The 287,128-nt window shown below is 38.4% G+C and overlaps 18 protein-coding genes, 3 long non-coding RNA genes and 1 pseudogene across 39 annotated transcripts in view; 12 read left to right on the plus strand and 10 right to left on the minus strand.

The window, feature by feature from the left end:
- Positions 1-26,178: 26,178 nt before the first annotated feature.
- LOC103408615 (ABC transporter D family member 1-like) lies at positions 26,179-40,456 on the minus strand. Of its 3 annotated transcripts, none has more exons than XM_070809417.1 (26): positions 40,332-40,456; positions 39,912-40,258; positions 39,212-39,491; positions 37,033-37,257; positions 36,219-36,416; positions 35,615-36,069; positions 35,279-35,405; positions 35,118-35,196; positions 33,842-34,080; positions 33,371-33,675; positions 33,169-33,274; positions 32,886-33,032; positions 32,080-32,179; positions 31,686-31,794; positions 31,059-31,149; positions 30,667-30,791; positions 30,377-30,526; positions 30,213-30,285; positions 29,667-29,847; positions 29,426-29,584; positions 28,021-28,197; positions 27,690-27,926; positions 27,326-27,489; positions 27,176-27,228; positions 26,983-27,061; positions 26,179-26,742 (listed from the first exon to the last, which is right to left on the minus strand). In XM_070809417.1, exons 2-26 carry the CDS (start codon positions 39,971-39,973, stop codon positions 26,656-26,658), a joined length of 4,008 nt encoding a protein of 1,335 aa, XP_070665518.1. In that variant the 5' UTR covers positions 39,974-40,258; positions 40,332-40,456; the 3' UTR covers positions 26,179-26,655. The 3 variants fall into 3 exon arrangements, with proteins under 3 accessions (XP_070665518.1, XP_070665524.1, XP_008345678.1); XM_070809423.1 differs by having other exon boundaries at positions 40,400-40,447; XM_008347456.4 differs by lacking the exon at positions 40,332-40,456 and having other exon boundaries at positions 39,912-40,329.
- Positions 40,457-42,421: 1,965 nt separating this feature from the next.
- On the plus strand, positions 42,422-47,557 carry LOC103408626 (neutral/alkaline invertase 3, chloroplastic-like). 2 transcript variants are annotated; one of them, XM_008347467.4, is made up of 8 exons: positions 42,422-42,694; positions 42,921-42,973; positions 43,144-43,963; positions 44,580-44,745; positions 44,848-45,059; positions 45,963-46,456; positions 46,537-46,585; positions 46,856-47,557. In XM_008347467.4, the coding sequence occupies exons 3-8, from the start codon at positions 43,253-43,255 to the stop codon at positions 47,180-47,182; spliced, it is 1,959 nt and encodes a 652-aa protein (XP_008345689.2). In that variant the 5' UTR covers positions 42,422-42,694; positions 42,921-42,973; positions 43,144-43,252; the 3' UTR covers positions 47,183-47,557. The 2 variants fall into 2 exon arrangements, with proteins under 2 accessions (XP_008345689.2, XP_008345695.2); XM_008347473.4 differs by lacking the exon at positions 42,921-42,973 and having other exon boundaries at positions 42,479-42,694.
- A 1,068-nt stretch (positions 47,558-48,625) lies between these two features.
- LOC103408642 (copper transport protein ATX1) lies at positions 48,626-50,976 on the minus strand. 2 transcript variants are annotated; one of them, XM_008347479.4, is made up of 3 exons: positions 50,320-50,976; positions 49,596-49,674; positions 48,626-48,985 (listed from the first exon to the last, which is right to left on the minus strand). In XM_008347479.4, the coding sequence occupies exons 1-3, from the start codon at positions 50,329-50,331 to the stop codon at positions 48,804-48,806; spliced, it is 273 nt and encodes a 90-aa protein (XP_008345701.1). In that variant the 5' UTR covers positions 50,332-50,976; the 3' UTR covers positions 48,626-48,803. The 2 variants fall into 2 exon arrangements, with proteins under 2 accessions (XP_008345701.1, XP_070665535.1); XM_070809434.1 differs by having other exon boundaries at positions 49,596-49,671; positions 50,320-50,453.
- A 7,053-nt stretch (positions 50,977-58,029) lies between these two features.
- LOC139189976 (uncharacterized) lies at positions 58,030-58,448 on the plus strand. Its single transcript, XR_011573859.1, has 2 exons — positions 58,030-58,133; positions 58,264-58,448. It is a non-coding gene; the product is annotated as an uncharacterized lncRNA (long non-coding RNA).
- Positions 58,449-67,579: 9,131 nt separating this feature from the next.
- Positions 67,580-71,365, minus strand: LOC103408653 (GDSL esterase/lipase At5g03610-like). The gene is made up of 5 exons (XM_008347489.4): positions 71,108-71,365; positions 70,786-71,001; positions 69,321-69,604; positions 68,365-68,671; positions 67,580-67,925 (listed from the first exon to the last, which is right to left on the minus strand). Exons 1-5 carry the CDS (start codon positions 71,172-71,174, stop codon positions 67,702-67,704), a joined length of 1,098 nt encoding a protein of 365 aa, XP_008345711.3. The 5' UTR covers positions 71,175-71,365; the 3' UTR covers positions 67,580-67,701.
- A 478-nt stretch (positions 71,366-71,843) lies between these two features.
- Positions 71,844-75,220, minus strand: LOC103408662 (organelle RRM domain-containing protein 1, chloroplastic). Its single transcript, XM_008347500.4, has 9 exons — positions 74,796-75,220; positions 74,615-74,712; positions 74,171-74,411; positions 73,989-74,086; positions 73,838-73,903; positions 72,664-72,753; positions 72,429-72,497; positions 72,234-72,340; positions 71,844-72,108 (listed from the first exon to the last, which is right to left on the minus strand). Exons 1-9 carry the CDS (start codon positions 75,155-75,157, stop codon positions 72,013-72,015), a joined length of 1,227 nt encoding a protein of 408 aa, XP_008345722.2. The 5' UTR covers positions 75,158-75,220; the 3' UTR covers positions 71,844-72,012.
- A 5,986-nt stretch (positions 75,221-81,206) lies between these two features.
- LOC103426912 (uncharacterized) lies at positions 81,207-86,330 on the plus strand. 2 transcript variants are annotated; one of them, XM_029094714.2, is made up of 5 exons: positions 81,207-81,827; positions 82,967-83,672; positions 84,477-84,846; positions 85,351-85,778; positions 86,040-86,330. In XM_029094714.2, the coding sequence occupies exons 1-4, from the start codon at positions 81,581-81,583 to the stop codon at positions 85,399-85,401; spliced, it is 1,374 nt and encodes a 457-aa protein (XP_028950547.1). In that variant the 5' UTR covers positions 81,207-81,580; the 3' UTR covers positions 85,402-85,778; positions 86,040-86,330. The 2 variants fall into 2 exon arrangements, with proteins under 2 accessions (XP_028950547.1, XP_028950550.1); XM_029094717.2 differs by lacking the exon at positions 85,351-85,778 and having other exon boundaries at positions 81,227-81,827.
- Positions 86,331-87,552: 1,222 nt separating this feature from the next.
- LOC103426947 (probable aspartyl aminopeptidase) lies at positions 87,553-98,204 on the minus strand. Of its 2 annotated transcripts, XR_003769396.2 has the most exons (12): positions 97,946-98,204; positions 97,767-97,857; positions 97,085-97,220; positions 96,432-96,704; positions 92,027-92,174; positions 90,913-91,152; positions 90,028-90,160; positions 89,711-89,892; positions 89,006-89,118; positions 88,216-88,320; positions 87,872-88,069; positions 87,553-87,743 (listed from the first exon to the last, which is right to left on the minus strand). XR_003769396.2 is itself a non-coding variant. In XM_029094712.2 (11 exons), exons 1-11 carry the CDS (start codon positions 98,108-98,110, stop codon positions 88,066-88,068), a joined length of 1,590 nt encoding a protein of 529 aa, XP_028950545.1. In that variant the 5' UTR covers positions 98,111-98,204; the 3' UTR covers positions 87,553-88,065. The 2 variants fall into 2 exon arrangements, 1 of the variants encoding a protein (XP_028950545.1); XM_029094712.2 differs by having other exon boundaries at positions 87,553-88,069.
- Positions 98,205-99,040: 836 nt separating this feature from the next.
- Positions 99,041-171,351, plus strand: LOC114821674 (probable sodium/metabolite cotransporter BASS4, chloroplastic). Of its 3 annotated transcripts, XM_029094719.2 has the most exons (15): positions 99,049-99,309; positions 99,475-99,580; positions 99,695-99,802; positions 99,899-99,966; positions 100,673-100,751; positions 101,582-101,640; positions 101,758-101,826; positions 101,986-102,099; positions 102,376-102,397; positions 103,339-103,406; positions 103,771-103,856; positions 104,478-104,607; positions 104,892-104,993; positions 105,083-105,148; positions 105,439-105,747. In XM_029094719.2, exons 1-15 carry the CDS (start codon positions 99,142-99,144, stop codon positions 105,445-105,447), a joined length of 1,254 nt encoding a protein of 417 aa, XP_028950552.2. In that variant the 5' UTR covers positions 99,049-99,141; the 3' UTR covers positions 105,448-105,747. The 3 variants fall into 3 exon arrangements, 2 of the variants coding, with proteins under 2 accessions (XP_070665586.1, XP_028950552.2); XM_070809485.1 differs by lacking the exons at positions 103,771-103,856; positions 104,478-104,607; positions 104,892-104,993; positions 105,083-105,148; positions 105,439-105,747 and adding exons at positions 163,563-163,648; positions 170,526-170,655; positions 170,917-171,018; positions 171,101-171,351 and having other exon boundaries at positions 99,041-99,309; XR_011573878.1 differs by lacking the exon at positions 105,439-105,747 and having other exon boundaries at positions 99,047-99,309; positions 103,771-104,362; positions 105,083-105,370.
- Positions 124,879-125,842, minus strand: LOC139190575 (uncharacterized). Its single transcript, XR_011574882.1, has 3 exons — positions 125,581-125,842; positions 125,400-125,497; positions 124,879-125,224 (listed from the first exon to the last, which is right to left on the minus strand). It is a non-coding gene; the product is annotated as an uncharacterized lncRNA (long non-coding RNA).
- On the plus strand, positions 142,221-148,320 carry LOC103410276 (probable sodium/metabolite cotransporter BASS4, chloroplastic). The gene is made up of 11 exons (XM_070804608.1): positions 142,221-142,524; positions 144,279-144,550; positions 144,854-144,953; positions 145,048-145,155; positions 145,251-145,318; positions 146,218-146,296; positions 147,294-147,352; positions 147,469-147,537; positions 147,704-147,817; positions 148,101-148,122; positions 148,208-148,320. The coding sequence occupies exons 1-11, from the start codon at positions 142,221-142,223 to the stop codon at positions 148,222-148,224; spliced, it is 1,212 nt and encodes a 403-aa protein (XP_070660709.1). The 3' UTR covers positions 148,225-148,320.
- A 331-nt stretch (positions 171,352-171,682) lies between the features above and the next one.
- On the minus strand, positions 171,683-176,905 carry LOC103408694 (diphosphomevalonate decarboxylase 2-like). The gene is made up of 10 exons (XM_008347527.4): positions 176,415-176,905; positions 175,604-175,802; positions 175,115-175,178; positions 174,735-174,798; positions 174,538-174,618; positions 173,728-173,814; positions 173,271-173,428; positions 173,097-173,145; positions 172,303-172,427; positions 171,683-172,151 (listed from the first exon to the last, which is right to left on the minus strand). Exons 1-10 carry the CDS (start codon positions 176,628-176,630, stop codon positions 171,938-171,940), a joined length of 1,257 nt encoding a protein of 418 aa, XP_008345749.2. The 5' UTR covers positions 176,631-176,905; the 3' UTR covers positions 171,683-171,937.
- A 26,138-nt stretch (positions 176,906-203,043) lies between these two features.
- On the plus strand, positions 203,044-203,939 carry LOC114823783 (uncharacterized). Its single transcript, XR_003771731.2, has 4 exons — positions 203,044-203,185; positions 203,286-203,426; positions 203,522-203,646; positions 203,789-203,939. It is a non-coding gene; the product is annotated as an uncharacterized lncRNA (long non-coding RNA).
- A 14,255-nt stretch (positions 203,940-218,194) lies between these two features.
- Positions 218,195-218,796, minus strand: LOC114823712 (uncharacterized). Its single transcript, XM_029099130.2, has 2 exons — positions 218,524-218,796; positions 218,195-218,467 (listed from the first exon to the last, which is right to left on the minus strand). Exons 1-2 carry the CDS (start codon positions 218,794-218,796, stop codon positions 218,195-218,197), a joined length of 546 nt encoding a protein of 181 aa, XP_028954963.2.
- Positions 218,797-226,296: 7,500 nt separating this feature from the next.
- Positions 226,297-228,391, plus strand: LOC103408703 (protein trichome birefringence-like 36). Its single transcript, XM_029094738.2, has 5 exons — positions 226,297-226,782; positions 226,963-227,134; positions 227,363-227,544; positions 227,664-227,822; positions 227,920-228,391. Exons 1-5 carry the CDS (start codon positions 226,376-226,378, stop codon positions 228,215-228,217), a joined length of 1,218 nt encoding a protein of 405 aa, XP_028950571.1. The 5' UTR covers positions 226,297-226,375; the 3' UTR covers positions 228,218-228,391.
- A 748-nt stretch (positions 228,392-229,139) lies between these two features.
- On the minus strand, positions 229,140-229,958 carry LOC103410308 (germin-like protein subfamily 3 member 2; annotated as a pseudogene).
- A 9,357-nt stretch (positions 229,959-239,315) lies between these two features.
- Positions 239,316-239,723, plus strand: LOC108174905 (uncharacterized mitochondrial protein AtMg00820-like). The gene has a single exon (XM_017336461.2). It carries the CDS (start codon positions 239,316-239,318, stop codon positions 239,721-239,723), a length of 408 nt encoding a protein of 135 aa, XP_017191950.2.
- A 12,023-nt stretch (positions 239,724-251,746) lies between these two features.
- Positions 251,747-261,543, plus strand: LOC114821678 (uncharacterized). Of its 5 annotated transcripts, none has more exons than XM_029094741.2 (16): positions 251,747-251,961; positions 252,617-253,196; positions 253,444-253,681; positions 254,204-254,475; positions 255,017-255,187; positions 255,300-256,079; positions 256,215-256,309; positions 257,333-257,395; positions 257,529-257,629; positions 257,737-257,802; positions 258,336-258,968; positions 259,192-259,266; positions 259,460-259,530; positions 259,658-259,715; positions 259,921-260,176; positions 260,619-261,543. In XM_029094741.2, exons 2-16 carry the CDS (start codon positions 252,775-252,777, stop codon positions 261,290-261,292), a joined length of 3,975 nt encoding a protein of 1,324 aa, XP_028950574.2. In that variant the 5' UTR covers positions 251,747-251,961; positions 252,617-252,774; the 3' UTR covers positions 261,293-261,543. The 5 variants fall into 5 exon arrangements, with proteins under 5 accessions (XP_028950574.2, XP_028950581.2, XP_070665595.1 ...); XM_029094748.2 differs by having other exon boundaries at positions 257,541-257,629; XM_070809494.1 differs by having other exon boundaries at positions 251,763-251,961; positions 253,450-253,681.
- Positions 261,544-266,053: 4,510 nt separating this feature from the next.
- On the minus strand, positions 266,054-268,972 carry LOC114821681 (uncharacterized). Of its 4 annotated transcripts, none has more exons than XM_029094757.2 (5): positions 268,705-268,972; positions 268,361-268,493; positions 267,975-268,219; positions 267,010-267,181; positions 266,054-266,501 (listed from the first exon to the last, which is right to left on the minus strand). In XM_029094757.2, exons 1-5 carry the CDS (start codon positions 268,818-268,820, stop codon positions 266,313-266,315), a joined length of 855 nt encoding a protein of 284 aa, XP_028950590.1. In that variant the 5' UTR covers positions 268,821-268,972; the 3' UTR covers positions 266,054-266,312. The 4 variants fall into 4 exon arrangements, with proteins under 4 accessions (XP_028950590.1, XP_028950597.1, XP_028950595.1 ...); XM_029094764.2 differs by having other exon boundaries at positions 268,361-268,483; positions 268,705-268,970; XM_029094762.2 differs by having other exon boundaries at positions 266,054-266,519; positions 268,361-268,483; positions 268,705-268,970.
- A 1,651-nt stretch (positions 268,973-270,623) lies between these two features.
- LOC103422095 (uncharacterized) lies at positions 270,624-272,464 on the plus strand. The gene is made up of 2 exons (XM_008360130.4): positions 270,624-270,774; positions 271,196-272,464. The coding sequence occupies exon 2, from the start codon at positions 271,224-271,226 to the stop codon at positions 272,130-272,132; it is 909 nt and encodes a 302-aa protein (XP_008358352.2). The 5' UTR covers positions 270,624-270,774; positions 271,196-271,223; the 3' UTR covers positions 272,133-272,464.
- Positions 272,465-273,351: 887 nt separating this feature from the next.
- LOC114821685 (uncharacterized) lies at positions 273,352-276,582 on the plus strand. 2 transcript variants are annotated; one of them, XM_029094771.2, is made up of 6 exons: positions 273,352-273,585; positions 274,874-275,256; positions 275,346-275,418; positions 275,842-275,893; positions 276,001-276,070; positions 276,420-276,582. In XM_029094771.2, the coding sequence occupies exons 2-6, from the start codon at positions 275,158-275,160 to the stop codon at positions 276,504-276,506; spliced, it is 381 nt and encodes a 126-aa protein (XP_028950604.1). In that variant the 5' UTR covers positions 273,352-273,585; positions 274,874-275,157; the 3' UTR covers positions 276,507-276,582. The 2 variants fall into 2 exon arrangements, with proteins under 2 accessions (XP_028950604.1, XP_028950608.1); XM_029094775.2 differs by having other exon boundaries at positions 273,448-273,585; positions 275,134-275,256.
- Positions 276,583-281,383: 4,801 nt separating this feature from the next.
- LOC103410044 (calcium-dependent protein kinase 1-like) overlaps positions 281,384-287,128 on the plus strand; it is a 7,217-nt gene continuing 1,472 nt past the window's right edge. The window contains exons 1-7 of one of the 3 annotated variants that reach the window (XM_070809519.1): positions 281,384-281,628; positions 281,873-283,081; positions 284,513-284,656; positions 284,792-284,944; positions 286,055-286,170; positions 286,322-286,489; positions 287,046-287,128. The exon at positions 287,046-287,128 is cut by the window's right edge and continues 142 nt beyond it. In XM_070809519.1, coding sequence (XP_070665620.1) covers positions 282,295-283,081; positions 284,513-284,656; positions 284,792-284,944; positions 286,055-286,170; positions 286,322-286,489; positions 287,046-287,128 — 1,451 coding nt within the window. In that variant the 5' untranslated portion in view covers positions 281,384-281,628; positions 281,873-282,294. Of the gene's footprint in view, positions 283,082-284,512; positions 284,657-284,791; positions 284,945-286,054; positions 286,171-286,321; positions 286,490-287,045 lie in introns of all 3 variants that reach the window. The other 2 variants (XM_070809525.1, XM_070809517.1) reach the window with 2 other exon arrangements.

Genomic DNA, 287,128 nt, shown 5'->3' on the forward strand with positions numbered 1-287,128 from the left:
GTGTTCCTTGACTAGATCTAAGTTAAGGGTAAGTTGTTTGTCATTTTCGCTTTGCATGGAGTTCTGGACTCGGAACATTGCTTGCTTAAGCTCAACTGGGACAACTGCCTCTGTACCAAAGGCAAGTGAGAATGGGGTTTCTCCTGTTGATGTCCGATACGAAGTGTGGTATGACCTAAGCACTTGGGGTACAAATTCTGGTCAACAACCTTTAGCCTTGTCCAAGCTGGTTTCCAAAGTTCGCTTGATTATTTTGTTGATGGATTCGACATGTCCATTAGACTGGGGATGGGCTGGGGAGGCAAAACATAAGTTGATGTTAAACTTAGAGCAGAACATCCTGAACTTATTGTTGTCGAACTGTCGCCCGTTGTCAGTGACTATCGCATTGGGAATACTAAATCTACAAAGGATGTTCTTCCATACGAAGTCTTCTATGTTTGCCTCAGTAATGGTTGCCAAGGGTTCTACTTCAGCCAACTTTGTGAAGTAGTCAACTACAACAATTGCATAGCGGACCTTACCCTTCGCTACAGGCATTGGGCCGATCAAATCAAGTCCCCATTGGGCGAAGGGCCAATGGCTGATCACAGGAGTAAGCGGCTCGGGATGGGAGTGAGGAATAGTTGCGTAGCATTGACACTTATCACATGAGCGAGATATTCTGATGGCATCTTGGTGGAGTGTTGGCTAGTAATATCATTGGTGAAAAGCCTTGTGTGCTAGGGATCGAGATCCAGCATGATCTCCGCATACTTCTTCATGTATTTCCCGAATGACAGTTTTCGCCTCTGCGAGCGTAAGGCATCTTAGGTATGGTAGGTTAAAACCCCGCTTATAGAGTTGGTCATTAATGATCAAGTAACGGGTAGCCTTGTATCGAATCTGCTTAGCTTGGACTTTGTCATTTGGAAGGGTGCCATGAACAAGGAATCTATAAATCGGGGTAATATAACTATCCCCCTGTTGTAAGTTGCACACTTCCGCAGACATGGTGTTTGGTGCTGCCAAAAATTCGACCTGAATTTTTCTCCCAATCTTGTCTTCCACCGCTAAGGTGAGGTGAGCCAAAGCATCTACATAAACCACTCGAGGAATTTGGGTGATCTGGTAGTGGAAGTGCTTGAGTAACAATTGTGTTTATGCCAGATATGTTACCATGGAGCTATCCTTAGCATTAAAGTTGTTGCTGACTTGGTTAACCACCAATTGAGAGTCACTGAAGATATCAATTCGTTTAACCCCAATGTGTTTAGCCAAATGTAAGCCTGCTAGGAGGGCTTCATATTCGGCCTCATTGTTCGACACCTTGAATTTGAAACAAAGAGCATATTTCATTGCCACTTTGTCAGGGGTCGTAAGGACTAGTCCTGCTTCACAACCCTGTTGGTTGGACGAACCATCAACATATAGACTCCATGCTGGGGCTGTTGGTTCTATTTTATGAGCTTTCAAGGGTAATGAAACCACTTCTTTAGGCGTAGAAACAATGTCAACAAGATATGTGAAGTCGACGATGAAGTCTGCCACTGCTTGGCCCTTCTCAGTTGGCTTTGGTTGGTAGGAGATGTCAAACTCACCCAATGTTATCGCCCATTTTATCATTCGCCCCGAAGTGTTAGGACTTTGGAGTATCTGTCAAAGAGGATGATTAGTAAGCACGATGATGGAGTACGCTTGGAAGTAAGGGCGAAGTTTTCGAGCAAACATGACCAATGCTAGAGCCAATTTCTCAATGTTAGAATATCGTGTCTCTGCATCTTGTAAGGCCTTGCTAGCGTAGTAGACAGGCCGTTCGACATTACCATCATTTCGAATGAGAACAGAACTTACTGCTGAAGTCGATGCTGACAGATAAATAATGAGAGTGTCACCAACCTCAGGTTTGGAGAGCATATGGGCTTTACTCATGTAGTCTTTGAGGTTCTTGAATGTCTCGGCACATTTATCAGTCCATGTAATGTACTTTTTACTTCCCTTAAGTGCTTTGAAGAAATGAGCACATCTGTCTGTAGTCTTAGATATGAACCTAGTTAAGGCTGTCACCTTGCCAGTAAGGCTCTGGATGTCTTTTGAAGTTACCGGTTCCTTCATGTTAAGGATTGCTTTTATCTTCTCGGGATTAACCTCAATGCCTCGTTGTCTTATCATGAAGCCTAAGAATTTGCCATAGCCTTCGCCAAAGGCACATTTGTTGAGGTTCAACCTCATTCGATACCTCTTCAGAATAGTGAAAGTTTCAGATAGGTTAGCGATGTGTTGGTTAGCATGTTTGCTCTTGACTAGCATATTATCAACATAAACTTCCATGCTCTTTCCAATCTGGTCGGCGAACATTGAATTGACTAGTCTCTGATAAGTCGCTCCTTCATTCTTTAGGATGAAGGGCATAGCTTTATAACAATATAGTCCCATGTCGGTAGTGAAGGCTGTGTGTTCTTGGTCCGAAGGGTTCATGAGGATTTGGTTGTATCCTGAGTAAGCATCTATGAAGCTCAAGAGTTCACATCCTGCCGTAGAGTCTATAAGTCTGTCAATGAGAGGGAGAGGAAAGCTACCATTTGGGCATCTTTTGTTTAGGTCGGTGTAGTCGACACACATTCTCTAAAAGACCTTTTGGAGCAAGAGACTTTCTTTGGTTGGATTTTTCTTAACAAGGACCACATTTACTACCCATGTTGGGTAATTGACTTCGCGGACAAAATCTATGCCTTTGAGTTTTTCAACTTCTGCCTTCATTGCTTCGTATCGTTCAGCGTCATAAGATCTTCGCTTCCATCTCACCGGCTTGGTCTTGGGGTCAATACTCAAGCGATAACATATGATATCGGGAGAGATGCCTAGCATGTCCTCGTATGACCAGGCGAAGACCTCACTGTTCTTGCAAAAAAGAGATCAATGCCAACCGAATGGGTGGTGACAAGGTGGTGCCAATCTTCACCATGCGATCTGGATAATCTTTTGATATAGAAACATTTTCCAACTCTTCAGCGGGTGTGCTTGTTGGGCGAATGAGTCATCTCAAGGATCGTCGGGTTGACTGTTGCCACCGTGAAGATCTAAGTTGGCTTCGTTCGGGCTGGTCTTTATAACTTGGTCATGTATAGAAAAGGTTTCATTGGGCACAAGCAGGTGTTGTTGCTTGACCGAAGTGTTGTAACATGACCATGCACTAAGTTGATATCCTCTAATGTAACCATTGTCATAGGGGGTTGGAAACTTCATCAACAACATCTGTATGGATACCATTGCCTTGAGATCATTGATGCCTGTGCGTCCAAAGATGACATTGTATGTCATTGAGCAATCAACTACCAGGAAGTTAGTGGTAATGGTAGTTGTGTAAGGGCCTATACCAATGGTGAAAGGTAAGTGTATGCTCCCTATAGGTTGCACGATATCACCGGAGAAGCTTATCAGAGGAGAAATCGAGCGATCGAGCAAGTTTTCAGCTACATTAAGTGCCTTGAAAGCTTCAGCAAACATGATATTGCCCGAAGCCCCTGTGTCTACCAGGATTCATCTTACTTAAAAGTTGGCTATGTGAGCCTCTACGATCAGTGGGTCGTTGTGAGGATAGATGATACCTATTTCTTCCTCAAGTTAGAAACATATTGGATCCCAGTTAGGCCTTTGATACTTGCCTCCCCCGATGTCTTCCACGTGAAACACTTGGTGGCCAGGCCTTAAAGCTCATTCGCTGTTTTTCATAGCCCTATTGGAATATTCATATATGGGTGTGCCGCCCCTTATGGAATATATCACATTCACTTGGCGTTGGTTACAGTTATCACTTGAAGGGTGAATGATGAATCAATCAATTTTTCCTTCACGCGCCAAAGCTTCAATATGATCACGAAGGGTGATACATTTCTCGTCGTCATGGCCGTTATGTTCGTGGTAGCAGCAAAACATGCCCGTGTTCTTCGTGGGCTTGTAACTCGACTACTTCAGCATTGACTTCGGTATCAGGTATGCTATGCTGGGGTAAATGGCCACGCATATGGCGTTCAAAGGCATGTATGTCTCATACCTCAGGGTAAGGCATGTCCTGACACGTGTTTGGCACACTGTGTTGACTGCCTGAGGGCGGGCATTATCGTGGCGGTACCCTTGGTTATCACGACAGTATCCCTTACTCATTTTACTAAAATAGGACTGGTGAGGATGGAAATCTTTCATTTTGCCTTGAAATTGATATGTCTGCTGTCTTGGCGAAGTATTAAGTAAGGCAGGAGGAGGCACCACTGCCGTTTGGAAAGTCGAGGTCTTCTCATTTGGTTAGATCTGGCTTCCACTCCCTACTTGCTGATAAGGGGTGGCTGTGGGGGGTTTCTCTTGATATGTCTTTGCCTCAGCGGAGGCATGGTTATAAGCCTGTGCCATTACCTCAGACTAAGTCTTCAAAGTGTTGGCATTGATCATGTGCTTGAAGAAACAATCACGTAGGCCTACCGTGAAGGCTTTGAGAGCAGTCTTGTCGTCTGCCTCGGTACAACAGGAATACTCATGGCTGAAACAACCAGCATACATGCGTAATGACTCGTTTGGCTTCTGGCGAATAATGTACAAGTCATCCACAGAGTGCAAGTAATCGATTTGGAAAATGTGTTGAGAAACAAACAGTTTCCTCAATTCCTCAAATGAGTCTACCGTCTCAGGTGGAAGATGACAATACCAATTTAGAGCTTTGCCAGAGAGGGTGGAGGGGAAGAGAATATATCGCTCTTCGTCGGTGTGCATCCGGTATGCCATGGTGGACTCAAAGAGGTTAAGATGTTCAATCGAGTCCTTATTTCCAGTATATAGTTGAAAGCCAAGCTTCTGTTTTGTCTTTGCTTGGAGGGGGTGTCGAGGATCCTCCTTGTAAGAGGGCCAGGCCTAGGTTGGTTCCAATCAGGTATCTCAGCTTGTCGTTCAACCTTCAACTTGTTTACTTCCTTAAGGAGTTGTAGGACAATAGAGTCCTCAGTGGAGTCATGTACCACTAGAGCTTTCTTTCGTAAATCTCCATCTCCTCTTGAAAGAAGGAAGGTTTGATCAAAAGCATGTGATTTTTCCCTGGACTCGCCGTACTAACTTCCAAGGTATGTCTGTCGGAACATCTCTGAGTCCCCTATACCTTCGTGTTTCTCTAGGACTTATTGCCCCTTCCCCAAATTGGTAGTCGGCCTAGGACATGAGAGGGGACCGAGTCTTTCAGAGACCCTTGGGTCATTGATCTTCGAGCTTACATGGATGGGATTGTCTCAACATTGCTTTAAGAAGTCTCGATAGTCGCGAAATACGGTTTTAGATCCTTTCACTCCTTCTGTAAAGAGGTGTCTTCCTTCACTCCTCCTGCTTTGGATCAAAGCAGCTGGGTTGAGAGAAGTCTCATGTTGGTCGCCATTTCGATGAGTAGCTCGCTCCTCAATAAGAATACCCATGTCGAGGGCAAATGACCATTCGTGTTGGGGTGCACCCAGTTGATGGTTGACTTCCACATGGGTGATGAGCTCGTGTGTTTTAGTATATCTAGCCTCGTGGAGCATCTTGAATACCTTCTCATACTACTCTTGGAGGATCTCATTCTTCATCGTTATCTTGTTCTAAGCCTCCAGCTCATCGACTTTAGCCTGAAGAGCAAACTTCTTTTGTTCATTCTTTCGTTGCTTCGTACCAGGTGCAAGATGAGTGTCATTCTGTGTGTTGTGACTTCCTTCGCTCTTCATCTTGGAAAGGGATGCCTGGTCAAAAAAGAGTGTACGAATGGTGGAAACCAGCTTAACAAAGCTGAAGAGAGTGAGAATAAGTGTTGTTCCCATAGACGGGGCCAAATGTTGATGCATAAAACTAGTGAGGACTTTGGTACAACAGAAAGTGTTAAGTTTGCGACCTTCGCTAGATTGCTCCGGTCACTAGTGTGGATAAGTATGTAAATGGATAGGGACATGGAAGCAAACACAAGATGTACGTGGTTCACCCAGATTGGCTACGTCCACGGAGTTGAGGAGTTCTCATTAATTGTGAAGGGTTTACACAAGTACATAGGTTCAAGCTCTCCTTTAGTGAGTACTAGTGAATGATTTAGTACAAATGACATTAGGAAATATTATGGGAGAATGATATCCTTTTATAGAAGAGAGTTTCTAACTTTTTTTTGACATTGACACATGTCGTGTTGTGATTGGCTTCTGATGTTGACACGTGTTGCACTATGATTGGCTTCTGATGTCGACACGTGTCGTGCTGTGATTGGCTTCCTGGTTGGAGGGAAACTCTTCTGGGTCCTTGACGGTATAACGTTGACTGGTGCTCGGTAGTTTCGAGATTGGTCAAGTATGGTACAAACACATATAATTAAGGAATATCTTTCGGGACTGGCTGTCACATAAATAGTTTCAAATTTAACGGCTAAAATATTCGTAGCATTGAATAATATGTACTATTGAGTCACAATCTAATATTACTTGTCCTCTATTATTTTTAATAAGAATTTGAGTCATCCGTAGAGGTGCAAGTCTTGTTAGGTCAACTTAAACACGACTTTTAAACTGATTGAGCAGTTTTTTTTTTATTTTGTATATATACAAAGGGAAAGGTTTGAATTAGGGGTGGGCATGAGCCAGGCCCAAATTTAAGGGGACTAGATTGGGCCCTTCTTAAGCTGTAACGAGGGGCCGGGCTAGGTATTGAGTTTTGATACCTGACCTAACTCGGCCTGTATGAACAGGCCGAATCCAACTATTTTTTTTTTCTTTCAAAAACACATTATTTAAAAAAAAATGAGATTGTGAACTAGTGAATGTACATATTCATTGTGCAGAATACAGAAGCACATCATCACATATTACAATTACATAATACAAAAACACATATAATTATTCAAATAACATCCAAATTTCATAGTTCAAACATCACAAATTGAAAATTAGATATTAGTTATGTAATAACATCCAAAACCACAAAATTACATCTGAGACATCTAAAGTTCGTAAATTAACATCCAAAGTCCAAAGCCAAATCAACATCCAAATCCAAAATAACATAACCATTAAATTCATAATAACATCCACATTAACATTCGACATGACATCAAACGTCCAACATCATTCCTCACTAAATCTGTAAGAAAAAAAAATCAAATCAACATGAGCTCCAACGTCCAATATCGTAGTATCCTCATTGAACCATTGAAACTTCAAGTGTATTCATTTAAGTTTAAAATAGGGAGCTATTATTGTCACTTCAAAAATATCATTTTGCACTCTAAACTTTCTATAATTAGAAAGAAAAATACACTTGTGAGGAGTGTAGAATGAGATTTTTGGAGTGCCAATAACAGTTTCTTAAAATATTACCATAATTCCTTTATTCTTTTGAGTTGCTTGAGCTTCACTTTCAGAAACACTTGAGCGGCTTGTACTTGTAGTATTTACTTTTCCTTTTTTATGCTCTATAACAAAAAATAAAAGAAGCATGTTAACGGTTAACGAATAGAAAACAAAACAATTTAAAATAAACCAAACTACACAAAACAAAATAATTACTTCTTTATGAAATTCAAGTTCGGCACACTTGCTTCATACTCAATGCTGCTAATGTCTTCACTTTTTATCCAATTTTGGAGGCATATCAACGATTCCACTGTTTTAGGAGTGAGAGATGATCTAAATGGATCAATTGCTCTATTTCCTGTGCTAAATGCACTCTCACTAGCAATTGTTGACACTTTAATAGCCAACACATATTTCGCTAGCAAAGCAATTGTGGGATATGTGCTTCTCGTTTTCAACTTCCACCATTACAAAATGTCAAAAGTTTCACCTTGCAATACTCACTAGTCTGTCAAGGAGATACATATCCACTTCATGTGCAAGCGCAATATCTTCGATGTCTTCTAGTTCCTTCTCCCAATCATCTATCATTTGACTAAATATCACCAGTTCTCTTGTTACACTAGGAAGTAGTTCTTTTTACACTTGAAGGACTAGTGTCAACAATTGAAGCTTATTTACCCTTTTTTTTGTGTGTGTTTGTGAACCAAAAGCTTGTTAAGCATATTCATCACACATCGCCTTCATCAATGTCTTCACTTCATTGCTTCTTTTTTCAACCTTTTTTTTCTGAAAGCTCCAATTGCTTTCTACACAAGTGCAATAAGTACCTCTACTTAAATCTTAGGTCTAAGATAAGGGTAATTACAAAGCTTTGGTTCATAGACCCAATTGAACCAAAATATTTTTGGTATTTGGTTCTCATGTTAATTGTCATATCACATAGTATTGTCTCAGCACCTCCTCGAGTTTACATATATTCAGGCAAAAAAACACCTTATTAATCTCAGCCTCATGGACTATTGTATTAGATGTTGGATGTTTCCTTTCACTCATTTTAACAGTCACTAGGTAGAAGACCTTCAAAAAATTCACAAATATTTCTACAACCTCCCAATCTTTCTCCATAGGTGGTCCAACCCTACTTGTACCATTAATTACCACTTCTTCTCCGTCATCACAATACTCCTTTCATGTGAAATGGTGCGATTCTAGCATCATATATGTGTTATTTCACTTAGTAGACATATTGATAATAATTATGCCCCTAATAACCAACTTCTCATTTATAGACATCGAAATTTCGGTAAATAAATGTTGACCGATAAATCAAAGTTTCAACGCTCATGTATTACATAAATTTTACACGTAGCGTGTGTCTAAACAAAAATCGAAATAAGTTGGAAAATTCATCAAACAGGACACGTGTCAACACCTGGCAGAAACGACTTATTTCATCTGGAATATTATATTCAAAATTAGGCCTTGGAAATTTCTATAAATAGAAGGCTAATTCATTCATTTAAAGAGAAGACAACCAAAATTATTAAGCAAGCTCTGAAACTCCGAAGCTCTCAAGCATCCAGGTTCCCGAAGAATCAAGAAAGCTCTCTTCGTTCTTCGTTCTTCGTTTATCCTAAGATCAAGCCCCAACGGCCCTTTGGATCAACAATGATCCACCAATTCAAGATCAAGCCCCGACGGCCCTTGAAGAAAGTGTTCTTCGTTCTTCGTTCATCGTTCATCCAAGATCAAGCCCCAACGGCCCTTTGGATCAACAATCATCCACCAATTCAAGATCAAGCCCCGACGGCCCTTGAAGAAAGTGTTCTTCGTTCTTCGTTCATCGCTCTTTCAAGATCAAGCCCCGACGGCCCTTGAAGAAAGCACCATTGTTCATCATCCGTTCATCCAAGATCAAGCCCCAACGGCCCTTTGGATCAACAACGTCGACAAATCCACACACATCTAACCGTTCTTCAAGATTAAGCCCAAAAGCCCTTGAAGATCTGTTCATCACTGTTTCTTCAAGATCAAGCCTTAACGGCCCTTGAAGAAACATTCATCCTCAAGATCAAGCCCCAACGGCTCCTTGAAGATCCGCTCAAACCCACATTCAAAGATCAAGCCCAAAAGCCCTTGAAGACCCGTTCATCACCGTTACTCAAGATCAAGCCCCAACGGCTCCTTGAAGATCCGCTCAAATCCACTTTCAAAGATCAAGCCCACGGCCCTTAAAGAACGTTCATCCAAGATCAAGCCTCGACGACCCTTGGATCAATCGCACATCCACCAATCAACACCTTACGGAGATCGAATCAGAGGATCAAATTAGAGAGAGATTGTAACCCAAAATCATCAAATACAAATATTTGTTTGTCCACGTCGTTCTTGTCTCTTTCGTTTCAGGAATTTTTCGTGTTCACAAATTGGCACGCCCAGTGGGACAATCTCTACCTCTCATCTCTTTCTCCTTTCAAGGAATCCAAGCACACCTCAAAGTCAATGGCATCAAGCAAGGGACAAGCCGTTCTTGCAACCACTGAGGGAAGGATCCTAATCACTTCTGCCGCAAACAGATAACCCATTGGCGCCACAACCGCTCCTCAACATGCCACTTCAAAATTGGTGCCGCTAAAAGAGTAAGGGGAGCATCCAAGGTGTGAGTCTGTCATCAACCTGACCTCGCTGGGGGCACCGAAGCATGATGCTGAGGCACACAAGATGACATCCCAAACCAGCCAACGACGTTCTTCATCAGCATCCTGGATGTCTAAAGGAAAGTCATGTCTATTGGTCGCACAAGTTATGACTATCGGCGTTACCTCCGTTGAAGAACAACTGGCTCAAATGAATGAAGCGATTGCAAGGCTAACACAGATTGTGGAAGAAAAAGACTTGCAAATTGCTGCACTCGTCAGCCGACTTGAGCCACAGGACGACGAGAACCCTAACCCAGAAGATGAGCCTACGATGGAGAGAATTGATGAGAAGCCGGAGCCAGACCAAGCAGCGGCACTCATGGGATCTCTTTCTATCCAGCAGCTGCAGGAGATGATCACCAACACCATCAAGGCACAGTACGAAGGGAGCTTACATACCTCATTGTTCTACTCGAAGCCCTACTCCAAGAAGATTGATGCCCTGAAGATGCCAAGGGGTTATCAACCACCAAAGTTCATGCAATTTGATGGAAAAGGAAACCCGAAACAGCACGTTGCCCACTTCGTTGAAACTTGCAACAACGCAGGAACCGAAGGGGATTACCTCGCCAAGCAGTTTGTGCGCTCGCTGAAAGGAAACGCCTTTGAGTGGTACACAGACCTAGAGCCTGAGTCCATCAACAGCTGGGAACAATTAGAGCAGGAATTCCTCAACTGCTTCTATAGCACCCGCCGCACTGTGAGTATGCTAAAGCTAACGAGCACAAAGCAGTGGAAGGACGAACCAGTCATTGACTACATCAACAGATGGCGCACTCTAAGCCTCGACTGTAAAGACAGGCTTTCGGAAACCTCTTCAATCGAGATATGCATCCAAGGCATGCAATGGGGTTTGCAATACATCCTTCAAGGCATTAAACCACGGACCTTCGAGGAATTGGCCACTCGCGCCCATGACATAGAGTTGAGCATCGCCCATCATGGGAAGAAAGAACCGATCGCCGACTACAAGGACGACAAAGTTCTTGGGACAAAGATGGAAAAGGCTGCATGGAAACCCACCAAGGAAGCGATGACGGTCAACACAGCTCCCGATAAAATCTCCACACGAGGCAAGGCGATTCAAACTGAAGCTTTTCGTGATTAAGAGATGCGTAGACGCACTTTGAAGGAGCTTGAGGAGAAGACCTATCCATTCCCCGACTCTGATGTGGTTGCCATGCTGGATGACCTGTTGGACAAAAAGGTGATCAGTTTGTCTGAGTGCAGATAGCCGGAAGAGATGAATCGTACCGACAGTCCAAGATACTGTAAATTCCACCGCTTCATCAGTCATCTGACAGAAAAATGTTTCGTGCTGAAAGATCTCATCATGAAGCTGGCTCAGAAAGGAATCATCGAGCTAGATCTTGACGATGTGGTGAAGTCAAAGTATACCACCTTCACTTCTGGCTCTTCCGACTAAAAGTTTTCACCTCAACTGCTGGGGGCATCCTCCAAGACAAGCAAAGTTGAAGGATGGACTCAAGTCACTCCTAAGAAATTGCACAAGAAGCATACGTCTCCTCCACAAGTCCGCCAATCGGAAAGGGGGCAAAGCAGCTCTTGTCAACCTTCAAAGCAACGTGAACGTGTTGAAGATGATGAAATTTCGACATATAGATCGTCCATCCCCATCACAATGCGTGATTTCTTGCCCGAAGACTTCTTCAATCACTCGGTCAAGGCTCCTTGCTATGAAGATTGTGAGGAACGCCTCTCCAAAATTGCTTGACAAATTCACCAATGCTCCTTGTTCGCACGAGCCTAAACTGCACGAACCAATATTCCTTGTCCGCATGAGCCTAAACTGCAGGACACAAAGCTCCTCGCATGCACGAGCCTAAACTGCACATGACACAAAGCTCCTCGTTCGCACGAGCCTAAAAGGCGACAACCAAAGCTCCTCGTTCGCACGAGCTTAAAAGGCGATAACCAAAGCTCCTTGTCCGCACGAGCCTAAACTGTAGGACACGAGGCTCCTCGCCTGCACGAGCCTAAACTGCATGGCACAATGCTCCTTGTTGGCATGAGCCTAAACTGCACGAACCAAAGCTCCTTGTATGTAAGAGCCTAAACTGCATGGCACAATGCTCCTTGTTCGCACGAACCAAAGCTCCTTGTCTGTAAGAGCCTAAACTGCATGGCACAACACTCCTTGCCTGCATGAGTTAAAACTGCAAATGGCACAAAAAGAAAATACCAAAAATATGTATGTATTTGAACTACGTTTTGACTTGTTCTCTTTCTTTGGAAGGGTACGTAGGCAGCTTGAATATTCAATTTCAAGTTCAGTCACATAAAAAAAAACGTTTTATTAAAGAAAGTCAATTTTATTACAAAAAAAAATATCAGCAAGAAGGCACTTGATTGTGCCTGTGAAGCCCAAAGCCTGTGCAGCCCAGGCCCTTATCGAAGCCCAAAGGGATCATCACCTCCGGAGCCCAAATCCATGAAAATGAGCAGCCCAAAAGACCCTTCTTTCCCAAAACTCTCCATCATAGCCTTCTCCTCGGATTGCAAGCGTTCCACCCTCGTCCACCTCTCACTTCTCCTCACTGCCCTTTTCCTTGCCGCGTCATCACTCTTCTACGGTACTGCTGCTCAGGAGGACCGACACCAGCACCGCCGCAACAGCCACATTGTTAGCCATGGAGCCCTCTCCGACGAGGAAGCCCTCTACATCAAGAACCGCCAGCTCCTTTACTACCGCAACGAGTTCGGCGACCGCGGCGAGCTCGTGACCGTCGACCCCTCGCTCGTCTTCGAGAATGACCGGCTCCGGAACGCTTACATAGCTCTGCAGGCGTTGAAGCAGGCCATTCTCTCCGACCCGCTCAACATTACGAGCAATTAGGTGGGATCTAATGTCTGCAAGTACACCACAGTTTTCTAGGCGCTCGACAACAGCACGATCAGGACCGTGGCCAGGATCGACCTCAACCACGGCGACATTGCCAGGTACTTGCCGGAGGAGCTCGGGCAGCTCACGGATCTCACATTGTTCCACATCAACTCCAACAGGTTCTGTGGAAACTGTTCCTCACATCACACCCGCCGCTGACAATTCCTATTGGTCCCCGTCCCTCTCATCCGACCTCTGCCGAATCGACGCCTGGGGTGGGCCCTACTTCACCGTCAATTCCTCCGGCAACGTTGTCGTCCATCCTCACGGGAGGGCGACTCTGCCGCACCAGGAGATCGATCTGCTGAAGATCGTGAAGAAGGTTTCGGATCCGAAACTGGACTGTGGGCTCGGGTTGCAGTTATCGCTCATTGATCGCCTGCCTGATGTGCTCAAGAACAGGCTCGATCGCTCCAGGGCGCCTTCGATCTGGCGATCCGGTCCCACGACTACGACTCCCACTACCAGAGCGTGTACCCGGTGAAATGCAACCAGGACCGGTTCGTCATGGAGGACATTGTCAAGTTTGGATCGCCGTTCCGGTTCGGACTGGAAGTCGGGTCGAAGCCGGAGCTCCTCTTGGCCATGCTGCTTATGCAAGGGTAACCCTGATGCCCTTCTCATCTGCAACGGATTCAAAGACTTGGAATATATTTCTCTGGCGCTGTTCGCTCGCAAGCTCGCCTTGAACACCGTGACTGTTCTCGAGCAAGAGGAGGAGCTCGATTTGGTCGTTGATTTGAGCCAGAAGCTCGGCGTTCGACCTGTGATTGGCGTCCGCGCTAAGCTCAAGACCAAGCATTCGAGCCATTTTGGTTCGACGTCCGGCGAGAAGGGGACTTGGTCAGCAGCCTGCCATGGCGAATGGAATAAGAGCAGCAATGGGAAATAATTCTGTTATGAATAGAAGGATCGGAATGGCATCAATGGCTCGAGAACAAAGTATGCGTCATCATCGGAGCGGTGTCGTCTTGCGATGGTCGTCTTCGTCGTTGATGGGCCTGCAATTCCAATTGCAGATGAGTCGGCAGCCGAGTCTACTGAGTCAGAAGCACAAGAATGGCCTGCCGCCTCTACGGTTACGCAACCTCAGCAACTCTTGCTACCTCAAACAACGTCATCCGTGCTCCTCCTTCTTCCTCCTCCTCCGTGCTCTTCCTTCTTCCTCACCTCCTGGCGAGACCCGTGCTTTCCTTCTCGCCCAAAACCCAAATTTATACAGAAAAAAAATATATATATATATTAAAAAAAATAAAATAATAATAATAATAATAATAATAAAATATAAATAAATAATAAATAAATAAATAAATAATATATATATATAAAAGGATGGTGCATCTGGCACCAGCAAAAAGAAAAAAAAAACAAATTGAGTGGTAGTGGTAGTGCTAGCAAAAGAAGAAAAAATAATAAATAAAAAAAATGAGAAAGGATTAGTAGTGGTAGTGCTAGTCAAAAGAAAAAAAAAAGTGTATATATATAAAAAAAAGGAGAATGGAATGGTGGTGTCGGCATGGGCATCATGTAAAAAAATATATATATATATATATAAAAAATAAATAAATAAATAAATTTCAAAAAAAAAAAAAAAAAAAAAGAGAAAGGGTTATGGTGCGGTATGATTATGGTGGTCATCATCTAGTTGGTGGTGATGGTGTGAGCACCACAGAAAGCAAAAAAAAAATAATAAAAAATAATAATAAAAAAAAATAAAAAAAAAAAAAAAAATATATATATATATAAATAAAAAAACGGATTGCACGACTTAAAAATAATAATAATAATAATAATAAATATATATATATATAAAATAAAAAAAAACATTGAGAGAAATAGAAGTCCATTTTATTTATTTTTCTGGAAATTTTACATAAATTTGCATTATACATACCTTAAAAAAAATCAAATCAAATCAAATTTACAAGAGGGGATCTTCAAGGACGATCAGGTGGCGCCTCACAACTCGGCGGAGCTCCAGGAAGAGGAGGCGCCGAAGGTTGACTGTTTGAAGCCTCAACAGTCGGCAGAGCCCCAGAAGACGAAGGCAAATGCTACTGGAACAAACCCACAAACCTCTGATGATCAAGTAAAATCTGACCATCAGATTCTTGCATCTGGTTAATCTTCCTCTTCATGTTTGTCGCATAGCTATGTGCGAGCTTATGCAACTGTTTATTCTCCTGCTTGAGCCCTCTAATCTCCTGTTTGAGACTCATCACTTCAGCCGCCAATGATTCAACTTGACGGGTTCGAGCAAATAGGCGTTGGGCCATATTAGACACAGAACCTGCACACTGCACACTGAGAGCCAGAGAATCCTTAACAGCCAACTCATCAGACCGTTTGGAAAGTAGTCTGTTATCTCTGGGAGTGACAAGGTTCCGAGCCACCACCGCAGCGGTCATATCATTCTTCACCACTGAATCCCCAACGGTAAGAGGACCAGTAGGGGATATGAAGGATGAGCGCCATATGTTGTCTGGAGAAGGCGGGACTGCCTCTTCACCAAGATTCAAGTCAAAACGACGGTCGGAGGGCCCAGACATTTTCAAAGTGTTGAAGAAAGAAGAGATCGGATAAATCAAGTGCAAGAAGGGAGTTTTCACAAGCGGAAATTCAAGTGTGCTTTGAAACGAACAGCGTGCCTCTATAAAAAAATCAGCACTCGACGGGATTTCAGAGATCGAAGAGGCGAGCTCAGAATTCGAAGAGGCCATTCAAAAATTGAAAAGGCAAGCTCAGAAATCGGAGAAGCATCTTGCTTTTCCAGACGCGTCGGCACCCGTCACACGCAAACTTAGCTTTGCGGAAATCACGGGCAATTTGTCGAAGTGTCGATCCCAGATGTCGAAGAGGCGCCAGTCTTTTTCAGCCGCGTCAACACCTGTCATATGCACACTCAACTTTTTGCAAATCACGGACAATTTGTCGAAGATTTTTTGGGTGAAGGAGAAAGCACGTGAAGTTTACTGTTCAATCATCCAACGGTTGCCGACACGAGTGAAAGAATAGTACCTCTACAGGTATTAAAGAACTTCCTATAACTGTCCACTTTCACCTTCCATAGCAAGGCAGACATACATAACCTTTCTTCATCTCTGAGAATGCCTTCCCAACGAAACCTCTCGAGTTACTCAGTGTTCCTTATTCCTTGGGGTACCTCTGCAAACAAATGACACTAAAGCAAAAGTATCTCATATCACTAGGGTAGAAAGCAAGAGTATCTCATATCATGCGTTCTCCTTGTCCTTTCCTTTGTCCTTGTTCTTACCTGCAAAGACAAGGATAAAGAAAGCAATATGCCGGAACCTCCACTCAAACTCGGGTAAGGAACTGATTGCTTGGAACCCTTCCCTGATTGCCTACCTAGCACTGCTCTCGAGTACTCGTCTTCCACTGCTGCTGTACTTTCAAAGAAGCTGCCACATCTGCCTGGAGAACAGATAAGGCAAGTGAAAATGATACCTTGCAGCATGTGGAGACAACGTGCAGAAGGAACAAGCAGAGAAGAATGCGGTCTGCACAGTCAACTCAGCAGAAGGAGTCCGAGCTGAAGAACTCGAGAAGCTGCCACATCTGCCTGAAGAAACAAGCAGAGAAGAATGCAGCATGCACAGTCAACTCAGCAGAAAGAGTCTGAGATGAAGAACTCGAGAAGATGCCACATCTGCGTGAGGAACAGATAAAGCAAGGGAAAATAATACATTTAAACATGTGGAGACAAGCACAACAAAGCACGTGCCGATTCATCCGCTACTTCTTCAAAATCAAAAGTATCTCATATCATCAGGGTCGCAATCACTCTGGACGGTGAACTCGTTTTGACCCTCAAATTCTTGGGTCGACTTACTAGGCGTTGTGGGCTGCACGTGCCGATTCACCATCCTTGAATCGAATCCTTAAAGATCAAGTCACCAACTGGAAGAAAAACTCATCAATCTTAAAGATCATACCGTTGACCAAACTGCTCAGGTGTGAATTAGAAAGATTGAACAAAGAAACAGGTTGTCACCTTTACCTTGTGCCTGCTTGCCATGTGTTCGAGTCAACCTTTAAGAATCAAGCCTCAACGGCCCTTGAAGAAGTTTCCAGCCAAATTCAAGATCAAGCCTTGACGGCCCTTGAGGAAATCACAAGTTCGATTCAAGATTAAGTGTCTACCACCCTTGAATCAAAACCTAGTTCAAGAATAAGCTGTGGAAAATCAACAATTGGAGGAATCCAGAAAATCCTCCAACCCAGTTCAAGATCAAAGCTGTGGAAAGTCAACAAGCGCAACAAAATATGTGCCGATTCACCCACTACCAAAGCCAAAGATCATCTACCACATGAAGCTCCTTGTGGTCCAATTTCAACCTTCAAGATCAAGCCTTGATGGCCCTTGAAGAAATTTCAAACAAAAGTTCAAGAACAAGCCTCAACGGCCCTTGAAGAAATCTCAAGCCCAATTCAAGATCAAGCCTCAACGGCCCTTGAAGAAATCTCAAACCCAATTCAAGATCAAGCCTCAACGGCCCTTGAAGAAGTCTCCATCCCAATTCAAGATCAAGCCTCGACGACCCTTGGATCGACATCTACAGTAAGGAACTTCAAAACGCATCTCCTACACGTGACAAGCACATGTACACGACGCGACTTGAAGTGGGGGCATTTGTAGACATTGAAATTTTGGTAAATAAATGTTGACCGATAAATCAAAGTTTCAACGCTCATGTATTACATAAATTTTACACGTAGCGTGTGTCTAAACAAAAATCGAAATAAGTTGGAAAAGTCATCAAACAGGACACGTGTCAACACCTGGCAGAAACGACTTATTTCATCTGGAATATTATATTCAAAATTAGGCCTTGGAAATTTCTATAAATAGAAGGCTAATTCATTCATTTAAAGAGAAGACAACCAAAATTATTAAGCAAGCTCTGAAGCTCTGAAACTCCGAAGCTCTCAAGCATCCAGGTTCCCGAAGAATCAAGAAAGCTCTCTTCGTTCTTCGTTCTTCGTTCATCCTAAGATCAAGCCCCAACGGCCCTTTGGATCAACAATCATCCACCAATTCAAGATCAAGCCCCGACGGCCCTTGAAGAAAGTGTTCTTCGTTCTTCGTTCATCGTTCATCCAAGATCAAGCCCCAACGGCCCTTTGGATCAACAATCATCCACCAATTCAAGATCAAGCCCTGACGGCCCTTGAAGAAAGTGTTCTTCGTTCTTCGTTCATCGCTCTTTCAAGATCAAGCCCCGACGGCCCTTAAAGAAAGCACCATCGTTCATCATCCGTTCATCCAAGATCAAGCCCCAACACCCTTTGGATCAACAACGTCGACAAATCCACACACATCCAACCGTTCTTCAAGATTAAGCCCAAAAGCCCTTGAAGATCTGTTCATCACTGTTTCTTCAAGATCAAGCTTTAACGGCCCTTGAAGAAACATTCATCCTCAAGATCAAGCCCCAACGGCTCCTTGAAGATCCGCTCAAACCCACCTTCAAAGATCAAGCCCAAAAGCCCTTGAAGACCCGTTCATCACCGTTACTCAAGATCAAGCCCCAACGGCTCCTTGAAGATCCGCTCAAATCCACTTTCAAAGATCAAGCCCACGGCCCTTAAAGAACGTTCATCTAAGATCAAGCCTCGACGGCCCTTGGATCAATCGCACATCCACCAATCAACACCTTACGGAGATCGAATCAAAGGATCAAATCAGAGAGAGATTGTAACCCAAAATCATCAAATACAAATATTTGTTTGTCCACGTCGTTCTTGTCTCTTTCGTTTCAGGAATTTTTCGTGTTCACATCATTCTCCACACATTTCTTGAAACAGACTAACCTTCGAGGGCTTGATCTCACATACCTCATATCATTCTAATTGCATCCACACTGTTATTTAATCTTTTCAACTCATCTTTAACTATCAAGTTAATAATATGAGTCAAACACCTCACATACATATACTTGACCTTCATAATGAGTTTACAATTAGGTCATTTCTATATTTTATGAACAACATACTCAATCGCCACCTTATTAGCCAATGCATTGTCAATTGAGATACACATCACATTTTCAATTCCCCACTCAATCAAACATTGATCAATCAACTTTCCTATTTCTTTGCCTTCATGATTTGGAATCAAACAAAAGTTTACAATTCTTTTGTGCATATTTCATACATCATCCACAAAATGAGCAGTTATCACCATGTAGTTCATCTTCTGGACACTTCTCCGTGTATCATTGGTCAAACTAATTCTATGCTTATGTATCTCCTTTTTTAATTAAACTTTGATAGCATCATACATCTTAGAGGGACTCCCTCACAATAAATATTCAAGTTGAAACATGCAATCTAAGCTGAACATAACACATCATCCACCTAAAACCTTCATTCTTCACGACACTAAAAGGCATCTCATGTCTTTCATACTTTCTTCTTAACTCCACCCCTTAGCAACAAGCATGTTTCTAACCTCGCTAGGACCAGAAGGTCCAAAACTACCTATAACTATTTGCAATTCATCGGTTGGTTTATACTTTTTGCAATATCTGTTTTGTTTTTGGGAACTCGCACGAGAACTTCCCAGTGAGTCACGCATCCTGGGATTGCTCTCGTGCGAACTCATTTAACTTCGGAGTTTCGATGGAACCCAAAGCATGTGAGCTCCCAAAAGGCCTCGTGCTATGTAGAGATGAGAATATACATATAAGGCTTACAGGATCCACTCTCATGGGCGATGTGGGATCTCACAAGTGCCACTATCAAAAGGATCACATGCAAAAACTTTGTAACAATAGTAACATTTTTCTTTCAATACTTGTACATCCACCTTATTTTTGTTTCCATCCTTTTCTACTTTTCTTGATTCCGTGATGTCACATTTAGTGTTGTGATCCCAAACTTATGATTTCTCATGAAAAGATTTTTCTAGTTGAATTGGAATTACAGATGATTGGTTCTTTGGAAGAGTTGGTGCTTTTATTTTTGTAGAGGATGATCGATTTGGAGAAGGCATTGAGGAATGTGATTGTGAAGGTTGTTTTGGTTGTGGAGGATATGGTGATATAGCCATAGAAGATTGTACATTACTAGGGATACTTTAAATTTCATACATTATGTAGAATCTGTAGAAATTAAATAATAAACCACATAAATCGCATGCTCTCTATCAATGCCTTACCAACACAAAATCAATCTATAACTGAGTACTACTTTAGGAAGTGAACAATATTAGAAAAATGATCACAAAATATTGCAAGGATAGATTCTTCAAAATCTATATAAAGAGAATCACAAAATATTGCAAGGATCACATCAACTTATATATGGTTACATACTATTATTAACTATCTATAATAAAATGTGTAATGGTTCAGATTATTCAGAACATCACATAATATTGCAAGGTAAGCATCAAAGCTCACCTTTATGTAAATTCTTGGGTAATGTGGACTCTAACCAAATCGCATAAATTTGAAACAAAACTCTTAGGTAATGTGGATTCTGATCAACACAAGAGAAGCATTGATTGAATGCAAGTGAAATCGAAAAATCCTTCGAATAAAAGAAAAAAGCGTAAATTACATTTTACCCCCTTAGGTTTAGATGCAATTGCAACCTCGTACAACATCTTTAAAACATTTCAATCTCATACATTTACTATTATTTTATTTCAGTTTCATATATCCATTAGAAAATCTGTTAAGTGATGAATTGGCAAATATGAAGTCCTTATTTATGCTGACGTGGCTGCCAACGTTGCACCAAAATCAAATTTTTTATATATAATTACTAAAAATAAAAAAATTAAAAAAAAATAACCCCACAAACTCAAGGTCCTCGTTCTAACCCGGACCGCTCCCTTAACACCAGCCCCACCATCCTCAACCTCCTCGGCCATGAGAACACCGACAGTGGAAACGAAGTCTTTCAATTGCTCCAAGACATGACCGACGAGGATGTTTTCGACAAACATCGACGAGCCCGCTAGGGTTCATGTGGACACCCTCTGGAATGTCTGCAGAGAACTCTGGTGCCTCCGTTTCTGTCCAAGACTTTCGATTTGGTCAATGACTCGTTGCTCGATTTGATCATATCGAACTTGTTGTTCTTCTATTTCTCCCCTATTCTTATTCTTCTTTTGATTATTGCTACTATGATTGAAGGCAGACGTTGACGTGGTCGGAGGCGGCAAAAAGGCTGAGGAAGGCGAAGATGAAGACGACGAGGGACTGGAGGCTTTTCTGAGAACCTTACTCATTATCTAATTGAATTACTTGGATTTGGGATCTAAGGTTTAAACAAAAGTGTGGAATTCAGATAAAATTGGAGCGGAATGAGGAATTGGAATTTTTTGTTAGAGAAAAAGGTGAGGAAGTGATGGGGGAAACGGGTGGTGATGGTTGAAGGGGGAAGAAGGTGGTGATGGGAGAAGGGAAAAGTGGGTGGGTTGGGTGGGAAGCTGAAGAATTTGTGCTTAGTTTTTTTTTTAAATTAAATATTTTAAAATCCTAACTAAATCTTAATTTTTTTTATATTAGTTGTTTGTCATGTGTCATAAGTTTGGCAGCCATATTAGCATAAATGAGGACCAAATATTTTTCACATCATCACTTAACAGATTTTTCTAACGGATATATAAAACTAAAATGAAATAATAATAAATGTATGATAGTAAAATGTTTTAAAGATGTTGTATGAGGTTGCAATTGCACTGAAACTTTGAGGAAGTAAAATGTAATTTACCCAAGAAAAAAAAACACAAACGAAGACAAGTGGATCGTCATAAGAGAAACATTGATTATAATTCTCTATCAATAACTCAATAAAATGGAAGACTTATCAGGACTAATAAAAAAAACAACATATTTGAAGATAAAAATATATAACAAGATTTCGGCAGAAAAGAAACATAATTAATTTTTACAACAAATAAATAAACTTATATATTCTCACCCTAAAAAAAAAAATCGTCTCTTTATAAACGTTAAAATGCTTCCTTTTACATCCCACAATCATAATATTTCCTGAAGCATATTTCTAAGGACTAATCCCTATATAAATGTCATTGATCATGTTTTATTTTCAGTACTAATGTTTAAGGTATCAACAACACATAGGTAATTTAATGGATTGAGCAAACCAAACCGAAATCCCAAATTTAACATATTGAGCAAAACCCCTAATTTAACAAATTGAGCAAATCAAAATCCCAAAATGCCTAATTTAGTATTACCATCTAGTGGTATTCCTTTTCACAAGTGAGATGTCTTAAGTCTAATTCTCGCCAAATGCCACATTATTGCTAGCCCATTGTAAGGATAAGCTCACCTCCTCCCCTTAGTGTAGATAATATCGTACCCCCATTACCCTCCCCTCCGTGGGTTCAGGTTTCGTTTTGCCCATTCCTAATTTGAAGCAGAGACCCAGTAGGTTAAAAGGGAACGTTGTAATAATGACACACCTTGACCCCGATATCCCCATATACCAGGGTAGGCACGTGTTGGTGACACCCGAGGGTGACAAAGCCATTTTAAACATGCATACAAAAAAAATACTTAATTAGAAAGAAATATGCCAATGCGGAAACGTGTTCAGAGCATACAACTAATCAAGAATAATGTGAAAGAATTATTATTAGCATGCCATGAAAAATATTCGTAAGACATGTACTCAACTAGGGGTATCATAGTGCCCCAAAGGCATAATCATTGTCCAAATGTAAAGCTATACGACACTGGGTTACGCCAGTGAAGAAATATAGGGTCCATCACCCGAAGGTAAAGTTGTATGACTCTGGGTTACACTAAAGAAGAAACATAGATGTATATGTAATGGGTCCATCACTTGAAAGTGAAGATGTATGACACTGGATTACACCAGTGAAGAAATATAGGGTTCATCACCCGAAGGTGAAGCTGTATGACTCTGGGTTACGCCAGAGAAGAAACATATACATATAACATAACACACCGACACTAGCCATGGCTAGTGAAGCTGTTCGACACTGGTTTCGCCAATGAAGCTGTCCGACACTAGACGTCTACATACTCATCTTGTGTGTATGTGCTGTAAGATAACCCGCTAGATAAGCATCGAAAATGTATCTCAAAAATCTCATATCAAATATTGAGTTTAAAAGCTCAAAGCCTCATCTCATAAATCCATGATAATTCATATTCGTAAATCCATAAAATTTCATATACAAAAATCCAATAACTCATAACCTTTAGTAAAACATAAATTCGATAAATCATAAATATTTCGTAAAAGCAATTTAAATAAATCATAAATTCTTCGTAAACCATAAGTATAGAAATCCGTAAAACATAATATAAAACATACTCAATTCATAAAATATGAAATGCATGCAAGCCTAATATTTTATAAAAACATGCAATATGAGAAAAGGTCCACTCACAGATATTTTATTGCAGGGAAGCCACTCAAACTAGAGAGGACAGTGTCACTTCCCACCGACGCACCTGGACACAAATAGAGGCCCTTTAATAAAACTCTATAAAACGATTGAATTTGGGAAAACGGACAGCGGATTCGGATTCGACACGTCGAAAAACATAAAAAAGGACCTCAGGTTCCCCCATGCGTCACCACGGGGCAACAGCCTGGGAGGCAACACGCCACGGCACGCACAGCCATACACCGAGATGGGTCATCGAAAAATTTGCCAAAAAAGTCGCAGGCACCGCCATCCACAGTACCTCTGTTGGAGGCGCCTATGCTCCACACGCCGACCATGACAGCTCGCCACGCGCTGACCATGGAAACTGGGCTTGGGTCTGGGTCGAATCTAAGCTTTTAGGTTGCTGGGTTGGGCCGGTTACTGGATTGGGCCTGGTAGTTGGGTTAGATCCAGGTTAGGGTTAATGGGCCAAAGATTTTGGGTTACATGGCCCAAAGGTTTGGGTTGGTTATTTGAATTGGGTTTTTAGGTTGTGGGTCGGGTCGACCCAGTTGGGTTCGCAAGTCGTAGCCGCCAGACTTAAGGAAGAAGAATGCCGGATTTTGGGAAAAATGGCCAAGAAACTTCCCCACTCCGTTTTGGGGTCAAGACTCAACCATTTCCAATGATTTAAAAACCAAAGTGAAGTTAGGAATGTAAGGAATCGATACATACCCATTAGAGGCCATGACATGGTCGGAGTTAGCCGAAAAATCGCTCGAAAGTTGTCAAAAACTGAAAAACGCTTCCTATAGTTGGGTTCGCAAGTCGCAGCCGCCAGACTTAAGTAAGAAGAAGGTCGGATTTTGGGAAAAATGGCCGGGAAACTTCCCCACTCCGTTTTGGGGTTAAGACTCAACCATTTCCAGTGATTTAAAAACCAAAGTGAAGTTAGGAATGTAAGGAATCGATACATACCCATTAGAGGCCGTGACATGGTCGGAGTTGGCCGGAAAACCGCTCGAAAGTTGTCGAAAAACTGAAAAACGCTTCCCATAGTTGTTTTCATGTTTAAACCTTCACCAAAACCATTTTTATTCAACAACTAAGAAATCTAGACCACGTGGGAAGAAGATCGAAGGGTGGTTTGACACTTACCTTCGTCGAGAACAGCGATAACTTGTTGGGAAATTTTGCACAGTAAAACCACTTGCTGTGCAGTGGAAGAGAGTGAGGAGAAGGGAGTGATCTTGTCCCATGCTCGCCAGAGTGCTGAAGTGTGATGGTGGTTGAGGTCCAAATGTATGTGGGTGTGAGTGTGTGAGGGTGTGCTTGGCAATGAAGAGGGAAAGAGTTCCAGAGATAGGGGAGAGACAAGGAGAGAGAGAGAAAGAGAGAGAGAGAGAGATAGAGGGTTCTAGAGAGGGTTCTAGAGAGAGTTCCAGAGATTGGGGGAAAGGACACAGGGAAGAAGGGGAAGTGGGGTGTGGGCCCCACAGCTCACAAAACAACACACACACACACACAAAATATCTCCCAACATAAAATTACCAAATTGCCTTGCACGTTTCTCCATCTTAGCTTCAATTTCAATTCCGCTTATACCAACACGTTCGTAGCGACGAGCACTACAAGGAAACGAATCTTACGTGACACAACAAGGCAGTCAACAAAAGTCAATGATTTTGCCTCGAAGGGCATTTTCATAAATTCATGTTTTAAAATTATAGAAATCGAAATATTTGGGGACGAGTCGTTATAAATTAGGCAAACAATCAAAGAAATGAACCTAATCAAATTTTAGATTGTGTTGAGTTGGGTTAAATAATTGAGTTGGGTTGAGTATTACCCCTCATGTCATCAACATGATTTATAACTCATGTCCTAACATATTAAATTTACAGAAGATGTTAGGGAAACTTTGTTTTTGGATCATATTTTGTAGACCACAATTGTGGCAGTTGATGGTTGGATACTTTTTTTTAATAATTTAAACGAAGAATCCAATCATTAATTGTACATCATGTGGTTTACAAAATATGATTCAAGTAGATGATCTCTCTAGCATCACCCTAGATTTACGAGATACGTATCCAAATCCAGGTCTAAATTACTCTCTAGTTTTCAGATTTTGAGAAACCTACAGGTAAGGAGATATCTTCGTAAATTTGAAGTTACATTATTATTAGGGTTGACAACTCCTACAACCCTTTGCCTAACGAGAGGCTACCGCTTAGGCAAGAAGTCTACTGTTTTATGTTTATCACCGAATTACTAAGGACTTGATTGTTGAAAATTTCTTGGCAGATCCACACTGTTGCATCCTTGGCGAAGCTACAGAGGAGCAAGGAGGGTCCACTCATCAGAAATCGTATTGTTGGGCTTCAATTGCCAATGAAAAGAAACTTCACAAATAAAACCCCCAAGAATCATGTTTTAAAATTTCTTCGATAGGATCGATATTTCAGAAAAAATATCGGAAAAATCAAGGAAAGATATGAAAGGGCGAGGGGAGGAATCTAAACTTCACCCTATAATTTCGTCGATATTTTCTCCATATCGAGTAATATTACCATATTACATCTGCTAAATTTTCATTTTAAATTTTCACGGTTTTTAGCAATTATCATTTCCATCGAAGACAACTGATATCAATATATCCATCATTATTTCAACAAATTGCACATCGATATTTCCATTGTTGCCAATATTTTAAACAATGATAGTTACAAGTATTACCTTCCCCAACTCCCCAAGGAGAAATTCCAGAATTCCTTAAACAAAGCAAGAGAAATTGTAAATGAACCCTTCACACAAGAAGCAAACGACACGGTGAAACACAAATCGTGGAGGAATGACACACTGTTTCTTTTTCTTCTATATGGAGGCTCATCAATATGATTAAATTATGAATTCTTACAACCCAAACTTTGGGAAAATTGGGGGAAACTCTACATATTAAATTTCTTTCACCTACACAGATTATTACTCTTGTATGCTCCAATCTTATTGTCCACATTTCGACGGCAACGCCCCAGAAAAAAACGAAGAAATCAGCTTTTCGTTCAGGCTATCTGTCACGTACGAGCAAAGTAACACAGCTCGCTCTAAGCCAAATCAATTTCTCTGGATAGAAAAACCGGCTTTGGCTTTCCTCTAATGCGACTTCTAAGATATATTACAAAGGGTAAGTCTGGAAAAATAAACCATCTTACACTGTACAAAGGGTTAGCTGCAGATGCAGCATGGTCAGCTCATTGTTTTTATTGAACGAAGCTCCCAGTACCCTTGCGGATCAGTGATTCGTGATTCAGGCATGTCGACTCATTGCTTTATAGAACGTAGTTCCCAGTTACCCTCACCATCAATTAACCGTAATTCCAGGGAATGGAACGGTATTAGAGCAGGCCGCTGAGGACAAGTGAAGGCAAAAAGCAATTAGTTTTGTAACTCAAGACTTACCTATGGAATCAAACTTTGAACTAACTCGCACTAATATCCAGCATAGGGGAATTCCAACAATAAAACTCGATAATATAAATATGTTAGACAAGGGGTTCTCATTTTAACCAGATGGAAGTCCTAGAACGTTCATCTCATGTACACCAAAATGCAGAACAGTATACATCTACATGTTATAGCAGTACTTACTTGTGATGAGGTAACAACTGTGATATTCATGTCTTTTGCAAGCCGGTAAAGTTGTTCTTCGACATCAACGCTCGTAGCACTGCCATTAGTTAAAGAAATAGAAAAGAAAAAGGGAAATAAAGAGAAAATATTAGATAACTGACAGACATGTCTTTAGAGTGAAAAGAAGAGGATGGGGAGCTAAGTCACATACTTGGTGCATTCATCAAGGATGGCAAATTTAGGCTTGTGGAAAAATAAGCGTGCCTTGAAAACATAAAGTATCCGGTCAGACATGAAAGAAATTCTTGAAAGAAAATAAAAAGAGTGCTGCTCAAGGCGTTGAGTTTTTATATTGTCATACCATGCCCAATCTCTGCTGTTCGCCAAGAGAGAGAGTGTCCTCCCAATTCAGATTCGCATCCCAACCACCTTCCTCCCTTTCCAAAAGATAACTCAATCGAACATTCTCCAGAATAGTTCTCAAACGCATGTCTAGAATATTGGTGTTGTCAGAGATTTCTTCACCTGAATTAGAATAATTAAAATCTTCAAAACCTGATTGTGGTGATATAATTTTTCCTAGGTAATAGTTAGAGCACTTCAATCTCATAAACTTCAATCTCATAATCCTAAATGAAATATATGATCAATATTAAACCACATTTATATAAGAGAGAACGGAAATTAATAGGCATAACAAATGCTGCTAATACAAAAGAATTTACCTTCTCGATACAACTTCAGTGCCCTTAACTCAGCCTCATCACAAGAAAGAGGATATATAATTTGATCCCTCAGTGTTCCCAAACATGTATACGGTCGCTGAGGAACATAAAACACTCCACAACCAGAGCCAATGTCTTCCGTAACATGTTGTGACGGTTGAGTGATTCTTCCACTCGTGATGGGCCAAAGACCTCTAAGAACTCTAAAGACAGAACTTTTTCCACTCCCATTTGGACCTTTTAAGAATTGTGTACTTCTCAGTTACAGATTTCCACATCAAATTTAAGAAATAGTAATATGTGAGAAAAGAAAACAGCATTAAACACTAACCAGTAACAAGCAAGCTTTTCCCAGGTACTATATCACATGTTAACTTCCTGGCCAACATTTTCTGTGATGGGGTGATAATATTGACTTCAGAAAAGGTAATGGCATCTTCAGAATGAAAATCTCTCCCCTGAGATGGTGACAGAGTAACAGTTTCGGAAGCCCCAGAATAGCCAACAACTACGTTTGCATGAATGAAGAAATGTCATAAAATTCAATAATAGAATAGCTAAATTAGGTTTATTCTAATATATTTATACAATAATAAAAGAATATTCATTTTGCAATTTAAATACACAACAAGCATATATTAAGTAATCAGAAAAAAGGCTTGACATGTTACAAATTGCAACCGGGAAAAAAAAATTAAACAAAGTTACTGATGCACAATTCATCTATGCCAATGTATGATCTTTATACTTTCTTGAAAAAGATCATTTCGGTCATTTGTCCATATGTTTCAGTCATGGAAGACACCATCACCCAAGGCATTAAGATGTAAGTAGCATATCTTGTTTGATCAGTATACTTTCCTAGTAATGGAAAGTTTTTCTCAGCTCTAATGCACCAATACGATAAGTTCTCTCTATCCCTACAAAATGCTGACTATATGTCAATGCCCTGATACACTTGTTTTATCTGCAAGACTGTCATTTTACAATATGCTTTGTCCCATGGAAGCCAGCCACCATCACATAACAGGTATTGGAACATCAAAATTGAAAGAAAAAGTATACACTGAGGCACAATTGGAGGGGTGGGGGTAGCGGTAGCACTACGCCCTTTTTTTTGTTGGCACACAGATTAAACCAATGCATCTGCCATATCTGTCGAATTACATTGTGGGTCAAACTATATAGGTCTAATTATCATTAGGATCCATAATTCCATGGGGCAAGAACAGGCTTAGGAGTAAGTTTCTCCATTACGATCTGGATCATAGGTTCAAAATGGAAACAAACCTCTCACTAAGCAGGACTAAGGATGCCCACAAATGAACCTTCCCAGACCCCAAAATGTTGGGAGACACAAGCAGCAGATCACCTTTTTTTATCCATGGTATTCACATCTACAAAGAGACGCATGGAATGGATCTTAACTGCTACCCTCAAACAAACGGTTACCGTCTGACTAAGTAACAAAGCCTTAAGATAACCTCTAAAAAGGTCGTACCCAGTGCACAAGGCTCCCGCTTTACGCAGGGTCTGGGAGAGGTGAATGTCGGCTAGCCTTACCCCCATTTATGGAGAGGCTGCTCCCAAGTCTCGAACCCGAGACAAAAAAAAAAAAAGCTATAGCATTAGTAATTTGAATTCATTAATGTGGTTGTCAATGAGCGAGGAAGATGAAAATCAATAGGGAAATTATGCAACTGAAACATGATTGTCCAGGAACGTAGAAAATGTACCAGATTGTGCAACATCCAGGAGCTCTTCAAGCTCAAAAATTCTGTTGATGCCGCCAGACAGTTCAAGGAACTTTCTATGCAATTCCAGAATGTCGCCAAAAGCTAAAAAGCTTTGAGATACAACAGATGCTAAGAAACGCAATGCATGTGCCAGCTCACCTGAAAGTGTTATAACATGTGAGAGAGAGAGAGAGAGAAATTATAGTAATTGCATCTCTCCAATAATCATAAATAAACCCACCTTGAGTGGATATTAATGCTCGATCTCCCTTGTGTTCCATGGCATATAACAAGCTCAACCCCCACGTCACATTATGTGGGAGTTGTTTTGTGGTAAAATCATCAAGAATACCAAACAACCACTTCTTCTTCAAAAGAGAGGAGGAGTGATCAAGAAGCTCCTTGAACTTAGATTCAACCATCTGTTAGTAATATAAATGCAAATCCATTAGATTAAATTAATATACATAAAACATAAGTGAGCACTCAAAACACAAACGTTGCACTATTATGTTCAAATTTATTTCTGAACTTGCATTAATTTCAGTTTTTGGTAATCAATATAATTGAAGCAGAGATGAAACAACTCCTACATATTGTCATTTGAAAAAACATAGGCATTTGATTCATTTTTCTTTCCTTCATTTTTTTTACTTTCGACTCAGATAAAGGAAAACCATATAGAATAATGAAGGATACCAAAGCACACATTATGAAGATAGTATGGCTTGCACCATTTCACTTTAAATATGATTTGGACCAAGAAAGAGGATTTCAGAAGGCTTACAGCTTTTTCTCTAGAACCACCTCCAAAGAAAGCAACAGATTCGGCATGAGCACGCAATCTTTCATGCATAAACCTAATTCATGAAAGATATCATATTTGAGATTTGTATTTACAACAATGACTCAGCATCAGCAATATGGGAATCACTCAGAAACTAAGGTTACCTAAATGTTCCTTCAAGCTGTTGTTCTCGACTCACCAAATCACCAAATTCAGGGGTAACAGCCCTCAAAAAACCTAGACCTAGTAACATATAAGCATATAATATAGCAACTCCCCTCCGCCCCGTCAAAAGCTTCATTCTCCAGGTGAACCTTATAATACCAGCAGCACACAAGGGTAAGAACCAATGATAGATGAAGCTAATCCAACTTTCAGAAACTTCAATGAAGGATAATATAAGAAACTGAGCCTTGTACAATTTTTAACATGGCTTAAAGAGCTCAGAGCTCACCAGAGAATGTCCACAGATGGCTTTACCATTCCTGTAACCAGTCCCGACAAGTCAGAGGTTAACTTTTCTAGGTCCTGAGTAATTCTCTGATCTGCATCTATCTTCTTGCTTGACATGTGGAAGACCTACAGTATATGTAGTGACAGGAATTGAATACCATTCTCATGTTATTGGCTAAACAGCTTTAAAATACATAAAAATTGCTGCCAACTGAACAAAATAATATGATCATGTTAAAAAATTTAAGGCTGCTAGACAACTTCAACCAACAGTTTAACAAAATTCCCAAACAATGAAAACAAAAGAAAACAATAGAAGAAGTAAATGAACATAAAAATAAAAGACCTCCAAGAAAATAAAAATCCCTGATCAAATACTTTTGGTAAGGCTACCTTGTAAAATGCATTATTTCTCAAGTAGTTCTTGAGTAAATGTTGAGTTAAACGGATCCTCCACCCAAGAGCCAGCCTGGCTGTCAAGTGCCTATGCAACAAAAACACAATTTGCAGTACCATAAGACCATTGTCATTTAGTTCCTTCATTAATAAAGATTTAAATATGCACATACAAAAAACATATGCTAAGAGAACCCTCAGGTTGTGGCATACATGAAGTCTCGTAATTAGACCCCCTTCAAGGATCATCCCTACAAATGATAAGCCAGATCGGATTGGTGAGTCCAATATAGCTGACCATGTGAAGGGGGGCTAATAACCTAGATGACTACATACAGAATGGGCCCAACAATGTTTTCCTTCTTTTCCTAGATAGAGGTTCCCTCTTTAGAAATTTTTTCTACAGAAATAAGAACACAAAAGAAAAAAATATTGTTCGGCTTCAACATCTACACTAAAGTAATAAAAAAATGACAAACTTATTCCAATAAGCTCAAAAACTATAAATAACAACACACAAATTCATGTTCAGATAAGCTGAAAACATCAGAACACAAGAAACAAAACTTCAGACAAATCTATGTGGTTAAGAAAGTTTTACATTCTATTGAGTACTAAAATTACCTTAAAGAAGGTGCAATGAAGGATGACGCAGCACTCTGAACCACACTAACGCCAATTAGACGAATAAAGGCTGCCTTATCCTGCTCTAAAACAAATTTCACAGTGGTTCCTGCATAAAATAACCACACACATTGGCCATGGAACAGAGAAGTTACAGGATAGAGTTCGGGTTTGGTGCTCACTTGGGGCTTCTGTTTTGTTTTGTTTTAGCATTATCTAGCATTTGTATTACTGCTCTGATATTAATTACCATGCGGTAGCCATACTTGCAATTTGTGTTTCAGCAGTAGTAAAATTAAGCAGATAAATATCATGTTTACTCAAATAAATAACTTAAAATTAAATTAGCCACAAGTTACTCAAATTTGTGTTCTTACTGAGGGAAGAAAAATACCGTTTAATGAAGCAATACGATCTGAAATCCATGTTCTCGATACCACAAGAAGAGCAACTGCAAGCAGTTGTGCTCCTTGTTTATCAAGGACTGTGGGGATCTGGACAACAAATGGTGCAGAGTTCAATAAATAAATATAGCTTCAGGATCTTAAAGCATGGTCAGGAAATAGCGTCATATAAATAAGATATGATGGACAAAGGAAAATGCAGTGTCCACATCAAGAATGTATCGGTAAAAAGTGATACCTAACAAACAACCATCAAAGACACAATAAAACAGGACAAAAAACTTTTAAAGTTACGATTCCATATCTGATGTCCCCTCAGTGTCCCCTATTTTGATTTCATGCCACATGTCCACCTATTTAACTATAACTTAACTTGTTAACCTTCCATAAATTTAGAAAAATAAAAACTACATTTTAAAAGAGAGAAAATAACCTAGCAGCTACCACCACAATCGCCCACCGACATCCACCCGCTGCAATTACCCACACCACCGGAGGCAACTCCCTCCTATACCAGCCGCCAGCCAATGTGAGGGCCCCAACAGGGGGAACGCAAAAGAGAGGGGACAAAGGATACTTGCATATAGTTAAAGAAGTACAAGAGACAGAAACTATGTAAAGTCCTATACCCTAAGAGAGCAAATTGAAAATTTTCATTTCACAATCCTTGTATGAAGATATTATAGAATTTTAATATGATTGAGAGGATTTAAAGGTCACTTTATTGGCCAACAGAAGAACTTTCACATAACTGCCATCTGTAACATGATTAAAAGTAACAGGTATAAAAACTCACCAGAACTTTGAACATGGCTGCTACTCTCACTGGCAAAGCTCGAGGTGCCCCTTGGAGCTGTGGAACAAATGGAAGTATACCAAACTGATCCTCAGGAGGAGACACTGCTATCACCTCACCAATATAAGAATTTGAGATTGTGGAAACCTAGAATTGAATTAAGAAACAGAATTGTTAAACAGCTGGGTAAATAAAAGGCACTATATCTAAAACTAACATAAAATTAATAAAAGTAAAATGATAAAAAAAGAAAAATAAATAAAATAAAATAAAAAACTCAGACCTTTTTAGGTGTGGTGAATGCACGTTGAACTGTCATTGCATCACTCTGCCTGTTTGACTCAGACATCATATTTCTCCCACCTTCATTAAGGAGAGGAGAATCCTCCCTGAAATAGTACGGGAAAATTTTAGTAAACAATTATCTAATATTTTCAAAATTAGTAGACAAAAATAGTGCAAGATAACAAAACTTGCAGTCCAACCTTTTGACCTGAACACTCCAACCACCTTCACCATCCAAGGACAACACCACATCATGAAATGCAACAAGTGCTGGACGGTGGGATATAGTAATGCATGACGTTCCCATTGCTCGAACTTTAGCACAAAAACGTTCCTCCATGTCAGTTGTGACAGCACTAGTGCACTCATCAAGAATTGCAAATTTAGGCTTGTGATAGAAAAGTCTAGCCATCCCCAATCTTTGTTGCTCCCCAAGAGATAATTCATCACCCCAATTTATCTCTTTCTCAGGTGGATACCGATCTAGTAAATACTCAAGGTCAACCTTCAAAACAGAACACACAAATTCCCTCCAATAATTATGACAACGTATAAAGGTTTCAATAAAACCATCAGCATATATAATGAAATGATGAGGAAAAATAAAACCATCAGCATATTAACAGCAAACAGATATACATAATGAAATGATGAGGAAAAGGATAAATCACATTTCTCAATAACTCCACCATTCCACTGCGTGTGAGTGGTTCAACCCCTTGATCTGCAGTAAGAGGATAAATCAACTGATCCCGTAGTGTTCCAACAGCTGTGTATGGTCTTTGTGGTACATAGAAAATTTCTTTATTGAGATCAGTTCCAACACCGGGTTTCACAATATGGCCAGATACCAAGGGCCAGAGCCCTCCTAGAACTCGGAAAAGTGAGCTCTTCCCACTACCGTTTGGACCTACAGGAAGATTTCCATATAAGTTCAATGTATTTCCAACACACTCAAATAATAAGTTCAAAATGCCAAAATCAGCAGATACTTTGATGGACACACACACCCACCCATCCATCTTAACTAGAGCATGTAAGAATCAGCAGATACTCTTTTTTTAGTCAAAAAATCAGCAAATACTTTGACACACATGCACAATAGGTCCTGAAGTACTATTTCTGCACTCCCCCTTGACCAAAATCCACACAAATTAGGAACTCGTTAATGGTTGATCTAATTTACTGGTTAATGGTTGATCACAATGCACGTTTGACATACTCACTTTCTGCAAAAAAAAGATATGGTCCATTGGTCCTAGAGAGGAACTTTAAGAGGGGATATGCACCTTATGCATACCTAATCGAGTAACTGTAGAAGGATGTGAACAAGCTCGAAATGAGGGATATGGAAAATGGTGCCCTTAACTAGCGCCTACTTGTGGAAGGAGACCAAATTTGAACTCAAACCAATGGATGCTTTCTAATCCAGTAATCTGTAATAACTTACTGTTAGCTCTCTTAATTGAAGGGAGACACTTATATCCCCACAAACAGAGACATTAGCGTTGCACTCAAAGACTCCTAATTATATTTTTCATAACTATGGAACCAAACATACTGATATATTGGCAGCAATTTGAGTACTGAAGTTCCACCTGAGGTTCGTTATCCCAATCATAGTTTTATTACAAGCCCCACCCACACTCAGTTAAACAATACAATTTAGCTCAATGATACTCTTCAAAACAACCTACTAGACAAGACCCATCATACCTAATATAGTACTAAAAATCCATGTTTCAAAGTGGAGAGGCTGCCAAACTCCATACAAAAACAATATCACGTAAAACTGATATTTTCTTTTCCACTTGATAATGCAATAGAATAGATGGTGGCAAGAAACAAAAAAGATACAAATGAAATGACAGCAAAGAGAGACAGGAGACAAGTACAAATAGAACGAAGTTGCACCACATGAAAATAACTTTGAGGGACACTGCTTACCTGTAATCAAAAGATTAGATCCTGATTCGACCCTAAGTGACAAATTATCCACCAAAACATTACCCGTAGGCGTAACAACCTGGACAACACATTCAATATCAAACCATATAATGCCCAAAAATGGTACAACCAATGTAGAAAACTCAGGAAGTTATACACACCTTGACACCAGAAAATTCAATGTAATCAGCTTCACTAAAGCAATTTCTGGTCCCGGAAGATTTACTATTAGCCACACTGAGCTCTTTTGATATGGCCAATAATTCATGAATGCGATCGGCGTAACCACTGTAGAACAAGGAAAGAGGAGTCAAATTTGAAACAGTTGGGCGCAGGACATGCTTTGTGACCATATATACCATAGAAGACCCTGTTGAGTGAAATCTCATATCTATAAGAAAATAAAATGCAATATATCCTATTAATAGAAAGAGTTCCATTATGGAAATTCCAATAGTTACCAGAGACAATTTCCTATTTCCAATATACCCAATTACCTGAGCCGATTTAGCTTTCTTGAACTTATTGAAAGAGTTCCCAGAGACTGAAATAGTGAAATTATGACACTAGTATGATATCTTAAATTGCTTAACATCTCTGCGCGACCTAAAGTTGAAGTGTCAGGCCTCAGATGTCCCGAAAAGAAAGGCTCAATAATCAGTATAACAGCAACTGTAGCACCAAGATACTTCAATAGAAAGTCTTGAATCATGCCAAACCACCAATGGTCATGAAGGACAACACGCATATGCCTAATCAGTGTCTCAAACTTCTTCTTAATATGAGACTCTTCTCTATTCTCCCCACCATAAAATGCCACGCTTTCTGCATGGGTCCTTAATCGAGAATGAAGCTGCCGGTACTCCCCTTCCAATTGTTGCTCTTTGGACATTAGTTTCCCAAAAGCAGGAGAAAAATTTCTTATCATGGCCCCTGCCCCTAATACATATGCCTGAAAGGTAGCGCAACAGGTTCAGCTGGCAAACTATAAAAGTACTATTTACTATATTAAATTGCAAGTTATGAGAAGGTGATCAGATTGTATCAAGATTCAAGACATCTAATATAAATACCCCTTGAATCAGTGCAATAGATAATTACCAATATCCAGAATACATATTTAGGACTGGCATAAGAGCATAACCGCCAAGTATAAAGTACACCATCAGTAACAGCTGTCAAATCATCCTGCACAATTTCACTCAACTCTGAACAGAACTTTGGCACATCACTTGCAATTCGCTGTTCAGGATTTGTTATTCGACCATCGACATGAGACATTTTGTAGTATGCGATATTCTGTGATTCAAACAAAAATTAAAACACAACAAAAGAAATCACAACACAAAGAGAAGGCCAAAAAAAATATAATGGGTATAAAGAAAGGTTGATATTCTTGGTCAGCTTAGGTTGAGCGACATACAAATTAAGGCAAATTTGCATATTTTTTTATGAAACATGAATGCCATATCTGTTTTGGCTACAACCAAAGATTATTGACCATTTTATTCCAAATGAAGATCAAAAGTAATAGCAAACAAACTCGCATGAAAAATTAATATAAGACCATTACAAAAAAATGGCACCAGTAAAATAAAATATAATAATGTTAAAAGAAACTATATTCACTATAATACGATTCAAGTTGCTTGGGTGCCTCATTCTTGATAACTTCTTTACATTTCTTCTGTTTCTCATCCCCACCAGTATAACAAAATACAACCAATGTTACTCATAATCTTATTCAATCAGACATGAAAATGATATGGTCATATTCATTGAGTATAAAGAAGTGAAGCTATTTGAAAGGAAATACAGAGAAGCAGCTTTCACCCGCAATATATTATCAAGAAATAAAAATTAGAATAACAAGAAAAAACATATTCCAATATCATTCAATAGTAAAAATAAATACCTCAAAATAATGGGAATGGATAAGTTTTGTCAATATTTTTCTGAATCGCAGACTTAAGGTTCCGGTGATGTACTTTGAAGTAGAATGCATAGTTGATACAAGAAAACATAGTAAAATATTTTCAGAAATCAACCGGAAAAATAATGGCACGCGTCGAAGGAAAGCTGCACGGAATAGAAATCCTTGGACTTTTGCTAGTCTGTTGCTCAAAGCAGTTCGCAACACCTAAAAGCAATACGAGTGGTGAGATAATCACAGATAATCCAAATTGATAAGACTGACCCAATCCATGCTCCAAACTAAAGGTATTTCATAAAAGGAAATCGAAATTTAGCTTACACTGCATTAAAGATCTCATTTATTGACATCTCGTCTAAGATTCACAAATACATTAAACCTTTCTTTTAAATTTCTAATGATCGTCCTCCAACTACACTTGCTTTTAATGGTGATAACACAGTAAAATTCTTCAAGGTGAGACTCCTAGAAGCCTTGGTGTGATTCTAAAGATTCTTTATATTCTTGAACATTTTTCTACTGCGACAACGCCCAACCCAACTACAAAGCCAATTCAACATAACTACCCTATTTTACAAATACTAACACAACCACCATTAATTTTCTTTTCATAGGTCACAACAACTTTATTTAAGAAAGAAAAAGTTACAAAAAACTGGGAAGGAGAAGTACAGAAAAAGAAGCAGAACAATCAAGGTAAATAAAATTACAAACTAGAAAAGATTCCCTTAATAACTTTTATACCCTATTCTCATTGATTCTTATATTACTTTCAAACTAAACCATCCCAAAAGATTCCAAAACGGTGCAATGCCACACCGCAACAGCGTTGTTCTCCATGCCAAACAAAAAAGCTTTCATTGAGTGGAGACTAGAGTTAGCATCTTATAAGAGTCACCCAATCCAAACCAACAATTACAATTAACCAATTCCAAATTTGAGACACGGAAGAGCAATACAAGAAAAGAGGTCAGAATATTTGCCCACGGCAGTTTACAAAAAAGGTTGCTCGACAACCCCAACTTGAACTTTCAGGAGCCCGAGGTAGGACACTTTGGGCTGTCACCAACAAGGATATCAAAAGGGTCGTACAAGAAAGCACCTCAGATCCCTGAACACCCAAACTCTCATGTCCCCACAAGAGGGAAGCAAAGAGATATTACTAATAGTCTAATACAAACAATAGGTAAAAAAATTCATCCAACTCCCTAGCATTAAGATTTCTCCTAAGGATCAGATTTCAAGAAACAAAAGCTTGAAGGGAGAATCAAGGAAGAAATGTGGCATTATAGTTCAAACAGGATCTGTTCATGTTTAGATACAGTTGATTAGATGATTCACCTAACTAACTGTGCTCTCGAAAGCAAAACTTAGTTTAGTTACTCCTCATCCCTTGCTCCTAAAAAATTTATTATATCCGTCTCAATCCATGCCACCTGAAGATTGCTAACACAGCATATCACCCTAACAACGTACCCCCTTTTTTTCACCAAATAAGTTATCGTTTAGAAACATTGTCTTTATTTCATACCCACACAAAGAAGGCAGTCTCCTCTGAACCATATAAGAAGTATTCACCCTCCCGTGAGATATAGTCCAGAGCTCAAGTGTAAGATGGCCTTGAGGCACGCCGGCATCAAATGCTCAAGAGGAGTGTGGCATCAAATGCTCAAGAGGAGTGTGGAGGTGTTTACCAGTAATTGGTGCTATTCAGAGGCCATCTAAGTGAGGGTGCATCAAATGCTCAAGTGTTTACACAAAACGGCACCAATTTGATAACTAAAAATGTAATCTATCAAAGGTTCAAATGCCAATAGTAAGTTAAAAACTTAAAAGTTTGTTGGAGCCATGGTACAAATAAAAAGTGTCGACTAGGTAACACGCTCGTTAATAGAATAAGTGAAGTAAAATTGTGGAAATGGGGTTGACTTATGAAATTCTTTATGAACAGAAACTCAATCGGTGCTTTTCTTCTGTCCACACAGAATTTCCTTCCTGGAGGGGGGTATTTGAAGCTCATCGAAGGTTTTTGTATGGTCATAATTTAGACTAATGGACATTAACTCACAACCAAAAACAGAAAACAGTAACAGTAAGTCAAAAATATACGACAAAGTAAATCAAGCTTTTTACATATGATGTGTATAGACCAAAGGCTTACCACTATGGAGAGTAAAGATAAAAGATCCCTCACACCCATTTGACCCATCTCGGATAAGAGAATTGCAGCAAGGACTTGAAGCGACTTCAATCCCCCTTTCTTACGTGGAGGTTTCTTTAACTTGTGATCACTCAACATGGCCCTCTCCGTTGTCTCTTCACTATCATCAAGCCCATTGTAATGACCATGAAAACCATGCTTTTTATGGTTTAATCGCGATTGAACATATGCAGCCGTCCCACCAGCAACTATGATACCAGTGGCAAGTAGTAAAGTTTTCCTGCGCACAATAGCATTGGCACAATGCCATATCACCTTAGCATATTTTCCTCTAATCATACAACATTAATGCTAAAATATATTTATGCCAAATGGAACCAGAAAACGCAGAACAATAACAAGAGTTGCAAGAATAAAAGAGAATATTCAAAACTTCTAATCCGGTACTGAATTCGAGCAAGAAATCAACGTCTAAAACATCAAATTGAGACAGAAATCTCCCAATAAATCCGATCTATCAACACCCAGATACCAATTAATCAAAAGATCAAAAACCAATTAAAATTAACGCAGAAATGAACACTGCCGAAATCATTAAATAGTAACAAGCTGATGAAATTGTGAAAATCCAGTGAGAATGTTAACCAAGAGTCGGTTAACACTGAAAAGCTTCCACACAGATTGATTGATTAAATAATACCTCCTCGACGCCATGAAATTGCGGCCATGCTCAGTCAATTGCAGCAGCTGAAGCGACGGCATAGCTGAACCAGTGAAGAATTACTGAGTTGGAAGCAATAGCAACAACCGGGCGGGGGCGGGCGGGCGGGCGGGCGGGCGTTCAGCTTCTTCTTCCTGTTATTCTGCTCTGCTTCGACCCCTTCGACTCCCGAGCTCCATCCAAATCCAAATGGACCGACACATGAAAATCGAACAATTGAAAAAATTGGGAAATTGACCCGCACCGTTTGATGTCAGAAACTCTTTTCAACCGTATTGTTATGTGAGAAATGCTGAGAAAAAATGGCTCTGGAAACTCTTCCGTGCCTGCGACATAAATTATTGTCAAAAAAAATATGAGGCGTTTATAAAGAGTGTTACTTTGAAAAAACTTCCTTACTATTTTTCTCGTAACTATGACTTATGATGATCATGGATGATTCATGAACCCTAGGAAAAGGGTACTACCCGTGAACTGTGCAAGTGCCACCTTCCGCGGCTAATTGGCTATTACCTTTCTTTGCGTGACGGTTTTGAGTTTTGACAACACATTTTCTGAGTATTGATGGAAACATGAGACCCACTTTTTGTGCATTATTGTGAATTTTACAATAGCAAACTACCAAAATTCTCTCTACTCACATTGTACTTAATAGTTAAGTTACCTTAATCTGTTGCCATTTTTTTGTGTGCTGCTTAGAGCATTTTCAAAATAGATGTTAAAATGTTCAAAGACGAATTTTGTTGTTGTTTTTTGTTTTTTTGTTTTAAAGACAAATTTTGAGGTGAAGCTAGTGAATAATCTTGGATTCACGAAGTAAGAGAAAGTGGGTTTTGTGGTCCATGATTTCCAAGGTCGGAGTACGATGAATTGGAATACAAATGCCTCAAAAGGTCGGTTATGGACTCATCAACTTCCATCCCGGAGCTGCATAGACGAATCAGTAACGCTGCCAATATCAAATTATGCAATATATGGAAACTTGATTCACTAAGATTGATCATACTTGTGTGCGTCTTTGAGTCAAGCCCAAACAATTATTAATTAGGCACGAGACTTAAATTAATAAAATTCAATGTAGACATGCCTACTTGCTCACTTGCTTAACGAGTCCAATGAATAGGCCATCAATATCAAATTCTACAATCTGCAACACTGACAACCCACTGTTGTCTCGATAAACAAGTAATGGATTCCCGATAGTGCAAAAATTACCATTTTGCCTCTCATTGTACGTCTGATTTACTTCTCGTAAATTGTTCATTGATTTACATCTCGTTCATGCTCACGTATTCGTAAGGACACATACTGCCTAGAAAGATGTGCAAAGGGACAAAGAGTGACAAGGACTCAAATGTCCACAAAGGATTTCCACTTAGGGCGTTAGGGGAATTTTCGAAAATTCACAATGTTAGGGAATAAAATACGATCAAATTCAAGACGGATGTCACATTTTTATTTGTCATCTTCATTGGAGATGCTCTTAGTAATTAGTAATATTCACTCTCTAAACCTGTAAACTATTGTCAATTTTAAACCTCAACATATATTTCAACTAATTACTCATATTTTAGACCACTCAACGTTGCATAAAAAATGTAAAGTAATGCACATAATGTAAGTACACAACCAAATAGGACAACCCTCCTACCAAACAACTAGCTTAGAGCAAGATAAAGCAAACATGGTAAGACCACACCCCATAATCTTGAACTAATTAGACGTCTATTCATGCAATATGTGAATATATCACAGTATGCTTTGAAGATCATTGTTTCCTTTTTAGGTTGGTTGGGCAGCTACGTCACTATCAATAACCCAACTTCCAAATATCCAAAAGTCCTTCTACCGTGCACGGCCACCACATTTGATTCTAACCTCTCAAATATTGTCATTATCTCACTCAATCAAAACCAAACTGATCCACAAAATATGATAAAAGTGGGTAAAGTTAATTTTTTTGATTCATTTTTAAATGACGATGTGATATCATTTTATTATACAATTGTCAGAATAAAAAAATTGTCTGTTATTGTTATCATCACGATTTTAAAGTTATTTTTAATAAAATAATTATTTCCAGTTGAAATTCCTTTATCCAAATTGGCTCTAAATTACTGCGGCCATTCCCCACCCGCACCCCTTTAAGTTTCTCTCATACAAGATGATATTCATGATGTTTTGTGAATCATGTATAATAGATATGTTACAAACTTAATTGGGGAAAATTCGTTTGAGCTTGTGCTAAGATGCTAATATTTTACACTCATTTTTTTGTTTTGTTCCTTGATTGTTTTTTAATTTATTAAATTAAACGGTTAAAAAAAAGAGAAGAAAAGAAAGTAGAAAAAAATATAACTTTCTGTAATTGTTTGAAACTAGTCCGAAAAATAAATAATGAAAATTGACTCATTTCTCTTATTTTTATTTATTTATTATATAAACAATACTAAACAAATAAAAGAGGAAATACAATCGTTAAGAAAAGCAACAGAAACATAAATAAAAGGCTGAAAAAATTCGTAAAAAGGTTAAAAAAACACAGACCTCAATAAAATATAAGAATAAAATTGAAGCAGATGAGGACAACGTAAAGAAAAGAGAAGACGAGAGGAAAAGCGAACGTACGTGTGATTTCCTCCTATGATACGTTTCCTGTTCCGTCGTCAAGATTAACAGACGCATCAACTGCCATTTCGAACCGCCGCAGAGAAAACCCACTTCCTCAAACTCTCGGATTCTGCTCTCCGGTGGAAAGTTTGGTAAGCAATTCAATTTCATTATGCTTTGTTCTTAATTTTTCTTGCATTTTTTGAAAATTTAATTTATGGGTTTTCGTTTTTACTTCCAAGGATTATGCTTTTTTTTCTTGAAGGTTTCTGTTTTCCTGAAAATTTTAATTGCAATTATGTTTTGTTTAATTTTAGTATTTATGTGATTATTACTTTCTGAATTATGATTAACTTTTGATGTTTATGTGAATTGTAGATTTCTTGTTTATTTCTGTATGCTTAATTCAGAGAGTTGAAGAGTTTGAAAAGGTGGGAAAAATGAAATCCATTTTTACCTTTTTACTGATATTATTTTCACAATGCCAGAATCCAGAATCCAGCTTCCATTTTCCTTCTGTTTGTTTTTTACTTTTTATGTTTTATCTTTGTCTGGCATGAATTATCACTTTGTTTAAGCAAATTTGATTTCTCCGTTTCAGATTCCGGTGTATTACATTCGCGGTTTTATGTTGAAGTGGAGGTCTTGAATTCACTTTGGTTGGGATTATCAGTTTGATACAGGTTGTTGGATTTACTAAGATTAAGCTGATGGGAACTTTCGAGGCAGTTCTTCAAGTTTTTTGCGGTGCTGTACCGCGCCTTTGTAGTACCGATTCATGTTTTGGCAAATGCAGTCCTGCCATTTCTTCTAAGTACCGCGGAAAATGTACAAAGAGAAGAGTCTCAAGAGATATGCAAATGCAACTACTCAGTTCCGGTATGCAACAAATTCGTACAGGAAATTATCGACTTCATGGGATAAGGAGTGGTTTGTTTGGAAAGATGACTGTAGGTGATTCTTGGATTCTGAGTTGCAAGTGCGAACAAGCTGAAAGTATAAGCGGGTCAACTACAAAAGATGAGAACGGAACATGGTTTGTGGATAGTACAAAGAAATTTAACACAATCAACAATGTGGTGAATTCGCCGAATGGTTTGGGGTTTCAAGATATTCAAGAGTTGAAACAGGAAAAGGAGGGCTTGCCAGCTAATGGAACAAATGGAACAGTTAGAGATGCCTTTCACAAGACTAGTATTGATTCCCTTGAGGATGAAGCGTGGGATTTACTACGTGAATCTATGGTTTATTATTGTGGCAGTCCTGTTGGAACCATCGCGGCAAAGGATCCTACCAGTTCCAACACGTTAAATTACGATCAAGTCTTTATTCGTGATTTCATACCTTCTGGCATAGCTTTCCTATTGAAGGGGGAGTATGATATTGTTCGGAACTTTATCCTTCATACACTTCAGTTGCAGGTAATATGGTAGTCTGGTAATAAGGACCATTCTGTTGTGACTAGAAACACTATGTGGTTGAACTTTTGTGGTAGTAGTAATTACCAGTTCTAATCCCCAGTTGTATTTGGTGCAAGTATATATATATGAAGCTTGTTTTAGTTTCTGGATTCAAGTTTATGGGAAACTATGTTAGAGCTCACCCTGCAATGTTGTCTAGTGGGTGGAATCGTCTATTGTTTTGCACCCTTTAAGGTTCCTCCTCGTTAAAAGTTAGCCATGTTTGAAGACATAGCCATTTGCCTATCATTGCAATTATTTTAGTGTTTACTGGAAACACTATTCCCAATTAGATTTGTGAGTGGTTTCTGTTTGGCTTTTTCTTTCTAGGACGATCCTTTAGTGGGAACATAAAACATAGACAGTCTGGACTACTGAATGGCATTGCGGGATGGGGCTCACATTGTGTGTGTCTGTGTGAACAGCATTCCTGTATGAGGATGTTTAATTAGACATCTTATCAAATCTTGTACTTTTTCATTCTTTCTTCCACTTGTTTGTTACCACCATAAGTCATGTGTAAGTTTGTTGTCTGTACTTGTTATCCTAAAAGCAAGTGTGACTTCTTACATTTCAGAGCTGGGAGAAAACAATGGATTGTCATAGTCCTGGTCAGGGTTTGATGCCTGCTAGTTTTAAAGTTCGTACTGTTCCTTTGGATGGTGATGAATCTGCAACTGAAGAGGTGCTGGATCCAGACTTTGGAGAGGCAGCAATTGGTCGTGTTGCCCCGGTAGATTCTGGTAATTTATTTACGAGGTCAAATTATTAAAGCTAAAAAGCAATGTTTGCTTTACCACTTCTTACATTGGTGAAGTCTTCTTCATTCTTTATGTAATTTTCAGGGTTATGGTGGATTATCTTGTTACGTGCTTATGGAAAATGCTCGGGTGATCTCTCAGTTCAGGAGAGAGTTGATGTGCAGACCGGGATTAAGATGATTCTAAGGTTATGTATAGCTGATGGTTTTGATATGTTCCCTACATTATTGGTGACCGATGGTTCTTGTATGATAGATCGACGTATGGGAATTCATGGTCACCCTCTGGAAATTCAGGTATCATATTCTTTTATAGTTATTTATTGCAGCATAATTGAAATATGAAAATGAAGGGGGAAAGCTAGTCAATCAGTCTTGTTGACGGTTGATCTCTTTGAGGCACTCTTTTTCTGAGTCAGTTTGTTCTAACTTATATATTGGAAGTTGAAAAGGACTATTTTCATATTGGGAATTTGATGGGGATTAGATAATTTTGCCGTGTCTAAAAAGCAAAGTAGAGTTTGTAGTAATGGGAAATGATGGGCCAGAATATAAAAAAACAATCAAGATTGCAGAAAAAAAAAATTAATCTTTTGGATATAGTGATTTTTATAATTCAGTGACTCATATAATCGAAATAACAAATAATAACTTTCCACATACCCCAGAGAGAACAACCAGGACCGATGTATGTTTTCTTCTCAGGAAGGCATTGAATTCCACAAATCAAAGCTATTCAAAAATGAAGGACAAATATGAAAATGACCAACTGATCAGAAGGCTAAAAGTAAGACCGAATTTTACTAATATTCTTGGTTTAAACTGGGTGTTGAAGTTTAGGAAACCAGAGAAAAGAAAAGTTACAGCACTGTGTAGCTTCAGGGAAAAAATAAAAGGAAGAAGTAGAAATAAACTTCTGGTATCTGTCATATCATCTCAGAGAGAAATGTTCTTGCTATTGACATATTTCCGCAATGAGGGAAAATGTATAGTCAGAGACACGGGAGGATGGCATTAACATCCAATAATACTACGTTGAAAGTGTATGTGATAATCTTGTGGAGGTTTATTCATTAAAGAAGTTGTTGCGGTGTCAGGTCTTGCAAACATTTGTAGCATGTCATTCTTTTCCCACATAGTCCTTTCTCCTCCTTGCATGATCACAGGGATGAATCTGAGTTTATTTGTTGGTCCATGCAGGCTCTTTTCTACTCAGCATTACTTTGTGCACGAGAGATGCTTGCTCCAGAGGATGGATCAGCCGATCTTATTCGAGCACTCAATAATCGTCTGGTAGCTCTGTCATTTCATATCAGAGAGTATTATTGGGTTGATTTGAGAAAATTGAATGAAATCTACCGATACAAGACTGAAGAGTACTCATATGATGCAGTGAATAAGTTCAACATTTACCCAGATCAAATATCTTCTTGGCTGGTGGAATGGATGCCCAACAAAGGTGGCTATCTAATTGGAAATTTGCAACCAGCTCATATGGATTTTCGATTCTTTTCTTTGGGGAACTTGTGGTCTGTAGTGAGCAGTATTGCGACAACAGATCAGTCACATGCTATATTGGATTTGATTGAAACCAAATGGGGAGATTTGGTGGCAGATATGCCATTTAAGATTTGTTATCCTGCTCTTGATGGTCAGGAATGGCAGATCATCACAGGGAGTGATCCTAAGAACACGTAATATGTCTGACTTGGTAAATAACAAACTTTTATTCGACTTTTGGTTTTTCTCACACATTTTTTTTTTGCATATGCAGGCCGTGGTCCTACCATAATGGAGGTTCCTGGCCAACTTTGTTATGGCAGGTTAGTTATTGTGGTGTTGGGTATTTCTAACAGATAGATGAACCAAGAGCCAATATATCCACTATTGAGTTGAAATACCCATTCGTGGGGGTATATGGTATATAAGGCTGTTACTTTGACCTGATCGGACCATAACCTCCTTGGTTGCACATTGAACTTCTCCTATATCACTTTCAGTTGTTTATCAAATTCCCATCTTAATTTCATCCAATTATTGTTACATAGATATACATATTTACAATGACGTGACATTATAAATGCATTTCACAGCTCACTGTCGCTTGCATAAAGATGGATAGACCTGAGATTGCTGCAAAAGCTGTTGAGATTGCTGAGAAACGGATCTCGCGAGACAAGTGGCCAGAATATTATGATACGAAAAGAGGTAGGTTCGTTGGAAAACAAGCGCGCCTGTTCCAGACCTGGTCAATTGCAGGATACCTTGTGGCAAAGCTCTTACTCGCTGATCCTAGCAAAGCCAAGATTTTGATAACTGAAGAGGATTCTGAACTCGTGAATGCCTTCTCCTGCATGATTGGTGCTAACCCAAGAAGAAAGCGTGGTCGAAAGAATTTGAAGCAGACCTACATTGTTTGACTTTTGGTACAACAATTTGTTACAATTCAGCTCCAAGCCGATGCTTCCAGTTGTCTGCATATGGGCAAACTATTATTCTGATTTCACCAAATTATTTCGGTGATTATTTGGGAATTGGCAAAGTGGTAAGATAGCGCTTTTACTTGTTCCATTTATATGTCAGTTTGGGTAAGCTGATATATTTTCATAAGCTTATTCATCTGCTACTAATATTTTGTTGTAAAAATTATACTCCAAGTCTCGGACTCATATTTATAGTTACTCACTTGAACCATCTTGTTACGTTGTGGAATCCAGCGACAGTTATTTGTAAGTATTTGTATACATCGATGTAACAAAATGGACTGATGTTCAAGAGAGTTCATTGTCTTTAGCTGATCGTTGGAACTGGCCGGAGTGGATGCTCTGGTATTCATCCCGAGTCTTTTCTATTTCTGAACCTCTGCCAGTCTTGTGTTTAGGTTGCTGGTTTGGTGCGGTTTGCTATGCAGAAGCATCGCTCTCTCTGAGTAGTCTTCTTCTCTGTATTTTTCTGGGCTTGCCTGTTTGTCTTCTCTGCCAATTACTTGTACATTTCTGCAGTTTTTCATGCTAGAAAGTAGAAAGCAAAGCATATATTGACTATTTGAGGTAGATTATCACTATGTTAGAGAGCTAATCACTCACTAGGCTTGATATTCATACCAAATCTCTTCTTATTTCTTAAAGTACAAGCTATCAATTAGGCCCCTCCTTTCAACTTCAAGTTTGCTATTTTTGATCAAATTGAAAAAAAAAATTTATTTTGGGGTGTTCAAACCCGCTCGACTCCCTAATCGGACATCTAGTCTAACAAATTTATCGTTTGAAAAAAAAAATCAACATACAAAATGATTTAGTTGAAAGCAATTTGAAAGTTCATTTCTTATTTTCAGGATTATTATATTGATACCGTGCCTTGTTCCAATAAAAAAAATCTAATTAAATTGCGTTTATAGACAGTTTAGTCAAATTTTACAACGGACGTTAATATTGTCCTAATTTGACACATTTTTAAAAGTTTAGGAGCCGAGTCTAATTTTAGATACACGGCAACACGTAAAACTGAGCACCAGCTTGATCAAATTCCGCCATGACATGACTCTTGGTTGAAGGGGTGACCATTGTATCCATCCCATAACAAACAAAAAATATGCTACCGTTGCAACTTGCAACATTTTTGTAACAACGGCCGTGCTTTGTGTGGATTGCTATGACGGTGCATCAGCGACGGCGGCGGCGGTTCCTCATCACACAAGTAACGGCCATGAATCCAAAACCGCAGCGTCACGGCAGAGTAGGATCAGTGTCATTACATCAAAGGCATGTTTGCTTATCATTCTCAGGGAACCTAAAACTTATCAGTCTCAGCGTCACGGAGGAGGAACAGTAATCTCGGAATGTTAGAAATTAAGAACTATCAGGTTCAAACAACACACTGACTCTCTTCCATTTATTTATACAGGAATCATACAACAAGTTCAAAGAGAAACATTGTGGGTTTACGAACAAGTAAAACTTTAACGAGGACTTAATAGTCTATCACGTTGGAATTCACCGATGAAACACATATTAAACGACATTGAATAGGCAAAACACTAAGCTAAGCAGCAGCCACAGTTTCTGCAGGCTTTGCTTCCGGTTCTGCTGGTGCCGGTGCTTCTGCTTCCCAATAAGCAGTTTTCTTGCCAGTTTTGGAAACAGTTTGCAGCACTGTCTCGGGTGGTAAATTGCTTTTCACTGTCACCTTCTGAGCGTCGAAATCAATGTCATATGATTCTACACCTGAGGATGATAAGAATTAACATCTCCCATCATTACCAAGATAAACAAAATCCACAAAATATGGACTCTAAATTTTGTTAAAAGTTAGAACAATGATTAATAACACGATTCATGATCAAACATACTTACGCCAAAACAACCTCTCTACCTTGATTTTTAAATGGATTAACATGTGGGAATTGGGATAATATGCAATCACTAGACCACCTACGGGAACACGGACGATTTTCATGGCATCTAAACCTAAGGTGAAGTATACACCCAGCTCTAAGACATAAGAACCATGACCTATTTCTTCCTTTTTCTTTTGAAGGACACCGAAGTGATAACCCGTGTACAGAGCTTAAGTGTCAACGTACACGGCAAAGATATATCAGACATTCACCAGACAGAAGCATATCAACACTTAAAACCACATTCGTGCACATATTCACATGATTACATAGTTTGCCTATTGTTAGCATTGGTAGCCTCAACTGAAATATAATGGGCATTAAAAGAAGATTCAAATGATATTCTTATGGTAGATTAAAAACGACTTGAGCACGGTATTGAAGAGTAGGCAGATCAACACAATCGAACCAGATAAACACCAGAGCTATAAACAAACCTTCAAGTTTGCCAAGAACCCGTTTGACGGCCCCAACACAGCCTTGACACGACATACCAACCTTGAGGACCGTAGTAGTCTGCATCAAAAAACAACCAAAAGATTGAATTAACGATACTGAAAAAACAAAGGACCAACATATACCGAAATTCACAGGACCAGTCCCATGCTAACATATCGGCATTTTAACGATGATTTCAAACTCTCCCTCAATTTTCAAGATATTCTCTTCACCTCAAGACATAATCAGTTTCTTCTGTTCCTCTCAATTTATGTAATTCATTCAAAAACCACATCCCAAATTGCAACAAAACAAATTGAGTCCTACAAAAGCAAGGGACTGTTCAAGTAAATCAAAATTCTTAGCTCTCAGAAGCAATAAGCAAAACTGAATAACTTGAAAAACTATGTAAATCAAAATTTCCCCTACCAACTAACCTACTAAAAAAAATAAATTTTCGGGAACAAAAAGACAAGTAAAAGCATAATTTGCTACATAAACAGAGCATATTATTGTAAAACAAAATAGAGGGACAGAGTAAAATTGAAATCAAACCCAACATTGGTTCAACAAAGTTATGTACAATCGCACCCAAATTTGACTTAGAAGGACCTTAACCTTACATCCAGCACCAAAACCCCAATCCAACCCATCAAATTTCAATAAAATCCCAGATACAAGATTGCAATGAAAGCAAAGGAGAGTAGGAGGAGAGGTAGATACCTGAGACGCCATGTTAGGGTATTTGGGATTTCAAGAAAACTGAGGAAAAATTGAGAAATTTTGTTATGGATTTGATTGGATGCTGTTGTGCATCTGGTCAAACCCAAATGGTCCTTTTATAACAGAGAATAAAAAATAAAAAGCAGAAATGAAGATGAAGACGATGTGTTTCTGGCGGTGGAATCAACCTCGCTCCGGAAAAGCTTGACCCGGAAAACGTAGTAACGTAACGTAAAAGCAACACCTATTCAATGAATATAAAGAAGAAAAAGAATTACTTTTATATTCCTTTTTTTTTCTTTTCATTTTTCTCTTAAATGAAAATAAAAAAAATTGTTTAGTATTCCGATTTAGTGGTGGATAATAATATTCACACGTTCATTTTCATCTCTCACACATATTTGTTAATTTTTTACAAATGATATTTTTCAATTCATTTGATCTAACAGCTAAAATGAATTTTATGAATGCATCAATTTGGGAAGAACGTGATTTGATATGTGAGGAGGAGAGAGTCTGAAATCGAAAGGCAATGTATTGAAAACGAATGTCATATTTGTCGAGACATTCCACCACTTGCAAATGAATTTTATATACTGAATTAAAGTAAATATATGGCATTCTGTATTTAGTTAATAAGCTATTATTCAATTACATTATGCGGGATTATCGATCTCAGAGAAAATATATGGTAGTTGAAGCTACTGAACAACTTCTCTAGAAGCAGCTGGTGTTTCAAAAGTGATGAGTGCGTTTAGGTTTAGACATGTCAACTAACTGACGCCACAAACAGTAGAAGCTTGCATGGATAATGGATGTGGCGATCGTACTCCAAGAAGTTGCAGTACACAGTACAAAGCATCCTAGCTAGCTTTCCACAAAATTGTACTACCTAGCTTATCCCTTTCAACCCTAACAAAAATCGTTTTGTTTATGGTCCAATAAAGTTTGTAGTGTTATAGAATTAGTAGATGAATAATGAATACCCACTCAAAGTTGTAAAGATTTAGTAATAGTGAGTAATGGTGTTTGATACTTTCATTATAATTTGATGGTTGTAATTACATAGAGCACTACGTCTGTTATCAAACGCACTGTGAAAAAAAGCAAGAGAAATAATATCAGTATCTCTCTCTCTTTATCTGCCATCTTTTTTGTGTTATAGCTACTAAAGTTATAATGTGATATTTTGCACCTACTTCGCTCATGTCCTTAGAAATGTTATCTCTCTAACTTTTATCTATTTATAACACGTTATCAGCACGACTCTCTAATCTTAAATAGTTTCCATTTACCTTCACCGAAAGAAAAAAAAATGTTTCCTCTAAGGATTTTACTGTTCATCTTCTTCCTCTGCCTCAACTGCTGGACATACCCTTGCGAAGAACTGTTTGCACCATGCCTGCTTTTAGTTCTCAACCTAACAGTTATATATATCTTTGATTTCTTGTTTGGTGTAGCTATTGATTATTAACCTAGTATTTATTTATATTTTACTGCAATCCAAGATGGTGCGGTACAATCGCCCATCTTGAACTGTAAATTTAATCTTACTACAATCCAATATGGTGTGGTATCATCGCCTATCTTAGACTGCAAATCTAATTTTACTGTAAATTTTAGGTGGAGCGGTATAATCGCCCACCTTACCCTGCATATTTAAATTTGCCTGCTGTTTAATTTCATTGCAATTTTAGGTGGTGTGGTATAATCGCCCACCCTGCTCTGCGTATTTAAATTTTGTTGCTGTTTAAGTGGTGCGGAATAATCGCCCATCTTATGATTGTTTCGATGAAAATGGTGCGGTACAATCGCCTTTCTCATTAATCATGAAAATCTCGAGCCTGAAGTTTCGAGTGTTTATCAATTTTTGGCTTGAAGATCAAAATGAAAAATTTGTAAGAACCAGAAGTTCTAACACTATATTCCTCCAGGAATACATATTATTGCAAGTTCTTACACATCTCATTTTTCTTTCAGAAAATAAAATGGCGAACTTGGCAAATCTTGATTTTGCTGCCCTGGACATTACTGGGAAGAATTACCTTACCTGGGTACTGGATACCAAGATTCATCTGGAAGCAGGGAATTTTGGAGATACCATTAGGGAAAAGAACAACTCATCCTTTCAAGATCGGGCAAATGCCATGATCTTTATTCGTCGTCATCTTGTAGAGGGACTAAAGAGCGAGTATTTAACGGTTAAAGATCCGTTAGCTCTCTGGAATGCATTGAGAAACAGATACAATCACCAGACAACGGTGATTCTTCCAAGAGCTCGCTATGAGTGGATTCACCTAAGGATCCAGGATTTCAAGTCAGTGGCTAAGTACAATTTTTCATTGTTCAGAATTACCTCTCAGATGAAGCTCTGTGGGGATACCATTACTGAGGAAGATATGATGGAAAAGACTTTCAGCACATTTCATGCCTCTAACGTGCTCCTGCAGTAGCAGTATAGAGTGTGAGGCTTCACTTAATACAACCAGCTGATATCTGTACTCTTGGTAGCTGAACAAAACAATGAGCTCCTGATGAAAAATCAACAGTCCCGACCTACTGGATATGCACCATTCCCAAAAGTGAATGTTGTTTCCCTTGAAGTGAACGCCACATCCTCTGGTGGCGATAATCATAAATAAGGACGTGACCACAAGCGAGGCCAGTGGAACAGGAAAGGCAAGAATCATGGTGGTCAGTCTCACAACCAGATTCAAAGGCAAAATTTAGGCCTGAGCTTTAAAAATGGAAATCGCCACAAAGGCAAAGCTCATATGAACAATGCTCTTAGAAACTTTGATGGAGCCTGCCATAAGTATGGTGGCAATAGGCACTGGGTGCGGACCTGTCGTACCCCAAAACATTTGGTGGATCTATATATTTCCATTTGTAGTGCTTCAGACATAGGACTTTGAATGAAGATCATGGTGAAGGCTTATTTAGCTCTTCCATGCCATTGTTGGCTTCAATGGTTTCTCAGCTACTTTACTAGTCAAGTGGAGATTCATGTCTTGTACCCCACATAAAGTGGTTTCTATTAGAAAAGTCCAAATCAGGAAAATTGAACTTGTGACAGTTCGACAATCCATTGAATTTGAGGGAACAAGATTATAATTGGTGCTATGGGAATAAATCATCCATAAGCATCAAAGTTAGAACATTCGAGTTCTAAGACATGGTTTTCATGAAAAACATCGGGTTTTCATAGGTGTATTGTTTTATGAAAACTTCGGGTTTCAAAGGCACTAACTTTGAAAGGAGAAGGGTGTCGAGACTAAGGGACATCCATCATGCGTATGATCATTATCAACTCTAATGGACATCCATTATTGAGCAGAGACATTGCCATCTCAAATGATAACCCTTGCAAGGCTTGTTCTCAAGGGAAGTTGGTAATTAAACCATCACAACTAAAGGTTGATGCTGAATCCCCATCATTTTTGCAAAGAATTCAAGGGGATATTTATGGACCTATTCAACCATCTTGTGGACCATTTCGATATTTTATGGTTTTGGTTGATGCATCTACCAGATGGTCACATGTTTGTCTCTTGTCTACTCGAAATGTAGTTTTTGCATGACTTCTTGCTCAGATAATTAAGTTACGAGCACAGTTCCCATTACCCCATTAAGTCAATCCGACTAGATAACGCTGGTGAATTTACATCTCAAACCTTTGATGATTACTACATAACATTAGGCATTGATGTTGAACACCCTGTTCCTCATGTCCATACTCAAAATGGTTTAGCAAAAGCATTGATCAAGTGGCTTCAGTTAATAGCTTGCCCTCTACTCATGAAAACAAAATTGCCAGTTTCTGCATAGGGACATGCCATCTTACATGCTGCATCATTGGTTCGATTGAGACCTATAGCCAACCACCAATACTCCTCAGTACAACTCGTGTTTGGGCATCAACCAAACATTTCACATTTACGAGTTTTTTATTGTGTTGTTTATGTGCCTATTGCACCGCCGCAACGCACTAAAATGGGACCTCATCGTAGATTGGGAATTTATGTGGGTTTTGATTCACCATTTATCATTAGATATTTGGAACCCCTGACAGGTGATATGTTTACAGCTCATTTTGCTGATTGTCACTTTGATGAGACAGTCTTCTCGTCATTAGGGGGAGAAAAAACCGTTCCAGATAAGGGTGGGCACTTGGAACCAAAAACCAAAACCGAAACACGAATCGAATCGAACCACACTGAACGGTTTGGTTTTGCGATTTTGAAACGGTTTTGGTTTCGAAACCGAACCATGGTAAAGAAAACAGTTTGGTTTCGATTTTGGGTTTTCAAAACCGCACCGAAACTGAAACCGCACCATATAATAAAATTAATAAATAAATGTTATATTTTAAACTTTTAATTAGTTCAACTAGGTTACTAGACTATCATTATCATCTAGTTTTGAATCTTTAATATGGGACGATATGAAACATGTTCTCTGACCTTTTTTTTATCGGTTGGGGAACCCTTATAGACAAGCTGTTACATTTTCTAAATATGTGTTTATTGGGTTGGGAATCATACAAGTTTCATCATGGAGAGTACACTAACTCAAACAAATATTTACTGGATATGTGATTCAAATAAGCAACTCACTTTAAGCCTAAATAAACAAATATTTATTGGATATGTTTATTTCTGTTGTAAGCACTGAGCAATGACAATAAGCATCGGTCATATTGAATTTGAGGGGGCTGGAATAACAAAATAACATTTGTTTATACCATATTTAGGGCCTCGTATATTTGGGCCTTGGGCCTTGTATTTGGGCCTCACACTAAAGCCCATACTTTGTAAAGGAGGAGGAGCCCCTTATTCTATAAAAGGGGACTCCTACCCTCATTCTAGAGAGGGCTCACTCTCACTCTCGGAGGCCAATTTCTGGAGCCTTCTCACCCCCTCTCAAAGCTCTTCACTCACAGAGTTCCTTCTCTCACAAATACTCTCAGATAAATACATATTCAGTGTGGACGTAGCCCAAACCTTGGGGTGAACCACGATACATCTTGTGTCATTTACATTACATGCAGATTCACGGTCGAATTTACGTTGTTCCAAGACCATCCGGTTTTGTGCATCAACATTTGGCGCCGTCTGTGGGAATCGACACGAAAAGCTGTGTCGGTTTCTCTCTCATTTTTTCACCTCCGCCGTGGATTTGCAAAATTCGCAGAAACCAAGAATCCAAAACTTCCATTGAAGTGTTTGCTTTTCTTCAAGTTCTTGACATCAGTAGCAATTGGGGTGCTTTTATTCAGTGTCCTGTTTCTTATGCTGCGCCACAACATGAAAAATCTCCGTTACCAAAGATTCAGTGAGTAAACAAGTATAACTCAGCCGAGTCAGTCCAATTTTCAGAGCTAACGACTAGATCCACTTCTACAACCCAGCCCCAAGGCTCAAAATGCTTAAAGATTACAAATTTACGGTAATAATCGCATGGAAAGTCAGTCCAATCGAAGACCCAGAACCACTGACACTCACACAGAGAACCTCGTATTTAGATTTCGTACAAATACTCAGGGGACTTAAATGTAATTATGGGATAAAGGAAGGGGCAAATATGTAATAAGTGAGGAGTCCTTATTCTATAAAAGGACCCCTCACCCTCACAATTGGGGAGGCCTCACTCTCACTCTCGGAGGCCAATTCATAGGCCTGAGATCCCCTCTCTCACCCTCAGAAACTCTCAGAAGCTCTCACCCTCTCCCTCTCTATTCCCTCAAATAAATACATAATCAGTGTGGACGTAGCCCAAACATTGGGGTGAACCACGATAAAATCCTTGTGTTCTTTGTGTTCTTCGTGTTCTTGAGCGTTTGTGCAGATTCACGGTCGAATTTACGTTGTTCCAAGACCATCCGGTTTTGTGCATCAACATTTGGCGCCGTCTGTGGGAATCGACACGAAAAGCTGTGTCGGTTTCTCTCTCATTTTTTCACCTCCGCCGTGGATTTGCAAAATTCGCAGAAACCAAGAATCCAAAACTTCCATTGAAGTGTTTGCTTTTCTTCAAGTTCTTGACATCAGTAGCAATTGGGGTGCTTTTATTCAGTGTCCTGTTTCTTATGCTGCGCCACAACATGAAAAATCTCCGTTACCAAAGATTCAGTGAGTAAACAAGTATAACTCAGCCGAGTCAGTCCAATTTTCAGAGCTAACGACTAGATCCACTTCTACAACCCAGCCCCAAGGCTCAAAATGCTTAAAGATTACAAATTTACGGTAATAATCGCATGGAAAGTCAGTCCAATCGAAGACCCAGAACCACTGACACTCACACAGAGAACCACCACGCAGTCAATGGTGGACGACGAGCAGGCGACGGCGATCACCAGTAGGCGACGGAATCGAGGACCAGAGGCGTCGACCCGTGCCGGAGCCCTCGAATGCCTCAAAACTCTCTGTCATGGCGGTCGCCGATCTGAAACTGGCGGGTTTCCAAATGGAGGACCGAATCTGCGACACCGTTGGAGACGACGAGTACGACGCAGTCGTTGCCAAACGACGGGAAGAGGTCCGAGGCTCCATCGTAGACGACAACGGCCTAGGGTACTGCGATGAGAGCGAGGAAGAATGACATTTCGGGGATTGGGAAGGCGTTGTATCAGAATTTCTCGAAGAAGAAGCAGCGCCTCTAGGTTGTTTCAGTGCTCAATTTAGTTGGTCAGAAGGAGGGTCCACCGTCGATCGGAGAGGAGCCTGAGCCCAAGAGCGAGAGCAATGTCAGTAGGCTCTTGGCAAAGCTGGGGAGGATCGTGTACATATGATTGTATCGGAGGAGCAGGGGTGTCAGGATGCTACACACCAAAACGGCGTCGTCCGTTTCCAGCTTCAATGGCGGTGAAGTACGAGTGCTGCATCAGTAGATTCTTCATTCACATAGTGGTCATCATACTACTAATGCTGCTCACGGTGCTAATGTCCGAGCTCACCTTGGGCCTCATGTCCATGAGCCTCGTCGATCTCGAGGTCCTCGCCAAGTTTGGGATGCCGAATGATCACAGGCACGCCTCGCATCCAGCACCACCGAAGGGCAAGTAACAATGGTTGATCAGGTTCAACATCCCTCTGTCATCCATAAGGTCGCGGTTCAGTCCGTCGTTTCCAATATCTCCGTTCTTGAGCAGCTCAACACTTTTGCAGATGACAGAATGATGAACTTGACAGTGAGATAAGATTCCTCCTTTTTTATTTTACTTTGTCATCATTACGTGTCCCACCCATGAACAGGACTCCATTTCTGTTGTCATCATTACGTGTCGGACCTCCAAGCATTTTATGATCTTTCTGATGTTTTCCCTAATATGGGAGTATGAGTAAGATATTTTGCTGTCTGGTAAAGTTTTGAAGGAGCAAGGTAACACCACCGACAACGAAAATGGTGAGAACGTGCTAGAGTCGGAGGACCCCATAATCAAGAAAAGCAGAAAAGCAGTGGGGAACAAAGCAGAAAAGAGAAAGCAAAAAAAACAAAAGCAGAAAGCAAAAGAGAAAAACAAAAGATTTTTCTATTATTATGATTTCTTCTGTCTACCAGGTGAAGATATAGAGAGAGGGCAGCAGAAAAACACTGCAAAAGCAAGGAATAAACACCTCACCATGTAATTTATTTTTATTATCTTTCGGAGACATCTGTATAAACCCCATCAGAGGGTAATATGTATAAACCCCATCAGAGGGTCAAAAAAAAAAAAAAAAAAAAAAAAAAAAAAAAAAAGGAAAAGCCCAAAACAAATGGGCTGACATGTTGTGGAGGGCAAAGGCCCATAGGCCTGAAATAGCACCAACCAGGTCATCAAAAGTACGCCCAGTACTCCGCAATTATTCGGCAACCCGCCGTTATTACCACCAACCAGGTGATCAAAAGTACGCCCAGTACTCCGCAATTATTCGGCAACCCGCCGTTATTACCACCAACCAGGTGATCAAAAGTACACCCAGTACTCCACAATTATTCGGCAACTCGCCGCTATTACCACCAACCAGGTGATCAAAAGTACGCCCAGTACTTCAAGTCATACATGAGCATTACTCATGTCAATCATACATAAACATTCATGAGCATCACTCATCCAATCATACATAAACATTCATGAGCATCACTCATGTTAACATTCATGAGCATCACTCATGTTAACATCCATGAGCATCACTCATGTCAATCAAACATAAACATTCATGAGCATCACTCATGTCAATCAGCTTCAAAGACTTCATTTACAGAGCTCTAGCTTCAAAAGCTTCATTTACAAGAGCTCTAGCTTCAAAAGCTTCATTTACAGAGCTCTAGCTTCAACAGCTTCATTTACAAGAGCTCTAGCTTCAAAGACTTCATTTACAGAGCTATAGCTTCAAAGCTTCACTTGCAAAGCTTCACTTACAAAGCTTCAGTGCATGGTCTACAAAGACCGCCTCCGAACAACCGCCACTTCGGCCCATACATGGATTCAATTTGAAGTCTCCAGCCAACAGACTCTATTGACCGAAGACTTGGGGGACTACACCATACACCATATATTGGGATATTGGGCCTCAACTGGGCCTCATGAAAAATACTTGGGGGACTTAACCCATTACTTATGTATTAAGGAGCGAACCCTTATTTTATAAAAGGGACTCCCTCACTTTCATTGAAAGATCACCCATGACTTATGTATTGAGGAGCGAGCCCTTATTCTATAAAAGGGACTCCTTCACTTTTAGAGAGCACTCATGAAAAATACTTGGGGGACTCTAGCCCATCACTTATGTATTGAGGAGTGAGCCCTTATTCTATAAAAGGGAATCCCTCACTTTCATTAGAGAGCACCCATTATTCATGTACTGAGGAGTGAACCCTTATTCTATAAAAGGGACTCCCTCACCTTCAAACGCCACAAGCCAAGCCAACCAAGGCAACATAAGCTACAAGCAAAGCGGCCTCACAACATGTGCTACTTCTAGTTGAGCATCATTTCAGATTGGGCACCGCCTCATATCGAGCATCAGTTACTTCGGCCCACACATGGACTGAATTTCAAGTCTCCAGCCAAAAGACTCTCTTGACTGAAGACTTGGGGGACTACTGTTTATACCATATTTAGGGCCTCGTATATTTGGGCCTTGGGCCTTGTATTTGGGCCTCACACTAAAGCCCATACTTTGTAAAGGAGGAGGAGCCCCTTATTCTATAAAAGGGGACTCCTACCCTCATTCTAGAGAGGGCTCACTCTCACTCTCGGAGGCCAATTTCTGGAGCCTTCTCACCCCCTCTCAAAGCTCTTCACTCACAGAGTTCCTTCTCTCACAAATACTCTCAGATAAATACATATTCAGTGTGGACGTAGCCCAAACCTTGGGGTGAACCACGATACATCTTGTGTCATTTACATTACATGCAGATTCACGGTCGAATTTACGTTGTTCCAAGACCATCCGGTTTTGTGCATCAACAACATTAGCACTTTCTTTCTTCGTTTCTTTATTTCTGTTTTGTTGTTCTCTAGTAGATTATGGCATTGAATTATTTTGTTCCGTTCTATTTTGGAGCACTAGTGGATTATGGCATTGAATTCAACATGCCAATCTGACAAAAAAAAAAAACTCATTAATATTGTGGCATTGAAATTCAAAGTTAGGACCTTACTTTAGTAAGTATTAATATTAGTCAAAGTTAGGACATAAGATCGTCTTAATTAATATATGAGGAAAATAAGACCGTCTTATGCATAAATAAGTGTATATTTTAAATTGTACATTTTTTTCTCAAAAAACCAAACCAAAACCGTTTGAAACTGCACCAAACCGAACCAAACGGTTTGGTTTCATTTCGGTTTTGGCTTCAAAACTGCACCGCAAAAAGTTTCTGTTTCGGTTGTGGTTTCACTCAAAACCGCACCGAATCGCACCACGCCCACCCCTAGTTCCAGAAGAAAGGCAAGAGTTGACATAGGTTGTACCCACCTTGTCTTATTTTGATCCACGTAGCACTCAATGTGAAAATAAAGTGAAAATGATCGTTCATCTTCAAAGTATTGCCAATCAAATGCCAGATGCATTTAATGATGCTATGAAAGTGATAAAATCACATATACCAGCTGCAAATGCACATGCAAGAATTGATGTCCCTATTGGACAAAATAAAGTGGCAGCGAATGATTCATCTGGTGCACGCCTGAAGCGTGGTAAACCTCCAAGTTCAAAAAATTCAACTCCTCGAAAGAGAAAGACAAGGGCACAGCTGAATCCAAATGAAATCATTCAGGAAGAAAGAATGAATGACAAATCCACAATTCATGATTCTAGACTTCCAGAAAAAGAAAATGTCATTGATGAGACACATGTCCCTGAAGAGATAGCAGTACATGAAAGGAAAGAAATCTCCATAAATTATGCATGTACAAATGAATTGTGAGATCAGAATGAAATAATCATCGATGATATGTTCGCATTCGCAGTAGCCACTGAAATCATATTAAGTAATGATATTGAGTCCCGCTCTATTGATGAATGTAAATAGAGACAAGATTGACCTAAGTGGAAAGATGTAATCCAGGCAGAATTAAATTCCTTGAAAAGGCGAATTGTTTTTGGACCGGTACTCTAAACTCCGCCTGATGTAAATCCCATGGGTTACAAATAGGTATTCACAAGAAAATGCAATGAGAAAAAACGAGATTGCAAGATACAAAGCATGACTCGTTGCACAAGGCTTTTCACAAAGACCTAGAATTGATTATGAATAGACATATTCTCCTATAATGGACGCAATTACATTCCATTACTTAATAAGTTTAGTGGTTTCAGAAAAGCTTAACATGCAACTTATGGATGTCATCATTGCGTATCTATATGGAGAATTAGATACTGACATATACATGAAGGTCCCAGACGGACTTAAGTTGTCTGAAACAACTAACAAATCACAAGGTATGCTCTCGATCAAATTAAGGCGATCATTGTATGGACTGAAACAATCTGGACGAATGTGGTATAATGGTCTTAGTGAATATTTGATCAAAGAAAGATATATCAATAATGTCATTTGCCCTTGTGTGTTCATTAAGAAATCCAATTATGGATTTGCTATAGGGCAGTATATGTGATGATATGAACCTCGTTGGAACTCCTGAAGAGCTCAATAAAACTGCTGAATATCTGAAAAGCGAATTTGAAATGAAAGAGCTCAGGAAAACAAAATATTGTCTTAGCCTGCAGATCGAGCATTATGCTAATGAAATTTTGGTCTACCAATTAGCTTACATTGAAAAAATCCTAAAGCGATTTGGCATGGATAAGGCTTATCCACTCAGCACGCCAATGGTCGTTTGTTCTTTGGACATTAAGAAAGATCCATTCCATCCAAAAGAAGATGATGAAATGGTCATTGGTCCAGAAGTACCATATCAGAGTGTAATAGGTGTTTTGTTGTATTTAGCACAATGTATTAGACCATATATAGCTTTTTCAGTTAACTTGTTAGCAAGGTATAACTCTGTTCCAACAATTCGTCATTGGAAATAAGTCAAAGATGTTTTGCGATACCTTCGTGGGACAACATACATGGGTCTCTTCTACTCAGAGAAATCCACAAATGACCAGATCCTTGCTGGATATGCAGATGCTGGTTTCCTCTCTGATCCGCATAAAACCCGCTCACAAACTGGATATGTGTTCAAGAATGGAGATACAACAATCTCATGGCGCTCAAAGCAAACATTAGTTGCTACATCTTCAAATCACTTAGAAATACTTGCTTTACATGAAGTCGTGAATGTTCTTGGTTAAGATCAATGATCACCATATCCGGAATTCATGTGGTCTATCTTCGAAAACAAACAATCCAACTGTCATCCATGAAGATAATGCAACCTGTGTTGCCCAAATGAAGGAAGGATTCATTAAGGGTGATAAGACTAAACACATATCTCCAAAGTTTTTAAGTGCACATGAGCTTCAGAAGGCTAAAATTATTGAAGTTAGACAAATCTGTTCCAATGAAAATATGGCAGACTTGTTCACCAAGTCTCTACCAAAGTGCACGTTTCATAAGTTAGTGTAGAGTATCGAATTACGTCGACTTACCAATCAGCTAAATTTGAATAATGCGAAATCAGGATGAGATAAATAGCAAGGGGAGCATCCATGATACATGCTTGTTGTACTCTTTTTCCTTTGACTAGGATTTTTCCCACTGGGTTTTTCCTATCAAGGTTTTAACGAGGCAACATAAGCATATTTAACACTATATCAACAATTCAGGTAAAGTTGTACTCCTTTTCCTTCGCTTTGGTTTTTTCCCACTGGGTTTTTTCTGAGCAAGGTTTTAACGAGGTAACTGATGTTGATATGTGGGCATCCAAGGGCGAGTGTTATAGAATTAGTGGATGAATAATGAATGCCCACTCAAAGTTGTAAAGACTTAGTAATAGTGAGTAATAGTGTTTGATACTTTCAAAAGTATCATCATTATATTTTGATGGTTGTAGTTACGGGAGTCACTCTATAAATAGAGCACTCCGTCTGTTATCAAACGCACTGCGAATGAAAGCAAGAGAAATAATATTAGTATCCCTCCCTCTCTTTATCTGCCATCCTTTTTGTGTTATAGCTACTAAAGTTATAGTGTGATATTTTGCTCCTACTACGCTCTTGTCCTAAGAAATGTTATCTCTCTAACTTTTGTCTATTTATAACATGTTGTATTTTTTCAAATACATCGATATTTATATTATGTGGTGAGAGAATTGAGCTGAGCCACACAACAAGTCAGTTGTAATACATCGGAAGCTTAGAATTGTAGGTTTGTAGCAGTGTTTTTTGTCTTCAGCTTAGGCTTTATTCTATACAAGAAGATGTTGATCCGTGGTCTTTGTTTTTGGCTTAATCAGAGTTATTTTATGCATGCATGTTAACAAACATGCACCACCTCAAACCTTCACGTTGCACCATTAAACACCAATACATGTATTTTTAGGCTTTAATAATGCATGGTTGTTGACATTAACCATCGTTAAATTGGAACTTTTTTATAATCTATCATACCACCCTAAAAGCATTATTTATTACTTTATAGTGTTTCAAAAAAATAAAAAAAATAAAAAAAGGGCCAAGGTACGTGCTTAGGAGGCTTCGGAGTAGGTGAAAACTCACTAGAAGTGGTTGAGGCGCGCCTTAGGGGGTTCTGGGCGTTTTGGGTGTTTTCTTTTTTTTCTTATAAAACTTCTCCTCAATCTTCTTCATTCTACACTAGTGTCCTCAACATTCTTGCACTCTTCTTCTTCTCTGTGAAACACTGGAACCCTCCCTTGTCTTTTTTGCGTGACACCACCAACAGAGTACCAAAACCACCACCCAGCGAAGAGGGAAAGTGAGAGTGAGGGAGAGTGTCCCGAGGGAAAGAGAGTGAGTGGGGAGTGTATGTGGACCATACTAGTGTTGTAAAATGAGCAGAGTCGGCCCTAAGATTTCAGGCGCCCTGTGCGAAAGTGAAATTGAGGCCCTAAAAAGTACTAAGAATTTTTTTATTTTTTTATTTTTCTGATTCAATTGAGCTTTTATAAATTCTAATAGCACAAACAAAAATAACAAATCAACAAGTGGAAATGTGACGTATTATTGTTCCTTAACTATTTAGAGGGTCAGGGTTTGAATTTTCATGTTTTTGTGTGGAATTTTTATATTATTTTGTGGAAGCTTATACATTTAATAAAAATAAACTGAAAAAATGATGGAGACGAGTTTTGAACACATTCCCTAGGCATAAAGAAGCAATAATCCCACTTGAGCTAAGACTCAAGTTTGTAATAATCTACACATACTACTATATATACGTATATACATGCACAATTGAAAAATCGGGGGCCCTGTGAGGTGGCACCACTTGCACCCCCGTAGGCCCAGCCCTGAAAATGAGTGGATATTAACGTGAGAGAGAGAGAGAGAGAGAGAGAGAGTGTGTGTGTGTGTGTGTTGTGTGTGTGTATACCGAGGAAAAGAGAGTAGGTGAGGATGTATGTGGATTATATTAATGTTATAAAATGAGTCGATATTAATGGAAAGAGGGGAGAGAGAGAGTGTGTGTGTGTGTACTGAGGGAAAGAGAGTAGGTGCGGATGTATGTGGATTATATAATATTATAAAATGAGTCGATATTAACGGAAAGAGGGGAGAGAGAGTGTGTACCAAGGGAAAGAGAGTAGGTGGGGATGTAAGTGGATTATATTAATGTTATAAAATGAGTCGATATTAACGGGAAGAGGGAAAGTGAGAGTGAGGGAAAGTGTGCCGAGGGAAAGAGAGTGGGTTGTATTAATGTTGTAAAATGAGTGAGTTGTTTGTTAATATATCATATCAGACAGAGACAACGGCAAATTCATCCAAATAAAATTGGTTGTCAAATGCCTCAAGACAAAATTTCCGAAGAAGAATATAAAATTAGAGGATCTTAGTCATTGGCAATTTGACAAATCAAAATGAATGGAGTTGCCAAAGGCGTCCATGTGTAACAAAAGACAAAGTTTCCAAAACTATATAACTGCTGATGCACCATGGAAAGTTGTTTTTCATCGTAATCTACTTATATCTAGATGCCAAAACTTAATTAGACAAATCCAATCCAAATATTAGATTTTTTTAAATAAAAAAAAAATATGACAACTTATGGTAAGTCACGGTTACCCACTCTCGAAGAGGCTATAGAGAATTTCACCTTACTCGTGGCCATAGTCAAGTAGACTTGCCAGCTCAAAGCATCGAATCCGAAACCTCCCACATATTTTTGTTTATTGGAGAGCCGTAGTTTATATCCTTACCATTAGGTCACTTATTGTGATTCAATCCAAGTTTTAAATTGAACTGACCAATTTTCTATCTGCTTAGGAAATGTCGTCAAAATCCTAACACAAACCAGCCTGTGGAATTATAGGGCTTATCATCGAGGTAAACGATATGAGCACATATTTTTTACTGTTGTTGGGCCAAAATATAGGGCTCACTAGGTAATGAATACCCAGGTCAATTTTACCACAAGGCCGAATGGCCCAAGGCTCAATATTATTCTAGGTGAGCTTCCACTTTACACTAAAAAGAGAGAAAATAAAATAATAATAACGTTATATTTACGTATTGGTGACATATAAAGGACGCCTTTTAAATATGGACATTTATCCCAACTTCGTTGGCGCTTTTGTGACTTCCGGCCCCTTTGGCACTTTTAGTAAAAGCTGAAGCAGTGACCAAGTTGTTGTACTGCTCCGACTCTGCTAGAGTGCTATATGTACAAAGTCTCATACTTCGGTGGGCTTTCTCCTCCTCATCCTCTCAACTCTCTCTCTCTCTCTCTCTCTCTCTCTCTCTCTCTCTCTCTGAGTTCTTCTAATGAGTAAATGTTAACCCAGTCAGAGTGAAAATATTCGGTATACAGAAATTTAGCGCTGTAATAGTAATCAACTTTGTCATACTAAAAGTTTAATACGGTAATTTGTATATAAATTTTGGTACGATAAGTTCCCGTAAAATGGACAACTTATTCTTTTTCTTGCCAAACTTGGTATGTTGTTGTGGTCGAACTAAGTTGCCACTTCACTTATTCATTAAGTTTTTAATTAAAAAATAAGTAACGAGAGAATTTGACCAAAAAACCCTTCTTCTTTTATTCCACATGAATGCCACATAAGTTGTTTTTAAGACACGTTATTAAATTTGACATCTATTTAACATATTAGACGGAATCCCTCCTGAGTGAAGCGAATGTTGAGTTTCAAGGTATAAAATGATGAATTTTGAGTTATAAGGGGCACAATGAGACCAAAATCGAGTTTCTGGGAGCATAGCTAAAAAGAAGCCTAAAAAAATCAATAAAAAAAAAAGAACATATTCAATTCCTTGTCATCCATCTAACAAGTGGGAGCATATATACAAACTATTACTTTAATGAGAATATTGATCTCCTATGGATTCTTACAAAGTGCTTGTATCACGAATAATGATTATATATGGTTGTCAGTTGATCAAAGAGAATATCGTAATCGGATTGAAATGGCATAACTGTGCACATCCAATAGCTGGTAGTTTAATTTCATTGGCCAATTTGTGTTACGTATTAGTAATGCATGGCATCAGGACCTTCCAATTTGACCAGCAAGTTGAGTCACCATATATGATTTGGTACTTTGGAAAGATAATTACTCCTGAAGAAGCCCTTTAAAGTTGGCTAATTCAACACTTAGGTATGATTCACTTGTGCCGAAAGCTATTTGTTCATTTCAAAATAATCCGTATATAGATATGGTAAATCCACTTTGGCATTTCCTTTCAAAATAATATATACATATATAAAACCAAGCATACAGATTTGATTTCCTTGATGATAAAGCAAATATATATATATATATATATAATTTATGTATTTGAAAAAGAAAAGAAAAAAAGAATAACAGCAGAACATATGACGCATGACGCATAGATCCAATTGAAGTTGTGGATGCTTTCTTTCCATATAAAACGGTCTGCGTGTTCTGCTTATTCACCAAGAGTTGATCAAAGAAAACATCAAGCAAGCTAGCTAGTGAATTTATTTGGAGGAAGATACATGTCAAGGTCATCAAGTGTCATAAGTCTGCAAGAAGCAGCACCACCGCGCCTTGTGCGCATGGAGCGGAGGCCTACTTTTGGAAAAAGATTGGAGACTATCGACGAAGAGACTGAGCACGGAGGTCGCGGCGAGAAGCAGCAGTTACCTGGATTTGGATCTGCAAGTAACAAGGCTGAATTTTCCAAACAAAATCATGCTGTGGTTGCTCGTTGATCAAGTTATGAATAAGCATGACCAAGTATTTAAGTAGTTTAACCTAAAAAGTAGCAAGTGTACGTATTGCAAAGCTAAAGTTGTTGCCTTTGGAGCAGTAATACATACGTATATGCTAAAGTTGTTTCAATACTACTCTCTCGAAATAATGAAAAAGGGGTGGAATAACAAAACAAATGAACATAATAGCATTCGTGACATTTTTGAACAATAATCTTGTAGCCTAGTTGAGAAGCACGACACCATCTTCAAGTTTCATAGATGTTGGCGTTGAATTTGAATTTGATTTTCTACGCAACACAATCTCATTGTATGCACACCAATAAAAAAGATTCAACGCCAACGTCTATGAAACTTGAAAACGCTGGAGGAAAATTCTTTTGTAAATAGATTTTAAATTGTGATCGATCTTTGGAACCCCTTAATAGCTTATTGTAGTACCGCACGAAGATTTCAAATGGTGACACATAATGTCATATTATCATGTCAATTCGTACAGAAATTCTTTGTCTAGTTGCAGTCTTAGGGGAAGCTCTGATTGTTGATATAACTACGTACTTGCGCATAACCAAATCACGAATACAACTGATGAAGAGAAGATTTCAAAGAGGAATAAACAGCATGCCAGCCATTCTGCGAGGGGTGCACCGTGTCCCAAAAGAAAGACCGTTCGGGATGACTGCATATGCTGTACTTCTTTGCTCCCGTACTCCCGTCCACACTACCGCATGAGTACTCGCTGCTCACCCCCACACAGCATGGTTTTAGTGGTTCATCAATCTGGAACGTCGTGTTTCCTGATACACCAAGAAAGCATATGCTCAATCAACTACTTGAATTCTCAAAAACAAGCATGTCACAGAATGCATAGATTATGCAGCAACTAAGAGCAGCCTCTCCATAAATGGGGGTAAGGCTAGCCGACATTCACCTCTCCCAGACCCTGCTTAAAGCGGGAGCCTTGTGCACTGCGTACGACCTTTATACGATAACATGTAGATGAGACGTTGCCTAGTGCGCGTAGTCCAGTACCACGCAACAGTTACTTGATCTAAAATAGAGGAGGAACTAAAGAGATCGATGGTCAGCTACTTGGTGGTTCATGTATCATCCATTGTTAAATATGTCATACGTACTACATTCCTTTCTACACAAATTTTTCCTCTTGTTTTTTCGCATGATGACTTTTGTGGAGTGGAGTGTCAATAACAGCTCCCATTAAATGCAGTTACGTACCTTGATGGTCTTTTTGGGGATTAATTGCAGACGAAAATGCGTCATAGAGATCCAAGATTACAAATGCAGAATTGTTTGACTCCTTATTCAACTGTTCCACGTTTTGGCGCAAAACTTGGTTGTGGAACACTGAAGCCAAGTTGAGCGATTCATTGCAGTTCTGATAGGAAAGAAAGGAAGTTAAGCGCGGAATACATCCCATGGGCTCTACTGCAGTAACCGCTATTTTTGGCACTCCCAAATCACGTATACGCCTCAAATCTACAGCAATCTGCTTAACAACCGATTTGGTGAACTCTGCCAAATCCTGTCATTTGGAGGAATATCAGTGCTGGAGTTAGCAGCAAGCCTCACAATCCAATATATAATTGTAGCCATGCCAAGAACCCTAAAATAGTTGTATACTTGATTAAAAAAATGTTCAATTTTTTTTAAAGCCATTAATAATCTTTGTATCACTTATTTGAAGGAAAATCTCATTAATTAATCATAAGCATGCAAGGCATTTCTCAATGGTTTAGGTGAGTGTGATGTTTATATATATAAATCAACCATTGTGAGTTTGATTTGTATTATTTTATTGTTATAGTGGTGTGAGTTTGATATGGGTGTGTTTTATATATTTAATGTGGGGCATGTCTACTTCTGTATTTTATGATTGATTACCTATTTTTTATCCTCTCTTGTCATTTATTATATATGTGTGTTCACACTCATAAGTTCAATATATTGAAATTAAAAATAAGAATCACCCTAATAGCACTTGGATTTTCCAACCAACTGTAGAAAATTGATTTCTATATTATTGGTATCACACTCAATTTTCCGACTAAGGAACTAAATAGTATTCATCTCAAAAACACGTCTTTAAAACATTAGCATGTATCACCAAAACGCATCAAAATTTAAAACTACACACACACACATTAAATAGAGTTAGGTTAACCACCACTTACCTCACTGCCATTGCCTGTTTTAACCATATGAGTTGCGTAGTCGTTCCCCGCAACTGACACGAGAGCTATGGACGATTTAATTAGGTCGCCTTTGGCATACAGTTTTTCTTGTTCAACTAGCTGTTGGAAAAAGTCGATTTGGGTGGTCAAGTTTGGTTCACTCACCAACGTATCGAAAACTCCCGTACCTCCATATGCGAAGTTCATTCCCTTCTCCACTTCCGATATGTTCGCTTCTTTTCTCAATGCGTAAGGAACTGGAGGTCTTAGACCCAAGTATTCAGCTGCATATACACATAAATTGCAACATATCATTAATTAGAAACTTAATTATTGATCTTTTAGTTTCATTTTACTCTTTGAAATTGGATTTGTCTCACTTTGTTCTTGAAAGTACCAAAATTGAGCATTTCGCCCATTTCCGTCAATTATGTCTCATGAAAGTTAAACGAAAAGACAGATGAGACATTTCATACCATGCTGCCAAAGATGAGCCATTGTTGTTGGCGAGGTATGAAATTTTTAGACTCTATAAACCTCTAAAATTGCCAAATCTCACCTAACGTGGGCGTAAATAAAGTGAAATAGCTCGATTTTGACAGAGAATAAACTGAGACAAATTCAATTTCAAAATAAAAGTGAGACTAAATGACAGTATCATAGAGCAATTCAATTAATAAGCCTTAATTAGAAGCAAAACTGAAATTTATACTACCATATGCTAGGATGCTCATTCATACATTATTCTATTTCCGATACAACGATACATCTACACTTTAAAAGTAGAGGGAAAAAAAAAGAAAACTAAGGAAAATGATTTCAAAACTTTGAATTTTACCAAAAGTCATATAATAACTTTAGGTAAGGACTAAAGAAAGAAAAGGAAAAGAAAAAACTCAACCAAAAGCTGGTGCAATGCGCACGCCAACCTGTGTTGAGTTTAAAAAAAAAAAGTTAGTGTTCAGTTCAAGAAATAATGATACTATCAGTATTCAGTTTAAGAAATAGTGATATTATCCGTATTCAGTTTAGGAAATAGTAATAGTAATCATGTTTAGTTTTCATAAATAGTTAATTCTTAGTTTAAAAAATAGTGTAATACCCGTGTTCAGTTTCAGAAATAGTCAGTTTAAGAAATATGAGGGAGAGAAGGGAGAGTGTGTCTATGTGACAGACGTGAGTCAGTTTTCTATTATTATTTTTACTTTATTTTTTATTATATTAAACTTTTAACATTTCATTTTATAAATGTCATTCTATGTTCTTTAGAAGTATATTTTTTTCTTAAACGGAGAAAATTTGAAGTGCAAAATAAAAATTTTAGAATGTCAATAATAATTTCATTCACAAAATTCAAACTTAAAAACCTCACATACAACAAGTAAAGATAATATTACTAGACCGTAATCATTCTATTTAAATCTAACGAAAAAGACTCTTGAGTTGAGAGAGTAGGAAACCAAACCTAAATAATCGGTGAGCACACGACCATCGGAAAACCGGCCGGCTGGCTTTCCAGGAAAAGTGATCCCATAAGGTTCCTTCCATGAAGGAGACACAGATTTTCTGATATTCCCAGTATCAACATACGAGTCCCCGAGCACGAAAAATTTCATAGAACCATCATTTCTGCGGCGTTGATGGTGGTGGCGGTGGTGGTGTGCCGCAAGAACTTCTGCTACTACATGTACAAAGCATTTAAAAAAAAAAACAGAGTAAATATCCAAATTAATGAAAATAGAATTGTAATGTTGAAAATTCAATAATAATTAAGTTATTTGACTAACCAGCAAAAGCGGCAACACATAAAAGAAGGAGACAAAATGAAGAGGCGACGGTGGTTTTCTTCTCCATTTGAAATCAGATTTTGGTGGAAAGAAGCTGCGATGATTTATATATACATATACATGTACTTTACTCAAGAGTCAAGAGCATTAGGTTTTACAGGTTAGAAAAAGAAAAAAAAAGAAAAAAAAAATTCATATGATACAGTTCAAGATGCTCCATTCAAAATTAATTGACCTTCTAATTAACCTTATTAGTGCAATTTCCATTTAAGAAATTTTCCATTCTGTAAAGATGGCAAACTTTTTGGACTTGTATGTAATTAATCCTGCAGTTCCATAACATTTTCGACTTTATGTAACCATTGCAAGCGGTGGATTGCTTTTTTAGTGATTAAAGCCTACTACTTTTTTTTTTTTTTCCAGCCTTCTGGGTTCAATCACCACTCATTCTCATAGTGTAAATTAGAGTAGTAATACCAGTTATATTCGTAAGTACTTTTAAAATAACTAAAAATACTTTTAGACCACCAAGAACATTTTTTATCATGTTTGCCAAGATGAGTTAAAAAATGCTCCGAATGTTGAAAATAACACTTCAAGTGCTTTTTTGTGTGCTTATTTTGTAATCCTAAACGCTTTTCATACTAAAGTTATTATGGACTTAAAAGAGTAAATTTTTGTGAAGACGAGTTGGATTATTTGAGTGATAATCCAAACAAAACCACCCTTAAACCACTTTTACTCAACAATCCATTAAGAACTCAATTTAATCCCTATAATAATTCAATCTATTTCTTTTGAAATGTAAAATGGTTACTATCAAGTATCAAAGGTTAAAGGAATTCACTGTAGTACAGAGTAATTCATTTCTCGGTGGCAAATCTCTCTATAACTTCCTCTCTCTTTCATCTGGTTGCTGCTGGTCTGGTCTGGCCCCTGCTACTGTATCTTGGAGGGCTGGTCTTGGCAACGTCAACGACTATCATCCAGCCATTTATGATCTGCAGGCAACATTAACACAAAATAGGCTAAGCTTTTATCTTTCTCGAGGGTTACAAGACTAGGCCTGTGTGTTTGATTTATTGAGATCGGATTTATACAAAACGAAAACCTTGTTGAAACTTGCCTTGCCATTCATCTCTTTGAGAGCTACACTAGCAGCTTCCTCAGTGGTGTATTCTATGAATGCATAACCTTTGGACCTTTTAGAAATTTTGTCCATTATTATTTTAACTGTTGAGAAAAGCAGTTCATCAGCACGAGCATACCAATTCCAGGAAATCAGAAACCCCGTTTTAAGCTATAAATAAAAGGGTAGTACCTTCAACAAGCTCTCCATAGCCTTCAAATGCAGCACGGAGGGTTTTCTCGGATGTATAAAACGATAGGCCTGTTCAGAAAGCAATATCCTTTTAAGGGAATATGTAATGAGGAAAAAAGCAGCTATAAAAAGTTATGAAGATCGAGATCTTATGAATAATTACAATGAATAGGGTGCAAAGGAATCCTGTTCAAATAAATGAAAGTTTAAGACCAGAATTGAATTTGCAACATACCAGTCACAAACAGTTTCTTTGTTTTTGTGGGGGCTGTTTCACTTGTCGCTCCAGAAGTTGAGAGATTGGTAGAATTCTGTAAATAACTACCTGAGAAACGCACCGCTAACTCATATAAATGTTTACAGTGGAAGATAGTGTTCAATGATAGCATTGATGCCATCAAATAGAAACAGACCTAACCTAACAAATATTAAATCAAACTATAAAAAATTGGTTTCTTGAAACGAAAAGCAAAGTAAATAGTCACCACAGTCTATAAATTTGTCCTTAATAGTATTAATGTCAGTTTGTTTATAACCATTCATATTTTCTTCAGGAATCGAAAACTTTGTATTCGAAACATCGAGAAACATAGCATTCCACAGATGAAACAGAAGTACTTAATGTGACAAAGAGTCATATTCAAAACATCAAGAAACACGGATTTTCTACCACTTGGTAAACGTGGTATAACTGATCCCATCATTTAGTGGAAGAAAAATCAGGAATGAACTTCATAACTTAGAAGATAACCACTGTCCAATGAAGGGTCAAGCTCCATCAAATAATCCACCAAGCTTCTCCAAATACTTAGCATTGGTAAAAAATGAACAACCAAAATAATTTGAAGAACACCAGGAAGACATGACCTATTAAAAATGAAGCTCTTTTTTCACAGGTTGGTCAGATAACCTAAAATTTGTCGGTAGTAATATTTTCCTTCTGCTTTCTCCATGTGGTTCATCTCATTTACACCATTTTCTACCCATACCAAAATTCAAACCTTTTATTTCCAGGACAAAAATAGTCGTGATTTTTATATTTTATACTCCCAAGTCATACATCTTAAGAACTTCTGGGAAAATTTGCTATATCAAGTCACCAAAGTCCCCAAGTCCCATTAATCTACATAACCTTTTAATTCCAGTCTCTTGGATAACATTACACTCACAGATTTAAATTGTCTAAAAGTATTAAGCAGTCACAAAACAAGTGTGCTATCATATTTTCTGCATGGACATAAGTCACAAGAAGAAGCAGATCTTAGGTTCAAAAGGCATTCAAAATCTCAAATCAAAAAGCAAAGTTCTTACTTAACAATGAGTTAGAAGATCTTATATCTAATTCTAAGATGACAACCACAAAAGATATTGTTCGTGAAAGATCACATCCAAGTTAGAAAAGTAAAAACCTCCATAATCTTTATTCTCCGACTCCCAATTCTTGTCAGGCTCAACAGATAAAACCCCAGGAACACCTGCAGCATATAGGATCATGAGCCATCAAGAGGACAGGTGTATTAACACAAATGTGGCACAGAGAAATTAAGAGCATACACTAACCAGCAACTTCCTGTGCACACTCTTCATCAAGTTCACAACAGAACCCAAAGTTAGATTGCCAGGAAACATGATAAATACACATTTGTGCATCCTTCTCACTACCGAAAAAATGAAACACAAATTAGAAAAACAAAGTAGTATAAGAAAGGCAACAGCGTTGATGCTCATAATCCAATACTTACTTCCCCAAGACCTTTGTTAGTATTTGAGCATAATAATCCACCATTTGTGCCTTTGTAACAACCCCAATGCTGGGTTTATCCATTCTAACAAGCCACCTTTTTGTATTCAAAAGAGGAAACAACAAAGCACTTCCACTTCGAGAGGACGACATATTACTTGACTTAACATTTGGGGGACTATAATCCTTCTTTTGAGAAACATAATCCGGGTCAGGCTTAACCAACAAAACCCCCGGTAAACCTACAACAATTTCATAAAATGAATTTAGTCATTCAACACTGAGAACAACGAACCTCAAAAAAACTCATTATCTGATTAAACATATTATATCTGCTGAAGTACTCACTCATTTCATCAAAACCACAACATATATAAAACACTAACATCTACTCTGCAGAAAAACCAATTCAATAACAAATAGAGTAAAAAAGAATCGAACTTACGTGCGAGCTTGCAGGAAGTTTCTTCGTCAATATCACAACAAAACCCGAAATGGGTATCCCAAGCAGCATCATATATACACATTTGAGCATCCTTCTCACTGAAAAAACCAACATCAAACCACAACTCAGGCGAAACTCCAAGCAGTAGCAAAATAAAGGAAATAAGTTACGGCATACCCACTTGCCCAAAACGGTTCGAAGGGTTTCGACATAGTATTCAATAACTAGCTGTCTGGAAATCGCCGCCCCTTGCGGAGGAGCCTCCATGAGCACCACCCAATGGCGGTTGTCGCTGGAAGCGGAAGACGAAGGAAGAGAAGTGGAAGGCGATGCTGTCGCTGAAGTTGAAGCAGCACATGATGTTTTAACGGAGAAACAAGGGCAAGAAGTGAAGGAAAATGAAGAGAAATTAAAGGGGTTGTTGAGGGTTGGTGAGAAGGGGAATCGGAGGTTGGGAGTCGGGGTCTGAGACTGGGTTTTGGGAGGTTTGAATGACAATCTTGTGGATGCGATAACTCCTGCGGGGGGACAGAGAGACTCCATAGTTGCCTAGCTGCCTGCCATGGAAAATGTTTTATAGATATTATAGCAAGCTATTATTATCATTTTACAAATTTCATTCTACACTCATTCAGTGTAATTTTTTTTCTAATTATAAAAAGTTTGGAATGCAAAATAAGATTTTTAGGATGTCAATAACAATTCTTTATAGTAAAATTACTACCATAAAAATTTGGTTACTAGTTATTTTTCTCTAAGGGGACCAGCACATCTCATAAAAATGTGGGAGGTCCAGGTTCGATGCTTTGAGTTGTTAAGTCTGTTTGACTATGACCACGAGCATGTTGAAATTCCACGTAGCCTATCTGAACCCGAAATGGGTGAATACCATTGAGAAATCCCTACAATCTTTTCATTCTCTTTTGCCGCACTCTCTATTCCTTGTTAGTAAAATACGCTTCTTTGCTATGTTAAGAAATCAAACGTGGAATTAGATAAAATTCTAGGTTTTGGATGAATAATGTTCTTATTCTATTCTTCTCACATAGAGGAATATATAAACTTATACAATCTCCTACAAACTAGGAAACAAGTATCCCAAATCTACAAGGATACCAATTACATAACTTTATACCCAAAATAACTCCCCATTCCTTATTCCCTAAAGTTGCCTCACGCAACACTCCCACGTAAGTTGGTGCGTAGATATTACCTAGGCCCAACTTGTCAAGTGAGTTATGAAACACCCTTGTCGCCACTACATGCGTTAACACGTCAGCCAGCTGGTCTTCGGATCTTACGTATAGAATATCAATTAACTTAACATCCAACTTTTCTTTGATAAAATGTCTATCCACCTCAACATGTTTTGTATGATCATGCTGAACTAGATTATTAGCTATTTCTCGCATAGCCTGAATTTCACAATATAAAAACATTGCTCCACATGGCTTGATCCCAATCTTCGTAAGAAGAATCTTCAGCCATAACAACTCACAAATCCCATGCGCCATCCCACGGTATTTAGCCTCTGCCGTGGACCTCGCTACCACATTCTGTTTCTTGCTCCTTCAAGTCACAAGGTTTCCTGCAACAAATGTAAAGTACCCTGACGTAGAGCGTCTATCAGTAATGTTCTCGGCCCAATCAACATCAGTGTACCCTTTTACCTCCATATGCCCATGTTTCTTGAAAATCAACCCTTTTCCAGGTGCACCTTTCAAATAACTCAATATCTACATAACAGCAGCCATGTGATCTTCACTCGGAGAGTGCATAAATTGACTTACTACACTAACAACATATGCAATATCTGGTCTCATGAGAGATAAGTAAATCAACCTTCCTATTAACCTTTGGTATCTTTCCCTGTTTGTTAGAACCTGATCTAGGTAGATAGCCAAATGATGATTTTGAACTATAGGGGTTTCTGCTGGTTTGCATGCCAACATCCCAGTCTCAGACAAAAGATCCAAAATATAATTCCGTTAAGATAAGTAAATACCGTCACGGGAACGAGCAACTTCAATTCCCAAGAAGTACTTTAAACCTCATAAATCTTTCATCTCAAACTCTAAATAGAGATACTTATGTAATCTCTCCATTTCCTATGTATCATCTCATGTGACTATCATGTCATCCACATATATTATCAACAAGGTAACCTTTCCTCCCTTGCGTTTGATAAACAAAGTGTGATCCGCATTCCCTTGTCGGTACCTATATTTCTTCATTGCATCAGTGAATCTTCCAAACCATGCCCTTGGCGATTGTTTGAGTCCATAAAGAGCCTTTCGTAGTCTACATACTTTCCTACTTTATTCTGCAATTCATACCCAGGTGGGAGCTCCACGTATACTTCTTCCTCCAAGTCTCTATGTAGAAAAGCATTTTTCACATCAAATTGTTTCAACCGCCAATCAAAGTTAGCTGCTAAAGACAACAAAACCTGAATAGTATTCATTTTTGCTACTGGAGCAAATGTTTCCTGATAATCCACTCCAAAAGTCTATGTGTACCCCTTGGCTACCAATCTTGCCTTGTATCTGTCAATGGTTACATAGCCCTTGTGTTTGATGGTGAACACCCATTTGCATCCCACTGGTCTTTTTCCTTGTGGTAGTGACTCCACGCTCCAAGTTCCATTTTTTTGAAAAGCCTTCATTTCTACCTCCATTGCTTCCATCCATCAAGGATCACGTAAAGCTTTTTCCACTTTTGTTGGAATTTTGATTCCATCCATTATATTCACCAAGGCTTGGTACTTGGAAGACAGTCAGTGAGTATAGACATACTTTGCAATAACATATCTAATTTTTCCATCTGGAGAATACTTGTCATGAGGTTTCCCACGATTTTGTCTAGGAGGTAATACATAAGTACTTTCAATGTTAGTCAAATTATGAGCTTCATCATATTAGGATAAACTTACCTCATGGATATCATCGGGGACACAGACGGGTACAATTAGAGGAGGGTTATTTCTTGAAGTGTTTGGGCTGTCAAAAGTAGTTAAAGGTTGAGGCTTCCTGCTGCACGACCCAATCTTTGTGCTGTCTTCAAAAAGACTTTTGGCCCTCAGGCCCACCTGTCAAGCTTTCGGCCTTCAGGCCTTTAAGCCCGCCTGTCTTATCTGCCATACTTGGTAAGCCCAAATTTAGCTCACCCAAGAGGCTGGGCTCACAGTACTCAAGTTAGTGGGCTCATGGCTTCTCCAAACCACGACTAGACCACTAGAATTCATGGCGGGCTGGCAAATGCTATTACGGCAAGTGTCATCCATTTGCATAGTTGGTAGATCAATCCAACTATAATCTTCATTTGTGCTCATCTCCCCTGAAGATTATAGTGGGTGTGTTCAGTGAGAACAAAACATCTCATGCTAGGAAAATATAACATCCATGGTGACGTACATATGCTTGGTGGGTGATAACACCGGTACCCCTTTTGCTGATTATTAAAGCCTAGAAAAATACAACGTAGTGCACATGGGTCCAACTTACTGCGTTGATTTTTGTGGAGATTGCACATATGCCACATGGTAATGTCACATGGTCAACAAAAACTTCCATAGGAGTGTGAAAATTATGCACTCGGGATGGCATTCAGTGCATTAGATAAACGAATTATTGAACGACATCCGCCTAATAGGAGTGAGGGGCGTGGGCACCAATGAGTAGTGCTCGAGTGGTTTCCAAAATATGTCTAATTTTGCGCTCTGCAACACCATTTTGTTGTGGAGTTTGTGGGCAAGTAGTCTAAAAAATAATGCCGTGCTCCTAAAAAAATTGAGAGAGTTCAGTGTTGAGATATTCCCTACCATTATCTAACCTAAGAACCTTAAGGGGAAGAGAGTATTGATTTTTAACCATGCAATAAAACTGGTGAAAATTTTGTCCAACCTCACTTTTATGTTTCATAGTATAAAGCCATGTCATTCGGGTGCAATCATCCACAAAGATAACAAACCAACGAACTTCGTGATTAGTAGATATTGGAGAAGATCCCCACACATCAGAATGAACTAACTCAAAATGAAATATTCTTTTACTGAAACTCAAATGATAAGAAGTACGATGACCTTTTGCAAGAGTCCCAACATTACACTGGAAATCAAAGTCTGAAATGCCATGAAATAAAGACGGAAGCAATTTTTTCAAGTAACCAAAAGATGCATGCCCTAATCAACGATGCCATAGCCAAATTGTCTTATACTTGTTCAGGTGGCCACTGCTCACTTGATTTACTCGACTTGTCGATACATCATCTACATAATATAACCTTCTCCTTTTAGTACCACGCCCAATTATCGCCCGAGTCTAGATATCCTGAAGTAGGCAAAGAGTGGGAAACATTAACACAACACAATCTAATTGCTCAGTAACTTGACCAACAAAAAGTAGATGATTGGATAATGACGGGACAAGTAATGCATTGTGAATAGACAAAGATGGAGTAAGGGAAATAGAACCCGCTCCCGTTACAGGAGCAACATCACCGTTGGCTGTAATGACATCTTCCTTAGATGGTGAAGTCATGTGATAAAATAATGATGCATCGTAAGCCATATGGTCTGTAGCTCCATAGTCAATTACCCAACCAGTATCTCTTTTGGTGGATATTATTAAAACAAGATCAATTTTACCTGAATCTTCTAAGTTGTCACCCATTGAAATTTGATTGATTAAGGATAGAAATGGGCCTGTTTTAGTCTCGAGTATGCTGCATCTGAAATCAGCATTGCAGATTGGGCTTTGCAAATTGGGCTGCTGCAATTTGACTACTGACAGAGTTGTGCATTTATGCCCCCAGTTTTTTGTTCTGCCATTGTACGGACTGAGTTGTAAATTGTTTCAACTTTGTCGTAGCTTTGTTGATTCCAAAGGCTACGGTGCTGCTTTGATATTTCTGGGTTCAAGATTTGATGAACACCAGATTTTGACTGCTAGGGTATACACTGGATTAGGGTTTTTTTTTTCGAGAAGAGACAGGTCGAAACCCGCTCTAATACCAAGATAAAATTCTAGGTTTTGGATGAATAATGTTCTGATTATATTCTTCTCACATAGAGGAATATATAAACTTATACAATCTCCTACAAACTAGGAAACAAGTATCCCAAATCTACAAGGATACCAATTACATAACCTTATACCCAAAATAACTCCACATTCCTTATTCCCTAAAATTGCCTCACGCAACAAAATTTTTTGTTACAAATCAGTTTATCAATATCATCACTGAATCATATTCTTTTAAAACAACAAATTTTATCTCCATATTTTTTAAATCCTAATAGCATGAACATTCACCACAATATGTAAACCCAACTCTACGTTTACGAATTTTAGATTATACATAAATTTTGTATGCATTATATTAATAATTTTTGGATTATGTGAATTGATATTTTGATCATGCATTGAATTATCAGATTGAATTAAAATTGATTTTTTTTTAAAATTAGACTGTTTTTTTTCGAAACCCAGCTAGCTGTAAGGTTTGAGCCGCACCACCACGCGAGTCCTGAGTTGCAATGCACTAGAACACATCCCGCCCCACCTGAGAACCTAAGAAAACGACGCCATTTGGCATCATCCCAACCCAGAAAACTCCAGCCTCACTTGAAGCCAAGGCCACGATTTTGCCGTCCCCTTTTTCTGGAATCATGACCTACAGTCGTGCTCTTTTGGATTTTGCATCATCATCTCCGACAATGTCTCTTGAATTTGCGTTGAAATTCATCGAATTCGAGGATTCCCCGTTTTGAATCCTCTTGGTTCTACCCTTTCCTGATGTCGATGATCCTCCTCTGTCGTTAAGATTGGTTCTTCAACGAACCGCATGCAGCCGTGATACAAAAGAAAGTTACCACACTGTTGAACTTTTGATTTATGTTATATTCATATCCGGAGGCTAGACATGACAAATGAACATGAACAGATGCCCAGTGACGTCACGTGTCGATCTTGGATGCACCCTGGGATCTGAGCGTGACAATCAAAGGAAGAGAGCTTGAGATTTCACAGTGAGAAGTTGTCGGTGGCGAACTTCTTTGTTCATGAGGGCAACTGTTTTCATGGAACCCAACAAAGCTCTCACCTTCGAGGAATTTCACATCCCTCGCCCCAAATCCGGTGAACTTCTCATCAAAAGGGGAAGAGGATGTCCTTCTGAATGTGGTGTTAGGAGAGTAGGGGAGGTTGAAGACGGAGATAGGGAGGTCGGCGAGGAGTGAATGAATGGTGTGAGGGGCCTACAAAATTATTTTTGTTATTAATTAATTTTAATTGTTAAATAAAAAATAAACAATTTATTAATTAATTGATTTTTTATTTCAGTCGGCAAATGAGTAGGTCACACTCATGACACGTCATCATTTAATAGCTGAATTGACAAAAAATTTAACAGAAGTTTGAAATTGTGTTCATAATTTGAGGTATAACATTACGAATTTGAAGTATAAGGTATGAGATTATGTTGTGACAAAAGTAAAATAGTTTTGTGTAATTTATGAAAATATGACATCTCTAACAAGAGTGCAGCAACACCCATTTTTATTAAAAAGAATTAAAAAAAGGCAAAAGGAACCAAAAGAGGCACGTGTCACGCGTGAAAGAAAATTCACCCACTCGCAGAAACACACGGAATCCATCGTCAAACTCAAACCCTATCTCTCCCTTCCTCTGCAATTCCATTCGTTTTCTCTCTCTCTCCCTCTCTCTTTCCCTTTCCCGTTCCGAAACCCTAGATTAACCCCCAATCTGACATGAAATCCAAACCCCAAAATCTCTTTGGGGTTTCAGTCTCAGCCTCAGAGGACACACACGTCCTTTGATGAATTGTTCGCCTCCCTTCCTCAAACCCTAGCGTCGATTTTCTTTCCCCTTTCTCCTTTCGATTGCGCGTACTTTGACTTACCCAGCGAGAGAGAGAGAGAAAGAAATAGGGAGCGATCGATAGGCCATGGAGGGCTCTGTGGCGGAGGATCTCGGAGCCCCGGAGTCATGGGAGGTCACCGGTTTGGACGAGGCCATGAAACGCCTGATGCTTTCCTCCAACAAGGATTCCAAGCCCCCGCAAACTCTCAACGACGTCCCGCCTCTGGTTTCCTCTTCTTCCGATGCTTCTGATAAGTTTTCTGAGGATGCCGTCAATCAGGTCGACCAGTTCCTTCGCGAGGCCTTGCAAAACCCTCGGGAGCGCCTATCAAGTAAGCTTTGCGTTCATCCCCAAGCTCATGTTCATGTTTTTGTTTCTCAAGAAAACTCGAGACGAAATTGAATTTGAATGTGGATTGTATTTGGGGTAATTCGTTATAGTTTTTGTTCCATGATCTTATGTGGGTTGTATGTGACTTGTTGCCTGTTCTACATTGCTTGCATTTTTTCTGCCCATGCCTTAAAGGTTCCCTTTTGAAATGTATGACCTTTGTGGGGTGAATTAATCATGTATGAATAACAGGAATGAATGTATATGAAAACGTAATGAGGTACTGGCCGAACACTTCCATTCATAATTTGAGCTGATATAGTTTTGAGCTTTTATACTTTCTCGGAAAGCTATAGAGATAAAGATTACTTGCTATAATATGCCTTCTAAGTTCTAACTCATGAAATGGTGCTCCATTTTATTTTATCTTTTAGTGCACATTCACATCAAAACAGCCTCAAATTTCATTCATTTAGCTAGTGTTAGTTTCTAAAAGGGTTTAGTAGATCTTGAAGGTGAAAGAGTGATTACGAACACTTCCATTCATAATTTGAGCTGATATAGTTTTGAGCTTTTATACTTTCTCGGAAAGCTATAGAGATGAAGATTACTTGCTATAATATGCCTTCTAAGTTCTAACTCATGAAATGGTGCTCCGTTTTATTTTATCTTTTAGTGCACATTCACATCAAAACAGCCTCAAATTTCATTCATTTAGCTAGTGTTAGTTTCTAAAAGGGTTTAGTAGATCTTGAAGGTGAAAGAGTGATTACTAGTTCTACCTTATCAAACCTTGCTGATCCCAAACCTAATCAAATTGGAATGTTTGACATGAATTTTGTGTGCAATTATGGGAGAATTTGGTAGGTCTTCAGGGTTGAAGATGGAGTAGTAGGATGGTTTTTTGTTGTAATAGAAAAAGTGAGTCAGTTCTGGTAAAACTGAAAAGAGGGAAATTTGCTCAATTTCCTATACAAACTTCTTAACGAGTGTGGTGAATGAACTAGAAGTAAACCTTAGTTTTCTTGCAATATTTTATTGTCCTCATGGCCATTTTATCATAATTATTATCCATCAGGATGTGCTGTCTTGTTTGGATTAACTACAGTAAACCCTATTCATAGATATCTTCTTGTGCAGTTTTACGAATGGAGCAAGATGTGGAGAAGTTTATCCGTGATCCTATTCAGCAGCAACTAGAGTTTCAGCAGTTGCCCACTTCTTATTTACGCTTGGCTGCACATCGTGTGGCTCAACATTATTCGCTTCAGTCAATGGTTTTATTAGATAATAATTTACCCGATGGCTCTGGTTCCAGAATTATTGTCCGTAAAACTCCTGATTGTCGACTCCCTCTGATTCGCCTTGCAGACATCCCTGTTAATTTACCATCAGAAGACGGCGGTGTTACTAAGGTTGCAATAAAACAGAGGCCACAAAAATGGTCACAGGGTGGAAACAGTGCAAACTCAAACTCGTTAAAGGCAAACAGTGCTAAAAGTGTGGAAGAACGGAAAGAGGAGTATAACAGGGCTCGTGCACGAATATTTAACTCTAGTATTAGTATGAGTGGCAGTCCAAGTGGGAAATCAGAAAGTGAACCAAAACAGCAGGATACCCCACAACATGTTCCCTTGGTGATGCCAAAGGTGGAAGATAAATCAAGTGTTTCTGATTTGCACTCTGGTAGGGGTTTACTTGAGTCTTCAACAAGTAGCAGTAGAACAGCTAGAAGTAGGCCAGAGAAGGAGCCGGTTGGGAGGTACAGACCAAATAATAGGGTAGCTATATTTAGGGATCGTGAGATTGACTGTAAGGACCCTGATTATGACAGGAGCTATGACAGGTATGGTTTACAGTTTCTGTAGTGACCATTTATTCTTCTCCCTATTTTTTTTTAAGAAAATATCATGGCAGGAAAGCATTTTTTTTTCTTCCATTTGGTAATGGGATAATGTTTGTTTACTCTTAAGAAAAGTGTTTGGAGATGAAATCCTATCTCATAATTGTTTTCATGGCATCCAGTTTTACTATGTGGGTAAGCTACCACGTCTGTTTTCTACTGACATGATTTTATTCATTTGGTATGCAATTGTTCCTCCAAAGTTGTTACTGTTGTTGAAGTCTGTCCTTTCATCCATTAGGGGACCACGATCTTTTTGTGTTTGGAGGCGAAATCTTGTCTCATAATTGTTTTTATGGTCTTTTTCTATTTGCTTTGCTCTGTTTGCTTAAGCTACCCATCCGTTTCTTTTCTTTTTAGAAAAAAACAAACAAAAGAAAATATGATCTTTCTATCCATTCATAATATGGTTCCTTATCAGCATTGCTATTGTTGTCAGTATTGAAGCCTGTCCTTTATGGTGACCGTGATCTTTTTGGATGATCTGGTCATTACATTGCTCAAACTCTTAAACATCTGCCTTCTGATACTTTACCTCCTATGTTCATTTTTAATCCAACTTTATCCTTAATGAATGCTGCAAGTTGATAGAATCCAACAAAGTTAGAACTTAAAGGTGTAATATTTTGTAGTCCCCCTAGTTTCCATGTAACCCTTACCAGAAAACTGTTCTTGAGCTTAGCTCCAAGTTTATTTGGTCTTTTCTATTTTATAGCTAACCAAAGTTTATGATTAAATATTTTGCAGGTACATGCAAAGATTTGATCCTCGGTTTGGATTCAGTGGTGGCCCATACACCATCCAGCCTATGTATACACCTGCATTGAACTACAACACCGAATTTCCTCAACTTGGTTCTGCTCACAGGCCTCAGATTTCTACTGAGCATCAGCCTCGTCCTCTTCCGCAGCATCTACCTGGGCCTTGGGTTCCACCATCGCCTCCTGCAGGAATTGGGTATGGCCATCCGGAGACCATAATCACACCATTCAATCCAAATCATGTTGGTGCACGATCTACATCTGGCATTTATCTACATTCATCCCAGTATCCTGGTCAGCGCCCTGGAATGCCCTATGTCCATCCTCATGAACATGTTCACCAACCTTTTTCACAGGTATGCCAATTCAACAGCTATCTTCTCTATAGTCAATTAATTAGTCTTATCAATTTGTTGTTGAAGAGGTACTTTTGAAAGAAAAAAAAAATCCAGCTTTTTATTTCCCCACTTTCCAAACATGGTTTGAGGTACTTCCAATTTGCTACTGCATTAGCACATTTCTGATTTGGGGGTGCTGGACAGATTCCTTTTATTTTTAATTTTTATTATAAAATATTTAGGTTGGCTCTTTTGCATCCTGTATTCGTAACTCTCCACCTGATCTACCTATCTACTTCATTGTAATTGCACAAGTGTGTACAAAACTCATCGTTATATCATCTAAATGCATATCATAAGTATGCATAAATTGCAATTTTAGAGCAGTTGTGCATTTTTAGTTGATGCAATGAAAAAAAAATTGTGGTGTTTTTGCTTATATTCACTCAAGGTTTCTCAAGTAATAGGTTTCACTTGTTTTGACTGCTTGGAATATGGTGCTTGTGTTTATTTTTTTTACAGTCTCATCAACAGCAACCTGATGCAAGTTTTGGGTTAGCCCGGCCCCGGTGAGGGCAGGGGCTGTGCCTGCACCCTGCCTGCTTGATGTCGAGCATGAATTATACTGGGCTGCGAGAGCCGCACATATTTCAGATGGCAGGAGTGCAGGCATAGGGAGCCAAGGTGTGGTTGAGTGGATGGGATCATTTCTATGGACACAGACATCATCTGTTCCCCCCATTCCTTGGTTCCAACGGAAGCTTCTTCCATCAGTGATGGATGATGAAGAAGCTCCATGGTTTTGGAAATATATCTAAAATGAAGAAGCTCCATGGGTTTGGAAATATATCTAAATAAGCTCTCTTTAGAGCTTTGTGACCCTATGATGACGAAGACAATTTAGAAGAATTCAAACAGAGCTGAGAAAGTATGTCTCTGCTTGGATGAAGGTATGCTCTCCAGCTACTATTAAGATTCACACATTTGTGCACGCGTAGACACTACACACACACGCGCCCAGAGTGATGTTTTTTGGACAGTCCAAATTGTGCACTTGCATCACAGCCCGCAATTTAGATATAAGATGTTGAGGTGCACAGTTAGCAATTAATTTCCAGTTTTCAACTAGTTCTCCTTGGATCACCTCGCCTCATTTGCATATAATATATATATATATGATTAAAGCTTAACCAAATCGTTTTGGGTTTTAGTATGCAGGCTTTGGTTACTTAAAAGAGTAAGCAGCATCGATACGTCTCTTTGCTGTCTTAAAGCACAAATAAGAGCCAGAGGGAGTCTGAATTGGAGGATACACTGAAACTATGCTTTTGGGAAGTTTGATCTGCGTCCAGGTTGTCCTGACAAAAGATCTCATAGTTTAACTTTAATGCTTTACTTGAACAATCTGCAGGAAAATAAAAAAAGGAATTCTGCATCATGTATCATACGACACTTTGCTCTGTAGTTATTTCTTTTAATACAGTTTTTATTAAATTCATAAATATGTTGTAGCATTTCTAATACCCTTGAGGGACTGCGGTTGTGAAATTGTCTGCTATCTAGGCATGGTATTGTGAAGGCTACCCTTTGTTAGAAACACCGTCCTAGTTGTTTTCTGAGTTCCATTGCAGTGCCGTTGTATGTATCATATGAATTTACGAGTATGTTGGTTGTGGCTACCTAAATGTTTGCATTCATTACGAGTCGAGGCAGTGTTGGGTACACTAGAGGCTTATTTTGACGATGTGTACATGTTTGCTTTTGTTTTGTATGCCTTTACAATTATTCAGTGGAAACATCAGTCCAGAGAAAGTTGTTGAATTTCTTACGGGGGTAGTAAGAATTAGGTTTCATTCTTCCCAGTTTATGTGTTGTCTGCGCACTCGTACAAGAAGTATCTACAATTCCTTCGCCCACCACTTACGGTTTCAGCAAACCTTGTGCATGCTCGCACCGCTCTCTTCTCCCAGCTTCTTGTGCAACAATTTCTAGTTCAAATAAGCAGTTGTTGTAGGAACCACATTCGTGGATTTGGTTACACCAGATTGCGTGTGGTGGAGTTTTATTTCCGAAAATTATTCATGGAGGATGAAACGGTAGCTAATTTCGAAGGAAAGCTATGAATTACTAGTACCCAAATTTATGAGACAACATAAAAATTTACCTGTAAAGTGAAGCACTTTCTTGTGTGGATGAATATTCATTCTCGGGCATTAGGAGAATACCGATTCAGTTTTAGAACCGAAATAAAACAAGAACCAACCGGTCTGGTTTGGTCTGAACTCGGTTTCGGTTTTGGCTTTTGGTTTGCGGTTCAATATGCCCAGTTCACTCCTCTCCGCCTCACATGCAAAAGCATGGTGTTCTGAGTTCTAACTCACCTTTTGCTGGCTGGCGGAATCTCTCACATTTTCTTCAACTCTTGACGTTGCTAAAACTACACAAAAGTCACCCTCACGTGCATTGCTCACCTCTTCTACGTGCATTTCACTAACTTTATTTATACAAGCCTCTCTCTCTCTCTCTCTCTCTCTCTCACGCACACCGACACCGGGGGAAAATCAGTTAATAAAGTACGTTAAAATCAAGTTCATGTACACGAAAGAGGCAGACAAAGGGGAGCTTTGCGGATGGGTGTTGCTTCTTGTCAAGTTATTCGCGTGGGTTTGGGGTGCTTGTTTTATCCCTGTACACAAAACTACAGTATTTATACTCGAATACAAATTAGAATCCACATCTCTTGCCTCTTTTGATACTCTGCATTAAAGAAAACAAGGTTCGTTTTGCATCACTCTGTTTCTCCGACAACATTATTTCATCTATGCCCAGCCCGGATCATCTTTATTCTCCATTTGTGATGAGAAACCGAAAAGTTTAGTATCCGTTGTCTACCATATATACTTGACATGACCAATCTGTTTCATTATTTCAGGGACAATAGGCGCAAATCGGTATGGAGAAGCTCAACTCGCAGATATATTTGCAAAACAGTCGTATAATCCAACAAAATCAAATGCTAAGGAAGAAAGCTCAAGTGCTCAACCAAGAGAATCAGGCTTTGTTATCGGAGCTCAAGCAAAAACTCTCTAGAGGCAGCTCAAAACCAAGCCCGAATTCTGACGTTGATGTTACTTCTGCTTCCTCAGATTCCACCAGTTGCAATAAGGGTTAGCCGGGCACACATACTTGCCTAGCAGATATAATCCCCCCATCCTGTGCTAACTGTTGCAGTTCTTGTTACCTTTCCCCAAACAAAAAAAAAAAGTCTTGTTACTCGGCCCATCTTGAACAAATTTTCATTTTGGATTGAAAATTATGTGATGAAAAAAGTATTCTTGAATAGAGAATAGAATAATAAAATCAAGAGAGTTACAAAATGCGACTTACGAATCTACATCCAGCTCCTTGTCTATGCTTGAGAAAGTTTGGTAGAACGCCTTGAAGTACTTGTACGCAATATCTACATCTTCCTTCCCACAAATCTCTCTCACACTGCAGTTAAAGATGAAAATAAAGAAAACAACAGTGATACTTGGTGATAAGTCCTGTCACATTATATCTCAACGCATAAAGGAGCGCTAATATGCAGATGTACAATATTAGCCTATCTTTTATTGTTAAGACAGCAACTGAACAATATTATTTCACTTTACTAGTTTAGTAGCTGCATTTCTTTCGTTACACGGTGAGAGAGAGGCTCACTGTTGAAATAAAATGTGATGCAAGACTACTAGTAGTTGCACCAATGGTAGTATCTTAATAAATAAGAAACATAATCCAACTAACTGTAGGCTATTTAAATTCCCAGGTAAATACTCTCTGTAAAGGTTTTAAGGAACTTCTCCAAAAGTCTGTTTTTCTAAAGAAAAAAGTAGTCACTCCCCACCCAGTGGTATTCAGTTATCTACCCATTAGCAAATATAATCCAATATACCAGTGGGATATTCTCAATCCTATAATCTACTATTAGTAAAGGTTTTAACAAACATCTTTCAGCTAAATTGTTGCGATTAATAATACTAGAGTTGTCAAAAGATATGCCACGACATGAAAATATGAAATAAATGAAGCTCGTCGGAGTGAAATCAATAATGAAAATACAGAGTCAGCTAAACTTCATAATTAAATATATCAGTCGGCATCAAAATTTTGAGATCACATTACTCTCTTTTGATACCTGTGCATAGAAAGCTGAGGAATGCCACAATCAACAGTATGAATGCCGGCCCCCGAAGCTAGTATGGGACCTATGGTAGATCCACATCCCATATCGTTTCTCACCACAAATTCCTAAAGGGAAAAAAATAAAGTACTTAAAATGCTATGAGCTAAATTAGTGTTATCTGAGATTTCTGAGGTAAAGAATGTCAAAGATAACCAATGAGATAAACCACTCAATATTCTTTATTTACAATAATGTGTCAATGAAATCATTTTTATCTCATGACAATATGCTATAAATTGAATTCCAAAATAGGATTTATCTTTAGAGTGATGTACCTGATCTATGATGCTATCTTAGAAAGGAGACTAAATTAAAGAGGGATGAGAGCAAGGAGGCAGCTTTACATTTAGAAAAGGAAATCCTTATTTTTTCAACATGGAATTACTAGTTATCTTTGGAGATTGTTTGTGGCGTGGATTTCAGTTTTTTACTGTAATATGTCAGCAATATGTAAATATACTTCCAGAAAGTAATCTTCTGTTGGTCATTCAATAAAGGAAAATTAATAAATTTCTCTCCATGAGGATGTTAGTATAGTACATGAATAGCACAAAACATAAGGTCAGTTTCCAAAGAAAAGGGCAACTACTCTACTCGACTTATTTAATGCAAGATTCTTAAATGGTTTAAACAAACTGGGCCCCCAGCAGTAAATACCTGGGTTGGAAGGTTATGGATTTTGCCAATTTCTTTGAAAATGAAAGATGTGACTTCACTAGTAGCATAGCGCTGGTTTGCATTATGCTTGATAACTAGACCTTTTTGCATTTGTGGCCGATGGTGTTCTTCATGCTTGTCCATGAAATTTGGATGTACTCCATGAGCCATGTCTGCAGACACTATTACGAAAAAATCCCAAATATACACTTAGAAATTCTGTTGACACATTAAGAACAAAAAAATTGAAGAAAAGAAGCTGGATACTGGTCACAAAAGAATAAGATTAGCTTTGTAACAGCGTGACTCAATCATACCAAGAAATGATTGGCGAATTGCGCGCTCAAAAACACCTTCACCAATGTACTTGTCAGCTAAGCAACTAATTATATGTCTCATAGCCTGAAACATGGTTGGTGCACCAGCCCCCTGAATTGAACCTGAACCAACCTAAACAAGAAGAGATGAAGATACAATCTGTGAACTGGCCGTAATGGCAAGAGAAAATGCACAAGTAAGATTACCATCATCTATAAATACAGCATGAGTAATCCTTGTAGAAATACGAACTACCAGAATGATACTAACAGACATCTGACAAGCAGTGATACCTGGTGTTATTACTTAACATGCTGCTCACAAGCTGGCCAGTCCACAATACCACATTTTAAATAAGCAACAAGATAAAGTGAAGATAGAATATTCAATTGTGAAACTTTACAGAAGAAAGTAAATACTCTCTTTCCATAGTGTGGCATGTGTGGTCATGCCACACAAGCATTTTACTTTTGTGGAGGTCATGAGCGTTGTAGACCATCGCAAGTTGTTGAAAACGTCAACCACACTGTGAAGTTAATGTGACCAATGACATTGAGGGGCATCACAAGAAACATACTCTACATATACAAATTATACATACTATATAGAGGGAGATTCAATTGAGGGATCCCTCAAATAAGTATTTGAGGGATACCTTTGCAGGGTACACTCTGCATTTATAACAATATATGTTTATACTTTCTAGTCATTCAACAAATTTTACATTGTCACAATGGCAGATAATGACAAACTAGTTTCGCATAAGAAGGAGAAGATGTGAGGCACAGAAACTATCCTTAGAGGCATATGAATACAGAACATAAAGTACTGGGATCAGGATAAAGGAAAATTCATGCTGTGAGAACTTCTGATGAAGGAAATACCTCTTCATTGTCAAATAAGGCAACCATTCGTACAGAATGTTCACTTGCTAAATCACCAGGTGATTCACACGAATCAATGAGAGCCCTTAACGCACAATAACTTGAGGCAAGATTATCTAATCTTCCTGAAAAAATAAATTCATTGTTTCCACCTCCAAGGCAGCTTGGTTGGGTATCACAAATATTCAACTCCAAACTCACTATGTCGTCGATTTTACAATGGACCTCATCTGATAAAACCTGAAAATCACAGCTGTGTTATAGAAATGTGTCTTGCACCCAAAACAAGTGCACCATTACCTTAACAATGACCACAGAAATGGATAAATTTAAAAAGTTACAATGTTACATAGAAACATAAGAGTTCACTTGTGCACAAGATGTGACCAATAATTCATATAATACATCGATATATATCTGTGATTCTGTGATATAAGTCAAAAATGAAAACTGGATCTTTCTGGTCATTTGATATGGAAATTCCCAAAATACCACATCAAACATCATAATTTTACATCATCTAATTCTTTATAGATAAATACCACTACTATTTAGTCTCATGGTTTTAGCACATCTACTCTTCAGAGATTAGACAGTGATGTAGACTAAATGTCTTATCCTAAAATGACTGAAAAGTCTTTTTACCTCTAACAGTTGCATTAAAACGATACATAAAAGATGCATTCCCATGTCCAAAACCAGTGACATTGTTATGAATATAGTAATTTCCTGCAATGTCCTGTTGTAAAGATACCTTTGTATTCTACCAATCGTGTCCAAAAAAAGATGGAGATAACTGCAGAAGCACTGATGATGTACAACTCCGATAAGCATTGCAGTACTGCTTGCTTTTTCCATTTCAAATGATATCTTTTAATTATTGTATTGAATAAACACTTGAAAATTGCGAAACAATATGCTTTTAGTCTTCTAGATTAACATAAATAAGCTTTTCTCATTTTCCAATTACAGTCACATTACAGAAGATACATGGAAATTGCAAGCTTACATATTACCCAAGCCGCAAACACTAATGGATAGAATATCCCAGCCTATACTTTTCAAAGATACCTTTGAGGCTTTACCAACTAATTGTAGAAAACCAAACAAATACCTGCATGAGCAATGGATGATGATTAGCTTTCGAAGATGTTGTGGTACTTTTCTCTTTTGTCTCCAGAGATGCTTCTTCTAGTTTGGACGCCAGTAAAGGAATAAGTTGAGTCTCTACATTCGGTTTAAATCCATCCTTGTTTATTGTGCTAAACAAGCAAACGGAAAACAGTAAGATGATCTGCATGACAAATAGCTCTGCTAGAAAGCCTTAAGACTAGTCACACACTACTTCTATAGTTGTAAATCACAATGTCGCTTCCACTATAACTACTTAAAGCTAAGTTATTGAACTGTCTTCCAATTGACAAATAGTAAAAGTTTGTCACAACTCAAAAACTTACAACAACAACAACAACAAAGCCTTTTCCCACTAAGTGGGGTCGGCTATATGAATCATAGAACGCCATTGCGCTCGGTTTTGTGTCATGTCCTCCGTTAGATCCAAGTACTCTAAGTCTTTTCTTAGGGTCTCTTCCAAAGTTTTCCTAGGTCTTCCTCTACCCCTTCGGCCCTGAACCTCTGTCCCGTAGTCACATCTTCGAACCGGAGCGTCAGTAGGCCTTCTTTGCACATGTCCAAACCACCGTAACCGATTTTCTCTCATCTTCCTTCAATTTCGGCTACTCCTATCCTCATTCCCAATCTTATCCTTTCTCACGTGCCCACACATCCCACGAAGCATCCTCATCTCCGCTACACCCATTTTGTGTACGTGTTGATGCTTCACCGCCCAACATTCTGTGCCATACAACATCGCTGGCCTTATTGCCGTCCTATAAAATTTTCCCTTGAGCTTCAGTGGCCTACGACAGTCACACAACACGCCGGATGCACTCTTACACTTCATCCATCCAGCTCGTATTCTACGGTTGAGATCTCCATCTAATTCTCCGTTCTCTTGCAAGATAGATCCTAGGTAGCGAAAACGGTCGCTTTTTGTGATCTTCACTAGATTGCTCCGGTCATTAGTGTGGATAAGTATATAAATGGATAGAGATAGGAAAGCAAACACAAGATGTACGTGGTTCACCCAGATTGGCTACGTCCACGGAATAGAGGAGTTCTCATTAATTGTGAAGGGTTTAGTGTACATGGGTTCAAGCTCTCCTTTAGTGAGTACAAGTGAATGATTTAGTACAAACGACATTAGGAAATATTGTGGGAGAATGATCTCGTAATCACGAAACTTCTAAGTACCGGAGTGTGGTATCGTCTTGACTTGCCTTATTTGTCTCATAGGTAGATGTGACATCTTCTCTGGAAGTACTCTTCCTCCATCCAGGGGTGGTATCTTTAACTGGTGGAGATGCACAAGGTAATGTATCAATTTCACTTGAAGCTTACTTGTAGTTTCAGGCTTGGTCAAGCGCGATACAAACCATGTAGTAGGAGTCCCCCAAGTCGCCGAGCTAGGGGATCTACTGAAAGAGGTGACAGACAAGGTAAGCAATCAGAGCTCCAAGCAATCAGTCCCAGATCAGAACTTTGATTTCGAGTTCCAGCTGATTGTTCACATTCTCCCTATCTTGCAGGCAGCATGAAGGATAAAGAGAAGAAAAATGAGAAGAGATGATAAGGGATACTTTTGCTTTTGAAGAAGTAACTTTCCACAGGCTTATTCTTGAACTGGGCTGGAGGGTTTTCTGGTTTCCTCCAGAGTATAAGGTCGACTGAAGAATTTGAGGGTCAAAACAAGTCAATCAAATCTAGAGTACGTTCGACCCTGCTGATATAGGATACTTTTGCTTTTGACAGAGTAGTGGATATATCGGCACGTGTGCTGTTACGCTTGTCTCCACATGCTTCCTTGTATCCTTCTCACTTGCCCTATTTGTTCCTCAGGCAGATGCGGTATCTTCCCTGGAAGCATAAGATGTTGAAGATGAGTACTCGAGAGCAATGCCAGGTAAGTAATCAGGTAAGGGGTTCCAGGTAGTCAGTTCCTGACTGGAAGCTTGATTCCAAGTGCTGACTGATTGCTCTCTTTCTCCTTGTCTTGTAAGGTAAGAACAAGGCCAAAGGAAAAGACAGGGAAAAAGCATGATATGGGATACTCTTGCTTTTAACCCTGATGATATGAGATATTCTTGCTCTAGTATAACTTGTTTGCAGAGGTATTATCGGGGGGAAAGAAAGCTGAATATTTCGAAAGGCTTCGTTGGGAGTGCCCTCTTAGATATGAGGAAGGGTTGAGCATTTTTGCAGGTCTGCCTGTCCGTTGGGGATGGAGGTCGACATATATAGGAGTCTCCCTAACAACAAGTAGTAATGCTATTCCTTTACCCTGCTTGGTCATAGCACGGTAATGGGAGCTGCTAGCTTCACATGTTTTAACTCTGTCAGAGCACTTTGAAAAAGTGGTCTGTGGTATCTGGAAAGCTGATGTTGCGTGTGAAGATTACAGACAAGCTTTATCCAAGGAGATCCGACTCTTGAAGTTGGGAAAGTGGTGCCTCTTCGGTTTTCGAACAAGCAATCCTGTCGGGGATCTGGCTCTTCAGATTCGGAGAACGATGCCTCTTCGATTTTTGAGAAAGCAATCCTGCTGGGGGTCTGGCTCTCGAGGTTCGGAGAGCGGTGTCTCTTCGATTTTTGAGAAAGTAATCATGTTGGGAGTCTGGCTCTCGAGATTCGGAGGGCGTTGCCTCTTCGATTTTGGAGCAAGCAATCTTGTTGGGAGTGTTTTCTCGAATGTGAGTAAAGGTTGGGCATGTTTGCTAGTCTACCTTGCCACGAAGCACAGAGGTTGACACACAGGGACTTTCCAATTATCCAGCAGTGGTACTGTTCCTTTACCCTTGTGGGTAATAATATAGTAGCTAGACCTTCAAAATTTATGTGTCTAAACTTTGTTAGTGCTGTTTCTTTGCTATTCTTTTACCCTTCTTGGTCAGAGCGATGTAGTGGGAACTGCAAACTTCACGTGTCTCAACTTTGTCAGAGAACTTTGGCAAAGTTATCTGTGGTACCCATGAGCTAATGTTGCGTGTGGGAAGTGGGTGATTGAACAGTAAGATTCATGTACTTTCTACTTCACCAGAAATCTTCGACAGAATGCCCATAATTTCCGCAAAGCTGAGTGTGCGTGTGACAGGTGCTGACAAGGCTGGAAAAGTAGGTGCCTCTTCGATTTCTGAGATCGGCCCTCGTGGTCTCTGAGCAGCCCAGCTTTTGAGAAAGCAAGCGCCTCCTCGATTTTTTAGATCGGCCTTCGTGGTCTTTGAGCAGCCCAGCTTTTGAGAAAGCAAACGCCTCTTCGATTTCTGAGATCGACCCTCGTGGTCTCTGAGCAGCCCAACTTTTGAGAAAGCAAACGCCTCTTCGATTTCTGAGCAGGCGCCTCTTCGATTTCTGAAGCTCCGTCGAGTGCAGATTTTTATAGAGGCTGGCATTAAGTTCCAAAGCACACTTGAATCTCCACCAGTAGAAGCTCCATTCTTGCACTTCTAAGATCTTGATTTGTCCGACCTCTTCTCTCTTCAACACCCTTGAAAATGTATGGCCCCTCCGACCGTCGTTTTGACTTGAACCTTGTTGAAGAGGCAGCCACGCCTTCTCCAGACAACATATGGCGCCCATCCTTCGTCTCCCCTACTGGTCCTCTTACCGTTGGGGATTCCGTGATGAAGAATGATATGACCGCTGCGGTGGTGGCTAGGAACCTTCTCACTCCCAAAGATAACAGACTACTTTCCAAACGGTCTGATGAGTTGGCTGTTAAGGATTCTCCGGCTCTCAGTGTTCAGTGTGCAGGTTCTGTGTCTAATATGGCCAAACGCCTATTTGCTCGAACCCGCCAAGTTGAATCATTGGTGGCTGAAGTGATGAGTCTCAAACAGGAGATTAGAGGGCTCAAGCATGAGAATAAACAGTTGCACTGGCTCGCACATGACTATGCTACAAACATGAAGAGGAAGCTTGACCAGATGAAGGAATTTGATGGTCAGGTTTTACTTGATCATCAGAGATTTGTGAGTTTGTTCCAAAGACATTTATTGCCTTCGTCTTCTGGGGCTGTACCGCGTAATGAAGCTCCAAATGATCAACCTCTGATGCCTTCTCCTTCTAAGGTTCTGTCCAGTACTGAGGCTCCGAATGATCCTCCTCCAGTGCCTTCTCTTTCTGGGGCTCTACCGACTGTTGAGACTTCTCCTAAGCAACCTTTGTGAAGGCTCCCTCTTGTTTGTTTATTTTGACTCATGTATATGTACATATTTGTAACTTATCGGGGATATCAATAAATAAGCTTTGCTTAATTTCAACGTATTGTGTTAAATACAACCCCAATCCTAAGATTTTTGGGGCCGACGTGAACGACATAAAAAGAGGTCTCCATAAGCACAATCCAAAAAATAAAAAAACCAAACTGAAAAGAACTACGCATTACAGAAGCATTTTCTAACCTGTCAAGGTGAATGGCCAGTGTCGGTATTCGTAACAGAGGTGGCTTCACTTTGACAAGCTTATGCAAAAAGGAGCCTGTGCTGCCTCTCAATATCACCCTGCCTGCCACACTTAGGTCTCTATCAAACCAAGTATGCCAGAGACCACCTCCATATGTCTGCACATTGATCATTTGATAACCAGACTTGGATGATGCAGATCTTGGCTTTACTTTTAGACACGGACTGTCTGTGTGTGCAGCAATCACATGGAAACCATTACCAACACTATACCTGAAAAACTAAGAGTAACTTTTGATTAATCAAGTGCCAATCATGTAGAACTACAAAACTAAACGTAGCAACGAAAAATGAAAAGAAAGGAGTGACTTGAGCTGTATTCGAAGCAATAAACGAAATTACAGGCATTGGGCAGAGATTATATTATTATTATAAAAACAATTCAATGAGAGAAGTGATGGACAATCAATGTCAAAAGAAAATGATGGGCACACAAAAATCCAGAAGTTAACAACAACGGTTACACAATTTATAAACCTGCGTCACCGAAATGTAACTAGTCACATACTCAACGATGTTAGGAGCAATGTATAGGTGCTGATGATTCTTAATCCATTATCCTATTTTTCAACTTGTAGTGCTGTTTCACTCACTTCTCTCCAACGGCAAATGCAACCAAACAAGACATATTCCGTGTAAAGAAGTAGCGTCCACCAGGCTTCAGGTCCCACTCATCATTCTCACTCAGCAATTGAAAGCCAGTAGCAATTAGCTGTTTTTTCGCTTCAGCTGCATAGAAGACCAAATCCTAAATCAGAACAAAACTAAGACCATACACCTAACAAATTCAGTTCCTCTTTCTTCAAAATATAAGCAATCGTCGGCCTCGTAATTCGATCAAAGCTAATACCTAATACTTAACAGTTAAGTCATATATAAACCCTTAGGGTTAGCCCAAGTGGCGATGGTGGGTTGGGATACGGATTAGGATTGAGCTAAAAAACTAATTTAATCTAATGGAGCGGCACTTTCAAGTTTCAATAATCTATTTAAGCCTCAAAATTGATGAACTTGATTTGCTTTTGAGCACATTTCGATTGTTTGAATTCAAAAGTAAATATGTTCAACTAAACTTGGAATCTCGAAAACATATCTAAGGACCAGTTTTTCTTATTATCCATATCCTAGCAGATGCACATGAAAATGCCACGGAGTTTATACTGTTCTTTTCCATTCCCTTCCTTCCCTTAATTTTCTCAGTAACCAAACAGATTCTTACGAATAAATTTGTCATAAAATACATAAAATAACATAAAATGAGAGAGTAGTTAGTACCGGTAGCATGAAAGTGAGTCCAAGACTCGTTGAGGTAGTCGAGCAGATCCCCAACGATTGACGCATTCGCTCCCGCTGCAGAAACCGAGCTCTGCCCACACCACACAAGACAAAATCAAATACATACAGTTGCATATCATTAGGTATCAATTGTGAAGAGAGAGAGTGAGAGAGGAGACCTGGGGGAGATGAGGGGAGTTGGAGGAGCAGAGGATAGGAGCGGTGGAGAAAGTGCGGGGGCATGAGCGGCGGAGTTGGTTGGGGTTGGGGAAGAGTACGGAAGGCTTGAGGGTGAGAGGAGAGTGGAGGAATTGCATTTGCTGCAGTCGAGTTATCGCTGCCATTTCTCAATTTTCTTCTGGGATTGTGGATTCCCTCTCAGTGCCAGAGTGCGTGCCTTCCCAATCTATGTCGTTTCCTCTTTTGCTTAAAACGGTTATGACAGTACTGGTATTGAGGTCTTTTTTTTTTTTTTTTTTTTTTTTTTTATAAAAAATGGATATAAAAAAGGATTAAGTTTAAATAGATGTTTGATAAACATTTAAAAATAGCTTATTTTTATAATTTTAGGTAAAAAAAGTTGAAAATGTAAAGTAGTAAAAATGAATTTATTCTCATAAGTAGTTTTTTTTTCAAAGCACAGTAATACTAAATCAGCCTAAGTCATCTAAAATTTTAATACATGTTACCATTCGGTGCATTTGACCATTGATCCTGTGCTTATTGAGCTTTGGCTCTGTTGTTGAGTATCATTCACGTCGCATGCGTCGAGAGACTAACCTTGCTTTAAGTTGGTGATCGAGAGACTAACGTCGTACGTTGAGAAGGAGCTTGTCATCAATTGTTAAGAAGCTTAATTTCTTAGATGTAGCAATTATGCGTAGAGCTAGCATTTCTTTCATTTTCTTTCCAAAAAACCAAATTTCAGTTTTTTTATTTAAATATTTTATTCAAATCTTACTAATAAAAAAGCTGAATTAAACTGAAAAATAAAAAAACCGAACCAAATCAAAACTAAATAATTTCAGTTTAATTTTCAATTTTGGCAAACAAAAGGGGCGCGAATCAAACCAAAACATCCCCGAGCTCTCAAGCTCCTCCCTTCATAAACGGAAGAGTAAGATTCTCTCTTTCTTATTCTCATTTCTTTTTTTTCTTCTCTCACACTTTGTTTTTTATTCTTTTTATTTTTATAAACAAATTAATATAGAATATTAACGTAGTTTAATCGTAACCATTTTAGTAGAGATGGAAATAAGACAGAATCCTCCTACCTCAACGGGGGCACTAAATTCCTCCGTGCGTCACCCGTGTTTTTCATTCTGATACCAAAAAGAACAAAAGCATACCCGTTTTGACTTGTGCGGTTATTTCCATGGCGGGAACCATCCAAGCCCTAATTCTCACACCCCCACCCGCCCAAACGCTGCCGTTTGCTCACCGGCTCCCACATTTTCCGTCCATACATGCCGCGTTCCGCTTCAATCATCGACTTAGCCGCAGCATTTCGAACCCCGTCAAAGCCTGCCAACACCCCGATCAGGTTCTCTTTACTTCATTGAGCTCTGTTCGGTAACCCAAAACTAAGAACTCTAATTTTTGCCTCGTCTTGATGTTTCGTTGTGTAAATGGACTTGATAATTTGGTGCCTGAACTGAAATGTTGCCTAACTCTCAATCAATTTAAAGAATTATGAATGCTGTTTCAGAAAGATGGTAATGGAAACAAACCTCACCGGCATTCGGGTTCGGTGAAGAGCTTGAATTGGGCTAAACCCTTGTCGAATTTTCTGGCGAATAATTTTCTTCCCTTAGGTGTTTTCTAACTCTGTTTGGTTGAAGATTTTTTGCTTCTCTTTTACAGCCACATTTCATGTGTTGTTATGTATTATCTACTGATATGTGTTTGTTGTGTAATACTATGTGCAGCTCTTGTTGGTGGAGTAGCTTTAGGGATTGCAAATCCTAGTTTAGGTTGTCTCGCTGATACGTATTCTTTGTCAAAATTCAGCACATTTGGGATTTTTATCATCTCAGGTTTACAATTCTGCCTTTCTCTTGTTACAGTGTGTTTGATGCTTGTTTAGTTTATGCCGCTAATTATGGACTAATTTGTTTAATGTGATTGCGTAGGGTTGACCTTGCACACTGGAGAAATTGTTGCAGCTGCAGAAGCATGGCCTGTCGGAATATTTGGGCTAGTATGTTAACCCTAAATTGATTAGATTCAGATTATGAAAGATTGATGTAGTACATTTCTTATACAGCACCCATTTCATGGTAATGTGTCTATAGAAGTCTGTTTTTTATGTAGTTATATGTTACTTTGGAAACTTCTTTCTTGATCAAGTATGATTCAATAGAATATGTAGTACAAACATGGTTTTGTTCCTCTAGATCTTGGGAAGCAATAGAGGAACGCATGACAGCGTTATTAAAACATTCTTGCATGTTGTGGTCTAAAATCATACCATGCTATTTCATTTATGTAAGCACGTAGTACGCATATGTCATGTGGATAGCATACTTCAGGTTTTCACTGATATCAGTTGATTCTTACTCTTACAACAAGTTACGTAGTCTTATATGCACGCATATCAATGTAGACTGGTGAAAAGTTGTTGGGGCGAGATCTCATAAAAGAGAGCTCATTTATTTTCTTTTGTTTCTTTAAGTTGTGGGATTTAGTTTTTCTTTTTCTTTTGCTAGCTGATATGTGATCATTCTTAAACTGTGACTTTTGGATACCACGTGCATTTACCTTTTATTGATGCATTGATGCATTTATGCTGACCTGACCAATATTTATCATATTATTAATCCTTGATCATTTGTAAACTTAGAATTATGAATATCACTTCAATTAGCCAATCTGTTATCTTATTGGTAATAGTTTCCATGGTTCAGGTCTCCATTCTATTATTTACTCCATATTTTTCGAGGGTAATATTGCAACTGCAGCTTCAACCTCAAGAGTTTGTTAGAGGTATGCCAATTGAATTTGTGTCTCAGATCAGTTATAGTATCCTTTAAGAGGGCAGATGTTATCTAAGTATTGTTGCTTAAAATGCTTAAGAAATGCTGAATCAAATTGCTAATAAGTTTTGTGCCTTTTATGTATCAAATTTCATAATGGAATTTGCTTTCTTTTTAAAAAATAAAAGTAAAATAGACATGACACTGTATACCTCCACAATAATAAATAAAACAAAACAAAAAAAGCCAATGAAAAGTTCCTTAAAATTGGCACTCCAATCAACTAAGGTAGCCCAATCAGTAGTGTTAAATTAGATAAACCAATTCATTTAAGTTAGCCCAATATTTGAACAGATATTTGAGATTCTGTAGGGAAAACCTAGCGAAACCCACCAAAATTTCAAGGGCTTGCTTTGGTTCAAGCTACAGAACTGTCCCTCAAAATTTTTCCTAGCAAACAAGACAGAATTGCATTATGAGTTTTACTCAGGCTCCATATTTCGACAGAAGAGTGGAAAGATGGAAAGGTTTCTCTTCTTTGGTATGATTTAGAAAAATACCTCCTTTCTAGAACATATTTTTGATGATTATGTTTTGCTCATGGCTTCAACTCGACCTAAGATAACGAAACCTTTAGGTGATTGATTTTAGGGTTTAGGGTTACTTATTCCTACTAAGCTTAAACTCAAAATATTATGTGACCCTGTTTCTGGTTGCTTGATTCGAAAATGCTTGTTTTGTTGCGTGAGTTAGCTTGGGATTTACATAATGGTGATTCATTCCTCTTTTATCTCTGAAGCTTAATTTATAAACCATATAGTAGTTTCTCTACTGTTGCAGGGCTTGCACTATTTTGCTGTATGCCAACCACATTATCAAGTGGAGTGGCGCTTACTCAGGTATGCTAATTCCTTTGTCTTTGATCTTATTTGAACATTTTGCATTGTTTTGCTAAGCTTTTTGCATCATGTACTAGGTTTGGGGCTTAGCTAAAGGTTTGTGTTCTTTGAATGCAGCTTGCCGGAGCCAATTCTGCCCTTGCTCTTGCAATGACTGTGATTTCTAACCTGTTAGGAATTTTAATTGTGAGTTTGAGAGTCCCCTGTACTCTCACTTTTATCTTTTCATTTACATATAAATTTGGTACCAGATTGTGAACAGAATTTTTCTCTGTATGTCTTGCAGCAATAATTTAGTGCTCTACTTGATCTCGTTAAGCATATGCTAATATTGTATTCTTCTAGGTTCCATTTTCTATATCAAAGTTCATAGCCGATGGAGTTGGTGTATCTATTCCGACTAAGCAGCTGTTTAAAAGTCTCGTTCTCACATTGTTGATCCCTCTAATCTTGGGGAAGGTAATCTATTTTTTTTCTTCTTATACTGTCAAGGAAATGCCTTTCATATCAGTGTTTCGAACAAAACTGACCTTTTAATTGGTAAACATACCTTCAATAAGCATACATTTGTGTTATATTCATTTTTCTTATGGCAGTGTGTGAAAGTAATTTTAATACATTTCCGATAGTTTTTAATCATGACTATGGTCTTTTTGATTTTGATGTCAAAACGTCTATTCCATCCTCTGGTTTTTTATTGCTTTCATACTTACTTCTTGTTCCTTTCCTTAACAGATTTGTCGAGAATCCTTCAGAGGTGAGTATTCCATATTGGCTTCTCTGTTTTAGTTTTTTTTTCCGTACTGTATGGAATCTTTTTTAGTAAGTTAATATGAAGCTTGGGAGGTAAATGGCATTTATCACTGAAGTAGCTAGTTTATGAGTACTAAAATTGAGGCACAATATGGATGAATGGATCAGTCTCATTCTAATTAACTTGCTTATATATATATACAGACATACATAATGAAACACATACATTATGTACATGCATACATACACGAATATATACACTGAGTACACTGTATTCATATAAAAAAAAAGTATCCAAACTGTGACCCAGCACCCTATTATTAATTATATGCTTAACATACCATACTAGAATGGAGATTCCACACTTAGTCTCTGAGTTTTTAGATGGACAATAATTTTAATAACTTTAATTTCTGGAACTTAAGAGTCTACAAAAGTCGTTTACGAATTAAAACTACTCAAAACTTACTGTCCTACGTAGTGACTAACTACATAAGTCTTAAAATTTTCAAATCTTCACTTGAATGTATAAAAAGTCTTCCAAACATTCTACTCTTAAAAAGAGGCTAAGAATCAGTAAGAATCTTAACATTTTACATTGGCAAGCCAAAGGCCTGCTCCCATCGGCGAAGAGGACTGGAATTTTCAGCATTGAATTTAGAGATATCCATCTACATGGATCGGAAATTTCTAAGGGCTATCTCTCACCTTCAAACCTTAGCCTCAGAGTCTATGACATACCAGACACACTCAGCTGATACTAGGGATCCTTCTAAATGAAATAGCCACGAATCTAGCCTGCATTTGGATATAACAAGCAGGATGGTTAACCTCTTATTTAAACAAGCAGGATGATTTCTGAGATTCACACGTGCTCACTCTTTTCGTCATCTCTAAGTGTAAGCATTGTATCTTTTGTTAGTTCTCATTAAATGTGTATTGCAGGTGTTGCAGACTTTGTTGATCAAAACCGGAAGCTTTTTTCTAAGCTCAGTGCAATCTTCCTCAGTCTAGTAAGGACAATGCCCTGGTTTATATATATTTTTTATTTTCTCAAATAATTATAGATGGAATTGCCAAACACCAAAATACCAAAAGCCTTCATGAAAAATCCCCTTATGCACTGCATCAGTACAGATCCTTGCTGAAGCTTTAATTCAAAATTTTGGGTATGTGTCTGGTCTTCAATGGTACTTGTAAGACATCTTTGCTTCTTTTAGTTTAAACCCTCTAGAGTAAGGATCATTGCTGAAGCTTTTCTTTAAAATTTTTGGGAAATTTGTCTGATCGTCATTGGTTCTTGTAGGACACATTTGTCTCCTTTTCATTTTTAAAGTACAACTGTTGTAAACTTGTGACAGCATGTTGGTTATTCAGGTGCCATGGATACAAGTTAGCAGGTCCAGGTCACTGCTGTTGATGGTTAAACCTCCAGTTTTTCTTGTGGCTATTGGAATGGGAATGTATGAAATTCACCCTATATCGTTGTATTGTTGTGTTATCACTAGATTAATGCTTTAATATAATAGTAGAAGTGCCAATTTGTGCTCCTTTAGTTTGTTTTTATTAAGTTGCTTTTGGAATTAACAATTACCATGCATCCAATTCTTGGACTTTATATTTACCATGCATCCAAGTTGTGGAATTGATATCATAGACAGATTGTAGAATTGATAAAAAAAAAATGATGTGCAATTTTTATATGTTCTTAGAATGTACTCCTTGTCGAACGATGTGTAATTTTGTATGTTCTTAAAGCGTACCTCATTGTCCAATGATGTGTAATTTTTGTTAGCATAAATAAAAGGTTTGTCTCTTCTAAACAATAATGAATCCAAAAAAATGTTACTCTATGATCTTCTGATTGCCTTTGTATGCAATATCTTTAAATCCCACGGTGTGTTTGAACTGAGTAGATTTGTTGGACATAAATCGTCTGAAGATGTTCTAAAGAGCCAGACTATTATGGGTGAGAAAAGCAAAATATGTGATGAATTTGGATTTCGCATTCTCTAGATAGGCGTCTTAATAAATTGATGGGCTGAATGCATTGACATATGCTGAAAAAATGCATTTACTTGCAGACTTCTGCACATCAGCTTTTTCGTCTTTAATGCACTTGCGGTAAAGGGCGTTTCAGCTCTCTCTGGTGGCAGTCGATCAGTGTTTTCCAAGAAAGAAAATGCCACTGCAGTTCTCCTTGTTGCAAGCCAGGTGAGAGACATGTGTACATCTATCCTCTCAAGCCCTTGCGCATTTCTTTTTCCTTCTAAACTTTTTTTACTTTCTCTGACCACTATGAATTATGTTTGCCCTCCAACTGTTGAACTCCCCATCCTTGGTGAAGATGTGACTTGATCTGGGATCTCTTGTGGGCCAAAACGACGTTTTATTTAGGATAGTTATCAACTTTTGTCTTTGTAAGAAGCAACGAACTAGGAAGAAATACATACGTCTTTTCTTTAATGTTATTGATGAGGCTGGCATACTTATGGCAGAAAACCCTGCCCGTAATGGTGGCTGTTGTTGAGCAACTTGGTGGTGCACTGGGAGAATCCGGTTTACTTGTTCTTCCTTGTGTTGCAGCACACTTAAATCAGGTTGTCCTTACAGCCTTTCCAGTCGTATGCATCTTGTTTTGTTATTTTTTTTCTTTCCTTCAACTGACAGAAAATTTTCTTGATGCAAGATTATCATGGACTCGTTTCTTGTAAACTTCTGGCTTCGGAAGGACCTCTCAACCAACAGTAGAAAGGTATCTTGAGTCTCGGATTGCACTGCTTAGTGTGCTTTCTCTATGTTACGGTTACACGTAGATTATTATTGTCTAATGTCTATGTACACATAGAGACGATAGATTTAGTTCTGAGATCTTGTGTTTTCAAATGTACCTTGTAAAAGTGATCACTCCAGACGACTCTATATGTTCGAAATTGTGCCTAGACACCCCTAACTAATTCATCGTCGTTTCTGGCCAGACGTGGCATGATCTAACCGTATTTGATTGAGAAGCCCTCATCATCCCAATTGTAATTGTTTCTCCAGGTAAAATGAGGCCCTTTAAGCATCAAATCAATTAGAGAATTCATGAGACAGAATAGACAAAAATGGAGTGACATGACTCGACTTTGGCAAGCAAGGGGCAAAGTTCAAGAAATAAAAGCCTTTCGTATTCGCTAGCAAAAACGCCCGCGTTCCGCTGCAAGATATGTGATTCCTCAAAACTCTCAAGTGCATATATTCATATACAGGCAAACCCAAAATTCAAAACTAAATTTGTACCGAAAAGCATTCAAAAGTAAATTACATTCACAATGTCAACCGAAATCAGTAAAGAAGAGCAATATTAGCAAACATGGAGTACTACCTCAGAAGGAATCTCGTTTTAGATAGTGTTATGCTTGTTTATGAACCCTATAATGGCTACAGAAATCCCATCCAGTCTCTAGAGTGAAAATATCGAATCTTTTACTTACTTCGTGCCTGAAATTCAACATAATAATTAACAATAATTCCTACAAAACAAAATTATAAAAAATAACAACTCAAAATGATTAAATTACAGCAATTAACAATCACGTCGGAAAACTTGAACCCTCCCGCAATCAGTCCTTGGTTGATATCCAGCTACTGGTTCACCACCCTGTGTTTCCCTGCCCAGAAATTGGAAGAATCCAATCTTGGACCCACATTCTCACACTAAATAGCAAAAAAAATTCTGAAGTTTTAAGAAATTGGGAGCCAAAATTCCATAATTAACCAAAACAAAGAAAAATATCTAAAACCCACATTTGAAAACATAGAAATAAACATATATGCCACTCGCCATTTCAGTGGCTTCTGGTTCTGTAAGGTTATTTATTTGATTGCTGCAGGGTACACGAAACCAAGCGTAAAATAAATGGAGCATGTTCATAAAATAACCCAGATGAAAACCCAAAAAATCAGAAGAAAGAAGACAAAAAATAAAAAAAATAAAAAAACACAAGTTCCTAATTTCTTGTTGAGGTTTTATCAGAAATTTGTAAATCAAAATTAAATTCTAATCTGTTTGGGTTAATCTTTGAACATTGGGTTGTAAATGCGTAGAAGCCTAGAGATGCCGATAAAAGGATGACTTGCCTGAAATCCAACATCAAGCCCAAAGATGAGTTGGCGTCTTCCCATTAATGCTTAGGCCATGTGCCTATGATTTAAATGACAAGTGATAGGGACTAACTCACAATCAGCCCAAGAGCACTTTTCAGTGGCAATAGAAGTAAAAAAATTGATGATTCACTACCCTTTAAGTGCTTTCGAGCAAGAGCAAAGCCACTGCAGTCGGGCTAATCTACCTATAAAAGGAGGAAAAGGGCCAAGAGACAATGATACTCAACCAATCAAATAAACAAACATACAAACTCTGCTCTCAAGCCAGATTTGCATCTAAAAGTTGTAATCAACCCAGATCTCAATCATTTTCAGGATCATCCCTTACAAAAGCCATCTTTTGTCTAGTTTAGAAGCTCTGCTATCATCCTTAATGACATAGTAACGATTCCCTTGTGTAAACTTGTTTACCATCCATCCCTTTTTAGCATATAAACCCTGTAAACTCGAAAGAGAAGTGATTGCAAGAAGTTCAACCTTGCCTGACAAGGTTAAATCTTGCTCAAAGCTCTTTGTATGTTTTATAAGTTAATAGATCTATTGCTTAATGTCTTCTCCAACATGTTTTCAAGGCATTTCCATCTATTTTCCCATTATAAGAGTTCCATTTGCATCTGAATCAGATTAGTTTAGTGGACATGCTATCATTAAAATCAATCAAGAACCCAGTAAATGACTTAAGGGAATCGGATTCCCTCCATTCGAATGCACAAGACTATGAACTGAAAGTCCTTGTTCGCAAGGCAAGAAAAAAAAACTTAATTGGACTTTAACCCATCCACGACAATTCTTTGATAACAAGAAGTCCGAGTAACTTGGGGCACAAGTAATCGACTAAACACAATCTTGTTCTACATCTACTATACTTGAGATAGCAGTGGCACACCTAGCACTTGGTTGGTTTTGATTGCGAGCCTCAAGGCCTACACCTAAGGCCCCACAAAGGCACATTTCAAAACTAACTCTATCCTCTTCTTGCAGCTCATCAGCAGGCAAGAACCCGACTACACATCTAAAATGCCAATCCCTTGGGGAGCTGTGCAGAGAGTCGAGGAGCCCTTTCTGGAGAAATCTTCGCCTGAACACAATCCAAACTCAAATTCCAAAACAATCGGAGCATAAAAATTTAACAACCCAAAAAGCTAATGAAACCAAACCTATTTCAATTCCAATATAATCCAGAACACCAAATTCGCTTACCTTCAGTCAAGTGGGTTTTGGAAAACGTTGAGGAGACCAGTGGTGTAGGAAGATTCACACGTTTGTTGTGGCGCCCTTCGTCCGATTTGGGTGAAGTGGTGGCAGTGGTTATGGTGGTCTGGGTGTACTGGTGGAGAAGCAAGCGGTGGTTTTGTTGTTCAAAGTGTTTGAAAGCGTTGAAAAGAGTTGAAAGATGAGGAAAGCACATGCAAGAGCATCTCCAAAAATGTCAAAAATGCCACGTAGAAATACAACACTAATAAATGGCAACAAACTCTCTCCAACCCAACCTTCAATTTCTTACGTGGCGCTGAGTCATTTGAAGGCAAAGCCTTTTGCTGTCAAATTTGACAGCAGATGTCAAATTTATTAAATAATTTTTTAATAGTTAATATAATATATAATAAATGTTGTTATATTTTTCAAATATTTAATTGGTTGCCTTAATCACTGGACTCCACAAAAAGATAAATTTTTTTATTAAATGACATTATTATTTAACATATCGGGTGGAACAAAATATTGTACAAAATGTCAAATTGCCACGTAAGCCATCAAATATCATTTTGATGTTTAAAATTTGATATCTCCTTTGGAGATGCTTTAAGAAGGCAACGACAACGCACAATCATATAAAAGCAACACGTGCCCCATGCCATTTTTCGTCATTTCATGGTGTTAGTGAGAAAAAGCAAGAGAAAACTGAACAATAAAACGGGGACAATTCTATCTTTACAATGTGCTTATGAATAGTGTTTTTTGTTGTAGGGCTTTAGTATATATAACTAGAATTTGTACCTGCGCGTTGCTACAGGATTGAAAATAATATGAAAGATTATGTCATTGCAATCTTCATAAACAATGTTCGAGTAAAAAACTGAGTTACAAATGCTAAAGCAATTTATACACAACCTCATCATGAATGAAATAAATTAGTTTTGTCCAAAGTAGGAGGGGAAATTGCACTATTCATATGAACAGTGTTTTGGACGACATTTCAGTTTATTTACAAAAGTGCCACTCGTATGCTTTCAACCAACTTTCTCTTTATTTACAAAAAAGTCACTCAGCCTTAAGACCCAATTTTCAGAGCAACTCCACCGGGAGGAGTAGCCCGATGGATCAGCGATTGAATAGGACCCAATGGCTCCAGCTCATTGCTCCAGCCCATGAAGGCCCCGAGTGAGAGGCCTCACTCAAATCAGTGGCTTGAGAGCTAGGTGATGCCAGGCTGACGTCAGGGTGACGTCAACCACAATTTAATTACTTTTGCGTTAGGCATGTGGGGGCGTGTCCCCGACAACTTTTCAGGCCTTAGGCCCGCGGTGCAAACGGTGGAAAAGTTACTGTTGGTGGCCACGTGGCACGTTCCCGTTCGTTGAATTTCAACAGTTACTTTTTCTGGACCGTTGGATTTCCAACGGTAAAAAAAAATTTGAAACCTTCCGTAATATCAGTCTTGGATTTGAGATCAACGGTCCACGTTATTCGCCTTTAAAAATTTTAAAAAAATTTACATTAAAAAATTATGAAATGTTACCTTTGTGCCCCATGGCACAATCTGGAGGGTTTGATTTCAATTTTTAATCCAACGGCAGAAATTAGGTAAGTTACTAAAAAATTAATAAAAAAATCCGAAAAAAATTAAAAAATTAAAAAAAAAAGATTTTACTCTTTTATAAATACCTTCTCATTATCTTCTACCTTACACCTCAATTTCATATTTTCTCAAATACTTTCAACCACATTCCAATCTTTCTCTCAAAGTTTCAATCCAATTGGTTTCCAAGAAAATGACTAATGATGTTGATGCATAAAATCCGGAGGATCTTGGACAAACGTAAATATGGCCTTGAATCACACAAACGCACAAGAACACAAAGATGTATCGTGGTTCACCCCAATGTTTTGGCTACGTCCACACTGATGTTGATTCCATTTCATTGTATGAATGTATGGATTACAATAGATTGGCAAATGAGCTCTCTGTGGATGTAGCCCTTGCCATTTTGCTTTTTGTTTGGCTGAGAGGGTATTGCCCTCTGTATTTGTGAGGATTGAGTGTGAGACCTTTTCTTTCTCTATGGATGTGAGGCCTCCCTAATAAGGGTGAGGAAGAGTCCCTTTTATAGAATAAGGGCTCCCTCCCCTTTACATTTGTCATGGGCTTAGGGATGAGGCTCAAAGATGAGACCCAATATATGGTACCAATAGGAGTCCCCCAAGTCTTCAGTCAAGAGAGTCTTTTAGCTGGAGGCTTCAAATCCAATCCATGTACGGGCCGAAGTGACTAGATGTCCTGAACCAGTACTCAACACAAGGCAATGTTCAACATAAAGCAATACTCAGCTAGAGGTATCACACGTTACGAGACTGCTCGGCTAGAGGCAATGCTCGTTGCAAGGCTGCTCAGCTAGAGGCTATGCTCGTGGCGATGAGGTTGCTCGGCTGGAAGCGATGTTCGTTCCAAGCCTGCTCGGTTAGAGGCTATGCTTGCTGCGAGGCGGCTCGGCTTGTGGTATTCCTCATTGCAAGTATTTATTTTATGTCGACATGCTCTCAGTATGAGTTGATTCTTGACATGACTCGGGTCCGCTTGTCGGGTTTGCATATTGGGTTTTTTTAATCAGCAACAACGTTGATCAGTAAAATCCGTGCCATGAACCACCAAAGTTATGTCACCCTAACATTCAAATAATACAAGGTATACTCTGGTCAGACTTGCCACATATTATGGAACATAGTCATGTGATAAACCATTAATAATAATGTAAAACATATTATTATAACATGTCATCTCGTTTGTTTAGGCAGTAATGCAATTTATATAATAGTAAAATAATGATAGTAGTAATGACGTGTATGCGTCGTGACCTGCCATAATAAGCACACAACAGTGGTAGAAAAGCAGATATTGTGAGGTGCCGCACTATCAGAGAATATATATCAGTAATGACGTGTATGTATGTGTGTGTGTGTATATATATATATTGTGAGGTGCCGCATTATATGCACACATATCATGAAAGCAAATAATATATTGCTAACCGTACATTAAAATAAAAGTGTAATAGAAATGATGTGGTCTCTTCAATATGCATACTGTAAAGCATCCATCAACACAAGATAATAATAAACTATTAAATAATAAAATGATAATTTTAAAAACATCAGCCCAAAGATAAAGTGCTTATCTTTTTCCATGTTGGTGGTCGACAGTTGCAGATCGTTGGTGCGTACTGCGCCTACTGCATACTGGAGAGTTTTTTTTACTTTTTCTTTTCTCTTTCCACCTCACCTCAATCTGTCTCTGCATTGCTGTCATGCATGTGCACCCAATTAATAATTAATATCTTCTTTACAATTTGTCCCCTACCCACTTGCGGTCCTACCTAGTCAAATCCCAATCTCTAAGATTTTATTCTCTTCTCTTGCCTTGGGCTAAGAGGAACCCCTTTATTCAAAGCCATTCATTTCACCAGAGCATGAAATGAATAGTATTCATTGCCAGTAACTTTCTGAACCGAAAAACATTCAACTTTTTTTTTTATTGCCGACTATCCTCTGCCTAGTAGCGGTCCAATTCTAGCGAAGAATCGGTGGCCGTGGTCCCCGAACGACGTCGCTGGGTTCACCGGAGAATTGGGAGCTTAAATTGAAAGGACGGGGGATGCGGTGTGTTGGAAGACGCCGGAGCAGCCATTGTCGGTGGTGAGTATGGAGTGGTAGTTGAAAAGATCGATCTAGAAGAGATGGAGGCGCGACTCTACTTAGCCATACTATTGGACGACGACTTCAGAGACTTAGCTAGCTTTTTCGACGACGGTTCTGAATTAGGCGACTTGGTTGAAATCACTGAAATGGGCTGCCCGTTAAGCTCGTCGGAGAACGACAAAAAACTTGACTGTTGCGACAACAATGACTCTGACACCGGAACTTCTGTCTTCCAAACGTCCCACAGAATCCAGTTCTGGGTTGATGTCGTGGTGGGGTCGTCGTGAGTGAGCGAGTTTCGCCACGGCGGCGGCCCACCATTGGAGTGCAAGTACGTGCCGCACCACGTTCGCAGTTTAACCTGGAACCCTTCGCGTATGGGCTCCCACTCGAACTTCCAATCGATGAGCTTGTCTAACTTTGCTTGGATGACTTTATTGCCAGTCATGCCAAGAAGGAAAATGATGTCGGTGGTGGTGAGGTAGAGCCCGTGGCAGTTCTTGAGGCGGACGACGTGGGATTTGTTCTCGACGAGCTTGACCGTCCACCGGGCCTTTCGGGATGTGCTGTTGCGGCTCTGGCAGACAGACTATTTGTTGTCAACGACGACGAGGTACTTGTTGAGGTGGCTCCGCAGCTTCACCGCTCTGACGGTGTTGAACAAGTCCATGATTGATGATAAAAAATGAGACTGTACTTTAAAAAATTAGAAAGATTGGGGTTTTGGGAAAAGGCTGTGCAGGTGTTTGGTTCTTGGGTTGTTGCAGATTCACGGTGGACAGTGTGGTGAGGTTTCATGGTGGTAAGATGAAAAAATGAAAGAGAATCGACATAGATTTTCGTGTCATTTCCCACAGATGGCGCCAAATGTTGATGCACAAAATCAGTGAGGACTTTGGTACAACAAAAAATGTTAAGTTTGTGACCTTCGCTAGATTGCTCCAGTCACTAGTGTGGATAAGTATGCAAATGGATAGAGACACGGAAGCAAACATAAGATGTACGTGGTTCACCCATATTGGCTACGTCCACGGAGTAGAGGAGTTCTCATTAATTGTGAAGGGTTTACACAAGTACATAGGTTCAAGCTCTTCTTTAGTGAGTACCAGTGAATGATTTAGTACAAATGACATTAGGAAATATTGTGAGAGAATGATCTCTATTTACAGAAAAAAGTTTCTAGTTTCATTCTAACATTGACACGTGTCGTGCTGTGATTGGCCTCTGATGTCGACATGTGTCGCATTATGATTGGCCTCTAATGTTGACATGTGTCGCGTTGTGATTGGCCTCCTGGTTGGAGGGAGACTCTTGTGGGTCCTTGGCGGTATAATGTTGACTGGTGCTTAGTAGTTTCGGGGTTGGTCAAGTATGGTATAAACAAATGATGCAGGTACGAATTGGACGCTTATTGAAGATGTTATGTTATGTTCTAGCTGGGTTAAAGTTACTTATGATCCGATTACGGGTAATGAGATGCAGTTGCGAGAAATGTGGAGGCTTATTCATACCAATTTTCTTGAGAAAATTGGTGGGAAAAGAACTAAAGAATCAATGTCCAGTCGTTGGAGAATACTCAGCCAATCGTTTAGTCTTTGGAGAGATGCCTTGGCACAAGCTAGTAGTAATCTTCGAAGTGGGGAAAATTTAGCGGATCAGGTAACAATATATTATTTATTTGTTTGTACTATACCCAAATTTATATTAGCTACTTTGATTATAATTATATCTTCTCCCGCATTGTGTAGACAATTCAAGCACAAGCTTGGTATAATGCTAAAACCAAAAACAAAAACAAATCATTCACCCGGTGGGAATGTTGGAATATTGTCAAAGATTGTCCTAAATTTAGAGCTATGCATGTCGGTCTAGAAGTTATCATGAATAGCACCCCTCTACACTTTACGCCTGCTCATGCCTCATATGTTCATGAAACCGACACAGAAGAAGTGCCGGAAATGCCCCTTGAACAAGCATCGGGGTCAACCCGTTATCCAATTAGGCCTTAAGGTAAGAAGGCTTCAAAGAGAAAAGGGAGTGCTTCCAAGCATGATTATGCAAAATATATGGAAGAATTTGCTCGTCACGGTGAATTGACTTTGGCGTGGGAAATGGCTAAATTTGAGGCTGATAAGGCTAGAGAAGAGGTAAAAGCTGCAATTGTTGATAGATTATTTCAATCTAATGAGAGAGAAAGAGAGCTACTTAGGCAAGAAAGAGAAGAGCTTAAAGAAGAAAGAAGAGCTCAACAAGATCGTTACATTATGAAGGAGCCTGTAGAGGCGATGTCTCCGAATTCTAAATATTTTTGGAATTCGGAGAAAGCGAACGTGGTGCGAAGGAGGCTTGTAAGAGAAGCGAGAGCAAGAGGAGATGGTCCAAGCACCACAAGAGGAGATGATCCTAGCACCACAAATTGGTTAGGTGATGATATTCCATTCATGATGGACTAAGGAATTTGTTTTTAATTGGAGCCTATAATTTTCCAATCACTTTGGGTTGTAATTTCTTATTTATTGAATATAGTACTTTATGTTGTTTCCAATTTATTGAATTTAGTACTTTATGTTTATTTAATTTGGTAATTTATTTAAACTAAGAGATTCCTTATTCAAAGGACATAAGCACACCAAATAAAATTACATAAACATACCAAATAAAATTACAAACACACCAAATAAAAAAAACTCACCAAATGAACTTAAAAAACACACCAAATAAAATTAAATAAACACACCAAATAAAAACAAACACACAAAATGAACTTAAGTTTCTTGAGCTTGTTTCAATTCCCACTGGTGCTCTATCAAGTCAGTTTGCCGGGCATTGTGCATATATGGGTTCTGAAGTGCAGTATATCGTTGAATGAGCCTTTCATTGTAACGTTCATCCCTTTGTAATGGCCTGCGTTGCACGGGTTCTTCGGTGGCGTCATGAACACAATATATTTGTGTTCTCGAATTGTTCATCGTGTCTGGCCCATATTCATCAATGACATCATAATCGTACTCATCTTCCACAATCACGTTGTGAAGAATGATGATCATGATGGATCAAAGCGACTCTAAGTCAAACTGACAGCACCCTTGACATTCGCCTAACGAGTTTGGATACCAAAACAACGCTCCACATCTTTCCTACACCTCTCTTGACAACTTGCAAAGTGTTTTTTTAGGGTTATAAAATTATAAAATTAATATTTTGCTTATCATGTATTGTGTTACCCACGTGTATACCCGAACCAACCCATTATCTTAACAGTTGCTTATCGGGTTACCCGATAACGACCCGATTCGTTATCGTGTCGACCCAAATACCTGTTAATTCCGTGTCGTGTCAGGAATTGTCAGGCCTAATGAGGCCAATGAATAAATTAGATAATTCTAAGCAATCAGACAGTTTACTTAAATTAAAACAAATGATAGAAATGATCACAAATGTTAATTAGATTCTTCAAGCAAAAACAATTAGCTTCTCCAAAAATTCATAAATAAATTCTTCAACTCGCTATGACTACAATATTAATTTTTTTCTTCAGAAAAATTGTTGTTTTTAATCCCGAGGTTTTTTTACTGTACAAATATGCATGACAAAACAATACTAAACACAATAGACTATGTTCTTATGCCATAAAATTTCCCTTCAAATTGATAATTCATAGGTAATTTAGAAGAAAGATGCAATTGTTGCATTGTGGAAATCATAATAAGAGCAAACAAATTAAAAAAAAAAAACCCATATACCTTGCCTCTAGTTATTTTTCCCTTTGAGATACAAATAATTGACTTTAGCAGGAAAAAAATGTGATGGACTTCCAAAAAAAACAAAAGGAAAACTAACGAAAAGTCCAAAAAACTTTCTTTTTAATGAAAAGTCATTTTTAAAGGTATAGTGAATAATACCAGGGAAAGGTATAAATGTGGTTTTTTTGTTAAAAGTGAACAGTACCGGGAGTGTTTTGTTAAAACTCCAAAAAACAAAACCTCGTTGAGCTTAAATTCTTGATTTTTTTCATGATGACTTGCATGTTCAAAAGTAAGGGGTTTAGAAAACCTTAAAGAAGTTAAAAAAACAAAAAACAAAAAGTTATGCCCTCCATATCATATAATGAAGCAAAGAGAAGAATGAATTCAAAACAGTAGGATTTAGAGAATTTAATTGAGAATGATTACTCCTACAACCCTAATATACAAACAATCTAAGAACTAAGTTAACACCTGCAATCTCAAGAGGTCTTAATTTACATTTAAATTCTACCTAGCATCCATACCACATTACACTTCATGTGCAGCCTAAAATAATAGAAAATATCAAAAATGTTGTAGGCATAATTTATTGAACAATTATGGAGGCCATATAGAGAGAGAAATGTGCAGCATAGAGAGAGAAGAGAGAGATGTGTAATTGTGAGATGTGTTCTATTCCATCCTATTGTGCCTTTATTTATAATAGTAGGGAAGGTAAAATCCTTACCCTTTTAGGATTACAACTCTTAATAGGTAATCAACTCCTAATAGGAATATAAGAGATATTCCTAGATCTACTAGGATTTACACAATCACATTCCTAATCTAATAGGATTGTAACACTCCCACTTGAGTGTGTAAATACTCAAGTAAATGGTGTATTAGGTCTTCAATGATGAAGCAAGTACAGTTGATGAAGTTGTCGGCACAATGAGCGAATGCGAGTCTCAAATCAACGGAAGAATGCATAAAAAAGGTAAAACTCACAAAACCTCGCTATGGTAAAACCTAAGGTGGAAAAAAACCTATAGGCTAAGGAGAAAAGTGAGAAGTTGCATCAAATCAAAACTATACATCTCTGGAACGCAAGTAGAAGAGCTCACAAGGGTATGATCGGCCCAGGATGGGTGCCTCGTTAAAACTTAGTTAGGTAGCAAAAACCCAATAGGAAAAATGCTCATAATCGTACGAAAAAAGAGTACATTAAGATCAAGTGAGTATACTTTTGGATACTCCCCCTGAGTTTGACATAACTTTCAAATAAGAACTACACGCATTGCATATGATAGTTAGGCATACCAATTACTCGGACAAGCTTTTGGAAGGTTGACTTCGGCAGTGACGTCCTGTAGAGGTCGGCAAGGTTGTATGGGATCAGCTTGCATGACTTTAATCTCATGATGCTTTGCTGATGTAGATGTAGACGCAATATACCTTGGTGTTGACTTTGTTGATGTATCATGTCTTGGTCGGGTGGATACATTTTGCATAATCTTCATGGATCGTTGTTGGGACTCAACGATGGATGAAAACAGCAAGTATTTCGAATATGCTCAACAAGAGCTCCTAACCATGTCTCACTTGTGGCAAAATGAAGTGAGGTGAGTCTTGGAACGATTCGAAGATTTCATAATTAAGGTCATATCGTGGACCTCCAAGATATTGCAATATCCCTAATGGTAAAGACATAATCATTTGGGGATTTTTCCTTGTGCGGGTTTGATAAGTAACCTACGTCAGCATAACAAACAAGGTAAGCATCATTCTGAGCATCAGGGGGTTAGATCCATTGAGATGCGTTGAGATTTGATTTGCCTAAATTCGTAGTACCTTTAGGGTACGTCTATAATACCAATTCAATGGTTGAGTGTAGGCGCGGTGCTGCATCTTTACCAAGATCAACATCGAAGGAGATGTCCTGTCTAAATACAATGAAATAAGTACAACGAAGCGCAAAGTTGAACTTAATATGGAATTTTGGATTCCATAACCTTTTCAAGGCTCTCATTTGCATATAACGTATGGACGATCAAAGGTGTTTGTACCATACTTGACCAATCCCGAAACTACCGAGCACCGGCCAACGCTATACTGTCAAGGACCCAGAAGAGTTCCCCTCCGACCAGGAGGCCAATCACTACTCGACACGTGTCAAGATTAGAAGCCAATCAGAGCGCAGCACGTGTCGACATCAAGAACCAATCATAACATGACACATGTCAATGTGACAAAGCTACAAGTTTTTCTATAAATAGGGGTCATTCCCCCACAATATTGGCTAATGCCATTTGTGTTAAATCATTCACAAGAACTCACTAAATTGAGAGCTTGATCCTTTGTACTTGTGTAAGCCCTTCACTACTAATAAGAACTCCTCTACTCCGTGGACGTAGCCAATCTGGGTGAACCACGTACATCCTGTGTTTGCTTCTCTGTCTCTATTCATTTACGTACTTATCCTCACTAGTGACCGAAGCAACCAAGCGAAGGTCACAAAACCTGACACTTTCTGTTGTACCAAAGTCTTCGCTGATTTTGTGCATCAACATTTGGCGCCGTCTGTGGGAAACGACACTTTTTCCTACTCTCTTCAGCTGTGTCAAGCTGGTTTCTATCATTCGTACACTTTCTTTTGACCAGGCATCCCTCTCCAACATGGGAAGCGAAGGAAGCCACAACACACAGAATGACACCCCCTTGCACATAGTGCGAAGCAACGAAAGAAGGAAGGAAAACGAGTTCTTCTTCAAGCTAAAGTCGATGAGTTGGAAGCTCAGAACAACAAGATAGCAATGAGGAATGAGGTCCTCCAGGAGCAATATGAGAAGCTCTTCGAGACACTCCACGAAGCTAGGCAAGCTCAGACACGCGAGCTTGTTGCCCCCGTGGAAGTCAACCATCAACTGGGTGCCCTCCAACATGGAGGGTCACATGCATTCGACATAGATATCCCTGATAGGGAACAGATTACCCCTCGACTTGATAATCAACATGAGGCTTCTCTTAACCCAGTTGCTTCGACCCGAACCATGAGAAGTGGAGGGAGACACCTCTTTGCTGAAGGGGCAGCAGGATTGAAAGCCGTCTTTCGCGATTGTCGGGATTTCCTGAAGCAACGTCGAGAGAATTCCATCCATATAAGCTCAAAGATCAATGACCCAAGGATTTCTGAGAGACTCGGTCCCCTGCCACGGCCCGAGCCGGCCACCAATTTGGGGAAGGGGCAACAAGTCCTAGAGAGACATGAGGGTACAGGGGACTCAGAGGTGTTCCGACAGACATACCCTGGAAGCCAGTACAGCGAGTCCAGGGAAAAATCACATGCCCTTGATCAAACCTTCCTAATTCCAAGAGGAGATGGAGATTTACGAAAGAAAGCTCCAGTGGCACATAACTCCGCTCAGGACCCCCTTGTCCTACAACTTCTTGAGGAAGTAAACAAGTTGAAGGCTGAACGTCAGGCTGAAATACCTGACTGGAACCAACCCAGGCCTGGCCCTCTTACAAGGAGGATCCTCAACACCGCCCTTCAAGCAAAGACAAAGCAAAAGCTTGGCTTGCAACTTTATACTGGAAAAGAGGACCCGATTGAGCACCTTAACCTCTTTGAGTCCACCATGGCATACCGGATGCACACCGACGAAGAGCGATGTCTTCTCTTCCCCTCCACCCTCTCTGGCGGAGCTCTAAATTGGTATTGTCGTCTTACACCTGAGACGGTAGACTCATTTGAGGAATTGAGGAAACTATTTGTTTCCCAACACATTTTCCAAACCGATCGCTTGCACTCTGCAGATGACCTGTACACTATCCGCCAGAAGCCAGACGAGTCATTACGTATGTATGCTGGCCGCTTCAGCCATGAATACTCCCGGTGTGCCGAGGCAGACGACAAGACTGCCCTCAAAGCCTTCACGGCAGGCCTACGTGATTGTTTCTTTAAATACATGATCAATGCCAATACTTGGAAGACTTACTCTGAGGTGATGGCGCAGGCTTATAACCATGCCTCCGCCGAGGCAAAGACATATCAGGAGAAACCCCCTACAACTATCCTTTATCAACAAGTGGGAGGTGGAAGCCAGACTCACCTAAATGAGAAGACCTCGACTTTCCAAACAGCAGTGGCACCTCCCCATGCCTTGCATAATGCTTCGCCGAATCAACAGACATATCAATTTCAAGGCAAGAGGAAGGATTTCCATCCTCACCACTCTCATTTCAGTAAAAAGAGTAAGGGACACTATCCCGATAACCAAGGGTATCGCCACAATAACGCTCGCCCCCAGGCAGTCAATGCAGTGGGTCAAACCCGCGTCAAGATACCCCCTACCCCAAGGTATGAGACATACACGCCCTTGAATGCCACATGCGCGGCCATTTACCCCAGCATAGCTCACCTGATACCAAAGCCAAAGCCGAGGCACCCAGATTACACGCCCCCGAATAACGCGGGCATGTTTTGTTGCTACCATGAGCATAACGGCCATGATAACGAGAAATGTATCATCCTCCGTGATCGTATTGAAGCTTTGGCACGAGAAGGAAAAATTGATCAATTCCTCCTTCACCCTCAAAGGGATAACCGTAACCAACGCCAGGTGAATGTCATATATTCCATAAGCGGCGGCACACCCATATCTGAATCTTCCAATAGGGCCATGAAAAACAGTGAACGAATTCTGAGGCCTGGTCACCAAGTGTTTCACGTGGAAGACATCAGGGGAGGGAAGTATCAAAAGCCTAACTGGGATCCGATATGTTTCTACCCTGAGGAAGAAAGAGGCATCATCTACCCTCATAACGACCCATTGATCGTGGAGGCTCACATAGCCAACTTTGATGTTCGACGAATCCTCGTAGACACAGGGGCTTCGGTCAATATCATGTTTGCCGAAGCTTTCAGGGCACTCAGTGTAGCTGAACACTTGCTCGATCGCTCGATTTCTCCTCTGATAAGCTTCTCCGGTGATATCGTGCAACCCTTAGGGAGCATACATTTACCCTTTACTATTGGTACAGGCCCTTACACGGCTACCATTACCACTAACTTCCTAGTGGTTGACTGCCCAACGGCATACAATGTCATCTTTGGGCGCACAGGCATCAATGATCTCAAGGCTATGGTATCCACGCATATGCTGTTGATGAAATTTCCAACCCCCCATGGCAACGGCTACATCAGAGGAGATCAGCTTAGTGCACGATCATGTTACAACACTTCAGTTAAGCAACAACACTTGCCCGGACCCAAGGAAACCCTGTCTGTACATGACCAAGTCACAAAGACCAGCCTAGATGAAGCGAACTTGGATCTTCCTGATAGCAACAATCAACCCGATGATCCTCGAGATGACTCTTTCACCCAGCAAGCCCAACCTGCTGAAGAGTTGGAGAAGGTACCTATCTCAAGAGATTATCCAGATCGCATGGTGAAGATTGGCACCACATTGTCACCACCCCTTCGGTTAGCATTGATATCTTTTTTGAAAGAGAACACTGAAGTCTTCGCCTGGTCATACGAGGACATGCCAGGCATCTCTCCCGATGTCATCTGTCATCGTTTGAGTATTGACCCCAAGATCAAGCCGGTGAGACAGAAGCGAAGATCTTATGACGCTGAACGATACGAGGCAATGAAAGCAGAAGTTGAAAAACTCAAAGGCATAGGCTTTGTCCGCGAAGTCAATTACCCGACATGGGTAGCAAATGTGGTCCTTGTTAAGAAAAATCCGACTAAAGAAAGTCTTTTGCTTCAAAAGGTCTTGTGGAGAATGTGTGTTGACTACACCGACCTAAACAAAGGGTGTCCGAAAGATAGCTTCCCTCTTCCTCTTATTGACAGACTTATAGACTCTACGGCCGGGTGTGAACTCCTGAGCTTCATGGATGCTTACTCAGGATACAACCAAATCCTCATGAACCCTTCGGATCAAGAACACACAGCCTTCACTACCGACAGAGGACTATACTGCTATAAAGTCATGCCTTTCGGCCTAAAGAATGCAGGAGCGACTTATCAGAGACTAGTCAACTCAATGTTCGCCGAGCAGATTGGGAAGAGCATGGAAGTTTACGTTGATGATATGTTAGTCAAGAGCAAACATGCTGACCAACACATCACCAACCTATCTGAAACTTTCACTATTTTGAAGAGGTATCGAATGAGGTTAAACCCCAACAAATGTGCCTTCGGCGTAGGCTCTGGCAAATTCTTAGGTTTCATGATTAGCCAACGAGGCATTGAAGCTAATCCCGAGAAGATCAAAGCAATCCTCGACATGAAGGAACCGGTAACTTCAAAGGACATCCAGAGCCTTACTGGCAAGGTGGCAGCCTTAACCAGGTTCATTTCTAAGGCCACAGACAAATGTGCTCCCTTTTTTAAAGCACTTAAGGGAAGTAGGAAGTACATTACATGGACTGATGAATGTGCCGAGGCATTCAAAAACCTCAAGGAGTACATGAGTAAAGCCCCTCTACTCTCCAAGCCCGAGGTAGGAGACATTCTCATTATCTACCTATCGGTATCAGCTTCAGCCGTAAGTTCCGTTCTCATTCGAAAGGATGGGAATATTGAGCGACCTGTCTACTACGCTAGCAAAGCCTTACAAGATGCGGAGACACGGTACTCTAACATTGAGAAATTGGCTCTGGCATTGGTCATGTCTGCTCGAAAACTCCGCCCTTACTTCCAAGCGCACTCCATCATCGTGCTTACCAATTATCCTCTTCGACAGATACTCCAAAGTCCTGACACTTCAGGGCGAATGATCAAATGGGCAATAGCGTTGGGTGAGTTTGACATCTCCTACCAACCAAAGCCAGCTGAGAAGGGCCAAGCAGTGGCAGACTTCATTGCCGACTTCACATATCCGGTTGACATTGCTTCTACACCTGAAGCAGTGGCTTCATTACCCTCGGAAGCTCAGAAAGTAGAATCAACGACCTCAGCATGGAGTCTGTATGTTGATGGCTCATCCAACCAACAGGGCTGTGGAGCGGGACTAGTCTTGACTACGCCCGACAAAGTAGCAATGGAGTATGCTCTTCGTTTCAAATTCAAGGCATCAAACAATGAGGCCGAGTATGAAGCCCTTCTAGCAGGATTACGTTTGGCCAAACACCTCGGGGTTAAACAAATTGATATTTTCAGTGACTCCCAATTAGTGGTCAACCAGGTTACCAACAACTTTGATGCTAAGGACAGCTCCATGGCAGCATATCTTGCGCAAACACAACTTTTGCTCAAGCACTTCCACTACCAGATCACCCAAGTTCCTCGAGCGGCAAACAGTCATGCAGACGCCCTGGCTCGCCTCGCCTCAGCTGTGGAAGACAAGATTGGAAGAAAAATTCATGTCGAACTGTTGGCAACACCAAGCACCATGGCCGCAGAAGTATGCAACTTACAACAGGGGGATAGTTGGATCACCCCGATCTATAATTTCCTTGCTCATGGCACCCTCCCAAATGATAAAGTCCAGGCTAAGCAAATTCGATACAAGTCTACCCGCTACCTGATCATCAATGATCAACTCTATAAGCGAGGTTTTAGCTTGCCATACTTAAGGTGTCTTACGCCTGCCGAGGCGGAAATCGTCCTTCGGGAAATACATGAGGGAGTCTGTGGAGATCATGCTGGATCTCGATCCCTAGCACACAAGACTTTTCGCCAAGGATATTACTGGCCAACACTCCACCAGGATGCCATCAAAGTATCCCGCTCATGTGACAAATGTCAACGATATGCGACTATTCCTCATTCCCCTCCAGAGCCTCTTACTCCTATGATCAGCCCTTGGCCCTTCGCCCAGTGGGGAGTTGATTTGATCGGCCCAATGCCGGCAGGGAAGGGCAAAGTCTGTTACGCAGTCGTTGCAGTGGACTACTTCACAAAGTGGGCCGAAGTAGAACCCTTGGCAACCATTACTGAGGCAAAGATAGAAGACTTCGTGTGGAAGAACATCCTTTGTAGATTCGGCATTCCCAATGTGATAGTCACTGACAATGGGCGACAGTTTGACAACAAGAGGTTCAGGTTGTTCTGCTCTAAGTTCAACATCAACTTATGCTTTGCCTCTCCAGCTCATCCCCAGTCTAATGGACAAGTTGAGGCCATCAACAAAATAATCAAGCGCACTTTGAAAACCAGCTTGGACAAAGCTAAAGGCTGTTGGCCAGAATTTGTACCCCAAGTTCTTTGGTCATATCGCACTTCATATCGGACTTCAACAGGAGAAACTCCATTCTCACTTGCCTTTGGCACAGAGGCGGTTGTCCCTGTTGAGCTCGAGCAAGCAACATTCCGAGTCCAGAACTACATTCAAAGTGAAAATGACAAACAACTCACCCTCAACTTGGATTTAGTCGAGGAACACAGAAACCAAGCTCACTTGAGGAATGTCGCCTACAAGCAGCGCATCTCCAACTATTATGACTCTAGGGTCAAGCCTCGTTATTTCAAAATAGGAGACTGTGTCTTAAAGAAAAGATTACTCTGCGACAGAGTCCCGAGTGAAGGCACACTTAGTCCAAACTGGGATGGACCGTATGAAGTCATTGGCATCAGTCGCCCTGGCTCTTACACACTTAGAAGCTCCGATGGCAAGACCCTTGGCCATCCATGGAACGCTGATCACTTGAAGTACTACTACAAATAGACTCACGATGTACAAGTGTTGAGCTATAGCCGTTCGGCATCCTATGTAATGAAGGCCATTTGGCAATGAATTCAATAAAGAGGTAATTTAGCCAACTCAGCCCTCACTCTTTTACATTCATAGCAAGCGATGCCGGAACCCTTCTCAATCAGAAAGCAATCCGTCTTCCACAGTCACTACAAAACAAGCAAATGAAGACCGTGTCAAGCGCCCAAAAAAAAAAAAAAAAAAAAAAAAAAAACAGCTTCATCCAAAAAGCTTCACCCGAAAAGCTTCACCTCCAAAGCTTCACCCACAAAGCTTCACCTAAAAAGCTTCACCCAAAAAGCTTCACCCGAAAAGCTTCACCTCCAAAGCTTCACCCACAAAGCTTCACCTCCAAAGCTTCACCCACAAAGCTTCACCTAAAAAGCTTCACCCACAAAGCTTCACCCAAAAAAAAACTTCACCCGAAAAGCTTCACTTAAAAAAGCTTCATCTACAAAGCTTCACCATCAAAGCTTCACCCAGAAAGCTTCATCTACAAAGCTTCATCTACAAAGCTTCACCATCAAAGCTTCACCTCGAAAGCTTCATCTACAAAGCTTCATCTACAAAGCTTCACCATCAAAGCTTCACCCAGAAAGCTTCATCTACAAAGCTTCACCATCAAAGCTTCACCTCGAAAGCTTCATCTACAAAGCTTCATCTACAAAGCTTCACCATCAAAGCTTCACCTCGAAAGCTTCATCTACAACGCTTCATCTACAAAGCTTCACCATCAAAGCTTCACCTAGAAAGCTTCATCTACAAAGCCTCACCTACAAAGCTTCAACACCACAGCTTCACCTACAAAGCTTCAACACAAAACCTTGCTCCAAATAAACAAATTTTGTTCACAAAACCCAAGATGCCCTTGAACTTGTACAAAAACACTTGGGTAAACATAAACATTTTTTGTTTTACACCCACAAGGGCCCAAAATTTTCCTTCTTATTTATTCACTTATATATGTTCCCAAACATATTATAATAGATCCAACAACAAGCCAAAGTCCCAAGTTTCATAATGGACAAAAGTACAAGCAATTCATCAATAATGAAGGTGCTACAAAAATTGGAATCTGCCCCAAAATAGAAATCCAACCCAAGAGACTTTTTCTCTCTCTCCCTCTTCCGCCTCCTTTCATCTATCAAATTTCTGCAACCTCTGCTCTTCTCCAATGGAGCTGAATTTTAGACACCCTATAGTTCTTGAGTATATGAACAACTTTCAAGAAGGAACCATTTCTGTTTGAGCGACGGAAATTACAGTGTTGAAGCTCCAAACATGATAGTCGGCTTCTTGCAGATTTCGAAGCTGTTGTGATGTTTCGAAGATCTGGAAATATTTAACCGTTAGTTCATCCTGAATTTTTGATATGTTATGAAAGAGTCGATGAGGAACAACTTCAATGAAGAAAGCATACCGATCTGAACAAGAGAAAATGGAGTTTCGAAGCTCACAACAAATCTGACGGGTTGACAGAAAAATAATAACCAGTCATTCATCATACCTGGATTTCTGGAGTTATACTACTCCGAGGGATCTCAAATTTGGATATGTTGTAGTTCACAAGCTGAGGAACAACTTCAATGAAGAAAGCATGCTGATCTGAGCAAGAGAAAATAGAGTTTCAAAGCTCACAACAAATCTGACGGGTTGACAGACAAATGATAAACAGTCACTCATCATACCTGGATTTCTGGAGTTATACTGCTCCGAGGGACCTCAAATTTGGATATGTTGTAGTTCACAAGTTAAGGAACAACTTCGATGAAGAAAGTATGTTGATCTGAACAAGAGAAAATGGAGTTTCGAAGCTCACAACAAGTCTGACGGATTAACAGAACATTGATGAACAGTTACTCATCATACTTGAATTTCTGAAGTTGTACTACTCCGATGGATCTCAAATTTGGATATGTTGTAGTTCACAAGATAAGGAAAAACTTTCATGAAGACGACTTTGCAATCTGAGCTATAGAGAAAGGTGTTATCTTGCATCCACTCAGGCTGATTAGTGGAAACGAAAAGCAATTCCACCAAAGAAAAGATGAAAAAGAGAGAAAAGCTACTAATTGCACTTGATCTTGTCTAGTCAATAGCATGCAGCATCAAACACACAAAAGTTGGAAATATTTTTAGATAAAGCATATACGAATGTGTGACATCGAAACAAGGATTCGTTACTTTGACAAATTAGTAACACGCGAGACACCTCATTCGGCAACTCTCTTCGCCTGAAGACTTGGGGGACTCCCACCATATGCTACTGCACCTTGATACTCGGCAGTCTCACAACCACTCAGTGACTTGGATTTTTCAAGTCTCCAACCGAGAAGTTTTCCTCACTCGGGAAATTAAGGGAACACTACCTCAAACTACATGCTTCACTCACAAAGCTTCAACAATACAGGTTTCAACAAAAGCAAAAATTCAAAGAACTTTATGAAGAAGGCTTTGGTGTATTTAACACAATATGTTGAAATGAAGCAAAGCTTATTTATTAATATTTTCGATAAGCCACAAATATGTACATATACATGAGTCAAAATAAACAAACAAAAGGGAGCCTTCACAAAGGTTGCTTAGGGGAAGTCTCAGCAGTCGGTAAAGCCCCAGAAAGAGAAAGCACCGGAGGGTGGTTATCCGGAGCCTCAGTACTTGACAAAACCCCAGAAGGAGGAGGCATTGGAGGTTCATCATTTGAAGCTTCATTACCAGGTACAACCCTAGAGGACGAAGGCAATAAATGCCTTTGGAACAAACCCACAAACCGCTGATGATCAAGTAAAACCTTACCATCAGATTCCTTCATCTGGTCAAGCTTCCTCTTCATGTTTGTAGCATAGTCATGGGCGAGCCGGTGCAACTGCTTATTCTCATGCTTGAGCCCTCTAATCTCCTGTTTGAGACTTATCACTTCAGCAACCAATGATTCAACTTGGCGGGTTCTAGCAAATAGGCGTTGGGCCATATTAGACACAGAACCTGCACACTGAACACTAAGAGCCAGAGAGTCCTTAACAGCCAACTCATCAGACCGTTTGGAAAGTAGTCTGTTATCTTTGGGAGTGAGAAGGTTCCTGGCCACCACTGCAGCGGTCATATCATTCTTCATCACAGAATCCCCAACGGTAAGAGGACCAGTAGGGGATATGAAGGATGGGCGCCATATGTTGTCTGGAGAAGGCGTGGCTGTCTCTTCTCCAAGGTTCAAGTCAAAACGACGGTCGGAGGGTCCAGACATTTTCAAATGTGTTGAAGAAGGAAGAGGTCAGACAAATCAAGATCTTAGAAGTGCAAGAAATGAGCTTCTACTGGTAGAGATTCAAGTGTGCTGTGGAACTTAATGCCAGCCTCTATAAAAATCTGCACTCGACGGAGCTTCAGAAATCGAAGAGGCGTTTGCTTTCTCAAAAGCTGGGCTGCTCAGAGACCACGAGGGCCGATCTCAGAAATCGAAGAAGCACCTGCTTTTTCAGCCTCGTCAGCACCTGTCACATGCACACTCAGCTTTGCGGAAATTACGGGCAATCTGTCGAAGATTTCTGGTGAAGTAGAAAGCACGTGAATCTTACTGTTCAATCACCGCTTTCCATATGCACCATCAACTCCTCGGGTACCACATATAACTTTGTCAAAGATCTCTGACAAAGTTTAGGCACGAGAATTTTGAAGTTCCAGCTACCCTACTATTACCCATAAGGGTAAAGGAACAACACCACTGCTTGACAACTGGAAAGTCCCTATGTGTGTCGACCTCCGTGTTTTGCGGCAAGACAGGTTGGCAAGAACGTCCAACCTTTACTCACATTCGAGAAAAGACTCCCAACATAATTACTTTCTTAAAAACCGGAGTAGCACCGCTTTCCGAATCTCGAGAGTCAGATCCTCGACGGGATTGCTTGTTCGAAAACCGAAGAGGCACAACTCTCAGAACTTCGAGAGCCAGATTTCCTTAGATAAAGCTTGTCTGTAATCTTCACACGTAATATCAGCTTTCCAGATACCACATACCACTTTTTCAAAGTGCTCTGACAAAATTAAAACACGTGAAGCTGGCAGCTCCCACTACATTGCTGTGACCAAGAAGGGTAAAGGAATAACATTACTAATTGTTATTGGGAAATCCCTATATACATTGACCTCCCTCCTCAACGGACAGGCAAACCTGCAAAAATGCTCAACCCTTTCTCGCATTCGAAAAGGCACCCTCAACATAACCTCTCGAAATACTCAGCTTTATTTCCCCCCGATAATACCTCAGCAAATAAGCCACACCAAGAACAAGAGTATCTCATATCATCAGGGTCGAAAGCAAGAGTATCCCATATCATGCTTTCTCCCTGTCTTTGTCTTTGTCCTTGTCCACACCTGCAGGACAAGGAGAAAGAGAGCAGTCAGTCGGAACCTGAAATCAAACCTCCAATTTGGAACTGACTGCCTGGAGCCTTTGCCTGGTTGCTTACTTAGCATTGCTCTCGAGTACTCATCCTCAACTGCTGTCAAGGTCACGAATTCCACCGGCAAATACCTCATGACAGTTGATCAGATATTGGCTCTTTACACTGAAGCTGCCAAGCGTGGATGAGTCACTATGAAGGAATGTTCTGAAGGACCATTTAAATGCAAAGGTTGCACACCACTTCTGCCATGCAAAAGATTGAAGCAGAAGGTTCAACGGTGAGCTGAAACAGATCACTACAGCACGACACCTTTCCATACCACATTCATTATTCCGTCAACAGCAAAAGTATCCCATATCATCAAGGTCGAACGTACTCTAGATTTGATGGACTTGTTTTGACCCTCAAATTTTTGAGTCGGCCTTATACTCTGAAGGGCACCAGAAAACCCTCCAGCACAGTTCAAGAATAAGCCTGTGGAAAGTTACTTCTTCAAAAGCAAAAGTATCTCATATCATCTCTTATCCATTTGCTTCTCCTTATCCTGGCAGTTGAATGAGAGACAAGGAGAAGGAGAACAATCAACCGGAAGCCGAAGTCAAACCTCTGATCCTGGGTTGCTTACTTGGAAGTTTGACTGCTTACCTTGTCTGTCACCTCTTTCGGCAGATCTCCTAGCTCGGCGACTTGGGGGACTCCTACTATAGGGTTTGTATCGCACTTGACCAAGCCCGAAACTACAAGTAAGCTTCAAAGTGAAATTGATACATTACCTTGTGCATCTTCATCAGCTAAATACACCATTCCCGGATGGAGGAAAGGTACTTCCAGAGAAGGGCAGATGAAGATCAGACCACACTTCGGTACTTAGAAGTTTCGTGATTACTCAAGGGATTGGATCTTGCAAGTCCCCAACCGAGGAGTTTCCCTCACTCGGGAACTTAGGGGAGCACTGTTTGTACCATACTTGACCAATCCCGAAACTACCGAGCACCGGCCAACGCTATACTGTCAAGGACCCAGAAGAGTTCCCCTCCGACCAGGAGGCCAATCACTACTCGACACGTGTCAAGATTAGAAGCCAATCAGAGCGCAGCACGTGTCGACATCAAGAACCAATCATAACATGACACATGTCAATGTGACAAAGCTACAAGTTTTTCTATAAATAGGGGTCATTCCCCCATAATATTGGCTAATGCCATTTGTGTTAAATCATTCACAAGAACTCACTAAATTGAGAGCTTGATCCTTTGTACTTGTGTAAGCCCTTCACTACTAATAAGAACTCCTCTACTCCGTGGACGTAGCCAATCTGGGTGAACCACGTACATCCTGTGTTTGCTTCTCTGTCTCTATTCATTTACGTACTTATCCTCACTAGTGACCGAAGCAACCAAGCGAAGGTCACAAAACCTGACACTTTCTGTTGTACCAAAGTCTTCGCTGATTTTGTGCATCAACAAAAGGTATACTCAAAAGTGACACTTTCGAGGTGTAGCTCGACTGATAGATTAAACTACCGTCAGAGCAATGCTTTGAACTTTAGGTCAATGCATAAATGAATTATCCCAAGATCCTTCATCTGAAATTCCATCTTCAGGTGCGAGGCAGTTTTCTCAAGCTCTCCGGAGTCTTAGTGAGATTCGTGTCAATGACACAAACTGTAACTCTAGCAATTCGGAATAAGACTTCATAGTTTAACACGCAAGGGCATAATTCATCCCTGACTGATCAAATAATCACTTAGACAGTTATACAACTTCCATCAGATTGTAAGTGAACACCTCAAACAAGTTAGGAGGGTGTTCCGTGGTTTGGAACTATTTGAACTAGTCTATGTAATTCTTCGGGAACTTACATGTAAATCTCCGTATCTATATCTCCATGGAGAAAACATTAACCACATTTCATAATACTACTAGCAACCACATGACATTTTGAGAGAAACCTTGTGCTGTAAGGTGTGCTTCATATCACACTATTTCATTCATCTCATAACGCTTCATTTCTCACTTGTAACACAGCAAGGTTACCTTGGGCAGTGTAGGAACTACGAGTCAAACACACTTTGGTAAAGATTTTGACCTGGATTGTAATTTCGGTTGTCCAATCAGTTCTACATTGTCACTTAATTAATGGAACACGGTTCAATATTATAGCTTTTCATTTATGTTGGTAGCTACCATATAAGTGAAAACATCATCGATGGTAATCTCATTTCAATTCCATTTAGCTTATCCAAACTAGTATACTGGACCAAGAACTTTAAGTCTCGGGAGTAATCCAGATTAATCTCATGAGATGGAAATGATTTGGGTCAGTGATTGAGTTTAGGTTCATTGTTGTGCCATGTCTTCCTCTTCTAGGGAAGTGAATCCTATGAACCAAGTGATCTGTCATGCTTCAGGCCAAGACAGATTGATTGGCTATCCGCCAGCATACCGAACCATCCAATAGGGGCGGCACACCCTTCGGGGATGTTGACTCGACGTCCGTTAAGTACGTCTATTCTTGCAAGCATGTTCGCAGCTAGTATATGATCTCGTCACTTTAGCTAGATCAGAGGAAGGCGTTTGGAGCAACATTCTGAAAGCTAGAATTTATCGCACTTGCTTATCACACTTGTGTGGTACGGGGATCGAGATGAGACAAAGTGGGCAACGTCCACGCAAATTCATGTCATTCTCCAGGAACGTTGACGTTCTTATCTCCCCCTAACGGCGGGAAGACTTTCTCATTAAGTGACAACCCACAAATGAGTGGTAAAGAGATCACATCACATAGTAACATGAAATCAAGTTATTCATCATTACTCAAATCCCAAATTGGGTGAGTGACTAAAAATTCTCGAGGCATCTAGTGACCAAGAGAATGACGCTCGCTCTTACATTAAAAAAATAACCATGTTAGGTTATTGCAAAAATTAGGATCCACTTTTATCATATTTATTAAACTCTAAATAAAAGATTATGAAACATTGTGTTATTTACAAACATACAGGAAAAACATATGATTTCATATTCCAAGAGAAAAATAAGTCAAGGAAAAACCTCAACACCTAACCTTATTAATAGTGGCTGCTCAGTATAGCATCTGATCGTCTCAAGGACCTTTTTGAAACTGCGGTTGGGAATCTGGATGACAGCCTAGAACAACATTGTATCTTAAAGCCTGATAATCAGAAAACCTATGTCAGCTTTAAAAAATCTAACTATTTTCTGAATCACCAGCTACCATTCTTTAAAATTAGTTTCTTGCAGACAAAGATTATTCAAATGTCACTATTATTAAACCTATTAACAGATGAACACACACTCTGTGTGTGTGAACAATTTCATTTTAGTTTTTGTTATTGATTAAGGAGTGTGATTAGTTTTTAAAATTTAAAAAAAGGTATGGAATAATGATTATGAGACAATTTCTCTTAATAAGTGCATATTTTTCTTTATAATTACTGTTTTGTCCTCCTTATGTAAATATTGTGTATAAAAAGTGAGGGTAAAATATGATAAATAGGTATATGATTGTCATTTTCTAAAAAAATGTGGGTAAAATAGGAAAAATAGGGATATGATTATCATTTTGTCAAAAGGTACAAAATTAAAGCTCTTTAACCGCCCACCTCCTTCCACATTCTCCTCAAGCTCAACCGCTTCAGTTCATTCAAATTATCCAAAAAACATCATGATTTCACTTACCTGTATGAAAAATGATGGTGGGAGAATTTCTCTTAATAAGTGCATATTTTTTATCTTATGCAAATATTGTGTATCAAAAGTGAGGGTAAAATAGGAAAAATAGGAATATGATTGTCATTTTCTCAAAAGATACAAAATTACTATTTTGCCCTCCTTATGTAAATATTGTGTATCAAAAGTGAGGGAAAAATAAGAAAAAAAGGGCAAAAAGTTCAAAAGATACAAAATTACTATTTTGCCCTCCTTATGTAAATATTGTGCATCAAAGGTGAGGGGCAAAATAAGAAAAAAATGGGCAAAAAGTTGACGATGAGTATTTTCTTAATAATAGTATAGATTAGCAAGAGCAAAGATTCTTAGACGTTATAGATTAGCAAGAGCAAAGATTCTTAGACATCTTATTTCCATATATGAATTTAAGGAGGAGAGAAAAACAGAGTTATGCATTAATGTCCTAAATGGAAACTAAACGGAGTATCGTATTCAACATTCACAGTACGAAAAAAATTAAAATTTTGGTTCCACAAATGCCCCAAAGAGAAGCTGAAAATTGCTCACCTTGAGTTACAAAAGCCTTAAAAACTGAAAAACCAGGGTCCCCTGAAACCGAAAACAAAACCGAATTAAAAACCCATATGCAGCCAAATTAAACAACCACATGCAGCCGAATTAAACACTCATATGTAGGATTTGATGGTACTAACAAAACCTTCAAAATCGCAAAAAAGAAATTTGAACAGAAAACCGATTTGCAAATCCAAAATCACATACAAGAAATTGAAACACCTACATTGAGAAAGCCGTAAAACTTACCAGGAAACGCTAGCTTTTTTGGGTAAAAATTTTCTTCGAATCCAACTGAAGAAACTTCTACAAGTTGGGTGGTTTTTTAGCAAGATAGTGCGGTTGGTAATTTGTGAGGCAAAGATCACAAGGTCAGACATGGAAAGAATGCAGCTTTGGAGAGCGAAAGAAATTAAGGTTCAAGAGCGACAGAAGCAGGGAATTGTGAGAGAGAAAGGTGGAACAGAGGGAAAAGTCGAGAAGAAAGGTCAAGAAACAGTCGACGTAGAATGACGAGCAACGCATGGACAAATGTATAATGGAGAAGAAACGGAGGGCATTTATGCCATTGAAAATGACAGAAGCTGAGAAATGATCGACAAGTGGAGACGAAGGGCAAAGTCATCTTTTAACTATTAAAAAATGAAAAAAAAGGCAGATAACAAAGGAATTAGAAGGCATTTTCGCCTGTTTACTGTTAATGAACAGTAATTTTGTGTTGAGTTTTAGTATATGTATAATTTACTGAAAATCTCTCCCCACATTTTTTGGCAAATTAACGGGACCCGAAAGATAGAGACATCTCTTAACGTTAGATCATGATTTCCAATTTATTTCTCCAAATAAGATCCAAATTTGATAATTCGACTATAAATGAATTCGAATGTGGATCAAGGCTAATCCGATCTGACTTAATACAGTATGGTAAAAGCTAAAAGCAGAGTTAAGCCTTTAATAAATATTTTCAATTGTTGTAATACTTTCATTAATTTTAAAAAATAACATTATTTGCCTTCCTCATACATTTTATCCCTTTAAGAATAAAATGACCGCTACGAACTACCACTACAAACACTAATCTTACACCATCAATGCTATTACCACGACCATTGTTGCCACCACCACATCCCACTATTAGCACCACCACTATACCTCCACTATAAACACAACCACCACCACCACAACCACAACCACAATTGCCACTATTGGGTGCTACCACCGCCCGTAGCATCGTTGTTGACATGCCCTAACCCCGATATTCCTCGAACACTAGGTAGGTACGCGCTGGCTGACACCCGAAGGTGATGAAAGCCATTTATTAAATGCAAAAGCTAAGATCATGAAATAAATAAGACTTATAAATTTAAAAATAATGAATAAGCATTTAAGGAACGTGTTCAGAGTATACTAGTAACTAGAACAGTAAAAGAAATAGTATAAAATTGAATGAAACAAAGGATGAGTCCTACATCAAGAAGACTTAAAGATGCCGATGCGGAAGTGCCTTGACACCAGGATTGTACGCCTCGATTCGAAATCCTAAAGAGGGCGTAAAACAAACATGAGTGGACCAAGTTGAGATAGATATAATAAAACTGTTATCAACATACTAACCCCCAGGTTTTATGAAAACACATATAGCATGATAAATAAAAATAGGTTTTCTGAAACCTAGCATGTCGTGCAATGTCTCAAAACATATCTCACATATATCGTAATCACTAGTAAATGTCCGATATTCTTCCAGGCCCCATGCCAACTCCCTGTCCATGTGCCAATTGCCAGAGGAAAATCACCTTCAGGCCCCATGCTAGCTCTTCGTCCCTATGCTAATTGCTAGAGAAAAATCACCTTTAGGCCCTATGCCAACACCATAACCTCGCCCATGACGGAATATATCCCTTTCCCAGTAACGGAATAGGGACCACTAGGTAAGTACAAAACCATTGAACATATATATATATATATATATATATATATTTGAAAAGAAACTTCATAGTATAAAGTTATCCATCATCTATACTATAAAGAGGTGTTCGAAACATGTTCTAAATATTATATCGTCATCCATCAAATATTCTATAAAGAACACGGGTTATAGAAATAGTAGTAATAATTCATACTAGCCTCAATAAGCATGTTATCTCATAAAACGTTTTATAAAACGTAATCATTAAATCATGCTTTTTATGTATGCATTTCTACTATTAAAACATGCATTTTTAGAAGGGGTCCACTCATAGATACTTAGCCGCCAAAGAGCCACGCAAACTAGCGAACACAGAATCATCACAAATAATTTCCCATAAGTACATAAAGGGTCCAATTAATAAAACTATATTATAACAATTGAGTTTGGGAAAACGAATGTCAGAAACGGATTCAGGACGTTAAATTACCCTAAGAAGGGTCCCGGGTAAATTTTGTAAAAGTCAATAGAATATTCCTAGAATATTCCCTGACGGAATATTCCTCATAAAGGGTTTAGACCGGTTAGGGCTTAGGGTTTAATAAGGACTTGGGCTAGGGTTAAAGGTTAGGTTAATGGGTTAAGGCTTAAAGGGGTTTTGGGTCAAAGGGTTTAGGCTTGAAAGCCTAGCCCAAAGGCTTTTGTGTTTTAAAACAGAAAACTAAATAAATAGAAATAATTAGGTTGGGCTTGGGTAATCCAGCCCAAGGCCTAGACTTAAAAGGATTTGGATTTGGGGAAATTGGGCTAGGTCTCAGCCCAAGTGGGTTTGGGTTTCAAGGCAAACAGGTTGGGTTGACCTGTTTTCAAGCCAAGCTTTTGGTCGGTTTTTCCAAGGCTCATAACTTCTTCGTTACTCAACCAGAGTGATTCAAAAATGAAAGTCATAGTTCTTGACGAGAAGAAGAGAATAGTACCTTGCATGATGGCTAAATCAACATGGTTTGGCTGAAAAATGCCTTGAAAGCCTTGGAGGTCGTTGGAAACTGGGTAAGATTCAAATGAATAGAACTTCTTCAATACTTAACGAAATTGGGTGATTCAAAAAGGAAAGTTGTAGTACTCAACGAGATGAAAATATTGTTGAAGATTGTGAGAATTAGGGATGAGGATTTGGTCCTACAGTACATATATAGGAAGTGTATTTGTATTATTTGGTTTCTATTTTTATAAGTCAACATGTAATTACCTAGTTTAGCACATACTCGTGTATATAAGTATGAGTTGTAAACCTTGTTGAATTAATATCAATCAAAACAATTGGTTGAAACCAAATTGGTTTTCTAGATGTTACCAGAGCGATAATAATCTTGGGACTGAAGAAAATATCAAACCTTAGTTGCTCACCATGGTAGAGAACAATAACAAACTCAAGCCCTCTGGTTCAACCGAGGCAACGATGTTAACCATTCTTATTATCTGCATCATTCTGATTAGCCGGGGATGATGCTTGTTTCCAGCTGCTCACTCCAGACAACTACAACACATGGAGCAGGGCGATGATCGGTGCATTGAAGGCCAAAAACAAACTTAGTTTCGTTGATGGAACCTTCAAGAAACCAGAATAGAAGGTCGCTGCAGACTTGTATTAATGAGATCAATGCAACATCTTAGTTAAAACATGGTTGGTGAACTCAATATCATCATAACTTCAGTCGAGTGTCATTTACTATGACCTTGCGTACCAAGTTTGGGAAAACTTGAAAGAACGTTTTTCCCAAACGAACAATATGGAGATGTACCATATTGAGAGCAAAATTCATGATTGCATTCAAGGAACAATAACTGTAAGTTCCTATTTCACCAAACTCAAGGTGTTGTGGGATGAAAGAGATGTTGTGATCAGCCTTGTGACTACAACATTTTGCAACATGTGTTGGATTTTCAGCAAAATCAAAAGGCCATTAAGTTTCCCATGGGACTTAATGAAACATTCAGTGTAGTGAAGGATAATATTCTATTGATGGATCCACTTCCCCCCATCAACAAGGTATATTCCCTTATGTTGTGACATGAGAAGCAGCACAACACCATTACAGGAAAGGCACTGGTTCAGGAGGTTATTGCCTTTGCCGCAAAAGGACCAGACTCTAACAAGAAAAGTGCATATATGAAGTGTGCTCGCTGCAACAAAAACAATCACACCACTGAGGCTTGTCGTGCTCATTTAAAGTGTGATTATTGTGGCTGGAAGGGTCATATAATAGATTATTATCAGAAACTTAAGAGGGCCGATCCAGAATAACAAATGAGTCATTCTAAGCAAGAGCGATCAAGAGGCAACAATGTTTCAGGTAACCTTGAAAGGCAAGAATTGAAAAGCTCTTTTCCCTGCACGCCTAACCAATGCAAGCAAATCATGACCATGCTCAACAACAACAAAGCTAAGGCAAACAACGTTGGTAAAAATTCCTCTCTGAATGATCTCTCAGGTAAAGCATTTTCTTTTACTTCTCATGGTTAGCAGTCATCATGGATTCTGGATAACGATGCCACAGACCACATAATCTCCTTATGTACCTTGTTGACCTCTTTGTTGTCTATTAGAAATAAGACAGTAAAACTGCCAGATGGTTCTTATGTCGTTGTGACACACATAGGAACCATGAAATTTTCCACAGATTTTGTCTTACATGATGTTCTTTGCGTCCCAACATTTCAACTCAACCTAATTTCCCTCAGTAAACTTGCATATCAGTCCTTGTGTATCACCATTTTTCTAAGTTATTTTTGTGTGATTCAGGACCTGGGGAAGATGATTGGGACATGAACTGAACGAGAAGGCTTATATTGTTTGGATGACATCAACAGATAAACAAGTCCATCAACCTGTCATGTTGTCAAGAAAACATCACCACACCTTTGGCATCAACACCTAGGCCACCTCTCTGACCAAGCCCTTCGATATACTTCACTTCCTAATAATGATTTTAGTTCTTGTGTTTCGAATAATTATTTTGTGTGTCCTCTAGCTAAACAAACAAGATCTCAGTTTCCATTAAGTGAAATTTTAACCATTATGCCTTTTGAACTACTCCATATGGATATTTTTTTTTGGGAGGGGGGTTTCGTGTTGCTTCACTCACTGGCCCACAATATTTCCTCACAATCGTTGATGATTACACTTGTTGCACTTGAGTTTTCTTAATTAAGCAAAAATCTGACACACGTCATTATTTGACTAGTTTTATCAATCTTGTTGAAAATCAGTTTTCTCACAAAGTGAAGACAATTAGGAGTGACAATGGCCCATAATTTAACCTCACTGAATTCTACTCGACAAAGGGCATTTCTCATGAAACAACATGTGTTGCACCCCTCAACAAAATAGGGTGGCTGAATGCAAACACCGTCACCTTCTCAACATTGCCAAGGCACTTCTCATTCAAGCTAATTTGCCTACCAATTTCTGGGGTGAAGCCATCCTCACGGCATCCTATCTTATAAACTGTACATCCACTCCAGTCTTGCATGGGAAAACACCTTACAAACTTTTGTTTCACAAGCCACCTAAATATTCCCATTTGAAAGTTTTTGGCTGCCTATGCTTTGTATCCACGCACACACACCATCCATCTAAATTTGACGCTTGATCCATACCATGCATATTTATTGGTTACCCTTATAGCAAGAAAGGATACAAAGTTTATGATCTCAACACACGAAACACTTTTGTCTCCTGTGATGTGCTATTTCGTGAAGATACATTCCCCTTCACCCAATCTTCTGCACCACACTCTGATCCAAACATACAATCACCATTCCAACAACTACCTATCCTAGTTGATCCCTCTTTGGATCGGTCAACTGATCCACTCATAACCACCACCATAGAAGAGCACCATGATAACTCTCCAATTACCGAGAATACCGTCAATGAACCTGATCTATTACCTCCACCTGCCTTGCCATGTACTGATAACTCTCTTTCACCTCTTCCTGCACTCAACAATGCACCACCTATGCTGGCACAACCATCCCATTGCGCCTCCACCCGAACCACTAGACCACCTTCATACCTCCAACAATTCCATGTCGATGTCAAGTTGCCTTCTCGTCCCCTTCAATCATCGGCTTTTAACGTTGGATCACATAAAGGTAATACTTCTCACCCTCTATCTCATTCCTTATCATATGATCGTTTATCTCCTACTCACCGTGCCTTTACCAACTTTCTTTCCATTGCCAAAGAACCCGAAAGTTACTTGCAGGCTACTTAAGATCTTAAATGGTGCCAAGCCATGATAGGTGAGGTTCATGCCCTTGAAGCCAACAACACTTGGACTCTCTAACATCTCCCTCCTAGGAAGAAACCCATCGGATGCAAATGGGTGCACAAAATCAAACTTAATCCAGATGGTTCTGTGGAACGCTACAAGGCACGCTTGGTCGCCAATGGGTATACACAAGTCGAAGGTCTTGATTACAAAGAAACCTTTGCTTCCGTTGCTAAGTTGGTCACAGTTCGGTTATTACTTGCTGTTACCGCGGCTTAGGGTTGGCATTTGTACCAACTTGACGTCAATAACGCCTTCCTCCATGGCGACTTAGTTGAAGATGTTTACATGCGACTCCCACCAGGATACGAACGAAAGGGGGAGACATGAATATGCAAACTTCAGAAATCTATTTATGGAATTAAACATGTTTCGAGACAGTGGTTCCTTAAGCTTTCTTCTACTATTAGGGTTGCGGGTTACCAGCAGTCTAATGCAGACTATTCTTTGTTTGTTTGATCCAAAGGCACAAGTCTTACTACTATCCTAGTATATGTGGATGATGTGATATTGGCAGGTAATGATTTTCCGTTTATTGAGAAGACAAAATAATTTTTGGCTAGCAAAATTCAAACTCAAGGATCTAGGAAAGTTGAAGTATTTTTTGGGCATTGAAGTTGCAAGGTCATCACAGGATATATCATTGTCATAACGAAAGTATGCCTTAGATATATTGGAAGACACTGGTTTTCTTGGAGCAAGACCAGCTCGTTTTCCTATGGATCAAAACTTGGCACTCACACAGACAGATGGTGAGTTGCTGAAAGACCCATCCACATATAGAAGACTTGTTGGTCATATAATTTATTTTACAATAACGCGACTAGACCTTGTTTATTCTGTCCACATTTTGAGTCAATTTATGGACAAGCCCAAGCTACCACACTTAGATGCAGCACATCAAGTTTTGAGGTACATAAAGGGGACATCGGGGCAAGGCATCATGTTTTACTGCACAAGCTCACTTCAATGAAGAGCATATTCCAACGCTGATTGGGCAAAATGCAAGGATACAAGAAGGTCAGTCTCGGGCTATTGCATCATGCTTGGAAACTCACTTATATCTTGGAGAATAAAGAAGCAAACCACAGTAGCAAGATCAACAGCGGAGGTAGAATATAGAGCTATGGCATCTCTATGTTTTGAGATAACTTGGTTGAGGTATGTGCTTAATGATCTCCATGTTGATCATTCACAATAATGATCTCCATGTTGATCATTCACAACCAGTTACTTTGTTTTGTGATAATCCAGCTGCACTTCATATAGCATCCAACCCCGTGTTCCATGAGCGGACGAAACATATCAAAATTGATTGTCATTTGGTTCGAGAAAAGATACAAAAAGGTGTTGTCAAAACTGCCCATGTACGAACTCTACAACAATTGGCAAATTTATTCACCAAAGCACTAAGTACCTCCCAGTTTGAAAGTCTTCTTAGCAAGTTGAGTGTAATCAACATACACTCCAACTTGAGGGGGAGTGTTAAAGATTGCGAGAATCAGGGATGAGGATTTGGTCCTACAGTACATATATAGGAAATGTTTCTGTATTATTTGGTTTCTGCTTTTATAAGTCAACATGTAATTACCTAGTTTAGCACATACTTGTGTATATAAGTATGCGTTGTAAACCTTGCTGAATTAATTTCAATCAAAACAATTGGTTGAAACCAAATTGGTTTTCTACAAATATTGATACCTTGCATGTCGGCCAACTCGCCATGGTTTGGCCGGAAATTGCCTCGAAAGGGACGATGTTCGCCGGTAAATTTGGAAAAGCTACTTCGAGCTATTTTTTGCGGTTCACACATATACACCACTTAAAACAACCTTTGATCTAACCCTAAAACATAACCTAAGGGTTTCTAGAAGCTTACCAACATCGGAAAAACAAGAAACACATCGAAGAGGACGATGAACAATGGCACCATCATTGTTGGGGTTCCATGAAGGTTTGCTTGAGTTTTCCCAAGGTTCCTACGTCCAGTGGTGTGAGTTTGGGGTTGTTGTTGCTTATGTGAGTGACAAACTTGAGGAGAGAAGGAGAGATCATAGAAAGAGAGAGATGTCCAAGAGTCATAAGGGGAGAGAAGAGAAGAGAGAGAAAGAGTTATAAAAATCAGAAAAAGAAAGAAAAGGGGAAGGAAATCGGGGGACAAATCAGGAGGTGGGCCCCTTGGGCTCACTAATTAAGACTCAAAAACCAATTTTAAAAGAAAAATATCTAACTCATAGTGAAATTTCACGACAATACCCCTTTTGTTCCTATAAAATCGGGACGGGTTGTTACAATTGTTACTTGTACACCCCAGCCACCACATCCCACTATTAACACCATCACCATACCTCCACCATTGCTGCTCCATCACCACCACCGCAGCCACCACCACCTCCACCACCATTAGCACCATTGTCCCCCACCACTATTGTCGTCTCTCCACTCCTACTACTATGTCCATTTTGTCATTGTATACAATTATATTACTTTAACTTTAAAATTTACCAAACGCTTTTACACTGTTTTTCTTACCAACATCACTTTTAAAATATAGTTAATTAAACGCTCATCTGCTTTACTTTACAGTTGATTATTCTTAAAGTACAACAGAAGCAGTTTTTTTTTTAAAGCATAGCAATCCCAAATTGACCCTTAGTAATCATATTTTAATCTTTAAATTAAATTCGATAAGGATCCAATCCAATCCGATCTAAATCTAATGCTAATTGAATCTCGATCAACAAGTTAGATATGATGGTCTAAATATAATCCAAATTCGTAAATTCAATTACAAACAAATCTGGATATGAATCAAAGTTTGATATCCGAATCGACCTTTTTACAAGTCTACTTAGGCGATCTCCAACCGATGACTGGCCAGATGGCTCATTTTAAACCTTTGGCCCTCAAAGATCCTTTAAGATATTAATATTTTAATGAACAGTACATTACCATATTTTCCTCCGTCTCCAACCGAAGGCCACAGGGCTAGATGGCTCGTTTTAGCCATGTCACAAAAAATCGTCTCCAACCGAGGGCCAAACATAATTTATTATTTAAAAACTACAACTTAAATTCAAATCCAACGGCTAAGTGACGTCAGCTAACTTTTGGATTTGAATTTTTTTTTGCTGTAAATAGGGTGGATATTGGGATATAATTCACACAACTTTGAATTCATCTATTTCAATTCAATTTCTTTCAATTCAAGTTTGCAATGAATTACAACTTTGGATCCTCTTCAGATTCGAACTGGGGGTCTTCATCCAATTCCAAAAGAGAAGCAAAATGGGTGCAAATGAGACGAGAAGATGAGGAGTCTGATGAAGAAGTTCAAGTAAGGCGCAACAAACAAAACAGAGTAGCAGTCATGGCTGCGGCCATGGTGTGTCAGCCAACTGAGGAACAACCTCAATGGGGTGGCTCTATTGTTGGTCGCTCTTACAAACCACAAAACAGAGCGATGACGCATGCAATCCAATAAACAACTACTTCGACCCCAACTCGGTGTACATAGAAGAGGATTTCAGACATCGCTTCCGGGTGAGGTGTCATGTCTTCAAGTGTTTACTTTGTGATGTCCAGCAGGTCAATCTGTACTTTCGACAGAAGCGGGACAGAGCAGGCCGCCCTAGTTTCTCACCTCATCAGAAGGTTACTGTTGCACTCCGAATGATGGCCTATGGCTCCCCAGCTGATTCGATGGATGAAACCCATGGTATGTTTGAGTCTACATGCCTTTATAGTCTTGAAGAATTTTGTGACACAATTGTTTAGATTTACAAAGACGAGTACCTCCACGAGCCAAATCAAGAAGATATGAATCGGCTTATTCGCAAAGCTAAAGACCGTGCGTTTCTGTGCATGATAGGGTCATTAGATTGCATGCATTGGGATTGGAAGAACTGTCCCATCAAGGAGGCTTTAGCGGAAGGTCGAGAAAGCCAATTGTTGTGTTAGAGGCGGTTGCCTCATATGACACATGGATTTGGCATGCTTTCTTTGGAGTCCCTGGATCCCAAAATGATATTACAGTTCTTGGGCATTCACCTCTCTTCAATAACTTGACGGAAGGTAAAGCACCTCAACTTGACTACTACATCAACGGCCGTCAATACAATATGGGGTATTACTTGGCAGATGGCATCTACCCAAAGTGGGCGACACTTGTCCAAGCAATTCCAAACCCTAGGAATGACACGGAAAAGTTGTTTACCTTACACCAAGAGGCATATCGGAAAGATGTTGAGAGAGCTTTTGGTATTCTACAAGCACGATGGAAGATCATTAGCGAACCGGCAAGAGGGTGGAGTCGAGAAAATTTGGATTCCATCATGATGTCTTGCATCATATTACACAATATGATAGTGGAGGATGAATGAGATAGGTATATTGATGGAGAGTCAGATGACCACCAAGAAGATCCAAATAGGTCAAGAAGGGCTCGTGCAAAAATATATGATGAGCATAATTTGCCTTTCAATCCAAGAACTGGTAGTATCTCTATAGATGAGTACATGAGACGCTATAGAATGATACGTTCTTGTGTCACAAACAAGTACCTACAACAAGATCTTGTTGCACATCTTTGGGCCCAAAGAAGCATGGAGTAGGCATTTACGTTTTATGTTTTAAATGTTTTTAAAAATGTTGTTTAAGTTTCATGTTGTATAATTTTTATGTTGGTTAATGTTGTTTCATGTTACTTAATTTAATTTAATGTTGTATAATGGCTTAGGAAGTTATAGGAAAAAAATAGAATCTAAAAAAAAATATGAAACAAATTTTGTGAAATAGAAGTTATAGGAAAAAAATGGAATTTAAAAAAATATGAAACAAATTTTGTAAAATAGAAGTTATACGAAAAAAAATATGAACCAAATTTTGTAAAATATAAGTTATAGAAAAAAAAGGTTTAAATTCATAAAAAAAAAAAATTGAATACAACGGCTAGTGACTGGCTAGCCGTTGGAATTCAAATTAGAATTCAAATTAGAATTCAAATTAGTGTCAGATTGGAATTCAAATTAGAATTAATGACGGTTTTAACCGACACTGTTCAAACTGCTATTATATTAACATTGCTATTAGTGTCGGTTAAAACCGACACTAATAATATAATATATATTATTTTTGTCGGCTATAACTGACAGAAATAACAAAACATTAAAAAAAAAATGGCCAGCCCTCCAGCCCTCTCCGATTCCGTGGGGCCCTCCCAGATTCCAGATCCCTCTAGCCTAGCCATCGGTTGAAAATGATTTTCGAACTATTTTCGACTATCTAGTCCTCTGAACCTTTCAGTTGGAGATGGTTTAAGTAGCACTAACAGTTTGGTGACTTAATGTTAGCTTGCTCCACCATCACCTAACTGATAACTCCATTCAAAATGGGGGACAGAGCTAATAAATCCCATGACTTCATTTCAGTAGCAGATTCATTGGTCGTATGGCCCACCAACAGCAACTTGATTTTCTGGCGTACGAGATAGATTTTTCAGTGTGAGGTACCACTGCAGGCCACTACTGATTATCTCTTTCCATTTACCAGTTTCGACTTTTTGCAGCTATGGCGGGAACCATCCAAGCCCTGATTCTCACGCCCCGACCCGCCAACCCGCCAACCCGCTGCCGTTTGCTCACCGACTCCCACATTTTCCGTCCAAACATGCCGCATTCCGCTTCGATCTTCAACTTAACCGCTGTATCTCGAATCCCGTCAAAGCCTGGCAACACCCCGATCAGGTTCTCTTTACTTGTTTGAGCTCTGTTTGGTAACTCAAAACTAAGAATTCTACTTTTTGCTTCGTCTTGATGTAGTGTAATCGGACCTGATAATTCGGTACCTGAACTAAAATGTGTGTTTGGGAATGCTTGTTGGATCCAGTTTTTTGTTTCTGAAACTGATGAGTATTAAGTAATTTAGCTACATTCGTCATTTTTTGGAAACAAAAAATTGGATCGAAGAAGGATACCAAACAAACAGTCCCTAACTAAGTGACTTTTAAGTCTCAAATTTAGTTTATAGAAATGTGAATGCTGTTTCAGAAAGATGGCAATGGAATCAAGAGGCATTCGGGTTCGGTTAAGGGCTTGAATTGGGCTAAACCTTTGTCGAATTTTGTTGCGAATAATTTTCTTTCCTTAGGTGACTTCTAACTCTATGTTTGGATGGAAATTGTGTGTGTGTGTGTTTGAGATATGTTTTTATTTTATTTGTTTTTGTGTAATACTGTGTGCAGTTCTTGTTGGTGGAGCAGCTTTAGGGCTTGCAAACCCTAGTTTAGGTTGTCTTGCTGATTCATACTCTTTCACAAAAGTCAGCACATTTGGGGTTTTTATCATCTCAGGTTTACAATTCTGCCTTTCTCTGGTTCCATTCTGTTTGATGCTTGTTTAGTTTATGCCGCGAATTATGCCGAATTTGTTTGATGTGATTGCGTAGGGTTGACATTGCAAACTGGAGAAATTTTTGAAGCTGCAGAAGCATGGCCTGTCGGAATCTTTGGGCTAGTAAGTTAACTCTATATTGATTAGAACAGATATGAAAGACAGATTTAGTACATTTCACGGCATAAATTTCATAGTATTGGGTCGATAGAAGTCTTTATTTCATGTTGGTTATATATTACCTTTGAAACTTCTTTCTCGATCAAGTATGCTTCAATAGAATATGTTGTACAAGCTTGCTTTCGTTCCTCTAGATCTTGGGAAACAATGGAGGAACACATGACAGCTTATGTTAAAACATTATTGCATCCCGTGGTCTAAAATCGTGTGATGCTATTCCGTGTAATAATTGTACCGAAATATATGAATATGGATTGACTAATATTGTCTTCTGTCTTCGTTGTCCTCTCCTACTTCAAATTTGACTGGTGAAAAAGTGTTGGGGCGAGATCTCATAACTGAGAGCTCAGTCATTATCTTTTGTTTCTGTAAGTTGTGGGACTTGGTTTTTCTTGTTCTTTTTTCTAGTTGATATGCGATCATTCTTAAACTGTGATTTATGGATACTACGTGCATTTACCTATCATTGATGCTGGCCAATGTGTTATGATATTATTAAGGGAACTTTAACCAAAAATTTCTGGTACTGTTCAAAAAACCACATTTTTACACTAAAAAGTAAATCCTGGTACTATTCACTTTACCCTTTATTTTGTCCTTATCGTTAAAAAACTCAAAGTTTTCAAACCCTTTTCTTTAAAATGAACAGTACCAGACTTTACTTTTTAGTGTAAAAATGTGGTTTTTCATTAAAGTAAACAGTACCAAGAGCTTTTCGTTAAAGTTTCCTTAATAATAAGTATTATTAATCCTGTGATCATTCTTAATCTGAGACTTATGATATGACTTCGATTGATGCTAGCCATTCTGTGATCTTATTGATGTTTGTTTCCATGATTCAGGTCTCCATTCTATTATTTACTCCATGTTTTTCGAGGGCAATATTGCAACTGCCGCTCCAACCTAAAGAGTTTGTTAGAGGTTTGGCAATTAAATTATGTCTCAGTTACACTATCCTTAAGAGAAGAGGTCGCACTTGGTGCGATGGCAAGTGCCTTCGCCCATGAGCGGTAGGTCTCGGGTTCGAGACTTGGGAGCAGCCTCTCCATAAATGGGGGTAAGGCTAGCCGACATTCACCTCTCCCAGACCCTGCGTAAAGCGGGAGCCTTGTGCACTAGGTACGACCTTTTTTACAGTATCCTTAAGAGGATGTTATCTAATATTGTAGGTTAAAATGCTTAAACTGAATCAAATTGCTATTAAGATTTGTGCCTGTACGTATCAAAGTTATAAATGGAACTTGGTTTCCTGACTCGTCTCAAAAAATAAAAACTAAAACAAAACAAAAAAGCCAACGAAAAAGTTCCTAAAATTGCCCGTAGAAACCATCCTATTCTATTCCATCAAATCAACTAAGTTAGCTCAATCAATAGCCATAAATTAGATAGACCAATTCAGCTAACTTAGCTCAATATTTGAAATGACGATGGAGCTAACTTAGGAGATCATGTAGGGAAAACCAAGCAAAACCCACCAAAATTCAAGGGCTGGCTATGGTTCAAGCTACAGCACTGTCCCTCAAAATTTCATACCAAACAAGAAAGAATTGCATTATGATTACTCAGGCTCCATATTTTTGACAGGAACAAGCAAGAGATGGAAAGCTTGATCATCTTTGGTATGATACCGAAAAGTAATTACTTTCTAGAACATATTCTTGATCTTATATTTTGCTTATGGCTTCAACTCGACCTAAGATCAGGAATCCTTTAGGTGATTGGTTTTAGGGTTTAGGGTTACTTATTCTAACTAAGCTTCAACTCAAAATATTCTGTGGCCTTGTTTCTGGTTGCTTGATTTGAAAATGCGTTATTTTGTTGCGTGAGTTAGCACGGGATTTACATAGTGGTGAATCATTCCTCTTTTATCTCTGAAGCTTAGTTGGAAAACCATATGGTAATTTCTCTATTGTTGCAGGGCTTGCACTATTTTGCTGTATGCCAACCACATTATCAGTTGCAGTGGCGCTTACTCAGGTATGCTAGTTCCATTATCTTCGATCTTATTTGAACATTTTCATTTTTTTTCAAAGTTTTTTGCAGTATGTACTCCGTTTGGGGATTGTTTAAAGATTTGTGTTCTTTAAATGCAGCTTGCTGGAGGCAATTCTGCCCTTGCTCTTGCAATGACTTTGAGCTCTAACGTGTTGGGAATTTTAGTTGTGAGTTTGGGAGTCCCCTGCATTCTCAGTTTTATCTGTTGGTTTACATATTTATTTAATACCAGATTGTATTAAAATAGAATTTGCATCTGCATGTTTTGCAGCAATATTTAAGTGCTCTAGTTGATCTCTTTAAAAAGCATATACTAATATCATATCCTTCTAGGTCCCATTTTCTATATCAAAATTTGTAGCTGACGGATTTGGCGTATCTGTTCCAACTAAGCAGCTATTCAAAAGTCTCGTTCTCACATTGTTGATCCCTCTGATATTGGGGAAGGTAATCAATTTTTTCTTTTCTGTTACTGTCAGGAAAATAGCTATCTTATCAATGTTTCCAATAAATCAACTTTTTAATTTATCAACTTACGTTCAGAAAGTATATATTTATGCTGAAATCGATTTTATTAGATTTCTGATAGTTCTTAATTATGGATGTGATCTTCAACCAAAAAAAGTAAATAATAGATCATAAATGTGGTCTTTTTATACCACTGTCAAAACATTATTCTATCCTCTGGTGTTTTGTCGCTTTCTATTTACTTGTTCCTTTGCATAAACAGATTTGTCGAGAATCCTTAAGAGGTGAGTATCCTTCTCTCTGTTCCAGAAGTTTTCTTAATTCTAGGATATTTTTGTTTTAGTTAATATCTTTTATAATAATTTGTAGCTTTTAACAAGTACTAAAATTCCTGCACAATATGGATGAAGGGATCAGTCTCATTCTAAAGAATTTGCTAATACATAGTACATACACAAAATCAATACATACACAAATATACACACTACGTACAGTGCATTTGTATAAAAAGAAGTATCCAAACTATCCACACTTAGCCTGGTATTAATTAGTTATATGCTTAACATACTATACTAGATTGGAGATTCCACACAGCCTCTGAGTTATTACATGACATTAATATTTATATCTTTAATTATTATTTAATTTAAGAGTACAGGAAAGTCTTACAAATTAAAACTGAAAACTTACTCTCCTACTTAGAGCAAGTCCATCCCCAAAAAAAATGCGCTGGCACTCAACCCATTTAATCCACTCAGTGATAGACTTCATGAACAGTAAATTGACCAAATGCTTCTCCATCCCTAAAAAATGCGCTGGCACAAAGTCTAAAAATGCACTGGCACAAACGATATTCACCCTTACAAAGTACGCTGGCATCCGGCCCATATAAAATATTATTAATTTTTTTATAAAATAATAAATTTTAAATTTAGTCTTAATTTCGAATAAGATTTTTAGCCAATCTCTCGTCACGCCACGTGTTATTATCCGAATGTACTATTTTGTGAATAGATTTCCGTTAAGATTTTCAACCAATCTTGACGCACCACGTGTCACTATCTATTTATAATAATTTAGCCAAGATTTCGATAAGATTTTCAACCAAACTTGTCATGCCACATGTCATTATCTGAACGTACTATTTTGTGGATAGATTTTCAACCAATCCCGACGTGCCACGTCACTATCTGTTTACAATAATTTAGCCAAAATTTCGATAAGATTTTTAACCAATCATATAGTGCCACGTGGCATTGTGCAAAACCTCATCCTTTTTTTTTTTTTTGTCCAGATAAACCCTACATCCCTACATCGTTTTTATCGTTTTTAAATCTTGAGTTTTTACAATGTCTTCTTTTTAGCTCATTATTCACACACCAAACTCAATACTTCATTTTAGCTAAGAATCATTCTTCATCGTTTTTAAATCTTGAGTTTTTACAATGTCTTCTGCAAGGAGATTGTTCAAATAATTTGAGGAGCAACAGAAAAGATTGTTGGCACAACTGGAACAATTGTTCAATCTCAAGGAAGGTGGAGATGAGGCTTTTGCAATGGAGGAGGATGATGAACATATAAGGCAGAGGGCCTCACATTCTCGCCGTGTCATGAAAGCTGTGGGTCAAATATCCAAATCCATACGTGCTGCAAACTTGGATAGAAAGAGGGAAAGATGAGGTAAATATCTCTTGGAAGATTATTTTATCCCCAACCGTGTATTCCCTGATTATGTTTTTAGACGTCGTTTTAGAATGCAACGAAGTTTGTTCGACAAAATCATGAGTGATATTTGCAACCATGATCCATCCTTTGTGCAAAAAAAAAAAAGAAGATGCTTTTCATATTCTAGGTCTTCTTCCTGAACAAAAAATTAATGTTGCCTTGCGGATGCTTGCATATGGAGCATCTGCATATCAAGTGGATAAGATAACAAGGATGAGAAAATCAACTGTTTTGGAGTCCTTGCTGTGGTTTTGCTCCGCAATAAAACCTCTATACCAATGAGTACGTCCAGAAACCCACGCCAGGAGACATACGAAGGTTGCTGAGGAAGGGTGAGATGTGAGGCTTTCCTGGCATGATTGGAAGCATTGACTGCATGCACTAGACCTGAAAAAACTGTCCAAGTGCGTGGCAAGGAGCTTATGGCTACAAAAAAGAAACCAAAAGTATCATTTTGGAAGCGGTAACTTCATTTGATATATGGATTTGGCATACATTTTTTGGTGTTCCAGGAGCTCAGAATGACCTAAATGTCCTTGTCCAATCCGTAGTTTTCCATGAAGTGTTGCATGGGAAAGCACCCAGAGTCACATATTGGGTCAATGATCATCTATACTAAGAAGCGTACTACCTTACAGACGACATTTACCCATGGTGGACAACGTTTGTCAAAACAGTGCCACATCCACAAAGTGAAAAAGAAAAACACTTAATGTCAAGAGGGGTGTAGGAAAGATATGGAGCGTTGTTTTGGTATCCTACAAGCTCATTGGGTGATTGTCAGGGCTGCTGCCAGAATGTTTGCTGTCGAGGATCTTCGATCCATCATGATGACATATATCATCCTCCACAACATGATTGTGGAAGATGAGTATGATTATGATGCCCTTGATGAATACGAGTCAGACACGATGAACAATTCAAGAACATGCATCTATTGTGCTCATGACCGCACTAAAGATCCCGTGCAACACGAGTCATTTGAGCGGGATGGACGGTACAATCAATTGATCGTTAAGAGGTATGCTTCAATGCAAGAGCCATACTGGCACTGTACCCATTGAAGTGACTTGATTGAGCACCGGTGGGGATTGCAACAAGGTGAAGATAATTAAAAGGAGTTTGCGGTGGAAAAATAAAGTTCTTAGTTTATTTAGTGTATTTTTTTAAAGTTTATTTGGTGAGTTTATGTAATTTTATTTAGTGTTTTTTTAAGTTTATTTAGCGAGTTTATGTAATTTTTTTTCGTGTGTTTTTTTAAGTTTATTTGGTGTGTTTAAATAAAGTACTAAAAATATTTAAGAAATTACATCTATTACTAAAAATAAATAAGAAAGAGAGTTGTTATTGGCATTCAAAAAAAGCTTTTTATATTAGCACCCCACAAAATGTTGAATGCACCCCACATTAAAATTTAATATTAAATGACTTATTTACCTCATTATGCAATGACAATTTTGACCTTATTAGGTTTTTTTTTTTAAAATTCTAAATACACCCCAAATCACTTTAAGCGTATTATTTATCTTCTCAACTATCAAAACCCTCTCATTCTCTATTGTTGAACAAAACTCTAACCAATGAAACTACAAACATGTTGATTGAGAAAAATTGTTTTTGACAAATGGAACACGAAATCGATGTTTCAGAAGCTTCATATGAGTTAAGACTTCATATTTTTCATTGTTTTAGTGATTTCGATGACATCGATAATTATTTAATCTTGCGTTTGCTACGTTATTTAAACTTTTATATTCATATTCATCTTTTAGGGTTCATATTAATCTTGCGTACCCAGTAACATGAATCATATTAGTGCTAGAGTCAAATACTATTACAAAGTAGGTAACCCGCTCAGCCTTAAATAAGGAGTTCAAAGCGTAATTGTTAGGTGATATGGAAGTGAAAAGAAACCTAAAAGCTTGGAGGAAGTGGGGTGTATAGAAAATTAAAATTGAGTCTTATAAGATTTGAGAAATGTGGGGTGTATGTATAAAATATAAAGTGTATATTGAGAATGTGGGGTGTGAAGGTATTATGGGAAAGTATGTGGGGTGTATTAAGATAATTTTTAAGTGAAAAAGCAAATGTGGGGTGTATTAAGTATGTGGGGTTTATTCAACAATTTGTGGGGTGTTAATATAATAAGCCTTCCAAAAATCTCATTCTACACTTCCAAACTTTTTATATTTGGAAAGAAAAATACATTTGTGAAGAGTATAAAATGAGATTTTTGGAATGTCAATAACACTTCCCATAAGAAATTACATAAAGTACTACAAATAAATAAGAAATTACATAAAGTACTAAAAATAAAGACGAAATTACATAAAGTACTAAAAATTAAGACGAAATTAAATAAAGTACTACAAATAAATATGAAATTATATAAAGTATGTGGAGCTAGGATATGTGGTGATAGGATCTTCGTTGCTAGGACCTGTGTAGCTAGAACCCCTCGACTTGTTTCCGCATCTCTTGCACGCCTCATTTGCACCTTTTTTTTCCGATGTCCAAAAATATTTTGAATTCAGAGACAGTCCTACTAGAGGCTTGTTCATAGTATCACGATCTGCTTGAGCCATCCTTTCTTCTCTAACCATCTCGCTTTCTTGATTAAGTGCTTCTCTAATCATCTCGTTTTCTCGATTAAGTATTTCTGTTTGTCTCTCAACCGCCGCATCACGTCTTTCAGTAGGTGCTAATATTGTTGCCATAAGCAACTTTTTCTTCATCTCTAGCCACTTGCCGCCCCATGTTCAGTTCACCTTGGCGAGCAAGTTTGTCCATATATTTTGTGTAGTCATTTTTGGAAGAACTCCCTTTTTTCTTTGCCGTCTTTTTACCTTGAGGCCTTAGGGACTGATGAGTCGGTTGGGTTTTCGGCACTTCTTCGGGCGTCCTTCAAATGTGTCTTTTTCTTGTGCGGCCTTGTCTGGTTCTGGCTAACTGTGTAGAGGGATGTCGTGCATGACAACTTCTGGGACCTGTTGGCATAATTTTGTATCTGGGACAATCTTTGACAACATCCCAACATTCTCATTTGGTAAATGATTTGTTGTGGTTCTTCAAATTGTAGAATGCTTGTGCTTGTAGTGTCTACAAAATGTGGGATAAGACAATATTATAAAATGCGGGTGTAACACAAATAAATAAATTAAAATATTGATGCGGGTGGAATACATATAAATAAATAAAAATATTGTCACTTGATCTGCTAAACTTGTCCCACTACGCAAATTAGTGGAAGCAATCGAGACAGCATTTTTCCAACAAGTAAAGGATATGTTGAGTTTTTTCCAACGACCTTGAAGACCTTGACTACTTTTGGCATCTTTTCCAAGCCTAGAGCAAAATGCTTACGTAATTATACTCCACATTTCTCGCAACTCCATCTCATTACCCGTAATCGGGTCATGAGTAATTTGAACCCAACATTCACACAACGTAACATCTTTGGCAAAACGCTTCCCTAATTCTACTCCACATTTCTCGTAACTCCATCTCATTACTCGTAATCGGGTCATGAGTAATTTGAACCTAGCATTCACACAACGTAACATCTTCGATGAGCTTCCACCTAACCATCAACATTCACACAACGTAAAAAAGAGACTTGTGCGAAGGAGGCGTGCAAGAGACACGGAAACAAGTTGAGGGGGTTCTAGCTACATAGATCCTAGTAACGAAGATTCGAGCACCACATGTCCTAGCTCCACAAACTTTGTATAATTTCATATTTATTTGTAGTACTTTATTTAATTTCGTCTTAATTTTTAATACTTTATGTAATTTCGTCTTTATTTTTAGTACTTTATATAATTTCTTATTTATTTTTAGTATTTTATGTAATTTCTTATTTATTTTTAGTAATAGATGTAATTTCTTAAATATTTTTAGTACTTTATTTAAAAGGAAAACTAATAAAAAAAGGCTTGAAACTTTGAGTTTTAATGATAAGTACAAAATAAAGGGTAAAATGAATAGTACTAGGATTGACTTTTTAGTGTAAAAATGTGGTTTTTTCGTTAAAGTGAACAATATCGGAAGTTTTTCGTAAAAATTCCCTTATTTAAACACACCAAATAAACTTAAAAAAACACATGAAATAAAATTACACAAACTCACCAAATAAACTTAAAAAAAATACATTAAATAAACTAAGAATGTCATTTTTCCACCACAAACTCCTTTTAATTATCTTCACCTTGTTGCAATCCCCACTGGTGCTCAATCAAGTCACTTTGACGGATACAGTGCCAGTATGGCTCTTGCATTGAAGTGTACCGTTCAACGATCAATTGATTGTAACGTCCATCCCGTTCCAATGGCTCGTGTTGCACGGGATCTTTGGTGCAGTCATGAGCACAATAGATGTGTGTTCTTGAGTTTTTCTGTGTCCGGCTCGTATTCATTGACGGCATCATAATCGTACTCATCTTCCACAATCATGTTATGGAGGATCATACACGTCATCATGATGGATCAAAGACAGCAGCCTTGACAATCGCCTAACGAACTTGCAGGATACCAAAACAACACTCCACATCCTTCCTACACTTCTCTTGACATTATGCGAACTGTTTTTCTTTTTGACTTTGTGGATGTGGCACTATTTTGACAAACGTTGTCCACCTTAGGTAAATATAGTCTACAAGGTAGTATGCTTCTTCGTATAGATTGCCATTAATTCAATATGTGACTCTGGGTGCTTTTCCTTGCAGCACTTCATGGAAGATTGGAGATTGGACAATGACATTTAGGTTATTCTGAGCTGCTGGAACACCAAAAAATACATGCCAAATCCATGTATCAAATGAAGCCACCGCTTCCAAAATGATACTTTTGGCTCATTTTCTGTCGCCATAAGCTCCTTGCCACGCACTTGGACAATTTTTTCAGGTTCAGTGCATGCAGTCAATGGTTCCAATCATGCCAGGGAAGCCTCGCATCTCACCCTTTTTCAGCAGCCTTCGCAGGTCTCTTGGAGTGGGTTTCCGGAGGTATTCATTGGTATAGAGGGCTTCGATTGTGGAGCAAAACCGCATCAGGGACTCTAGAACAGTTTATTTTCCCATCCTTGTTATCTCATCCACTTGATCTATAGATGCTCCATATGCAAGCATCCGCAAGGCAACAATAATTTTTTGCTTAGGAAGAAGACCTAGAACATGAAAATCATCATTTTTTTGCACAAAGTATGGATCATGGTTGCAAATAGCACTCATGATTTTGTTGAACAAACTTCGTTGCATTCTAAAATGATGTCTAAAAACATGATCAGGGAATACACAGTTGGGGATAAAATAATCTTCCAATAGATCTTTACCTCATCTTTCCCTCTTTCTATCCAAGTTTGTAGCACGTCTGGGTTTGGATATTTGACCCACAACTTCCATGACACAGTGTGAATGTGAGACCCTCTGCCTTCTATGTTCATCATCCTCCTTCATTGCGAAAGCTCATGTCCACCTTCCTCGAGATTAAAAAATTCTTCCTGGTGTGCCAACAATCTTTTATGTTGCTCCTTAAACTATTTGGACAATCTCCTTGAAGAAGATATTGTAAGAAGTCAAGATTTAAAAATGATAAAGAAGGATTCTGAGCTAAAAAGAAGGATTGAGTTTGGTGTGTGAATGATGATGGATGTAGGGTTTATATGGACAAAAAAAAAAGAGAAAGGATGAGGTTCTGGACAATGTCACGTGACACTACGTGATCAGTTGAAAATCTTATCGAAATCTTGGCTAAATTATTGTAAACAGATCGTGGCACGTCGAGATTGGTTGAAAATCAAATTGGAAAATTGTCCACAAAATTGTATGTTCGGATAATGACACATAGCATGACAATATTGGTTGAAAATCTTATCGAAATCTTGGCTAAATTATTGTAAATAGATAGTGACACATGGCGCGTTGGGATTGGTTGAAAATCTTAGCAGAAATCTATTCACAAAATAGTACGTTCGGATAATGACACGTGGCGTGACGAGATTGGTTAAAAACCCTATCCGAAATTAAAACTAAATTTAAAATTTATTATTATATAAAAAAATTAATAATATTTTAAATGGGCTGGGTGCTAGCACATTTTGTAGGGGTGGAGATCGTTTGTGCCAACGCATTTTTAGACTTTGTGCCAGCACAATTTTTAAGGGTGGAGAAGCATTTGGCCAATTTACTGTTCATGGGGTCTATCACTGTCCACTGAATGGATTAAATGGGCTGAATGTCGGTGCCTTTTTTTTTTTTTTTTTTTTTGAATCTAGTGTCTCCGGGTCTTTGACCCGACTACTCACTAGGCCACCCGCCTGACCCCAAATGTCGGTGCATTTTTTTAGGAGTGGACTTGCTCTTAGTGATAATTGCACATTTATTAAAATTTTAAAACCTTTACTTAATTGTATCAAAAGTCTTCCAAACATTCCACTTATAAAAGAGGCTAATAATCAGTAAGAATTTTAACATTTTACATTGTCATGCATCCGCTTGTTGGTGATGGATGTACATATCAAAAGAGTAAGACAAAAGAACAAGACTTGGAAGTGCCCAAGGACTAGATGGTGGAATCTAAAAGAAGAAAAACAAGTCATTTTCAAAGAGAAGGTAATCACCCAATGTGTGTGGGATAGAGAGGGGGAAGCTAGCCAAATGTGGGATTCCATGGCTAGTTGTATCCGAAAAGTAGCAAAAGAGGTATTAGGAGAGTCCAAGGGCTTTGCCCCACACCAAAAGGAATCTTGGTGGTGGAATGAGGAGGTACAAACAAAGGTGAAGGCTAAGAAGGAATGTTGTAAAGCCTTATACAAGGAGAGGACTGATGAAAATGGTGAAAGGTATAGAAAAGCGAAGCAAGAGGCGAAGAAAGCTGTCAGAGAAGCTAAGTTAGCGGCTTACGACAATATGTATAAACGACTAGATACCAAAGAAGGAGAGTTGGATATCTATAAACTATCTAGAGCAAGGGAAAAGAAGACAAGGGACCTAAACCAAGTGAGGTGCATCAAGGATGAGGATGGAAAGGTTCTTGCTACAGAGAACGCGGTTAAAGACAGATGGAGAGGTTATTTTCATAATCTTTTCAATGAAGGACATGAAATAAGTGCTTCTTTAGGAGAGTTGAGTAACTCAGAAGAGTGTAGAAACTACTCTTTTTATCGTCGAATCCGGAAGGAAGAAGTGGTTGTAGCTTTGAAGAAGATGAAGCATAAAAAAGCAATAGGCCCAGACGATATACCAATCGAAGTGTGGAAACTTTTGGGAGAGACAGGTATAACATGGCTCACTGACCTTTTCAATAGGATTTTGAAAACAAAGAAGATGCCAAATGAGTGGCGAATAAGGCCGGCGATGCTGTATGGCACAGAATGTTGGGCGGTGAAACATCAACACGTACACAAAATGGGTGTAGCGGAGATGAGGATGCTTCGTTGGATGTGTGGGCACACGAGAAAGGATAAGATTAGGAATGAGGATATCCGGGGTAAAGTAGGAGTAGCCGAAATTGAAGGAAAGATGAGAGAAAATCGGTTACGGTGGTTTGGACATGTGCAAAGAAGGCCTACTGACGTTCCGATTAGAAGATGCGACTATGGGACAGAGGTTCAGGGCCGAAGGGGTAGAGGAAGACCTAGGAAAACTTTGGAAGAGACTCTAAGAAAAGACTTAGAGTACTTGGATCTAACGAAGGACATGACACAGGATCGAGCACAATGGCGTTCTAAGATTCATATAGCCGATCCCACTCAGTGACTTGGATTTTCCAAGTCTCCAACCGAGAAGTTTTCCTCACTCGGGAAATTAAGGGAACACTACCCCAACCTACATGCTCCACTCAGAAAGCTTCAACATACAAGCTTTAACAAAAGAAAATTCAAAGAACTTAGCGAAGAAGGCTTTGGTGTATTTAACACAATACGTTGAAATGAAGGAAAGCTTATTTATTGATATCCCCGATAAGCTACAAATATGTACATATACATGAGTCAAAATAAGCACACAAGAGGGAGCCTTCACAAAGGTTGCTTAGGAGAAGTCTCAGCAGTCGGTAGAGCCCCAGAAAGAGAAGGCACCGGAGGGGGATCATTTGGAGCCTCAGTACTGGACAGAACCCTAGAAGGAGGAGGCATCAGAGGTTGATCATTTGGAGCTTCATTACGCGGTACAGCCCCAGAAGACGAAGGCAATAAATGCCTTTGGAACAAACCCACAAATCTCTAATGATCAAGTAAAACCTGACCATCAGTTTCCTTCATCTGGTCAAGCTTCCTCTTCATGTTTGTAGCATAGTCATGTGCGAGCCGGTGCAACTGTTTATTCTCATGCTTGAGCCCTCTAATCTCCTGTTTGAGACTCATCACTTCAGCCGCCAATGATTCAACTTGGCGGGTTCGAGCAAATAGGCGTTGGGCCATATTAGACACAGAACCTGCACACTGAACACTGAGAGCCAGCGAATCCTTAACAGCTAACTCATCAGACCGTTTGGAAAGTAGTCTGTTATCTTTGGGAGTGAGAAGGTTCCTGGCCACCACCGCAGCGGTCATATCATTCTTCATCACGGAATCCCCAACGGTAAGAGGACCAGTAGGGGAGACGAAGGATGGGCGCCATATGTTGTCTGGAGAAGGCGGGGCTGCCTCTTCAACAAGGTTCAAGTCAAAACGACGGTCGGAGGGGCCAGACATTTTCAAAGGTGTTGAAGAGAGAAGAGGTCGGACAAATCAAGATCTTAGAAGTGCAAGAATGAAGCTTCTACTGGTGGAGATTCAAGTGTGCTTTGGAACTTAATGCCAGCCCCTATAAAAATCTGCACTCGACGAAGCTTCAGAAATCGAAGAGGCGTTTGCTTTCTCAAAAGCTGGGCTGCTTAGAGATCACGAGGGTTGATCTCAGAAATCGAAGAGGCGTTTGCTTTCTCAAAAGTTGGGCTGCTCAAAGACCACGAAGGCCGATCTCAAAAATCGAAGATGCGCTCGCTTTCTCAAAAGCTGGGCTCCCCAGAGACCACGAGGGCCGATCTCAGAAATCGAAGAGGCACCTACTTTTCCAGCCTTTTCCAGCCTTGTCAGCACCTGTCACACGCACACTCAGTTTTGCGAAAATTATGGGCATTCTGTCAAAGACTTCTGGGGAAGTAGAAAACACATGAATCTTACTGTTCAATCACCCACTTCCCACACGCAACAATAGCTCATGGGTACCACAGATAACTTTGCCAAAGTTCTCTGCCAAAGTTGAGCACGTGAAGCTTGCAGCTCCCACTACATCGCTCTGACCAAGAAGGGTAAAAGAATAGCAAAGAAACAACACTAACAAAGTTTAGACCCATAAATTTTGAAGGTCTAGCTACCATATTATTACCCACAACTATAAAGGAACAGTACCACTGCTGGATAATTGGAAAGTCCCTGTGTGTTAACCTCTGTGCTTCGTGGCAAGGTAGACTAGCAAACATGCCCAACCTTTACTCACATTCGAGAAAACACTCCCAATAAGATTGCTTGCTCCAAAATCGAAGAGGCACCGTCCTCCGAATCTCGAGAGCCAGACTCCCAACATGACTACTTTCTTAAAAATCGAAGAGAGGGTAAAGGAACAGTACCATTGCTGGATAATTGGAAAGTCCCTGTGTGTCAACCTCTGTGCTTCGTGGCAAGGTAGACTAGCAAACATGCCCAACCTTTACTCACATTCGAGAAAACACTCCCAACAAGATTGCTTGCTCCAAAATCGAAGAGGCACCGCCCTCCGAATCTCGAGAGCCAGACTCCCAACATGATTACTTTCTCAAAAATCGAAGAGACACTGCTCCCCGAATCTCGAGAGCCAGACCCCCAGCATGATTGCTTTCTCAAAAATCGATGAGGCATCGTTCTCCGAATCAATCGAAGAGGCGCTCACTTTCTCAAAAGCTGGGCTTCTCAGAGACCACGAGGGCCGATCTCAGAAATCGAAGAGGCACCTACTTTTCTAGCCTTGTCAGCACCTGTCACACGCACACTCAGCTTTGCAGAAATTATGGGCATTCTGTCGAAGACTTCTGGTGAAGTAGAAAGCACATGAATCTTACTGTTCAATCACCCACTTCCCACACGCAACAATAGCTCATGGGTACCACAAATAACTTTGTCAAAGTTCTCTGCCAAAGTTGAGCACGTGAAGCTTGCAGCTCCCACTACATCGCTCTGACCAAGAAAGGTAAAAGAATAGCAAAGAAACAACACTAACAAAAGTTTAGACACATAAATTTTGAAGGTCTAGCTACCATATTATTACCCACAACTGTAAAGGAACAGTACCACTGCTGGATAATTGGAAAGTCCCTGTGTGTCAACCTCTGTGCTTCGTGGCAAGGTAGACTAGCAAACATGCCCAACCTTTACTCACATTCGAGAAAACACTCCCAATAAGATTGCTTGCTCCAAAATCGAAGAGGCACCGTCCTCCGAATCTCGAGAGCTAGACTCCCAACATGATTACTTTCTCAAAATCGAAGAGAGGGTAAAGGAACAGTACCATTGCTGGATAATTGGAAAGTCCCTGTGTGTCAACCTTTGTGCTTCGTGGCAAGGTAGACTAGCAAACATGCCCAACCTTTACTCACATTCGAGACAACACTCCCAACAAGATTGCTTGCTCCAAAATCGAAGAGGCACCGCCCTCCGAATCTCGAGAGCCAGACTCCCAACATGATTACTTCCTCAAAAATCGAAGAGACACTGCTCTCCGAATCTCGAGAGTCATACCCCCAGCATGATTGCTTTCTCAAAAATCGAAGAGGCATCGTTCTCCGAATCTCGAGAGCCAGATACCACAGACCACTTTTTCAAAGTGCTCTGACAGAGTTAAAACATGTGAAACTGGCAGCTCCCACTACCGTGCTATGACCAAGCAGGGTAAAGGAATAGCATTACTACTTGTTGTTAGGGAGACTCCTATATATGTCGACCTCCATCCCCAACGGACAGGCAGACCTGCAACAATGCTCAACCCTTCATCATATCTGAGAGGGCACTCCCAACGAAGCCTTTCGAAATATTCAGCTTTCTTTCCCCCCGATAATACCTCTGCAAACAAGCTATACTAGAGCAAGAATATCTCATATCATCAGGGTTAAAAGCAAGAGTATCCCATATCATGCTTTTTCCCTGTCTTTTCTTTTGGCCTTGTTTTTACCTGCAAGACAAGGAGAAAGAGAGCAATCAGTCAGCACTTGGAATCAAGCTTCCAGCCAGGAACTGACTGCCTGGAACCCCTTACCTGATTACTTACCTGGCATTGCTCTCGAGTACTCATCTTCAACATCTTATGTTTCCAGGGAAGATTCCGCATCTGCTTGAGGAACAGATAGGGCAAGTGCGAAGGATACAAGGAAGCATGTGGAGACAAGCGTAACAGCACACGTGCCGATACATTCATTACTCTGTCAAAAGCAAAAGTATCCCATATCAGCAGGGTGGAACGTACTCTAGATTTGATGGACTTGTTTTGACCCTCAAATTCTTCAGTCGGCCTTATACTCTGGAGGAAACCAGAAAACCCTCCAGCTCAGTTCAAGAATAAGCCTGTGGAAAGTTACTTCTTCAAAAGCAAAAGTATCTCATATTATCTCTTCTCATTTTTCTTCTCTTTATCCTACATGCTGCTGCAAGATGGGGAGAAGGTGAACAATCAGTCGGAGCTCTGATTGCTTACCTTGTCTGTCACCTCTTTCAGCAGACCCCCTAGCTCGGCGACTTGGGGGACTCCTACTACATGGTTTGTATCGCGCTTGACCAAGCCTGAAACTACAAGTAAGCTTCAAGTGAAATTGATACATTACCTTGTGCATCTCCACCAGTTAAAGATACCACCCCTGGATGGAGGAAGAGTACTTCCAGAGAAGATGCCACATCTACCTATGAGACAGATAAGGCAAGTCAAGACGACACCACACTCCGATACTTAGAAGTTTCGTGATTACGAGATCATTCTCCCACAATATTTCCTAATGTCATTTGTACTAAATCATTCACTTGTACTCACTAAATGAGAGCTTGAACCTATGTACTTGTGTAAACCCTTCACAATTAATGAGAACTCTTCTATTCCGTGGACGTAGCCAATCTGGGTGAACCACGTACATCTTGTGTTTGCTTTCCTATCTCTATCCATTTATATACTTATCCACACTAATGACCGGAGCAATCTAGCGAAGATCACAAAAAGCGATCGTTTTCGCTACCTAGGATCTATCTTGCAAGAGAACGGAGAATTAGATGGAGATCTCAACCATAGAATACGAGCTGGATGGAAAGAGTGCATCCGGCGTGTTGTGTGACCGTCGTAGGCCACTGAAGCTCAAGGGAAAATTTTATAGGACGGCAATAAGGCTAGCGATGTTGTATGGCACAGAATGTTGGGTGGTGAAGCATCAACACGTACACAAAATGGGTGTAGCGGAGATGAGGATGCTTCGTGGGATGTGTGGGCACACGAGAAAGGATAAGATTGGGAATGAGGATATCCGAGGTAAAGTAGGAGTAGCCGAAATTGTAGGAAATATGAGAGAAAATCGGCTCCGGTGATTTTGAACATGTGCAAAGAAGGCCGACTGACGCTCCGGTTCGAAGATGTGACTACGGGACAGAGGTTCAGGGCCGAAGGGGTAGAGGAAGACCTAGGACAACTTTGGAAGAGACTCTAAGAAAAGACTTAGAGTACTTGGATCTAACGGAGGACATGACACAAAACCGAGCGCAATGGCGTTCTAGGATTCATATAGCCGACCCCACTTAGTGGGAAAAGGCTTTGTTGTTGTTGTTGTTGTTGTATTAATTTGGTTACACTTCCATACTCTCTTCATTTCCCTTTCCATACGTTTGTTTATGTAAAAGGCATCATATGATGTGTAGGTTGTTTGGATATGTAATCCTTAGTGGAATTCCTTGGTTTATCTGTTCCTCATATTCTAGGGCATTATTATTGTGGTTTCATTGAAATCTGTGCTTCATATGATTATGGTACTTACAGTTAAACTTCCTCCCTCCTGGGTCTTCTGTGTAATTGAGTATTAAGTCCAGTTTGAGGCAACTGAGAGCTTCGTCCTTTCCCACTTGTTTTCTATTTGGTCAGGGAGTGGCTGCACCATGTGCAAACTTTCTAGTATTGGGTAGTTGATGGAACATAATCGAAATGTATGAATTATGAAACTAGCTTTAGATAGAGGGGAGAAAAAGGGAAAATGCAAGTTGAAGGGGTAGATCATTTGAAGAGACTTCCAAAAGTCTACAACTTTCTTCCACATAGTTGAAATAAGCAAGTATCATTTGTCTCCCATTATGTGTTGATTGTTATATCAATTTTGACTTGTTTCCGGTCCATCAATCTCCCAGATTTGTATTTGGTCTTACCCTTCGGCAGTCCTCGAAGTCTTGGGGAATTTTCATCACTGTTGGCTGGTTGTTGCCTTGTCTATTTGGGAATGCATATGGAAGGAAGGAAACACTAGATCTTTAAAGGATACAAAGTCCTCGATTGGGGTCCCCAATCTATGTTGTGCATTCTGTCCTTTTGTTCAACAGAGAATCTTACTTCGCACTTTTATTGAGTTTAGGACCTTTCGGAACAACCTTGGAGTGTATTTTTATATGTTAAGTTGCAGTTCTGGTCTCCTTTGTATTCTGGTTTCATTATTCTTGGTTTCTCGGAATGAAATATATTTATACTTCAAAGTATCATACTCCAATCTGTTTAAGCATTGCGGATGTGACATAGTTCCTTGTCATGTTTAATTAAAAAAATTGTATAACGTTCTGATGATACAATCATCAGAATTCAAGTTGACAAAAAAAAAAAGTGTTGATTCTGCTGTTAAAGTGTTTTTTGTTTTTGTTTTGAAATCCGTCTGGTCTAAGACTCTAAGTGGTCTTCAATGGTTCCTGTAGGACATCTTAGTCTCCTTTAATTTTTAAGTACAATTGTTTTCATCGTGTAACAGTTTGTTTGTTACTCAGGTGCCATGGATACAAGTTAGCAGGTCCAGGTCACTGCTGTTGATGGTTAAGCCCTCAGTTTTTCTTGTGGCTATGGGAATGGGAATGTATGAAATTCACCCTATTTCTTAGCGTCTTTCTGTTATTATTAATATGATAGCAGAAATGCCAGTGTGTGCTCCTTTAGTTTATGTCTACTAAGTGACCCCACTTCACGTACTCCTTTAGTTTATTTCTTAGCGTCTTTCTGTTATTATTACAACAACCTGCTGCACCTAAGGCTGCTTGGGAAGTTGCAATTGAAAAATTGGCAAATACTACCACTCAAGAAATTCAAAATCTACATGCAGCAGTGAAAAACATCGAAAAACAGATGGGGCAGATTGCTTTACAGGTTTCAGAAAGAGCTCCGGGTACATTTCCTAGTCAAACAGTACCTAATCCAAGAGGACGAGAAGAATGCAATGCTATACGGACTCTACGGTCTGGCAAAAGTTACAACAACAAACATGAAAATTCTGTTGGGAATTCACAGGCAGCAGAACTACCCCAAACTAAACCTGCAATTATTGCAGATTCTGAAATTTCTGCAGATTCTGGGCAGTCCCAAGACAGATCCGAAAATACTGCAGAAGCTTCCACAAAAACTGCAGAACGTGTTTACGAACCCCCTATGCCGTATCCAGAAAGGTTGAGACCTAAAGCTAAAGATCAACAGTTAACAGATTTTATGAAAACTTTGGCTAAAGTTCAAATTAATCTGCCGTTAATTGATGCCATCAAGAACATTCCGTCTTATGCCAAGTTTTTGAAGGATGTTTGCACAAAGAAAAAGAAGCTTGTTGATTTTGAGAAAGTGATTCTTACAGAACAATGCAGTGCGGTCTTATTACATAAATTGCCTCCAAAGAAAAAAGATCCAGGGAGTTTTACTATCTCTTGCACCATTGGAAATTGTGATTTTAGTAGTGCTTTAATTGATTTAGGTGCTAGTGTAAACTTAATGCCATATTCTGTTTTCAAACGTTTAGGTGAAGGGGAGCTGAAGCCAACCTCCAGTATTATTCAATTGGCTGACCGTTCAATTACCTACCCTAGAGGGGTCATTGAAGATGTTATTGTGAAGGTTGACAATTTATATTTACCAGCTGATTTTATGGTGTTAGACATGGATGAGGATTTGCAAGCGCCCATTATTTTGGGCCGCCCATTTCTGGCAACAGCCCGAACTCTTATTGACGTTGAAGCCGGAACATTAACATTCCGAGTTGAAAATCAAACTGTTGTTTTCAAGTTATTTGAAGCAAGCATACATTCAGGTGACAAGCAAGAATGCATGCGTGTTGATGCATTGGATGGTTTACCAAGTGCCAAGTTTATGAACAGATCATCAACTGACCATCTGTCCATAAAGCCCCCGAATTTAACTCCTGATTTTACAAGTCCTAAACCACAGCAGCAAAGGGTGCTACATGAAGACCAGCCAATGAACACATTGAAAAAACATGAAAATTTGCCAAGCAGCCCAAATTTTAAGAAAATACAGCCTGGTAAAGAAGTGTGGTTATTAAGTTCAGATTTCAAGTCATTTCCAGGGAAACAAGAGTCTAGATGGAAAGGCCCTTTTCTGGTTACTAAAGTTTTTCAGAATGGTAATGTGGACATTAAGGCTAAGGGCACAGATTTCTCATTGAAGGTGACCAAACATCAACTAAAACCATGCATAGAGAAATTTGGTGTAGGCGAGTCTTTGACTCTAAAGGCACCAATGATCTAGCCACCGGACTTCCGCAACGTCTAGCTACAGACTTAAAATAAAGCGCTTATTGGGAGGCAACCCAATTTTTCTAAACTCTTTCTTAGTTTTAATTTTTGTTTGATTTTCTCTTTAATATAAAAAAATAAAAAATAAAACATACATAAAAAAAAATAAAAAAAAATAAAAAAAAAAACAAAATTTGAAAAAAATGGAAGATTGCATATTGATTTTATTTACCTAGTTTATTTGATTTTATTTTAATTTTTTGACGCATATTGGTTAATTGCAGGTTGCGAACGTGGAAAATAAAGCGCGTCCTATGCTGGAATCCTGCACCCAGCAGCAAGTCTATCGTTCACATCAACCACATCTACACTATGTTGGAAATTTAAAGCAGTCCACATAAAAAGCCATTCACATATGCAAGTTTGGGGGTGATTGTTGCAGATCCAGCACATAAACAGAATTTAGAGCAGTTAATTTCTGCAGCTCAGTTTTGCGATGCATGGAGGAAGCACAATTAAATCACCGATCCATACACCACAGAACTGAGTACAGATATTATTACCAGATCTACAACAATTACACTTGCAGGGATTCGAATTTTACCTCCCAGATGCATCGATCTGGGTCATGCGGCCTGTGCTATTTTCCTCCGTTGCTCTTGTGTGTTTACTTCTGTGTCCTTGGCTCTATCATGGATCCGTATACCCCTACATAAAGACCAACAATATGAGTACATACAGGTTACATATGGCATTCAAATGAACTGTTGTTGAACTTGTAAATGTTGAGCTTAGCAAAAGCAGACGAACGAGTTCTGTACCTATATGACATACAGAGGCCGCGACAGTTGCTGTTGATTTTGCTTTCTGGGACTATTAGACCGGCAGCTTAAGCTTGTTTTCTCACGGGTGTATGCTGGATTTGAGTGTTATTTTTCAGTCACAGTAGGGGTTATTTTTCAAGTATCAGATCATAGTCCATCAATAAAAAGGGTTACGGGTTTTACCTCAACATTTGCAGATCCTTGGTTGAGCTGAGCTGCTGACTCCGGGGGTGTTCTTGTGTTGTTGTCTCGGATTTGAAACCATTAGGGCTCTCCACACTGATAAAACCACATGCAGGTGTTAGTGTTTGTTCCAGATCTCTCCAACAAATAAATTGGACACTGCAACCACAAGATTGGAGGATGATTTTACCTTTGGGTTTCCGTTTTTTCCGATTTTCCATCACGGCGGGGTACTCACGGAGGTGCGTTGTTGTTGGGTTATGGAAGGCTACGGATGCATCAATCTGCGAGGAAACTGAGACATACACAGAACAATCAAATGCATCAGTCACAAACATTTTCATGTTACTCTTGGTGATGAAGTTAGCAGAAATGGAGCTACATCTTTACATTTGAACGAACAAAAGGAGAAATGGCATGGCTTAGTTTTTACCTGCAAAGGGAGGAAGAAGGACTTGCTTTGACATGGAGAGAGTAAAAGCATTTTCAGACTTTCTAGAGAGAGCAGAGCTAAATTGAGGAAAGGAGAGAAAAATGTGAGAGACAGAGAGGTCCTTTCATTTTAGCAAAATGGGGTCTGCGAGAAAGAAAGAGATATGGGCAAATGGATTGATCTTCACTCTTAATTTCGAATCCTATGGAGCTACCCTTCTTGATGCCTGACACGTGTGCGCCTCATCTGTTTTTTATGTTTCCCTAGGGCACGGTTTGGAGAGAGCCGTTTGGGCTCTGTGATTGCTGATTGACAGCGCCAGACAACAACTCTGCACGCCACTTTCCCCTTGCATGCCAGCTGCGTCCCATTCATTTCGCAGGGGATCCAATGTTCAAAGCACGCCACTTTTCAAATTGCATGCCACAATGGAGTCCATATTCCCAGGTGCTTTCTTGTCTCATTATTTATTTATTTTTTATTTTTATATATCATGTTCTTTATTATGTTCTTTGTCCTGACGTCTTTGTCCTATTTTGTTAATTAGTCATAGATTTAGTTCGTTTCCGTTGTAATATAAAATTTTCTTTGGTTTTGTTCCTCATTTTCCCTTTTATAATTCTTATATGTTAGTTTAAGTTTATTTCCTTTTTGTCATTTTTCTTTTATTTTCCACACCTTGAGGACAAAGTGTGACATAAGTTTGGGGGTGGGAAAGTAAATTTTAGTTTTTTTTTATTGTTGTGTCCGTTTAAAAATTTTCATTATTCCTAAGTTAATATCCATAGAGTATTTTAAGCGTTAGAACAACTGGACATGGTGAAAGTTAATCCCACATTAGAGTCTTTTCTATTTATCGTTGCTTAGACACTAATTCATGAATTATACTTTGAACTTTGCACATCACACCAACATGGTTTGTGGGGAGTGAGATTGAAATACTTGCTTTTAGTCTAAGTTTATTTTTATTTTTTATTTTTTTATTTTAAGTAAAGTCAGTTATTAGTGTGAAAAAAAAAAAAAATAAAGTAATAATTGTCTCACCCGAGGTTCTGCCTAGTAACCGGGCCAGTCCTGCCTAATCAGCAGTGATTCTCGCGTCAAACGGTAGAGTTTTGGCATGAGGCAGGGTGGTTAGTTGGTTTCGTAGCCTTTTCAGCTCGGGTTAATAAGTCCTTAGGGGTGTTCTACACCTAGTGTCCTAAAGCCCTAGTGGTTTGGGAGTCATTGACCTAAAGCTCGCTACATGGGTTGGATCGAAAGCTTAAGTAAACCGACATTGCACGACCACTACTGTTACTGGAGAAAAAAAATGTTATATATGAAAAAAAAAAAAAAGTGAAAAAGAAAAAAAAAAAAGAAAAAGAAAGAGAGTTATATTTAAAGTTACTATGTGTGAAATAAATAAGGACGAGAGGTAAGGGTTTTAGTCGAGTCTCCTTAATTATGTTGGTTCACTTTACACCAAAGGAAGTTTGTGAATTCTTTTCTAATTGATTCTAAATGGCTTAGACTCTGTGGTGGGATTGGTTTGAACTTTTGAAAAGATGTTCTAGTTTTTAAAATTTGCTATGGATTGCAACTTTGAAGGTGAAAATTTTTGTCAGTTAATTTTAGCTAGTTAGTTTGTTAAGTTTTTATTTTTGTTTGAGTCTTGTTTTGCTTGAGGACAAGCAAAAAGCTAAGTTTGGGGGTATTTGATGAGTAGATTTTATATTATATATTTTACCCTAATCTTAGTATATTTTGGTTAATATATTGGAAGAATTTTGATACTTTGAATTGTATTTTCAATATAGGACTTTCGACTTCCTCTGGAGCAAAACAGGACCAAATGGACGAATTTTGGAGTAATTCCAATTGGAGGACGTTCGTGAGTCAATTAGCTTGATCGTATCAAAATTTGGGATTTTTCCACCAAGCAGTTATTTTCTGGCGATGAAATAAAGAAGCAGTGCGCAGTGCTGGAAAGTGACGTTTTTGGGCTTAAATGACGTTTTTGGAGCCCAAGATGACCTCGGATGGGTTCGTGGCCTTCTGGAAAAGTGTTCAGAATATTCCAAACATCAAATCCAGCTATATTGGGCCAGTTTTGGAGCAGCTTTTGGGCCAAAACGTGGTTGTTCAGATTTTAGACGAATTTTACTATTTTTATTTAGGGTTTTTATTAATTTTAGTTGGCTAGGGTTTTTGGTGGTGGCTTAGCAAATATATTGCTTAGCCGTCTACAGTTTTAGGGTACGCTTTATTTTATGCAATATTGGAGACAGAGAAAAGTGCTGGGGTTTTGAAGATTTTCTACTTGAAGGTGTTTTCAATCCTTTTCTTAATAGATATTTCTATGATTTCAATTATGAATATGCGGAACTAATTTCTTTTGCTAGGGTGAAGCCTTGAGCCTTAGCATGAATATGTGATTTTTATTAAATTTCTTATGATTGATTGCATGCGTACTTTGAATTGTTAATCACCGGGATAAAAACTATCTAATTGTCTTAATGCCTGATCACCATTAGGATCTTTAGAAAAGTAATTTGATGCAATTTTGGTCGGAAGGTTCCCTGAAATTGACGCTGGCTTCTTGTGATTAATAATTGTAATTTCTCTTAGGATGAATATCACGTCTTAAGGATTGCATGGTTTTTCAAAGGATTTTCATAAAGCATAATGAGTCTTTCATGTTCATATTTGATCCGAACGTCCGGACGGGTTGCATGTTAGATATACGTTCTACGTTGGAGGTTCCAAGTAGAGTATGAATTAGGAAAATCTAACCTTCAAAGTGGCATGTGTAGATCATAAGTAATTGGTAAAAATTCATAGGATTGCTAGGTGATGGTGGAACCCTAGTGCTTTCTTAATTTGATTTTCTCAAAACTGTTTTCTTCTCTAATCCTAATATTGCAGATTGTTTATTTTAATTCATTAAATTCGTTTTTATTTTAATTAGCTTTTAAAATCAATCACTTCAATTTCTACTTTACAATCATTAATTGGAATCTGATTTGTTTCGAATTATTTAATAATCCCTGTGGAGAATGACCTTGCGAGATCCGTTTATACTACAATAACCTTGTGATTCTTGCAAGTAAAATAGGAGGTTTTTATCGCATTCACATAAGCAGTAAAAATCCTATCAGTGCTCCTTTAGTTTATGTCTACTAAGTGACCCCACTTCACGTACTCTTGAAAGTATCTAAGCTTGGTAATGAATTTTTACGGGCATTCTGATGCTTTCTCAAACACAAACTAGCATGTGGGGTTTAAGATTGATATAAATTCCAAATTGTGGAATTGAATTGATATCAAAGGCAGATTGTAAAACAGATATCAAAGCCATTAGTAAGTGTTTGGGGGCTTCTTGGTATGATAGTTATATGTCTGTTCTCGTGTTCTTCCTTTTTGTTTTCTTTCCATCTGTTCTTAGAGCGTACTCCTTACCGAGTGATGTGTAATTTGTGTTAGCATAAATGAAAGGCTTGTGTCTTCTCAAAAATAATGAATCCAACATATTACTCTGTGGTCTTCTGATTAACCTTTTTCATTATCTTTTAAATCCCACGGTGTGTTTGAACTGAGTAGATTTCTTTGGACATTCTTCGTCTGAAGATATTCTGAAGAGCCAGAATTCTGTTATGGGTGAGAGAAGCAAAATATATGTGATGAATTTGGATTTTGCAGTCTCTAGATAGGTGTCTTAATAACTTTACGGGGCGAAATGCATTGGCATCTGCTGAAAAAATGCATTAGTGTCTACTGAAAAAATGTCTCTACTTGCAGACTTCTGCACATCAGCTTTTTAGTCTTTAACGCTATTGCGATAAGGGGCATTTCAGCTCTCTCTGGTGGCAGTCGGTCAGTGTTTTCCAAGAAAGAAAATGCCAATGCTGTTCTCCTTGTTGCGAGCCAGGTGAGAGACTTACCTTTTTCTTTCCAAACTTTTACTTTCTTTGACCACTATCGAAATGTCTTTGCCCTCCAACTCTTGAACGCCCCATCCTTGGTGAAAATGAGACGTGATCTGAGATATTTTGTAGGACGAAGTGACTTTATTATTTAGGGTAGATGTCGATTTTTGTCTCTGTGAGAAGCAATTGATTAGGAAGAAATATTGTACGGTTTTTCTTTAATGCTATTGACGAGGGTTGGTGAATTGGCATGCTTCTGGCAGAAAACTCTGCCTGTAATGGTGGCTGTAGTTGAGCAACTTGGTGGTGCACTGGGTGAATCCGGTTTGCTTGTTCTTCCTTGTATTGCAGCACACTTTAATCAGGTTCGTATTACATCTATTCCGTTTTTATGTATCTTGTTCGTATTTTTTTTCTTTCTTTCAACTGATAATTTTATCGATGCAGGTTATTTTTGACTCGTTTCTTGTAAACTTCTGGATTCAGAAGGACGCCTCAACCAACAGTGCAATGAAGCCTTGAGTCTTGGATTGCGAGGGGAGATATTTGCACTGCTTAGTGTGCTTTCTCTATGTTATGTTTACAAGCAGATCATCAGCTCATTGCTTCGAAAGTGTCTGGTTTGATATTCCTTGTATTTGTACAGGCACAGAGAGACAGATTAGCTGTTAGATCTTGTATTTTCAAATGTAAGTTGGTAAGAGTGATTACTTCAAGGTTCAAACGACTCTATATGTTCGAAATTGTGCCTTGTTCAAACCGCATTCTCGGTCGCAAACGCAACGGGAAACCCCTAATTAATTCATCATCGTTTCTGGCTTAGCATGATGATTCTACCATATTTTGAATGATGTTTCTCCAGGTGAACTGAGGCCCCTCAAACATCAAATCAAGCACGCCATTGATTCATGCGAACCTCGCTGAAATTTTCTTTTCACGGGACCCCAAGGCCTATAACCTTTCTTGTCTGAAACATTTGAAGAACTCAACTCACCAACACCATGATTTAGTGGAAATGCAGTGCCGCAGTTTTGGACGAACAATAGACAATTTATTCATGATTGTATCAACGACAATGAGTACAAAGACCATAATCAGATTAAAGAGCAAAAAGTAAGTTACAGATGCACGAAACAAGCAACAGAAACTGTCAAACTGCGAGCTACTCGGATAATCATTTCAAGCCAATTCTTCGGTTCAGCCTAAAAGCATTATCCATACAGCCATTTGAGTAGGCCTGAGAAGGAATAGAGCGTTGTGAAACAAGAGAGAAACCTTTCGAGCTTACTTCGGCAATCCAGTTTCAGGGTTGAGAAGATGACTTTCATCTGACAGCACAACTGGACCTCTCCCAGGTCTTGTGCAAATAAAGTAACTGACATCTCCTCGAAATTTCTGGGACGGATCCTTGATTTCTGGAGGTGGGGGTAAAGTTTCAATATCCTCGGGGCTCTCAACACCGGCATCTTTTAGAATTGACTTATCACCAAGAACGAAACTGGGAAATGAAATAAGGAAATAATTATTAAAAGAAGAAAAAACAGGGTTCGCACCGTAAGAAAAATCCTTGATGCAGAAACTCGCAGAAACAAGAATCTCATAAACTTGAGGATCATATGAAAGCATGATAGCATCTAAACTCAAATTACCTGTTCAAATCTGCATCAGAATTTGGAGGAAAGCAGAATAGCAACTTCTGAACCAAAAGGGCAGCTGTTTTTCTGTTACGTGCAATGAGAACCGCATTTGGCCCCGCATCAAATGTATAAGCCACCTGCCGATTAACAATATTATCAAATACTCGAAGAATAATATAAACAGCATGCAACACAAAGAAATAAGCTTAATAGAGATGAAGCCTAAAATCATTTTCTGACTAATCATATACTAATATGCCATAAACTTATAAAAAGTAAGATCAGTGCCAGAAGGGAAGCAGCAGGTCCAGATTAGGATCTCTGAAGCACTTAGGAGTCACAACCAAAATTTAGTACTTTTAACATTGTTCAGTCTTGTCATTCAGGAAATGTATATCTCACGGAGACTTACAAGCATGCTTTGAGCTAGGGTTTATCACAAGAACGAAGTCTGATCAAAATTAATTGTAAAGCGGAAGTCAAAAGTGTTTCCTTTCCACACCAAAAATTGACGTCATCACAGCTTGTATTGTTCATGTATGTAACTGTGCAATTTGTGTCAGTTGAGGCATTATATTAAGAAAACGTGCAGTGCAGCTCCATCTAGGTGAATCTCTTTATGATTTATGATAAAGCCATAATGACTTCTACTGACTGAAAGTATAATCACTTTTGGTCTAATACTGAAAAATTCAAGATAGTCGGAGCACTGGTAATTTTAGGATCATTATCATGCTAGAAAGACAAATAATGAGTGCATTTTATACTCATTCAACATCATTTAGTTTCCTCCTGAAAATTCAAACCTGAGGTGTTCCTTCTGCTTTGTTCCACTTTTCAACAAGGCTTATTATCCTGAAACATAGGTCCTTCGTCAATATTAATTTTTAAGTGTATAGCGTCACCTCACTGACCAAAAAAAAAAAAGAACTACTATACTTGCTAAGCTTGTCAAGTGATATAAATGCAAAGGGGCTTGCCTGTGGGATGTATCATTCATGTAGAAAATGGGTGGACATGTGTCCAGGCAGACAGCATGAAACTGGTTACTGTCAGTACAGGTCAATTGTGCAAAAGAAGCAAAATCACGATTTTTTATGGCTTCTTCCATTTTTAATATGCGTTTTGGTACTATTTCCTGTAACAGTGTCAAAAGAGAGATAGGAAAAACAAATTAGATCAGAGTTTAAATGACCCTGAAAAAATAACAAATGACAAAAAAATAAGCAGCGACTTTTTTCTTGGATGAGGCAGTTTTAAGGTTCCAAGGATTTTAAAATGACAGAAATTAATCCATAATCTATAGTACTAAATTTGTGGTTTCTTTTTAAAATGCATCAAATGTAAAAGCATGGAGCTCAGTCACTTGACGATCTACTACTGAAGACAAACCCTACTATTTAAACTGAACAGTGAAAGGGAAAGTGGAGAACGTACTTTTGCTCTATGTTGTAAGAGCAAACTTGTTTCAACAGTATCACGCATTCCTGTAGTGCTGCTTGTTTCCTTCTGCCGTGAACTTACCTGGTATAAACAAAATCAAGAAGATAAATAACAGGATCTTTGCAGTTGTAGCATCTCAACATTCCAAAAGAAGTATGTGCAGCCATTATAAGCATCCGTAATATAAGTTATCTGGCTTAACTCCACTTATAAAAACGTATTGTTTTATAATGGTGACAACTTATCAGTCTGTCAAATTATTAACTCTATTAGATGGAAATTTTCAATTTTTTTCTATTTAATTTATGCTTGACTTTGACTTAATAGCTTCCCAACTCTTTGTGTGAAAGGGTATCTTCACATATATCATATATTTGATTTCAAAAATGTAGTTCCCACTTTCCTCAAATATTCATGCAAATACTACAGGTGAAGAGAATGGTGGCATTAACAAGCTTGCAATGGAAAATATGACTAAGCAAACTAGAATAAGTTCATAGGCAGTATTTGCAAAACTAAAAGGTATCATTGCCAAAAATATTACCGCCCAAGGATGCACATTTAAGACCATAGAACTTATACTACCAAACCAGGAAAACATGCAGACATGAACAGATATAAAGTACTGTATAAGCATCAATATACAAATGTATGGCAGAGATGGAAAGAAGAAAATTCAAAAGACCCCAGAGAAAACCTTTGAAGAACCAAGCAGAAAATGACAAGATAAAAAGTAATGTCCGCAGGCCAGAATTTACCAATAGAATCATTTACTAGAATGAGAAAAGAAAAGACAATACATACCACAGCGATAACAATAACAAGCTCATCCCAGTGCTTCTCATCTGCAACTTGGACTGCAAGACTGTCGGTTCCCTTCTCATCCTTAATAGACCATGATACCAAGAATCAGGTTTAAAAGCTCCACAGGAAAACTTGCTTTTCAACAGAGGGAATAATGATAACAATAAAATAAAATATAAAATATATATTAAGCTTACTTTTCCCATAATCCACTTGACAAATCCCCCATATAAGCTGCGGCAAGCACTACCAGACCCTTGCCTGTATTAGCAAATCAATTCAAGGAATTATTCCCACGAACTACAACCAGCATACTAGAATCTCTATCATGTGAATAAAGAAGAACAAAGATTTATAACACACAACCTCTATGATGAACTAAAAATAAAGCGACAACGTAAAATTCATCTTCAGTGAGGCCTATATAGTGGCGCATATTTATGTAACGCAAAATTTCATTAACAACCACAACAATGACAGATGAAACTGAAGTGCATGGTGATCCCAATTGTAATCATTATAACTGAAACAAGATACAGGCACCCTGGAAATGAGATATTTAATAACTCTCAACTACCTTGCAATAGCAGAAAGCTGGCTGTGATCTTCTTTCACATTCATTAACTTTCCGAGTGCAAAAACTGCAAAGTATAAACAGACATTTAGCTATCATATGCTCATTGTTAATTATTATGTATTGATAAAAAAATGAGTAATCTACAACCCTAAAGGAAAAAAAGTATTCCAAAATATTAAGATAAAAAGAAATGCCCAATTCTTAAGTGTTCAATACCGAAAGATATTAGTAAGAGCAGAAAATATGTAACATTCATATATGTGCAAGTATATACATGCAACTTATGTACTCTAAAAAATTTCCATCCAGTTATACCAATTTGTACAACCAGCCTTCCACTTTCTCAAGTTGCCTACTAATTTCTTAAGTTAAGCCAAATGTGATTTTAAGTGGGTCACTATGCAGTAATGTCAAGTTTCCGATTAGTCATTAACCATATAACAAGAAATTCACAATAATATAGGGAAAATTAGGGTAATTATTAATTACCTAGACAAGCAAAACCAGCTGCTGAGGAAGCCAATCCAGCAGCAGTAGGAAAATTGTTATATGAAGAAATATGTACATGCAAGTTTTCCCAATCCTTCTTAGTAATCTTGATTCCCTTTTCCTTATCATCAACATCGGTAGCTCGACTGCGAATTTCTCTTAAACAGCTTTGGAATCTGCCTCCAGAAATGGAAATCTCCTACACTAACCCGAAAAAACATAAAAGATCCTTGAATCAGCGAAACAAATAACTGAGTAGGTTGTAAAATCTAGTTACCACTGTATTCCAACACAAAAGCCAACTCAACCAAGCCAAAAAAAAAAAAGAATCTTGCTCTTGTTTCCTGAGGACAGATCTAAAGATATATACATTATTCAAAGTTTCAAACTTTAATCTCTTCACTTCATCACCTACTTTCACTCAACACCCAACCCGAAATTATTTGATAAAACAGAGTTGCGAGTAACTTGTATTTCATTTGGCCAAGAACATTCTCCCTGACACCCGGGGCACCGAGTTCGAATCCCCCAGACTGTTCCTCAATCTCTTCCAAATTTACAATCAATCACTTGCAGCATTTGAAATTCCAAATTTACACTTTTTACTGGCAACAAAATTTTAAAACCCACAAAATTTACAAAATTATGGCTCCCAATGGAGGCACACCAAGTTGTTTATATCAAAGCTAAGAGCTTCTCTGAGCCTCTGATCCCAAACAAAGAAAGTACTCCTGTTTGTTTGCCGGGCATTTTCCCGGGAACCAAACACAAAGAAAGGAACTTGTAAGAGAAAAAGAACTAAAATGTATACCTCGCCATTGAGCCACATCCGATCTTGGTCAAAGGTGGGACTGACGGAGACAGTGGTGGTGGTGCAAAGGTGCGCAGGATCAAGCGTCACGCTGATGCTGTCATTGACTGGCAAGATGAGCTTCTCGTCCCTCTTCCCCCAGTACTTGATCACGGCGATGTTGGTGGGCGTCTGAGCCGTCACCATCAGCACCCATTTCCGCGACTCGTCGGCCATTGAACGCTCCAAAAACCAAGATTTTCCGAGAAGAAGAAGAGCGAGAGAAGAGATCTAATTAACGAGGAGTGTGAATCTGAGAGCAAATTGGAAGTTGGTGTTGGAGTTTTATATAGTGAAGGGCGGAGGAAGAAGCCAAATGGTGGGATTTGTTGTTCATAGTTGAAATTGTAGGAGAGAGAGGCCTCGCTGGTGGGCACCCGCCTCGGCGCTGTTGGGACGCCATTCTTGGACTTGGACTTCGATTCTTAATTTTCTTCGCCAAAAGCAACAATAAAATAAAATAAAAATGTTCACCAAATTTTAACTCAATTTCAGTCCAACAAAATTATTATAAAGTTTTTACAGAAAAAAAATAAATAAATATAAATGCCAACGAGAGTTGGTTGGACTGAGTAAGGGTCGCTCTCTTTGTTAAATCACGGCCTAAATTTTAGTACCACTGCTGACAGTTCAATTTGGTGGACCATTTGTGAAAACAAAAAAATGGTTAGGAGCAGTTCCAATGAAGTTGTTAAAAGATAAATGTCAAATGTTAATTGATAATATGGCAATGTCAGATTTTTATGTTCCTCCGATCTATATGTTTTTTTGTTATAAATAATATTCGTATAACCCATTTTTAAAAAGAAATTAATTAAAATAAATTTTCAGTGTCTATAATTGATCCATTTATGAGACCCACACACTAAAATCATTATTATTTTTTTTTTTTTGCGATATCACATTTTCTCATATATCAAATTTGACATATGAAAATTCATATGTCAATCCACATAGAATTGACATATCTGTTGGAGCTTATTCCTACCTTTAAATTTGATTATATGACATTCTACTTAAGATTTGACATTTGCTTTGGAGATAGTCTAAGTCTTCCTTTGTAAGTCCTTAAAGAAAGTACCCAACAAATAACCGACACATCATGTAGTCTACAAAATATGATCTAAAAACATAATTAGCATTTTCTATATAAAAAAATAAAAATTTTAAATAAAAAGCAAAACCAAACAAGGTAAACAAGGGGAAATGTTTTGCTAACGTCTATCTAGGGTTGGTAATGTGCCGGTTTCGTGCCGTGCTGAGGCAAGCTTACTACACAATTACATAAAACGCAACCGCAAACTGAGCTAATTTATTTAAGGTGTTGAAACACAAAATCAAAATTCAACTAGTTTATTAAACGGCTTACTTGTCAGTGTCACAACCCAACAAGTTGAGTCTGAGTTTATTAAGACCTAATAATGAAGAGTTTAATGTCGTATTAATCTATAATTAAAGAGTGATTTAGTTGTTTTGAGTAATTGTTTTGTAATGTTTTTCACATTTGAATATATTGTGACTTCAAATAATTTACTCATTTTATTGCTAGCGATATTACTATTCTAAGCTACGCTAGGGTCCTAAATAGATAGGAAAATGAATAAACTCGGAAAACAGTAAGTTCAAGAATAACGTTCTATCCACCAAGTCAATCCACCAACTTGCAAAAGAATTACCCCTAAAAAAAATACGATAGTGCAATAGGCTTGACTAAAACAAATCGAGACACTCAAGCAAATCCTCACCCGCTAGCAATTCTAATTTTCTTTTAAATTACATGGGATTTTTTGGCACTTGTGCTTGTACAAATAGTAGAATTTTTTACATTATTTCTCCTTTTCTTTTTTATGAAAACAATGTTTGTTACCAAGTGAATGTGAATATGGAAGAATTCAAGGTTGGTAGGTTGCTAAAAATAAAAAAATTGAACAAACTTTGTAAATAAATAAATATATATATTTCTATCAATGTTCTAAAAAATGGCTTAGGCGGTGGTGAGCCAAGGCATTTTCTTGCAAATCGGTTGGAAAAATCGGATGGGCTCTAGGCGGCCACCTAGGCAGGCTAGGCGGGTTAGGCGAGGCTAGGCGGTGCTAGGCGGGTTTTTTTTTTAATGAAATTAAAAAACAAAATAAAAAATCTTATCTAAGTCTAAGTGGTTTAAAATTGTGATTTTGTTGTACATGTGTTATCATACAATACTCTTCATTATGGTTATATAGCATTTATGCTTAATGTGTTTTTAAATTTTGGACTTGTTGGATACTGTTTTTGCATTTTATCATTTTTTTATTATTTTATCCATGGATTTCATACAAGTATAATTTTTTGTAACTGTCAATATGCACTTATTTACAAGATATATAAGAAATTTACTTAAATTCGTCTGCCTGCCGCCCGACTAGCACTTAACGTTTTTTTATAACCATACAGTCACACATCCACGTGTATATACCAACTCCAAAAGTAGAAGACTTGGAAAGGTTTAGTAATATATTGCTCCCAACCATGTGTGATTTGTATGAGTATTGGTCCTACCCAGGAAATTCAACTAAAGCAAGCTGCCGGTTTCACCACATGCATATTTGTCCATTAACTTTTAATAATATTTTTCAGGTGCTCCCAAGTTTTTTTTTTTTTTTTTTTTGTTCAACAAGTACTACTCCAGTACAGACACACTTAAAAAAAAGTAAGAAAAAAAAAATTGAATTAAGAAAATTTATTTCTCCATTTTAAATAGGCTTATTTTTAGCTTTGCCCCTGGAAGTTGGAACTCAATTCTAATCTTATTTTGCTGCTATAACTCAAATATCACAATTTTACTCCTTGAAATTCAAAATTCGTTTCACGTTGATTGTAACTCTCCCTTCACCTTGAAACTCCAAAACTGCCATAGAACATATGTGGGACTTACCACCCAATAAGATTATACTGCATGTGCCAATGAATTTGATTATAAATCTCTACTATGTTTTAACATTCAACAATCATAAAATATTAAGTTTAAAAGAAAAAAGAAATTAAGAATTGGAAGTTTTTTGGGTTGTTGTGATTGAGTTGTAGAGATGAAAAAAAGAAAAAAGAAATTGATTAGTCTGGTGCATCCAAATCAAACCGACATAACAGAATTAAGGCAATATAGAGCGAATTTTGAGTTTTATATAGTAAAATGACGACTAGAGGGCAAAATGGGTTCAAAAATCGAGTTCCAGAGGGCAAAGTGGAATGAATTTGAGTTTCAAGGGAGTACAATAATGACTTTTGAGTTATAGGGTACAAAGTGAAATTAAAATAGAGTTCCAAGTGAAGTAGTTAAAAATAAATCTTTAAAAATGTAATTTTTTTTTCTATATTACATACCACTGAGTAAATTAACAATTAATTTTTTATATATGTAAATTTAATAACAGTATGATCTTGTGTAAAACTCGTACCATTCAGTTATACCGTACTATAGTAACTGGACCATAAAAGAGGAGTGAAATGAGGTTGCTCATAACTTTTGCAAAAAACTAAGTGCAATTATGCATGGTTGGTACGTAGTTATACATATTCCAGTTCATTGTCAACCAAGTAATCACATTAAAAAATGTCAACAAAAGCCTCTTTTTCTGATGAGCCCAAATTTTTGTGCATCTTGCATGATTGAAGAGTTTCAGACTTGGGGACTTCTTTCAACTTGCTCATAAATTAAGAATTGATTTACATTTACACTTGTTAATTTGAGACAAAGTTGGTGAGAGCCAAAAATTAATCTTTTCTTTGTGGGGAGGTTCATTAGCTCATTAGCTGAACTAAGAGGGAATTTAGAAAGCTGGTAGTATGTTTAAGATCTAAGGAGCTATTAATCATCATTTAGTATCATGGTTAGATAGTATTTCTGATCACTTATAAGGGAAAGATTTTAAGTCCAGCTTCTATTGATAAACATTTCGATTTCAGTTTTTAAGTTTTATTTTTTAGTGTAAACTCTTTTTATGCGATGATGTTCTAGTTTAAGAGAAAAAGAGAGAAGAATTGCACCAAGTCACACGATGCACAAATAACTAACTAAGTATCATTATCAACGTAAATAATCATTGTTATTCATATGAATCAAACTTGAAGCTGTTAGATATTAATCAAGTGCTCAACAAGTTGACTGCATGGAATGTGTCTCATATCACCAAAGTTCTAAAAGACGCTACAATAGTCAGGTGGCGGGCTGGGGCCTAACTCCTAGGCGGCTAAGCAGGGGTCTAGGCAGATTTAATTAAATCTATTATATTTCTTGTAAATAAGTGTCTATTTATACTTAAAATATATATAATTTCATCATAAACTACAAAATAAAATGACATATATATTATAAGTTATTGGAACATAATGAAAACATGAGAAACAAGCATATAATGTGTGTTTTCATTTAAGTATTCAACAAATCTCTTACAATTTATTAAAAAAAATAAAATGCAAAATGAAAGTTATTTATTTTCTGTCTAAGTGAGTCGCAACCTAGACAAGTCTTGGCGAGCTAGGCGAGTACCTAGACGGTCTAGGCAAGCCCCTCAGTACGTCTAGGTGCTCTTTCTTAATTTTCAAATACTTAGACATTAATTAAAATGATGATTAGCCGCTTAATGCCTAAGCATGACCTAGACTGGAATTTTTAGAACAGTGCATACCACTAAGCAGCAAGTGCTCATTCCAAATCTGCACACAAGGGAATCCAGTTTCCCCTAAAAAAAAAAAAAAAAAATCTGCACGAGTGAAATGATATAAATATAATGGGTTTTCTGAGTCAAAATACAACAGCCGAGCCCTCCATTGGTGGCTTTCTTCTAATTTGTAGTGACAACGACTTCATTGACATGGGATAGCTGCTGTCTGTCCCCACTTTCCAATATATAATTATAAATTAGGACGGCTCTCACCAACTTCTGTTTATTTATTTATTTATCTATCTACCTATCTATCATCCATCTCACCGATTTATCTGTGTATATTTATATTTAATTATACCGAATATTGATAGTATATGCTCCTCAACTCAGTCCACTTCATACTAAAGTTCTTTCAAATTGGAAAAAATATGAGTAAAGAGAAATGCTAAAAAAAACTCTCTCAAAATGAAACATAAATTTTGCCATCTCATAATTTTTGCATGATATTTTATAATATTGTCATAGAAATTAACGTTAAATGTGAGATGAGTTTATAAAAGTCTAATTTTTGAGAGAATCTCCTTTACATTTCTCCCATTTATAAATTTTTTGGACGTAATCAGAATATATTTTTTTCTCTCCGTCTAATTCCACGATATAATCCGTTTTTAGTGTCAAAATATTAGTTAAATTGTCGTCAAGAGTTACAAGCAAAAAGGCGAAGAAGCAATTTACTGAGTAAACTTAGTAGTTGTAAATGAATAAGAACTAAGAAGAAATGGCAAGGGATATCATTATCCTATAGCGAAACTTTGCACTGGCTGTTTGAGTTTGCACTTTCAAAGTTGCACGGTGCCCAGACCTAAGTTGGTTGCTAAACGCTAAACACTAAACACTAAACAGGTTGACTTTTGATGAAAACTGGTCCTGACAATAAGTATAATTTCAGCGTATTACATAGGTTCGTCGGTCCTTTAACAAGTTGACTGTTAACGAAAGTTTAATTTCTTAACGAGGGAATGAATGTTTTGGATGCGACAGACGACATCATCTCAACTCAACTATTAGGAAAGAAGATATGCGGCTTCACGACATTCCAACTCAAGTTCATCCTCTGACACTGACATGCATGAAGAAGAATTTGATACTTGATCCAATTAAGGATCCATTCGTATCTGCTCCTTCCTTCCTTCCATCAAGTGTTCTTCAGATACCCATCTCACCAATTGTATCTGCCATAGGATCACTTTTCGCTTTCTTTTTTGGACGCGAGTCACAAGTTAAAGCTGCGATGCACGTTAGGATTCAGTTTATTTCTTCAGCGCAACAACGTGCAGAAAGTAAACAACAAGGAGAGGGAAAACAGCACAAGAGGATTAGAGGAATGATATATAACTCGAGAAACAAAGGTATTAAACTAAAAAAAATTATTTAGCAACAGGCACAGAGAGAAAGTAAACATCTAATTCTAATCGGATTGTGTAAACCAACCAAGAAATGCAATACACAATTGACTATATACAACCGCAACCGCATGCAAGGAGAGAAAATGTGGTCGAGTTCCTACAGCACGTCATTATATAGTCCATGTCAGTTATATACAAATCTTACAGAGATGTGGAGTTTCATTCACGTTATATATATTCATGAAAAAAGGCAGCTCAGTTTTTGAAGCTGTCTCGGTTCTACGTGGTGGCGATGGTTTCAATTGTGGCTTCATTGTATTAGATGGTGATAGTGATGGAGTTCTGAGGACGATAAAGGTCAGAGCTGAATGTGTATGAGCATGAACTGTAATGCATCTCGAACAAAGTTGAAAGTTATCTTCTGTTGTGCCGTCTTCTTCCTTGAATATTAGTAGCTAGCTATATCTTACTTTCAAAACTAGATGGAGCAGGTACCCATTTTGGACAACACTTGTTGGTCAAGCTCACCCCTACATTTTCAGGCACGGGGCCTGGCACCGAAACCTCAGGCTGATGTTGTCTTGAGTTATAAATCAGTTCTGCTTTTAGCTATCAAGGAGCTCAACGCTCTAATTTCTTTCTAATATTCACGGTGCGTTCCTTTTCTGTTTTCAGGCTTGTTCGTCGCAGGAATTTCCGTCGGGGATGCTTTCTTGGCCAACGAGCACACAGCTCCTTTGGGAGATCAGCGCCGGTTGAGGGCTGCTGTCGGGCTTCTGCTTTGTTGTCGGGCAAGTCTCGTCGGGCAAGACTCTTCGGGCAAGGCTGAAAGAGAAGGACATCGTTAACTTTGAGAGGTGCCTTTGTGGGGCCTTAGGTGTAGGCCTTGAGGCTCACAATCAAGGTTAACATTTAGGTGCTCAGGCGTGCCACTGCCATCTTTAGTATGGCAGATGTAAAATGGATGTCAAGTTTTAGTTGTGAATATGCATATGCCCGAGAAACCGTGTTAGATATAACAGGTGCCTTTGTGGGGCCTTAGGTGTAGGCCTTGAGGCTTCCTGTCAAACTAAACCAGTAACTTGAACATATCATATTTGGTCTTTATGGTTGTCGGAGTCTTATAACTATTATATTTCTGATTATCCGAGTCTGAGAGGTAGAGCGAACCCAAATAGGTGTCTTTGTGGGGCCTTAGATGTAGGCCTTGAGGCTTCCCATTAGAGTCCGTTCTTATACTCAAACCATCTAGACCGCAGAATAGAATGAATCCAAATAAGTGCCTTTGTGGGGCCTTAGGTGTAGGCCTTGAGGCTTCCTATCAGAATCCATTACATACTTAAGCGTTCTATGATAATCATGATATAATAGAAACAAAACCGAGAGGTAGATCGATTACTTGCGCCCCAAGTAACTTCGGACTTCTCGTTTATCAAGGATTGTCGTGAGTCCACATAAAGTTCTTTTTTTATGCCTTGAGGCCAAGGACTTTTAAACTAATCAGATTTACATGCCCGAGGGCTTAGGACTTGGATCTGATTTAAACACTGAAGATATTCAAATCGGATCCAAGTACTGAGAAAGCTTTGTCATCGTGATTTTGCTAGAAACCATTTGCATATAACTGGAAGTATACAACATATTGCTAGAGTTTAAAGAAAGAGAAGACAAAGACAGAGCAAAGCAGGTCGGGCAAGATTAAACCTTATCAATTAAGGCTGATCGTCTTGCAGGTCCCTATCTTTGTAGTTCTGTCAAAGGTCTGAAAGCTTAGAGGGAGGAAGGGGAAATGAGAATATAAAAGGTGAATCGATACTACAACAAGTTCGAACAAGGTAGCAGAGCTATTACAGAGGTTGGGAGAAAAGATTATCCCGCGGGGGATGAAAGCTTGTCCCGAATGGGATGAAGGCTTAGGCTGACTACAGCTTCGTTTTGAAAGGCAAATCTGGCTTTTTGAGCAGAGTTTGTGCTTTTGTTTGTTTGATTGAGTGTCTTTATTCATGTCTTCTCTTCCTCCTTTTATAGACGGCTCGGTTTGGCTCCTGTAGCGACAGCTTTGCCCGAATGCGGTCTGAGGGTGATGACTCATCAGCTTTATTACATGTAATGCCACCATAAAGTACTTTATGGGCTGTGTAGTCTGATCAGTCTACACCACTTGGTCCTTGGGTAGGTAGGCAAGTGGCCCTTATGAATTGTATCTAGTCAGAAAAGGCCCTTTCCTGCTTTCCCAAGTTTCGGCCGGGCCTTGATCTTCTATCCCTCCAGGCCTCCTTTTGGGCCGACTCAATCCTTGGGCCAAAAATCAAGTTTTAATCCAAATAGTGCCCCTTCAATTGATGTTAAGGTTGGAATCCCAAGCGCCAACATCAATTGAATACCAGCATGCGTGCCCCTTGAGCTTCTCACGACCTTTGAACTACCCTCTGGTTCTCTATAAATTCTGGCTCGGAAATTCTTATATCAAGCTATCAAATCTTTTTCGCTTTTTCCTTCCATCTTCCTCGAGCGCTCAGAATTTGAGAAATGGGTTCCTTAAGCTTTAAGTGGGGTTTCCTAAAACTTCCTTTCCGTGAGAAAAAAAGCTTTCATCAGAGAACTGCTATCTCCAACACCCTTGGTCGAACGCCCCGCTATCTCCAACATCCTTGGTCAGGCGGTTTCTTCTCGACGATTTGTCTCCCTGCTTGCTGCGGTGATAAATCGGGCTTGACCATCACATACGTTGATGGTCTTGTCTGAAGATCCTCTACCAGGCCCATGTTGGCAGTACAACCCGATCACCTGATCGGGTTCCATCCCTGAAGACATTGGGAAACCAGCTGAAGACACCACCATATTCAGAGAGAATCAAATGTAATACATAAGATTGGAATTCTGTAAATTTCATCAATTTGTCGACATGAAATAAATACTACTTTAGCAATTTCTGTCTTTCTGCCTTCTTTGAATGTTTGATGAACAAGAACACTGCATATGAGACTCCCGAAGCCTGTTTCACTCTGCCCCCTCTTCAATGTAACAATCCCTAACATCCCATAATGTAGGACAATATGTTTTTAAGAATCTAACATTAATGGGATGTTTCTGCCCATTTCCTTCGAGGTCCGCTAGGTAGTATCCTCCTTTATTCAAAACTCGACTAATAATGAAAGGACCTTCCCATGTTGTGCTCCACTTTCCAAAACCCCGAAGCTGAGCTCCCAGCGGGAGGACTGTTTTCCATACTAAATCACCCTCTTTGAAAGACTTTACCCTCACCTTCTTGTTATAAGCTCGGGCAACAGCTATCTTTCCTTCTTGAATCTGGTTCAAGGCTTCAATTCGGGCTGCATCCAGGTCTTCAATACCTTGACACATGGCTTCGATATATTCTGCACTATGTAACCCAAATTGGTTCTGAATTCTTACGGAACTAACGTTGATCTCCATGGGGAGCACTGCATCTTGCCCGAACGTCAAGGCATAAGGAGTTGTGCCTGTTCCCGCTCTTTTGGAAGTCTTGTATGCCCACAACGTATTCCCCAGCATCTCGTGCCACTTTTCTGGACTATCTATCACCATTCTTTTAATAATGTTGACCAGGATCTTGTTACTAGCTTCGGCCTGCCCATTTGACTGAGGGTAGTACGGACTGGATTGGATCATCTTTATCTTGTACTTGCTTGCAAACTCCTCGACTTCTTTTGAAATAAAAGATGGCCCACGGTCCGTTACTATAGTCTCGGGCACCCCATATCTGTGCAGGATCTTGGTCTCGATAAAATTCTTGACTATGGCGGAAGTTATGGATTTTACTGCTGATGTTTCCACCCACTTGGTAAAGTAATCCGTTGCTATAATTATAAAAGTATGCCCTTTACTAGAAGCTGGATAAATTTGCCCGATGAAGTCCATCGCCCATCCTCGGAACGGCCAAGGCTTGACCACTGGATTCAAAGGCACTGAAGGCACGTGTTGGAGTGGTCCATGCCTCTGGCATTCTTCACAACTGCGGGCATAAAACTTGCAATCTTTTTCCATGTCGGGCCAGAAATAACCGTACCTTCGGAGTAGCCATCTCATCTTTGTCCCTGCTTGATGCGCTCCACATATTCCCTCATGTACTTCGGCCATCACTCTCATGGATTCTTCCTGGCCTAAGCATTTTAACAGTAATCCATCTGGGGTTTTTCTTAGCAGGTTCTTCGCCCATAAGACATATTTGGTTGCTTGCTGCCTATTTTTCTTACTTGTAGGTGAAGAGGGTTCCTTCAAATGATGAATGATGGATGCCCTCCAATCTTCCATCTCGGTTTTTAGAACCATCACATCCAAACTAAATCCCCTGTCTAAGATGGAATGAAGGTTTCTTGTTTGGATCTTGACATCTATTCTATACTTTCTTTCCTGTATTGGCACTCCTGAGGCTAGTTGCGCCATTTCATTGGTTGCTAAGTTAGACCCCCTGGGAATATGATTGACCGATATCTCAGACTCCCAGAAACTCAACAATTGTGTTGCTGCCATATAGTACCCTGCCATAGTGATATGTCTGCACTTGAACTCGCCATTTAGCTGGTTTATTACCAACTCTAAATCACCAAAGACTTCTACTTCTGCTGCCCCTAAATCCAACAAGATTTCTAGACCAATAATCAAGGCCTCATACTCTGCCCGATTATTAGTATTTTCTTGGTAATCGAGCAGGAATGAGTAATAATGATAAACCCCTTGAGGATTTATAATCACAATCCCAGCCCCCGCAGCCTTCTGAGTGTGGGATCCATCGAAATACAGCTTCCAAGGAGTAATCCAGAGGCCCGTTACTCTTCTTATCTCTTGCTGGATCCAATCTTCTTTGCCCAAAACATCACTTCTTGGTGGGATCCAAACGCTAGTAACCTCCAAACTTCCCGGGATATTGATTACCTCACTTTGAGGTTCTTGATGCTCGGTCAAAAAGTCAGCAATTGCCTGGCCTTTGACTGCCCTTTGGGGTACATATTGAAAGCTGAATTCTGACAGTGCTAGAATCCACTTCCCAATCCTTCCTGCTAGCATAGGTTTTGACAACATGTACTTTATCACATCTGTTTTGGCAATGATGTGCACGTGACAAGGTAACATATAATGCCTTAGCTTGTTGGCAGTAAAATATAGAGCCAAACACAATCTCTCCACCGGAGAGTATCTTGTTTCTACCTCGGTCAAAATTCTGCTGAGGTAATATACGGCATGTTCCTTCCCACCTTCATTATTTTGGGCTAGCAAACTCCCAATTGATTTTTCCGAAGCAGAAATATACAGCTTCAAGGGCTTTCCCTTTTGAGGTGGTACCAGCACTGGTGGAGAAGTTAGGTAGGCCTTGATGCTGTCAAATGCCTGCTGGTGGGTCGGCCCCCACTCGAAATTCTCTTTATCTTTCAATCTTAGTAGAGGAGTTAGCGGCTGGATTTTGCCCGCTAAATTGGCAATGAATCTCCTCAAGAAGTTGATTTTGCCTAGTAGCCTTTGAAGCTGTACTTTGTTGGTGGGTGGAGGTGACTCCAATATTGCCCGAGACTTGTTCTTGTCCACTTCCACACCTCTCTGATGCACCAAGAATCCCAAGAAGTTGCCCGCTCTTACTCCAAATACGCGCTTCTTTGGATTCATCTTCAATTTGTGGATCCGCATCCTCATCAATGCTTGCCTAAGATCTACTAGATGCTGCTCTTCTGTTTTATATTTCACCACGATGTCGTCGATATATACCTCCATGCTCTGGCCAATTAGATCATGAAAAATGGCATTCATTGCCCTTTGATATGTTGCGCCAGCATTCTTGAGCCCGAAGGGCATGACCAGATACTCATATGCCCCCACATGACCAGGACACCTAAAAGCTGTTTTATGAATATCATCCGGAGCCATCTTTATCTGATTATATCCGGCATTTTCATCCATAAAAGATAAAACTTTATGCTTTGCTACTGCATCTATGGATAAATCAGCCATGGGCATGGGGTACTCATCCTTTGGTGTAGCGCCATTAATATTTCTGTAATCGACACAACATCGTACTGCTTTTGTTACAGCTTTTAAAACGGGTACGATGTTGGCCAACCACTCCACATATTTGGCTGGTCTGATAAAGTTAGCTTTCACTAGCCTCTCAATCTCTTCTTTGACTTTTTCTTCTATCTTCTTTGACATCCTCCGTGGTGCTTGCTTGACCGGTTTATATCCTTCCTTGATGGGCATTCTATGTTCCACCAAGGCTGGATCTAACCCTGGCATCTCGGTATAATGCCAAGCAAAACAATCTTTGAATTCTTGCAAAAGACAAATGATCCTTGCCCGATCATCAACCCCTAACAAACCACTGATTTGTATTGGTCTTGGATCCTCCTCCGTGCCTAGATCAATAACTTCCAAAGGATCCTGAACTTCTGGTGATGGCTTATCAGGTTCTGCACATAAAAATTCCACCAACTCTGGGCTCTCGGGCAAGTTGTCTGGCTCGTCTAGATCATATATGCATTCAGCCATTTGAATGGCCCTATCCAATTCCTCTTTGCAAGATTCCTCTCCATTTCCATGCTGGCTGGTTGAAGCTTCTTCCTGCCATTCTTGCTCTTCCTACTCCCTTTCTTGTCTTTTTCCCTTCCCATATACCAGCAGTCTTTTAATCAGGGATCTGACTGCCATGACCTGATCTTTCTTCTTTTGTTCAGTCATTGATGGTGTAGGGAATTTGGTATGAGACATGGTCTATCCCACTCCTCATTCGTAAAGAGCATTCCTTGTTCCAGAAGCTTTTGGGTCGTCACCTTGGTAGGGCGGCCGTTCTTATCAGCTCCTGAACATTTCAAGATTCCTACGTTGGGATTGTAGAAACTTGCTTCCACAACATTGGCTGAGAGGAGGAACGGCCGTGTTTCGGCCTCTACTATCTCCCAAAAACCTGGTCCTTCAGTACCTGCCTCATGATATACAGCCACTTGTTGATGAATAGTGGAAGGTATGGCTAAACTTTGGTGGATCCAATCTCTTCCGAGTAAGGCTCCGTAAGTGGAGGTGCAGTCTACCACAAAGAATGCCAGCATTATCTTTTTGGATCCCAAGTCCACCTCTAAAGGTAATATCCCATGAGTCTTAGTGATAGCACCTGAGAAGCTAGAGACCGTTAGGTCCGTGGGAATAAGATCTTCCGTGCCTCTCCCCAGCTTCCTCATCTGCTTGGCCGGTAACACGTTAACAGCTGCTCCTCCATCAATCAAAATTCTTTTGAAGGGCACACTCTCTAAGTGAGCTGAAACATATATAGGCTTCAGATGGTTGGCCAACGAAATACTCGGGTGGCTGAACACCATCTCATCTGTGTAAATCCTTAGAGGACCACCTTTGGATGCTTCTGAGGGCTCAGCCTTGCCCGAGTCTTCTTCTTCCGCAATCTCCACATTGACTTGTGCCATCAATGGCTCCGTTGTTAAGTAATCACCCTCCATCGTAGCAAGCTGATCAGGTCTGGCACCAAACGTGGCGGATAATACATACGCCATGTTGATGTGGAAATTACTGGGCTCGAGTACATTCTCCTTTTTGCTCCCAATTTGGTCCATGAATTCATCTAACCAGGCCATCGCATCGGCTGGAAGTAGTGGTTCTGGTATCCCTTCCTGTTGTGGTTGATCCATGCCCTCGTACAGCGTTTGTTTTGGAACTTCACCAAAGGGATCCACCAATGGCAGAGAAAACGGTCTTCTTTCAGAGGCAACAGTTTCAGTGTGGGTAGGACCTGGCTTCCACCCAGGAGTTGGTACCATGATCAGATCTTTTTGCGCTCTTCTCAAGATCCTATACTTCCCAGGATGTTGGCTTTGCGGCACATGATCCCCCACGCCCTCTCCTTTGCTATTGGCTTTCTCTACCTCTTTCTTACTTCGCCAACGAAGCTGGCCACTACCTCCAGATGTTGCTCTTTCCAACTTTTGATTTTTTGAGGCTTCAGAGGTAGTGGGGGTCTTCAAAGAATTCATGTAGGCTTTATGCTGCCTTTGAACCCTTCTGACCATTGAGGCTCCCATCGGTTTGGTGGGTTGTCCATCATTTCCGACTATATACCATTTTCACCCAAGATGTGCAGGATTCCCTTTTCTACCGGGATTAGCCATCCCATCAGTTCTCTTGACTCCCCCCCATTTGGCCATTCTGAAGATGATCTGCACCTCTCTGGATTTTGGCCTCCATTTTTTCTGCCTCGTCAGAAGCTTCATGGTTTCGAAACACTTCTGACAAAGCCTTGGGTTGGGGATCACCTCCTAAGCGTTGAAAAACGCTTCGGGAGGTATCCTTCCTTGTTGCCTGCTTAATCTTTTCGCGGGTTTCTCTTCTTGTATCTTATTCTTTTCTCCTGATTAACTCGTGATCAATGAGGACTCCAGCCGAGGGAATCTCGAGCTCACATTCACACTGGCATTTACTACACATAACCATCCCCTTGATTATGGTAGCCTTTGGATACTCGGGCAATTTGATTATTCTCTCTGTAGGTTTTTCGGCCAGTCTTTCTTCTTCTTCCCTTGTAATCTTCCCTTTTCCTTTCTCTGCCCATGTCATATTAAGCATATTTATAGGGGCCTCTGAGAAGGGAAATGCAGGGTTGATTACGACTATCTCGTCTGGCTGGCTGTTTCTACGTCTTTTTCCTTTGGGAGGAACCACATCTATATCACTTCTAGAGCTTGTGGAGGCTTTCTCCAATCGTTGCAGCATTTGAAACAACGTGGTCTGTAAGTCTTCTGGCATATCTGTTTCTCTATTTTCTGATTAGAGGTCCCACTGGGCGTGCCAAAACTATGTTCGTCGCAGGAATTTCCGTCGGGGATGCTTTCCTGGCCAACGAGCACACAGCTCCCCTGGGAGATCGGCGCCGGTTGAGGGCTGCTGTCGGGCTTCTGCTTTGTTGTCGGGCAAGTCTCGTCGGGCAAGACTCTTCGGGCAAGGCTGAAAGAGAAGGACATCGTTAACTTTGAGAGGTGCCTTTGTGGGGCCTTAGGTGTAGGCCTTGAGGCTCACAATCAAGGTTAACATTTAGGTGCTCAGGCGTGCCACTGCCATCTTTAGTATGGCAGATGTAAAATGGATGTCAAGTTTTAGTTGTGAATATGCATATGCCCGAGAAACCGTGTTAGATATAACAGGTGCCTTTGTGGGGCCTTAGGTGTAGGCCTTGAGGCTTCTTGTCAAACTAAACCAGTAACTTGAACATATCATATTTGGTCTTTATGGTTGTCGGAGTCTTATAACTATTATATTTCTGATTATCCGAGTCTGAGAGGTAGAGCGAACCCAAATAGGTGCCTTTGTGGGGCCTTAGGTGTAGGCCTTGAGGCTTCCCATTAGAGTCCGTTCTTATACTTAAACCATCTAGACCGCAGAATAGAATGAATCCAAATAAGTGCCTTTGTGGGGCCTTAGGTGTAGGCCTTGAGGCTTCCTATCAGAATCCATTTCATACTTAAGCGTTCTATGATAATCATGATATAATAGAAACAAAACCGAGAGGTAGATCGATTACTTGCGCCCCAAGTAACTTCGGACTTCTCGTTTATCAAGGATTGTCGTGGATGGGTTAAGTCCACATAAAGTTCTTTTTTTATGCCTTGAGGCCAAGGACTTTTAAATTAATCAGATTTACCTGCCCGAGGGCTTAGGACTTGGATCTGATTTAAACACTGAAGATATTCAAATCGGATCCAAGTACTGAGAAAGCTTTGTCATCGTGATTTTGCTAGAAACCATTTGCATATAACTGGAAGTATACAACATATTGCTAGAGTTTAAAGAAAGAGAAGACAAAGACAGAGCAAAGCAAGTCGGGCAAGATTAAACCTTATCAATTAAGGCTGATCGTCTTGCAGGTCCCTATCTTTGTAGTTCTGTCAAAGGTCTGAAAGCTTAGAGAGAGGAAGGGGGAAAGGAGAATATAAAAGGTGAATCGATACTACAACAAGTTCGAACAAGGTAGCAGAGCTATTACAGAGGTTGGGAGAAAAGATTATCCCGCGGGGGATGAAAGCTTGTCCCGAATGGGATGAAGGCTTGGGCTGACTACAGCTTCGTTTTGAAAGGCAAATATGGCTTTTTGAGCAGAGTTTGTGCTTTTGTTTGTTTGATTGAGTGTCTTTATTCCTGTCTTCTCTTCCTCCTTTTATAGACGACTCGGTTTGGCTCCTGTAGCGACAGCTTTGCCCGAATGCGGTCTGAGGGTGATGACTCATCAGCTTTATTACATGTAATGCCACCATAAAGTACTTTATGAGCTGTGCAGTCTGATCAGTCTACACCACTTGGTCATTGGGTAGGTAGGCAAGTGGCCCTTATGAATTGTATCTAGTCAGAAAAGGCCCTTTCCTGCTTTCCCAAGTTTCGGCCGGGCCTTGATCTTCTATCCCTCCAGGCCTCCTTTTGGGCTGACTCCATCCTTGGGCCAAAATCAAGTTTTAATCCAAACAAGGCTAGACACGAAACAAACACATATAGTATTACCATACAAGTACGTAGATATTATAGACATCTTTCGGTACAAGACATTTCAAAGGTCACTAGTTAGCCTAGTATATATAATCTTAAAAACAACAGCAGCGAGCATCATAGGCAGACCAAATACAAAGTCTATTGACAAAAAACCGCCATTCTTTTACATATGCAGATGCTTCTTTTGCAGAACTGACAAGGAATCCACGAAACACGTCGTCTTTTACCAGCATTCATGTCCCTGTATATAAATCATAATCATTAGAGAAAATCTGAATGCCTTTAGATACCAAGTAAAATAACATGCCATGAATCCAACAGAAAACAGGATAACAAGGCAATGCACTGGAACTACATCAGAGGAGGATATTCAAGTAATTCGGTCAAACTTGCAAATTCTTGTGTTATACCATACGTTGCAGCAACTGCCTGCACTTTCTTACTCAAACTCATTTTGGCGAGTGTGAATTACAAAAAGACCATATCATAGTAAATTTGATTCTTCATCACTTCTTACTTTTTTCTCTCTTTTTAATATGTCGGAGCTTGTAGTAGAAGGATTTACAATTGGAATATTTCAACTCAATTTACTCTTTTGCAACATATTTGAACCCAAAACCTCCCCCCAAAATATAGAAAGTGAAAGATATAAACAGATTATAAGGCGCGTCCTTGAAGCATGTAATTAATAGCAAATAGCAAGTCTAGAAGCCAAGTGTAACCAACAGAAGATGTTAAGCAACGCTTGAAACATCAATTAAACAATTGCACAACCAGAAATTAAGTTAGAAGGGGAGGGGCTGTCAAGAGAGGGTGATGGCAGATTATTCTTCTTTTCCTGAGATGGAGAATGTTGCTAATTGGCTATGTCTAAAACCTATTTTACATACACAAGTTTAAACCACAGTAACCGAATCAACTACGTCTTGTCAGCATCAGGAAGAGATTTCAGTAAATAGTATTCTTCTGGGTTACCATTCAGTAATATGAGTACAGCCTTAACAACTTGCGATTTGCTGAGGTTTGGTGTCGTTGAAACCACTCACCAATCACATTTGACAATGGATCTATTTTCGCTTTCTTTGTAGGATGCAAGTCAAAAGTTGAAGTTGAGGGATGCATATGTGCATGCGAGTTAGGACTGAAATTGCCATCATTTTCTTCTTCAACTTCCATTATTTCTTCTGCACAGGCATACAGAGAAAGTAAACATCACTTAGAGAAAACAGCACAAGAGATACAAGTGTCTTCATGGTGCGAAGATAACTAAACATGGTGGAGTTCATATTTCATCATCACATATAAAAGCAGCTCAGTTTTATCATCTAAGGTATATACAGAGATATGGGAATACTAAAAAAAAATTCACAGATAATGGTGACGCTAACTATTGAAGATAGGAAGTTCATCAGATAATGGTGATGCCAACTGTTGCAATCACACCTTGTGGAAATGTGATCCACGTGATCCACACCATCTCTTTATTTGACTATGGCATTCTTTGTCTCTCAACCGTAAAAGAATATATACACGATATGTGGAGAACTTATCTTCTAAATATTTCAACTTACCATGAAATCAATACACACAACTCGAAGGCTACAGTAAATTACTAGGCACATAGGCGGACTCCATGTTTCATTGCGGGTTGCTAACTATAAGTTTATAACTAATATGCAACCAGTCAAAACCAACCTGACGGTAGGGACGATTGCTTCCTTTACTGAGCAGACAGTCTATTCCAATAGTGTCACGACCCTCTCGTTCCTCGATTTTTATTTTATTGACACAAGTTGTTACTGTAACGTATATTTGTGTCGTATAAGTTATTCTCTTTAATAACATAGTAATTTGAGGGGTTAAATTTAAGAATCGTTGAATCACTCTCAATGTATTAAACTAAAAATTCATTTTAAGTTACAACCGGGTCAAAGAAAACCCGACTCGAGTCTTTCCCTCCATCTTTTATCCTCCTGAGAACCTTTGTTTCGTAGCCACTCTGTTGAAACAAATAGAGTTTAAGTGCTATATTTTAATCAGATAAGAAATGAATATATCATCATGGAATTTTTTTTCGGAAGGAAAATCATCATGGAATTAAACAAACTTTTTTTTTTTACCTAATCAGGTGGGGACATAAACTTTACCCCTCATAGAACAAGAAAAAAGAAGTACAAAGAGGGAAGGACATACACCTTACCCCTTTTAAAAAAGAAAATACAGGAAAAAGAGGGGGGGCATAGACCATACCCCTCTTGAAAAAGAAAATACAAGAAAAGATTGGGTGGACATATACCCAAACCCCTCTATAAACCTTAAAAGGTAAGAACCTGCAAGACAAGCTGCAAAACGAAAAAGGAAATCCAAAAAGATTAGGTAAAAAGGGGAAATCACACATCAAGAAGAGGAGACAAACCTGTAGGCTGGCATGCCCAAGAAATCTGAGTGCAGAAGACGAAGAATCTCTATAGGAGGAGCGAAATGCCAAACAAGTGAAGATGAGAGAACCCTAAATTGGCTAATTTGTCAGCAACAACATTTCATTCTCAAAATGTATGAGAGCAACGGAAAACCATGTTTTGCAATTGGAGAATACAATTGTTCCAGCGTGTCTGGAGTGACCAAGGAGGAGAGAAGGATCCGGAAGCGAAACAGGATATCACACTAGAAGAATCTCACTTTCAAGCCATAGATTTTGCCAACCCCGCGCGTGAGCCAATTCCACAGCAAGGATGACAGCATGGAGCTCTGCATAGAAAAAAGTATGATGCCCCAAGCTTAGGGAGAAACCACCAAGAAAATAGCCTGCAGAATCTCGAAAAACCCTACCACAAGCCGCAGGACCTAGGTTACCTTTAGCAAGGCCATCAGTATTCACTTGGACCCAAGAAAAATGAGGGGGATGCCAAAAAACAGGGACTATAAAAGGAGTTTTACATGGCTTAGCTGAGATTCCAAGAGAGACTAAAAGTTGCCTATCCAAAATGCCTTGTCCATGACTAGTGATGAGAACTCCAACCTGCCTAATCCAGGCCAAGGTGGAACGGCAAAGGCATGAGAAGGAAGGGGGTTTACTTTCAAACTTCACTTTGTTACGCATCTTCCAAATAACCAATAGCAAGAAAACCCCTGAAGCTAGCCAGACATCGCAAAGTTGTGGAGAAAACTGCTTTAACACAAAAGCAAGCCATAAATTAGAGACGGAGCCCGTAGGTGGAAAAGTAGTGCCAAATTGGGTTGCTAGCCAACACCAAGCACGTTGTGCAAATTCACAACTAAAAAAAATAAGTGGTCAATAGATTCAGAATTCTTGTAACATAGTTGGCATATTGGAACCAGCGGAATGCCTCGTTGTTGAAGTTAATCCTCTGTTGGGAGCTTTTTGAAAAGAATCTTCCAAACTAAAATAAAGTAGCGAGATGGAATGAAAGGACGCCAAATAATGGAAGCCCAATTCTTAACAAAAAAACGAAAAGACTTTGGATGTAGAAGCTTCCCAAATTAACACGTCCTTGTCCTCATCAATTGGAAAAGGCATTTCTAAAATCTCTTTAGCTAGGTCAGGAAAAGTAGAAGAAAAAATAGAAGGAATAACCCATTTTCCCATAAGAATAATTTTGGGGACCTTAGTACGAGATAGAGAAGGAGCAATCTCAATTGCATTAACGATGTCCACAATAGGTGTATCCAACCATTTATCAACCCAAAGAGAAGTGCTAAAACCATTTCCAATCACCCAACGACAATTCTAAAACAAGATATGAAAAATGGATTTAATACCAGGCCATATAGAATATCGCTTGTATCTACAAGAGTATAAACGACCATGTAGCTAGAATCGTTCTTGAAAATAAACACTCCAAGGAGAATTAGAAGTAATAATAACATATCCAAGCTTTAAGAGAGTTGTAGTATTTAGAGAGTAAAGATCACGCAATCCCAAACCACCCTCATTCTTCAGAGTAGGGATGACAACGGTTCGGTTTGGGGACGGAAATGTTATATCCATTCTCATAACCACGAAAATTAACCATATCCATAACTATAAATTAACCATCGGGTATTATCCATAACCATACCCACTGGGTAACAGATTCCCCATCGGTTAACGGGTATATCCATCTTCGTCAATACAAAAAATATATTCGTTCAGTTGAGACATTATAAGTTAATAGATATTAAGTTCGTCATTAAACATTTGATGTATAAAATGATCCAATAAATGGATCTTGTTGAGTATAAAAATTAAAACACTAATGATGTTGCCTTATCTTTGATATCTCTCATAAGCGCCATTGAGTTCACATTGATTTTGATTCAAAACTTTACTTTTCTACAAAATGCAACTTTTGTATTCTCAAGGAAATGATTCAGTGAATAATAGATATACAAATATATCTATATATATATATATATATATATATATATATATTGATGTATAAAACACTACTACAATATTAGCTTTAGGTGTCGGATGATTCTGGCGGTTAATAAGTCATTCTGACGAATAAAAGATATCCGACACATAATTTATTTACTGTCGGATTAAAGTTACTTTCTGTCGGATATATCCGACAGAAAATTTTGGCGGATTTTTCCTGGCGGATTTAACCCTCAGTATTTTTTAATTCTTTTTTTTTTAATATTTTTAACATATTCTGGCGGTTTTTAAGTTAATGGTGGCGGTTATAACCGACAGAAATTGACTATTTTATTATTTTATTTTCTGACGGTTATTATTTTATTATTTTGACAGTTATAACCGACAGAAATTGACTATTATATTATTTAAAATGTTATATTGATTAAAAATAAATAAACAAATGGTTTAAATATTTTTTTTCACTCACGGTCCCGTTACCTAATCTCTTAATGTTTTTTTTTTAAACTTTTTACACATGCTATCTTGGAGTATATACAAACATATTTGACTGTTGGATCGTTGAAACAAGTTCGGAGAATGCATATCCTATCAAATTGATAGATTTAACAAACACTTAAGAGTTAATGTTATACTTCCATTAAATATAAAAAATTATCCACTAGTGTAAATATTTTAAATTGAAGATCGAATTTGTTCAATCCATTCTTATAGGGTTGAGGAGTGTAGCTGAAAAAAATCATCAAAATCGGAGCTAAAATAATCGTTAAATTTTGATTTTTCGTTTATAACTGTCGAAAACTTTTATTTTGTTACCTAGTCTCTGAATGTTTGTTTTTTGTGATTTTTTAGGTCTGCGATCTTGGAGTATATACAAACATATTTGACGGTTGGATCGTTGAAACTAGTTTCGTAGAATGCATATCCTATCAAATTGATAGATTTAACAAACACTTAAGAGTTAATGTTATACTTCCATTAAGTATAAAAAATTATCCACTAGTGTTAATATTTTAAATTGAAGATCAAATTTGTTCAATGCAGTCTTATAGGGTCGAGGAGTGAAGTTGTAAAAAATCATCAAAATCGGAGCTAAAATAACCGTTAAATTATAATTTTTCGTTTATAACCGTCGAAAACTTTTGTTCTGTTACCCAATCTCTAAATGTTTGTTTTTTGTGATTTTTTAGGTATACGATCTCGGAGTATATACAAACATATTTGACTGTTGGATCGTTGAAACTAGTTTCGTAGAATGCATATCCTATCAAATTGATAGATTTAACAAACACTAAAGAGTTAATGTTATACTTCCATTAAGTATAAAAAATTATCCACTAGTGTAAATATTTTAAATTGAAGATCGAATTTGTTCAATACATTCTTATAGGGTCGAGGAGTGTAGCTATAAAAAATCATCAAAATCGGAGGTAAAATAACCGTTAAATTGTGATTTTTCGTTTATAACCGTCGAAAACTTTTGTTTTGTTACCTAGGCCTGGCAATTCCTGACACGACCCGATAACCCGACACGACACGAAATTAATAGGTGTTCGGGTCGACACGATAACAAATCGGATCGTTGTCGGGTAACCTGATAAGCACCTGTTAAGATAATGAGTTGGTTCGGGTATACACGTGGGTAACATGAAACACGATAAACAGAATATTAATTTTATAATTTTATAACCCTAAAAAAATAATATAAAAATAATATATATTAATTTAACAATTTTATACCCCTAAAAACTATAATATATATATATATATATATATATTAAATTAACTATAATAATTATAATAATTACATATACTCAAATAATTATACCCCCAAAATATGATGGAATACGATGGAATATGGATGTGCATTAAGGCGCGACATCAGATGATGTAGTAGGATGGGATGATTATCACATGAATACAAATGGTATATGCCTTTTGATTCTTGCCACGTGGAATGCTAAATCTTATCTTCCAGATGGTTGACTTTTCAAACAAGATCAAAGCCACACGTCTACATTTGAATCTGTCAACCAAACTGATCCAATCCACACATAGAATGAGAGACTTATATGTGGCACAGGCTAAACTCTATCTTCCAGATGGCTGACTTTTCAAACAAAATAAAAGCCATGCATCCACACTTGAATCTGTCAACCAAATTGATCAAATCCACACGTAGAATGAGAGGCTGATCTGTGGCATAGGCTAAAGCCTATCTTCCAGATTGCTAACTTTTCAAACAAGATAAAAGCCACACATCCATACGCCACACTTGAATCTATCAACCAAACTGATCCAATCCACATGTAGATCAAGAGACTAATATGTGGTATAGGCTAAAACCTATCTTCCATATGGTTGACTTTTCAAACAAAATAAAAGCCACACGTCCACACTTGAATCTATCAACCAAACTGATCAAATCCACACGTAGAATGAAAGGCTGATTCGTGGCATAGGCTAAAGCCTATCTTCTAGATGGCTGACTTTTCAAACAAGATAAAAGCCACACGTCTACACGTCCACACTTGAATTTGCCAACCAAACTGATCCAATCCACACGTCCACACGCCACATGTCACATCTCGGCCTGGGTTCGACTCCGCCGTAACACGATATTATCCGCTTTGGGCCCCGACCACGCCTTTACGATTTTGTTTATGGGAACTCACGCGAGAACTTCCAAATTGTTTGTATATGCTTCGAGATCGTATACGCCAAAAATCGCAAAAAACAAACATTCAGAGATCAAGTAACGGGACAAAACTTTTCGACAGTTATAAACAAAAAATCACGATCTAACGGTTATTTTAACTCCGGTTTTGATGATTTTTTACAGCTACACTCCTTGTCCATATATGAATATAATGAAGGAATTCGATCTTCAATTTAAAATATTTATACAAGTGGATACCACAAAATCTTATGTTATACTTAATAAAAGGATAAATAAACTCTCAAGTGTTAGTGAATATATTGTTTTGATGAGGTACGTATTCTACAAAACTAATTTCAATGATCAAACCGTCAAACTTGTTTGTATATGCTTCGAGATCGCATACGCCAAAAATCGTAAAAAACAAACATTTAAAGATCAAGTAACGAGACAAAACTTTTCGACGGTTATAAACAAAGATTTTGCTGATTTTTTACAACTACACTCCTTGACCCTATATGAATACAATGATTGAATTTGATCTTCAATTTAAAACATTTACACAAATGGATACCATAAAAACTTATGTTATGCTTAATGAAAGTATAAATAAACTCTTAAATGTTAGTGAATATATCATTTTGATGGGATACGCATCATACGAAACTAATTTCAACGATCCAACCGTCAAAATTGTTTGTACATGCTTCGAGATCGCATACGCCAAAAATCATAAAAAACAAACATTCAGAGATTAAGTAACGGGACAAAAAATTTTAACGGTTATAAACAAGAAATCACGATTTAATGGTTATTTTAACTCTGATTTTGATGATTTTTTACAGCTACACTCATTAACCCTATATGAATGAAATGAATGAATTCAATCTTCAATTTAAAATATTTACACAAGTGGATATCACAAAATCTTATGTTATACTTAATGAAAGGATAAATAAAACTCTATGTGTTAGTGAATCTATCGTTTTGATGAGATACGCATTCTATGAAACTAATTTCAACGATCCAACCGTCAAACTTGTTTGTATATGTTTCGAGATCGCATACGCCAAAAATTGCAAAAAGCAAATATTCAAAGATCAAGTAACAGGACAAAACTTTTCGACGATTGTCAACGCAAAATCATGATTTAACGGTTAATTTAACTCCGATTTTGATATTTTTTTACAGGTACACTCCTTGACCCTATATGAATACAATGAATGAACTCAATCTTCAATTTAAAATATTTACACTAGTGGAGACCACAAAATCTTATATTATACTTAATGAAAGGCTTCACAACCTTGAAAACAAAAACTCTTTCATTTTGCATATCCTTGCACATTTAATATTTTGTAATAGACTAGTAGTGTTTGATTGTTTTTTTATTAGGATCTTATTTTCAAGTGTAGATGTAGTACAAAAACGATAAATGTGTTTTAGTGTTTTGAAGTAATATTTAAGTGGCAATGTGTGGTATGTGCAAATTTAAGAAAAAAATATATTTTTCTTAACGGGTCATAAGGGTAAAGTGACCCGACCTGTTAAGGACCTGTTAAGATAACAGGTGTGACACGACACGACCCGTTAAGATAACATGTGTTACACGAAAACAACACGAACACGACATACACGATCCGTTTGCCAGGCCTACTGTTACCTAATCTCTGAGTGTTTGTTTTTTGTGATTTTTTAGGTATGAGATCTCGGAGTATATACAAACATATTTGACGGTTGGATCGTTGAAACTAGTTTCATAGAATGCATATCCTATCAAATTGATAGATTTAACAAACACTTGAGAGTTAATGTTATACTTCCATTAAATATAAAATATGATTTATCCACTAGTGTAAATATTTTAAATTGAAGATCGAATTCATTCATTGCATTCTTATAGGATCGAAGAGTGTAGCTGCAAAAAAATCATCAAAATTGGAGCTAAAATAACCGTTAAATTGTGATTTTTCGTTTATAACCATAAAAAACTTTTGTTCCGTTACCTAATCTCTGAATGTTTGTTTTTTACGATTTTTTACGTATATGATCTTGGAATGTGTACAAACAAGTTTAACGGTTGGATCGTTGAAAAACGTTTCATAGAATGCGTATCACATCAAAACGGTAGATTAAACCAACACTTAGAGTTAATATTATACTTCTATTAAGTATAAAATAAGATTTTGTGGTATCAACTAGTGTAAATATTTTAAATTGAAGATCAAATTCGTTCATTGCATTCTTATAGGGTCGAGGAGTGTAGCTGTAAAAAAAATCATCAAAACCGGAGCTAAAATAACCGTTAAATTGTGATTTTTCGTTTATAACCGTCGAAAACTTTTGTTCCGTTACCTAATATCTGAACGTTTGTTTTTTGTGATTTTTTACGTAAGTGATCTCGGAGTGTGTACAAACAAGTTTGACAGTTAGATCATTGAAAAAAGTTTCGTACAATATGTATCACATCAAAACGGTAGATTAAATAAACACTTAAGAGTTAATGTTATACTTCCATTAAGTATAAAATAAGATTTATACACTAGTGTGAATAATTTAAATTGAAGATCGAATTCATTCATTTCATTCTTATCAACAATTAAATTTTAATCTACGGTTTATGGGATTATAGTGTTAAATTTTGGACTTGACATCTTCACAAAAGTTGTAGATCTTATCATTACGAGCATATATATATATATTATATATTTTTCACTTCTACATTAATTAAAAAAACTTAATACAATAATAACAATAGGATTTAATCTAAGTGACCGTGTGTTTTGGAGGGCTGGCAAAATTTTGGCATGGCGCCTTTTATTTTCAGCTTTTCATTTCCAAAATTTTGACATGGCGCCTTTTATATTCAGCTTTTCATTTCCAAAATTTTGACATGGCGCCCCAAAACTTGACTCTCTTCAAAGAGAGCGCCATTTGGCTCTCTCCTCTGCAAACCCGAGCCCAATTCCACCTTTTCGACTCTCAGTGCATAAATACGAGAACCAAACCCTAGCCGCCTTCATCACTTCCACAATTCCTAGGCTAGCGCGAATTGCAGAGCCCAGGTCCTCTTTTTTTCAGTCATGCAAGGATAGAGCAGATCATGCATCTCTGATTCCGGAATCTCCACCACCATGGTAAATCTCTGATACCCAACCCACTCTCCCGTCTCTGAATCGAATCATTCGCTGTTAGTTTCTGTCTCCAAAATCTCACTACCTTTTATGGCTTTTTCAGGCTGACGTTGAGAACAAGCGGCGGCTGAAGTCTCAAAGAAGAGAACATTCAATAAGTTCAACTTCAAGGGCGTCGGTTTGCTCTTCTCGACATGTCCACTGATGAGCTCATCAAGCTCTTCCTTGCCATAGCTCACAGAAGGTAATAAACACATGTCTCGATTCAATTTCTTGGATTGATTTTTGTTGGATTTGTGAATTGGGTTTGAATTGGATTGGATTGTGTGTTGTCTAAAGATTGGATCTAAGCATGTGTGCTGTGGTGGGTGTGCTGGTGCTGTCGTGACTAAAAGAAGTAGAAAAGAAGGAAAAACATAATGAAATTTGGCTTCTGTTGCAAGGATCTAAGCATGTGTGCTGTGGTGAGTTTGTTTTGGCGTATTAAAATTTTCATCCATTATGATTATCTTATTTGTCTATTGGTAGCATCCTTGTATATCATGGTGATTTTGACTGGGGTAGATGTCTCCTTGTAATGATATTCTGCTTTGGATCAATGTTTAGGTGGAATGCAGTTTCAGCTGGCGTTATGCATTCTGGGGAGAGGCATTTGTGATGAAACTATGCAGTGTTTGCAGCTTACCATTTATCCCTTGAAACTTCCTTCCTTGCTGATGAGGGTGCTACTCTGCCCAAGACGACTATGAGACGCATCGGTATATTTTTTTTTATTATTAATATATTTTCTGTCGGTTTTATCCGACAAGAATGATTTTATTTATTCCTTATTATTATAATTTTTGTCGGTTGTAACTAGGCCTGGCAAACGGGTCGTGTCTGTCGTGTTCGTGTCGTTTTCGTGTAACACCTGTTATCTTAACGGGTCGTGTCGTGTCACACCTGTTATCTTAACGGGTCCTTAACAGGTCGGGTCACTTTACCCAACGGGTAAAGTGACCCGACCCGTTATGACCCATTATGACCCGTTAAGAAAAATATATTTTTTTCTTAAATTTGCACATACCACACATTACCACATAAATATTACTTCAAAACATTAAAACATATTTGTCATTTAAGTACTACATCTACACTCGAAAATAAGAGCCTAATAAAAAAACATCCATACACTAGTCTATTACAAAATATTAAATGTGCAAGGATATGCAAAATGAAAGAGTTTTTGTTTTCAAGGTTGTGAAGCCTTTCTCAAAAGTTTAAACCTTGTCAATAGAACTCAAAGTTTGAATGTTATTTCTTTTACAAAATCCTCAATTTTCATCGATCATCATGGGGAAATTGTATTGGAACTTTGGCTTGATCTATTGCCTTCAAGAGTTCTGTTGATGATGTTTTCGGTAAGGTTTTCTACGTCAGAACTCTATTCCGCATAAACTAAGTATAGAAAAACCAAACATTAAAAACCATTCAAATTATACAAACAAGATTGACGGTTGGATCATTGAAATTAGTTTCATAGAATTTGTATCTCATCCAAACCATAGATACTTAGACTTTATTTATACTTTCATTAAGTATAACATAAGATTTTGTGGTATCCACTTGTGTAAATATTTTAAATTGACGATCGAATTCATTCATTGTATTCGTATAGGGTCAACAAGTGTGGTTGTAAAAAATCATCAAAATCGGAGTTAAAAAAACCGTTAAATCGTGATTTTTTGTTTTATAACCGTCGAAAAGTTTTGTCTCATTACTTGATCTCTGAATGTTTGTTTTTTGTGATTTTTGGCGTATGCGATCTCGAAGCATATACAAACAAGTTTGACGGTTGGATCGTTGAAATTAGTTTCATAGAATTCGTATCCCATCAAAACGATAGATTCACTAACACTTACAGTTTATTTATACTTTCATTAAGTAAAACATAAGATTTTGTGGTATCCACTTGTGTAAATATTTTAAATTGACAATCGAATTCATTCATTGTATTCGTATAGGGTCAACAAGTGTAGTTGTAAAAAATTATCAAAATCGAAGTTAAAATAACCGTTAAATCGTGATTTTTGTTTTATAACCGTCGCAAAGTTTTGTCTCATTACTTGATCTCTGAATGTTTGTTTTTTGTGATTTTTGGCGTATGCGATCTCAAAGCATATACAAACAAGTTTGACGGTTTGATCGTTGAAATTAGTTTCATAGAATTTGTATCCCATCAAAACGATAGATTCACTAACACTTAGAGTTTATTTATACTTTCATTAAGTATAAAATAAGATTTTGTGGTATCCACTTGTGTAAATATTTTAAATTGACGATCGAATTCATTCATTGTATTCGTATAGGGTCAACAAGTTTAGTTGTAAAAAATTATCAAAATCGGAGTTAAAATAACCGTTAAATCGTGATTTTTTGTTTTATAACCGTTAAAATTTTTTGTCTCATTACTTGATCTCTGAATGTTTGTTTTTTGTGATTTTTGGCATATGCGATCTCAAAACATATACAAACAAGATTGACGGTTAGATCATTGAAATTAGTTTCATAGAATTCCTATCTCATCCAAACGATAGATACTTAGAGTTTATTTATACTTTCATTAAGTATAACATAAGATTTTGTGGTATTCACTTGTGTAAATATTTTAAATTGACGATCGAATTCATTCATTGTATTCGTATAGGGTCAACAAGTGTAGTTGTAAAAAATCATCAAAATCGAAGTTAAAATAACCGTTAAATCGTGATTTTTTGTTTTATAACCGTCGAAACGTTTTGTCTCATTACTTGATCTCTGAATGTTTGTTTTTTGTGATTTTTTGCGTATGCGATCTCGAAGCATATACAAACAAGTTTGACGGTTGGATCGTTGAAATTAGTTTCATAGAATTTGTATCCCATCAAAACGATAGATTCACTAACACTTAGAGTTTATTTATACTTTCATTAAGTATAACATAAGATTTTGTGGTATCCACTTATGTAAATATTTTAAATTGACGATCGAATGTATTCATTGTATTCGTATAGGGTCAACAAGTGTACTTGTAAAAAATCATCAAAATCGAAGTTAAAATAACCGTTAAATCGTGATTTTTTGTTTTATAACCGTCGAAAAGTTTTGTCTCATTACTTGATCTCTGAATGTTTATTTTTTTGTGATTTTTGGCATATGCGATCTCGAAGCATATACAAACAAGATTGACGGTTGGATTGTTGAAATTAGTTTCATAGAATTCGTATCCCATCAAAACGATAGATTCACTAACACTTAGAGTTTATTTATACTTTCATTAAGTATAACATAAGATTTTGTGGTATCCACTTGTGTAAATATTTTAAATTGATGATCGAATTCATTCATTGTATTCGTATAGGGTCAACAAGTGTAGTTGTAAAAAATTATCAAAATCGAAGTTAAAATAACCGTTAAATCGTGATTTTTTGTTTTATAACCGTCGAAAAGTTTTGTCTCATTACTTGATCTCTGAATGTTTGTTTTTTGTGATTTTTGGCGTATGCGATCTCGAAGCATATACAAACAAGATTGATGGTTGGATCGTTGAAATTAGTTTCATAGAATTCGTATTCCATCAAAACGATAGATTCACTAACACTTAGAGTTTATTTATACTTTCATTAAGTATAACATAAGATTTTGTGGTATCCACATGTGTAAATATTTTAAATTGACGATCGAATTCATTCATTGTATTCGTATAGAGTCAAAAAGTGTACTTGTAAAAAATCATCAAAATCGAAGTTAAAATAACCGTTAAATCGTGATTTTTTGTTTTATCACCGTCAAAATGTTTTGCCTCATTACTTGATCTCTGAATGTTTGTTTTTTGTGATTTTTGGCATATGCGATCTCGAAGCATATACAAACAAGTTTGACGGTTTGATCGTTGAAATTAGTTTCGTGTATCCCATCAAGTTCAATGGTGTGTGTATATATATATATTTATTATGTAGATTTAAATCTATTTATTTTGTACTTATAATTATTATAGTTTTTTTAGGGGTATAAAATTTAATTTAAAATTTAATATATATATATATATATATATAGTTATTATAGTTAATATTTTGGGGGTATAATTATTATAGTATATATAATTATTATAGTTAATTTAATATATATATATATATATATATAATTATAGTTTTAAACTTTTTAGGGGTATAAAATTGTTAAATTATTATATATAATTATTATAGTATTTTTTAGGGTTATAAAATTATTAAATTAATATTCTGCTTATCGTGTATCGTGTTACCCACGTGTATACCCGACCCAACCCGTTATCTTAACAGGTGCTTATCGGGTTACCCGATAATACCCGATTCGTTATCGTGTCGACTCAAACACCTGTTAATTTTGAGTCGTGTCGTGTCGGGTTATCGGGTCGTGTCAGTAATTGCCAGGCCTAGTTGTAACCGACTAAACTTGTGTGGGTTTAGTCTTTTCTGTTGGTTTTAGCCGACACAGAATACTCTAATTTATTGTTTATTGACATATTATCCGTTGGTTATATTCGACACAATTTCTGTCGGTTTAGAGTATTTTCTGTCGGAAAATTCATTTCCTGACGCAGGCAATTCTGTCGCTTATTATATCCATCACTGCACCCATTTTCTGTCGGATTTTGCTTAATTTTCGACAGTGTTATACATTTCGTGTCGGTTTTTAAACCGACACTAATGAGGACTTTTGTAGTAGTGAAATGATCAAATGAATGGATCCTGTTGAGTATAAAAATAAAACACTAGGATGTTGGCTTATCTTTGATATCTCCCATAAGCACCATTGAGTTCGCATTGATTTTGATTCAAAACTTTACTTTCCTACAAAATTCAAATTTTGTATTCTTAAGGTAATGATTCGGTGAATAATAGATATACAAATATATATATATATATATATATATATATTATACTATAATATTATATATAAATTATATTATTTACTAATCGGGTTGGATTTGGTTATGGATGCGGTTTGCGGACCTCTATAACTATATCCAAAATCATAACCAAACAATATAAACGGTTTTTCCCCATATCCAGAATATACCTAAACTTCCATACTCAAATCCATTCCATTCGGGCGGTTATCCACTGTTATCGGGTTTAACGGTTAGAATTGCAATCCCTACTTCGAAGCACATATCTGATGCCAAGAAACGATAGCAATCTTCTTGGAGGTCACATCACCAGACCATATAAAGTTGCGAGCACATCGTGAAAGAGACCTCAACAAGGAAGGTCACCGATAAACAGAAAAACTATGCAGAAGCATACTCTGAAAAACTGATTGAATGAGTTGAATTCTTCTTACCATAGATAAAAGTTTCCCCTTCCAACCTATTAACTTAGCTTTAGCTTTATCTGCCAAGGCTTGAAGATTACACCTCTTAGGCTTGCCACAAAAGATTGGAACTCCTAAATAGACATATGGTACTTTGCCTTCTTTGAATCCCAAGTAACTCTCAACCACAACTTTACGGTGCCTTGAAGTAGAGCCCAAGTAGAAAGTACCTTTTGCCTTATTGATAAATTGACCAGAGGCCTTACTATATATATTGAAAAAACCTTGCAAATTACACAGTGTGGCACCATCACTTATACAGAAAATGAATAAGTCATCTACATAGAGAACATGAGAATGAGAGATGCAACCTCTTAGGGCAAAAATTGGCTTAGTAAGCCCATCAAGTTGGAGATGACTCAGACCCCTTGATAGAGCCTCCTCAGCTAGACAGATAAGTAACGGAGAGAGAGGATCCCCTTGGCGCACTCCTCGAGAACAAGAGAAAAAGCCATGCAGGGAACCATTAATTAAGATGGACAATTTAGCAAATCTTAAGATAGTAGAAACATAGTCCATAAAACAAGCGGAAAACCCAAAGTTAGTAAGCACCCGAAATAGAAAAGACCAATCTAAAGTATCAAAAGCCTTAGCTATATGAACTTTAACTCCCATGTTAACACCACGAGATTTTTTGTCAAGCACATTGAAACATTCTGAAACAAGGCTAATACAATCTGTGATACGTTGCCCAGGTATGAAAGCAGCTTGTTGAGGAGAAATAATGCGTTGAACAACATGAGAAAGACGAACTGCCAAAATTTTGGGAATAATCTTGAAAAGAAAATTTGCCAAAGCAATAGGTCTAAATTGGGTAATGGAAATAATATCTTCCACCTTTAGCATCAGAACCAAGAAATTACTGTTGGCATTAGGGTATAACCAATTCAATTGAAAGAATTGCTTCACAAATTATATAACATCAAAGCTAACAATATCCCAACAATGGTGATAGAAAAAACCTGGAAAACCATATGGCTTGGGCGTACTATAAGCACTTAAAGAGAAAATTGCCTCCTTATTTTCCTCATCAATAGGTAATGCAGATAAAAGATCATTTTCAGAATCAGTGACCATTGGCTGAATGACCTCACAAACCTCATCAATACCTGAAGGAGTGAAAGAAGAACCGAACAAAGTTTGATAGAAATTAACAATATGGTTCTTAATTGCTTGCAGATTAGTAAGAAGATTATCTCCATCAAGAATGCAAATGATGCGAGAGTTGGAGGATTTAATACAAGAATAGGCATGAAAGAAATAAGAATTTCTATCCCCTTTAGTCAACCACTTAACATGAGCTCTATCTTTCCAAAAGGCCTCATGCATTTTAAAAGACTCCATTATTATAGTTTTGGCGACAATCTCCTCTTTGAAAAGATCATTATTGATACCCTCAGTTGAGATTCTCTATTGAATCATAGAGAGTTTATGCCGAGCATCAACCACTTTATTATGGACATCACCAAAACTGAAATGTTCCATTGGCGCAAACAGATTTTTAAAGCTTTCAATTTTTGCAGAATGATAAACATAGGACAACCATAGACAACTGTATTCCTCCAACACTGAGTTATAGTTTCTCAAAAAGATGAATGTTGAACCCACATTGATTGAAAACGGAAAGGACGATGACCATTACTCAAAACTCTTGAACCAGAAAAGATAAGAAGGTTATGATCTGAGACTACCTTTGGCAACATTATGTATTTAGAGTGTGGCCAAGAATCAAACCAACTTATATCACATAAAGAACGATCTAACCTTCTTTCTGTGCGACCGCGAAACTTCCAACCATTAGACCATGTAAAAGCTGCCCCAGAAGTGTTCAAGTGAGTAAAGTTACAAGAGTCAGACATGTTACTAAACTCAACGCAGGAAGTTTGAGAGGGTTTGCCTCATTTCGTCTGCTCGTGGGCACCCAGGATAGCATTGAAATCGCCAATAACCATCCATGGAACTTGTGTTTGTGAGCGTAGAGTAATCAAGTCAGCCCATAGGTCTCTTATTTTGATAGATGAAGTGCTTGCATAAACAAAGGTGAACTGACTTGGGATATGATCAAAAGTACATCAAATAGTAACCTATTGATCAGATATAGAAATAACTAAATGGTATGCACAAGTCAAAGATGTTAGTAACCAAAGATTGGGAGCAAGAGTTCCTCTAGAATTAAAAGTAAAAGTAATGCCACAGATATTCCAAAAGAGAATCTTCATTTATAACGAGCTGGTATTCCACGGACTTTACTCGGATAGGGTTTATTAGAGGTACTCAGATAGGGTTTATTAGAGGGCTGGTTAAACTTGGCAACCTGCTTTTGTTGTTTTTTTTACTGTTAGATAACGCAGGAGTAAAACCATCCTTATCACAACCATTTATGTGATTAACTATATCGATGACATCCTTAGGTAATGTCACAACATGTTCAATCCCAGGAAGAATGCTAGAGTCGTCATGAAGATCATGCGGGCCAAAATTGTTTGGGACATCAGTGTTGCCCAAATGCTGACCATAAGAATGACCATTCTGATAAGGTGATCCATCTGCTGATAACGATCTGGTCATAAAATTGCTAATATGAGATATCCCAGGGGATTGGATACCATGTTCTTGATTTTCAGAATTAACCATAACTTGGGCAATGGTCTCTAAGGCCTCATCAACCACATGTTCAAGAACTTGGTTTATGAGAGTATGGGCATTATCGAGAGTTAGTATGACATTATTATCATTACTAGAGACAATTGGCATTGTACCAAGTGGAGACTGAAGAATGGGCTCGTCATTACCATCAACCATTGCCTCATTACCTTCAGTATTGATGGCAGGTAACAATTGATCAACCTGTTGAAGAGGTTCAGAAGCATGTGACCCACATAAAACATTAACTGGTATTGACAAATTCTTTTTGGGACGATCTTCCATGTGCAGTTGACTCTGAGAGTGATGTTTGATTTTGTTGTCCCCCATGTTACCACCTTTCCGCGTCCAGCTACGAGAATGACCTCTCGGCATCTGTTTAAGTTATTTGCAAATATTAACCAAATGCCCTATCAAACCACAGTGACTACATTTAGGCGGTAAATTTTCATAAACCACCTCAACTGGGAAGCCATGACTTTCTCTTTCAACCATAAGGGATGTAGGTAAATCATCTGCAAGATTGACATCAACTAATATACGTGCATAATAACCATATTGCATTTCCCTTGTACCTATATCTAGGTGCAAGGGAGTGCTAACCCCTCTTTCAATTTCCATCAGGTGTTTAGAATGCCAATATTCCTGACTCAAACCAAAAATTTTAATCAATACCTGAGCATGAGTTTGAGGGAAAACGTCACCTGGTTGAAAATCTGGCTTCCATTTTGATAACCTGAATAAACCAGTAGCAAGAGTACACGTACCGCCACCCCATACCCATCGCATATCATTTTCCTTATTGAAATGGATATCAAAATAACCTTTACCAATAGGAACAAGGTTCCATGGTGTAGTAGGGTGCCATGCATCTTCTAAACAAGATTTTAGAGCACTAGTCTTCATTGGCGTATAATCCTTATTGAGGAGCAAACGTCCAAGGAGATTATTTTGAAACAACTTCAACTATTCTTGGTATAGATCCTCGTTAATTTTGACATATGTTTTGTCACCATGCATAACTAGAGTCGGAAGTTGGCTGAGATGAACATCTTCAATTGGGGTGGAAACCACAGAAGCAAAAGTCTTTGCTTTTAGAATTGGTTGAATAGGGGACTTATTAGAAGTCAGCATAACCGTTTCTGCAAGAAAGCCCTATGGATAAACACTATTTGTGCCCATGATAATTCAATTTTGAATTGTCAACACCATAAAGCAAATTGATGCCTTTTGATATCAAGTAACAGTCTTGTGGTTGAACAAAGAAAATCCTTGGGCACCCAGAAAATACAGAATTTCAGATTCTCTGGGGCAATTCGATGAACAGGTACAAGGCACAACAACCAAGCAAGCCAACTATGGTACCTGCGAATAGCTTGGGGCGCCAGTATCAAAAAGTAGGTGAACTAGTGCGACAAAGCACTAGCTGATGTCGTTGGTTTGGATCAGATCAGTCGAAGGTTGGACATGGATTTTCCGCTGAGCTATGGTGACCCTAATGCTACCGAAAAAGTATTTTCATAAACAAAACAAACTTAATTCATACGAATAATAAAAAAAAAAGTTAAATGCACATGAGAATTGGGTTAGAAAAAAACTGGTCGATGCAAATATTTGACATATATTCTTTAAGACAAGTGACATTCTAATATAATGACCACGTCTTCGTAATGGTAGCACTCTAAATCATAAGGCTCATATGGATTCAATGAGGTACTGTCTAATATTAGTGCACTGGGCTCGTTTGATTTCTATGATTAACTTGAATTAGACTGTCCATTAGATTCAATGAATTAGAAATATGGATTTCAACTTAACATATTTTATTCAAAATGAAGGTAGAAGATGGATAAGCTATGAAAAAAATTATCCCTCCTAATCGTGCCATTTTTGTGGGAATTTGGAAGGATCAGTTTCCTTCATGATTTCTCCACTATGTAAGTTGGAATCTATATTTTCATTCAACATTCATTGAATTTATGAAAAACTAATGAAAAAAGCTTGAAAACTTTAAGTTTTAATCAAAAGGACAAAAAGGTGTTGTAAGTGAATAGTACCATGAGTGATTTTTTAGAGTAAAAATGTCATTTTTTTGTTAAAGTGAACGTTACCAGGAGTGTTTCGTTAAAACTCCCTTGAATTTATTGAGTTAATCAAAGCCAAGCTAACCCTAAACATCAAAGGAGTTTATGGTTATGTGAATATTGAAAGTGATTTATGACTACAAAGGACTCCATGTTAGAAATAGACAAAAGTTAGAGAGATAACATTTGCTAGAGACAGGAGTGAAGCGGGTGTAATGTATCACACTGTTTATTTTTGCAACTATAACACTAAAGGATTGCAGGTAAAGAAGGGAAGGAAAGGATATTAATATTATTGCTTTCACTTCTTTTATGTTATGTTGTGTGTTGTGATCATACACGGAATACTCCTTATATAAAGCCATATCCGTGAAGAATCATAAAAGTGAAATAAGTGCATTTTGAAAAGCATCATACATCAACAACAATGCTACTATTCTTAAGTCTTCCTCACTTTTCATCTTTGGCTAAAACATGTGGCCATTCATTCTCACAACTTTTACAACACTCCCCCCTTATATGCCCACATATCAACATCAATTGCCTCGTTAAACCTTGCCCGAAAAAACCCAATGGGAAAAAACCGTAGCAAAGGAAAAAGAGTACAACTTTGCTTGGATTATTGATATAGTGTTAAATATGTTTATGTTGCCTTGTTAAAACCTTGATAGGAAAAATCCAGTGGGAAAAATCCTAGTTAAAGGAAAAAGAGTAAAACAGGCATGTATCATGGATGCTATCCCTGATATGTATCTCCCTCTGATTCTGCATTCTTCAAATTTAACTGGTTGGTGAGTCGACGTAATCTAATACCATGTACTAGCTTCTGAAACATGCACTTTGGTAGATTTGATGAATAGGTCTACCAAATTTTCATTGGAACGAATTTGTTTGACTTCAATAACTTTAGTCTTTTGAAGCTCATGTGCATTGAAATTGAGATATGTGTTTAGTCTTATCCCTCTTGATGAATCCTTCATTCATTTGGGCAACACACGCTGCATTATCTTCATGAATAACAGTTGGAGTGTTTGTCTTTGAAGGTATACCACATGAATTCCAGATGTGATGGATCATTGATCTTAACCAAGAACATTCACAACTTGCTTCATGTAAAGCAAGTATTTCTGAGTGATTGGAAGATGTAGCAACTAATGTTTGCTTTGTTGAGCGCCATAAGATCGATGTATCTCCATTAGTGAACACATATCCAGTTTGTGAGCGGGCTTTATGTGGATCGGAGTGAAAACCAACATTTGCATATCCAACAAGGCTCTAGTCATTTGTGGATTCTCGGAGTAGAAGATACCCGTGTCTGTTGTCCCACAAAGGTATCGTAAAACATCTTTGACTCCCTTCCAATGATGAATTCTTGGAGCTAGTAAAGATATACCTTGCTAACAAGTTGACCGAAAAAGTTATATCTGGTCTAATACATTGTGCTAAATACAATAAAGTACCTATGGCACTCAGATATGGTACTTTTAGACCAAGGACCATTTCATCATCTTCTTTTGGATGAAATGGATCTTTCTTAATGTCCAGAGAACGAACGACCATTGGCGTGCTTTTGTCCATTCCAAATTGCTTTAGGATTTTTTTCAATATAAGCTGATTAATGGACCAAAATTCCATGAGCACAATGCTCGATTTACAGGCCAAGACAATATTTTGTTTTCCCAAGGTCTTTCATTTCAAATTTTCTTTCTAGATATTCAGCACTTTTATTGAGTTCTTCAGGCGTTCCAACTGAATTCATATCATCGACATATACTGAAACTATAGCAAATCTATAATTTGATTTCTTAATGAACACATAAGGGCAAATTACATTGTTGGTATATCCTTCTTTGATCAAATACTCACTGAGACGATTATACCACATTCTTTCAGATTGTTTCAGCCCATATGATGATCACCTTAATTTAATTGAGAGCATGCATCGTGGTTTGTTAGTTGTTTTAGGTTACTTAAGTCATTCTAGGACCTTCATATATATGTTAGTATCTCATTCTCCATATAGATATGCGGTGATGACATCCATAAGTCACATGTCAAGTTTTTTTGAACCACCAAACTTATTAAGTAACGAAACGTAATTGTGTCAAGTATAAGAGAGTATGTCTCCTTATAATCAATTCCAGGTCGTTGTGAAAAACCTTGTGCAACGAGTTGTACTTTATATCTTGCAATCTCATTTTTCTTATTGTGCTTTCTTGTGAATACCCATTTGTAACCCATAGGGTTTACTCCAGGAGAGGTCTGGACTTCAAGTTCAAAAACACTTCATCTTTCCAAGAAATTTAATTTTGTCTAGATTGCATCTTTTCACTTAGGCCAATCTTGAATATGTTTGCATTCATCAACAAAGCGGAGCTCAATATCATCGTGTAATATTATTTCAGTGGCTACTGCGAATGCGAACATGTCGTCCATGATTATTTCATTTTGATCCCACAATTCATTATTACATGCATAATTTATGGAGATTTCTTTGCTTTCATGTACTTATGTCTCTTCAGGGACATGTGTCTTATTAAGGACATTTTTTTTTAAGTATAGAAATGTGAATTGTGGATTCGTCATTTATTAACTTTTCCAGAATGATTTCATTTGATTTAGTTATGCCCTCATTTTCTTCTTTCGAGGGGCTGAATTTTTTAAACATAGGGGTCTACCACGCTTCAGGCATTCAACGAATGAATAATTCGTTGCCACTTTATTTTGTCCAACAGGGACATCAATTCTTGCAATCGCATTTGTAGCTGGTATATGTGATTTTATCATTTTCGTAGCATTATTAAATGAATCTGCATTTGATTAGCAATACTTTAAAGATGAACGATCATTTTCACTTCATTTTCACATTAAGTGATTTGTAGAGTAAAATGAGATAAGGTGGGTACAACCCATGTCAGTTCTTTCCGTTCTTTTGGAACGGTTTTTTCTCCCCCTAACGGTGGGAAAACTGTCTCATCGAAGTGAATCTGCAAAACGAGATATAACCTGTCAAAGGTTCAAAATATCTAATGATAGATGGTGAGTCAAAACCCACAGAAATTCCCAGTGTGTGTTGAGGTCCTATTTTAGTGCGTTGTGGTGATGCAATATGCACATAAACAGCACAACCAAAAACTCGTAAATGTGAAATATTTGGTTAATGTCCAAACACGAGTTAAACGGAGGAGTATTGATGGTTGGCTATAGGTCTTAATCGAACCAATGATGCATCATGTGAGATGGCATGTTCCCATGCAAAAAACTGGCAATTTTGTTTTCATGAGCAGGGTGCAAGCTATTAATTGAAGCCCTTTGATAAATGCTTTTGCTAAACCATTTTGAGTATGGAAATGAGGAACATGGTGTTCTACATCAATGCCTAGTGTCATGTAGTAATCATCAAAGGTTTGAGACGTAAATTCACCAGCGTTATCAAGTCGAGTTGACCTAATATGGTAAATCTAGGAACTATGCTCGTAAGAAGTCTCACAAAAGCTACATTTCGAGTAAACAAGAGGCAAACATGTGACCATCGGGTAGATGCTTCAACCAAAACCGTAAAATATCAAAATGGTCCACAAGGTGGTTGAATAGGCCAACAAATATCCCCTTGAATTCTTTGCAAAATTGATGGGGATTCAACATCAATCTTTAATTGTGATGCTCTAATAATTACCAACTTCCCTTGAGAACAAGTCTTGCAAGGGTTTATCATTTGATATAGCAATGTGTATGCTCAATAATGGATGTCCATTAGAGTTGGTAATGATTATACACATCATGATGGATCCTGCGTGATCCAGACGGTCGTGCCAAAGCATGTAAATTTTTGGATCAATGAACTTTTGGTTCATGACAATATGTGCTTCAATTGTCTTTGTGTATGTATAATACAATCCACTCGATAAACCACACAACTTCTCCAATGTTCTCTTTTGGATATCATTGGAGGTAATGCATAAATTTTCCACATTTTCTGCACTTTTCGTTTCGATATGGTATCCATTTAAACATATGTCTTTAAAACTCAAATAATTTTGAGTAGATCGAGTAGCGTACAACACATTTTGTACGAACACTATTGTTCCATTTGGTAACATGATCTGGGCTTTTCCTGAGCCTTCAATTACATATGATTGGCCTGATATTGTTGTTACATTTACTTTTGTAAGTATCAAGCTTGAGAAATATTTTCGATCTTGAAGTATTGTATGCATGGTTGCGCTGTCTGCAAGACAAATATCTCCACCATTGCTTTTGTTTTGAGAATAACTATAGTTTTTATCCATGCACTCTGAGTAAGGGAATTATACTTAAAAACAATATGTTCATAACAAGGGAAATTGAAATGCCACTTTTATTGAATTGAAATGCCACTTTTATTGAATTAAAATGTGAGCTTTAAACTACAAGTTCATATAATAAGAGCACATTAAACATAAAAATGATTCAATAGGATCAATATACTTCATTCCCTCTTTCAATAATGAAGTTTGAAACATCCAGGTGTGTTGTGTTCAATTGCCCTGATAAATCAAACACTAGATCAGGTATATCTATTGGTTTAGCCCGGTCGATGAAATTGGTTTCGACACTCTTCTCCTTGAAGGAGGCTTGTTAAAGGTCCACTAGATGTTTTGGGGTACGAGGAATGCGCCTATTGCTTATTGCCACCATACCTATGGCAGGCGCCTTCAGGATTTCTAGGAGTGTTATTCATATGAGCTTTCTCCTTGTGACGATTTACATTTTTGAAGGTCGGGCCTAGATTATACCTTAGACCTTAGTTGTAAAACTGGACACCATGATTCTTGCCTTTCTCATTCCACCGACCTCGCTTGTGGCCACGTCCTCATTTGTAATTATTACCACGAGAGGATACGGTGTTCACTTCGAGGGAAACAACATTCACTTATGGGAATGATGCTGATCCAGTAGGTTGGGATTGATTATTTTTCATCAGGAGCTCATTGTTTTGTTCATCCATAAGGAGCACCGATATCAGTTGGTTGTACTCAGTAAAGCCTTGCTCTCTATACTGCTGCTGCAAGAGCACGTTGGAGGCATGAAAGGTGTTGAAAGTCTTTTCCAGCATATCTTCCTCAGTGATATTCTCCCCACAAAGTTTCATATGGGAGCTGATTCTGAACATTGCAGAGTTATACTCAGCAACCTTCTTGAAATCCTGGATTCTCAAGTGTGTCCACTCATCCACTCATAACGAGCTCTTATGAGAATCACCATTTTCTGGTGATTGTATATATTTCTCAATGCTTTCCAGAGGGCTAATAAATCTTCAACTGTTAGGTAATCGCTCTTCAATCCTTCATCAAGGTGGCGATGGATAAAGATCATGGCCTTCGCTCGATCTTGAGAGGATGCATTGTTTACCTCCTTGATGGTGTCTCCAAGGTTTCCTACCTCTAGGTGGATCTTGGCATCCATTACCCAAATTAGGTAGTTTTTCCCAGTAATATCAAGGGCAACAAAATCAAGCTTTGCCAAGTTTGCCATTTTCTTTTTTCTAATAGAAAAATAAAATGTGTAAGAACTTGTAATAATATGTATTCTGGAGGAACATAATGTTAAAACTTCTAGTTCTTACAAATTTTCCATTTTGATATTCAGGTCAAAATGATAAGCACTCGAAACTTTAGGCTTGAGATTTACATAATTAATGAGGAAGGCGATTGTACCACACCACTCTCATTGAAACAATATAGCGTAGGATGAGCGATTATGCCGCACCACTCAAGCAATAGGAAAATTTAAATATGCAGTGTAGGGTGGGCGATTATACAGCATCACCTAAAATTGCAGAAAAATTAAATCTGCAGTTCAAGATGGGTTATTGTACTGCACCATCTAAAATCGCAGTAAAATCAACATAAATAAACACTGAGTTACTAATCAGTAGCTACACCAAACAAGAAATAAAAAATATAAGTAATTGTTATATTGAGAACTAGGAGAATGCTCAGTGCTAGCAATTCTTGGCCAAGGTACATCAAGCAAGTGAGGCAGAGGAGGAAGAAGAATAGTAAAATCCTTGGAGGAAGCATTTTTCGGTGAAGAGAAATGAGAAATGGTTAGGGTTAGAAAGTCGTGTTGATAACGTGTTATAAATAGGCAAAAGTTAGAGAGATAACATTTGCTACAGACAAGAGCGAAGCGGGTGAAATGTATCACATTGTTTATTTTCGTAACTATAACAAAAAAAGATTGTTGGTAAAGAAAGGAAGGAAACGATATTCATATTATTGCTTTCACTTATTTTCTGTTATGTTATGTGTTGTGATCATACATGAAATGCTCCTTATATAAAGCCATATCCGTGAAGAATCATAAAAGTGAAATGAGTGCATTTTGAAAAACATCATACAAAAACAACAATGCTACTATTCTTAAGTCTTCATGAGGCCATCTCCAACCGAAGGCTGGCCAGATGGCTCGTTTTAGCCATCTAGCTCTCTAGGATATTAATATTTTAATGAACAATACATGGCTATATTTACCTCCATCTCTAACCGGGGGCCAAAGGGCCATAAGGCTCATTTAGCCCTGTCACAAAAAACTATCTCTAACTGATGGTCAAAAGGCCATAGGGCCAAACATAATTTATTATTTAAAAACTACAACTTAAATTCAAATCCAACGGATAAGTGACATTAGCATGACATCAGCTAGCCGTTGGATTTGAATTTTTTTTTGCTATAAATAGGGTGGATATTGGGCTATAATTCACACAACTTTGAATTCAATCTATTTCAATTCAATCTCTTTCAACTCAAGTTTGCAATGAATTCCAACTTTGGATCCTCTTCGAATTCCAACTGGGGGTCCTCATCCAATTCCAAATTGGAAGAAAATGGGCACAAATGAGACGAGAAAATGAGGTGTCTGATGAAAAAGTTCAAGTAAGACGCAACAAACAAAACAGAGCAGTAGCCATGGCTGAGGCCATGGTGTGTCAACCAACTGAGGAACAACCTCAATAGGGTGGCTTTGTTGCTGGTTGCTCTTACAAACCACAAAACAAAGCGATGACGCATGTCAATCTGATGAACAACTACTTCAACCCCAACTCGATGTACACAGAAGAGGATTTCAGATGTTGCTTCCGGATGAGGCATCATGTCTTCAAGTGTTTACTTCGTGATGTCCAGCAGGTCAATCTATACTTTCGACAGAAGCGGGATACAACAAACCATCCTAGTTTCTCACCTCATCAGAAGGTTATATTGCACTCCGAATGATGGCCTATGGCTTTCTAGTTGATTCGATATATGAAACCCATGATATGTCTGAGTCTACATGCCTTAATACTCTTGAACAATTTTGTGACACAATTATTCAGGTTTACAAAGACGAGTACCTTTGCGAGCTAAATCAAGAAGATCTGAATCGGCTTCTTCGCAAAGCTAAAGACCGTGGGTTTCCAGGCATGATAGGGTCATTAAACTGCATGCATTGGGATTGGAAGAATTGTCCCACTGGATGGTAAGGAGGCTTTAGCAGAAGGTCGAGAAAGCCAACTGTTGTGTTAGAGGCGGTTGCCTCATATGACACATGGATTTGGCATGCTTTCTTTGGAGTCCCTGGATCCCAAAATGACATTACAGTTCTTGGGCGTTCACCCCTCTTCAATTGCTTGACGGAAGGTAAAGCACCTCAACTTGACTACTACATCAACGACCGTCAATACAATATGGGGTATTACTTGGCAAATGGCATCTACCCAAAGTGGGCGACACTTGTCCATGCAATTCCAAACCCTAGGAATGATGCGGAAAAATTGTTTACCTTACACCAAAAGGCATACCGGAAAGACGTTGAGAGAGCTTTCGATAATCTATAAGCACGGTGGAAGATCATCCGCGAACCGGCAATAGGGTGGAGTAGAGAAAATTTGGACTCCATCATGATGTCTTGCATCATATTACACAATATGATAGTGGAGGATGAGCGAGATGGGTATATTGATGGAGAGTCCAATGACGACTAAAAAGATCCAAATAGGTTAAGAATGGCTCGTGCAAAAATATATGATGGGCCTAATTTGCCTTTCAATTCAAGAACTAGTAGTATCCATGGAAGAAAATGCTAATAATATCGACGAAATATCGCCGATATTATCGGTTTTTTGCGGTAACGATATTTTAATAGGTATCCAATTAGTTTTCGTCAAAATATCTCGATATTATCGATAATATCGCGATATTATCGAAACAATCTCGTCAGAAAGGCAGCCGAGGCTGCGTCGTCGCACTACCCAGATCTATTGCAGACTTAGACCTAAGATCTGCGCCTCAACGACGTCGATTCCCCCGCCGTTGTCGAAGTCGCGGCGAAAGAGCTCGTGGAACGGATGGCAGTTGTAGATCCGGAACCCGTGGTCTGTCCCCACGGCGAAGCAGGCGTGGTCTTGGTTGAAGCAGACGTGGAACAGAGACGGAGGCGAGCGCGGCGCCGGCGGGGCGGGCTCCGGGGGGGGGAGGAGGAGAATGGGTGGTTGTTGTGGAGGTTGAGGTTGGGGTTTGGGGATGATTGGGGGTCGTGGTGGTCGTCGCTAGAGTCAACGACAGAGGTGGGGTTATTGTCGGTGGGATCGGTGAGGAAGGCGGAGGCGGAGATGAAAGAGTGCGAAGAGAGAGAGAGTGAATGAGTGAGAGCAGAGATGAGAGAGTGCGAAGGCAGAGGTGGAGATGAAAGAGTGCAAAGAGAGAGAGAGAGTGAGTGAGAGCAGAGATGAGAGAGTGCAAAGGCAGAGGCGGAGATGAAAGAGTGCGAAGGCAGATGCGGAGATGAAAGAGTGCGAAGAGAGAGAGAGTGTGAGTGAGAGTAGAGATGAGAGAGTGTGAATAATATGCGGTGGTTGTGCAAGTTGAGGGCTCAAAAAATTGGGTAATGTGAGATAGCAGATGTTGACGTTTTTGGATAGTTTAAAAATTGAAAACCATGGACTTTGAGATGGTTTTAATCATGAAAACCACCCAAGGTGGATGGGTGATGGGAAATAGCAAGGTGAGGTGGACGGTTTATAAAGTGGAATATATATATATATATATATATATCTTATATAAATTATAAATTATTGTTTTCGATTACAATTTTACATAATTTAAGAGCATCTTCAATATAAATTTTAAATAAAATCCCCACAACCATATTATTCTTAAATAAATAAAAAAAAGGGTAATAAGTCACTCATGCATCTTACCATGCAATGTATAAAATGTAAAATATTATACTAATTCATTATATATAAATGATTATAGTGTGTTTAAACTTCTTTTATTAATTACTACATATTTTCTACACTCACAATGTTTGCCAGTTCGCTATATAATCAACTTAAATAAGTTAAATCCATCATGCAATGCATTTCCTTCCAATTTTTTGTGATAAACTAATAGATAATTGACTAAATAAACATCTTGCAAAGTTTCAATAAAAATTTCCAAGTTTTTCTTACAATTTCCATGGTTTCCATATTATTTTTATCGATATCGATAATATCCTGATATTTCCATCGATATTTCCGTGTTTTTGGATTACCGATATTTCCGATATCATCGATATTTAATACCTTGGTAGTATCTATATAAATGAGTATATGAGGCGCTATAGAATGATACGTTCTCGTGCCACAAACAAGTACCTACAACATGATCTTGTTGCACATCTTTGGGCCAAAAGAAGCATGGAGTAGGCGTTTAAGTTTTATGTTGTTAAATATTTTTAAAAATGTTGTTTAAGTTTCATGTTGTTAAATGTTTTTTTATATTGTATAATTTTTATGTTGGTTAATGTTATTTATTGTTGTTTCATATTATTTAATGTTGTTTCATGTTACTTAATTTAATTTAATGTTGTATAATGGCTTAAAAAGTTATAGAAAAAAAATAGAATTTAAAAAAAAAATATGAAACAAATTTTGTAAAATAGAAGTTATAGGAAAAAAAATAGAATTTAAAAAAAATACGAAACAAATTTTGTAAAATAGAAGTTATAGGACAAAAATATGAAACAAATTTTGTGAAATAGAAGTTATAGGGAAAAATGGAATTTAAAAAAAATATGAAACAAATTTTGTAAAATAGAAGTTATAGGAAAAAAAATAGAATTTAAAAAAAAAATATGAAACAAATTTTGTGAAATAGAAGTTATAGGCAAAAATGGAATTTAAAAAAAATATATGAAACAAATTTTGTAAAATAGAAGTTATAGGCAAAAATGGAATTTAAAAAAAAATATGAAACAAATTTTGTAAAATAGAATTTATAGGAAGTTATAGAAAAAAAAATAGAATTTAAAAATAGAAGTTATAGGAAAAATTTTGTAAATAAATAAAACAGTGCAAAAAAAATATTTAAAAATAACCGCTAGCTGATGTTAGCTAGTTGTTATATTAAAAAGTTTCCCTACTATTCGTGTCGGTTATAACCGACACTATTGCTCTTAATCTTGTTGGTTATATTCGATAGGAAATCAGACAATTTTAAGCAAAAATAAAAGCCAGCCCAGGCTGGCTGGTTGGTTGCATGCGGCCAGCCCTTTGGATTCTGTGGGGCCCACGAGCCCCTCTGGCCTAGTCCTCGGTTGGAGACGGTTTTCGAGCTATTTTCGGCCTTCTGTCCCTTTGGACCCTTCAGTTGAAGATGATCTTATTTTTCATCTTTAGCTAAAACATGTGGGCATTCATTCTTACAACTTTTACAACACTCCACTATTTATAAAAGTTGAGATGCGTTTTTGAAAAACATGTGACTATTCATGAAAGGAAAATTTTATTTGAACCCACATAACTTCTTCCTACACCCAACTTACCCTCTACACCCATATTATTTTTAATGAAAGAATTAATATCTCTTTAAACCCAATTTTATACCTAAATTACCCTCACAAACCCAATTCAAAATGTGAATTTATCTTTACACCCATTTAAAAAATAAAATTCCAATTGAATAATTTGGTGATCGATGTCCAAATTGAAAGAGAGATAAAATTCCAATCGAAGATTCAAAATGTGAACGAGACAGTGAATAATGGAATAATTTGGAGTCTGAGCCTCTGATGTGGCTTTTTTCAAAGAGCTTTAGACTTGAACTCAACCAAACGCCTGTATTCGGTGAACCCAGAGTGACCACTGTCATGCCAGTTGTTGAACTCAACCACACGCCTGTATTTGCTGAATCTGCAAGAATTGCTGCCATGCCAGTCATCGAAACAGAAGGTAAGGATAATCAAATTCAACCTCAGGCTCCAAGCTTGAACGAGACAGTTAATAAAACTCCAAATTCAATCCTCTGTTCCAATATGAATCTTCCATATACTTTCTTGATATCCATGTCCTCGTGATTGTATTTGCATAAGCATAAAGTACATGCTTTCATATGTCTATACTTAAAACACCACAAAAAATAAACTAATTATAACTTTTCTTTCTATGGAGATATTGTGATATGTGGCAGTTAGGCAGGAATGCTAGGGGTATCGACGAAGCTGCCATAGGTATAGAGAATGGTGATGGACAATTTGTGTGGCCCATAAAGGTTGAGGATGAGCTTGCCAAGCTCTACAGTGGAGATGATGTGTTATACTTAGAGGTGACTTATCGTTAGGAACACCCACCTCCTTCTCAAGCTGGGAAACCACCTCTTTTGCGTTGAAATATTCAATCAAAAAAAGAGTCTTAAGTCCAAGGTGAGGCTTCGCCACCACCTACACAACAAACCCAAACCCCCCACCTTCTCAACTTTTAGTGTTGATGATTGTAAATTGAAACTCAAAAACTCATCTTCTCAACTTCATAAAAAATAGAAATCAAACGAAAAAAAAAAAAAAAGCATTTCAACGTAGGATCAACGTAGGGTTTTAGCCAACGTAGGATAAACATTACATGATGGTAAGTTTAATTTGGGTGTGGGTTTATTGATAAATTTCATTTTGATATTAATTTCACCTTGTACTTAATGGTAATCATGCAATAAGGTAAAAAAGACAATTCACATTTAAAGTTTAAGTTGGGTGTAGAAAGAGGTTATATGAGTTCAAATAAAATTTCCCTTCGTGAAAAGACAAAAAATACAACCGTTCATTTGAATTTCAAGTTTGGACATACAAATCTATCCCACCAAAAGAAAGCTTCTAATATTATAATACTAATATTAAAATTAGGCAGGCTGGTTTTACCTCCCATGAAAGTGCAAGGACGAACGCCACTTATACTAGTTGTGTGAGTACAAGCTTGTCATGGAGAAGATGCACCACACCATATGCAGAAGAATCGCGAGGAAGAGGGACCAAATTGAAGCAGACCAAAAAGAAGGGGCAGCTCATTCCGCTCGTGATTGATGATTTGTTGTTAATTGTTCAGTATTGTGTCTGGGGGTGCTAATGTTTCAATGAATGTGCTAGCAGAGTTGGAGGGTGGAGGAAAAGAAGGGGTTTTGCAAGGTTAAGGTTCTACAACAATTGGGTGGCATTGTTAGTGTAGCGTCAATATTTGTTCAATATTATTAATATGACGTCAATATTTAGTAGATATTGTTGATACGGTGTTTATATTTGGTGCAACGATCCGTAATTTTCTGCAAAGTAACTGGTCTGATGATCTCTTTAACCTTTATTAACTTTTGAAAAACAATACCAGTGATGTGCATGGCCTACACATCCTCCAGTTACGGGTACCTAATTCCCTATTTTTTATCCCTTGTTTCGACTTTTTTCCTTTCCACCATCTTCACAATGAGAACAATTTGTGTGGCACTAGTACAGTACCGCATTAATGTTTCATATGACATAATATAAGCAACATATCCTCTTATAACGTCCTATGTCAATAATATAAGGACATGTTGAGAAAAACAAACACATATTATTGTTGATATAGAACACCTCCATAACAGTACTTGGGTCATACAAGTCATACTCAACAAGAAATAAAAGAAACATTAATTAATGGGATTAAGAAGAAGAACATTGCAATTGCAATTCCATGCATATGGATAATTGGATATGGTCCCATCACACCGCAAGTCATGCCTTTGATGCTACAATTCTCATCATATACAATCATCAAGGCCCCTGCATGCAGCTTACAAAATGCTTATTTTCTTCGCTGGGGACACTAATTCAATCTTCCCCTAGCTTTGGAATTCGGAAATCAATGAGCAAACCAAAGCTTCAACTCTCCTTCTTGTTCAGCATCTTCATTGTCTTTCTATGCTTCTTTCAGGGGAAGTCATCACCTCTTGAGCTAGAAGATGACTCTTTGCTTGATGGAGAAGATGATGCTGTGAACATGGTTCAGAGCCACCAAAGTTCAAGGAGGACATGTGAGCTTTCTGCCGGAAAATGGGTTTACGATCAATCGTACCCTCTCTATGACTCAACTTGTCCGTATCTTAGCACTGCAGTGACTTGTCAAAAGAATGGAAGGCCGGATTCGGACTATGAAAAATGGAGGTGGAAGCCAAACAGCTGCTCCATTCCAAGGTACAACTCTAACCAAAACTTAACTAAATAATCTATTTTGGGCTTAGCCAAATTTGCTAGAGCAGTGCGCTTCCTTCCCTGCATCTAAGTTTGAATTTCCCTTCTAGTAATTTAAAATCATTTAGTGTAATGTATTTCTTGTTTTGATAGTTATTTCTTTGTTTTCTTGTTTCAATGAAGGTTTGATGCATTGAAATTTCTTGGAAAAATGAGAAGGAAAAGAATAATGCTGGTTGGTGATTCTATAATGAGGAATCAGTGGGAGTCCCTAGTGTGCTTAGTACAAGGAGTTGTTCCCACTGGAAGAAAGAGCGTGACCTACAATGGCCCCTCTATGGCATTCCATGCAATGGTACAATTATTTTTATTAAAATTGTGGGGGTCGTTTGATTACTATTTCGTTTTCAGTTATCAATTTTCAGTTTTTAGCTTTCATTTATTCTGAAAACTGAAAACTTGTCTGGTAACTAAAATCGAACAAAGAAATTTGCTTTACCTTGTATTGAGGGAAAGCCTCAAGATTTGATCCTTGTTCTTAAATCTTACATTAACATAAATGGTAAATTTAATTCACACACAGGATTTTGAGACATCAATTGAGTTTTCATGGGCTCCACTCCTAGTAGAGTTGAACAAAGGAGCTGACAAAAAGAGAATTTTACATTTGGACTTGATAGAAGAGAATGCAAAGTACTGGAGAGGAGTTGATGTTCTTGTGTTTGATTCTGCTCACTGGTGGACTCACTCTGACAAATCGAGTTCGTAAGAGAAAATTCGCATTCATCGAGTCACCTTTCCTCATTTCTTTTGCTTAGAAGTGGTAGCATTGTGGATGTTCGTAATTATGATCTTAATTGAAGAGTTTTTCTAATCTATTGCAGGTGGGATTACTACATGGAAGGACAGTCTCTGTATACAAACATGAATCCAATGGTTGCATACCAAAAAGGACTCACTACATGGGCTAAATGGATTGATTTGAACCTAGATCCTCGAAAAACCCGAGTGATTTTTCGAAGCATGTCACCTAGGCACAACAGGTACGTACTATGAGATCTCTGATGGAGTTATGATCCAAATATAATTCACAGAATTCTTCAGTATATACATGAATGTGTTCTATTCGCTTTTCGGCAGACAAAATGGTTGGAGATGCTATAATCAGAAGCAGCCTCTGGCTTATTTCAGTCACCAACATGTTCCTGAGCCATTGATAGTGCTGCAAACTGTATTGAGAAATATGAGATTTCCAGTATATCTTCAGGACATAACAACAATGTCGGCATTTCGAAGAGACGGGCACCCTTCTGTGTACAGAAGGGCCATGGGGCAAGAAGAGAGGCAGCACCCTGCAGGCTTATCCTCTGACTGCAGCCATTGGTGCCTTCCTGGGGTGCCTGATAGTTGGAATGAGATGTTGAGTGCCTTGCTTTAAGTATGAGTCAATTAACTGTGTTAATTAAAATTTTACGTCAAGTGTGAGAGTAAACTCTTCTTTTCTGCAGACTAAAGTTTGTAATGCGAATTATGATGTTGTGGTGAGGTGGTTGTATGTGAGATGGTGATCACTCATCATATAATGCTTGGTAGCAAAGTCTCTTTGCACTCATATCTTTGTTTCTTCTGTTCTTTATTCGACCAATATTCAAATATAATCTAAGCTAAAGGGAGGAGGGAACAAACTTGGGTTGAGAGAGCACTTGCTGATCTAGCTAACTTGGCTACGCTCATGTCTACATCTATATTTTTAGTAGTCTAGATATTTAGTTATACATTACTAATGAAAGAACATGCTTAGCTATAAAGATTTCTTTAGTTACAGCAATCAAAATATGACTCTTAGTGGGAGAGGTTGAAGAACCAAAGTTTTCAATTCAAAAAGCAAGAGATGTGATCTTCACTTTTGTAGCCATGACCTTCTTGTAATAATGATGTCATGTAATAATTGGCATTCATCTCAATTGCTTTTGCAGTAGAAAGAGTGTCTAGTGGCAAACAACTTTGATAAAGTATTTCTCTACATAGAACTTAAACATAACCTCTTTTTTTTTTTTCGAGATGACATTCTAAATTATCGTAATTTACGAAAATAGTCAAACTCAGGTGTAAGGGATCATCGCATTACCCTTACCAACTGACCTACTGATTGAGCTATAATATTAATATCCATTTTTTTTCAAACTTTTCAGTGAGTATTTCATATCAAAACAAACGCATCTTTTTCTCTATGAATAAGAAAAAATGGCTAAAAAACTTAGTTCCTAACCACATTTTGTGTACGGATCTCTTCTTCCTTGGCAGGCAGAGGCAATTTATGCAGTTTATTGGCTAATGAAATTTTATCCTCCAAAAATATACCTTATTTTTATTAATATATATATCAGCAATATTCTAACTTGCTCATAAAATATGCTGCATGCAGTCATATACATACAAATTAATAAATTCAAACAAAAGAAGAAACTGCAGTACTCCTCTAGCTAGCTCAATCAATGTGAACCAAGCTTCTTTTTCAACTTTGAAATCTCCTTAGAACTCAATCCAAAAGCTTTTTCCAAGAGTTTATCTTTGATACCGGATCCAAAAATTGCAGCGGGGATTTTCTGGGTTCCAGGGTTTTGGCTGTCAAAACTGCCCAATATAGTTGCCGGAGTATCACCAACATTCATTTGAAAGTGCACTAGACTCCTTGGAAACACCATCACTTCACCTTTTCGGATCACTTTGGCCAAAATCCTGTTATTCGTATCAACAAACCCCTAATAGATCTTTCCTTCGAGCACAAATGCAATCTCTGTTGCCCTCGGGTGAAAATGTGGCACGTTTACTCCACCAACTTCAAAGTCAGGTCGGACAAACGACATGCCAAGCGTGTTGAGTCCTGGAAAGACGTTTGAGTTCACAGAAACGCCAGAGAGCCAGCTTGGACCAAACTTTCCAGGAACCCTAACGCCCGAAAATACAAAATCTTCTACTGTTGCTAGGGATGAGTTCTTGCATTGGTTGGCATGACTCGTTGGCTCTGTGTTGGCTATGCAGAAGTCTTGAACAGGATCCGGATCTGAAGCGAAAATGACATAGCTCTTGTTGAAGAGGAGGACGACGAAAAGGGCTACTGTTTTGTAGCCATTTTTGGTATAAAAAGCAAGAATGCAGGACGAGGAGAAATGTTGCTTTCAAGTTACAAACATTCAACCGCTTTGATCTGGAAAATTATGGCATCAAAGAACAAATGTTCAAGGCAAATACTAATATTACTAGCTAGATAAGGAAACAAACCATTAAAAATGTCGTTATTGTTGATGCTGCACTTTACATGGAATTAGTTGTATATACTAACTTTGCTTAGGAATAAAGTGAGAATTGAGGATTGATTAGTTAGCCAGGGAATGACTGCATCCACCAACATGTAGTTTGCTTTTTCTTCTGTTTTTGGTGGAGAATTAGAATTGTAGTGGGGGGTTGAGTTGTGCTTATGGCTCTCATTATTACAAAAAAGCTTGATCTTATTAACTTTAGCACAAACAACAATCCTAGCTGTCTGAAAATTCTACTATGCTCTGGTTAGATCTTGCTCATTGGATCTTTGACTAAAGATTTAACGACTGGACACTGAAAATAAATTTGGAGCATTTCTAACCGAGATGTTAAAATCCAACCATGGACAAAAAACAACTATTTTGTACAAAAACATGGCTCCTAGGGATGAGCCAAATGATGACATGAATTGAAGGAGGAGAGGGATGAGCCAAATGATGACATGAATTGAAGGAGGAGAGTCTAGCGTCACAAATGGTAGCAACCAAGTTTGATGGCAATTCCTTCTACAAAATGGCATCAACCAAATTTGATTATTGGATTCTTGGTTAAGGATCTAACGACAAAAAATTATGGTGTATAAGATACACCGAAACAAAGTAGAAAATCCCCCACTCAACAACCCCTCACTCAGCATAGTAGAAAATCTCTTATTCCTCCGTCTTGACTTGCTACTCTTAAAGTATATGCATTTTTAGTGCCTTGAAGTTGAAGGTACTTTCACTTGTCATAAGAAAAAAACAGAAAGTGAAAACTTTCTTGGCCTGGAAGAAGAGAAAAGTTGTCAACAATTTTTAGGTGCTATGGGGTGGCCTATAACATGATTGGAAGCCAATTTGTGTTTTATTTCACATTTTTTATGGAAGTGATAATAAAAATTAGAAGATTGAAACAAGACCACGAAAGATGCTAATTGTGTTTTTTATTCTTCGGGAAAATAAGATTTGCACGTTTTGAATTTTGATTTGAAAGACGAAGTTTGGATTTGTAGGACATTTTAATAAAAAGCTTGTTGGAAGCTTTAATATGAAGTTAATAACATTAACTATTTCCTTGCTGCGTAGACACGTTCGAAAGCAAGGTGAATACATCACTTAAAACGAGAAGTTCATTTTTGAACTATTTTAGTACCACTAAACAAGGGCATCGGGCGGAAGACAAATGCAAAAGCAAGCAGCCAAGTTCATGGTATAGGAGAGTGGACCGGCCTTGCGTGTATGGAAGATTATCTCGAAAACTAACGCATCAACAAGTCACTTTGAGCTGACAGGTACAGTATACTTTACAAACAACTGTAGTTTATCCAGGTATTAGTGAACTATCTATATCAGTTTCTGGCCTCCGGATGTAGTAACGCAGCCAGTTCACCAACACCTGAAAATTCAAAAATTCAAAAAAAATAAAAAAATAAAAAAACTTAAAACAACAGATGGTGCATAAGGTTCTTACGATGCAAACCCGACTTTTTTTTTTGTTGTAACATTATCAACATTTGTAAACCCTCTCTCGCCTAAAAGTATTGATTATTGAAAGGTCACATAATTTGTAAACCCTAAAACCTGAGACAAGGAACTGTTTAACGCAGCCCCTCTGTTGCTGACATTATCTTTGGCTACCAACCCCTATAAGACGAGAGAAGAAAGTTAACCATAGATAAATGGGAGGAAAGGTGGAGAGAAAGCAATTAGGGGAGGGGAGGGTGACACACCCCAATCCCGATATTCCTTGAATACCAGGATAGGCACGTGTTGGCCGACACCCCAGGGTGACGAAAGCCATCTATTGAGTGCAAATGTTGAGAATAAAGGATGGATAAGACTTATAAATATAAAAGAATAAATAAGAAGCATTTAAGGAACGTGTTCAGAGCATACAACTAGCTAGAATACTAAAAGAAATAATATAAAATTGATGAAAACAAAGGATGGATCCTACACCGAGAGGACTCGAAGATGCTGATGCGGAAGTGCCTGGATGCTGGGATTGTATGCCTCGATTCTAAATCCTGAAGGGGGCACAAAACAAACATGAGTGGACCAAGTTGATACACACACACACACACACACACATATATATAGTAAAACAGTTATCAACGTACTAACCTCCAAGTTTTATGAAAACACATATAAACATAGGTTTTCTGAAACCTAGCATGTCGTACAATGTCTCAAATCATAACTTGTATATATAATAATCACTAGTGAATTGTCCAATAACCCTCCATGCCCCATGCCAGCTCCCCATTCCTGAGAAGACAATCAGAGGAAAATACACTTCAGGCCTCATGCCGGCTCCTCGTCCCTGTGCTAAATAGCTAGAGGAAACACCCTCCAGACCCTATGCCAACATCAAACCGTCGCCCGGGACAGACCGGAATCTATGCCTATGTCCCGTAGAGGAAAGGACCACTAGGTAAGTACAAAACCATTGAACATATATATATTGAAAAGCAACTTCAAAGTATAAAGTCATCCATCATCTATATTATAAAGAGGTGTTCGAAACATGTTCTAAATATCATATCGTCATCCATCAGATATTTTATAAGAACACGGGTTATAGGAAAAATAGTAATAATTCAAACTAGCCTCAGTAAGCATGTTATCTCAAAGCATTTCATAGAACATAATCATCAAATCATGCTTTTGATGTATGCATTTCTACTATCAAAACATGCATTTTTAGAAGGGGTGCACTTACAGATACTTAGCCCCCGAAGGGCCACGGAACTAGCGAAGACAGAAACGCCACTATAATTGCCCCTAAGCACATAAAAGGTCCAATTTAATAAAACTATATTAAAACAATTGAATTTGGAAAAACGGACATCGGAAACGGATTCAGGACCTCGAATTACCTTAAGAACGGTCCCAGATAAATTTCGTAAACGTCAATAAAAGTCAACAGGGGGAATATTCCGTCGGATTGGACTTGGGTCTTAAGGGTGTTGGGTTAAGCCTAGGGGTTTTGGGGTTTAGAGGGCACATGCCTAAGGCTCTAAAGAACATGGCCCGAAGGCCTTAGGGTTTTAAAAAAAAAAATTAATAAACAAAAATAATTAAAAAGGCTGGGGTTGGGCTTAGGGCCCCCAACAGCTACAACCCAAAGGCCTTAAGCCTAAGGATTTTTGGGTTCTAGAGAGGATGGGCCTATGGCCCTAAATAAAACGGCCCAAAGGCCTTTTTATTAAACCAGATAAGATTAAAACAAAATAAATAAATAAAAGAAATGGGTTTGGGTTGGGCTCGGCAGGAAAGGCCCAAAAGGCCTATGTTTGATGGGTCGCCGGACCCAAGGAAGAAGAAGGTCGAAATTCGGCTAGAAAGTTCCTTAACTTTAAATGCTCATAACTTTGTCAATACTCAACAAAATCAAGTGATTCAAAAACAGAAATCATATCTCTCGAAGAGGCGAAGAGAATGGTACCTCACACGACGTCTAACTTGCTGTGGTTTGGCCGGAAAACTCCTCAAAAACCACGGAGGTCGCCGGAAACTAGGTAAGATTCAAATGGATATAACTTCTTCAATACTTAACGAAATTGGGTGAAACAAAAAGGAAAGTTGTAGTACTTAGCGAGACAAAGAGATTGATACTTAACGAAATTGGGTGAAACAAAAAGGAAAGTTGTTGTACTTAGCGAGACAAAGAGATTGATACCTTGCATGCTAGCCAACTCAACATGGTTTGGTCGAAAATTGCCTCGAAAGGGGCGGTGCTCGCCATAAAATTGGGGAAAGCTCCTCGAGCTGTTTTCACATCGAACCCTTCACCAAAAACCATATTTTAACAACCACTAAGCCTTCTAGACTACTAAGAAGGAAGATCGAATGGTGTTTTCAACTTACCTCGTCGAAAATCATGTGCACCGTGACTGTGCACAGTGCCAAGAAGAGAGAGAGTGAGCTCGAAGAGGTGTGGGAAAGAAGGGAGGATCCGAGTGATGGTGATGGTGTGAAAGTGGTGAAGGCTGCCTGTGTATATGTCTATAAACGTGTGTGTGTGTTCGGGGGAGAAGGTTGCAGAGAGAGTCGAGAGGGAGAGAGCTGAATGAGAGAAAGAGGGTTATAAAAATAAAAAATAAAAAAGGAAAAGGGGATGGGAACCGGGGGACAAAATAGAGGGTGGGCCCCTTAGGCTCACCAATTGAGACCTAAAAACAATTTTAGAAGAGAAAGATCTAGCCTAAGGTGAAATTTCACAAAAATACCACCTTTATTCCGATAAAATCGGGACAGGTTGTTACAGAGGCCATACTTCTATATCGATCTCAGCTTATTCTACATCAATATTATGATAAATGCAAAGTGAAGAAAATAGGTATAGTGCAATGACTATAAGTCCAACAGCTAATACATCAATTCCAAAGGAAATCACATAATACAATCAGAACACTGCCCAAAAAAAAAAAAGCTAAAAATTTAATCCACTTTAAAGTGTGTGTGAGAAAGAGATAGAGAGAGAGAGAGAAAGAGATCAAAACTCAGCCTAGACTGACTACTATTTACTTTGTTTCTTGGCTTTGCCTACCACCCAAACAACAAACCAAAAACAAAACACTTTTTTTGGCAACAGGACCTCAAACATATTTTATTAAGATTCATCTTGACAAATAAATGGAACCAAAAAACAATCTACTTCTTTTCATCTTTAAAGAATCAAAAGAGGATACTAGAGACACCAATTTGGCTTGAATATGTTTTTGTTTTTTGATTTTGTAGCTTAAATTTTGTGGTTTACAGAACTAGCAATGAAACTGCCTTAGAATTGCAGCACAACTTAACTAAGGCCCCTCTGCAAGGTCAGAAGATGCTAGAGACACCAGTTGGTGTGATCACCTTGATGTACAAATTTAGCCGCAAGAACAACAGTAATAACCTTATTTTCTACTCAAATTTGGTCAAAAGATAGGCATGGCGCAATCCTGAAATTAGTATGGTAGATACCTTATGTGGTCTATTAGGATGACCGACAGTCGATGGCTAGCTCTGATACCAAACTGAAGCAATTCAACTTACACTGGGGGGGTTCTAATTGGAAGGATTTGAATTCCAAATTTCATGTCATGATACTAAGTTAAAGTATATTGGATTACCATTATTCTAAAAAGCTTTAACTATTAAGTGAAAAATGAAACTGGTATACAATGCTATACTAAGCACCTAGACCTAAAATGTATGAGAATCTCCACTAGCACCACAAAACTAGTTCAAACTTTCTTTTAAAACTACGTATGGGATCAACTCAAAATACGCATAAGTAATCTATGCTACACCATAAAGAACAAAAAGAAATAAGTACTCACAATCGAGTTAAATAAAACTTCACTTTTTTTACTGGTCCCTCAGTGATGACAGTTCCCTTAGCCACATCCAATCCCATATCTTTCAATGCATTCATCTGTCCTCATTTAAACAAAGGTACTGTTGGAAATTAATCTAATCCAGCCTCTTTAGTATTCTATTTTTAATTTAAGCAACTTAGTTGTAAAAGCTAACAGCTAGTTTTTTTTATTTTATTTTAAATATCCTTGTCTATTGTGTAAAGCCATCTCACACTAGACACACGTATGTCTCAGATTAGAAGTGAGGTCTATGGCTTAGATGAACAATAGCACAATTATAATTTAAAGGACAATGTACCTAAGGTTGTAGCTAGATAAGGATGAATGTAAGGGAATGAATCAATCAATGAAATCACCTAGAGGAACAGCTATGATTTGCTTGCTCTAAAATTCTCTAAAAACATTCTCCGAAATTCTTTTTGTTCTTTACCTTTTTCTTTCATAAGTTTTTACCATAATCCATCATGGCCTCAAAGCCTGGTTTCGATATGTGAACTAAGAGTCTATAAAGTTGTGAACTTTAGGGAATTTCCAACGAGAAAAACCTTAGAAATCAATTTTTTTTTCCTTGTGAGAGATGGCTGGAACAGCTGGCAATGACCTGAAAGCTCCAATCTTTCAAGGTGAAAACTATGACTTTTGGAGAATAAGGATGATAACCATTCTCTCAAGTCTCATGATCTTTGAGATTTGGTGGACAAGGGGTATGTAACCCCAGCTGTGAAAGAAACTCGCACGAAGGATGCTAAAGCTCTTGGCTTTATTCAGGGTGCAGTCTCCAACATCATATTTTCGAGGATTGCAAATGAAGAAACAAACAAAGGAGCATGGGAGATTCTTCAAGAGGAATACAAGGGTGATAAAAAGGTTAGAAGAATGAAACTTACCTTTGTTAGACGTGAATTTGAGTACACTAGGATGAGGGAAAATGAACCACTTAAGGATTATCTTGTTAGACTATTTGATATTGTGAATCAAATGAAGAACTATGGTGAAGAACTCACAAATCAAAGATTAGTGCAAAAGCTACTTATTAGTCTAACAAAGTCCTATGATAACATTGTGTCACTTATTGAAGAAACTAAGGATACATATGTAATCAGCGTTCAAAAAGTGACCGCATCACTAAGAGTAGTTGAGCAAATGCTAGAAATGCATGCAGTAGATGATATGGCTACTAATAGGACCTTTCAATCACTTAATATTGGTGAGAAGAACTATAACCGTAGTGGATAGTCAAGTAATAGTCAAAAGGAGAAGAAACCATGGAAAGGAAAAACAAGAAATGGGAGAACAAGGGTGGTAGTCCTGCAAAACCAAATACCATTGAGGGAACCCATAAAATAGCTTGTAAGATATGTGATAAATTGCACTATGATGCTTACTAGATCAAGGGGAAAACCCAACTGTCACAAATGTGAAGGGTTTGGTCATCTAGCTAAAGATTGCAACAGTGGTAGAAGAAACCAATAGGTGTAATATGCAAACCAAGTTGATGAGGAAGAGGCTAATGTCACATCCTAGACTCGGTTCCATCATAGCACGATATTGTCCTCTTTGGGCCCCAGCCACGCCCTCATGGTTTTGTTTCTAGGAACACACTAGTTTCGGATTCCATTGGAACTCAAAAGTTAAGTGAGTTCGAGCGAGAGCATTCCCAGGATGGATGACCTACTGGGAAGTTCTCACAGATTGTAAGATCCCACATCGACCAATGGAGAGGGGGTGATGTGCCTTATATGTACATGCTCCCCTCCCTATAGCACTAAGCCTTTTGGGAACTCACTGGCTTCGAATTCCATCGGAACTCCAAAGTTAAGTGAGTTCGGGCAAGAGCAATCCTAGGATGGGTGACCCACTGGGAAGTTCTCATCTGAGTTCCCAGAAACAAAACCGTGAGGGCGTGGTCGGGGCCCAAAATGGACAATATCATTCTACGACGAAGCCAGGTCTGGGATGTGACATAATGGTATTAGAGCCACTCTACCGTTCGGTACGGATGTGTCGATGAGGACACCCGATTCCCTTTAAATGGGGTGGATTGTAAGATCCAACATTGACCAATAGAGAGGGGGTGATGTACCTTATATGCACAGGCTCCCCTTCCTATAACACAAGGCTTCTTGAGAAATCACTGGCTTCGGATTCCATCGGAACTCCGAAGTTAAGCGAGCGAGAACAATCCTAAGATGGGTGACCCACTGGGAAGTTCTCGTCTGAGTTTCCAGAAACAAATCCACGAAGGAATGGTAAGCCCAAAGCGGACAATATCGTGTTACGGTGGAGTCAAGACTAGGATGTGACACTAATGTGTTCTTTACATGTAGTGCTACAACAATATAAGGAAATGAGATTGTGGTATATAGACAGTGGTTATAGCTACCACATGACAGCACATATGTCTTTACTCATTGATTTGCATACAACCTATACTGGCAGAGTTAAAATGGGGAATGGAAACATAGTGGATATTGTTGGTAGAGGAACCCTGATTATAGTAATTAAGAAAGGGAAAAGATACATCAGATAAGTGATGTTGGTACCTGGCTTGGAAGAAAACCTACTCAGTGTAGGACAAATGATGGAACATGAGTATTTCTTGCTTTTTGGTGATGATGTGGTTGAAATCTATGATGACAAGACCCTGCAGAATCTTGTCTCTAAAGTTGAAATGAAGAAAACAGAAGCTTTCCCGTATTGCTGAGATTTCTTGAGAATCTTGCAATGAAAACAATAGTGAATGAGTTTTCTTGGTTATGGCACAAGAGACTAGGCCACCTTAACTTTCAAAGTTTGAAAACTATGCAGAACCAACAAATGGTTCTTAGCCTACCTGAAATCAAAGAAACTAGTGTGAAGTGTGTGAATGAACTACCTTGGAAAAATAACACAGAAGCTAATTTCCAACTGGTCAAGCATGAAGAGCATTAGTGCCCTTGGAATTGATCCATAGTGACGTTTGTGGTCCAATGAAGATTGCTACACTTGGTGGTAACATATATTTTCTGATTTTTGTAGATGACCATTCCAGAATGTGTTGGGTTTATATGTTGAGAAAGAAATTAGAAATATTCAGTGTTAAAAAGTTTCAGATGCTTGTGGAAAGACAAAGTGGAATGAAGATTAAAAGGTTGAGAAGTGATAGGGGATGAGAGTACACATCCTTGGAATTTGACAAGTTCTGTAAGATTATTAGACTAGAGAAACAGTTGACGGTTGGGTATACTCCACAGCAAAATGGAGTAGCTGAGAGGAAGAACATGACAGTTGTGGAAATGGCTAAATCAATGTTGCATGATAAGATGATACCATACCATTTTTTGGGAGAATCAGTTTGCACTGCAGTCTATATACTCAACAGGTGTCCTACAAAAGCTATTGACAACTTAACACATTTTGAAGCTTATAGTGGAAGAAAGCCATATGTGAAGCATTTAAAAGTGTTTGGTTCAATCTGTTATGCTCATGTCCCTACTCAATTAAGACATAAACTAGAATAATGCAGCAACAAGTGTGTCTTTGTGGGATATATAAGATGTGAAAAAGGTTATAAGCTTTTCAATTTCAAAACAAAGAAAGTGATATTTTCCAGGGATATAGTATTCAAAGACAGTGCTCATTGGGATTGCGATAAACAAGTTGAATCAAATGTATACATACCACTGTCACTTGAAGATCAATAGACAAATGCTGAGTTTGAAGGGGAGCATTCTAGTGAAATGGTCATGTAACACCAGTGCAATCTCCATTTGTACAACATTCACAATCTCAGTCCTCTCAATCATCTCAATCTTCACATTCTCCACAAGAGAGTGGAAATGTACAGGTCTCAAGTTCTCAAGAAACCACCCCAAGTTCAACTCCAATAAAGATGAGAAATCTGAATGAGATATATCCAACTTGTAATTTCTGTCAATTGGAACCAGAAGATTCCAATGAAGCTATGAATAAGGTTGCTTGGAAGAAAGCAATGCAGGATGAAATCACCGTCATTAAGAAGAATGCCACTTTGGAACTAACTGAGGGACTAAGTGAGAAACCTGTTATAGGGGTAAAGTGGGTTTACAAAACAAAATTGAACTTGGATGGATTTGTGCAGAAGAACAAGGCTAGGTTGGTTGCAAAAGGCTACTCACAGCAACCTGGGGTAGATTTCAATGAGACATTTGCCCCAGTTGCTAGATTATACACCATTAGGACCCTTATTGCTCTTGCAGCACAAAAAGGGTGGAAATTACACCAATTGGACGTTAAATCAGTTTTCCTAATTGGATATTGAAAAAGGAAGCCTATGTAGAACAACATGATGGCTTTATAAGGTTTACAAGTTGAACAAAACCTTATATGGCTTGAAACAGGCTCTTAGAGCTTGGTATGAAGAGATTGATTCTTACTTCACTAAGAACAATTTTTGTAAAGTCCCAGTGATGCTACCTTGTACACCAAGAAACAAGAAAACACAGGAACACTCATAGTATCTATCTATGTTGATGATGTTGTGTTCACTGGAGACAATGATCAAATGATTGAAGACTTTAAGCAGGATATGATGAAACAATATGAAATGACCGATCTTGGGTTGCTGCATCATTTTCTAGGAATTAGAGTTGTTTAAATTGAAAGTGGTATATTCATTCACCAGGGAAATTATACAAAAACTTTGCTGGAAAAGTTTAGACTCAAGGATTGTAAGCCTGTGAGTACACCTTTTCACTCAAATGCCAAGTTGTGTAAGGATGATGGTAATGAACCAGTAGACTCAAACCATTATAGAAGTATTGTGGTAATTCTACTTTATCTATCAGCAACCAAACCTGATATTATGTATGTTGCTAGCCTCCTCAGCCAAAAGGGTACTCATATATGTGCAAGGAACCATTGATTATGGTGTTTTCTATGAAAAGGAAAGTCATCAATCCTAATTGGATTCTGTGATAGTGATTGAGGTGGCAGTGAGGATGATATGAAGAGCACATCGGGCTATGCCTTCACTTTTGGCTCAGGTGCATTCTCTTGGGCATTTGTGAAGCAACAAAGTGTTGCTCTATCCACAGCTGAAGCTAAGTATGTCAGTGTAGCTGAAACAACATCTCAGGCAATCTGGTTAAGGTTCATTCTCAAGGATTTTGGTGAAATGCAAGTAGATTTAACATCAATTATGTGTGACAACATGTTTGCTATTAATAATGACAAAAAATCTTGTGTTCCATCACATTGGACACATGTATGTCTCAGATTAGAAGTGAAGTGTATGGCTTAGATGAACAATAGCACATGTGTAATTTAAAGGACAATGTACCTGAGGTTGTAGCTAGATAAGGATGAATAAAAGGAATGAATCAATCAATGAAATCACCTAGAGGAGCAGCTATGATTTGTTTACTATAAAATTCTCTGAAAACATTCTTCGAAATTCTTTTTATTCTTTTACCTTTTTCTTTCATAAGTTTTACCAAAAATTCATCCGATATTCAATCAATCATAAGCTTCTTTTCTTTTAACAAAAAATAAAATAAAAATCTATATGGTTATTATGTTTAATAGTGGATTCAAAAGCAACCAATAAGAAAAAGTCCTAGCTGAAATCTAAATTGGTGTACTGAAAGATTTTGGTTTAAAAGAATCTATTTTAAGACTCATCTTTCAAAACTTATACAATGTAAAAAACCAAGAGCCTCACAATCCATGTTATCCTAAAATAGAAAATAATAAAATTTCCAATAACAACTTCACCGTATCAATGAGTGCTCCAAGGCGATCCCCGAAGCTAAGTTGCACAATAGTTGCATCAGAATCTGAATCTTGATCGATCATAACAACTGCATCAGAAGATAATCAGCATCTTGATCAGACATTTGCAATTTAAAACATTCATCAACTTGTTGGTAAATGATACAATCTCGTCAGACAATCAAAAGTCAGTGTAGGTGCATTATTGCATTGTGAAGCAATTCTCCAACTCTAAAAGTTCTTAGATTTGATTATGAACCACTCAAGAATAATGAAAATTTAACATGCAAATAAAATATTGACAAAAGAAAAACGAAAAATGGGTCCATCAGAGGTCTAAATGTGCGTCCTTCTGGGAAAAAAATGCCTAACAGAAACATGACTCTCGTTAAATGTCTAAAAAAGAAACAAATCTCCAATTGTAGATGTCTACCAAAGGAAATATACTGCTTTCCTTGTCTAGCAACGTGGCTTGTAAGAAAACACGATGTAAAGGCCTCATTTCTATGGAAAATATTAGCAGACACCATCACAATAGATTATATGGACAATAAGTACTGCCTAGTTTCACTTGATGTTGTGAATACCACCTGTTTAGTTTAAGCACAAGTAACACCGATTGAACTAAATATCGTATCCTCTAACAAGACTAAACTAGTTTTTTTATCCTCTTTTGGTTGACATGGTATAGGGTTTTGGACCATGATTGGTGGTCCATCGACTCTAATTGGTCTTCATTATCAAAATATTGCTTATACACTTTCTAACATGTCATTTGTTAGTACTAATAAAAAAAAAACAAGTATGATTAAAACACATTCTACATGTTGACAACGAATATATGAAAATTATCAGTCTTATATAACAAGAAGCATGTAGATGAACTTAAATGGAGAGGTAAATGATAAAGAAGTTTTTTTCTTAAACTAACTTCTCTCTTTATGCAATATGGGTAAAACTTTTTGGTTAGAGCTACATTTTCCTAACGTACCTTCTAACTTGTTTACAACCAAACCAAATGCAAAATCCCAATAAGTTGAAACTCCCAAGTCAACTCCAAGTCCATTTCTGTAAATTCATCTTTTTTTTTTCAATTATATCTTTGTGTCACATCAATAACCTTAAAAAGGGTACAACTATTGTCCTAAAATGGTACAAATAATAAAGAAAGTAAGAAATCATGGCTTTTGCCTATGCAAGAAAATAATTGAAAATTAATCTCTTTGCTATATCAAGACTTAAGTTTGAATTTCTTTGCCGACAATTCCTCTTGATGGACAATTTGAAAATCAACAATTATAATAAAAAGGACTAAACTTTCTCTGTAAGTCCTCAAAGAGGTTTGTAGTATGCATAGCTTTGGAATGGGGTAGCATCCCCATCCCCTAAACTTTGTTGTTAAAAGAAATTAATTGAAAAATAAGGGAAAAATTTGCAAACAATAAAAAGACCCAAAACCTAGATAAAAGGGCCCTAAGGGCATGTTTACATACCCGTAATTAGAATCAAAACAAGGAGTTGAATTCTGATTACGGAGTATTGAAGCATTTACTAATTTTGGAGGAATCAAAAGAGTGACAAGCCCCACACGAATTAAGGAATCCAACTCCCCAAAATGGAGGAGTCAGACTCTTTAGATGGATTTTGTATTTGAGTTTCGGAAGAGTGAGGGAACGGGAATGCATTTTTTCTACCTATTATGCCCTTTTAATATTTTTAAAATTTCAAGTTTGCACACAACAAACCCACCACTTACTACGCACTCTGCCTTCAAGCATCTGCGCCTCACCTTCCACTTCCCTGTGCGACCGTGCTTCACTTCCCAACCCACCACCTCATGAACCCCATCCATGTATCCCCAAACCAAATTTAAAAATCAAACACTCAAGTCTTGAAAATAAGCAATTCAAGCCCATACCCAAACCCACAAATCCGTGGAAGCAACCACTCAAAAAACCCATAAAATTGTGAAATACTTTGCAGGGAGAAGAGGTGGTGGCTATGGGGTTAGGCGGGTGGGGAACATGAAGGTGAAGGTAGGGGAGTAAAGATACGAAGAATCGCAGGAGGAGGAGGAATGTTTTATTCAATTGGGTTTGAATAAGGGCATTTTTTTTATTTCACGAGTCTACTCGAGGAAGAAAAGAGAATCATGGCTCTAGTGAAGGGCACTGGTGACTACTCCTATGGGAATCATGAAAGGATGAGGATGATTGAATAGGTGTTATGTTTCAGCAATTGGTCGCCATAACCCAAGAGGAAGATAGGAATCATGGTTCTAATAATTCTAGATAAGATTTGCAGAAGGGTGTTTAATAGTTTAATATTAGTTGTTTAATATTTTAATATTGTAAAAACAATACATTTGTATATGAATATTATTAGTAATACAATAAATTTGTCTACAAATTTAATATTTTGGAATAAGGGTATTATAGTAATCACACTAGTTTTCATTCTGATTCATGTACATTAGTAAACTTATATGAATTTAGTACTATTTATATTTCGATTCCATAACATTTAAGTAAACAACTTCAATATGAATCTGATTATGACTCCTCATTCCAATTTCTCCTTAATTCAATTCCATCTTGATCCAATTCCTCATATTTTGATTCCGGTTGCGTAAACGAGCCATAAATTTAAGGGTACGTTAACGAAAAGGGCTTGGGCTAACTTTCATTTAACCAAAAACCACATAGTAATTTTATTTAATGAAAAGGATATGAGTTTTAATGAAAAAGGACAAAAACTAGAAGAAAACAAGCCCAAATAAAAGGTCCACGAGCTAGAAGCGAGAGAGTGTTCTGTGGTTTAGAACTATTTGAACCAGTCAATGGAAGTCGTTCTGGAAATTTCATGTAGATTTCCGTATCTAGATCCCCATAGAGTTTTGCGATTACCACTTCCATAAGCTGCATATAAAGGTTTTTGGAAACTACCAAACTGATAAGGTAACGGAACGTTATGACGTTCATTATGGGGGAATACGTTTCCTCGTAAACAATCTCAGGGCATTAAAAGAAGCCTTGAGCTACAACGTGTGCTTTGTATCGCACTATTTCATTTTTCTCATTACGCTTCCTTACCAAAACCCACTTGTAGCCTACGGGCTTCACATGTGGTGGAGTAGGAGCTACATGCCCAAACACCTTATGTTTCGCAAGCAAATCGAGTTCGACCTGGATTGCTTATTTCCAGTTTGACTAATCCGTTCTACATTAACATTCATCACGGAACGTGGTTTAATGTCATCGCTAAGCATGATGTCGGAAGCAACTGTATATGCAAGTGCATCATCGACAATTATCTCATTCTGATTCTAATCCTCATCTAATATTGCGTAATGGACCGAAATCTCACGATTCTCGAGAGACCGGTATGTCTCATCTAAGACATCACCGTAATCTAAAATAACCTTATATTTTGGAACAAATGAGTAAGCAATGGTTAGATTCATACTAGGGTAACTAGTTTGTGCCGTTTTCCTCTTCTGGGGTTGTGAATCATTTGAACTAGGGGATCTGCCACGCTTCAGGGTAGGAGTAGGTGATTGGCTAGCCGCCAGTGTACTTGGCAGCGTGGGAGGTGCGACCGCCTCACCCTTGGGGACAGTCTGGCCTTACAAGGCGATGATACGACGTACTTTAAGTACACCCATCCTTGCAGGTACGTTTGCAGTGGGTATATGTGATATCGTCACTTTTGCTAGATCAATAAAAGTATATGGCATGCTTTGAGCGATGCTCTGAAGATCTAGAATACGTCGTACTTCAGTTTTAGACTGAGGGGTGCAGGGATCTAAATGAGATACAATAGGAGTAATCCATGACAATTCGCGACGTTCTATAGGAACGTTAGTGATCTTATCTTCCCATAACGACGGGAAGACTGTTTCATCAAAGTGACAATCCGCAAAACGTGCAATAAAGAGATTTCCTGTCAAGGGTTTTGAGTAGCGAATAATGGATGGCGAATCATAACCGGTATAGATTCCCATTTTTCTCCGATGATCCATTTTGGTACGAAGTGGCGGTGCTATTAGCACATAGATTGTGCACCTTAAACACACGTAAATGCATGACATTAGGCTCGTATCCAGTAACCAACTGTAATGGTGAATGAGGTTGGGTAGCCGTGGGCTTTAAACGGATCAACATAGTTGCGTGCAATATTGCATGGCCTTAGGTAGTTACCAACAAGTTGGTTCGCATAACCAAAGTTCAAGCTATCATTTGAATACGCTTTATGAAAGCTTTTGAAAGGCCATTTTAGGTGTGAACATGGGGTACATGATGTTGAACTTCAATCCCAAAAGACATGCAATAATCGTCAAAAGTTTGTGACGTAAACTTTCCAGCATTATCCAATCGAATCAACTTGATCGGATAACCAAGGTGGTGAGCCCTAAGCTTAATAATTTGTGCTAAAAGTTTCGCAAATGTAGCATTGCATATGGACAATAAGCAGACATGTGACCATGTGACCATCGCGTCGATGCATCAACCAACACCATGAAGTATCTAAATGATCCGTATGTTGGTTGGATAAGTCCATATCCCCTTGAATCCTCTGAAGAAACTTAGGGGGTTCGTGAATTATCTTTATAAGTGAGGGTTGAATGTTCAACTTCCCTAGAGAGCATACTTTACAAAACGGATGGTCGGGATAAGATTTTAGGTGATGTTCATGTGATACTTTGAGGATATGGTGCATCATATCTCGTCTGGGGTGCCCCATTCAATCATGCCAAAATAGGAGAATGCTCTAGAACCCAACCATAGGGCCGGCCACGTGATGGGTCTCCACGGATCAAACGGTTGTTATATACAACCCACTCAAGAGACGTTCCAGCTTCTCGTGAATATGCTTCTGGTCATATTCGTAAGAAGTGATACAAATGAATTCATAACCATTCTCTTCAATGGTTTCAACATGATATTGATTATCTCGAATATCTCTAAAACTCAATAACGTTCTGCCGGAACGTGGAGAATAAAACGCATCTTTAATGGTTAATTCAGTACCATTGGACAGCATAATACGGGCTTTTCTGTATCCTTCTATTAGGTTGGATGGGCCTGAGAGAGTTGTCAAATGTGCATTTTTAAATACGAAGTTAGTAAAATAGTGTTTCTCACGCAATATGGTGTGTGTGGTGGCACTATCAACAAGATAACTAACTTCCCCACTAGTCATACCTAGAAATAAATTAATTGAATTGGTCACATGCATAAATATAATTCCATTCATTCAATTAATCAATTTGAGAAATAATATCCATAAAATAATAATCCATAATTCAAAACAAACCAAAACCAAACAAATTATTCCAAATACTTAGAAAAATTGTCCAAAAATTAAACCATAAACCTAAAATTTAAGGGAGGGGTTCGGCCACTCCTAGTGGGTTCGACCACTAGGGGTGTAAAACGCCCTAACATGTCTTAGAAAAATAAAACTTTATTCTTCCATAGGAGTGGATGCCTCTTGAAACTCTGAAACCTCCAGAGTTGTAGTAGTATCTTTGGGATGTTTTACATGCACAAAGTTGGTCTCATGACATAAATGATACTTGTCAATAACCTAGGGGGTAGCTCGACATACACGTGACCAATGATCATTTAATCCACATCGATAACACATGTCCAGTTCAGTGGAAGTCGATTGAACGATATCTTTTCCCTTATTCTTGAAGTTTCAGGCCTTAAAGGCAATGGTTTGGCGCTTCTAGGTCAAATTACCTCCTTTGGGTGGGCCTCTGTTTTGTTGACCTTGGGCCCGTGGTGGGGCTTGCTGCCCATTTCCATGGCCACGACAGGGTTTCCATCGGTCATGGTTGCTAGAATTAGTCGCATGCACTTCAGGCAGAGTGTTCGAGCCAGGTCGAGCTTGATGATTCTTTATCAAAAACTGGTTCTGTTTTTCAGCGATAAGTAAAACAGATATCAAATCCAAAAATTTGGTGAACTTCTGTGTCCTATATTGTTGCTGCAGGACAATATTGATGGCATTCAAGGTCGAATAGGTATTATACATGATATCTTGTTCGGTTAAGTCCTCTTTACAGAACTTAAGCAATGATCGGATTCTACAAACTTCAGAGTCATATTCATTCACAGACTTAAAGTCTTGGAAGCGTAAATGCTGCTAGTTGTGTCTTACTTCAGGCAAGTAAATGTCTTTCTAGTGATCGAAGCGATCGGCCAGAGCGAGTCAGAGGGTATGTGGATCCTCTATGAGGTACTCGGTCTGCAATGCATCATGGATGACACACCCCAACCCAAATCGAGGCGCGCTGGCTATCACGTGAGGGTGACATAGCCATGTGTGTAGTGCATAAGTGATAGTGATGCGAAAATGTGAGTAAATAAAAAGCAAACTAACTAATTTACACTATACTAATAAAGTGCTAATGAAGATATTTAAGTATAGTAACACTTATTTAAAGCGTAGATAACCTAAGTGCAGTCCAGCAGGTCAAGTATACAATACCTGAGAGATGATCCTACAATATTTATAGTTTGTCAGAACCGCCGTCGACTCCTCGTAAGCTACTAACAAGCACGTCTACCTAGAACCTGGAGGGGCTCAAAACAGAAAGTGTGAGTGGGCGAAAACAAAGTTTTTCATAACCATTTCTCTTTCCAACAGTAATAACCCCTCGCCATAAAACCTGTATAGTTTTCCAGAAATTAGAATACATACATATATCAAAACCATACTCGAAAATAGTGAAATTCAGATATATGCCATGTCAAATATCTCAGTATTATAATTAAGTAAACCAAGTGAAGTAAATCGATGTAAAGTGATATGTCAGCTGGATCCACCTAATGTCGCCTGTACGACTGAACCTATAGCTCATCAAGTATGCATGCACACGAGTCTAAAACCACCTAGTATGGTCTGTATGACAGGGCTAGGTGTAATAAATACACTCAAGTGCTAGGATCACGTGAAGGCTGTGCTATAAATCGCGGGTCACCTATGAGTCGGAATCACCTATTGTGGTCTGTACAACAGGGTTGTGCACAAAACTTAGATCCAAGGTGAGCGTGCGGTGCGAGAGGTGAACATCACGTGAATGACTGTGCCCTGGTCACGGGCGGGAGCACTAACATCGGGGTGCAGGTTTATGAGCTCTAAATGTATCTTTGTATAACCATCATAATGCAACTCACAATCAATAACACATATACTCACCTATATGTGAAACAACTATTTTAACATTAATTTTAAGCACATACTCAAAGGTTCTAAAATCAACGGAATATGGTCGGAAAATCCTTCGACAGTCTGACTAGGCCTGTAACTCGATAAACCCAAGTGTCCCAACATCAAAACTACTCCAAAATTGTTCCAACGTACTAAAGAAGTTAGAAAAATACCTTTTTAAGCCTTAAAACTGGCTAAAACTTTTGCGATCACGTCAGAGAAATTCACACTCCTCGTCGAAGTTCGAGTATCTCGAGTTCTACAAGTCCTCTCCTCAAACCAAGGGTACGACTCGACTCGTGAGGTCAAAGGAAGCACGATAATGCTAACCTTACACTCAATCTGTGAAGTTTTGGAAGGATTTGGGAGCTATGAGCTCGGGTTGTACGGAAAGAGAGAGTTCGAGAAAGAAGGAGAGAGTAGGGAAAATGGAGCACATGTGTGCATGTGTGTGTGTCCTTGTCACGGATTGGGCAATTTTAAATTGCCATAATATCTATTGGGCTGCAAGCTTAGGACAACCATTAGATCCAAAACAACCCTACCAAGTTTTTATTCGAACCCAAGAAAATAAGAGATGAAATATTGGTCCGTTTCCTTAGCCCGCTTATACGTTCACATCACATCGTTTCAAGGGCAAAATTGTCATTTCCATGATTTCGGGGATATAATATATTTTATTTCTGGACGGGTCGTCACAATGGATGTGTCTTCAGATGAAGATCATAGCAGTAGCTTTCTGAGCTTCGTTGATGGGTTCATCATTGATACGTTCCTTGATAGTAGCTCTAAGACTTTTTACAATAAGATGAAGCTTCACATCTTGAACCCACTTTAGGTAGTTTCTTTCAGAGACTTCCAGAGCGATGAAATCGAGCTTGTTCAAGTTCGACATGTCCTTAAAATGGAGGGTACAACAAAACATGGTTAGTCGTATGGAAATCCATAGACATATATAGTAGAACATGCGGGTTCTATAGACATGTATTGGTTTAATTTAAGCATGAAAGCTATGGGTTTCATGTGGTAAGTTTTGAATGAAAAATTCGGGTTTCAAAGACATTAAATTCGAAACTACATGTTTGATTTAGTTATGAACATTCAGTTCATATATAGGGGTACATGCAAGAACACATAATACAATATACAATAAAATGTAGTGAATTTGTGGATTGCTTCAGGAACCCAAGTGTGAGTGTATCGGGACTACGAAAGATAGTCAACAGTTCAAAGAAACAAAATAATTTATTGAATCGTTAATTGCCAAAAAGTGAATGTCAGGTCAATAATTTTGGATTAATTATCAGACTAATGGAATGCTGGTCACTTTAATTAATTCAATACATCGTAACCATTCAGGTTTGATCGTAGAAGCAAAAATAATAATAACATTCGGGTTAAAATTATGTAGAATGCCAAAAATAGCATTGGACTTGAAAAACTATAGCCCAAGCTTGGTGGGCTGGGTTGCCGTGTGCAGGGCAAGGCCCTAAAAAGGATTAGTGGGCCTCGGGTATCATGCCTCCAAGCCACGGGCCGTATATAGGAAGGAACCCAGCAGCCCAAGCTGCTGGTTTTTGGGCCAAAATAAGGTAGAGGGTCACTGGCCCAGCACTGGGGCTGGGTTGGGGTGTGCCCATGAAGCCCAGCCCGGGCTGGCTTCGGTTTTGGGCTTGGGTGCGAGAAGCCCAGCCAAAAGGCTGGCTTCAAATTGCGAGCTGAGGCACGGGGGCCCAGCAAACAAGTAGGCTGCATGTGAGCCGGGGCTAGGTCAAAGCCCAACAAGCACAAGTTAGGTCAAGCTGCAAGGGACGGCCTAACAAGGCTGTAGGCCTGCTGGTGAGCTAGGGGCTTCAGGTCTGTTGAAAACTTAACCCAGGCCGAAGCCTGGTTGTTTGTGCAAGAGTAGCAAGCCCATGGGGCTGTTGCACGGTGGTCCATGGCGTTGAAAACGATGTTGTCCTGGTGATGGCGTGGCTACAGGCTAGCCATGTTGGCTCGGCCGCGCGGCGTGGAGCTGTGTTAAATCCTAATTTTTTTTTTAAATTCTAGGGTTAAAAACCCTAGTTGCTTCTAAATTAATTTCGATGCTTTGATTCATAAATTCCACATAGCATAATTCGTATTGCATGAACAAATATATTTATTGACAAAATATATGAACACATATACAATATATATAATTGAAAGGAAAATATAAATACAGGGGGTTAATGCATCATGGGGAATGTTTTCATGCTTCAATGTTGTTTCAAATATCTTAATTTATTTTAAAAGAACCTGATTGGCAAAAAATAATTAAAAGCCTTTGATAAGTAGAAGAAAGCCTCATCCACGATCCTTCAATTCCTTAGCTTCTACCAATAGCTTGCTGATAACATGTTGTATGCCTAATTGACTGAATTGTATTTAGGAATAGAGAGGGAGATAATCGTCGGCAAGAGAGAGAAGAGAGATATGTAATTCTGGAGTGTGTGTTGTATCATCCAATTGTGCCTTTATTTATAGTAGTAGGGAAGATTAAATCATTACCCTAATAGGATTACAAGTTTACAACTCATAGGATATTAACTACAAAAGGAATATTCCAATATATCCCTAAATACACTAGGACTTACATAGTCACATCCATAATCTAATAGGACTGCAACAATTACATAATTTTTTATTGGCCAAATCGGATAAATGATCATTGTGGTCATAAGGTATTCAAAGATAGTCCCTGTGCTAAAAAAACTCAGATTTAAATCCCTGTGGTGTACTCCGTTAGCAAATTTAGTCCAAAAGTGATTTTTCCATTAATTATTTAATACCTGGGTAAAATTGTACTTTGACGTGTGCACCTTCTTCTTCCTCGTCTTTATACAGTCCAAATTAAAAGCTCATCTATCGTTGTCTACATACCTTGTTCTGCTTGAGGACCAAATAGCATCAAACTTGAAGGTCTTTCTGGTGACCCCATTTGATTTGACAATGAGTTCACCATCTTTAGCAGATTCAAAATCAATAGCCATTGAAGCTCCTGCTGCAACTTCATCAGTGTTTAGACTAAATTTGCTAATGGAGTGCATCACAGGGGTTTAAAACCGAGTTTTTTAAGCACATGGTCTATCTTCCGAATACCTTATGATCACATGTATCTTTTATTCGATTTGATCTTTTTCATTAGAACTCAATTTTAAATTTAAAGGAAAACTAATGAAAATGACTTGAAAACTTTGAGTTTTAACGATAAGGACAAAATAAAGAATCAAGTAAATAGTACAAGGATTAACTTTTTAATGTTAAAATATAATTTTTTGTTAAAATAAATAGTTTTTATTAAAGTATCCTAAATTTAATCCCCTCGATCCCCTCTCTCTCCCTTGCTGGCTGCTGGACTCAGCAGTCAAAAAGTCAGCCCCTAAATTGGAGTGGGACCCACAGCCATTCCTCTTTTCCCCACAGAACCTCCACGACTACAGCCCCAAGCCTCCAACGCCCAAAAACCCCACCAAGTCCCTAGAATTCACGGGTACTTTGTCTCCCTACAATTCGATCTCTTCCTCCTCGATCGCTCAATGCTGGTACGTCTCTCTTGCGTTCCGTTTTGCGTCTAGCTTCTCTTTCCCCGAATTTTGTATTTGCGAGGGAAATTCAGGTCAATTTGGTGCAATTTCCGAAAACCCTAATTTTTAGTAGCTTAATTCCAGGGTTTGCATTGTAATATTGGGTATCTTTCTTAATTTGGTATATGTCCAATTTCCCGAATTATTTTGAAGTTAAGCTGTTTATGTGCTTTACAGAGTGGTAAACAGTTGATTTAATTGTAAAAAAAAAAAAAGAGCAATTTATGAATAATTGTAGTTGTTGAGTTGCTTTTGTTGGTTGGTTAGAAGAATTTAGGGAAATTGGTGGATTTATAATTTGGAATCTTGAGTATCTTTTCCAGTTGTATGGGACACTTGGTAAAGGTAGCTTTTTGGTCAACTCTGTTTTGAAGAAATCAATTCTGTTCTTGGAAAGTGAACTTACCCTAAGTTTAACATCGAAACCGGGTGGTGTGACATTGTGGGGTGGAAGAATGTTTTACCAATTGCTGACATGTACACGGCACTGTATTATTTCTGACAATGATTCTTGTTATCTTTGACTTTAATGTGTAGATTTTTTTCTGTGTATATGTAAAGAACAGAGTTTGTATTTGGTTTTGTACTAATTTAAGCTGAATGGGTATTGTAGATGTGGTCAGATAAATTCAGAATGGGCATTTATTTATGGATATGATTTGTCCAGTACTTGTAGATCACTGCATTTGAAATTGTTTCTTGAGTGAGCTGAACTAGTTTTATAGGAAGAAAGTATTTGTTGATATGAGCCTGTTCCCTTGGGCCTGAGTAATGGCGGGAGGTGCAAGATTTGAGATGAGTTCAGCCAGTCCAGAGGACTTGGCCTTCGCTGGGGGCCATCCAAATCGGCTGAGGGGAAATTACCCTGGTTCCAGTTTCGATAGGTCTGGAAGCTTCCGTGAGGGTGGTGAGAGTCAGATGCTTAGTTCTGGTGCTAGTACTCCAAGGGGCAATGGTACTTCGGCAGGAAATTTGCCTCCACTACCTCAGTGTTTACTGTTAGATCCTATTACAATGGGAGATCAGAAGTTTACTCCCTTAGGTGAGCTAAGGAGGGTTCTGGGAATGCCTTTTGGGGGCAGTGTAGAAGACAATCCATGTGAAGCAGCTAATTTGAAGCCCCACACTCCAGTGGCTACAGAGGACCTAAAATGGTTCAAAGACGGGGTGCTAGTGGCCTCAAACAAGGCCAGGTAATTTAAATAACTTTGAAGTTTCCATTTATCCTTGAATCTGTTTATTTGTGGCTCGAGATCCTCTCTAGTGTTGATGTCCTTTTTTATGAAGTTAAAAAGTTAATCTTTATCTCTCTAATAAATATAGTTGAACATTGTACCTGTAATTCAAGGTTATGTAGTATCGACCTTGTCGAAAGTGGGTAAGCCTTGGGATGTCTCAAGAAGTATTCTCTCTGCTGATGTTACGACAATTTTTGGTCAGGGTTAGAGCGAAAAGGTTGGATGAATCCATAGACAAATTGAACAGGTATTGTGAAGCTTTAAACTTAAAGAAGCAGCAAAGGAGTGAGTTTATAACAAATGAAAGATCAGGTGGGTCAAACTTGCTGAAGGTGGGAGCTTCGAGAAACTCTTCAGATCCTATGAATCAAAGGCTGGAGGTCAGGAATAAGTCTGTTGTGATGAATAGGCGAGTTCGCTCATCGGTCACAGAAATAAGGGTATGTATTCAGAGAGTTAACCTTGTGGTTTGAAGTTAATTGCTATATATTAACATCTAATGCTATAAACAGTGGCAAACATACATTAGTGGAATTAGTCTTCCAGTTTTCACTTTCTTAAATTCTTAAGAAATGTAAGTTTTACAGAAAATAAAGGAAGATACAGCCTGGGAAAAGAAAATCAAATTAAAGAAAAGGCTTGAACCCATAACATAGGCATGGGAATTTGAAACAACAAAAGGTCACTAGAAATGAAGAATGTAAAAAATTTAACTGGTGTTGAAATAGCACTAAATGTTTCTGATAGAAAGTAGTACCACCCTTTCAGGTTTAACATTATCCTGAGCTGGAAGTCTGAATACATTGACTATAAATTTTTTAGGTTTCAGCTTGAAAGTCTTTATCCTTGCAAATCTCTAACTTGTTTGAGATTCTTAGGGTTTCATGGCTAGTTACATTTGTTACTTAATTTTGAATCTTGTTTCCATAACATGTACATTTGGGATAACTTTATTTTTTTAGGCTGAAAGCAAAAATAATGTGCTGACAAGGCAGCCTGTGGTCATGGGAAAAGATAGGGATATGCTTAGAGGTGGAGGCTCTGATCTCATTGAGGAAAAGATTCGCAGACTACCTGCTGGAGGGGAAGTATGGGATAAGAAAATGAAAAAGAAGCGTTCTGTAGGCACAGTATTTAGCAGGTCCATGGATGGTGATGCAGAGCTAAAGCGAACCTTGCATCATAAACCTAATGAGGAGCCTTGCCCCCAAGCCTGTGATGCCCAAAGTTTCAGGTGACTTTATATGTTAACAAACATCCATCACCACTTTATAGAACCAAGAAATTATATAGTCACTATGTTTGTATTAGAGGTATATTTATCATATCTACTGGCAGCATAGTTGGGTGTTGTGATGACATGCTGTAGTTAAAACTTATTAGATGTTCTTGTTGTTCTTTAAAATCCCTTTTTTTACCTGTAAAGTGTAAAATCGAATAGGAAAAAAGTAGCCACCACTTGAATTGCCATTTTCTTTATTTTGTCATATTCTGGACATTTCCCTTCAATGTGTAAAGACCCAAGGGTTGAGTGAAATAATGTTTTGTGTTTGTTATTCTAACAAGCCTATGGTGTATGAATTGTTTTTGAAACATTTTATTCTCTTCTTAGTGAAGTAGAGGTTTGATCATTCAGTATTCAGGGTTGTATAGTTGTGGTTTCCTTTTGAAATTGTCTTGTTTCATGCAGTAATCTTTTTACTGGTTTTGCCTCCTTATTAGGCTGGTTTGCTATTAGCTATTAAATAAAACGAGAAATTTCTCCACGCTTGCAGATCAGGGTCATTTACTGGTGGTAATGGCATTAATAAGTTAGATTCTAATTCCTTGCCTTCCAATGCAAATGGTCGTATTATGCTCAAGAATGAGTTGGACAAGGTCTCTCTTACAAGGGATTTAACGTCTGGGTTGACTAAGGAGCGACTTGTACCAAAGGGAAACAATAAGTATGTGCTCATACTATGCTTTTGAAAGAGTTTCTTGTAGCTGCATTGAAGGTTTCTTTAACTGGCTATTACTAAATATTTTTATGTCTGATCTGGTGACCACTCTGTTCAGATTAAACGTTCGCGATGATAGTCAAACACTCAATCCTGATCCAGTGACAAAAGGAAAGGCTTCAAGGGCGCCAAGAAATGGCCCTGTAACTGCATGCACCTCATCTCCTGGTCGTCCTCGCACATCTGGAACACCTGAGGGATGGGAACAACCTCCAAGTATAACAAAAAATCATTCGGTGAGTGGGGCTACCAATCGCAAACGTCCTATGCCTACAGGATCAACCTCTTCCCCCATGGCTCAATGGGTTGGTCAAAGACCACAGAAAATGTCTCGAACCAGAAGATCAAATCTAGTGTCGCCTGTGTCAAACCATGAAGTGCAGATGCCCTCAGAAAGCTGTTCCCCTTCTGATGTGGGTGGTAGATTAAATTCTTTTGGGACCAATGGGCTGCTTCAGAAGAGTGTTGCGATTGGTGCCAAGCAGATTAAAATTAAACAGGAAATAGTTTCATCTCCTGCCAGATTATCTGAAAGTGAAGAATCTGGTGCTGGTGAAAATCGTGAAAGTAGATTGAAAGAGAAAGGACCAGGTTGCAGTGAAGTAGATGAGAAGGCTGTGAATGATGTTCAGAATACTGGTTCTTCAATAATGCCTACAAAGAAGAATAAATTGCTCAATAAAGAGGAAACTGGAGTTGGTGTTCGGAGACAGGGAAGGAGTGGAAGGGGATCATCAGTTTGTAGGGCTACAACTGTAACTACAAGGGAAAAATTGGAGAATCCAGCCTCGGCAAAGCCATTCAAAAGTATGAGGCCTGGTTCCGATAAAAATGGAAGGTGATAACTAATTTATTTATTCATTAATATTTTCTTTCAGAATCATATGATCTATATTTTATCACTTTAGCATTTTCCTGTTAAAGCAAACCTCGACAGTATTATGTTTAAGCTTTGTATTTTTTCTTATTTCAGTAAGGCAGGGCGTCCTCCTCTGAAGAAATTGTCAGATAGGAAGGCGTTTGCTTTTCCGGGCCATATATCTACCAACGGTTCCCCTGATTGTGCAGGTAGAGTACCAGCATTTTATTTATTGGTATATTTTGATTAGGCCTCTTTACTATTTCTTGTTGTACCAGTACCAAAAGGTTATTAATAGAGAAATGATTCTTTTAATTTTCTCAGGGATCAAACAGTATTAGGGTTTGGATACTTGGCTAATTACATTTCTGTATAGGGAATTTTTAGTAGCACTAAAAAGTCATTCTGCACTCCTCCATCCCTTATTTACATCACCAGGGAGGAGTGCAGGATGATCTTTTTTTAGTGCCAATAGCAGCTTCCTTCTGTATATTGTGCCATCTGTCGAAGTTTTACCTTTCATTTGGATATGCATGTCCGTACACTCCATGAATGATAAGAATCATCAATGTTTTAAAAAACTAGCCTTGGGGCGCACCTAGGGCCCCTTTGAGGCTGGGCGCCAAGGCTAACGCCTCTGTTTTGAGGGAGTGGGCGGAAGGCGTCGTCGGAGCCACCTAGGCGCGCCTCAGGGGATTCTTTTTTTTTTTTAACTCCCAAACCCAAATTTTGGGTAGGTTTGAACTACCTCATACCTCTTCCTTGCACTATCGTCTCTCTGCGTTTTGTTTCTGATTTTTATTTTTTTATATAATGGATGTGTGTGCTCTCTGCGTGCATTGTTATATGTGTGCTCATTGTGCTTTTCATCCTCTATTATATATATATGTGTGTGTATATATAATATATGTATATGTATGTGTGTGCTCATGGTGATTATTGATTAATAATCTTTTTTTTTAATACAATATATGAGTACGCTTAGTGTATATATTAAAAAATTTAGGTCCCGTGAGGTTTCAACTCACGCCTAGGCCGGGCTATCCCTCGGGCGCCTCGCCCACGCCTCATGCTTTTAAAACACTATCATTATATGATTTCAAACTTCTTTAGAGAGCTATACTAATTTCTTTAGATTTTTTTCCAACACAAATAAATTACAATATATGTACTGCTTTGGCTCTTTGAAACTTAAAGGCTGCAATGATATGCGGTTGCTTATGATGTTTCAGGTGAGCCAGATGATGACCATGAAGAACTTCTGGAAGCTGCAAATTTTGCCTGTAATGCCAACAGTATGTTTCTGAGACTAATCTATAATTATGTGTGTACATTTATTATACGTTTAAATGTGCATTATAACTATGTTTATTTCCTATACAGTAAATATGTTTTTTTCCTATACATTTTCATAATGGTATTGCTTAGTTGTTTTTGCAGATTTGGCCTGTTCTAGTTCATTTTGGACGAAAATGGAACCAATTTTTGGTCCTGTCAGTTTAGAGGTGGTATCCTACTTCAAGGAGCAGGTAGAAGCTAGAATTTATCACTACATCTCACTCAAGAAAATTTCTTTTATTAGGTTGCTTTGGTCCCTGACTAATGCTTTCCCTATTTTTATGTTTACTCAATTCAGCTCATATCTGTGGAGGAGAATGATGAATGCCTGTCTCTGATGTTAGGCAATGCCAATAATGTTTCGGTAATGTCTAGCATGTACTTTCATTGACAGAGGCTTTTGATATCTGATTTCTATCTCTGCCAACTTTCTTTACACTGAATCTTGGTTATTTTCCATCCAGTGTCATATGTTATGTGATTAAGACTTGTATTTTGTATCTCATCCTAAAGTGTGCCACCTCAAACATCTATTTAAGCTTCAGTTTTTAGGCATTCATTAGGATTTTCAAATGTTCAGCAACGCATTTTCCTTCTATGCTTGTGCAAACTCTGCAAACACTATCCTTCTTTTAAGTTAATGTTACAAAAAGGGTGGTTGTGCAAGTGGTTTAGTTTTTGAAATTGATGAGTTTCTTGCAAAGGACATATACCAATAAAGGGCAAGAATGAAAAAGAAGACATTATGAACGGGGTTATTCTGTGTATGATGTTAAATTATTCTAACCAGCTTTGCTTAGTTTCTACTTTACTATTACTTGTTTCTGAGGAAGACAAATATCCTGCCGAGCAGGATACCAACTGTGATGTTAATTATGAAGTTATGTTGTTTCCCAGGGTGATATTGTGCATGAAGAGAACTTTTTGTCCAAGACTCTTATTTCTGGACCTTACAAGTGCAACGTGCAAGACCAAATTCAAAAAGGAGGTGTATCTTGTGGACAATTAGACTCAGAAGGAATGAAGAAAGTGCCTCCACTTTACCAGAGAGTATTATCGGCTCTAATCATGGAAGATGACATAGAAGAATTTGAAAAAGACATTCACTGGAGAACTATGTCTTTACAATATAATGGGGACAATTCTCCTGGTGTTACATGTGCCTCTATTACTGTTGAGCCAAGGAACAGGATCGGGATCCAGTTTGCAAATAATACAGATTTGGGTTTGCAGACTCTCAAGCAATGTTCCATTGACAGTTACCCTTACAATGGGGATAGTGGCTTCATGAATGCCACAGGAATCTGTAATCAATTATACAGTAATGATTATTCAAAAGTAGATTTTGGAGTATTGCGTTCAGAGAGTGGGATGTTCCCTGTGTTTTCCGAAAATGGTGCCGATGGGTTACTACATGTGGGTACAAACTCTCCAAGAATTTCTTCCTCTGATTGCCCGTATGAGCAGATGCCTCTGGAGGACAGACTCTTGTTGGAGCTACAAAGTGTTGGCCTGTATCAAGAAACAGTGGTAAGGGCTTACCCTATGCAAGTGATGATGTATACATTTTCAGCTCCATGACCATAAAGTGTATTTTCACATTACTGGGTGTATCAGGGTCAGTCCTTTTTCTGCTGGAAATTTGCATGTCATCCAGTGCTGAATTAGGATTGGGGAAATACTTTGAATTCTGTTGCCTTTTTCAATCCCTTTCCTACAATAATTTAGCTACTTACTGTTTGCGTTGTCTCAGCCTGATCTAGCAGATGGAGAGGATGAAGCAATTGATACAGATATTCTTGGACTACAGAAGCTACTTCACCAACAGGTTATGGCTCTTAGATATCACCTCTTATGAACACAACCGCGTTTTCACATTTTTGAACTGAACTTTCTCCTCATTCATATGATTGCCCATTTTTGTCTTGCAATTGGTCCATTCCGAGTTATGTCTTCATTTTTCCTATGTTATCTCATAGTTTACTAACATAAATTTTATTCTGATTCTTCTGACTTTGTAGGTTGATGGGAAGAAGATACAGTTAAACAAATTTGTTGCAGCAATTGAAGAAGGCATGGACATCGAAAGACGGTGTGATATTTAATACTTTAGATGTTTTCTAGAAATTTGTAGTATAATATATTTTATTGTACAAAAATCAACACAAGAACTGATTCATTGATTCTGTAGAAGTTTTAATCATGTGGCTAAATTGCAGGCGCCGGGAGCAGGTTGCTATGGACAAGCTTGTTGAGTTGGCTTACAGAAAGCTTCTGGTACTTTTTTTTCAATTTGCTTATTGGGATGGGATTCAAACTTGCATGTACCAAGCATCAATTACTTACATCTTGATTGAAGTGCAAAAATAATGATGTCCTTTAACTGTAGCATGTACCCACATTCTGCTGAATTATAGCTGTAGCATGTTAAGTATGAAGTATTACTTTAGACCATAAAAAGGTCTCATTTCTTGTTTCTTAGGCCACTCGAGGAAGTATTGCTTCAAAATATCGGATTGCTAAGGTTTCAAAGCAAGTTGCCATTGCTTTTATGAAGAGGACTCTTGCTAGATGTCAAAAATATAAAGAGACCGGAAAAAGTTGTTTTAATGAGCCTGTACTTCGAGATGTCATTTTCGCTGCATCGCTTCCCAGTAGCAACGAAGAAACCATGAAATGCAACGGCTTAAGTTCACCACTTGAAAATCAAAACTCTCAACAAGAAACTGGGGTTTCCGGTTAGTACTTTTTAGTATTTAAACGCGCTTTGCTTTTGAGGAGTATTTGTTGGTTTAGCATAACTTTTTTTTTTTTTTTTTTTTTTTTGTGTGTTTGTGTTTGTGTTTGTATATGTTTAGAAATTTATGTGCCACAGTATGCATGTTTTGCAAGATATTGAAAGAAGTTGTATAGTTAGAGGCCATATATATCAGACAAAACCAATACACAGTTTTATTGCTCTCCCATGATTTGGACTTTTGTCCAAACAACTCTTATTTACTTATGGGAGCTGTTGTCGGCACTCCAAAAAGGCCCTCCAAATTTATAAATGTACAAAGGAAATCTGTATGGGGAGGAGTGCCAATAACAGCACCCTTTATTTATAAATATCTTTCTTGCAGAAACGTAATCTCAGGTGAACTGGTTTTTGTAAATGCCTTCTCTCTTTTCTTTTCACAGGTTCTTCCAATTGGGCGGATGATCATCATAATAAGTATGGCAGGGGTTATGGTATTTCTGGAAGTCTTACCCATCCCTCTGAGCAGGTTACTAAAACTGGACCAATATTGTACAAGGGAAAAAAGAAGGAAGTTCTGCTTGATGATGTTGGCAGCCCCTCCTTGAAAGCTGCATCAAATCTTGGTACTGTGTTGGGCCAAGCAAGGGGAAAAAGAAGTGAGAGAGAAAGGGACAAAGATACATCAGCCAGGAATTCTGTTACCAAAGCTGGCTGTCAATCATTGGGTAACAATAAGGGTGACCGTAAAACCAAAACAAAGCCCAAACAGAAGACCGCTCAGCTATCAACTTCAGGAAATGGGCTGATTAATAATACCCCTTCAGCTGGATTTGTTGAACTTGTTGGCAACAATAATAACGGTAAACGAGAGGTTGAGCCTGCACGTTATAATGACATTCCTCAGGGTCCTACAGAGACCAAGAAACAAATGGATTTTGCAAACTTGCATCTGAATGAATTAGACTCAATAGAACTAGGAGTAGCCAATGAACTTGGTGGCAACCAAGATCTGAGTACTTGGTTTAACTTTGATGAGGACGGTTTGCAAGACCATGATGCGGAAGGGCTTGACATTCCTATGGACGACCTCTCAGATTTGAATATGCTTCTGTGAGGACGACAGTATACTGTATATTTCCTTGGATTACTTGACCTTTTAGACAAGATTGATGGTGCTATTGTCAGAGGGAAACCTGCCAATATAAGTTATGGCTCTGGCAAACAGGCACATGTAATTATGGCCATTCTTTTTGTATACTCGTCTGAAGAAGTTTAAAATAGGAAAACAAAAACAAATCTCAACTGTTTATGTAATGCAGATAAATTCTCTTGTCATAACAAATAACAGTTTTCTTTTGAGCATAATTTGCGTCTGTTATTTTTCTTTAATCTAGCATTGCTGACTTCATTTCCATGGAAAATAAATTTAAGTGCTAACTCGAATCTGGGTGCCAGTGCTAACTGATAATTACTTTCCTTCCAATATTTATATAATTTTGATATACTATTTGTGGCCGTTATTCTGCATATGTGCACTAATGAGTATGCTATATTTGACAGTGATGGTGGATTATTCATTTACTGTTCTTTTAAAGTTAAATTGCATTTGATTACACTCAGAATTGTTAGTGGATTCATCACTATTATTGCTTTTCTTGGGAAATCAAGTGGAATCTTGTTAACAGGTACATTCTTATTTCGGGCATTAAGGACTTATCTGACTAAAGTGGTTATTTGCCTCGTTGCTCAGTTCAGGCACCAGGGTATGCCTTAAAATTTACTATGGACTCCTGATTATTTTTTTGGTCAATACAGGTCTCCCCATAAATGAAGTGAATGCCTGGAAGATCTTAGTAGTATTTGTTATAGTAGGTAAATTTTTTACTCTTTCCTAAGACGACCTGTTTTGACCCAACAAAGAGATAGGCTCATTAAAAAATTTAATTCACTCTTGACCAAATAAATCTTTCTGGATTATTTTGATGCTTTGTGTTCATTCTCTTTTTTTAATACTTTTTTATGTCCCTTTATCATTGAAGTTTGAGGCAAGGAAACAGGATTTATTAAGGTAGGCTATTTTCTTTCATATCCTATGACAGCGACAATTACTTGAGTTCTACCAAAATCAGCTTTTGGGATCAACTATGACTTAACGTGATATCCTGAGTTTTAACATAATTTGGATTTTGTAATCAACCGTTATTTGGCATGATAATGTAGTGTGCTGTACCACCCAACTCATAACCTTGCCCCCCGTACCCTTTTCTGGTTATGCCATTACCAATCGTAGGTAACCCCCTATTTATTATCTGGTTGGTGTTTGTACTCTGGTGACCCTTGTAACCTTGTTCTTGGATAAGCCCTATTTTGTTAACTAGAGTGGGACTGGGCCTACACATGATAGGGAGTATTGAGTTCTGTTGTCAAGTTGTTGAGGGGCTGATCTCCTAACAGCTTAGGCTTTTGGGATTTACAGTTGCTTGGATTTGTTTTGCTACTAGAAAACGGAGAGGTTTTCTGGTTTGTTTTCTGTTTCAGGAGCTTTTACAGCCCGACCTCTGCATATGCAGGTATGTTTCTGTTTCAGGAGCTATTATAGTCTCGGGACCTGTTCATTTGTAGGTAATGTGGTCCCAATGATATAATTTCGTGACTATTTCTTTCTGTTTAGAAACTTGATGGATCTGCAAACATCTGCTTCAAGTTGGTCGTATCTTTTCATGTATTTCATTGGATTGTGGTGGTTGCTTTACTTGAATTTCTCTTCTTGTACGTTGTTGCAGGTTGGATTCTGATAGATGCATGTCCTGAATATAGCTTGTCCACTGTCCCAGCTTGTTCTTTTTTACTGTAAGATGATTGTCATTGCCCTAGCATCTGGCTCTGTTATTTTATCATTAGTTATCCTTGCCGTAAATCTTGTCCTATTTTGCATATATTTTTAGGGGATGGAGCCTCTGGCTCTGTTAATTAGTAGTCATTTCTTGAGGAATGTTTCTCTTTACCTCCCTAATGGATTGTTAATTTATTTCAAATACTAATAGGTTTAAATCCGTTTGAAATCCAGAAGCAGCGAGAAACCACTGTTCTTGCGTGTATTACATTCTCACGAAACATTGTGGCTTTTTGTTTTCATGGTTTCTATGATCTTTCTTTCCTTTCTCAAATATTTTTGTCATTCCTCCTCGTAATTTGAACCAGTATTTACTTATGCATGTTTACAGAGGCTGGTACACTTCCCCTTCAGATTCTTTTTCATCCCTGTGAATCCAATTTCAACACATTTACACTAGTATGTTACAATTTTGAGCTGATTCAGTTTGACATTTCCGCCAGAGTGGTGTACAAAAAATGGAGGCCAATGTAGCGTCTCCCTATCCTTCCCTGTTGCCCTTCTCTTTTCTTTGGTGGAATGAGGAAAGGAATGGGGGTCACATATCTAAGGTATGTTTTCTTGTCGATGTATTAATTACTAATTTGGATGAATGTGATACAATCAGGAAATTATAAATGTGGATCTGTTGGATTTACAACAATGATGAAAGAGTATTAGCCATTTCAATTATCATTAGATAAACTGTGTTTGTAATTGTACGTAGGTTGAACAGTAGGTAGATGACTAACTGGTTTGAATATTGTTGAAAAAAAAAAAGAATGGTTTAAATATTGCTGTTTTTTGGCAAAGGTGATCATAGACGGGATCCTGAAATGGACAGGCTGGATTGTTGGGCCATATTAGTATGTTACGGATGTTATATAAGTTCGTTATCAGTTGACACTTAAAAATAGTGTTTTGATACTGTGTAACTTTTGGTAAGATTTCTTCTCTTAAATCCTAATGTTATAATGATCATCCAATTTTGATACTGTGTAACTTTTGGTTGTCATTCCATGAATAAATTCTAAATCTAATAAAGTATAGATGGAATGGGTAAAGATATTAAGAACGATTAGGATATTATTAACAAGGTTTAGAAAGGAAAAAGAACAGTTTGTATATGATTGAGCAGTACACAGGACTCTTTTGCTGAGGAATCAGTAGGTTACTGTATATAATTTTACCAGATCAATTGATAGTGTACCTTGTATATGAGTGGTGTTCTGCTGATTCAACCGTTGAATTTAATTCTCTAATCATACCCAATGTTTACTTCATATACACGGTACTAGAATTAGTATCCTTAAACTAGAAACGTAACCCTCATCATATGGTTGTGTGGGTGTTAAAAAATTATGTGAATGGGTTGAGCAGTAAATTCAATATTGTTTGAGCATAGAACAAATCCCACAAAAACTTAATAACAGGTGTAACACACTCTAGTTTCCAACCCCAGTTGCTTTGTGTTATGTGGCTAAAGGTGAACAGTGTCATGATTGATGTACGAGAGCTCTGATATTCAGACAGAGTTTAGGGTGTAACAATGAAGGATTTACGTTTTAAGTAGTTTTAAGGATTATGCGTAACACACTCCAGAATGTTAAGACACTGACCAGTTAATATTTAAACAAGGCAGAAAAATATCCAGTTGGAAGGTTAAACTTGTATTTGTCACGAAGATCTCTTGTAAATGTTGTGTGTGTATTTTTATGTATGCAGTTGCTCGCAACTGAAGTTTGTGGTGGCGTGTGTTCAATCTCGGTAGTACATCAACAAAGGTGTGATCTGCCTTTTGATCTTTTGCTGACAAAGTTCCAAGAATGCACGTCAAAGTATTACCTTGCTGAATCTCAATTTTGGACTTCAGGAAGTCCATGCTTTTTAGATTTCTTGCTGAATCTCAATTTTGGTGTGAAGTTTGCAAAACCAGCAATGAACGAATAAGAAACAAAAGAGCTGCATATTGAATGGAACGGCACGTAGGAGCAGTTTCGTTTCATTGCTATGCTCTTCAATATTTATCATCTGTTTAATTATCATTTTGAGTTCTCTAATTGAATCTGTAGGAATGTCCAGCTGCTGAATGACAACAGAAAATAATGATGAATAGAGCCTGCAGTGTAATTTTGTGACCGCAATTGTCCTCGTGCCTGAACCTTGCTTCAATGGTATTATGCGCGGCAGAATTTTGGATTGAAGCTTTTGGCGATTTGCTTGAAAACAAGATTGGGTAGCCCGTATCTCAGATCGTTGTCTAGGAGAATGGTCATGTTGCAGTGGTGTTTTCGGTAGCTCTGTGACGCCAAGATTGTTTCACGTTGCATTCAAAGACGCTGCTTTTAGTAGTCACCTATAAAATCAGTATACTATCCATTTAATTTTGTTTTTCCTGTTGTAAAGTTTGGAGCCTCCAGCACAAGTGCTTCCATGTTTGGGGAGTTAAGCCAAAGAGCATAATATTAGGCTTTCGTTTGTATACTTAATATTTTCCAGGTGAATATTTTTCTGTAGGGAAATAGTTTGAGCAAAAAGCTTTTCGCTTTCCCCAATTTCTAAGTATTTGGAAGAAAAATGGCAGCAGGCATACATTGCTGCTTGGCCAATTTGCTATTTTGTGTTGATGTGGATTGCAAAAAGTGAATGTGTAGTGAGATGCCACACCAGGCAGCACACCAAGGGCACGCATATCTTGGTCTGCGGGGCTTGGTTTAGAACCCAACCCCAATATGAAAATCAACTTTTTATTAGCAACTTCCAACCATGGTAATTGGTAACCCAAGAGCTTAAGGGCGCACTTTGTGTAATTTCACCCAAGGTGAATAGACCAAGGCTGCCATAACCACCTCACGTGGTTAGGCTTTGTGCAGGCAACCAATCACTTTAATGCCCTGCTTAGTTACAAGCCCACGCTATTAGGCTCAGGAATATCATAGCATTGTGTAAATCCTTTTAAACATATTTAATATCTCATCTTCGTTTGATGTGAGACTTCAGCAATTATCTAGTAACTACTTTCCCACTTTCCAAGCAATGAAATTCAAAATCCAATACATAGCGATCGATAGAAAGATCTTGTAATATTAATTTCCCGGTGAGACGTAGTAGACTTAGAGATTTAAGTGTTCTCTCGTTGTAATACCGACTCCTACATATTTACTTCCAACAGAAGCCTTGCGACTCAAGGAACAGAAGTACAGATAATGCAGTGATTTTGATCTCTTCTGCAAATAGTGAGGAGAATGCTTTATCCTCCTCTTCATAGGTGGTTCAATGGGTCCCTAGCTTTCTGTAAAACTGTAACGAGTTGCTCTACCGTTCTCGAGACAAATCCGGCATTTGGAAGATGAAGAGCTGTTTGATATTCCTCCTCGCCGAACTCCGCCTGTTTTAATGTTCTCATGTAACTCTCAGTAGCTGATCTTGGATGACCCCTAGCAATGGAGACCTGCGGTTTTACCGAAAACTGTTACATAAGGTGAAAACACGATTAATTGCCTCGTGCGTATAAATGCAATATGCAGCCTTAATGCATCAAAGATGTTAGACTAGTTTAGGGCTAGGGAGAAAAATAATCTGCAGGACAACCAGATCTTATATCAGCTCTTTAGAAACACGAAAGACATGAAAGAGCGACTAATCCTAGGTTAGTCTTTCTCTTAACATAGGCTGAATGAAACTACCTTAAGTCCTTAAGTACTTTCAAGCAGATCTACCTTTAATCTTAATGTTTCGAGTCTCTTAAGTTCCCTCATTTTCTTGATACTTTTGTTACCACACATGTCCCTCCATATGAACGTTATCATTCAACACATAACGTCATGAAATATGGCAATCGATATGGATGTTAGTCATAGAAAACCAACAAAATAACTATGTAACCATGACAATCAAAATAACGCAGCGATATGTACCAAAAAGCCAGAGCTTGCTGAAAAGAAAGACTAGAGAAATACCAAATGTCCGTTCCCTAGCTCGCGAAGCCAAAATCGCCATTCTCTCATAAGCTTCCCCTCAATGTTTACAGAAATATTTGTCCAGCAACTGTGATGAAATTCCACTTTGTCCAAACCATATGCTATACTGCTCCCAATTGCTTTGACGTAAGCTTCTTTCAAACACCAATATCTACGCACAAGAAAAAGGAACTTGCAAATCATCAGCAGCTCAAATTTTTTAACCTCTCCGGGATGCTGTTTGTTTAAGAACTAAATTCTTATAAGACAGAAAAGTTTTCCATTTATGCTCCGATATATAAAAACTTGCATTCCAAACCCGAATGACTCACCTAAACATTCAACTAGAATTAAAAACCTGTATTGAAAGGTTTCTACTCAAATTGACGCATGAGCTTATCCCGGCAGAAAACATAGTGAAAATAAAAGTAAAGTTTTCAGGCAAGGTCTGCTAGCGATATCAAAATTAGCGGTAAAATGTGACTGAAGGAAAGAGCGGTAAAATGTGCTGAGCAAGATGCTCAAGTTAAATCCATAATTTCGCATTCAGGGGAGATATATAGTATTAATCGTAATTGATGTTGAAATAAGATAAGAAAGAGGTCGCACTTGGTGCGATGGCAAGTGCCTTCGCCCATGAGCGGTAGGTCTCGGGTTCGAGACTTGGGAGCAGCCTCTCCATAAATGGGGGTAAGGCTAGCCGACATTCACCTCTCCCAGACCCTGCGTAAAGCAGGAGCCTTGTGCACTGGGTACGATGTTGAAATAAGATAAGAAATAGAGTGTTCCAGTAATTCTCTAGCGGATAACACAGCTTTGCAGTAAGAATACAAGTGTATAACTTATAAGCATACCGAGATATGATCAATTTTTCAACGGATAAAGTAGGCATTTGATTACAAATGAAGAAATAACAAACTGTAACAGATCTAAATGGCTCAACGAACAGATGAAGATTAGGGTACCTGTAAAACTCAGTCAGAATATCATCCGAGGTTCCAGCGTTGAGTATATTATCCCATTCAAAACTTGAAAAGCATGAGGAGAAGTTTTTAACAAACTCAATAGGCGTCTCTTTCTGCGGAATGACTACCGAAACAATGTCCACCCCCACCAGGCACAGAGGTTCCGATGCTATAGCAACATAGTCGCCATGATGCGATGCATTGAAGTTAAAATTGGGAAAATCCACGCAAGCGTGGCCACATTCCTGAAAACAAAAGGACAATATGCATATTCATAGCACAATGAACAAGATACTAATGCTAATCCGTGATGGTAATACATATTCGGATCTTCATCAAAACCAATTTCAGTCAGACAAAACAAGAACTGATGAGTGTAGTCATACCAGATACGGTTTGCCTTCCAAGGTGCGGTTGATGATAATTTCATGAAACGGAATTGCCAACACTTGATGTGCAAGAGCATACTGAAGCAAGCGGCTCACAAGCGCCCGCTTCCGGTCTTCCATCTGTACAAATCTACCAATGTCAAAATATAATGTACCTTCGTTAACGTTCTCAAACGATTATTCATAAGTTCAAGCCATAACAAAGAGCTTCAATGCTTGTTTTCAAAAACAACAGATCAAACCTCCTCTGTTCATCCATTCTATGTTCCTTATGGAAAGTGAATATCAGAACACAATACAACACGAGACCAAAAAGAAAGCATAGGAGAGAGAGGGAAAACCTGGTGACAGATGATTGCTCAAGTGGAGGGAGGAGAGAGAGAGCAGAGGAGAAATCATGGGGAGAAGGGTCCCATTCTGATATGTCCACAACCCATCTCTGCACCCCTCTTTCCATTCTCACCAAACAAGCACACACAGATCACTCGCACGCACAGTTGTAGCCGCTGCTCCAAAGAGAAGAAGAAGAAGATGCTTTGTTTCCCTGTTTCGGTTTCTTTCTTTCGTCTCCCGTGGACGGTAGCGCACAAATTTTTTTGAGTCAACTACGTTTTACCTCCTCCTCATTTGAGGCGTTAAAAATGGCCTACGAGAGTTACTTTTTTACCTAAAGTTTTTAAATTGTGTCAATTTACACCAAAAGTAAAATATTTCAAAAATTCGAACTACTTAGTAATATAAAAAATGTTTGTTCAATATTGTATTGAGAAAATACTAGTTATACTCAGCTGTTAATTGGTAAAAAGTCGGACTACGGACTATGAAAGACAAACCCAAATTTACACTTTTTATCCCCTCTATATATTAAGGTAGGAAGCATTCAAGAGAAAAGATTTCCATTTTTTTATAAAAATGAGGATTAATTATGGGGTTCACACCACATCGAATTTTAACGATATGAATCGTTTATTTTTTAAGTTACACCTCATAGATCATCCTTACAGAATATTAGCCAAATCAAAAATATTTAAGACATTTAATTGAGTTCAAAAATATTAACGAATACTTTGTTATATAAGAAATAATAAAATTTTATCTTGATAATTAAATAGACAAATGGTTTCGGATTGAATTAAATTTTTTGCAAGGATGATCTATGAATCGAGACTTACAAAATAAATGGTTCGGATGGTTGAATTTCGACGTAAAGTAGGCCCCATACATAATCCCTATTTTTTGAAAAAAAATGGGAATCCCTTTGCATAAAGGGCTTGTATAATGATATATATATATATATATATATATAAAGGGAAAAGCTCTTTATGCAAATGGATCCCCATTTTTTTTTTTTAAAATGAGGATTAGGTGTAGGGTCTACTTCACGTTGAATTTCAACGATCCGAACCGTTTATTTTATAAGTCTCGATTCATAGATCATTCTTATAAAAATTCAATTCGATCTTAAACCATTTGCCTTTTTAATTATCAAGACAAAATTTCATTATTTTTTATATAACAAAGTATTTGTTAATTTTTTTAACTCAATTAGATGTCTTAAATATTTTCGATTTAACTAATATTTCTTAAGGATGATCTATGAGGTGTAACTTGAAAAATAAACGGTTTTGATCGTTAAAATTCGATATGATCTAGATCTGACAACTAATTTCCGTTTTTATAATAAAATAGATTCATTCACTCAAAGGCTTCCTATAAAAGGAAGAGAGCAAAATAGTAATTTTAACACAAACCCAGCGAGTAATTACTTCATTTCTTATTTTTAGTAGGTAGCACTTTCATTTCTAATTTTTAATTAAAAAATAGATCCAACAATAAAATTAAAGGTTCATTTTCATACACGTAGGCTTGTGCCATAAAGGCTAATCTCTTTAGTAGTCTATTAAATTATTGAGCTTTTTTGTTCACAAATTTTCTCAAGGTGATTTGATGAATTTTAAAACGATATCCGTTTAGATGTTCTTTTAAAATAATTGAAAGTGTTTTTTATGAGCATATTTTAGAAATAATTTTTAGTAAAGATGTTAATAAATTCTAAAAAAATACTTAAACTGCTTTATGAAAGAAACACATAACTGGTATTTCTTATAGAAATGATATAACTGGTGAAAAAGCATTTAAAATGCTTTTGAAACTCAAAAATATTTTTTTCTAAAAACTCTTTAAATTATTTTAAAAAAACATCCAAAAAATGTGTTTAATATAAAAATAAAACGAAAATATATAAACGAACCCGTTGAACGCAATAACAGGCAGGCTTTTCTGTGTGAGCCACAGCCAAAGAAAACGGAGGCAAACCCTCTCCGCACTCTATCTCTCTCTCTCTCTCTGTGCCTTTCGCCGTTGGGTTTCCACATCCCCTGCAACTACGAAGCTCTCTCTTCCAAATCCAGGTTTTTTTTTTCTCAATAGCTTTTATCCAGCTTTCTCATTTTTTCTGGTAATTTTTACTTGTTAAGATTAATTTGGTGTCTGGAATTTAGGGGTTTAGTTAGGGTTTTTGAATTCCCAAATTATACCATGACTAGGGTTTCTAATTTAGGGCTCTTAATGATCTGTATCAAGATTTTGATATGAAAAAAATAATATAAATTATCCAAATTGTTGTTAAGATTCATTTGGTTAACAATGCAATGTAAGGTCTGCAATCTCAATTTTTGTTTGATTTTAAGTGAAATAATGAAGAAATTAACAATTCATGGTAAAATGAAATATTGAAGAAATTAACTTGAATTTGGGAACTGTGTTAGGAATTATCTTGTGAAACTAACTGCTTATATTAACATGTCCTGACTAAAGTCTTTTTGTCTCTAGGAAGATATTGGCAATATACCAAATCAAAATGTACAGATCCACAACGAATCGGCTTCTCCGGCTCTTTGGCGCACCCTTGGTTAGCAATAGCAATATCCATATGCTTCGGTTCCGTCCCCTTCAATCCCTCGTTAGTCGTACTCACTTTTCCACCACTGTGAACTCTGAACCATTTGTTGATAAACCCCCTAGTTTTGCAAATTCCACATCATCAACGGCCGATGAATTCCCTAATGTTTCGAATTCCACGTCATCAACAGCCAGTCACACGAGGAAGCCGAGAGTAGAATACCAAGATGAGCAAGCTCGCGTGCTCCAGGCCTCACTTCCCCATGTGATAAGGTTGGGATGGAGCGAAGCCGCAATGATTGCTGGTGCAAGGGATGTTGGTGTGTCTCCATCTATTGTCGGATCATTTCCAAGGAAAGAGGGCACCCTGGTGGAGTTTTTCATGGATGACTGTTTGCAGAGGCTTATTGATAGAATCGAGTCCAGTACAGATGAGCTGAAAAGTTTGATACTCAGTGACCGTATCACCAAGCTTATCCGTATTCGCTTAGAAATGCAGGCACCCTACATATCGAAATGGCCTCAAGCTCTTAGCATCCAGGCACAACCAGTGAATGTTCCCACAAGTTTTAAGCAAAGGGCGATGCTTGTGGATGAGATCTGGCATGGTGCTGGCGACGACACCGCTGATTTTCAGTGGTATGTGAAGCGGACTGTCCTCGGAGGAATATACTCCACAACTGAGATTTACATGCTTACCGACGATTCCCCAGATTTTCGTGATACATGGGCATTCTTGGATAATCGGGTGAAAGATGCTTTTGACTTGAAGAAAACCATTCAGGAGGCAACATACTTGGCAGAAGCTGTCGGTGCTGGGATGGGGACTTCTTTCCAAGGATTTGTGAAGAGAGTCTTTCGGGGCTAAGAAATTACGAAAGCATTCTTTTGCAAGCATCAGTCCTTCCTCTGGTCAGTATACTTGAATGAGATGCTGTGTTACTGCTTTAGTAGTTTTCGGGGTGGTTCGAAGTTGAAACTGCTGTAAATGTTTTCTTTCTATATCAGGATCCATTTGTTTGTGAACGGAAGTTCCAGTTAAGCTCTCAAGGCTGCTGTGTTTGAAGGTTACTTTTGGTACTTTCTCCGTAGACTTGTAATAAATAAAATTATAGTCGAAATAAGGTAAAATGGAGGTGTAATTGGAAGCTGTATGGGGGGTTATATGATGTATACGAAGAAAATGCTTAAACTTAAAAATCTTTAGCCATTCAACCATGGATGGTTCGTAACAAGGGTCACTCGCTTTCTTCCAAAGGCAAGTTGGTGTTCTTAGCTTGTTCCTCTCTGGATTGCATCGTGTAACAGCACAAGTTCGGCACGAGCACGCTCGAACTCCGGTTTGTTATCACTACCACCGTGACCGTCGAGTATCTCTGCACATTCAGTCATATCCTCGGTCGCGGAACCTTCACGTTCGTGATCGGGACCGATCCTGGTACAGAAGATCCAAACTGCCAATCGACCTTGATCGTTTGATCGAGCTCAGGTCTCACACCTAGACCGAAGTATATGCTTAGCCGTTCGGCCGCGTATTGGACGCTCGCATTCACACCAGATTTCCCAAAGACATAGTTAGGTGATTAGGTCCTAGACACTATGTTCTGATGAGAGAAATGAACTTGGAATTTGGCAAAAGTCAGAATATATAAATTGATTTGCACCAATTCTCTTGTTTAAATTCATAAACATAGAAATTTAGAAGTTCCGCATGGAAAAAACTTGAAATTTGGGATCTCCAAATCTCAAGTTTAAATTTTGTGTAAATATGCATCATTTCCAAATTTCTATAGGTGAGATTTTAAAAATGACAAATTTCGTATTCAATTTCATTATTCTTTTAGGTTAATCAAACAAGAAAATTCCTAAATTCTATTTAAAATAAAATTATGTCATATCAATTTCCAGTCATTAAAATTCCGTCAATACGGTTTGCACTCCACGTAGGCCTTGTAATTTTAGGGTTAACATAACTACATTGACAGTTTGTAGTCTATCGCTGTAAGATTAGTCGGGAATTACAACACCATTTTTGTCCTGCCCTGAACACCAAAGCTGAAAATTTCGTCAAACTTGTCACCATACCCATTTTTATCCTTCATACCCGACCGGGTAGACCGTTGAGACCCGAACCCACAGGCCCTACCCAATTGTAAAAATGGCACGTTACGGTTGAAGTCTTTGACACGTACATCGCAGCAACAGGAAGCTCTCTCCTGCAAGAAGAAAAAGGCCTCTCTCTCTCTCTCTCTCTCTCTCTCTCTCTCTCTCCATTTCGTCGCTGGGTTACTTGTGTCTGCAACAAAGAAGCTGTCTTGGAGGTCAGTGGTTTCATTTTTCTTCCTCATCTGCCACTTTCTGCCATTGTTTTGATGGCATTAAGTTATGCTATATATGTAATCTAGGGGTTTTTGATTTCTTGTTCTCTGTAATTTAAAATCGTAGTATTGATTTTGATGAGGTTTTGGATTGTTGGTGGGTTCTGATTTAGAGGTTCTTTTGTTTTTCCTTTTACTGATGATAGTGTTATGTTAAATGTGTTGGCATTGCGTTTAATTTGGTCATCATTTACATTTTACAGTTGGTAAATTGAATGATAAGTGATGGCTGTGCCACAGCCAAGAAGGATAAAAATGATGGGATAATTCTCAAGTAATAATAGGGCCTGTTTCGAATCTTTTAAAATGACTAAAAGTGCTTAACAATAAGCATTTCTGACAGTGTTTGGTAAAACACTTGAATATCTGGTTGTGCTTCTTACAAAAGCGTTTTCAAGAAAAAGCGGCCAAACGGACACATAATCTTCAGGCCCTAAAAGAAGGAAGTGATTTCTGCACATCAATTTTCACTTTCTGCACAACCCTCTTAATTGTGGCCATTGATTCTCCTTTGATTTGTTCAATCCAATGGCTTGAAAAAAAAAAGAAAACTAACGAAAAGTCCAAAAAAACTCTCTTTTAATGAAAAGCCCTTTTTAAAGGTATAGTGAATAGTACCAGGGAAAGGTATAAATGTGGTTTTTCGTTAAAAATGAACAGTACCGGGAGTGTTTTATTATAACTCCCTTGAAAAAAAAAGCGTGTGCAGGAGGTGAAAAAAGGTGTGCGGAAATCATTTCTCCAAAATGAAAACTTTAATATGAAATTTACTGGAAGTTATTGGTAAATTTTACAATATCCTCTCAGGGGTTCACATCTGAGTCTGACCCTGCATTTCTAGGATTCACTGCTCCACTATGTGAGGTTGTATGGTTTTGTATACAGTACATTTTGCTTACAGCATTCTAAAATTTCACCATGCACTTTTTCCTTATTTTTTCAATGTAATTTTTGAAATCTACCCTCTCTTGTTATTGCCACTCCTAAAAAGCTATCCAAAAAAGCTAAACTGCACTCCATGATTTCCTACTCAACGATCTATCTAATCTTAGCCCCACAAGATACTAAAAGCTTACAAGGCTTAAACTTGATACCTCAGAGTGTTTGGCTAAACATTTCCATACAGAAATGTTTATGTGAGTTTGTTGGATATGTTTGTGTGCCTTCATCCTCTCAAGATATTTATTTTATTTTGGTCCGAGTTTGACCTCATGATGACATAACATTTCAGCTCGAGTCGTCTCAAAGTCCCATCTCAACTCATCACACATAGTTCCAGCCAAGACCAGGCCGAACTTGGGCTTGCTCCAGGAGCTAACAGCATAGCCACTCATTCCAGAGATCTCTCTGGATCAAATTTGAAAACCCTAGTGAAGAAAAGAAAATGAAAAGAGAAAAATGCCATCATTTTCAGTTTTCAGTTTAACCTGAAAAAGTTTTGAAACATTTTACTGTAAATAAAGGAAAGGTCTTTTCTTTATTTTCTTCTAGATAAAGTATTTATAGTTGAAACAAATGGAAAGTGGTGGCAAAGGAAGAGAAGAGGAACCAGATGGCATGTCTGTACGCTCTCCATGCAACGCTTCCCCTTCCTCTGCTTCTTCTCTCCCCAAGGTCTTCATCTTTATATAGACATGTACATACATATATGTTTTTCATGTTAATTTTATTGACTCTTTTTGTCGCAATTTTCTGGTTAATAGGACCAATCAGAGATTGAGTTGGAGCTTATACTGCTAGAAGCTCTTGAATTTTATCCCCTGACGAAATTACAAGGTAAGTTTTACGAATCTAATTTCACATCTTTGTATTTCGTTTTTAATTACTCTATGTGAGTAGTTGGGTGAAACTTCTATGGAAAATGTATCAGTTTGGTTGTTGAAAAAGGCGGTCAAGCAGCATCTGTGTCAAATCACATGCTTGAATCTTCATACTGAGAATTATACATATGTGATTGAAATTTTTACCTGCCAATTTTTGTACATTTATGTTCTGGATGATATAAGTGAATATTATCACTCAGTGTCTTGCAATGAACCTTCACATGGGAAGAAAAGCTATGTCTAGGAGTTCATGCACATTGAGTAAATTGTAAATAATTAGACTGATAATTGTCCATTTTGGTTCTCGCATTCAAATTTTTTTCCTTATATCGTGTTGTTCATTAATAGATAAGAAATCGGTAAATTGTTTGTGCAGGCATACATCGTCACTTTGTCCTTTATGGTTTAATGGATTTTCTGCAGAGAAGGTTCCTTTCCACCTCACGTTACTGCTCCCAGGTTTTCTAACACTTATTCCAGTGAGCCTCCATTTTCTGATTGATAGCCTCACTCTTTTTCTGTATGATCTTCACAGGTTTGACCGGTACTTCTCTTCTGACGAGGTTCTGCAATTGCTCGATCGGTTCTACAACTTGGAAATGCTGGTATATAACTAATTTAATTTAATTTGTCCGTATTTGCATATTTCAATTTTTGTTATTGTTGTGATGGATTGTCCTTTGCTCTCCCTTTTTAAATGTTCAAATCTACATATTGATCAATATTTGTTTGTTTAGAGTAATCAGAAAGGCAAGTTCAGAGTATCGGTGCATACAACATAGAACTCTTGGTTATTAGTATAAAGCTCTGTTTTTTTTTTTTTTTATTTGATGAATTTAACGTTACTCAAATATGCCGTATGAAATATTGAAATGCTCCCTTGGGATTTTAAGTATGTGTCCTCAAGCCTATTGAGGTGTACATTTTATTCCGTTTTTTCTCCTTGTCTTTCAGAAGCCAGACGATGACGAGATGGAAATCCTGAATCACGAGGAAGATTTTTGCTTGCCTCCAAGTTTCTTTGTTAAGGAAGAACCATAAGCATTGAGCGCCTGTTTTTGTATACAGACATTGTTGAACTTGAACTGATCATATGTTCAATCTATGTTTTTGGCGATTTTTTCTTCTACATATGATCAATGAATCTCGCTTTTGAGCATTATTATCATATATGTAGCAGAGTGAGATCATCAATCAGATCAATTGGTACATGATCGCATTGCGTTAGATCTATCACATCACTTACAATTGGTAGGCATGGAGAAGCGGCACAACGGGCAGAGTCTGCTCTTCTACAACCGTTGAAAAATGCAACTGTCGCGGTCAAGATGCAAATGCAGCTTATGAGTGGCTTCCGAATCAACCCCAATGTCCGCTATACAACAGCAAACCCCTGGTGATGGCGAGGTTTGCATTCTCACCTTCTCCAATTTCTCAGTGGAAGTTATAGTTGCTGGTACAAATGTGGCTGATCCCCACCACCACAACCACCACTATCATCCAACTCCGCAACTACATCAACTTTGAGGAATGCCTCCATATGCACAAGGCTAATGCTCCTTGACCTATCACGCGCTTCGAGCACAATACTTTGTCCGCCACCGAGTATCCGTAGATCCCCCACTGCGGCCGTATATGTACGTAAATCAACAGAAAGATTCAAGACTCAATTGATCAGTAGAACCAGGCGTAACAGCTTGTCATATTGGGATGGAAGGAAGCGAATGAAATTTTGATTGAAGCTTTGCCAGCTCAGCTGGGTGCCCTAGAGCAGCTAGGAGCAGAGGAGAGGAGTCTTGCTTCTCAAGTCAGACACGAAGTTGTTCAAGTCTGGTTTGAAATTGATTGATATACATCTACTTTGCATTTTGATTTTAATTTTTTTCTAACGTACCAAGACTGTGATTGACTTTGAATATCGCCACGGTAGTTACATCAAAGCCCTCAATTGGAATCATTATGTATGGGCCAGCTAGCTTGTAGATTAGGTGGACTGGTGGAGAAAAATCCTCAAATACAATTTTGTATGCATATGAATTAAAGTTTGGAAAAGACTTGTATCCATCACATGGAGGAGCATACTTGTCAACTCATTTGTACTTACTCATAAATGTATTTTTACCGTATAACCATCATAATCAAAACCGTTTATTCTTTTAGTTCTTAAAGATCATCTCTGTTAAAAGTCATTCAACTTGGAGTTGTTTAGTCATCTATATGCACCAAATAAATGAATAGTTGCTCATAAGGATGCTAATTGTTTCCAAAGCCGTCAATTTGTTTGACACATGTGGATGACTAAATGATAATGATAAAGAAAATGAAAAGTACTTCTAATTATACATGTCACTTTTGCGATTAATTAAGTAGGTTCCCTACAAAATGAACACAAGTGGGTGAACAAGTAGGTTACCGAGCAAGGAGGTAAACACAAGTCTTGTCCTTAAAATTGTTCCTCTCACAGTAAACGTAACCAACACGTCAAGCAGAAAACTCTCCAACTAATTAATAACTCTCCATCTAATTGGGTGACCAAACAGAACCTAAAAAACTTGTTCTACGAAGTACAAAATTAAACTATTGAAAAAAGGATGAGATTACCACGACGGCAAACTAATGTAAGCCTTTCCTTAATTTATTGAAATGGTAAACAATTTTTTTGAAGTCAGAGAAATGGTAAACAATTAAACAGCTAAAGTACACTTTTTTTGGCAATATTTTGTTATCTCTAACGGAATTTGGATCCTCTCTGAGTCTTGCTATCCTGAGCCTAAGGATCAGAAAATTTGAGCCATTGGTTTGAGTGAAACAAAAAAAATATCAAAGCCCTGGGCCAACCATATAAGTTAACAATGACGGATAGATTCAATTTGAGTGGTCCGGATTGCCTGGTTCTTGAGCTTCGGACAATGAGACTTGGAAAGGATATTAGTCCTCTCCAACGCGTCCAGCTAACATATAAATAAGCCCTCCATGCATGCATTAGTCCTTCAAGTGAATAAACAAATAAGTCTCCTTTCGATCCATCGAATTAAAACTTTTGAAGATGATGATGAAGAAGTACGTGAAGCTTCACAAGTGCAAGCTCCAGCAGGACGAAGAGTCGTCTCAGGGACCCAAGTTAATGGAGGAGGATCACCACCACCAGTGCCACCGCCATCACCAGTACCAGAGCCACCAGGAAACCAATATAGATGTAGTTACTGGTGATGCTAAAGAAGTTGTTAGGCCGCACACACCTAGGAGCACAAAACTCATGGATGCCATGCGTAAGCTCATTGTCCAAAGACAACCCTCCAGTTTTGCTCCCAAAAACAAAAACAATAATACAAATGTCATTGCTCCTAACGATCATCAATAACATGTATATGATCATGTCATATTTGATGGCGGCAGCTACGGGCGGTGGCGGTCGTGGCCGGGGCTTATTCGAAGTGTGTTCCTTCTAACATTCTGTGAATAGCCGGGACATTGAGGAGTAGCCAGAAAGGCATTAATTTAGGGAATCGGTCTGATTCTCTCTCTTTATTCCATTTGAAGGAAAGAAGGATCATCCATCTAATTTCTTTTAGTTGTTGAACATGGTTCATGCTTGTTCAATATAATTATATGAAAGAAGGGAAGAAGGAGATGAGGATGATTCTGTTCTTTTTCTCTTTGTAATTTCACCATTTAGCTTAGCTTAGCTCTATTAATCAAGTCTGGAAACCTTTGAACACAAATAAGAAAGATAGGGAGTGAGGGAATCGCCTTGGCGGAGCTCTCTCATGTATAATGGTACTTGATATACGACACATTGGAAATCTCTTTGAAGGATGGTTTAGTGTTACTGAAAAAATACAATCCAAAAGTAGCATGTATAAAGTTCTGGCTAAAATTTACAACGATGATCCTGAAATAGAAGCTTCTAAAAATCAATCATACTTTCATTTACAAAGAATTTGGTTACAAGGAGAAATTTTTCATTGTGACCAGAGCACAGAGGTACATCACGTGTTTTTATATAAGTGGTGATAAATTTTATTTTTTAAGTTATTAACTTCTTAACACACATACCTCATCATTTGTATAATGATACATTGTGTACTATCCTGTGTACCGATCACGCTAAAAAATCTCTCTGTTACAAGAGCATAACTTTGATACAAATGTAAGAAATTGTCAGAATTCAAATAAGGAGAAAGCCAAGAAAAGATAGAACATTTGACCAAAAAGAAAAGAAAAATGGGAAGAGATCCTCTCCAGATCTCTTCCTCCAAAACCCAATGATCAAATAATTAGGATCTTTGAAATTTGTTAATGACAAAAAAATATTATAGTTTTTAAAAGTTTTTACTAACTTCTCTATTTTTAACCGTTGGATCAAATTTAAATGCCTAGATCACTTGATCCCTCTGCTTTGGAGGGAGAGATCTAGAAATGATCTCTTTCCAAGTAAAATTACATCTTTGACGCCAAAGCCTAGGCGGCGAATGGCATCCTCATACATCGAACAATCTCAGCGCTGTAGTCAAGCAAAGTCACCACTAATTCATTATTCAAACAAACTAATAAGTAAAAACTCAAATTTAACGCAAAAAGTGGAGGGAGGAAGAGGAGGGTAACATAATCTATCGTGGTGAAGAACGGAGAGAGAAGCTTATGGGCTGTCTGAAATTGAGGCGAGTTTTGGGAGGATACAAAAAGGCGAAGGGGAGGTGAAGCTGAAAGCATCAGTTAACAGTTGCGCTTCCTTTATCCTGATGGGCTCAATTAAATTATAGCCTAACCATTCATTGAAGATGATAATTTTGATCATGTTTTAACTCTTGAACCTTAGCCCTTTCCATTGAAAATGCCCTACGCCAATGAGCCCGGAATCTTTTTAGGCATATTTGTTTTGGCCGGTTGCTAAAGAAGGTTTTGGGTTTTTTCGGGCTAAACACAACCCTTCGGCCTATGGTGGGAGATGGTCTAACATCACCAATAATGGTTGCCTTTGTCATATTTTTATTTCCTTAAAAAATATGGGCAAATAGGTCTTTCTAGGTAGTATATGATGTCTTAAGCCATTTGGACCAAAATTCCTCCAAAATTACTTATTTATCCTTCCAAAAAGAAATGGTCATTGGGCTAGTGGAAAATGTGTAAAGAGTTTGAGCCCCTTGAGAACTCGAACTCCCACATATGTATGTTTGCAGTCATCGTTATGTTTTTGCGTACAATTTAATATGAGTGCCAAAAGATATGTTATCACCTCATGCGATACTAGAGCTGAATAAAGATAAATTATTTTATCATCAATGTATAATAGGATGCCTCTTATGTTCAAAACAAAACAAAACATTACTCTTTTTTACATTTAACTTCTTAATGGAAGTGTTATCTCACCCTATTTATTTCTCATGCCCTCCTTTCTTTCTCTTTTTTTTCCTGACATTTGAATTAAATAAATAAAAAATAATTCAGAAATATTGATAAACAGACAAGTTTTGTTGGAGAAAACTCAGAAAAATGATGTGTAGAAATCATTTCTATTTTTTTTAATTAAAATATCAAAAATTAATTCCAAATATAAGATTCAAAGGTGAAGAATTTCTTTCTTTTTCACCTATTTTGAATTTTGGCTGCCTCAAACACTTCCATAATACAACACATCTGATCCGATACTTCTCTCAACAAATATCACATCAGATGATCTTGTTAATCTTGATCATATTTGTTTTGGTTTTAAAATTCGATAGACAATATTTATAAATTGATCTTTTGTTATAGGCGCCTCACATATATAACGAAAATGAGATAAAAAATATTTGACCAAAATCAGATCAAGATTCGAATAAATAAATAAAACACTCTCTCATAATTTACGAAAAAAAAAGTGCATAAATAATAAAAATTGATGAATATTTGAACATGGTTGAACAGGAGGAACCAAGAAACCCGGGGATTAATTAGTATCTGGACCGAACGCGTTTACTTCTGGCCCTCTGGGTCCTCAGGCTCTCCCCACATTCACGTTCACACACAAGCCTGTCCGAATATAATAATATTTCTGCTCTCCAGTGGCAGCAGACAGAGACAGACAGGAAAACCAACCCTCCATTCTCTTTAACATTCCATTTTTACTAGGCAGGCGGGCAGGCAGGCAGCCGCAGGCAGCTTGGTAAAACCAAAGGAAAAGGTCGATCCGTTTTCTCGCTCTCACCTGCAACTTACTAGTTACTACCTGCCCATCTTTCATTTGTACCTCTTTTACTCAGTTCCTGTTTCCTTTTCTCAGTTGGGTTTTGCAGCATCATCCTTGAATTGTTCAAAGTTTAGAGCTTTTAATTGATTTGTTTATTCATCTCATCTGACTACTTCTTTGCCCTTTTGGCCTTGTATTCCTTGGTATATTCATCTCAAACTTGTCTTCTTTTTTGTAGTAACTGTAGATTTAGTCGCTGATCAAGCAAGGTTTTCACCATTTCTCTGTCTATCATTTGTGTTTTCTGCAATCGGACTCTGAGTTTATGATTTCTGGGTTTGCTCCATCAAACACAAGAGTTCATGTGCCATAGTCTGATGCAATCTTAGAAAGTTGGTATGGATGATTTCTGAATGTTGACTTGGTAGAAATTTTGATACTTTACTTTTGGGGTTACAAATCCAAGCTTTTGGTCTTTCATGTCTTTACTATAAGCTAGAGTCTAGAGAGATAGAGAGAGAGGGGTTTGACTTGATCAACTATAGTTGTCGGATTTCGAAATTAGATCTTATTTGTTGTGCTAAGAGACATTCAATAGAGGAGGTTAGATTTTGATGTTAAGCAAGTGTTAAGGAAGGAAGGAATCGAGTTTTGGTCAAAATGGGAAATACTTGTGTTGGACCGAGCATTTCCAAGAATGGTTTCTTCCAATCAGTTTCAGCTGTAATGTGGCCAAACCGGTCGCCTGATGACTCAGTTCACACAAACGGAGAAGCTGTCACTGAGACATCATCACCTAAGGAACCTGAGTCACCTATGCCAGTATTAGATAAACCACCAGAGCAAGTGACAATACCAAAACCAGAAACCGAGCCAAAACAATCCGCAAAACCCAAGACGCTACCGCAGATGAAGAGGGTCCCTAGTGCAGGACTCGCTGGTTCGGTGTTACAAACGAAAACTGGAAAGTTAAAGGAGTTTTACAGTTTGGGGAGGAAACTAGGACAAGGGCAGTTTGGAATTACGTTTCTGTGTGTGGAGAAGGCGACTGGGAAAGAGTATGCGTGCAAATCAATTGCAAAAAGGAAGTTAATAACTGATGAGGATGTGGAGGATGTGAGGAGGGAAATTCAGATCATGCACCATTTGGCAGGGCACCCAAATGTTATATCTATTAAGGGAGCTTATGAGGATGCTGTAGCAGTTCATGTTGTAATGGAATTATGTGCAGGAGGTGAGCTGTTTGATAGGATTATCCAGCGTGGGCATTATACAGAAAGAAAGGCAGCTGAGCTAACTAGGACTATAGTTGGAGTTGTCGAAGCTTGCCATTCATTGGGAGTTATGCATCGAGACCTTAAGCCGGAGAATTTTCTTTTTGTCAGTCAGGATGAGGATGCACTACTGAAAACTATTGATTTTGGATTATCTATTTTCTTGAAGCCAGGTAATTGTCATCATGCGGTTATCATATTATCAGTGCCATTTCACATTATTATTGTCATTTCAGTTATGATGATCAAGATTATTAAGTCTACCTTGACCCTTCAAAATGAAGTGTGATCTAGTACAATATTTTGCATGGATAACAGAATTTATTTTCCCTAAATATTTAATTGTCTGTAAGCTCCTTGAATAATACTTAACACTGTGTTCTTTCACTCACCAGTCTCACAATACCTTTTGAATTTGACATTCAATCGTGTTTTAACAATTGCTTTGGCGTGAACACTTTGTTCTGGACCATTGTGCTGTTGTAGCACTTGTCTCTAAAGGAACCATTTTTTAGAATGAATTTTAAGAACTGAGTTTGCTGAAGATGTGTGAACACGTATTATTACTTGTGAAAAATTTTACTATAACAGATTATTTTAGTTATATTTCACAAACAGGTTTATGAATTTTATGAGAAAATGGGACTTGGGATCAAACGTTAGAAATTTTTGTGGATTGAAATTTGAATCAATAGATTTTAGATGATAGGCATGATCTCTGATCTTATTAGCAAAAAGCAAAAGTTAGGAACATAAAAAATCTAACCCAAGTTATTTCTATATTTGTCACTTCTTAAATAAGCATTACTCGTAGTTTTTTAGAGCTGTAGCTTTATCATTAGCGTTTCATTTTTTGGTATAAACTTATTCCGTTCTCAATTTCATTCCATAGCCTATACACCTTGAGCTGTAACCTGGGTGGCAATTTTATGATAAAAAATTAGAGTTCACCATGTCTTGTTATTCACTGTTTAGCCATTAATTTTGCAATCGTACTCATTGAATATTTGAGACCTCAGACTATCTTCTTTCTACTTTTGTATCGTGGCCCGTTTGTCTGCGCTGTTTCACCTTCACCCAGTGAACCACCCTCTTTTGCGGGTTCCCTATGTCCTTCTATCTCTCTACGAAACTGTACCTAACCTGGTGCACTGTTGGATAAGCTTCAGTACCGAAAATGCCAACTTCAAATTTAAACTTTTCCTTGAGATTCAATTCTGGTCATTCTAGAAAACGAACTTTTATGAAATTTCATGACAAAAACTTGTTTCCAGAAAATATAATTTCTTTGTTAATAGTTTAAAACTGGATTTCATCAGTGGAAATTTCAATATAGTTATGGAACCAACAAGATTTTCTAAGATGTGCTGGATAGGATTCAATAATATACATGACCCCACATTATTGCTCCTACTTCCACATATAACCACGTTGTGGATGTGCTTGCTTCCCAATGGTTACTTTTAGACAAGTTTGCTTCTTTTTGACTCATTGGTACTTTCTTCTGTTTATTTGACAATCACATAACTAGAGTTGAAGATTAAACTATTCAGAATATGATGACTAAATTGAGAGTTCAAATATTCGTGGTTTCCTCCTTGCAGGAGTAAAATTTACTGATGTGGTTGGAAGCCCATATTATGTTGCACCTGAAGTGTTACGCAAGCATTATGGTCCAGAAGCAGATGTCTGGAGTGCAGGAGTGATCCTTTACATTCTGTTAAGTGGGGTACCTCCATTTTGGGCTGGTGGGAACTTTTAACTTGATATATATTTGATTCTTGATCTTATTTTCATTCTTTAGTAAATCTAACTTACTTTTGCTTATTGTAACTGTTTTCCTCATTGTTTTCTTCTTACCTTACTTTGCTACATTTCAACAGAAAGTGAGCAGGGAATATTTGAACAGGTCCTGAACGGTGACTTAGATTTTGAATCAGACCCTTGGCCTAGTATTTCTGATGGTGCCAAAGATTTAGTGAGGAGAATGCTTGTCCGAGACCCTAAAAGGCGGCTGACAGCACATGAAGTTTTGTGTGAGTCTCTTTCATTGTTTCTTGTTGATTATTTAGTTATTTTTTCTTTTAGGATTGTTGGTTGTAAAGTTTGAGGATTTTTTATTAATGGGGAGGGTTTTGCACTAATTAGAATCCTTTTTTCCTACTGAAATGCATGTTTGTAAATTCTTAGAAAGCACCAGTAGGTTGCTCTATTTGGAGATTTTTTGGGTCATAATATTATACCTTAACTACTCTCCTGGACTGTATATCAAATTTAATGCTGCTGTGCTGTCCAAAAGATATGGAAAAAAACATGGAAGTTGAACAAAAACAACTGCATATCTGACTGTTGAGTAATTGCCTCATTGATGCTTGCCTTTACGGGTTCTTCCGTGAGCTCTAATGTGCGTACCATCTACCTCATTTATGTAAAAGTTAGACAAGATTTCCATCCACGTCACTTGCGTATTATGTCTTGTCAGGGGTATTTTCATTTATTTTTATTGTCTTTCAGACCGACAATAGCTACCGTAGATGTGATTGTTAAAATTAGAAAGAAATATGCGTAAACTTTATTCAATTACTATGATATTAAAATCTGCTAATGAAGTTAAATCTTTAATTTTATAAATCTCTTAAGAATTCCCGAGATCATTTGTGCTGCTACACATAAAATTACAGTTCTTATACATATATATGGGTTAGGATCCGGTTAGGATCCGGGGACACATGCTTTTGACACCCATTTTGTAGGGTCCACTTCATAATTTATTTCAACAATCCAAACCATCTATATTTTGGTACATCATTCATAGATCATCCTTGCAAAAAATAAGACAAATCCAAAACCATTAAGACATTCATTTGTAGTGAAGAAGATGGACGAATATAGTTCTACAAATAAACACTAAATTTAATCCAAAGGTCATATGGTTTCGGATTTGGGTAATTTTTGGTAGACATGATTTTTAAGGAAAGACCTAAAAGATAGACATTCGGATCATTGAAATACATTACAGGGTGGGCCCCTAAAAAATGTGTGTCAAAAGTGTGTGCCCCCGGATTCTAATATTCTTTTTTTATCACAATTTGGTGTTAGGAATGTCATTTACTTTTTATTGATTTGGTAGGTTTTATTCCTTTCAGGCCACCCCTGGGTGCAAGTTGATGGTGTGGCTCCCGATAAGGCTCTTGATTCTGCAGTTCTAAGTCGCTTAAAACAATTTTCAGCTATGAACAAGCTCAAGAAAATGGCTCTCAGAGTAAGTACCGATTGATCCAGGCACATACTTTAGATGCCTTTAGTTAATAACTCTTTTCTTTTGGCCAGCAATACAATTAATAACATAAACACTGTATTTCAGATAGTCTTTCACCAATAAGGATGATAATTTCTTTTTAACTATTTGGCAGGTAATTGCAGAGAGGTTGTCTGAAGAAGAAATAGCTGGCCTGAAAGAAATGTTCAAGATGATAGACACTGACAACAGTGGTCAAATTACTTTTGACGAACTCAAGGCCGGATTGAAAAGATTTGGAGCAACTCTGGAGGAGTCTGAAATTTATGATCTAATGCAAGCAGTATGTACCAGATTAAAATTGGAGTACTTTAAGTTTAAACAAACTAAAATGATTCATTATCTTTTCGGGATATCAAGAAGTAGCATAGTAATAGACACACATGTAAATGTTTTTTTCCCCTAGAGAAACTTGACCAAAACCAAATTCATCATCTCTCTTACCTTTCCCCGCCACCACGCTTACCCTCTCTGGCCATAGCCACCATGATCGTTCCAGCCATGAAGAAAGACTGGTAGTATTTTATGTTAGGGAAAAAAGTGAAGTGAAGTCAGTTTGTTTTAACTGTCATTTTAATGTCGTGTTTGTCAAAAAACAAAATTTATTGAATATTGATGAGTGACAGTTTCCTGTGTAATATATGGAATCTACTTTTCATAAATACTATAATTCTTGAACTTTAGCCACAGGGGGTGTGCACATGATTAGGCCAATTAAGTGTTCATCTATTTGTGATGTATTAGTCTCTTTAATTAACAATTTGTTTCTCAAAAAAGTCAATATCATTATATACAGATTTTTCAAGATCATAAAGTAACACTTTTTTTCCGATTTGCAGGCAGATGTCGATAACAGTGGAACCATTGATTATGGGGAGTTCGTAGCTGCAACATTGCATCTGAACAAAATTGAGAGAGAAGA

The sequence above is a fragment of the Malus domestica genome, chromosome 02, assembly GCF_042453785.1.
Source record: "Malus domestica chromosome 02, GDT2T_hap1".
In the NCBI taxonomy this organism is placed as follows: Eukaryota; Viridiplantae; Streptophyta; class Magnoliopsida; order Rosales; family Rosaceae; genus Malus; species Malus domestica.

Coding starts and splice junctions, on each gene's coding strand:
- LOC103408615 (XM_070809417.1), bottom strand. CDS start 39,973: ATGCCGTCGCTTCAGCTGCTGCAATTGACTGAGCATGGCCGCAATTTC. Junction 32,180..32,885: donor CAGCCATGTTCAAAGTTCTG/GTGAGTTTTTAT, acceptor TTTGTTGTCCAG/ATCCCCACAGTCCTTGATAA. Junction 30,286..30,376: donor CAGCTTGAAGGAACATTTAG/GTAACCTTAGTT, acceptor TTCATGAATTAG/GTTTATGCATGAAAGATTGC.
- LOC103408626 (XM_008347467.4), top strand. CDS start 43,253: ATGGGAACTTTCGAGGCAGTTCTTCAAGTTTTTTGCGGTGCTGTACCG. Junction 44,746..44,847: donor TGTTGCCCCGGTAGATTCTG/GTAATTTATTTA, acceptor TGTAATTTTCAG/GGTTATGGTGGATTATCTTG. Junction 45,060..45,962: donor GTCACCCTCTGGAAATTCAG/GTATCATATTCT, acceptor TGGTCCATGCAG/GCTCTTTTCTACTCAGCATT.
- LOC103408642 (XM_008347479.4), bottom strand. Junction 48,986..49,595: donor GGTTCTTGGCAAACTTGAAG/GTTTGTTTATAG, acceptor TATCATCCTCAG/GTGTAGAATCATATGACATT.
- LOC103408653 (XM_008347489.4), bottom strand. CDS start 71,174: ATGGAGAAGAAAACCACCGTCGCCTCTTCATTTTGTCTCCTTCTTTTA. Junction 69,605..70,785: donor TGTGCTCACCGATTATTTAG/GTTTGGTTTCCT, acceptor GTGTATATGCAG/CTGAATACTTGGGTCTAAGA. Junction 68,672..69,320: donor AAACAGGCAATGGCAGTGAG/GTAAGTGGTGGT, acceptor TCCAAATGACAG/GATTTGGCAGAGTTCACCAA.
- LOC103408662 (XM_008347500.4), bottom strand. CDS start 75,157: ATGGAGTCTCTCTGTCCCCCCGCAGGAGTTATCGCATCCACAAGATTG. Junction 72,754..73,837: donor GGAGAATAAAGATTATGGAG/GTTTTTACTTTT, acceptor TGCGTTTCTCAG/GTAGTTATTTACAGAATTCT. Junction 72,498..72,663: donor AAAGAAACTGTTTGTGACTG/GTATGTTGCAAA, acceptor CTTTCTGAACAG/GCCTATCGTTTTATACATCC.
- LOC103426912 (XM_029094714.2), top strand. CDS start 81,581: ATGGAGGGCTCTGTGGCGGAGGATCTCGGAGCCCCGGAGTCATGGGAG. Junction 81,828..82,966: donor CCCTCGGGAGCGCCTATCAA/GTAAGCTTTGCG, acceptor CTTCTTGTGCAG/TTTTACGAATGGAGCAAGAT. Junction 84,847..85,350: donor TTCACCAACCTTTTTCACAG/GTATGCCAATTC, acceptor TTTTTTTTACAG/TCTCATCAACAGCAACCTGA.
- LOC103426947 (XM_029094712.2), bottom strand. CDS start 98,110: ATGGCAGCGATAACTCGACTGCAGCAAATGCAATTCCTCCACTCTCCT. Junction 92,175..96,431: donor CTGGCCATTCACCTTGACAG/GTTAGAAAATGC, acceptor TTGCTTGTTTAG/CACAATAAACAAGGATGGAT. Junction 89,119..89,710: donor TCCATAACCTTCCAACCCAG/GTATTTACTGCT, acceptor TTTTCCCTTTAG/GAATTTGTGGTGAGAAACGA.
- LOC114821674 (XM_070809485.1), top strand. CDS start 99,142: ATGGCGGGAACCATCCAAGCCCTAATTCTCACACCCCCACCCGCCCAA. Junction 99,581..99,694: donor GAATAATTTTCTTCCCTTAG/GTGTTTTCTAAC, acceptor TACTATGTGCAG/CTCTTGTTGGTGGAGTAGCT. Junction 101,827..101,985: donor ACCTGTTAGGAATTTTAATT/GTGAGTTTGAGA, acceptor GTATTCTTCTAG/GTTCCATTTTCTATATCAAA.
- LOC103410276 (XM_070804608.1), top strand. CDS start 142,221: ATGGGGTGGCTCTATTGTTGGTCGCTCTTACAAACCACAAAACAGAGC. Junction 145,319..146,217: donor CTGTCGGAATCTTTGGGCTA/GTAAGTTAACTC, acceptor TCCATGATTCAG/GTCTCCATTCTATTATTTAC. Junction 147,818..148,100: donor TCCCTCTGATATTGGGGAAG/GTAATCAATTTT, acceptor TTGCATAAACAG/ATTTGTCGAGAATCCTTAAG.
- LOC103408694 (XM_008347527.4), bottom strand. CDS start 176,630: ATGGCCGACGAGTCGCGGAAATGGGTGCTGATGGTGACGGCTCAGACG. Junction 175,803..176,414: donor GGATGTGGCTCAATGGCGAG/GTATACATTTTA, acceptor GGGTTAGTGTAG/GAGATTTCCATTTCTGGAGG. Junction 172,152..172,302: donor TCTGATGCAGATTTGAACAG/GTAATTTGAGTT, acceptor TTCATTTCCCAG/TTTCGTTCTTGGTGATAAGT.
- LOC114823712 (XM_029099130.2), bottom strand. CDS start 218,796: ATGGCAAACTTGGCAAAGCTTGATTTTGTTGCCCTTGATATTACTGGG. Junction 218,468..218,523: donor TATACAATCACCAGAAAATG/GTGATTCTCATA, acceptor TTGAGAATCCAG/GATTTCAAGAAGGTTGCTGA.
- LOC103408703 (XM_029094738.2), top strand. CDS start 226,376: ATGCAGCTTACAAAATGCTTATTTTCTTCGCTGGGGACACTAATTCAA. Junction 227,135..227,362: donor CTATGGCATTCCATGCAATG/GTACAATTATTT, acceptor ATTCACACACAG/GATTTTGAGACATCAATTGA. Junction 227,545..227,663: donor CACTCTGACAAATCGAGTTC/GTAAGAGAAAAT, acceptor AATCTATTGCAG/GTGGGATTACTACATGGAAG.
- LOC108174905 (XM_017336461.2), top strand. CDS start 239,316: ATGAGAAATCTGAATGAGATATATCCAACTTGTAATTTCTGTCAATTG.
- LOC114821678 (XM_029094741.2), top strand. CDS start 252,775: ATGGCGGGAGGTGCAAGATTTGAGATGAGTTCAGCCAGTCCAGAGGAC. Junction 255,188..255,299: donor GTACCAAAGGGAAACAATAA/GTATGTGCTCAT, acceptor CACTCTGTTCAG/ATTAAACGTTCGCGATGATA. Junction 257,630..257,736: donor TATCCTACTTCAAGGAGCAG/GTAGAAGCTAGA, acceptor TACTCAATTCAG/CTCATATCTGTGGAGGAGAA.
- LOC114821681 (XM_029094756.2), bottom strand. CDS start 268,820: ATGGAAAGAGGGGTGCAGAGATGGGTTGTGGACATATCAGAATGGGAC. Junction 268,220..268,360: donor TGGAAGGCAAACCGTATCTG/GTATGACTACAC, acceptor TTTTGTTTTCAG/GAATGTGGCCACGCTTGCGT. Junction 267,182..267,974: donor ATTCTGACTGAGTTTTACAG/GTACCCTAATCT, acceptor TCTTGTGCGTAG/ATATTGGTGTTTGAAAGAAG.
- LOC103422095 (XM_008360130.4), top strand. CDS start 271,224: ATGTACAGATCCACAACGAATCGGCTTCTCCGGCTCTTTGGCGCACCC.
- LOC114821685 (XM_029094771.2), top strand. CDS start 275,158: ATGGAAAGTGGTGGCAAAGGAAGAGAAGAGGAACCAGATGGCATGTCT. Junction 275,257..275,345: donor CTGCTTCTTCTCTCCCCAAG/GTCTTCATCTTT, acceptor TCTGGTTAATAG/GACCAATCAGAGATTGAGTT. Junction 275,894..276,000: donor ATGGATTTTCTGCAGAGAAG/GTTCCTTTCCAC, acceptor TGATCTTCACAG/GTTTGACCGGTACTTCTCTT.